Source organism: Mauremys mutica, chromosome 4 (genome assembly GCF_020497125.1).
Source record: "Mauremys mutica isolate MM-2020 ecotype Southern chromosome 4, ASM2049712v1, whole genome shotgun sequence".
NCBI classification, from domain to species: Eukaryota; Metazoa; Chordata; order Testudines; family Geoemydidae; genus Mauremys; species Mauremys mutica.
Genome location: NC_059075.1, coordinates 8,348,165 through 8,578,964, shown reverse-complemented (window position 1 = coordinate 8,578,964; position 230,800 = coordinate 8,348,165). Strand labels below are relative to the sequence as shown.

The 230,800-nt window shown below is 47.2% G+C and overlaps 4 protein-coding genes across 8 annotated transcripts; 2 read left to right on the top strand and 2 right to left on the bottom strand.

Moving 5' to 3' along the window:
* Nucleotides 1-2,761: 2,761 nt before the first annotated feature.
* PSMC6 (proteasome 26S subunit, ATPase 6) lies at nt 2,762-14,755 on the bottom strand. The gene is made up of 14 exons (XM_045016098.1): nt 14,625-14,755; nt 13,618-13,697; nt 13,045-13,084; nt 12,783-12,835; nt 11,417-11,484; nt 10,784-10,898; nt 9,702-9,789; nt 9,094-9,155; nt 8,881-9,004; nt 8,440-8,501; nt 6,611-6,731; nt 6,430-6,510; nt 4,152-4,223; nt 2,762-3,236 (listed from the first exon to the last, which is right to left on the bottom strand). The coding sequence occupies exons 1-14, from the start codon at nt 14,749-14,751 to the stop codon at nt 3,118-3,120; spliced, it is 1,212 nt and encodes a 403-aa protein (XP_044872033.1). The 5' UTR covers nt 14,752-14,755; the 3' UTR covers nt 2,762-3,117.
* Nucleotides 14,756-20,745: 5,990 nt separating this feature from the next.
* Nucleotides 20,746-56,744, top strand: ERO1A (endoplasmic reticulum oxidoreductase 1 alpha). 2 transcript variants are annotated; one of them, XM_045013902.1, is made up of 16 exons: nt 20,746-20,982; nt 31,433-31,552; nt 33,012-33,095; nt 37,430-37,468; nt 37,915-37,991; nt 38,078-38,151; nt 39,514-39,634; nt 46,142-46,188; nt 47,581-47,592; nt 49,824-49,850; nt 50,033-50,125; nt 51,863-52,109; nt 53,017-53,086; nt 53,462-53,548; nt 53,773-53,906; nt 56,365-56,744. In XM_045013902.1, the coding sequence occupies exons 1-16, from the start codon at nt 20,857-20,859 to the stop codon at nt 56,423-56,425; spliced, it is 1,419 nt and encodes a 472-aa protein (XP_044869837.1). In that variant the 5' UTR covers nt 20,746-20,856; the 3' UTR covers nt 56,426-56,744. The 2 variants fall into 2 exon arrangements, with proteins under 2 accessions (XP_044869837.1, XP_044869838.1); XM_045013903.1 differs by lacking the exon at nt 47,581-47,592.
* Nucleotides 28,453-92,052, bottom strand: GPR137C (G protein-coupled receptor 137C). 3 transcript variants are annotated; one of them, XR_006578899.1, is made up of 8 exons: nt 91,501-92,052; nt 74,336-74,379; nt 72,642-72,870; nt 69,829-69,978; nt 68,469-68,594; nt 68,186-68,304; nt 65,388-65,699; nt 28,453-29,483 (listed from the first exon to the last, which is right to left on the bottom strand). XR_006578899.1 is itself a non-coding variant. In XM_045013904.1 (7 exons), exons 1-7 carry the CDS (start codon nt 91,855-91,857, stop codon nt 65,528-65,530), a joined length of 1,197 nt encoding a protein of 398 aa, XP_044869839.1. In that variant the 5' UTR covers nt 91,858-92,052; the 3' UTR covers nt 62,549-65,527. The 3 variants fall into 3 exon arrangements, 1 of the variants encoding a protein (XP_044869839.1); XR_006578898.1 differs by lacking the exon at nt 28,453-29,483 and adding an exon at nt 62,549-65,147; XM_045013904.1 differs by lacking the exon at nt 28,453-29,483 and having other exon boundaries at nt 62,549-65,699.
* A 679-nt stretch (nt 92,053-92,731) lies between these two features.
* On the top strand, nt 92,732-155,913 carry TXNDC16 (thioredoxin domain containing 16). 2 transcript variants are annotated; one of them, XM_045016614.1, is made up of 21 exons: nt 92,732-93,307; nt 96,995-97,043; nt 102,359-102,562; nt 103,286-103,368; nt 104,412-104,485; nt 106,099-106,173; nt 106,485-106,606; nt 106,894-106,984; nt 111,032-111,188; nt 112,405-112,571; nt 113,732-113,792; nt 120,656-120,776; nt 121,733-121,879; nt 122,378-122,437; nt 133,315-133,483; nt 137,125-137,261; nt 147,416-147,500; nt 149,112-149,250; nt 149,611-149,771; nt 151,335-151,525; nt 154,998-155,913. In XM_045016614.1, exons 3-21 carry the CDS (start codon nt 102,382-102,384, stop codon nt 155,288-155,290), a joined length of 2,514 nt encoding a protein of 837 aa, XP_044872549.1. In that variant the 5' UTR covers nt 92,732-93,307; nt 96,995-97,043; nt 102,359-102,381; the 3' UTR covers nt 155,291-155,913. The 2 variants fall into 2 exon arrangements, with proteins under 2 accessions (XP_044872549.1, XP_044872550.1); XM_045016615.1 differs by lacking the exon at nt 96,995-97,043.
* Nucleotides 155,914-230,800: the final 74,887 nt, after the last annotated feature.

Genomic DNA, 230,800 nt, shown 5'->3' with positions numbered 1-230,800 from the left:
TGCCACCTCACCTGAACAAATCTTGCTTATTTGCTATTTCCTTCACAGCCAGGAACCAAATATGTCTACTGACTTCAATGCTGAAGGGAGGGTTTGCTCACAGTCAAGTGACCAAAACAACTTAGGTACACCTCTACCCTGATATGCGGCCCAATATAACATAAATTTGGATATAAAGCCATAAAGCAGTGCTCCGGGGGTGCAGGGCTGCACACTCCAGCAGATCAAAGCAAGATTGATATATCGCAGTTTCACCTATAATGCGGTAAGGTTTTTTGGCTCCCGAGGACAGTGTTATATCAGGGTAGAGGTGTATTAGCAAAAAAAATAAAAATAAAAAAAACAACAAACACACCCAGTGTGATGCTGTTGCAAAAAAAGCAAATATGATTCTGGGATGCATTAACAGGTGTGTTGTGAGCAAGACCCGAGAAGTCATTCTTTCGCTCTACTCTGCGCTGGTTAGGCCTCAACTGGAGTATTGTGTCCAGTTCTGGGCACCGCATTTCAGGAAGGATGTGGAGAAATTGGAGAAGGTCCATAGAAGAGCAACAGGAATGATTAAAGGTCTAGAGAACATGACCTATGAAGGAAGGCTGAAAGAATTGGGTTTGTTTAGTTTGGAAAAAAGACAGAGGGGACATGATAGCAGTTTTCAGGCATCTAAAAGGGTGTCATCACGAGGAAGAGAAAACTTGTTCATCTTAGCCTCTAAGGATAGAACAGGAAGCAATGGGCTTAAACTGCAGCAAGGGAGGTTTACGTTGGACATTAGTAAAAAGTTCCTAACTGTCAGGGAGGCTAAATACTGGAATAAATTGCCTGGGGAGGTTGTGGAATCTCCATCTCTGGAGATATTTAAGAGTAGGTTAGATAAATGTCTATCAGGGATGGTTTAGACAGTATTTGGTCCTGCCATGAGGGCAGGGGACTGGACTCGATGACCTCTCGAGGTCCCTTCCAGTCCTAGAATCTATGAAAAAACAGCAGACATTCAGTTGTATGCACAAGAGATATATGGATCTTTGTAACAAGCTATGTTTTAGCTTGAGCTTAATAAGAGGGTTTTAGTTAGATTGTAGTGATCTAGGAATCAGTTTCTCTACCTATCCCATTCATCCTCTCCAAACTCATGTAACAAAATTTGTATATATTATAAGATGGCTGTAGATCTATACAATTTTATTAAACTTTCATCTAATTGTTTCGGAATACATTTAGACTTTCTGTAACAGCAGCATTTAACCATGCATATTGACATCTAGCCCTATTCAGAATGGTTTCATGATGGAAATAAATTAACACTGACATTTTATACCACTGACACTATAGACAAGGTAATGTTGTACACGCCTGTTTTACTATTACATTGAGATAAACACGCATGCTCTTTCATATGTAATGATAATCATTAGCTTGTTGTATCCACTTATCAAAATACTGTTGCCTGTGCATTGTAGTAGTTTCAGTTCTGTATTTTAAACTACTTTATTAAAAGCTCTTTCGTGGTTTTAACAAGGATAGTTCTACAGTTCATTCTGTACTAGCACATAAGGCAAACTGAAATGGCATGGCTTTAGAACATTTGTAGAATCTTCTAACTTGTTTGTGAGTTGGACAGGCACAGAATAATCGAGTTGGGGTAGTCAGAAGTGGCCAAAAAATGGAGTCTTAATACATCCAGAAGCATCACTCTTGTGATGTTTGTAAAATTTACCTAAACGTTGAAGTAAAATACAAGCACTATGGAAAACATTTCCCTACACACATCAAAAGTGGAATGAAAAAAATCCACATTGATGCAATGTGCTGGACTGCATGAACAAAGCACTCCTTGGCTTCTGAGTTAAAGCCTTTTTATGGTGCTTGAATGATTACTCAGATTAGCAGCTGCAGTAAACAGTTTCCAGTAGATGTGGAGGTATTAGGCAGCAGGCCAAATTCTGGCCCGTTACAATCCACAGCGGAACAATACTTAGCCTTCTCTGTGTATTCCAGACCTCTCCCTGCCACTCCCAAAACAGTGTTGTTTAGATGCTACAATCTTACTATTTTATGGAGGATAGTCTCAGTTGCTATATGACAGAAATGACAGCTGGGACGATGGAGTGAGAGACGTATTTTAAAAAGTGACTTGGATCGCCTAGTGGGAGGAGAGCTGTTTTTACAAAGGTATCTAAACCAAAAGCCTGACCTGCTTGACAGTTTTAGTAGTTCTAGATTGAGGCCCTGATACTGTTATTCTTTAAACATGAGTTACATGGGTTTTATAAAATCAAAATGCCATTTGGCTGTGTAGGCTACCTACAAACATTTAGGAGTGTGGCACTTTCAGAGAAGTATATACGAAGCTTTTGAAAAGAATTGTGCTAACCGATATCAGGCTATAACAAATATTGTTTAGTTAATGCATTTTAAGCAATGATCATTCAAGTTTTAGTTCCAACTAAATCCCTTCCCCAGGTTTGAACAGTGGAATCTTAAAACAAAAAAACAGTACCCTACCCTCTTCCACATGGACAGGCAACATGAAATTGTTACACACTATAAAGAGCTCCTTAGATTACATTTCCTAACTTGTGTTTTAGGTACATTGTATCTGACACACCAGTTTTACCAGTAGAGAATTTTGTAGATTGTTTATCAAAATACATGCCTAAATGGAACACGATCATTAATATCAGAGATAAGTAGCACTTTAAGTACCTAAAGAACTATAATGAATGCTCTTATCTTAAGAGGTAGAGAGGAGGTACATATGAAAGACTTAAAGAAGTTTTATTCAACTGTTTAAAGGAAAATGATATAAAATGCCAGGAAATGCACTGACTTTCTTAAAATTTGCTAAGTTCAACCATTTGGGTATGTTTATAAATTCACACAGTAATTGTTATGAGAACACATCTCGCTCCTTAACTTGGGCTGCAATGAATGCCACATTTTCAGAACTGTACAGAACACACTTCTGTAACTGACTTGTAACTAGCATCAATTACTTGCTTATGGTGTTATACATACACTTGTAATAAGATCATAGCCAAGAGGTACATTATTTCTCTTCTTCTATACATTAATCCAATATCTCCTGTGCAGTCAATCATTAACTATGTGGTTAATTTAAACAGGTTTGTAATCCAGTTTAGACTCCAGCTTCTTAGAATCAGCTACTTTTCTAACAGCTTTCATGAAGTCTTCCTGAACTACGAAGTCATGATCAGCACGAATTGCAAACATACCTATGAAGAACAATTTGAGAAATTGCTAGATATTTACAGAGAGTTAGTGTTACTAGCAGCAATAATATAGAACTGAAACATTCCATAAAGTCTATCGCTTTATAATTAAAACATTAAAAAGGATCAAAGTTAAAAGTTACATACTCAATATAGAGTTTCAGCAAGTAACTTTAATCAGTTTTGTATTTCTTTTCATGCACCTCAGACATGTTTGGAAACAGAGTAATTATTCTGGAATAAAGTCACTTTTATTCAGGCAAGAAGCATCCACACAGGGCTGTTATATCAGCTTAGCTATAGAGGTATAATTATTCCATTACAGCTATACCAGATGGCTTCCCAGTGTAGACAAGCCCTGAGTGGACAATATTTTCTCAAGAAGAGTAAGGCAGGAACACGTGTGGGGGTGGGGGGGAGAGGAGAGAGATCTCCCCAAAACTCATTTTCTGTACTACTTTCTGTACTGGTATAAGCCATAAAGAAATATTTTTAAAAAGCAGATTTTTGTCCAAGTTTGGTAGACATGTTTCATCCAGTTTCAGGGAACGTCATTTTACTACTTCTCCCCACACTTTTAAGGTGTATGGGCATATATACAGATCCTTTCCAGTGTGCATTTGATCACAATGCCAGTTTCAAGAGATCAATTTTTATAGTGCTTTGAAACTTACCAGTGAAACTCACTATTATGTTAACCTAAGTTTCCAGCCACTGAAGTAAAAAATGTAAATGCTAGACAACCCTCAAGAATGAATGCATTTAAAACAATGAAATGTTTATAAACCTCATGTTCATCTATTATACTAAGAACAGATCAGAGAAACTAGTCATGAATATTTAATGTTTATAGCAAGATTCAGCACATCAAAATGAAGAACTGAGCAACTGAATACAAGTGAGTGAGGACCCTCTTACCTGCTTCAGTACAGACATTTCTCAAATCCGCTCCATTAAAGCCATCTGAAAGCTTCACAATTGCTTCATAATCTATTAACAAAACAAGAATGCCAATTAACAGAAGTACAAAGTAGTTTGTGTTCCATTGTAGTGCAGCTTCAGCTATAAAAAAACCCTGAACATTCTACTTAGCTAACTTTTTCACTTGCACTGAGAAGCAACCTTGATGATGGTATTTACCAGCTATGTTATTCCTTCATTAACATACAAATCTAGATATAATTATTCTGGGTTTATTTTATTTAAAAATTACTAATTTGAACATACATACACCAGAATTAAATATAAAAGCTGTACATTAAATCAGTGTTATAGTTGAGATTTAGATGCATCTGAATAAAGATAATTTCAAACATTTATTAGTCCCACAATAACCATAACTTGGCCCCCTAGGCCAATGGGCTTAAAAAAAAACAAGTGCTAAAAGCATTATCCTCTATCATTACACACCCATAAAGTGTGTAGCTAGGTTACAGTTTCTAGGGTATAAGTTCACAAGTTCTGTGCATTTAAGATTTCCAGCAAATTTTTGACTACATATTCAATTTTGAGTTGGGGATACAAAATACTGAGTGTCTGAATTAACAAATCCATTTTTTCCATAACTTTTAAAATTCAAATATCTTAAACCACAAATCTGATTTTTACCAAAAACTTTTCAAAATAGTTTCCCTTTTCATTATGACCACCACAAGACACATTAGCTGAAATGGTATTTTTATTTTATGTTAAGAATCTGAAAACATGGGACTAATATTTCCACCTGAGCCGTAGCTATATCATTCCCGTAATTAAGTGGCATTCTAGTCTAACAAATCTACATACGTTTGTAAGATCACAAAAATGGAAACAGTTTGCAGATTACTTATCTTCACAAAGAATTTTAAAAAGTTACAGCTAAGGCTTGAGACGTCTGACACCCACTGACCAGACACTGATACAAAAAACAGGTGTCCCTCACACTGGGTCCAAGAACTAGACCAGGGGTAGGCAACCTGTGGCACGTGAGTTGATTTTCAATGGCACTCACACTGCCCAGGTCCTGGCCACCGGTCCAGGGGGCTTTGCATTTTAAATTTAATTTTAAATGAAGCTTCTTAAACACTTTAAAAACCTTATTTATTTTCCATACAACAATAGTTTAGTTATATATAATAGACTTATAGAAAGGGACCGTCTATGTATTACTGGCACGCGAAACCTTAAATGAGAGTGAATAAATGAAGACTCGGCACACCACTTCTGAAAGGTTGCCAACCCCTGAACTAGACAGTATCTTGCTAAAGAGCTTAGTACTGCTCATGCTCCTATCTGGTTTCTTAAAAAGGGTATGCTGGGGTTCCTTTCAGGGTGCTATCTGGATTCAACTTAACAGTTCTCTTTTGTATCTGCTTTAGGTAGTTGGTGTCTGAAACTGAGCTCCTCTCTCTTCTTCCTGTGAGGGGGAGACTCTTCCTCTTCCCATCTCACATCTCTTGGAAACAACAGGCAGGGAAAAAGCCCTCCATCCGTAGTGAAGAGGTGTGCTATTCTCAGTCTCTCTTCCTTCCTGTTTTCATGTCCTCTTCTCCACCCCACCCCCAAGTTCCTGATAAACTTCACAGTGTCTCAGCTGCTTCTCACAGATTTCCTCAAGGCAATCTCAGAGGGAAGCCAACAAGATTCTGGTCAGTCTGCAGTAACAGAACTGACCAGAATCTTGTCAGTTTCACTGTACAGCTGCCTCTCCCACCTACGTCTCAGATAAAATTTGCCCTACTCCTTAATGGCAAGTGCATTCTTTTTCAAGCCACAGTTACAGCACAACCTAACAGCAATACTTCTGTAATTAAAAAGAAGATTTCCATGTAAAACCCACTTTTCAATTGCTCATAACTTTCAGAGTTTTCCTTTTAGACAGAAATACCCTTGTTTGTTCTCAGACCCATATATGGTTCTAAGGTTTAATTTTTTTTGACAAATGGGCATGTTTGCTTACAGCAAGGTGTTCCATTATACAATGGAAAGAGTCCAACCTGATGTAAATCAGACAGTTTCTCTGATTCGTAGCCAAATTTAGGAGGGTTACTATATCCCTAACCCTCATATTTTTACAAAGTGAGGTTCACCAATGGATCTATTTAAGAAATACTGAGGAACGTTTTTGGAAAGGTGGTGTTAGGGTAACCAGTAACCAATTCACCTTCCCCCTTACTTTTACGCTCAGGAGAAATATTTAAGCAGCTCGTGTACTTACCTATTTCACCATGTTTAGTGATAGGACCTGCATGAATCTTCAATATATCTAATCTGGCTTGTTCATTGGGTAAATCAATATCTAAAAAGAGAGGGTTGGGGTTTGGTTTTTTTAATTAAAATGGGTGAACAAGAGTAATTCAGAATTACACATGCGCTTAAGAATGAAGATGTCAACTCACGGATTTTTCTATCCAGTCTTCCAGGACGCAGCAACGCAGGATCCAAAGTGTCTGGTCTATTTGTAGCCATGATCATTTTAACTCTGTGCAGAGTGTCAAATCCATCCATTTGATTCAATAACTAGAGGAAATTGACATATTTTTTTTTTAAAAACAAGGAATTTTTTTTAAACTTAACGTGTTCATAAATCTAATAGCTCACACCATCTTCCACACACTTCATTTTCACTAGTGATCATTACAGATAAAAGGATCGATGGAAACAATCCTAAAACAATGCTATCCGATTCTTAACTGTGATGATCCCAGAATACCACAGCTCCCCATATATTCCATAAAGGAAAACTTAAAAAAAAAAATTGGACAAAAAGTAGGAACAAAACAGCTCAAAAATGGAAGATTGCAACATTCTAGTCACCTTGCATTCTCTCTTTTTTCCTCCAAATACTAAAAGCCAGTGATTGGCAGTTATACTTTCAATATAGGATGATTCACACAAACTATGTTTGCAGAACAGCCCCTAGAATATTCAATCACCCCTGAAGACATTTAATTAGATATATCCAGTTCTGCTATGGAAAACTCACCCCTCTATTCTTTGTGATTATTTTATACTACAAGTGAGGCAGATATATTTGCTTAATATGCATTCTTTCTGGGCTGAGAAAACATAAATCAGACCAGTGGGATCACGCACACCAATCAGACCTAGAATTCTTACTAAGAATTGTGTTACTGGGTTTTGTTTTTTTTTTAATTCTCTTAACATGCTTGAGTGTTCCATTTCCAATTACCTTAGTTCACCATTGTATTTACTATCCCAAATTGATGACAATGTGTGTTTTTAACTTTAGATATCTTTTGAACAGAAAGCCTCTAACCTGCAAAGAGGTTTTTCCCTTGAAAGAGTTGACATCCTCCAACATCTAAACAAGGTGCGTTGAGTGTCGGTGTAGTCAGTTCTTGTGGACAAAGCGCAGAAGCCTGATGTAGCAGGGTGCTGGTGCAAAGGCACCTAATTAGCCCCTGCTCAGCCAGCCCCAATCAGGGGAAATAGATTGGAGCTGGGGAGAAGTCTGGTGCCTGGCCTTTAGAACTGGCTGCACCTGTGGGCATGAGGGTTCAAGGGCTATAAAGGCTGGCTGGCAGCCAGGAGGAGATGGTCAGGGGAAGGTCAGTTTCTGGGCTGAGGGCAGACTCTGGGTAGAAGAGGAGATTGTAAGGCCTGCAAGCTGTATATAGTATATCACTGGTGGTGGGAGAACATGGTGTAAATCAAGCCACGGGTGCTGCAGAAGGAGAAGCCCCTCTCTGAGCTTTCTTGGGGCAGCAGAGACCCCCAGGAAGAGGGGCAGGCAGAGGACCTTGTTACATCTGAGCTCAGTCTTCGCAGATAAAGGCTCTCAAATCACTTTGAAGTTAATTACATACAAATACATGGCCTATGCATTTTGGATCTCAAACTGCATTTTTTTTTTAGCGAGGTATCTCAGTTCACTTTTAAACACGACATTAGCACAGCAGCCGTTCTAACAATCTGGATAATATATGGATTTGCACATCTATTTTTCACTTTACTATAAAAGATTAGAAGCAGCAAAGAATCCTGTGGTACCTTATAGACTAACAGACGTTTTGCAGCATGAGCTTTCGTGGGTGAATACCCACTTCTTCGGATGCATCCGAAGAAGTGGGTATTCACCCACAAAAGCTCATGCTGCAAAACGTCTGTTAGTCTATAAGGTGCCACAGGATTCTTTGCTGCTTGTACAGAACCAGACTAACACGGCTACCCCTCTGATATAAAAGATTACATATTAGACATTTACCTCCATTAGGGTTCTCTGAATTTCTCTATCAGCTGAAGTTCCCTCAGAGAAACGACGGCCACCTATAATATATATTAAATTTGGAAGTTACCTGTACTTTTTTTTTTTTTAGGATCAAAAGGGTTTCTGAGCTAAATAAATGTTAAAGTACTACAAATCAAATTAAGTGTTAGGTAAAGTTAAATGCATGTTTAAGAGTGTTATGTATCTTGGTCAAAGATCCAAGTCAAATGCAAACAGCTCTCATTTTAAATTAGCTGTAATGGGCTCCAGAAGCAAGTTGAAAGGAGAGATCTCCTCTACCCTGTTCATTCCGCACAGAAAGGTTCCCTGACAATCAACTTCATATTAATCTTTTTAAGAAAAGCAAGACTATTACTTCAGAGCTGGCTTAAATAAATCACAAGAGACTTTAGCCATCTTACAGTCCATTAGCCTTACCAATAGCATCTATTTCATCCATGAAAATGATACATGGCTGATGATCTCTGGCATAGTTGAACATTTCTCTGATCAACCGAGCGCTTTCACCAATGTACTTGTCTACAATAGAACTAGACACGACCTGTTGAAAATGAACAGGTATCATGAGCAAACAGACTGAAGCACAACCAGAGGGACCGTCACTATTTGAAAAGAATGACGTCGTTTTACCTTTAAGAAATTGCAGTCCAGTTGGCTTGCAACAGCTCTGGCTAGTAGTGTTTTCCCAGTACCTGGACAGACAGAGATTGAAGCTGTTCAACTTGTAGACCAATCGCTAAAGTTACAGACTGAAATATATTTCAAGGGTAGAAGTACAACAGAATACAGCAACAGGTTTCCAAGGAGGGCAGCTCAGCACTAATTATTTTGCAAGGCAGAGCCCCCCAAACTGTGAAACGGAGGAACATTTAGGGGTGCGCAGCTGGAGCCCCGGCCCGCCCTCACAGAGAGCAGGGAGCAAGGGCCACCCAGCTCCGTCTCTGTTCCCCAGCTGCTGGCCCCACACCCGGGGGGCCCTGGAACCCGCCCCCAGCTGTGGCCCCCTTATCCCTGTCCATGTTCCCCACTCTCAGAGATGCATCCTCGCTCCCGGCCCCAGGGGGGCATGGACGTGGTATGGGGGGGGTGCAAGGTAAAAAGTTTTGAGACCACTGTTGTAAGGAGAACTGAAATTCAGATACCTAGATAATAGGTTTATGGACACGAAGTCTCATTCTGCTTAATTATGGACAGAACTCAAAACTGGAAATGAAAGGCAGCTACAGACGTGTACTCACCTGGTGGGCCATACAGCAAGCAGCCTTTTGGAGGTATAATTCCCACACGCTGAAATAATTCTGGATTTGTAAGCGGTAACTCTATTACCTGAGAAAAGAGGCAGGTAAGTAGTGCTTAGTTTTAAAGGAGATCCTTGACTATTTACTGTATGCTTAGATGCTATGGTACAATATATAGGTATGGATTTCCCAATAACATCTTCATTCTTGTCTTCTAGAAGACACTATTAATCCCACCAAGTACAATCTCTTTATACAGGATCAGAAAGAGTTAGCTATAGAAATGCTGTCAGGGAGTTTTTCCTTTGCCTGTTTTATGGATTAAATCTGAGGATCTGCACAACTCCGTCTCTGCTCTTATTCCAATCCCTCCGACGTCTTGTCTAAACCTTCCTGTAACTTGCTCCTTTGGACAAAGTTCTGCCCCCAGTCATACACACGAATATCCAGAGTAACTCATTTCAATAGTTACTCTAGTGCAAAGACTAGAATTTGACCCTTTGTCGTTCTCGTCCACCGTGTGTTGCACTTTTACTTCATGACACCCCCTCGACTTGGAAGCATCCTTCAAACCCATCTATTTTCGTCTAGTCTCCCAATGTTCATCTCATTTGCATCTCCACACCCTCTTGTACCAGAATTGTAGACGTGCACGTTATATTCCTCAGAGCCAGATTACCTGCAATCTGGTATAGGCCCCTGTTCTTTCAGAGGCTATGTTGACCACTATGTACATTAACGGAGATCAAAAAGTATTTTTAAATACTGTCCTAAAAGCTCTCCTTCCTACATGAAGTTAATAAGGTGCAAATAATGCTATTCTTTAATATCCGGTCTCATGATTGTTTAAGATTAAAAACCATGATATAACATGATTATCTACACACGTATGACACAGAAAGGAAAACCCTCCCCCTCCCGTCAGAAAACTATCAGTATATAAACCTTTCCTGAACATCTTTAAATAGCATGTATTAGCCTTTTTAGACCTTTCAACCCACCTGGCACAACATGAAGTAAAATTTTTCCTCAGAGCAGATACCGCTATTCAGTACGTATTTCAGTAATTAAACATTCAGTACCTCTCTTAGCTCCCTGATTTGTTCCGATAACCCTCCAATCTCAGAATAAGAAACATTCCCAGGATCTTCATGAGACATATTGTAAACCAATGGATCCACTTCCCTTGGCAAGTACCTGTAGCATTTGAGTATTAATAAAATAGATGTTATCTTTTCACTGCGAATACTGTATACTCAATTATTTAAATAAATCTTAGTGCTGGTTGGCAAATGCTTGTTTCCCCAGTGAAAAATTGCCAAAAAATTTCCCTCAAAATTTTGTAATAAACATTTTTTTCATCTTTGCAATAAAACTTGAAGACTGGCAGTCAGAAACTTTTCAAAAATGAAACTTGGGGGGGGGGGGAGGGTCAGGGGGAATTCAACAAAATCCCCAAACTCTGACAAAAAGAGACATTTCCCACAGAAGTTTGCTTTGATTAAAAAGTAATTTCAAACAAAACATTTTGATCAGCTCTCATAGATCTGTAAGACTATCATGGAAGTATTTGCCCATATAATGTATATATGTATTTGGAAGATTTTTTTAAAGTAGTACAAGATTTATTATTCATATGTAATATCTGCAACATATTTAGATCAACTCTACCCTTCACATAAAGGGAAAAAAAACTCTTGGTGGCAAAAGCTTACCTCATAATAGTTAGTGTGGTCATGTCCAGGGCAACTCTTGTCCCAGGCTTCAGCTTACTTTTGTCAAGCTAGTTTCACAAGAGATTTTTCTATTAGAAATTAACTCAAACAGCAAAGTGATGGAATTCTATATTTCTGTAGTAATTGTTCTTGTTTGGTATGACAGAAAAAGTGTTTAGTCTCAGCAAGGATTCAGATGGTGACCTTCTCTTCTTCCTCAGACACAAGTGAAGAGAGCTGATCAAGGGGAATCTAGAGGTTTCCATTACCACTGCAATTCGGGCAGGCAGTTTTGCTGACCATGTCTTCCTACACCAGGGGTGGGCAAACTTTTTGGCCCAAGGGCCACATCAGGGAATAGAAATTGTATGGCGGGCCATGAATGCTCACAAAATTGGGGTTGGGGTGCAGGAGGGGGTGAGGGCTCTGGGGTGGGGCTTGGAATGAGGAGTTTGGGGTGTAGGAGGGTGCTCTGGGCTGGGAGTCGGGTTTGGAGGGCAGGAGGGAGATAAGGGGGCAGGCTCTCAGCGGTGCTTACCTCAAAGTGGCTCCCGGAAGCAGCTACAGCTCCTACGTGGAGGCGCAGTCAGGCAGCTCTGCATGCTGCCCATCTGCAGGCACCGCCCCTGCAGCTCCCATTGGAGCGCATACGAGCTGGAGCGGGCCCATGCCGCAGCTTCCGGGAGCCACGTGGTGTGGCCCCCGACCCAGCATCCCGGACGGAGTGCCAGAGTGGGGCCGAGACTCGTGGTGTGGCCCGCAACCCAGCGCCCCGGCCAGAGCAGCCCTGACCCAGCGCCCCGGCCGGAGCAGGGCCAAGCCGCGTGGTCAAGACCCGAAGCCAGCACCCCGGCCGGAGCGCTGAAGCGGGGCCAAGCCGCGTGGTGCAGCTCCCGACCCAGCGCCCCAGTGGGAGTTTGCGGCCCGTAGTTTGCCCACCCGTCCTACACTCTGCTTCCTGTTGCTTAGACCATTCCTGACCCATGATGGTACTTCACTCCTCACACAAAATCAACTTGCATTTAAGGAATGAGGTTCTGGAATAGGCTTAATAGCTTATATTTAACTTTATAAGACGGATCAAATTGAAAAACTGAAAAAAAAAATCCCCAAAAACATGTAACATCTTGGACTGTGTCCGCTTTGCTTTATTATTCCCAAGAATTCATTCCAGCATTCCTGGCATATCACTACCTATCACTAGGGTGCAGAGAGCACCACATCTATATGTTGTTAGCCAAGCACAGCTTAAAAAGTGATGTACGAACTTGCTAACTTTAAAAGTGTAACAAGAAAAATGACTATAATACATATAATTGCATATTGGAGCAAGCTATTTAAAAATATCCAAGTAAAGCAGAGTTACCTGACGACGACAGCCAACCACATATCTTGGTCCATTTGTAGCTTTCACAATGACTAGAGAGAGAGAAAATGACAGAGAAAACAAGATCACACTCTTTTTAACTCCTCTAATTGCTAGTGCAAAATAAGCAGCAATTATACAGTATTTTCAGAATGTCTAATTAATAATGCTCTTTCATTCTTTTAAAAAATCATAATTTAATTGGCTTATTTTAAAAAACAGAGGTTTCAAAAAAGTAAAACATATCACCTAGGGAACTTACATTTCTCTTCTGTTAACTGTTTAAGAACCTCACCAACAATCTATGAAAAAAATTGAAACAAGTATTAGCTACAGCCATGAAATTATATTAGTATATAGAATATTTAACATAAATTCACAGCTCCATCTCTGCCAGTCACCTTCAACGCCCTTTTCTTGCTCCATAGGAAAAGCCTACTACTCTGTTTCTTTCTCATTGCCCCATACACCAGGAACAACTGTTAAAAATACACCTACTCTGTGTACTTACCTCCTGTAAAGACCACACCATGGCACACGTTTGCTCTGGGATAGCTCAGTGGTTTGAGCATTGGCCTGCTAAACCCAGGGTTGTGAGTTCAATCCTTGAGGAGGCCACTTAGGGATCTGGGGCAAAAATTGGTCCTGCTAGTGAAGGCAGGGGGCTGGACTCGATGACCTTTCGAGGCCCCTTCCAGTTCTAGGAGATTGGTATATCTCCAATTATCATATCCCATTTATATCCATCAATTTTAAATCCCTCTGTGGTGGTAACTTGCTAAGCACACTTCACCTACCGCACAGTGCCATACACAGTTGTGTCATTATTGCATACCTGTCCAACACTTTGCAAAGCCTTGAGGTCATTTTCAGATTTTTCATACTGCTTGGTAAGCTCTTTCAGTTGTTCCCTTACTAAAAAAAAAAGAAAGAAAAAGAAAAAAGGTTTGGTACGCCTTTAATCCACTAGAAACCAAGTGCAAGGGCTGGCCAATTTGCAGAGCAGATATAACTGCATGTAACAGTTTCTGGGTAAAGTCAATATAGGAGAATCAGCAATGAGCTATTCTTGCTAGTAGCAAGTATCAGAGGAGTAGCCGTGTTAGTCTGGATCTGTAAGAAGTGACAAAGAGTCCTGTGGCACCTTATAGACTAACAGACATATTGGAGCATAAGCTTTCGTGGGTGAATACCCACTTCGTCAGACGCGCGTGTCTGATGAAGCGGGTATTCACCCACGAAAGCTCATACTCCAATACTTCTGTCAGTCTATAAGGAGCCACAGAACTCTTCGCTGCTTTTTGCTAGTAGCAGTAACTCTATCCCAGAACAGATACCCAGCCATTAACTCTGACTTGCAGACCAGGTATCCTAGGCGAAGCCTGGCACAAAATCTAGGAGAATGCTAATAGGAAAAACAAAGGGTCTTCAATCGCTTGTCAATACGCCTCTATCCCTCCCCTGGGTGAATGGTGTTAGCTCAGCTGGGCCTAACCCCTCCCTGCCTAATAACCAATGGGGGTGGGGGGGAAGCGGGGGCTGGAACACTTGGGCCCGGACATGCCCCCCCTTGGTGGGGATCAAACCCCCCCCCCGCCCCGGATCAGGGCCAGAGCCCCCAGCCCCGCCTCTCCGGATACCCAGGGGCCGCAGCACAGGCGCTACCGGCCCCCCGCCCCAAGCGGGCCAAGAGCTTCCCCCTTCGGAACCGCTCCCCCCTCGGCCCGCTCCCCGCCCCTCCGCCCGCTTCCCACTCCAGGGCCCCGGGCCGCTCCGCTCCCCGCCCGGCGGCCCCGGCCCCCGACTCCGGCCTGCCCCGGCCCGGCGGCGCGCGGCGCTCACACTCCTTGAGGCGCCCATCGATCTCCTTGTGCTCCAGCAGCTTCTTGCGGTAATCCTGCAGCGCCTTGTCTCTCGGGTCCGCCATGATGAGCAGGCGCCGCTCATAGGGAATGCCGGGAAGGGCCATGGCCGCCGGGGGCAGGGCCGCGCGCCGCCACCTGCCCCCGCCCCGCGCCCGCCCGCCCGGGCGGACAGCGCCCCCTGCCGCCGCGGAGGGGAACGGCGCCTCCAGCGAGGCGCTGCGCCGCCCGCCCCGCACCCCTCCCTTCCCCCTGGGTCCTAGCGCCGGGCCTCGGTTAAGGAAAGGGAGGCAAATTGCAGGGCAGGGGCAGCCCTAGGCGGGCTGCAGCCGGGAGGAGCGCAGGGCATTGAGATGGAGGGGGGGGGGGGTGCAAAAATGCATGACCTCGAAACGTTGTCAGAATGAAAGTGGTATCAATCTATCGATTTTTTTAAAAGAGCCACACATCAGCAATACTCACCCCAGCAGCCCCAATCCCGCAACCATCTATGCAACCTGCTTAGCTTTGTGCACATGAGACGCTCCCAGGCGTGCAGTTAAGCCTCAGTCCTGTGAAGGTTTACACCCGTGCCTAATTATAGGAGGAAAACTCCACAAAGATCCTTTCTCAGGGAGGGCTTAGCCTTCCATAGCTCCTATAAAAGGCTGGGTCCTCCTTCCCACCTGTGATGGATGTAACAATGTCCTGGACAAACCTTACTGAATTGAGTTTAATACCTTTGGGGTCCATTGTCTTAAAAATGCAATTGTTCATGTGTTATTGTGAGATTGTATGTAACTTCTCTAGGAGGAGTGGATATGCTGATGTAATTCCTCTGGTTCTCAGCTCTTTAAAGCCACCCCCTAGCGAGGTTGGCAAATACTAGTTCAGACAGAATTCTCCTGGGACCAGAAACAGAAAGGAGTTTTGGAGAAATAGCCTGGTTTTAAACTGGCTCTGGGTTTTTTGTTCTGATCCAGCAAACGGATGGGACCTCTGTTGCACAGAGGGCCCCAATCCTTAGGGAAGGGTTGGAAGGACTAACACTGATGAGGAGGAGACAATCTCTCCTTAGATTGTGTGTAGGTTCTTGTATGTTTTTAATATGTTTTTTTCTGTGGTGCTTTTACCTTAAGAATAAAATAGGCTTGCTTATATAGGCCAAGCTTCAGCAGCAGTAGTGGGAACTACAAGTTGTGCAATACAAATTGCGGCATGTTGGGAGAACAACCTGGTTCCTGCCAGGACGCACCCTCTGCCCTCCCAGTAGGAAGCTGACTGAAGCTGGGAGCACCAGGCAAGCAAGCAAAGAGGAGGCTGCTGGACTGTAACCCTGATCTATGTTTCTTTACAGACTAAAACCTCGTTCCTGGTGGTTTGTCTGAGTGGGTTTGGTCTGAGGTCAATGCCCACTGACACACAACACAGAGCACACAGAGGAGCCGCAGCCCCGGTTTCCCAAAGCCCCAAAGTGGACTTACCCTAGCTTGGACAACCTCATACTAGGCCAGTGAACAGGAGGGGGTTAGGCTTAGAAAGAGTTTGTGGTAACTTATAACTGTGGGCAGTTACATTATTAGTCTCTGAAGAGCAAGCAAGTCAGCCTGCTTCTGCAGATTATCCTTTGCCAGGAATAACACAATGAAGGCAGGGAACTGTGCAGTCTGGAAATACCCTGGGCAGGAAGGCGAGAGAGATGGTGATGACTGGGGTCTGGAAGCCTAAGCGTAGGTGACTTTGCTGGACCAGTAAAGGTTAAATATACATGCAGCTACCCTGAACTGTGACAACCCCATCAAACCCTGTGGGTCCCCTAGGATCTACAGAAGACATGGGCCATCTGGTTGGAGGCTCCTCCCCTGGCCAGTGGCCACAGTCCTTTCCCTGCTTCCTGGCACTGAAGACCATGATTCCCACTGGCCACTGCTGCTTCAGAAGTCATTAAAATGGCACACAAGGTAAGAAAGTCACAAGTAACTTCCACTACATTTGGTGTTAGGGCCATCCAGTTGTCATGCTATCTCACTGTGTTGATGCCAACCTAATGGAGCACCTTCCCACTGGAATTCCAAGAGACACAGGAAAACAACGAGGAGACTTCAGATGCAAGAAATGTGAGCAGCAAAATGGTGAGAAAATGGCCCTGTGGATCAAGCACAGGACTGTGAGTCACAAGACCTGAATGTTATGGCTACAGATTGTTTAACCCGTGGCAAGTTACACCGGCAAAAATGATCATACATGGGTTCCTAACTTTAGGCATCTAACTCCATATTTAGGCATTTAGACCCAGATCCTCAAAGGTATATGGGCACTTCAGGCACCTGAATACCTCTGAGGATCTAGGCCTTAGGCCCCGATCTTCCCTTGCGGTCCATGTGGCCAGGCTGCTGCACTCACTACAGACACTGGGGTTCTGAATGGACATAGCAGTCCACTCACATGCTGTCAGTTGCAGGAATGCGGCCTTGAATAGACGTGGTTTTCAGATGTGCTGCACTGCACTGGAGGATGTCAATGGGAGCTGTGAGGGATCAGTGCTTTCGAAAACCAGACCACTTTTATCCGGGTGTCTAAACATGGAGCTAGGTGGCTAACTTTAGGCACCCAGGGTTGAAAACACTGGCCTTAATCTTCAGTGCCTTAATTTCCCTTTTCCTAAAGCAAAGGCTATTTTTATTTCCCATTTTTACTGGGAAGTTGTGAGGTGCTTTGAGTCCTCAGACGGTGGGTGTGGTAAAAGCACATAGTATCAGTTTTATAATATAACAATTAAATGAATAATCAAATGACTTAAATGTAATTTGCATAGTGAAGAGTCAATTGCAGGCAAACCAACAAAGACATTCTTTAACTACAGTTCAGTCAAGGACGCATCAGAGTTGCACTAAGGTTTCAGTTGCAACAGCTGAGTGACCTCTGCAGAATTACTCATTTTGTACATTATCACACTCTACCTGCTGCTTTCCAGAGAATGATTGTGTCAGGGTTCTGCCTGTTGATGATGCGCACAGGGAGAAATCTAGGTCATTATAAAGAAAGAATGTATTGCTTTACTTAGTAGTTTATAGATAAAAAGTAAAAATTCTTGACTCCTATCGGACCAGTCCACACAAAGACATGTAACAATTTTTGAAACTAGTTTCAAACAGTGAGATGCCGACACTTGGTTTGTCTCCATCCTCAACATGTTTACAATACAAACCATTGGTCCAATCCTGCAAAATTCTTTATCCATGAGTTCAATAGGATGTGAGTAAACTGATACATATGTGTAAGTATTTGCGGGATCAAGGCCTAGGTTAAGCCATGATGAGAAGCCTAGGGTGACCAGATGTCCCGATTTTATAGGGACAGTCCCGATTTTGGGGTCTTTTTCTTATACAGGTGCCTATTACCCCCACCCCCTGTCCTGATTTTTCACATTTGCTGTCTGGTCACCCTACAGAAGCCATAATATAACCTTGCTGGGTGGAAGTTGTCTTGAGCATGTTTTGTGAAGCACGGTTGTTTTCAACAGCATGGTTGAAGTCTTTCAGTCATGGTTGTAACATATACAGGGCCCAATCCTCAGAGATGCTGAGTGCCATCAGCTGAAGTCAGTTGCATGGTTCTTGTGTGGTATGGTTGTGACTGGGCTTTGTATAGTTCAGTGAATGGTGCCACTGTACGTTGGCATAGTTTGTGTGTGGGTGGTAGTTCAGTGCATAGTACTACTGTTTGGTGTGTGGTGTGTGGTGTGGCTGTTCTATAGAAAAGTTGGATGTGTGATTGAAACACTGGCACAAGCTGATGCCAGATGTGGTCTACATGACATGGTTTGGTGTATGGCTATATGCTGGTACAGTTTGGAGCACTGGCGCATCAGATTCCTATGTTATTTGGTGGATAGCACAGTAGTTAACAACAGTTTGGTGGATTGACATTGTTTGGTGCATGGCAGATTCCAGTGCCATTTAGTGCATTGGCATGGCTTGGTGTTGGTTTGGTTTTGGATGCCTGCCCATCCTGGCTAATAGCCATTGATGGACCCATCCTCCCTGAACTTATCTAGTTCTTTTTTAACTCTGTTATAGTCTTGGCCTTCACAACATCCTCTGGCAAGGAGTTCCACAGCTTGGCTGTGTGTTGTGTGAAGAAATACTTCCTTTTGTTTGTTTTAAACCTGCTGCCAATTAATTTCATTTGGTGACCCCTAGATCTTGTGTTTTGAGAAGGAGTAAAGAACACTTCCTTATTTACTTTCTCAATACTAGTCATGATTTCATAGACCTCTATCATATCCCCCCTTAGTCGTCTCTTTTCCAAGCTGAAAAGTTCCACTCTTATTAATCTCTCCTCATATGGAAGCTGTTCCATACCCTTAATCATTTTTGTTGCCCTTTTCTGTACCAATTCCGATATATCTTTTTTTGAGATGGGGCAACCAGATCTGCACCCAGTATTCAAGATGTGGGCATACCATGGATTTATATAGAGGCAATATGATATTTTCTATCTTATTATCTATCCTTTTCCTAATGATTCCAAACATTCTGTTTGCTTTTTTGACTGCCGCTGCACATTGAGTGAATGTTTGCTGAGAATTATCTACTATGACTCCAAGATCTCTTTCTTGAATGGCAATAGCTAATTTAGACCCCATCATTTTATATGTATAGTTGGGATTATGTTTTCTAATGTGCATTACTTTGCATTTATCAACATTGAATTTCATCTGCCATTTTTTTGCCCAGTCACCCGGTTTTGTGAGATCCCTTTGTAGCTCATCGCAGTCTGCCTGGGACTTAACTATTTTGAGTAGTTTTGTATCATCTGCAAATTTTGCCACCTCATCTTTTATCCCTTTTTCCAGATTGCTTATGAATATTTTAAATAGGACTGGGCCCAGTACAGATCCCTGGGGGACACCACTATTTACCTCTCTCCATTCTGAAAACTGACCATTTATTCCTAACCTTTGTTTCCTATCTTTTAACCAGTTACTTTAAGCTTCCCTCTTATCCCATGACAGTTTATGGTGTTGCCATGGCCTGGTGCATGGCACACTTCGGTGCATAGGCATGGCTTGGTGTTGCAACAGGTGCATGGCAGATGCCAGTGTAGCCTGGTGCATTGGCATGGCTGGGTGTTGCCATGGTTTAGTGCATGGCACACTTTGGCGCATTGGCATGGCTGGGTGTTGCTTGGGCAGGGGTTCTCAAACTGGGTGTTGGGATCCCTCAGAGGGTCATGAGGTTATTACTTTGGGGGTCGCAAGCTGTCAGCCTCCACCCCAAACCCTGCTTTGCCTCCAGCATTTATAATGGTGTTAAATATATAAAAAAGTGTTTTTAATTTATGGGGGGAGGGGTGAGAGTACCGCACTCAAAGGCTTGCTATGTGAAAGGGGTCACCAATACAAAAGGTTGAGAATCACTGTGCTAGGGCCTGGTGCATGGCAGATGCCAGTGTAGCCTGGTGCATTGGCATGGTTGGGTGTTGCCAGGGCCTGGTGCATTGGCAGATCCGAGTGTAGCCTGGTGCATTGGCATGGCTGGGTGTTGCCATGGTTTGGTGTATGGCACACTTGGTGCATTGGCATGGCTGGGTGTTGCCAGGGCTGGGTCCATGGCACATTTTGGTGCATTGGCCCAGCTGGGTGTTGCCATGGTTTGGTGCATGGCACACTTGGTGCATTGGCATGGCTGGGTGTTGCCAGGGCTGGGTCCATGGCACATTTTGGTGCATTGGCACGGCTGGGTGTTGCCAGGGCTGGGTGCATGGCGCATTTTGGTGCATTGGCACGGCTGGGTGTTGCCATGGTTTGGTGCATGGCACACTTGGTGCATTGGCACGGCTGGGTGTTGCCATGGTTTGGTGCATTGGCACGGCTGGGTGTTGCCAGCGCCGGGTGCATTGGCAGAGCCGCGTGTAGCTCGGTGCGCCGGCCTGGCTCGGCCCACGGGCACCGGCACGGTTCGAGGCGGGTGCAGGGGCGGGCGGCTGGGCGCGGAGCGGTCCCGCTGCCGCGCAGGGTTGGGCGGGCCCTGGGGACGCATCACCGCTTCCCGCCCGCCCGCGGCTCCTCCAATGGGGCAGGGCCAGGTCAGGCCGGGGCCCGGGTGCGGGCCGCCTCGCACGTCCGCAGCTTCCCGGCCGGGAAATCCCGGCCGCGCCTAGCGGGGCGGGGCCGGGCCGCCCGGCCGGGTCTAGTCCCCGCGCCGGGCAGCCCCGCGCAGACACGCGCCATGGGCCGCTGCGACCTGCGCTGGCTGCTGCTGGGGCTGGGGCTGCTCGGGGCGGCGGGGCTGGGACCCGGGGCGGCCGCCGGGCAGCCGCTGCCGGGCTCCGCGGAGCAGAGGTGCTTCTGCCAGGTGAGAGCCCCCGGCCCGGCCCGTGCGCACCGCGTGTCCGTCCGTCCCTCCCTCCGCGCCTCCCCGCGGTGTCCGTCTGTCCGTCCCTCCTCTCCCCCCCTCTGCGCCTCCCCCCGGTGTCTGTCCCTCCCTCCCTCCCTCCCTTCTTTCCCCCCTCTGTGCCTCCCCCCGTGTCTGTCCGTCCATCCCTCCTCGCCTCCCCCCGGTGTCTGTCCTCTCCCACTCCCTCCGGTATCTGTCCGTCCCTCCTCTCCTCCCTCTGCGCCTCCCCGTGTGTCCGTCTGTCCGTCCTGTCCCCCCATCTGCGCCTCCCCTTGGTGTCTGTCACAGTGTGTTCTACCCCCCATCCCCACACCCATGTTGTCTGCATGTTTATCTATCCCCTCAGCTGTCACATCCTCCCCTACCTGTCTCCTCCCTAAAACACCGAGGAGTCCTTGTGGCACCTTATAGACTAACACATTTCTTTGGGCATAAGCTTTCGTGGGCTAGAAGCCACTTCATCAGATGCATGGAGTGGAAAATCCAGTAGGAAGAGAGATACAGCAGTACATGAAAAGATGGGAGTTGCCTTACCAAGTGGGGGGTTGAGACAAGTCAATTAAAGTGGGCTATTATCAACAGGATGAAAAATCAGTCTTGTGGTGGTAATCAGGGTGGCTCATTTCAAACGGTTAACAAGAAGGTGAGAGTAACAGTCGCGGCAAATTAGCGTCGGGAAATTAGGTTTTTGTTAGTTCTCGTAATGACCCATCCACTCCCAGTCTTTATTCAGGCCTAATTTGATGGTGTCCAGGTTGCAAATTAATTCCAGTTCTGCAGTGTCTCCTCCTTGTACCCCTCCTGCCGGGCCTGGGCACTCACTAATCTCCTCCCTAACCTGTGTTGTGAAGGGTGGGTCTCCAGAACTGTGTGAGTGTTAGGGCTGGCTTGCCAGTGCTGGAGTTTGAAGGTCTCTGTTAACTGTTCAGACGTTTGACCAAAAGGGTCGTGGTGGATTGTCCGTCACAGAGAATTTCTCAGTCAAGGGTGGATTGTGTTTCTAAAAGCTCTGTTCTAGGAATTATTTTGGGGGCGTTCTCTGGCCTGAACTATATAGGAGGTCAGACTAGGCCAGGGGTTCTCAAACTTCATTACACCGCGACCCCCTTCTGACAACAAAAATTATTACAGGACCCTGGGAGGTGGGACTGAAGCCAGAGCCCACCCAGGGACGGGGGGAAAGCCAAAGGCCCACCTCCCCAGGCCAGGGGGCCGAAGCCGAAGCCCAAAGGCTTCAGCCGCTGGCAGGGGACCTGTAACCTGAAGCCCTCGGGCTAGGGCTTTGGCCCCAGCAAGTCTCAGCCAGCCCTGGCGACCCCATTAAAACGGGGTTGTGACCCACTTTGGGGTCCCAACCCACAGCTTAAGAACTGCTGGACTAGGTGATCACAATGGTCCCTTCTGCCCTTGGAATCTGTGACACTATGAAACCATAGGCACAGCATGGACAGTAGCAGTATATGCTTCCAGTGCCAGTGCGTCTCTTCCCTGAGCGGGAGGGACCCATCATCAGGGGTAAGAGACTGTATACTTTGCAGGCTTATTATAGTCCTTAGGCCAGGGATAGTCAATAGGGGGACTGCAGGCCAAATCTTGACTGCCAGATGCTTTTCAATGGACCCCAAAATCTTTTTATTTACTTACGGGGCGGCTCAAGGCACCAGCGCACCAAGCGCGTGCCTGGGGCAGCAAGCTGCGGGGGGCGGCCTCCCGGTTACCATTAGGGTGGCAGTCAGGCTGCCTTCGGCGGCTTGCCTGAGGGAGGTCTGCTGTTAACGTGGATTTGGCGGCATGCCTGCGGAAGGTCTGCCAGTCCTGCGGATTCGGCGGCAATTCGGCGGCGGGTACACCGAAGGTGAGGGATCGGCGGACCTCCCGCAGGCGTGCCACTTAAAGCTGCCTGACTGCCGTGCTTGGGGTGGCAAAATACATAGAGCCGCCTCTGTTTACTTATTGTGATTGTTGTTTTACTATTTTCTCTGAAGTCTGGACCTTGACTATACCTTGACCAAGAAATTTGGACCTTGGCAAAAAAATAATGGACTGGTCTAAGGTATTTCAAGGATGTACATCACTATAGTATCTGAGGGTGAAATCTTTCTATCTGTCCTGTTTCTCACTTATCACATTCCCAGCAGTCAGGAGCTATTCCTTATGTTTCTGATATTCAGGAGAGAGAGGAAAGCAAAAGAGAGATTTTAACAGGTTTTGAGATTTGTCTTGTGTACAAGCCTCTCTTGTAGAAGAGATTAAAATATAAAATCCAATGTTAAGACTGTAAATGTATAATAAAGTTTTTGTTGCCATGTTAACTCTTCCACATTGCATATGCTGGGTCAGATCCTCAGCTGGTTTAAAGCAGCATAGCTCCATTAATTTCAGTGAAGCTATGCTGACTTACACCAGCTGAGGATCTGTCCTGCTGTGTTTAAGCCATACGTGGTTGCTGTTTAGGCTGTTAAATGTATGTGCAACGTAAGGACCAGATCTTGCAATTATATGAATGGACCCCATGCAGAATCCCCGACTTTGGTGGGTTCTGTATTGGCTCATTTGTAGGATTTGGGGCCTAGATGAGTTAAAATTGCAATGGAATATTTAACACTTTCATTTTCTGACCCATCTTTAAACCTTGTAACCTCAATGTGACAATAATAGGTTTTGCATTAACTTCCTCTTTCTTTTCCATCTATAAAAAAGGAAGTGGGAAATGGGAACTATGGAATTGCACAACTGGCTTGGGTTAATAATCATTTTCATGTACATAGCCTCTTCCAGTTGTGGATCTCAAAGCCCATAGACTTGATATTCAGATATCAGACATATACTGCTGATAAAGAATAAAAAATGTTGTTCAGTTCTTTAAAGGTGTTTTGCCTATATATAACCACAGAGACTGAATAGCGACTGGGAGAAAGAGGCATTCATTCACACAAGTACAAGTCTGATGAAAAGCAAGTACCACCGTATAAAGCAGTATGGGACAGACATAGAATAGTGCTTTGCATATGCACACTGAAGTGCTTGTTCTTTTATTTTTCCTTTGGGTGGGAACGGTTGGTGCTATAACTTGTGCATCTGAGCTCTCTAAAGCCAGATTTTTTTCTGCTGCCTTTTCTTTTAGAATATACACCTCTACCCCGATATAATGCTGTCCTCGGGAGCCAAAAAATCTTACCGTGTTATAGGTGAAACCGCGTTATATCGAACTTGCTTTGATCCGCTGGAGTGCAGCCCTGCCCCACCCCTGAGCACTGCTTTACCGCGTTATATCCGAATTCGTGTAATATTGGGTCACATTATATCGGGGTAGAGGTGTAATTTGTTTTGTTAATAGCATTTTTCATAATCGAGGTATCCCGAACTTTATCACCTTCACAAAACGGATTTGGTTATGTGCTGACAGTGTGTTGTGTAAGGAAAGAGAATAGCTTGTATGACCCCATTAGCTCAGACATGGCATAGGACGACATTGGGGATGTTGGTACAGACTTAAGATAAAACTAGCTCTCACAACATTTCAGAGGCTGGACCAAATAGGTCCTGATTCTGCAATGAGCTCCACGTAGGCTGGTTTCAGTGGGGCTCCCCATGGGGGAGATTGAGGCCTAACTTTTTTGAAAGCTACGTTACAGTTCCTTTACATTAAAGCCACCACTACCCAGTTCTGAAACTTTGTTATCAAAAACAGCCCTGTGTAACTAAAAACAATGTAACAATTCCACATAATGTTGCTGCTTTACCATCTGTCTCATTAGCACTAAATATCATTTCGACATCTCTGTTCCAATCACTTTACAAACCGCTCATCCTCCACTTAGATATTTTTGTTTATGATTCATTATATGCTCTAATCAATCATTAATCAAGTCTCCCTGTGGACTCCCAGGAACTTACTGCACATATGTTGTTTACAGACCTGTGTAGTTGCTTTGTGGAAACACTGCAGCTGTTTGGTGATGGGCAACCTGGATTTTGGTCGAACATTGTGCAGTTAGGCAAATGAAGGTTATTCAAATAACACAAGGGTGTGGGTTTGTTTGTTTTTTGTCAGTTTGGTACCTGGCCATAATAGAAAATGTGAGAAGTTGGGCCTCAAGAATATATGATCCTTTGCTCCTTGAGCAGATTTTTAAGTTGCGTTCCTTTTCTTTTTTTTTTTTTTTTTTTTTTTTGGTATTACGGTAGTGCCTAGGAGCCCTTGTCACGGACCAAGAACTCAGCACGTGTTAGGTGCTGGACAGAGACAGAACAAAAAGATGGTCCCCAAAGAGCTTACAATCTAAGTATAAGACCAGAGACAACAGACGGATACGGACAGACGGGGAAGTCAAGGAAACAGTGAGACAATATCGATCGGTGTGATCGGGCGTGGTATCAGCACACTAACGTCTGTCAAGTTTTTGGTAGGCAAGACGGCAAAGGAGAGGTTTTTTTGGAAGGATTTGAAGGGGGAGAATGACAGGGCTTTGCGGATGTTTTTGGGGAGTTCCTCCCAAGCAGTAGGGGCACCAAGGTTCCTGTTTGAAAATGTAATGAGTGCCTGATGGAGGCTGACATCATGGTCTAACTGAAGGGCTGACTAGATGCTTCGGTAGTGAGTAAGAGATGACGGGTGGGGTGGGAATAGGCTATGAAGGGCCTTGCAAGTGAAGACAAGTAGCTTGTGTTTAAAGAGACAGAGAAGGGGGAATGAGTGGAGGAAGGCAAAGAAGGGGCAGCATGGTCAAAGCAACGGGCTAGGAGAATGAGCTCCTTACGTTTGCGTTTTCAAGCCCTGCCCTGACCACTGAGGCAGCAATTCATACCTGCCGACGACACTCAAAATGTCTCCATAGTGTCATCTGTGGAGCAAAACTGGGATGCATCTTCTAACTCTATTGGCAGCTGCAGCTCCCTGCTGCAGACACACACTCTGAAATGTCACCTGACGCAACTTCAGTCTCCACAGTGTGAGATGCTGCCAGGGAACTCAATAGATGAGACACTGCTGAACGCACAGCTCTGCACCTTGCTCCTGGAGCTACCAGTGAGGCTATTGTAAGAGCCCTACAAGCCCAGTCTTGGCCCTCATGTCATATAGGAATCACCTGGATGAGGTGGGGGAGGACTAACTAGATCCCAGTGTACAGCCGCTGTGGCAGAAGGTGGGCTTAGGAGCCTCCATAACTGAAGATCTCCCTCTGGCCATGAGCTGCCAACTCTCAAAAAATGAGTTGATCCCAAATTTGTGGAGTACCACAAGCAGGGAGAGCTGGGAGGTGGGAACCAGGGTGACTGCAGATACAGGCTAAAAGATGCTCCTCGTTCCATCCTCTGAGATGATCCCACTTCCTGTCCTGGCTGCAGGTGGGGATGGCAGGGTAACGTGTCACCATCTTCCCCACTCCACAGCTGGGCTGGGGACAGGTGGCAGTAGGTGGAGAAAGACACACACACACACACCCTGATTTCATTACCTTGGAAGCTTGTGGGAGTCTTTGCACTGACTTAAATGGGAGTTGGATTGGGGAATGAAAAGGAAGGGGGTGACCGAGAGAAAGCGAGGGAGGAGGGAGCAAACCAGACATGGGGGACGAAAGTAGAGGGGATAGAGCAGAGAGGACAATTGCAGAAGAGTGGAGAACTAGATGAGGGAAAGGAGGGAGATGAAGTGAAGGAGGAAGAACAAAAGCAAGGGATTTTTATCTGATTAAGGTTTAGTACCAAAATATTGCAGTGATCTAATGGCTGTGTTAGGTACACACGCCATGCCGATACATTAGCATTAGAGTTAATTAGACGTGCATACTGAGTTCCAGTTGCATTTGTTCACAAGAAGGCCCCAGACTTCAAGAATCTGGGCCACTCATATTGTCTGGGATGTTTGTATCTGCCAGCTGCAACTGCATCATAGCTTTAGTGTTGCTATCTTGTATTTGGGCAGAACCAGCCCTGCCCTCTTGCCTCATGTCATGCTTACGCACCCCGTCCATCTTTGGCTCCACCATAGCTTTAGTGTTGCCTCCTTTCGCTTGGGCAAAACCAGCCCTAGCCTCTGGGCTCAAGGAAACCCAACTGTTCAGCTCAGCGAGTCCTAGGAACAATGAAGCATGTGGCACATGTTTGTGAGTATATCAGCTTGTGTGTTTCATCTTGAACAACTGTTCCAGATAAATATTTATTTTTTAAAGATGTCACTTAGTGTGTGGCATATGTTGTCAACACATTTATAATTAAGACATCGCTGCCATGACAGTAGGCGCTGTAGATATCCAAATAAATAACATTATGGCTTCTGCTAAGGGGCCTAAAGCAGCAGGGAAAGACATTGAAACAGTGATGTATGTCCATATAAGAACCTATAAGGAACATTGTAACTCTGGAATTACACTAGACCAGAGGTGTATTCTTGTGTTTCCTGGCTGGACTTTGCATTTTGATCTTGGCTATTTCTAGACTTTCTAGAGCGGGTCAGCTTAGCCAGGGCAAAAGTGAAATGGAAGCCTTATTAGTCTTATTGGGACCTTTCTCCTTCCACCAGTAGCATTGCTTCAGTCCTCTCGGAGTCTTGGATCTCATACAGTGCTTGGTAACTCTTTTCTATGGGACCTCTGGTGTCTCAAGCTTCAGCATCTTGGAGGCTTCCTGGCTTCACTGGCTCCTGTTCTGTCTCCGTTTACATCGTCTCCAGCCTCTGGCTCCTCAGGAAGGGAGGCAGTGGTAGGTAAGCAGGCCAGTAGTGCCTGCTAGACCATGTGTATGCTCGAGAACTGAACCATTCCTAACTGGTAGGCTAGAACTGTGTGGAGCACAAAGGGTGAATTCCTGAGTGTATTAAGTCAATGGGAATTGTTAGTGGAGCGGGGAGTTCCATGTGCCCACACTAGCCGTGCTGAATTGTTCGGAACCCTCTGCGTGGCCTATTCTTTTCCCTCGTGCTGTTCTAAAGCCAGTTCCAGTGCTCGCTGGCTCCCTACACTGCAGCTCCCAGAAGCAGCGGAATCTGGGCTGTTTCAAAAGACAGTCAGTGCCCAGGGGAACTGTCTGCACAGTGGTAGTGCTATCCATCCATGCTGGTGGTATTGCCCTCCACACTGCAGATCAAAACCGCTCAGGCTGAATCAGTGAAAGCAAATCTAATCCCAGCAGTGTTTGGCCTGGCATGCCCTTTGAAGCACTTCCCCATGCAGATATTCCATGGTTTTCAAGGATGCCTGCGGGACCAACGTGTTCTCAGACTGGAACCTTTTTCTAGTGTAGCTGAATCATTAGCTGCCCAGATTTGCACCACAGTAGCTCTGAACAGCCGGCTGGATCACAGTGCAGCGCGTTCCCTGGCTTAACTGAAGAATGCAATATTTCCAGAAAGTAGCAATGAGGATTTTGAAACAGAAATGAGTGTAGACTAGGGATTAGTCAGTTAATTTTTTTTAATTGGGTGGTTTAGCCTTGTGATAATCTTAATTGCTGAGCTCTTAATTTTACAGCCATTGCAATGCAAAACCCCTTCAGTTTCCCAGTTACGGAATCGTAGCAATGTAGGGCTGGAAATGTCAATGTTTATACTGAAAACATGAGGTCAGGTGTAGGAAATAGTACTAGGTTTGCTTTGTAAAACAGGAGACTCCAAAACCAAACATAGAACCATAGTTTTGTAACAAAAATACATTGTTTATGGGGAAGCAGGAGTGCTAGCATGGTAATGTAGACTTCCCTTTCCATTGAGTTCAGCAATGGACTGTGCAGCCCAAATGGTCCAGGCTGCCCAAATGATTTCTTTAAAGGAGTCAATTCCACAGTACTGATGCACAATAGAAGAGATTCAGGTTTGGAGACTGGGCTCCTTATTCCTCAGCCAGCAGACTAGGCCATTGCAAAGTCAGTCATCTGGAGCTTTTCCCGAAAAGTGCTAATTGTTCCATCCATTCTTTCTTTCCTTGTTTAACCACTATCTAGGAGGAAAGTGTTCCATTGCCCCCTGCCCCCTTTGGGGGTGGGGGAAGGGAGCAGCAAGAAGGTGTTGAATTGCCCCAGGGGTGATTAGCACTGTTCTGTTCAGATTTGCATGCGACCTTCATGAAGTTATCAGAGCGCCTTACAGAAGTCTTCAAGTGAGGTGACTAGCATCTCTTGCCTGGCTCATTCTTTCATTCTTCCCTTTCCCAACAATAATCTGTAAATGTATATATATTTTTAAAATAATTTGATAGGTGTCCATGCTGCTCTGTGTTTGCCCCAGAGAAGGCAGGGCAAAGAAGTGTGCCTTCCCTGGGGTGGAATGTAGGAAGGTTGTTGGTGGTACTTTGCTCCTGTGGGATTTCATTCCTCAGTCTGGGACCAGCCCCTGAGAAAGCTCAGTCCCCCAAACAGAGGAGATTTATCCTACTTCACACAGTTCTTTTGGGCCGAGGAGCAGACCCATTTCTGTAGCCCTCATCCCGGATCTTTAGGTATCCTGGGCCCAAACTGATGAGTGCCTGAAAAATAAGGACCAAGACTGAATTACTTGCAAGTGAGAGAAGAGAATTAACAAGAAGTCCTTGAAAACAACAACAAGAACAACAAAATTCTGCTGTCTATATAGCTCCGTATTTACTTTGTTCCTTGCTTCTCTTCGAGTATTATTCCTGTCACCCCCTGGCAATCGCTCGAACAGCACCATTACAAATTTACACTTAGCTGTCACCGACCTTGACGCCTGTAAGGATCCTCTGTTTTCCATTATCCTCTCCTTCTGCCTCTCCCTGCGGCTTTGCTTCCAGTACAATGAAGAGGGAGCTGAGATTTGACATGATCGGACATTTTGGAGAATGAACTAATATTTTGTCTGTGCGTGTAAATGGTTATGTGCTATAGAGTTCTGCTATTTTTGATAGGTGTTGAAGGACAGGGTCAAGGGAACCTATTATAATAAACTGTAACAAACTTCCTGTGGGTATTCACTTCATAAACTAATATATCTATTTAAATATAAAGTCCTTCTTGGTCTCAAGTCCTTGAATTTCCAAAACTGTAATATTACCAAACACTGGATAATGCCACATTGCCGTATGTTGGACTGATGTGTCAAAATCCAATATAAGTCACCAACGTAATGTAAAGGGTTGGGTGCTGAGAGTACTTCTGGCTCAGGTGTTTTAACGCTGAGTTGTTTATTTCCTACTCTGTCTACTTATTTGACATTGTGCAACTTCCTCTTTGAGCCAGCAATCTATGTGCAGTAAGATCACAAATGAATCTGTCTTCTCATGCGGTCTTAAAAGAGCACTCAACAACAGCCCACTGAGTTGCTTTGGAATGATGCAAGACACGTTGGCTTTTTAAACTAGATTTAACATGAATGTTTTCTTGGATCTCTGTAATCGATGGCAGAAGAGATTCCATCACATTTTGTCCGGTTCCGATTAAATCAAGTAAAATGGCAGCAACACAATTGCCTAAAAACGGTTTAATAAAGTGGTTTAATAGGACTTTATTTTGGTCGTTGTGAGTTCTGATGGTGGTATTGTTATCGCTTAATTGGTCTTGATGCAGGGGACTGGCACTCCTTACAACCCTGAGGGTACATCCAGACTATGATTGATTTATCGGGGATCGATATATCGCGTCTCGTCTAGATGCGATATATCGATCCCCGAACGTGCTCCCGTCGACTCCGGAACTCCACCGGAGTGAGCGGCGGCAGCGGAGTCGACGGGGGAGCCGCGGCCATCGATCTCGCGCCGTGCGGATGGGAGGTAAGTCGAAATAAGATACGTTGACTTCAGCTATGGTATTCCCGTAGCTGAAGTTGCGTATCTTACATCGACCTCCCTCCCCCCCCCACCCCCCGAGTGTAGACCCAGGCCTGTGATGCTACAGGAATTGTTGTCCTATAAAAACCTAGGCAGGCAATTGCCATTGGTATAGTTCCGTTAAAGTTCAGGGCATTCAGCATCTTGCTGGATCAGGCCCTAAAATTGTACATATACAATGTATGTGGCCAAAGGAGTGTATTTATGCATGCTTTGTAGACAGGACAAGAGTGTATGTGTAATAATACAGCTTAGTCAAATGTTTCAATCAGAATCTAAGTTTGTTTTTTTTTTAAAAAAGAGTGAAGTATTCATGAAATATCAGCTCTTCAGCAATATGCCAACAATGAATAAGTTTTGGAGAAAGGGCATTCCTCCACAAAGATTTACAGACACCAAGATATATTGCAAAAGGCACAAGACAATTCTCAAAGCTGTGTCTAAAAAAATAAAAAATACCAAGCCAGTACAGCAGGGTTGAATGCTTGTTAATTCTCCTTAACCTCCTTATCTGGTAGCCTCTTAGGAAAAGTCTGGGAAGATGTTTTGTATTAAATATTGTGCACTGTACTTAAAAATAGATCCTATATTTTGTTCATATTATATGTCATATTTTATTTTTTATTCAACAGGTCACTGGTTACTTAGACGATTGCACCTGTGATGTTGAAACCATAGATACATTTAACAACAACAAGCTTTTTCCTAGATTAAATAAACTTCTGGAAAGTGACTACTTTAGACATTACAAGGTATTTTCATATTAGAAAATTATATTCATTGCCAAAAATATGTCGGGACTAGATAAGTAGTGTGTTTTTGTGTGGTTTTTATTTTTTTTTTTAAATCTCCATATAAGTTATCAATTATCTTTTAATTCATGTATTCTTGTTTTAGGAACATGATCATAACAATTCAGACTTTCATACTATTCGGAGAACCTTAATTTGAGGCAACATAGTCTTCAAATAAATTATATAAAGTTTTAAGAATTGCTTCTGAAGCATTTTTTTTTCCCTTTAAAGGCTTTAGTGGTAGAGCAAGGAAGTGGTTTTTATGCCAGGTGAAGTATGGAAAGTATTTGCTGGGGCAAAAGCTGTGCAGTGAGAACAATATTTTGTTTGTACGCACGAAGAGGCACTTAACAAGACCAAGCGCATTGGTCATTATAACATCTATCCAGTTTTTATTAAACTGGTCCTTTACGGGCCAAATTCTGCCCGCAGTTACACCCATAATAACCTTGCTGGAGTTGCATGAATATTAGCAGTGCTGAATTTGTGCCAGGGCAGTTCTGGCACGTCTAGGTTTGGCAGTTCGTAGCCCCAGCACCTCTGGCTTGCTGCATCAGTGATGAATGTAAAAAAATTGCTTGAGCCCATGTACCTCTTTCATTAGAAATTAAGCACTGGCTGTGAGTGAGTGCAGAATTTGGCCATTTGTGCTTTAAAAAAGCTTTCTACCTGGGGAGTCAAACATGAGGCAATGTTTGAGTATATTCATCAGAGAATATCGGGGTTGGAAGAGACCTCAGGAGGTATCTAGTCCAACGCCCTGCTCAAAGCAGGGCCAATCTCCAGACAGATGATTGCCCCTGATCCCTAAATGGCCCCCTCAAGGATTGAACTCACAACCCTGGGTTTAGCAGGCCAAGGCTCAAACCACTGAGCTATCCTTCCCCCAATTTGGCTGTAGTTTTGTCTATTACTGTTTTTAAAAAAATCATTACATGTTAGGGTTGTTCAGAAGAGCACTGCTTGGAGGTTGATATTTTGAGGCAGATAAGGGGGTAATTGAGAATCTGCTCTAGGCCCAGGAGCATCTAAGAAATGCCCTGAAAAATGCGCTACCGAACGTCTGAAATCTTTAATGTCACCATATTTAACGTCATCTGTAAGGTCACCTCAACTGAAAACATTTTTCGTGTGAGAGAGAGAAGTACAAAAGTTTATCCTGAATCTTTTCACCAGTCGTGAAGTTCACTCCTGTGTAGAAAGCCAGAGCATGAGCCATGCGTCACTTAAGCCCTTTTAAAAGGGTGGATTGCTGTGTGCTGAGTTACACCCTAAATGAGAATTATTGCAAAAGTTATGGCTTAGATCTACTTCTAAGGTAACAAGTGTTGTTAAATTAGGCTGTGGTTCATATCATTGGCTTGGTTATGTGGATTTGTATAATATGTAATTATTTTTTATATATAATTCTTTATAGGTAAACCTAAAGAAACCTTGCCCTTTTTGGAATGACAGCAGTCACTGTGGGATAAGAGACTGCGCAGTAAAGCCTTGTGCATCTGTAAGTACACGAATCTATTCAGGTCCAGATTTGTAATGGTATTTAGGCATTGCTGCTGTGCCCAGCACCTCAACACCTAAGGCCTGGTCTACACTACGCGTTTAAACCGAATTTAGCAGCGTTAAACCGATTTAACCCTGCACCCGTCCACACAACGAGGCCTTTTATATTGTTATAAAGGGCTCTTTAAACCGATTTCTGTACTCCTCCCCGACGAGAAGAGTAGCACTGAAATCGGTATTGCTATCTCGGATTAGGGTTAGTGTGGCTGCAAATCGACGGTATTGGCCTCCGGGCGGTATCCCACAGTGCACCATTGTGACCGCTCTGGAAAGCAATCTGAACTCGGATGCACTGGCCAGGTAGACAGGAAAAGCCCCGCGAACTTTTGAATTTCATTTCCTGTTTGCCCAGCGTGGAGCTCTGATCAGCATGGGTGGCGATGCAGTCCCAAATCCAAACAGAGCTCCAGCATGGACCGTACGGGAGATACTGGATCTGATCGCTGTATGGGGAGACAAATCTGTTGTATCAGAGCTCCGTTCCAGAAGATGAAATGACAAAGCATTTGAAAAAATCTCCAGGCTATGATAGACAGAGGCCACAGCACAGTGCTGCGTGAGAAGCGTAACGGAAAGCCAAAGAATCAAATGGACGCTCATGGAGGGAGGGAGGGAGGGGGTACTGAGGACTCCAGCTATCCCACAGTCCCCGCAGTCTCCAAAAAGCATTTGCATTCTTGGCCTAGCTCCCAATGCCTGAAGGGTCAAAAACATTTTCCCGGGTGTTTCAGGGTATATGTCGTCAATTTACACCCTCCCCCCCCCCGAAAGAAAATGAAAAAGAAACGTTTCTTGCCTTTTTTCAATGTCACCCTATGTCTACTGCATGCTGCTGGTAGACGGGGTGCTGCAGCGCTGAACACCAGCATCCCCTTCCCGGTGGCAGACGGTACAATATGACTGCTATCCATCGTCATCATCAGCCCGTGAGTGCTCCTGGCTGGCCTCGGTGAGGTCGGCCAGGGGCGCCTGGGTAAAAATGGGAATGACTCCTGGTCATTCCCGGCAGATGGTACAGAACGGCTGGTAACCGTCTTCATCATAGCAACTGGGGGCTGAGCTCCATCAGCCCGCCCCCCCCTTTCATGTCTAAAGAAAAGATTCTGTACTGCCTGGACTATCATAGCAGCGGGAGGCTGGGCTCCTCTCCCCGCCACCCTTTAATGTCCTGCCTGGACTATCATAGCAGAAGGAGGCTTCCTCCCCCTCATTTTATCTCACTAAAAAGTCAGTGTTTCTTATTCCTGCATTCTTTATTACTTCATCACACAAATGGGGGGACACTGCCACGGTAGCCCAGGAGGGTTGGGGGAGGAGGGAAGCAACAGCTGGGGTTGTTGCATGGGCACCCCCTAGAATGGCATGCAGCTCATCGTTTCTGCGGGATCTCTGGGGCTCTGACACGGAGCAGCTGTGCTCTCTGGTTCTCTAGTAGACTTGCCCCATATTCTAGGCAGGACTGACTCTATTTTTAGACAAAACATAAAGAAGGGAATGACCCAGGGAGTCATTCCCATTTTTGTCCATGCGCCCCCGGCCGACCTCAGCGAGGCCAGCCAGGAGCACCTATGACAGCAACAGACAGTACAGAACGACTGATAACCGTCATCTCATTGCCAATTTACAATGGCATGGCAGACGGTGCAATAGGGATGGTAACCGTCTCTGCTACCTTGCAAAGGCAAATGAATGCTGCTGTGTAGCACTGCAGTACCGCATCTGTCAGCAGCATCCAGTGCACATACAGTGACAAAAGGCAAAACGGGCTCCATGGTTGCCATGCTATGGCGTCTGCCAGGGCAATCCAGGGAAAAAGGGTCCGAAATGATTGTCTGCCGTTGCTTTCACGGAGGAAGGATTGAGTGACGACATTTACCCAGAATCACCTGTGACACTGTTTTTGCATTGGGATCTCAACCCAGAATTTCAATGGGCCGGGGAGACTGCGGGAACTATGGAATAGCTACGGGATAGCTACCCACAGTGCAACGCTCCGGAAATCGACGCTAGCCTCGGTACATGGACGCACGCCACCGAATTAATGTGCTTAGTGTGGCCGTGTGCACTCGACTTTATACAATCTGTTTTACAAAACCGGTTTATGTAAAATCGGAATAATCCCGTAGTGTAGACATACCCTAAGTCTCATTTTCAAAAGGGATTCAGGCATTTAGGAGCCAAAATCCCATTGACAGTCATTGAAAATGAGACTTAGCTCCTAAATCGGCTAAGTGTTGCAAGGCTGTGCACAGCAATGCCTAAATACCTTTACAAATCTGGCCACAGTAACTTGTTTCTTCTCTAGCCAGTCTTTACAGAGGACAGCAATCCATGCATTTCCTTACTGTAGCTAACACAATTGTAGCTTTCTGATCAGGCTTATATAGATAAGTGCAGAGTTTCAAAAAGTTCAGTGAATAGAAGATTGTTGGGGGCGGAATAGATCTGGACAAGGAGGAGAAGTCTGGAGATAAATGTGAAAAGCGAGGGACATATGCTTTTTTGTTAAAATATTATGTTTGCTGTTGAAGAAAAAAATCCAGAATACATTTTGTTTTAGTTAAATTAAAAAAAATGTAAATGTCTGTCTGGTAATGTTCTCCTCCTAGTACAGCATGGCGAGAAAATCCTCCAAATATTAATGATTAACCTGTTTAATTGGAGATAGTTCACCTTCCAAAGACTTCATAAATATCTGCTTTAATTACTTTTGGTAAATGAAATAACCAAACAAACATTCATTTTTTGATATAGCTGTAGAACTAATCTGAAAAGTTTTCAAAATATATCAGTTTAAAAATGTATAGTGTATACCTTCTAAAAATGAAACCTACATCTATCTCTGAGTCGTGAAGAATATGTGTTAAGGTTGTAACAACCAACAAGAATGCACTTTTATGTAGAAAACCATGATTAAATCGAGTCTTCCTGACTAGTGATTTAAATCAAATCCACCCTGGATGAAAGCAGTCAAAAGAATATAGTACTCTAAAGGTAGAAGGCTGCCTGATATGACCTGATCCTATTTAGATTATGTTTTCCGTGTCACTATAGTTAATTTTCACGTATCCTTAAAAAGTACAGTGTGCATTAAAGTAATCTTGCCTAGGAAGAGAATTGGCTTTTCTTCCCTGGATAGCCATGTTGTAACATCTCAGATATAGAGGTGGGGAGGCCTGATTAACAGGAAATATATCAGCTGATGTAACACTTTAAAACAGTCTAGTTCAGGAAGAATTACCACTCAGTCACACATACTGTGTATTCTGCTACATTTGGCTAATTTCATCTTCCTTCTTCCCCTTCCTCCCAAAAAGACAACATGAATATTAATTTCTTATTGGTTTTTCTGTGGCACACCCCCCATAATGTCTGAGTGCCTCACAAATGTTAATGAATTAGCCTCCCAGCATCCCTATGGGATAAGAAAGCAAGCATTATTATTCCCTTTTGAGGGAATAGGGAAACTGAGGTACAAAGAGACTTGGGGCCCGATTCTGGTGTACGCTAAGCCCCCTTACACTACTATGGCAATAGAGAGGAGCCTAAATGTAAATGAGAATAAGGCCCTAAAGGAAATGCCTAAAATTAAGAAGGATGTTGATAAATTGTTTGAGAGGGTCCAGAGAAGAGCCATGAGAAAGATTAAAGGAATAAAAAACATGACTTGTAGTGATAGACTCAAAAAGCTCAATATATTTATTTTAACAAAGAGAAGGTTAAGAGTTGACTTGATTACAGTCTATACCTACCTACATGGGGAACAAATATTTAATAGTGAGCACTTCAGTGTAGCAGAGAAACATATAACACAATCCAAAGGCTGGAAGTTGAAGCTAGATCAATTGAGACTGGAAATCAGATGTACATTTTTAACTGTGAGAGTAATTAACTTTTGGAACAATTGACCAAGGGTCATGGTGGATCCTCTATCACTGACAATTTTTCAGTCAAGGTGGGATGTTTTTCTAAGAGCTCTGCTCTAGGAATTCTATGGCCTGCGCTATACAGGAGGTCAGACTAGATGATCACAATGGTCCTTTCTGGCTGTGAAATCTATGACTCTCACAGGAAATCTAGGGAGGAGTTAGGATTTGAGCCAAGATTTCTTGAATCCCAGTCCAGTGCCTTAATCCTAAAACCACGTTGCTCCTCTAATTAATTTTATTGAAAGATTTTAGGTCAGTTTCCTAATGTTTCTTGAAATTAGACTAGAAGACCACATCAGCACGATGGATAAAACGTGTCTCAGTTTTATATCTTGCATTTCAGAACGAAGTCCCTGGTGGAGCTGAATCTGCAAGCTATAAGGTATGTGTGTCTGTATGAATGGTATGACATGTGACTGTTAAATTTCACTACAGCTGATACAAACCTCTCTAATCAGGTTGACATCAAGTATACCACAAATAACCTCTGTTCCTCCTGACAATTGCTGTTTAGAATATTGCCCCTTTTTAATGTCACAATGCTCATAAAACTACTTCCCATTCAAAACAACTAAGTTCTTGGAGTTTCAGAAGTTGCCAGTGGGGACTTTTGAGGTGAAATTCAAAGTGATCACTACAATCGCATGGGCCTCTAAACATCTTCAAGTATCCTGCTCCTTTTGTAGAAATACAGGTTAAGATGAAATATTGACAGACAATTGTGAGCTATAGGTGCCCAGCATTTTTGAAAATCAGACCAAATACTTGAGTGGATTTGGGGAAGGATTTTAAATGCAGAAAATCAGCTATTTCCTCTTTGCCTTCTAGTATTCAGAAGAAGCCAGTAAACATGTTGGAGAATGTGAGGAGGCTAAGAGACTTGGTGCCGTTAATGAATCTTTGAGGTATAATTTCATTCAATAAATCATTATGTTTGTCATAAAGAAAAATTAATATTGACTCTCAAACTCTCTCTCTTTATCCTCTGTAGCGAGGAAACCCAGCGAGCCATGCTTCAGTGGACCCAGCATGAAGATTCTTCAGACAACTTTTGTGAAGCTGATGGTATGAGGCTCTGTCTAGTGTGAATGATTTTGTGACAATATTTAAACAAAGGCTGATTGCAAAGTCTGAAATCTTTGTAAAAATTTAAGCTGTGGAATAATATACTAGTAAGTCTGAATTCTTTGTGTTTAATCTTTATTTGTACTTTTTTAAGAGATGCAAGAAGAACTATCCCTTGTCAAATTTGCTGCAGTGGTAAACCTGACGTTCCATATTCCTTAACTCTGTAATGGTTGAGACAATGGCCATGTTTACACTAAGGGTGCTTCAGCAGCACAGCAGTGGTACTGTAATGCTGTTGTGTAGATGTTTCCCATAGCCACGGAAGGGGTTTTCCTGTTACTGTAGGAACTCAGCCTCCCTAGGTGCCAGTAGCTAGAGTGATGGAAGCATTCTACACGGTTTACACTGGGGGTTAGATCTTCTTAGCTACGGTGCTCAAGGGTGCGAATTTTTCACCCCCCTGAGTCCCATGCTATGTCAGCCTAACTTTTAAGTGTAGACCAGGACAAAGTGAAATACTCTGTACTTCATAGACTCCTTTGCAATTGGAAGCATTCCAGCTGGCAGTACTGAGTGCTGGAAAACTGTCCCCCTGTAACAAGGTGTGTGCATATACATGTGCTGTGTCATGCAGGCTCCTTTCTGTAAAAATATGTCCGTTGATCTTTGCAGTTTCATTAAAGTGGCAACTATCGATCTTTGGAACGCAAATGTTTCAGGCTTCCGAGCAGACACACAGGTTTTAACTTTCATTTTTCAGTGGATTCACAGTGTGGCTCAGACTTGAAACTAGAAGACAGGTAAGGGTGTGTCTATGCTGCAAATGAAGGTGTGATTGTAGCACAGGTAGACACACCTGTGCTAGCACGAGTAGCAATAGGCTAACATTCCCAGTGCCCTGGTTCTGGGTACATGCTCAGGTTACCAGCCTGTGCTGAAGACCATGCTGCAATTGTTACCTGTGCTAGCTAGATTAAAGCTACCATGGGTGCACCTACCTGTGTTAGTCACAGCTTCCCTTGCTGTGTGTGGACATAGCCTACATGTTGGTTGTTAAGGGCCAGATTCTGAAACCTTACTCATTTAATACTCCTCTTTCGATATGTTCCTATTGCTTTCAGAGGGGCTACTAGGGTGACCCGATGTCTTGATATTAGGAGCTTTGTCGTATATCTGCACTATACCCCACCTTCCCTGAAAAAAAGAAGTGTCCTGATTTTTCACACTTGCTGTCTGGTCCCCTAGGGGCTATGCAGAGAAGATGGTATTACTCAGTGTGAGTCAAGGTTGCAAAATCTGGCCCTGAGTATGTAGTTTCTTCACTTCCTTTTATCCTCAACTAAGGCCTTCCCTCCACAGATATACAGTCTCCTGATGCAGAGTATATGGATTTACTCCTGAATCCTGAACGCTACACAGGTTACAAAGGACCAGAGGCTTGGAAGATCTGGAACAGCATTTATGAGGAGAACTGTTTCAAGTATGTGGTTTAAGAGAGTCTCTCTGTGTGCTTTGGTTACTACTCATTGCGCACAAATACGTTTGATCAGATGAAAACTTCCCCCACAAATTCTAAGACAGTTGTTTAAGTGGGGGAGGTTCTGTGAATGTTGTTGGAAAATGTCCATGGAAAACGTCCATTCTTGTCTTCAGGATTTGTGTGTAATATTTTTAGCTATCTTTTTCCTGGTCACACCAATCAATGTTGTTGCTGATTAAAGGCATGGCAGCTGCTGCAATGCCATATGCTAGGATCTGAGCGTCACCCCTTGGTCCCAGGCTAGCTAAGAACCCTGCACAGACAGGGTCTTCAGCTGCAGAAGAGAGGGATTCCTTCCCATTGCTCTCCACTAATCCTGGTTGACTCACTGGGTGGTACTGATGGGTCTTGAAGGAGCCATGAGCAAGCTGCATCTGCTGGAAGGTGGATTGCTACAATCTGGGGATTGTTGAAACTCTGAGAGGATCTGGGGCAATCTTTTCAGTGGAATCGCATCACCATTAACTACTGTGGTGACTCATCCTCAGAGTCATTAAATCTGTGTTTGTTGGCCTCATACAGTGGGGAGGTAATGGCTTTGTTGAAGATTTGTCACCACTTCCTTCTAGTGAAAGACTGGGAGAGCCCTGTAGGCATGTCTGAGTCCTCCAGCAAACTAGGCAAGACCAGATTTGACATTCATGGTTTTTCAAAGGTGTGTTTGTGTGTGTGTGTTGTGTTGCCTTCCTGCTTATTGCATGCTGTTCCTGTTAGCTTCCTGGTTTCTGCGTCAGTGTTCCAGTTTTCGTGTGAGTGTGTGCACGCATGCACACACGTAGCATTGGCTGTGTGAAGTTATGCAGGGCTTGCTGCTACATACCTTCCAATTGGACTGTTATGTTTTGTTGAGAATGTGGTTGACTTAACTGGTCCACGGTTATTACATGTCCTGATTGACCGCCTCCCTGTGTGTCTTGCTTCGATTTCCGTGTGATTTGGGATTGCTGTTCTGTGGTATATAGGAGTGTAACATTATGGCCAACAGTGTTTCTATTCTGCAGCCCACGCTGCCTACACATTCTTCACCTGTTAACTGGTGATACTGTGTCTGGAAGTTTTGGAACTATGTGCAGATCCTGCAACACTCCGATGTGGCTAGATTACCCTTGCTCCAGAACTGCTTAGTGCCATGATGACATTGATACTTATGATGAACTCCCGGAGCCCAAGTCCTTCTTTGATGTGGCTGTGAAGCACCTCAATGAGTATTTTGGGACTGGAGATTCTGTTCTGCTAAAGAGGAAAATGTTTTTTCAAGTTTGCCAGCAGCCCAACGAAACCATACGCGAGTTTGCATGTTGTGTGCAGCAGGTGGCCCAGGATTGTGATTTTGGGGACGTTATGATTGGTGTAGCCAGTGACCTCCTGGGTGAATGGTTTTTGGCCAAAGATGCTAGAACTCTTAGCTTTTGATGCCACAGTTGCTAAGAGTGAAGCATTTGAGGGGCTCAGGCTGAAAGGGTTCTGTGTCTCTGACTGCTGCTACCCTTGTTTCTACATCGGGGCAGGCAAACTTTTTGGCCTGAGGGCCGCATTGGGTTTTGGAAATTGTATGGAGGGCCGGTTAGGGGAGGCTGTGCCTTCCTAAAGAGCCAGGCGTGGCCCGGCCCCTGCTCCCTATCCGTCCGCCCCGCTCCCCCTTGCTTCTTGCCCCCTGACAACCCCCAAGGACTCCTGCCCCATCCAACCCCCCTGCTCCCTGTCCCCCCCCCCCCCCCGAGAACCTCCACCCCTGACTGCCCCCTGCTGCCCCATTCAACTCCTCCTCTCATTCATAGAATCATAGAATCTCAGGGTTGGAAGGGACCTCAGGAGGCCATTTAGTCCAACCCCCTGCTCAAAGCAGGACCAACCCCAACTAAATCATTCCTGCCCCATCCAACCACCCTTTCTCCCTGACTGTCCCCCTGGGAACCCTGCCCCCATTCAACCCCCTGTTCCCTGCCCTCTGACCGCCCAGCTCTCCTCCCTCCCCGCCCGAACTCCTCTCTATTCAACCCCCCGCTCCCTGCCCCTTACCATGCTGCCTGGAGCACCGGTGGCTGGCAGTGCTACAGCTGCGCCGCCCGGCTGGAGCCAGCCACGCACCGCGCAGCACAGAGACCGGGTCAGGCCGGGCTCTGCAGCAGCACTGCCCCAGGAGCTCACCGCCCCGCTGCCCAGAGCATTGTGCTGGTGGTGCCGTGAGCGGAGGCTGCGGGGAAGGGGGAACAGCTGGGGAGGGGCCAGGGGCAGGAACTCAGGGACCAGGGGCAGGAGGGTCCCGCTGGCTGGACATGGCCCACGGGCCATAGTTTGCCCACCTCTGGTCTACACTTAACCCATCAGCTGTTCTTTCTACTTCTGTCCCTCAGTCGTACGGCGCTACTTACTCCCACACCCGGGTCTCAGCCGGGCGTGAAAGTTTCCAGCGCCTCACTGTTTCTGCTGTGGTAGTACGGGTCACATGGCCAGTTTCCCTGCCTGCCTGGCTACAGCTGCTAAGGGCTGGGCTTGTGGGAAGGAAGGACATTTTCAGTTAGTGTGCCATGGTGCACAGGTTCACAATGACGGGCAAATCCTGTAAATGTGGAGCCGCAGGAGACCGCCTTTACTGGGGACCTTGATGTTTCCTTTGATACTGTCTTCTCGTGTGGCAAGGTGCTGTAGCGGGTATCCCATAATGTAGAAATTAATGGTTCACCGCTGAAGTGCATGGTGGAGATGGGTGCTGATGTTAATGTTCTCCCCTCTGGGTTAGTTCATAATCTGGCCATTTGCCTGACTACAGCGGTGATAAAAGCTTGGCATTTGTATGCTTTGCAGACAGTGAGTGGAGCTCTGTGTTCTACAAAGGCATAGCCTGTGCTGCAGAGTTTTACATTGGTAAAGGTGCTGCTGCAAATGCCGTTCCATTGTTGTCCTGTGATCTGTGCTTAGTGTGGTATTATGCAGGAATTCCCACAGAACACCTTAGGTGTGGTTATGTTGGCTAGAATACCATTCAGGGACACCATGATTTATTTAATGGTGGTGATGTTCTCTCAATGGGATATGCGCACTCTCTCCAGCTGGATTCAAATGCCAAGCCCTTTGCATCACCTGCATGTCATGTACCTCCTGCATTTGTCACCAAGATCCAAGCAGCGCATGAAAGATAACAGTATCATGCGGGAGGTGGAAGGGCCTATGGAAATGGAGCCCCCACTCCTCCAAGGTGATCGGACACAAAAAGAATGATGACATTTGACTGTGCACAGATTTTAGGGCACTTAATAAGTATGTGACACATGAGGAGTTTCACTTGCCAACCTTCAAAGAGGTGACCTGCTGAGTAAATCCTGGATTTTCTCTCTGTTGGATAACCGATCTGGTTATTAGCAAATACCTGTGGTTGAAAGTTTGCAGTTGTTATTGACTTTCAGCATGTCGTTTGGGAGGTACTGCAATCAACAACTCCCTTTTGGGTGAGTCTGTGCTCCTGAGGTATTTCAGAGACCGGTGTCTCAGCTCCTTGATAATATCTAGGTTGCATGTTGATATTTGGATGGCATTCTCATGGTTGCCAAGAGTCCTCCTGAGCATAATGCTGTTCTGGACCAGGGCTAGCCCAGCTCCAACAAGCTGGCATAAAGTTAAATGCGGCCAAGTGCCGTTTTGCAAAAGATGGTTTAGATTTTCTAGGGCGTTCTCTGTTGGCCGATGGTGTGAAACTGGCACCTGAATGGCTACAAGCTGTTGCTTTGCTACCATTACCCACAGATGGTAGCAGTTTACGTTTGATCCTTGGCCTACCTTGAAACATAGGTGGTCACGCTCTGCCCCACGTTAGTACCTTTGCCAAGCCACTGTGGGGTTTAACCCAGGGCCAGTTGGTTTGGACTGAAAAGGCAAAGCAGGCCTTTGAAACCCTGAGTCAGGCCCTCTGTAGTATCCAATCATATGCTTATTCTGATCCAATGAAGTCAGTAGTGATTCAGTCTGATCCATGCAATTGGGGACCGGGCCTAGTTCGGCTCCAGGAGGGATGGCTGGTTATATTTGCCTCCCATACTCTCATCCCAATGGAAACAAAATATTCCCAGATGGAGCGAGAATTCTTGGCATGGTTTTTGCCATTGTACACTTCAAAGTCTACTTAGTGGGGAGACATTTTACATTAGAAACTGATCATTTGCCTCTCTGGCAGATCGATCATAAAGTGATTGACTGCTGCAGCTTCACACTCAGGCTGTGGCTACACTTAGCACTTCAAAGCGCTGCCGCGGCAGTGCTTTGAAGCGCTAAGTGTAGTCAAAGCGCCAGTGCTGGGAGAGAGCTCTCCTAGCGCTGTCCGTACTCCACCTCCCTGTGGGGAATAACGCGGGGCTCCCAGCGCTGTCCGTTATTCCCCACAGGGAGGTGGAGTACGGACAGCGCTAAGAGTACGGACAGCGCTAGGTGTTTTCACACCCTGCTGCAGTGCTGCAAATTTGTAAGTGTAGCCAAGCCCTCAGCAGTGGTTTCTTCAGTTGCAGCAGTAAGAACTTGAATTTGGTGTGTATCAAAGGAAGACGTCATTTGCTTGCTGATGTTCATTTGAGAAATTCTGCTGTGTTGGTGCCCTTGTGTGCAGAAACAGCAAAGTACACCCGATACTCTTTACTGAAAGATCTGCCCATTGAACTAGGGCAGACCACTGATGCTAAACTGTGCAAGATGGTACATGCTGTACAGGCGGCTTGGATGGACCCGATCCTTAAGAGAACTTTGTCTACATTCTACAAAATTTGTTCCGAGCTCATGGTGAAGACATGTGCTATTCAACATATCCTATGCAGAGAAGCTCAGGTGATTGTCCCAGCAGCGTTGTGACAAACAATCCTAGATGTGGCCCGTGAAGGACATTTGGGAGTTGCACATGAAGGAACAAATGCATATTGGTGCTGGGTGGCCAGGGCTGCACTCAGACATTGAGCATCAGATGAAGGCAGGCTCAGCATGCACAATGCGTAGAAGAACTGCTCCTCCAGCCCCTCTGAAACCAGTAGTCATAGACACACCGTGGCAGAGAATTGCAGTCAATGTTCTTGGCCCCTCAGTTGCACTGCGTGGTCACACGCTGTTGACAGTTATGGAGTATTACTGACATTACCCCTTTGCATTCAGAAGTTCATAAGGCACCTCAAAGGAACTCATTTCTTGCCTAAGCGCTTAATTTGCAGTGTTTGGCCTACTAGGGTGCCTTGTTTTAGATCCTGGGACACTTTGTATCGAGAGTTTTGAAGGCTTTCTGGCGAGGATCGGTACAGTACATTATAAATTTGCTGTGTACCCTCTGCAAGGAAATGGGAAAGCGGAGAGACTGCATCAGACATCCATCTCCACCCTCTGACAGACAGAGGCTAGGGACACCATTCCTTACCCATCCTGGCTAACAGCCGTTAATGGACTTAACCTCCATGAATTTATCCAGTTCTCTTTTAAACCCTGTTATAGTCCTAGCCTTCACCTCATGATTGTACTGTAGAAACCCCTTTCTATCATTTCTTCAGCTGACCTATGAGGGCCAACTTGTGTATGCTGACAGAAAAGCTTCATCCCACCTCTTTGCCATCCTCAAAGCTGATGTGACTAGGAAATACGTGAGTTTCAGAAAGCGTCCCCATGCACGACTCCATGCATTCTATCCTGGACACGTAGTGTATGTTAGGCAAGGGTCTGCAGGTGTTTTTGATAACTCGTGGCATGATGTTGCGGGTTCCAGGGTACAGAGTGTGGCGAGTGTGTTTATCACACGGAGAATGTGTTGTTGACCAGTGAGAGAGATACTGCCTACTGACAGGGGAGTGGAGAGGGAGGAGGACGCTCCTTTCTGTGTGTGACTATGTCATGTGGCCAGTTGAGGAAGTTGAGCTGAATCTGAGGTATAACCTACAGGATCGCCTGGTGCCTCTGGCAAGGTACTGCTGAACTTCTGGGGAGAAGAGAAGGAAAGTGTGTGTGTGTTTGTGGTTTTTTTGCCTCCTGCTTATTGCTTCCTGAACTTGGTGTTCTAGTTCCTGCTCCTGGGGGTGAGTAGCGTTGGGTATGTGCGGGGTTACTCAAAGTCTGCTGCTACATACCGGCTCTTTTGACTGCTGTTATGTTTGGTTCAGATTGTTCCTGACTTAACCGGTTCACGGTTATTACATGTGTTGATTGACCACCAGCCTGTGTGTCTTGCTTCGATTTCCTGGTGTTCTGGGCTTGCTGTTGTGAGGCACATCAGAGTGTAACAAAAGGATTTTTTTTTGTTTTTTTGGTAATGCATAAAAGAAAATCCAAATGGGGCACAATTTCCCTCTTTTCTGTGTTGCCGCCACCTTGAAATCTGTATGGGCAGAGGAAACAGTTCAACGCCAGTCTGGGTTGTTTGACTTTCATGAATGTTTTTGCAGAGCCAAGTGGCTGTTACATATTACTTACTTAAATTATTTTGTCTCTTAGGCCTCTGACTATAGAAAGACCTTTAAATCCCTTGGCTTCTGGCAGAGGTGAGTCATTTAATCGTCCCACTAAGCTATTTGGAAGCCCATGAGTTTTGGTGGCATTAATGATGAAAGCTATTTATGCTGGCTCTATGAATTAAAAAGAAAAATGGTTTAGATCAAGCCTAGAACTGTGTGTGTACCATAAAGGGCATTGCGGAGGGAGGATGTTTTTGTGTGTAACAGCTCAGGGAAAATGTTCTGAGTCAGCACCAGTGAATTCAATGTGAGCTTTGACGTTGACTGGGAACAGGATTGGTTTATGGGCACTCACTTTTTATACTTGCAGATGCCAGGGGCATTTGAGAACATCCCTATGAAATAAGGCCTCCATTGTATTAGCCTCTTTACAAACATCTAGTAAGAGATGGACTCTGCCCTAGGGGTTATGATCTAAATAGTCAAGATGGACAAAGGGTGGTAAGGAGAACAGAGTCAGAGAGAGGTGAAGTGACCCAGGACACACAGCCGCTCAGTTGCAGAGTTGGGTTTAGAACCCAGGTCTCCTGAAACCCAGTCTAATACCCTATTCACTAGACCACACCCCTCTCTCCTCTTCATTTGAAATCTAACCCCATTGGTCATGCGAGCTGTTACGTATGAAAGCCTGAAAAAATATTTGCCCAATTGCAGCACTCCAGGCATCTGTGGTGACAGCTAATTTCCACCATATTAGGAGTTAGCAAAAGAAAAGTCTAGGGACTGGGTTTTCACTTGTCACTTGATTTAAGAGAATCTGAATTCTGTCCGCACAAGCTCCTGCAATTCATTCTTTGATTAACACATGAATAAAATGAGAGTGTGCTCAAAGAGCAGTGTAGCTGGACAAAATAGACAAAGGAAAATAAAATAAGAGTGCCGCCTTCTGATGATCTCATTGTACTGTATGTGTAACTTCAGCTTTGTCTTGTCCACGTGGGAAGTGAAGTGGAGAAATCCCCATTTTGCAGATGAGGTACACGATGATTAACCCAATTAGGTCAATGTGAGTCTTCCCTTAGACGTGAATGGGCTTTGGATAGGTCCCTAAATAACTTACCCAAGTCACGTGGGAAGTCTGTGGCAGAGGTGGAAAGCAGGTCACCTACCTTCCAGTCCTGTGCTTACTAATCCCACGATCATTTTTCTTCCCCCAAAGCCCTTGGGAGTGATCTTAATACCTTGTAGCAGTTACTTCCGTCCTAGTCAGATTCTTTCAAAGCACTCTGCTCATCTCGTACCTTCACTGTGTCGGCTTGAGATAATCTATCATGCACGGATAGAATGCTTTTAAACACGGCTAACACTATTTATTCTCTTGTCTGAGTCGATTTAACAACAATATCCGAATAGTCTTTGCACTTTGGAATTAATTCTAGTGACGTAATTTATGTTGTTGTTGTTTTTTTTTCCCCCCAGGAGGTAATGATGGTGAGTAACTTGTGTTGAGTTGTTGTTTTTTTTCCTGACCACAACAGAAAAGGACACAGAACTTTTGCCTCTTCCTCTTCTGCTTCCACGATCTGAAGAGTTAGCGTAGTCAGCCAGGCTAGCACAGTAATTATTCCAGCGAAAATGGGAATAGTCTTGAAATCTTCCGGTGTTCAGTTTCTCTTGCATGGATCTATTTAGCTTTATAGCGACGATCTGCTTAGCTTAACAGAGAGAAAGTTAAGGGGTGACTGGACCACTCTGTAAATATCTACGTGGGGAATAAATATATAATAACGGGCTCTTCAACCTAGAGAAAGGTCTAACAATCCAATGGCTGGAAGTTGAAGCTAGACAAATTCAGACTGGAAATAAGGTGTAAACTTTTAACTGTGAGAATCATTAACCACGGGAACAACTAATTAAGAGTCCTGGTGGATTCTCTACCACTGCCCATTTTTAAATGAAGACTGGATGTTTTTCTAGGGGGGAGGGATAGCTCAGTGGTTTGAGCATTGGCCTGCTAAACCCAGGGTTGTGAGTTCAATCCTTGAGGGGGCCACTTAGGGATCTGGGGCAAAAATCAGTACTTGGTCCTGCTAGTGAAGGCAGGGGCTGGACTCAATGACCTTTCAAGGTCCCTTCCAGTTCTAGGAGATAGGTATATCTCCTATTATTATTATTATTATTCTAAAAAAAATCTGCTGTAGGAATTATTTGGGGAGGTGGGAGTTCTCTGACTTGTGTTATACAAGAGATCAGCCTAGATGTTTACAATGGTTCTTTCTGGCCTTGGAATCTAGGAATCTCTGCGACTCCTAAAGAGAACATGCCCCCTCCTTGAGGCTAACAGCCTTTGGGTGGGGTTTTCAAAAGAGCCAAAGAGGTGCACAGGTTCCTGGATCAACTAGGGGGCTAAAAATAGCAGGTTAGTCGCTCGGGCTGGAGCCCAGACTCTGGGACTCTTTCCCCTTGCTGGATTTCAGAGCCCGGGCGCCAGCGAGAGCCTGAACATTTGCATAGCTGTTCTTAGCTCCGCAGCCCGAGGGAGTTGACCTGGGCTCGGAGACTTGCTGCCTTGGGTCTTTTTTTTTTTGGCTGTGTAGACAAGCCCCCTAGTGCTTTTCAAAACCCCATCCCATAAGACCTGGTGGTGTGTTTTGTGCCTCTGTTAATGCTAGCTCTGCTGTGGCAGAGGGAGCTGCTTTTACCTGACGTAATGCCATAAGACTGGGGATTTTCACAGGAACCTAAACACCCAGCATCACTGAAAGGCAATAGCAGCTGGCACCTATCTCACGTTTTCAAGGGCTCGCTCCTGTGAGATGCCAAAATGCCCTCAACTCCTATTGCCTTCAAAGCTGGGAGCGCTGTATACGTCGTAGGAGTATTTAGTGCCGCGCAGGACTCAGCCTGTGCACGTGCTCTGCCTGTTCTCCTTCCTTTGTTCCCTGTGGCTTGTTTCTCTCTGCTTTGTTCTTTCTCTGCATTTTCTTCCGTCACCCTGCAGCGAGCAAGTACGAAGTCCCGGTTTGAGATGGCTGTAGATCGCGCTGACCTTTGCCTTGTTTTTATTTCTCTGTTATAATGCTGTGTCTTCTGTCAGTAATAAAACCGTTTGTTCCCTCTTCCCCTCCCAAAAAGGGATGCAAGCTGTTGCCCGCCACTTCCCCTGGGGTTGGGGTTATTCTTCTGCAGTTCAGTGCTCCCAGCTCCTGCTCATATGGGTGGAAAAGACACTCGGCTTTGCTTTGCTACAATGTCAGTAGCCTGTCTTTAGCTGCTAGCAAATGTTGAGTCTGACATTGGTGCCAGTCACCTGTGAGGCCCTTTCAACAGGGTTTTGTGTGCCCTCTCTTGGAAAAACCTGCCCCGATCCTGAATCAGATTGGTGTGGGTAAACTTTTGTGCCCATGCAGTCTCACCGAAGTCATTGCAGCTCTGCATTGATTGGTTCAGAGATCTGGCCAGGGTGTTCTGATTGCCAGATCATCACCTTAGCCTGTCCACCAATCCTACTGTGACGCCAAAACCAGATGTGAGGTTATGAGAAGAGTTACCTAATAGGAACATGGATTCCCTCTTAGCCTGTAACTTTTTCCGAATTGTTTTGTATGCGCTGAGGACAGCATTGAACAAATTTGTAACATGTTTTAGGCGATTTATTTTGGTGAATGTGCTAAATTGTCCTTGTCAAAGCTCTTGTGACTGTTTTGTTTCTTCATTTCCAGGGAATTCATTTTACAGTTGGCTGGAAGGTAATGGTTTGTTTTGTTCTTTTGTGAATGATACAAAATTGACGTTCTGTGGTGGTGATGTGGGGAGCGGGGCATTAATTGCCAAAGCAAACTGTGATTAAATTAGATCTCTGATAACAGCGAGGGAAAGAAATTCAGACACAGGCTTAATCGTTTTACATATTGACTCGTTTTCCTTCCAGGCCTCTGCGTAGAGAAGAGAGCTTTCTACAAACTCATTTCTGGCCTACATGCAAGCATCAACACCCATTTGAGCGCCAGGTACCTCTTGCAAGGTGGGTGAGACTTTCTGCCTTATTTTGCTAAGAGCAAGGCTGCTTCTGCAGGCAGCTGAGATGGGAATTGACTTCCACTGCTTAGTAAAATACTAGCTGATAGCCCATTTCAGCAGGGTTTGGGTCCAGCTTCGCTCTCCTTCTCTTCTCCCTTCGTTCTTCTCATTCTTCCCTTATACACAGATGACAGCTGGGTGTGGAAATAAGGCGCAGGAGGTTTGGGTATACAATTCTCCAAATGCCTTTCGAAGTCTTAATTTAAAAAAAATGTAATTGGAAACCAAAGCCAAAAAATTCAAACCATAAATTAGGCTCCTGAATCCGTATTTGGGCACCTGAAAACTGGCACATGCTCGGAAGTGCTGAGCCTCCACGTCTCTCTGCTGAACGGAGCTGCTGGCATTCCGCACCTTGTACTGAACTGCCTGAATGGGGCTCACTTTAGGCACTCCGGTTTGAAAATGCCTGCCCTTTGCCCCTTACACGCCTCCAGATTCTCGTCACAGCTCACTTTGGAGTAACTTTCCACCTCTGACCCAGCCTTACCTGTCAATCTGGTTAACCCTTCACGCTTTGCTCAATTACAGTAAGTTTAGCAGCAATTTCTCGCTGAGATTCTGATCTGTTAAGATTTTCCAAGATTCTTTAACTTTCCCCAGGACATGTACACTGCTTTTCTTGAGGTACCTAAATATGGACTTAGATGCCTGAGTTTAGACACCCAGCTTTGAAAATTTTGGTCTGTACTTCTCAGTAGCATGATTCAAATGACGTCTGACTCCTCAGAATTGGCCAAGAATTGTCATACACTGCTTGTACAGACAGACAACTGCACACATTACAGGATTCCTTAAGACTTCTTAGTACAACAGTTCTTGTTTAACAGACTCTATGGTTAAGTGTCTGTAACCTGCGACAACAGTGTGTCTTTATCCCACACTGTGTCAGTCAGCCACCAGATGATGGTTACATCTTTGACCTTTGTATGTAGTTTCTCTCTTGTTTACAGACTCTTTTTAGGAGCTTAAACACTAAAAATATTTTCACTAGTCCTCGTTTGGACAAATCACTTTTTATTTTGCTGCACGTCTAGTTAAAAAGGCAGCATAAAACCTCTCTGTGCACTGACATCACTCATTTCATCCGGGAATGCCTGCAGCTCTGGGTCCAGCACTCATTGCAACAAGAATTAAACAGGGAAGCTCACTCTGCCTTCCTGCACAGGAAATCATCCCATAACAAAAATGCGCCTCTGAATTTTGCAATGGATTAATGATTTTTGAGGGTAGAAATGAAGAGACAAAGGAAATTGGGGCATCAATCAGTGTATGCTGAACTAAGAAATCAGTGGATTGGATACTGCTAAGGCCTCGTGTTCATGCAAATTACACCAGCTTAACTAAAGTTGTTTTAAAAACAAATTGAATTACCCAGGGGGTTGCATCGGTTTAGATATGCGTAGATCAGTTTAAAACTGGTTAACTTGATTTAGGTTGTACCTGTAAATTTACCAATACAAGCCAGTAAGATGATTTAAGAATGTTCACACAGGGTTTTATAGGAAGTTAGGTTGTAAATCAGTATAAAAAGCTAGGGCACCTTTGTTGTGGACCAGGCCCAAGTGCTGTAAACATTAAATTCTAAAAATTACCTTTACCCACCTGCATGGCATAGTGGGGAAGACGTTTACTGCCCAATTTTCAAAGCTGCCCTTTCCCCTTTCTTCTCCTCTCTAAGATACGTGGTCGGGGACAAAGTGGGGACACAACGTTACTGAGTTTCAGCACAGATTTGATGAAGTCCTTACTCAAGGAGAAGGTCCCAAGAGGCTCAAGAACCTGTATTTCCTCTACCTAATTGAATTACGGGCAATGTCGAAAGTTCTGCCATTCTTTGAGCGCCCGGGATTCCAGTTGTTCACGGGGAATGAAAACAGAGACAGAGAAACCAAAAACCAACTGCTGGAAATCCTTCACCTAACCAAGTAAATAATGCTGGAAAGGGAATAGTGAGCAGCTATGCATATGTCTTATTCTCTCCCTACTTAAAATGTTTTAGAAAATGAGATTTATTTTTTTTCTGTAGTGGGATGGTATGGGTCAGCCTATGATATTAATTATTATTATTAGTATTCCAGTGTACTCTCAGTAGTAATAATACCTAGCTCTCACATAGAGCTTTTCATCAGTAGATCTCAAAGCGCTTCGCATTCTTGTAAAGTACTTAACTTCATAACACCCCGGTGGGACAGGGCAGTTCTGTTAGCACAGAGAGGCTAAGTGGCTTGCCCAGGTATTTGAATTCAAACGGTCAAACCAGGTACTAACCCCACTGTTTAATAGTTTAGGTTGTCTTTAAGCTTTCGCAGAACTGAGTTTTAATAACTGTCTAGTTGTCACTCCTGAAACTTACTTTCTATCTGACTGGTCTGCGGAACTCTAGTACTAGCTTTACGTTTCAGTCCAAAATCATTTTGAATATCTAAAAAGAGATGGTTGTGGATATAGGGCAAGACTCTAATGTTGGATGTATGGGGCAGGTCAGATTAGAATCTGGCCCTCGGGCGCATAGAAGGAGTTGCTGTAGTTCATCAGTTTCCCATGCCCGGTCTCCTATTGTTCGTGACTGAGACATGGATAACTCATTTTTATTATAAAAATGAGGTTTGCTATGAGAAGTTTAAGTGAATGCAATAGATTTCAGTGATGAGCTTCAGAGCCCAAATGACTTTTGAAAATGGAATTTAGATTCCTAAGTGACTTGGGTGTCTAATTGCCTTTGATTTTCAGTGAGACTTAGGAGCCAAAGTGCCTAAATCACTTGAAAATGGGGTGTAAGCTCCTGTCACTTAGGGATTTTTACAAATTTCACCATGTTTGTTCTTGCTTCAGGTCTTTCCCTTTGCATTTTGATGAAAACTCATTTTTTGCTGGAAATAAAAAGGAAGCTGCTAAACTAAAGGTAATTGTTCATCTTGTGCCCCCCTTCCTCAAACTACTTGCTGACAGGATAAAGTACTTCTCACGTTGGGTTATCAGACTGAATATGACATCATAAGACATTGATATGCTTAAGTTACAAGACCAGAAATATCCAGCTGGAGTAAACATATACACTAGTTTTCTTAGGACTTCTGGTAATGGTAGAAAGCTCAGATGCACCACAAAACCTGTCTGGGAAATGGGTACATGTAGGGTACAGCCTGCCTGATAGAGCCCCTAATACCTGAAAGCATTTCCTTAGGCACTAACTAATCGACGTGGTTATTAAATCTCTTAATAACCATGTAACAATGATGTTTTGTGATTTAAAAGTCCTCCTTTTTTTTTTTTAAAGGAGGAATTTAGGCTCCATTTTAGGAATATTTCAAGAATTATGGACTGCGTTGGGTGTTTAAAATGTCGCCTTTGGGGAAAGCTTCAAGTAAGTCCAATAAGCAATTTGTTCTATTTGTACAGCACCTAGCACCGGGGTCCTGGTCCATGACTGGGGCTCCTAGGTGTTACTGCAACGTACATAATAAATGAACCCACTCAGTTAAGATGACTTTGTTGTTTGTATTAGTCTCTTCAAATAAAGTGGTGGGAAGTGAAGTTAATTTACTAACCAAATGGCACACTTATTACTGTTTTATTTATACTGCACAGACTCAGGGCTTGGGTACGGCGTTGAAGATCCTCTTTTCACAAAAACTGATAGAAAACATGCCAGAAAGTGGCCCCTCTTACGGATTCCAGCTAACGAGACAAGAAATTGTCTCCTTCTTCAATGCTTTTGGAAGGTTAGTTTAAAATTCTGTGTTTTGCTTTTTTCCAATCTAAATAAAATGTAAGGTGGTGCATGCAAATAAAAAACATGTACTGTGATTAGTAACTGCAGTGTTAACTTTTTAAGATCTGATCAAACTTCTTGATAATGACACTTCTAAACTTCAGTTGATTGTTTTGATATTGTTTAAAGTAGGAATAAGCAATAATGTTTTCTGTTTCATTTTCTGTGATTTAAAGTTAATGCTCAAGGCTCTCATATGAAGAATTCAGAAGTCTGTACGAAATTGCATGTATCTGTTTGTTTTAGGAACACGTTGTCCTTCAACAAAGGTACCCGTTATCAGGCCTGTTTAGCGTGGAGGCTGACCTTAAAGCTTCTAAGTTGTTTTAAAAGTAAATTGGTACATCTATTTGCAAGAGTTCTGTTTAACAGGCATCCATCAATTAGGCTCTTTGGGAGCTGGGGAGGTTTGGCTGGCAGTCGCTGTGGAAAAAAGAAGCCTTTCAAAAGAAAGACGGTTACACGCTGCCCCTTTGTTCTGTTAACAGGTCTGGAGTTCTTAGTTGGCTAACAGGTTTACTGTAAGATTCTTTGCACCAAGTTGCTGGCTTTTAAAGTTTCGTAATCCTGGTTTATAGCTAAATTAATTTCAAACCAAGCCTCTGAGTATTATCCCCAGTAACGCCAGTTGGTAGCACATGGCGGGGGGAAAACTCCAGGGTAGAGAAGTTGGTCTGGAAAACATTAAGCACTTTCTTCAGCGGGTTGACATTTTTCAGCTTGTGCTGAGAGGCAAAAAATAAACCACTCAGTGCTGCTGCCATCCTTTTTAAAAGGGAGTTCTGGCTACTGCAGTTTGCTTTTTGATGTGCTGATTTAATGGGACCTTAGAAAACAGCTTGTATGAAACTGGGAGTGCTCCACAGGTGAATATTTCCAAAGGAAGCTGATTAATGACACTGAGATTTCCCCCCCCCCATCCCCCATGTCCTTTTATGTGCTAAAGTACTATGAAGGAGTGTCAACCCCAGTATGGAGCTAGATTCAGCAATAAGGGGCTTTCATTCCACTTTCTCTTCCCATCTATACGGGCTGGAAGTGCTTTGTAAAACAAACATTTAACTACATCAAGACAAACTGAAATGTTCTTTACTCTATCATGTTTGTAAATGACCTTCAGATCAGCTAGTCGGTATCCTCTATTTCAGTGGTTCCCGAACTGGGGTTTGTGAACCCCTGGGGGTTCACTAAATGTTACAGGGGGTTCTCGGGGAAAAAATTCCCTAATGGTGGACAGAGCTGTTCCTAGGAACTCCGGACACCATGGGGCCAGCAGCCCGGAGCCCCTGGACTTCCAAGATTAAAGCAAGCATCTCTATCACACTGAGGAGATTTAAGCTTCAAGTATCCTTATAAGAAATGGAAAGGGAGGCGGATATTTTTTTTTTTTTGCTGTTTTTTAAATTCAATAGGCAGCTAGTATTGTTTTTAAAATGATTATGAAGAACAAGTTTAAGCTTTGTTGTAACGTGCGTTGTTTGCCTGGACTGCTCAAGACCTGAATGCTTGTGTAGGAGGAACTCTTCGAGTTGGCTTCTTAGATACCTTCCTGCTGTTGCACATCTGATACTCCTTGATGAAACATAGGAGCTTTGTCTTCTAACAGGCTTATTCAAAGTGATACAAGCTACGAAAGTGAGATCTTGGAAGAGTGTTGCCATTTTCATAATGTAATATAAATACTGTAATGATGAATAATAATAGTGTGTAATAAGCATGTCATAAAAACAAATTTTATATTTCCAATATCACTGCTTTTATAATTCATACTCAGGTAAAGGAGAAAATCCCTGGAAATATTCATTTTTAGGAGTGGGTTTGTGAGACTTGACATTTTAGTGAAAGGGGTTCACAGGTTGTTAAAGTTTGGGAACCACTGCTCTGTTTGAAACGAGAATACAATGAAGGAGCACACATTGCTGTAAAAATATGAGAGGTTAAGCAAGGGACTTGCCCTGGTGATTTTCTCACTGATGCCAAACCTCCAGTAGCAAAGTGCATTTTGCAATAAACTGACTTGGTGTGCGCACTTCAGAAACTTTTAAAATAAACACCAGTTTATCTGTAAGTTGTTTCGACAACCCCTCTGAATGGCTGTTTTAATTGTATAGTTGGCTTCATGACAACCTCTGTTGAGCAAGCGTATTTGACCACACCTTAGCTAACATTCTATTTATGAAGGGTCCGCTTCTCTTACCATGATTGAGAACGTATAATAATTTACATCTGGCTTTAAAATGAGTCAGCAAAACTTGTTTCAGTTCCATAATCCCTTTTAACATGCAAAATCCTTAGCTGCAAGAACTGTTTTCTAATGTTATTTACATTTATAGAAAAACATTTAAAATGAGACTTTTTGTGTATTTTAGATTTCTCTGAACTTTTTTCCTCCTTTCTCTTGCATACAGGATTTCAACTAGCGTTAGAGAGCTGGAAAACTTCAAGAACTTGTTACGAAATGTACAGTGAATTTGTCTAACAGAAAAAGACTTTGACCTTTTAAATTCTGTTTTCTGTAAAACAGAGGAAAATCAGATTTCCTTCACACTTCAGGCAACCAAAAAGGGAAAAGACACTGGAAGAACTCTTCACTTTACAGAATGATTGCGTCAGGAACCTGCTGAGACCAAGTCTTTTGTACAAAGAAGCTGCTTTTTGTAAAGGGGTGGGGTGGGGAAGAAAGATTTGATTATATGTAAAGTAAAATGATGGATTTTTATTTTTTGAAGATAATTTTGAACGATTGACTAATGATTAAATATGTGCTGCACTCCTTCCTTGGATAAAACATACCTCTTTTTGTCTGCCTTCGGAAATTGATGGTGTTGGTGAAAATGTGACGCTAGACAAATGCAGAAATACAAAATACAAGTATAGTAACTCACTAGGGGTTGTCTGTGTTCCGTAGTTTCTTCCAGATCCCACCATTTAAGTTGTTTTAAAGGCAACATTTTGTGAGGGCGTAAAATAGAAAAACTCTTCCCTTGGTACAGTCCTGGGGCATACTACACTGTAGCTTGGAGGATCCACCTAAACTTCATGGTTGATGCTATATAAAGAACAACTGCTCCGTGTCCCTCTAAGAGTTTGTCAACAGGAGACAGCTGCACCAATTGAACTAAAGGTGCGATTCTAAAGCAGTGCAAATCCCTGTATAGATGCACTTTATTTCAGTTTTAAACCAGGCTTGTTACAGTTTAGCTCAAGTCAATTATAGCAGTTTAGCTCAAACTGATTACTAAGTGATCACACAGAGGTTTGTGTCAATTTAAATCCATTTTAGAAACCCAGTTAAAGTGAAACTGGTGAAACCCTGAGTAGACAAAGCCTAAAACAGTATTTTGCTCTGACTACACTTTCCCCTTAACCCTATTTTAGAAGGGTAATTAGAGTACAATATGCTGAGTCTGACTCCTAGTCAAATTCAGAATGGTTCTGTACAAATGAATCTCAGTGCATCAGCAATCACTGCAGGTCTTAAAGGTTGCCACACACTTCTTCCCCAGAGTGTGAGACTGGCACATCTCCCTCAGCAGGTGAAAAACTTCTAGTGTAATTCCCGGGGAATTACAGACCAGTCAGCTTAACTTCTGTACCCAGAAAGATAGTGGAGCAAATGATTAAGCAATCGGTTTGCAAATATCTAGAAGATAATAAGGTAAGTAAGTCAGCATGGGTTTGTTAAGAACAAATTATGTCAAACCAACCTGATAGCTTTCTTTGACAGGGTAACAAGCTTTGTGGATGGGGGGATGTGGAATATCTTGACTTTAGTAAAGCTTTTGATACGGTCTCACATGACCTCATAAACAAACTAGGGAAATGCAACCTAGATGGAGCTACTATCAGGTGGGTGCAAAACTGGTTGGAAAATCGTTCCCAGAGAGTAGTTATGAGTGGTTCACAGTGACGATAGAAGGGCATAACGAGGGGGGTCCCATAGAGATCAGTTCTGGGTCTGGTTCTGTTCAGTGTCTTCATCAATGATTTAGATAATGGCAGGGAGAGTACACTTGTAAAGTTTGAAGATAATACCAAGCTGGGAGGGGTTGCAAGTGCTTTGGAGGATAGGATTAAAATTCAAAATGATCTGGACAAACTGGAGAAATGGTCTGAAGTAAATAGGATGAAATTCAATAAGGACAAATGCAAAGTGCTCCCTTTAGGAAGAAACAATTGTGCACATACAAAATGGGAAATGACTGCCTAGGAAGAAGTACTGTGGGAAGAGATCTGGAAGTCATAGAAGATCATAAGCTAAATATGAGTCAGTGTAACACTTGCAGGAAAACCCCCCCAAAACCCTTAATTCTGGGATGTATTAGCAGGACCATTGTAAGTAAGACATGAGAAGTAATTCTTCTGCTCTACTCTGCCCTGATTAGGCCTCAACTGGAGTATTGTGTCCAGTTCTGGGTGCCACATTTCAGGAAAGATTTGGACAAACTGAAGGAAGTCCAGAGAAGAGCAACAAAAATGATGAAAGATCTAGAAAATGTGACCGATGAGGGAAGATTGAAAAAATTGGGTTTGTTTAGTCTGGAAAAGAGATGACCGAGGGAATATAAATTTTCAAGCACATAAAAGGTGATTACAAGGAGGAGGGAGAAAAATTATTGTTCTTAATCTAAGGATAGGACAAGAAGCAATGGGCTTAAAATGCAGCAAGGCAGGTTGAGGTTGGACATTAAGAAATAAACTTCCTGTCAGGGTGGTTAAGCACTGGAATAAGTTGCCTACGGCGCTTGTGGAATCTTCATCATTGGAAATTTTTAAGAGCAGGTTAGACAAACACCTGTCAGGTATGGTCTAGATAATTCCTAAGCCTGCCATGATTGCAGGGGACTGGACCTCTTGAGGTCCCTTCCAGTCCTATGATTCTACATACCAACAAGATGCTGGGAAAAGGAATGCCAGGGTTCCCCCCCAAGAGCACTATCTCTGGGCTCTGGTCCTGGGTTTCATTCTCAATATGCCTTACCTTGGCTAATGTGTGTCTGAAGTTTGGATTTCCAAAAGCTGCTCTCAGGATGGGGGAAAACGTTCTTCCCTGCTCCACCACCCTGGCATGTACGGGGAAGACGTGTACATGAGCACATGCCTCCTCTCTCCCTCATAATCTCTGACCAACAGCATTGTGCCAGTCAAGATTTGTACTGGTTACTAGCTCTCCAATAACTATCCTGGCTGCAACAGGTCAGACAGTATGTTTCACTCTGGAAAACTGAGCAACTGTAGGGCCTGACTCCTCCACCATTGTTGGTTGGGAAAAGCAATTCTTTCCCCAACCCCCAACCTGGAATGCACTGAGAAGGTCTTTGTCAAGTACAGAGCCCCTACTCTCGCTTGCATTTTTTCTGAGCAGCAGCAGTGGCAAAATTGGGGAGAACCTGCTCTGTTCCCCTCCTCTGCTGCCAACCCTTAAAGTTTCCTGCACATGGCAGCCACATGTATTTTTTTCCAAGCCCTGGCGTTTAACTAACCTCCATCACAGCTGGCAACATCCACCACTGGGTTTCATTGTCCAGTGCAACCAACCACTGGTTAAATGCTGTTCCTGGAAGGAAATCACCTCAGTCTTTTGCTGTTTGATAATGACTGATGGCAGCAGCGGCTAGGGTTATGTGCTAAACTCTACTCCCTTAGGGAAAAGGAGGAAAATGGGTGGATTTTTTAAGTTACCAGGTTTTCTGCTGTCAAGTTAGTGACGGAGCATGCAAGTTCTGTTCTACCACCAAGAGTGGGCATGTGTCATGAGTAGGGCAGGCTGCTTCTATGCAAGGCCACAAATCATTTTGATTTCCGTCACTAGGCAATGCAGAAAAGGGTGGACACGGAATGCTCTTTGAGCCAAGAGCTAGGCCCAGCCTTTGTTATATTGACCCTGTTTGGCAGGGTAGTGTCACTGGGCAAGGTGCTGCATGTAGACACAGTCACAACAGGCCCGGCTCTGGAGAGCTTAGGCTCTAAATAGGCCCAATGGGTGGGACAGGGGAAGGGGAAAAATACATGAGCAGCAGGAGGGTGGCCACTGGCAAGGTAGTGCCATGGTATATTGAGGTGGGGGGAATTTAGTTAGGAGGGGCTCAGCAGAAGAGAGGGGACCATTTGAGGGAAGGGGCACTGGGCAGGGGAGAAGATACAGAGGGTAGGTGTGGAGTAAAGCTGAGGTGAAGGGACTGGAGGAAAGGAGATGGTTGGAACAAAGAGCCAGGCAGCACAGGGCAGAGACAGTCCAGTTAACATTGTAAAAAGTTGTGTTTAGAGGTCCCTGCTCTGGCTGCTGCTGCTACTGGTTGGAGTCCCCAAGATCACAGACCGGGAGGTACCAGCTAGGTGCTACTTTATCCCTCCTCACCCTGCACAGCAGTCCCTGTGTTGGCTGCTTCTGGCAGCTTAGTGACATGGCTGGCTCCAGGCCTAGTTGGTCTCTGCACAGGTAACAAGCAAGGAAGCTAAATGTGGTGGTGTTCATAGAATCATAGATTATTAAGGTTAGAAGGGACCTCAAGAGATCATCTAGTCCAACCCCCTGCTCAAAGCAGGACCAATCCCCAAATGGCCCCCTTAAGGATTGAACTCACAACCCTGGGTTTGGCAGGCCAATGCTCAAACCACTGACCTATCCCTCCCCCTCACCTTGGCCTGCATGTCAGTGTTACTTCAAATGGTGGTAAATGGCAGACAGGGTCCCAGGAGAGTCCCTTGGGGCCAGATTTGCAAGAGAGCCCAGTGGGGACGTGTTGGGGGCAGAGCTCTGATGAGAATCTGGTCTTAATTGGCACAATGGGATCTGCTAGGTGCTGAGCACTTTTGAAAAGCTGCCTCTAATTGGGGACCGTGAGCACTGAACAATCTGGCTTTTGGAGACCAACTCCAAATCCCTGTGATACGCTGAGTGACCTGCAACCCAGAAAGCAGGCGCCTCCAGAATCCTTTCAGAGAAGGTGCTGAGATTCTGTGGGCCTCCCTCTGGCAGCATGTTGGACCCTGCCATGTGTTTCTAACCTCTTACACTCCGAGCTGCCAAGTACATTTTCCTTAGAGTTTTCCTCTCGGCAGCTTGGAGGAAAGGTTTCGCTTGCTCATATCACTTCCAGTTAGGTGTATGCACACGCCCTGTGCACGGCTGTCAGAAACTTTTCCCTAGCAGCTACTGGTCATGCCAGCTGTGGAGGCCCCAGAGCACCAGTATGATGTTCTATATATGACCCTCCCGGCCTAATGCCCCTTGAGTTCCTCCTTACCCCCCATGCAGTTGTTGGAACAGTGGTCTCTTGCTGGCAGGTGCTCCACTAAGCCCTAGCTCTTCCACTTATCTTTGCATAGAGTTACTCATTGTTAGTTAATTGTCTTCTTTAGTTGTTAAGTATCATCTTTAGCAATGGGGGGTGGGGGAAGACTTTCTCTTCACAGGGCTCCAGGACATGCAGCCCCAGGGCTTCCAACGCTGTAGCTCCCGCAGCAAGCCTCTGCCCATGGGCGACCCCCCCACCTCCTCTCTTTGGTGTCTGGGAGAGGCCCATCAGATCTGCAAGGCCTTGAAGCCTGGCACTAGAAAGGAGGGAGATTTGCCTGAAACAGCTCCTCCTGGAGTCTCCCCCTCTCCTCACAATGCCTGACACACATACCTCAGGTGCCTTGTCCACTCTCCCCATGGGGGTGTTACCGGCCCAGGAGGTGCTGCCCCCCCCCCCCAACCTTTACTGGCTGTGTATTTGTGCCAGGCCTGGCACCTTGTCTCCCCCCAAAATGAGTTTTAAGTGCATCATGCTACAGGGCCCAGAGGGGGGGCTCTCGGCTCGCCCCATCCCCAGAGGGCACTTGGTTAGAATCAAGGCTGGGTGCACGGGCCAGAAGTATGTTTCCCCATAAAGGAAACCTCCATTTGAGTGTGTCGGTTGCTCCGACACCACAGCTTGTGCTTACGAACTGGGGAGAGGCCTGCTAGAGCCCTTTCCTCCTACATGCCAAGGAGCAGAGATGGAGGCTTGCAGGACAGAATAAGGTGTGAGAGGCTATAGCAAGGGTAGCTTGCACCCCCCCTTGAGGAAGGCCAGGCCCTCACTCCTCCTGCCCACCCCTCTTCATTCCACTTCGTGCTGCAGACGCCTGTATCTACTGCGCCTGTTACAAATACAGGGTCACTCAGAGGCCTTGAGTCACCTCGTGGATTGGCAAGTTGCAGACTGGGCTCTGCAGAGATCTTAGGCCTGTGGTTTTCCTGCATCAAGAGTCACTTGACCCTTCCAGCCAAGCCACCTTAGGACAGCTCTCCTACAAGATGCGGCTGGTGGGTGCCACGGGGAATGCTTGTGAAGGAGGCTGAGACCCAGATAGTATCACGTTCCTCAGTTTGTTCTTCAAGCCAGAAGATTCCTCTTAGACTTACACTCAGAGCCTTTATAGGAGTGTCCCTTTAGCAAGCGAGTGGAAGCTGGATCTCGGTGCAGGAATGCAGCAATATGGGGGAGAGGGGGGTAAAGAGAAATAACATGGCTTTAAATATTTTAAGCTGGGGTAGAGTCCACTGATGAGTGGACAAGTGATGCAAAGACCCCCAGTTGGCAGAACTCAGCCCAGATGCCCATAAATAGCACAGAAGAATTTTTTATTCAACATAGTAGTGCTTGGTTACAGTTCAGTGAACAACAACAAATAGGTACATTCATTGGCCACAGCTTCCTGGTGCAACCAGCTCTCAACTGGCTGCAAAGCTGAGAAACAGTTAAACCGTTACCAAAATAAATGGAATGAAAGGCAACTATGCATATAAAAGTCATTGTACACGTCAGCTATAAATTACTTCAGTAAAACACAAGGCCGGCCCCACTCCGAGCAGTCGCAGTTCTGACATTAATGGCCATCCATACAAAGTAATAAAAAAACAAAACATTTGCTAGTCACTCACTGGTACACACTTAAGCAACGAGACTCACGGCCCTGATCTGTGATCCTAATGAGAGGAAGATCATCTTGTCGTTCTGTGCGTCAGTGCAATATGGACAATGAGCCGGTAGCCCTTTTTTTTTTTTTTTTTTTTTGGCGCAACACTCCCTTCCCTCCCAAGGAAAACTTAAAGTGCTCCTAGTGCTTTGGACTTTTTTTTGTTTGTTTTCTTTTAAGCAAGAATAGGGGCCAGTGGCTGAACTTTGCGTCTTTGGTGACTTATGGGAGGGGAAGAGAAGGGCTGCGGCTGGAGTCCAGGTCCTTAGCTAGTTTCACCATAAGTCAAGCGGCGATCAAGACAGAGCAACCGGTTACTGAATCTCACCCTAGGCAATGAGACGGGTCTTACAATGGTAGCTAAAAGAAAAGTCCTTTCTAGCTCAAGTATTTGAGCGAGAAGGATCCAGTGATCTGCCAAGAATAGTCTCCGAGCCTTTAGAGGAAAGAGCACGGGTTGCCTTGGTTTCGGACCAGTGAGCAAGAGAGTAAAATGAGGACATTAGAGAACCTGCTACACCTCGAGCCAGCTGCTCAGTTTCTGGGTGGGGGTTGTACAGAGAGAGGGGGTTCAGAAGTAACTCAGTAACAGCAAGGATGTTGATATGCTCACGTGGCGCTCAAATGTTTTCCCACACACATCCTAGGCCTGCCCCCAAGTCTCTGCTACCTTCTTTGAGAACCAAGAGTTTATTCTTGGAAAAGTGTCTGTCTGTGCGCGCGCACGCCCATCCCCCCATACAGCTGTGAGCCTGGGAATCAGCATTTTAAAGGCTCGACAGTCACTTCAGTCATGTTCCATGTGCCAGCAGTATCCCCACTTGTCTACGGGGAGAACACTTCCCCACTGTCCTACAGACTATATGGTCCTGTTCAGTCCCTCAGTGAAGTTTTATTCTAACATCAAATCTTAATTCAAGTTTAAAAACAAAGCACACCCTTGGAAAGTGCATGCAGTTGATGGCAGGAGCTGGTCCTGCTGATCAGCAACATATGCCAACCGTTTCCAGTTTAAGCTTCTAAAGGAATGCTAAAGGTGGAGAGATCCTGGGGGAAGTCTACTACAGGCTGGAGATAGCAGCTTTGCCACAGAGGCATGCTTTTCCTTGTAGGAGCTACTAATCTGTGTAAACCAACTGTGTATTTAAGAGCTCACTTTAGAGCCTAATCCAAACACCTGTGCATCCTTACGGCCACATCTCGCTTTCCTGTTTTGAATAGGGTGCTTTTAGACACAGTTAAAAAAGTGATTTAAAGGCCAACATCCTGCCAGAATAAAATCCTGGATGTTAAAACCAAACCAACCTACACCATTCCATTAAATGCTTCTCCCTCACTAGACCCACCCTCCAGTGCACGCCCTGCAATGAGATGCCAACATTTATCTAATACTTCAATGCGGGGCCCCCCCCTAGTTCAGGTCACATTGCACTACTCTTACAGTGCAGTCAGTGGAATGTCATGGGACACTTATTCCTCAAACAGTCTGAAGAGACAGGAGAACTCAGTTTTGAGACAGTCCCAAATAGTGGCATGCAGGCACCACACTGCAGGCTTCGTGATTTCGGTCAGAGAAAGCAGCCATGAAAGCAAAGAGAAGTTTTCATGTTCTAAGAATGACCTCTAGCTTATATTCAGTCAGGATAAATATAAAATTGCTGTTCTCCCTAAGGCAGATTAAGCACTGGCTCCACTAGTAAGAAAGAAGCTGGGTTATGAATGGTTTTGGGCCAAAATAAAACGCTCACGTCACTCTTATCCAGACTGACTGCGAGGTTTGCTTGAAGAAGCCACCCTGCAAGAAGCAGGCCTCATTGCCACATGCTCTCACCACGGTAACCACACTCACTCTGTTCCCTCTAGGTGGCATTTTTCTGTTTAAAAGAGCAGAGCTGGTTACTGTTCCGTGACCTTCGTGCTAGTAGAAGCCATTGAGTTCAGGCTTTTAAAGGCCTTCACAACATTCATGCTTGAAGGTAACCCACAGTCCCGGCAAGAGTGTTTTAGCAGTCCGCTGCCCCGAGGACCGAGTTAGAGTAAGCCCACATCCCCAGCAAAGAGACACTACATTTGTCTTGCGTGAATATGGCACATTATACATTAGGTAACTTTCTTCATTAGTGTAAATCCCACACAGTTTCTCTGAAGAGGGCACATTTGTCCTTGGAGCGGATCAGGTCGCAGAGTGCAGCACGGCCTGCGTATCGACGCGCCCGTCTTCACAGGATGACCGCACCGCTCCCAGCTACGGATGTGCAATTAAAAGGGGAACATGGAAGTCTGAGTGTGAGGTGTTCCTTCAGAATGTGCAGATAAAAGTGCAAATACGCATTTGATGTTGGTCTAGTGAGTCAGCTCTGGTGCTTCTAGCTGCCAATGAGCATCTTGAGAAGATTGGACCCCCCCCCCATCCCCCCAAAAAAGCTCCCAGAGATTTTTCACCTTCCCTTTGCTACACGGTACCATGAGTAACAGTTTTACATACCACACGCAGCCTAAGTCTCCAGGTCCTGGGTTACAGCTGCAAGAGAGAATGGAATGTTTGTGCAGATGGAGTTAGATGTTTGGAGAATGATCGGACTCCCACGAAAGCCGCCCCAAGAGAAGCGAATCTTGGCGGGCTCTTCAGTTCTGTGGCGTGGAGTATAAGCTGTGGTGATTGTTAGCTTCCAAATCACTACACGTGAAGAGCAGCGGGGCGGTGTCCGGCTTAGGTCCACTCAGATAGGGAATAACCGCACAGCTATCGCTCCCAGTCAGAGTGCCATACCAGCCGGAGCATGGAGGGGTAGCCAAGCTTTGGGAGAAGAATGGGAAATGCTGGTTAGAGACGGGAGTCTAGAGTTATCCCAGGATTGTGCTGTCTAGTGCTGGAGTTTTAATACAAACAGAAGTTGAAAGTAGCTTCAGCTAGGAAGCTTTGTCCAAAGCTTCAACTTTCCAGAGGTGACCAGTGATTCTGGTGCTCAAGTTGACATCTTAAAGGGCCCTTAATTTTCAGAGAGTGGGTGTCCAGCACTTAAGAGGTCAGGCCCTTTCCAATGGGTGTCATAAGCTAAGCATCTCCCTCGCCTCCCCCAAAAGCAGCTGTCAAGTGATGAAAAATTAATCATGCCATTAAATGCACTGTTAGTCTCTCTAGTTTATCAAAAATATTGAAAATAAATGGTGTTTGCTACATTTAAAATATATTAATGTCAATAAGTGTTCAGTGCTCAATTACAAATATTTGCACTGTAAAACAAAAATTTTCAACTCGCCTCATACAAGTACTGTAATGCAATACCTTCATCAGGAAAGTTGATCTTACAAATGTAGAAATAGGTACAAAAAAACTGCATCCAAAAATAAAATGAACAGTATAAAACTTTAGAGCCCACAAGTCCACTCAGTCCCACTTCTTGGCCAGCCAAATCACTCAAACAAGGTTGGTTACAATTTTCAGGCAATAATGCTGCCTGCTTCTTGTTTACATCACCTGAAAGTGAGAACAGGTGTTCGCATGGCACTGTTGTAGCTGGCGTTGCAAGATATTTAGTGCCAGAGGCACTAAAGATTCATAGGTCCCTTCATGCTTCAACCACCGATCAAGAGGACATGTGTCCATGCTGATGATGGGCTCTGCTTGATAACAATCCAAAGCAGAGTGGATCGATGTATGTTCATTTTCATCATCTGAGTCAGATGCTACCAGCATAAGGTTGAGTTTCTTTTTTCGTGGTTCGGGTTCTGACGTTTCCGCATCAGAGTGTTGCTCTTTTAAGACTTCTAAAAGCCTTCTCCACACCTTGTCCCTCTCAGATTTTGCAAGGCACTTCAATTCTTAAACCTTGGGTCAAATGCTGTGAGAGATTTCTAAAAATAGCTACATCGGTACCTTCTTTGCATTTGGTCAAATCTGTTGTGAAAGTGTTCTTAAAACCAATATGTGCTGGGTCATCACCCAAGACTGTGATAACATGAAATATATGCAGAATGCATGTGAAACAGAGCATGAGACATACAATTCTCTACCGAAGGAGTAGAGTCACAAGTTTAATTGATGCATTTTTTTTTTAAATGAGCATCAGCAGCATGCAAGCATGTGCTCTGGAATGGTGGCTGAAGTATGAAGGCGCATACGAATGTTTAGCATATCTGACACGTAAATACCCTGCAATGCCAGCTACAGAAGTGCCATGTGAATGCCTGTTTTTCACTTTCAGGTGATCTTGTAAATAAGAAGCAGGCAGCAGTATCTCCCATCAATGTAAACAAACTTGTTTGTCTTAGCGATTGGCAGACTAAGGAGGAGGACTGAGTGGACTTGTAGGCGCTAAAGTTTTACACTGTTTTGTTTGAGTGCAGTTATGTAACCAAACTGCAGATTTTCCCTTTCATGATAGAGATTGCACTTCAGTACTTGTATGAGGTGAATTGAAAAATATTTATCATTTTTACAGTACATACATTTGTAATAAAAAATATTGAGTTCTGTGCACTATTCTGTGTTGTAATTAAAATAAATATTGAAAATGTAGAAATTAAATATTTTGGATGTTTTTCAAGTGGTAGTCTATTGTTATAAATGCGATTAATTTTTTTAATCGTGATTAATTTTTTGGAGTTAATCATGTGAGTTAACAGCAATGAATTGACAGCCCTAAAATAAAGCCAATATACCTAAGTTCACTTGTCACTTCTAGGACTGTTGGTATTTCTAGAGCACCCATCACACCAAGATGAGCTCAGAGAAATGCCTGGACCTCAGCCTGAGAAAACTACAGCTCCACTAAGTTTTCATACATCTTGTGTTTCAAGATTGTTATACAGCAATAATTGTTACTCCAGGAAAAAAAACAGAACAAACCAAAACCAACCCCACCCCCCACACACACACACTTTACCCAGGACTTTCTGCAGCTTGCAAGTCTTCACCAGGAAATCAGCAGTTTTTAGTTTACAGGTACACATCCCTGTAAACCTCTATGCATTTTAACAAAGACTCCTCTTCTCTGACTTCAAGCACACTAGAGTGGCCTGATTTTCAATGGCGGTTAGCACCTGTAGCTAAAGTCCATGATTTCCACCAGGGTAAGTTCAGATCTCAGGTCCTTAGTGCAAGCCAAAGCTTACGTTACGAACTGCCTTATTTATCTGGTCTACCGGTTCTAGGCCCCTTTGCTCAGAAAGATTCTTTGGCTTAAAAGAAGAGCAGGAGTTGGTTGCTCTGTAGACATTGTTTGTTGCTCACACGCGAGAGTCGAATGGTGATTCTGAATATCCGAACAGCTCCCAACCTACCTTCCTCCTTCTCTCGCACCAAGTCTTGGCAAATCATCGTCACTGTCGTATCGCCTTGGATTGTCAAAGAAGTACGCTCTGGAGCTATAACTATGACTGTTCACCATGCCAGCTGGTGTCTGTTGATAGAGGGGGGAAGTTTGTTTTTTTAAAAAGCACCCAATTGTTTCTAGAGATTATGTAGTGGAAAGAGCTATTTAGTTAGAGTAAATCAGACAAGTTTCATGTGCAAAGAACAACTTGAAAAAGATCTTAACCCTAGAGCACTTAGTTCATATCCTACCAAGTTCTGAGTTAACCTCTGGGCCCGGAAGAACAGCACCACAAAACTGGTTGGCACAAGCTCCCAGAGGAAGAGGACTACTCCAAACACCACATATTCTTCACCACTGACTTCTTCTGCGTGCATCTGGAAACACAGGGGTTATGGTTAAACATGGAGGGTTTTGTTTTTAAAACAGCACCCCCCCCCCCCCCAAAAAAAAAAAAAAAAAAAAAAAAAAAGATTTACCCCAGAGTGATGGGATTCCAAGAAATAGACTAGGATGCAGTGCATGGAAGCGCTTCTAGATTTCAAATCTAGAAAGATTTCTGATTAGCATTGCATACCACAGTTCCCAGACTGGCTCAGATCAGTGGTCCAGTTAGGGCAGTATCTTGCCACTGAGTGGCCAGTACCAGCTGCTACAGATTTCAGCTGAGAGCTTCCATGTCAAGCCTACTCAGGTTTCGGGGGGTGACGGCGCTAGTTCCTTAGTGTAGAAAGTGGACCCCGCACCAATAAGAGCAAGGGTTCCATGTCAAGTCAGACATCTTACAGAATGTTTCTAGATTATGGGGTGGTATACATGGGTGTGAGCCTCCCATGTATACAGTGATGTGGCAGCTATTATCCCATTACCACCATTGACTCTAGGGCAGAGGGTATGACAGACAGATGTGCTCTATACATCTCCACCGTGGGTTCAGACAACCCTGGCTGGTCACAGATGCTCAGGATCTAGACTGACCTACCGGTCACATGCCATTACACCAGCTCTACAGGTGCGCACTCACCATTAAGAGGGTGCAGTTCGGGGTCCAATTAAGATCTCATTGATGTTTAATCTTGTGCACCTGGTCAGTATTTAGATACTTGGCAAGCAAATCCCATTTGCTGCATCTTACTGTTATGGCTAGTAACATGCTAGTGGCAGTTACGTGGAGTAGGAAGGTATGGTAGTTGTCACCACAGAGATCTAACATTTAGAAGCACTTGTGACAAATAACCCCCCAAATTAAAGGAGCCTAAGTAGCGAGGGGCAACCATCATATTTCCCCAGATATGGCAGCTCTTTTAATGTATTAGCATCAGGTGTGAGTTACGTGGGCTGCCCTTTGAGTCTTCAGGGTCAAGCTCCTCCATAGACATGTCTAGTTGTAGATAGCGGATGTGTCATATTAAGCATTACATTCCTATTAGAAGTGACTGTTTTCAGTGAGTCTCAGGAACTGGAATACGAGAGCTTTTTAGAACACTGCTACAGCATCTTTAGTGAGATCCCACACACCCAGAACATAGATTTCTCCCTGCAGAAGCCACGTTCTGGATTTGAGACACCCCCGCCACCCTCCAATGCCCACCCGTTAATATTATTAATTACCTTATCTGAAAGGTTGTCCCAGCCATAATTAAATGGACTAGGAACATTCTCCGGAGATATAGCCACTGCTACTAGGTTATAGCAAGCCCTTGAAGAGTACAGAAGAACAACTACTGAACCGACAAGGAGAGCCTGGCAGACAGATGTGCCCTAAGAACAGGGGAGGAAGCGAGATACGTTAAAAATCTGATAGGCTGTTACACAAATCTTCCCATAAAAATAGTAATTTTATGCACAGCAAGTCATGCATGCATGATCGGACCCAGAACATCTACACAGAACTATGCCCTCACTAAGATATTTAAAGCTAGGTGTAAAGAACCTCATCCTGAGCTGGCGGTGAGTTGACTGCAATCATCCAGTTTCACATGGCTGTTTCTTACCGACCATAAGGAAGAGAAGTGGAACCTTGCCAACCAAGTGATGGAACCACAGGGAGGATTAGCCCAATAGTGGGTCCCAGTTCCATAGTGGTTATTTTTGCAAGCAGACAATTACACAGACTACGTGGCTGGACAGCTACAGCTTAGTTATACCAAAATACAGGTTGGGTTTGGTCTTCATTTATGGTGCTATGTTGCCACTAACTTGAGGTGTGAAGCCCAGTGATTAGTCAACAGCTGTCAGTGTGAAAGCCCCAGTATTACATTGGTTGGTGAGTACAGCACACGTGGCAGAGAGGGCTGGAGTTTTGATGTAGCAACAGCCTTTTGTGAAGTTGTTCAAGTGAGAGAAGCCTTGGTGTACTACTGATTCGGAGCAATTCCCAGAGCAAGGAGCTGGGGGGGGGGGCGGGTGGCAAGAGGAGAGAGAGAGAGAATATGAACGTCAGTGGAGGACAAATTCTACTTCCAGATTTCAGAACACGCTCGCAGAGGCAAAGTAAACCAATCCTGCGCAGAGGAAGTCAGTACATCTCTGAAGGCTATTTAAATTCAAGTTCATGCAACTGTGACTCCTGCCTGATCATGCTGCAGAGCCAAAAACAACAGCACAGAGCCCTGATGGTCAGATATTGCAACTTGCTGAAACGCCCATGTCCATTTTCCCCGCATACAAAAGTGACTTGCCAAACGTGTCGTTGAGACCCAGAATGTTCAGCCAGAAGCTACAGTTTAGTTCCACCTTTTCCTTGTTTTGCAGCACAAGGCCGTTCTCAAGGACTGGAGAAGCTTCTGGCAGTTTAACTGACCCCAAATAAACTTGGGCTATTTAGCGCCTGCCCCCTTGACAATTCACACATCTCAGGAAGATACACATGGGCAGTTTTGGGGGAAGAAAATGGGACGCCATCAGGAACTACATGCACTACTGAAGATAGACTGGGTGGCGTAGCCTGGTATAGTCTATGTAGTGTCTTCAGTGTGCTGAGCCCATTAGACAAATATGGGGCAAGGCCCCCAAGTCATGGACTCTGCTGGAGATAGAGGGGGGTCAGCAAGTAAGAGATCCCCTTCTCCTATGCAAGTTCAGCCCAGGCAGCAGAAACGCCTAAGGCAGAGGAGACAGGCTGGCATTTTACTGGGGCAGTAGTTTAAAGCCTGTTAGGTCCAGACCACGTGCAGGAAAGCTCAAGTGGTCACCGTCCATAATTCCAAGGACGAGGAAGCGTCTCCTACCAGCCCATAATGTAGACATGGATCTAGAAAAGCGACTCAGACATAAGAGCCATTGCCTTGGGCAGAGTAGCTTTGTTGAGCTACAGGAGCCCAGGCTCCCAGTTTGGCCACACACAGGAGCTGCCAATTCCTGATCCCTAGTATTCAGGCCCAGCAACATCCTCATCCCTTCTTTGAAGAGGGGGCGAATGCTGCCCAGCATTGTTTGGGTCAGTGGAGACTGATAGGGGCTTTGCAGAACCTGGACAGAGCATGGTCACCATGGGCAAAACAGAGAGATAGTTCTCTAGCCCCACCTGCAGTAGAGGCAACGCTGCCTTTCATCAGGCCATCAGCATGGGATTGGAATTCTGGCTCCAATAGTAACAAGAGCCCAGGGCTCCTGCAATGGAGAGAGACCAAGCCTGGCCCAGAACAGATTCTAGATCTACAGAAGAGCCCAGTACTTGGGGTAGGAGCTTCTGGACGTTGCACCCTTTCCAGTTCCTGACATGGTCCCTCAAGTGGTGGAGGTCACGGCCAGGTGAGGAAAGGAGAGCGTTTCCCTGATCTTGAAGGGCCACTGAAGCTAACAGGCTCAGTGCTCCCAGCTGATGGAATGTGGGTACATCTATACATCCTTTGGTCTGGTCTGGAAAAGGCAGGGAGAGGGGGGAACCCCAAACCCATAGTTAAGCCCATATGGGGATGCTACATGTAATGGAGTGGGATACTGCTTCTGACACAAAGTGATGTAGGAGAAAGCCAGCTTACAATAGACCACCAGAGTTTTATTACTAGACTGGGTTGCTAGTGGATCTGGTTTATGAGGGGGTCACATTAGCAGAAGACTGCAGTTACTATCAAATGCCTCGACATTACATCACTTTGGTGTCAGACAGCAACACACCATTAGTACCAGATCTTGGCTCTGTACTAAACAAGTGATTTAAGAGACACTCAGTGCAAAAATAAAAAGGGATCCAGTATCTGAGTTATAATGATCTTCTCTTGCACCAACAGATCTCCTGCAAGCACAAACCCAAACTGAAGAAGCCAAACTGAAAAAAAGGAGTTTTACTAGCTCCAGGCTAGGACCATCCTTTTGTTCTGTGTTTGCAGAACATCTTGTATGATGGGGTCATGGTCTTGGACCTGCACCCCCATGGACTGAAGTAAATCATTTCAGTGCAGTTTAGAGAGCGTTTACCCTACCTTTGACTCGAGGTAGACGTTTGCCGATGACATTTTTGCAAGTTTGCACATACAACAAGCTAATGAAATGGCACAAAGAATGAAGAGACTGTCGTTGATTAGTGCCCGAACAAATACTGTCCATCTCAGCCGACTCTCTGGGACATCTCCATGGATAAGCATTGCACAAGTTAAATTCACAACAAGAAAGAGAAGGCTTGTAAATATGGAGCCCAGATACAACAGGACCCTGGAAAAGGAAAGAGACAAACTGAGCAAAACAGTCTGAAGAAGTCTCTACCACCACATCATCTCCCTTGTTCTCTATCAGTTCATTTCACTCCCAGCATTGCTCTTCATTTGCTATAACTCAGTAGGTTAGCAAGTGTGAAAGGTCAGTTATGTAGACAAGGAATTAGGGAAGCCATTTAGAAGGCCAGTTTAAGTTGCTTAGTTGGCATAATGCTGGTATTTAAAAAAATCACTCAGTTGGTAGAAGCTTGCAAGGAATCATGAGTTACAAGATTCCTGTCTATCTTAAAGTTGCAAGATAAACCTTTATTGTTCTAACTTAGATTTAATCTAAGTTGAGAGTCAGCCCAACCGCCACCAGCCTTGGTGAAAATAAGTGGCTGCAAATACAGTAGAATCCACACACTGTCCATTGAAAGTTTGTCTCCTGACAGGTCCGTTAGACCCATAGGTCAAGAACTAACGGTCACTGTTTGAAGTCCCCCCTTCCATACAGAAGGATGTATTATTAGAATGACTTAACACACAGGCTTGAGCAACAGGAGTGGCTGGTGTGTTGTGATCCCTAGCTTATGAACCCATGCTGTGGGCCTCTCGTGATGCCCACAGCATAAGCCAGACCCCCCCCCCGCCTTCACTGGTTTATGGTTAGATAGGATGGGGGTGAATCCCAGAAACATTCTACTATGGTTCTCAGCCTCGTCATGTGCTAGAGCACCAATAGCCTCCCATGAATTACAGAAACACGAGCTAACACTCAGCTGCAACAGCACTGCTCATTCTAGACCCTTAGGCTGCGTCTACACAGCAGCTAAGACACTGGCAGCTGGCACATGCCAGCTGACTCAGGCTCATGGGGCTGTTTCATTGCTGTGTAGATGTGGGAGCTCCAGCTGGAGCCCAGGTTTTAGGATTCTGTGAGGTGGGAGGGCCCAGAGCTTGGGCGCCTGCCTGAGCCTGGATGTCCACACAGCAATGACGCAAGCTTGCAGGGTTCAGCTTGTGGGGCTGAGCCAGCTGGCACTGGCCAGACATTTTGTTTTTCCATTGCTGTGTAGATGTACCCTTAGCACCAATGACAGCCTCCCTGCAAGAGCGAGTGAGCGAGTGCGTGGGGTGGGGGCGGGGTGCGCAAACCAGGAGCTCTAGCATCTCCCAGATGGGTACAATCGAGTTCTTCACCTCCAGACCCAGGTAGGCACCCAAATGTAATCGTCAGGTTGCCTAGTGACTAGCCCACAACTTCTTCAGGGCTTTGCTTTCCTCACTGTGCACTGAGGCAACGGAATTAATCTCGGTTTTGTCTCTTACCCAGATGTTGTTTAACAAACAACGCTATTGCTATGAAGTTTGAAATCTACCAAATGCTACATTCAGACACTGACTATCTTTCATATATGCTGTACTGTTAATACACCCAATGAGAGCACGTTTGGGGACAGGCAAGAGGAGTAGTCACTTACTTGTACTTATTGAATTCTGCTGCACATTTGACTTTGAATATAACCTACAAAAGGAAGAGTGGAAAGTTATTGTAACACGCCTACAGTATATGTTACAGTTCACTTTATAGTTACATTAGAAGGGATTCCGCTCAGCAACAGAGCAGAAGAGGGTTGGGTTTTTAGTTCTGGTAAGTGACCATCTAGTTCTCCATACTCCATTTGTAGCCTGCAACCATTTGCTACATAGAAAACTGACCCCTTCTGCGAGGTGGACTGAGTGTCATGAGAGTTTAGTCCAAGCAAAACTGTTTTAGTAGCTAAGCAAGTAATTTATGAATCCAGTTATTCTTTGGGCAATAACTGCCCCCTTTGATAAGAGGCTTTGCTCCGAAGGACTTTACTGATGACCAAATCGCACTCTCCTTGTAGCTGAATGGGAGCTACATTGTTCGGCAAAAGAAAGTTTGTTTTGTGACATGCTCTTTGTATTGAATGTTTTAGGCCTTCAGTCATGTTGAATTTAATTTCTTTATTAAAGAAAGGGCTTTAGCTGCTATTCTTAAATTAGACATTAGAGGGCTGTTTCTGGTTAGCCTTTTATATTTGATGTTAGAACTTAGAGAACTATATTGCAATAGAGTATGTGCACATTTGCTTCTGGGTTTCTTCGCCCTGGCAGAAGCTCAGCTGGCTATATTTGCTTAACAATGATTCACCATATATTTGAAGAAATTCTTCAGAGGGCTGAAGTCCCAGACATGCTGAATTCTGCAGAGTGGAGGATAGATTTACAAAATTTCATATGACTAGAAATGTGACAAAAAGTCAGCAGCTCACGTGATGGGTCATGTCACTCTTTGGAGCAGCTCTTCAATTGGGAAGGGAGCAGTATGGGCATGTTGAGGCTATAAAGCACCTCTCCTTCTTAAAAAGGGAGAGGAGTACATGTGACATACCTGTACCCTGGTGTCACCCCTGCCCTGTAACCCTGAGTACCTTACAATGCCTTGCTGAAGTAGCTCCCATCTGGACTGCTCACAAGTAGCCTTCCAGCTTGCAAGCCACACCCTGAGCGTCTGTAACTGCAACCTGCAAGTTACACCCTGCTTCTCACCAGCCTGGGTTATATTGAAGGGTGACCCCAGCATACCCCCAGTCACGTATGCCCTGTATTGCCCAGCCCCCTTTGACAGTACAAAGTGTTTTAACTTAATTATTCCTTTGAGTGAATAATAGGCATATAACTTGTTACCCAGACACTTCAATTTAAACACACTGGATTAGATAAAACAGTAAAACAAGTTTATCATCTACAAACATTGAGTAAAAGTAACGATGCACCAAAAAAAAAAAAAAAAGTCAGAAACTGTTACAAGAAATACAAAGACAAGTAGTTTACTAATACCTAACTAACAAACTAGATCAGAGTCAAGCAAAGTTTCTCACCACATGCTTTCAGCAGTCTTACTGAAGGAACCCTGTCGGTCAGGACCCCTGCCCCAGAGTTCAAGGCTTGCTTTCTTTGTCACTTCAGCTGCACAGAATGTGATGGGCAGGGAGATGAGAGATGGTGCCTTGGGGTGTTTGTCCCTCCTTTTTATAGTTTCTAGCTGGGAAGTAGGAGACAAAGTCTATGTGGAAGGATGTTCCCTGCTGGCTTATTCCGTTTGAGCTTTCTTTGTTTCCCTCCATGTTTGAGTACTCTGTTTACGGCTTAAAATGCAAATTAAGCAGAGCACACCTTGCTTTGTTTAGGACAAAGCAGTTTCCCCAACCTCAGTTTGGGCAGGGTTGTGAGGTTTGGAACATGTGCTGACATCACCACAGGCATATTTTATAACTTCACATAAAAATGTGTGGCAATATTGTATCAGCATGATACTGACCAGCAAATGAGTTTTCAAAGGATACCTTACAAGACATACTATTGTAGTAACTTTTTGTACAGGATGTGTAGGGTGACCACCTGTTCTAACTGGGTGGGACAATCCTGAAATTCAAGTCCTGGTCAGAATCACTCCAGGACAGCATTTGATCTGGATTCCCTGTGGTACTGCTTCATACCTGTCTGAGGTTCAGGGGTGGCACCAGCTTCTTCCCAATGGGGGGGGCTGAGGTGGGCCTTTGCCCCTCACTCTTCCCCTGTCCCCCCCCAAAAAAAGCCCCATCCCCTGGACAGGCTGGAAGCCAGGCCATGGTAAGAACCTCCCAGGCAGCCTGCTGTGGGGAGCCCTGGATCCTCTTCCTGCCCTGCGCAGAGGGCCAGGGTGCCCAAGAGCAGCCCTTGACAATGTGCTAAAACAGAGGCTAAAGAGGCTCTCGTATTGAGGTGCTACTTGGTGTCAAGATACAAGACTTGGTCCTTTAGTTTGGAACACACCCACGCACCTCCTGAGAAGGCAGATTCGCTACCACTTGCTCAGCAAAGAGGTTAGAAGTCAGGAGGGAGTCACTCCATCTAGATCAAGTGTCCACTGCGCTTCAAACTGCTGTGAGTAATCCTCACACGGTGCTGACTAATGCTTCCACTGTCTTTACCAAGGACTTAGGCAGGGTTTGAACTTCAGTGAAGCTGGCACCTAGACCTTATAGGATTCTAAGGGTACAGGAACCAGACAGACAAGTCTCCGGCTACTGAGATGCGAGAGACAAGAACATTGTGACCTTCCTATCTCTTAATCCAGTGACGTTAACTGGTAACGGCCTCAACATAGCTAGCAAGTGGAATGGCTGCTACTCGCATTCAGGCTGTGCGGGTTTGCAACACATCACTACTTTACGTACTTTCATTATTCGTACACTGAAGCAGTCGGAGGAGAAACACTAGTTCAGTCTTTGGAGAGCACTGGCTGTTGCTTATGAGTATTTACTGGGCTAGGCTGGCAAGGAAGGGTTCTGAAACAGAGTCACACTCATACGGTCTCAGGATTTCTGAAGCCAAGGTGGCAAGTTTGATGAGGTAGCACAGCTTTGAAGAAAGCTTGGCATGGTTTTGCTGAAGGACTGGGAGTAAGAGACACTACGAGTTCCAGCAGACACTTGCCCTTGGATCTCAAAGCCGTTGTAGGGTCATTGCCCAAGGGCAGATGCTCAATTTCTCCCACTGCTGCAGGAAGCTAGACTGAAAAGCTAAGCTCCTACAGCTGCCACATCAGTGTTTTGTGGCTGATGAACTGCAGTTTGCTGCTAACTGCAACATTCTGACCGGATGTCTCCCTCCACATTCACATCTGACCCATTGAACCTGCCAGTTCACGTTTTGAGAGGCTTCAGAATACCGAGTTTCAGCAACTACAGACAGTAAAAGGCTTCCAGGAAACCTTTGCCACGATGAAATTGCCACTTGCACTCATGCCTGACACTGTGTCCAATCCAATATGGCAATTCCTGAGGTCTGTCTAGTAGAGTATCCCATCTGACAGTGGCCAGTACCAGACTCTTCAGAGGTGAAGATACCACACAGTAGGCAAATGTAGGATAATCTGTCCCCGCCCCCCCCCCCCATAGGCCTAATAGCGACTGGCTTAAGACCACCAACAAAAGTTCAACTTATTTTTGAGACTAGATATTTTTGCCTCCCAATCCATCCTGAAAAGCTGTTCCCCCACCATGCTATTGGCAGTGCAAGGGCTTTTTCCATATTCCTCCAAGCTGTGACTATTGCTGGCAGATCAGCAGGACATTGGGCTCATTCTCAAAGCTAGCCCACTACGCTGGGGATTTTCTGGTTTTGAAAACACTAAGCGGGACATCAAGATGAGTGAACTGGAGAAGTCCATGGTTAGTGAGCGTTCGTGTATCCTGGACATCACCCTGAATGACTATTCTGAAAGGCACAAGTCAACAGAGCTCAGACCTGATTTAAGAGATTAAAGTAGAAAAGAGTTTTTGGCTTGTGTTTTTTTCCCCCAGCACACTTCGCCACACAAAAATCCCCTGCACTCCCAGTGGAAGTGAGCCATTGATGGTGGGTAAGAAAATGTCTTGTTTATCTTGATCTAAAGCATCTATTTCTTAGTACTTAATTGGCTGCACTAGGCAGCAGGTTCCCTGCCCATGACACAAGCATTAAAGTGATCGCGTTAAAAGTTGCCAGAGCATCCCAAAGCTCTGGGATCCTTGTTCAGCTGCTGCCATGAGAAGTTGAGGATGAGCATGCAGGACCAGTACTTAATTTTGCTAGCCCTGAAATATTTGTAATGATCAATAAGCCTTGGCAGGAAATATCTGACTTAATAAAAGCCACCATCATCATCATCATGTGTTCCGTCTCACCGCCTCGATGCCAATTCTGACAGTTTAGGCAAGCAATAGCTTATTACTAGAGCAGGGGTCAGCAACCTATGGCACGTGAGCTAATTTTTAATGGCACGCTGGGGCCTGCCGGGACCCCAGGGTGCCACTAAAAATCTTGCCGACGCGGCAAGCTGCAGGGTCCGCACTCCCGAGCCGGAGCGCCGGGCCCAGTGCAGGAAGCCGCTGGCCCCTCCCCCCGCCTTCCCCTGGAGCCCTGCCGCCCAGCTGCCACGCCCAGCGCTCTGGGGGTCAGGGCTGGGCGCTCCCACGGGGCAGCGTTTGGCTCCATGGGGAGGGCTCCCCGCTCATCCGGAGCCCTGCCACCGCAGGCAGCCCTGCCCTGCCCCTCAGAGCGCTGCACGTGGCAGCAGGTCTCCGGATGAGCGGGGAGCCTCATGGTAAGGGGTCCGGGTCGGGGGGGGAGGGGGAGGAGTGGTTGGATAGGGGTGGGGACAGTCAGGGGACAGGGAGCAGGGTGGGTTGGATGGGGGGGGGTGGGATCCTGGGGGGGGGGGTGAGGGGTAGGGGTCTCTGGAGGGGGCAGTCAGGGAGTGGGGGGAGGGTTAGATGGGGCATGGGAGTCCTGGGGTCTGGTGGGGGGTGGATAGAGGTCAGAGCAGTCAGGGGACAGGAAGCAAGGAGGGTCCTGGGGAGACAGTTAGCGTGGGGGGGGGATCTCTGGAGGGGACGATCAGGGGACAAGGAGCTGTGGGGGCTGGATGATTTGGGAGTTTGGGGGGGCATCAGGAGGTAGGGGTGTTGGGACAAGGAGTGGGGGGTTGGGGGTTCTGGGGGTACAGTCACCCAGCCCTCTGCCCCGAGCCCTGCACCCCCACAGCCTGTCCAGGCCCCTGTCCCGAGCCCTCTGTTGACTCCTTCACCCCCCCCTGCATGACCCCAGCCCTGACTCTGGCACCCCCCACATACCCAGCCCCCCTACCCTGACACCTGCACTCCCCTCACATGTGCCTAGCCCTCTGCCCTGACTCTGGCACCCCCCACATCCCCTGCACCCCCACTCACATTCCCACCTGCACCCCTCACACCAAATGGGAGCTACCCAGGTAAGTGCCCCACACCCAAACCTCCTGCCCCAACCCTGAGCCCCCTCCCCCATTCTAGCTCCTGGCCCGACCCTTCACCCCCAGCCCTGTGCTTGGTCCACTCCCACCCTCAGCTCAGTGCAGAGAGAGGAAGAGAATGAGCCAGAACCAGGGAGAAGGTAGGTACCCACTGTATGTGGGCAGGGCCGGGACCCCAGACGGGCAGCAGGCTGTGCGGGGCTGGCAGCCGGGACCCCAGACGGGCAGCGGGCTGAGCGGCTCAGCCCACTGACGTCCAGGGGTTCCGTCCGCCGGCTCCTGCCAGCTGGGATCCCAGCTGCCGGACCCGCTCAGCCCGCTGCCGGTCTGGGGTCCCGGCCCTGCCAGCCCTGCACAGCCCGCTTCCCGTCTGGGGTCCCGGCTGCCAGCCCCTTCCCAACTAGGGTCCCGGCCGCAGGCCCCACTCAGCCCACTGCCAGCCTAGGTGAACAGAACCCCAGACCAGCAGTGGGCTGGTGGCGTAAGATCAACATTTTAATTTAATTTTAAAGGAAGCTTCTTAAACATTTTGAAAACCTTGTTTATTTTACAATACAACACTAGTTTGTTATATAATATATAGACTTAGAGAGAGAAACCTTCTAAAAAACATTAAAACGTATGACCGGCACACGAAATCTTAAATGAGAGTGAATAAATGAAGACTCGGCACACCGCTTCTGAAAGGTTGCCGGCCCCCGTACGAGAGGCTTTATACTCTTTGCAAACCCCTGACACGTTATCCAGTAGGCTGCCATCTAGAAGAGGGTCTTTGCTAACAGGGCACATAGGGATTAGGGTGAGCAGAAGGAGGAATGGTTCTAGCCCCCAGAATGACAAGTTTTACCCCGCAAGATTAAAGGGTGGAATTGCAGAGCTCTCAGCACTGGCCGAACTCTGCTGCCCTTGTACTCAATGGTAAAAATTCCATCAATTTGGATGGGAGCTAAGTCGGGCCAGCGACAAGCGCTCTTGGGGGAGGGGAGGGCCGAGAAGGAGGGAGAACAAACCCTAGGAGGCCAAGAGAGAATGATCAGCTTCTTGAGCTGAATGGGGAATCCTGCCTCATAGTGCAAATTTACTGCACAGCAAGTCAGGGGCTGGGGATTCAGGGGTTCCTTGATGCAGCAGTGATAGAGCTGGTGAATTGCTGCTAATTTGATTCACTGGTCACTAGCACTCCTACCCCATCCAGTGGCGCAAGCAGTGCAGCAGCTACTTGCTGTGTTTGGACCAGCAGGCCTATGGGAGAGGAGGAGCAAGAACATTTTCACATCCTCCCCTAACATCCAGCAGAATCCTTCGGAGCAGCTAGGCTGCGCACCAGTTGTGCTCTAGGGGCCGGGGAAGGAACACACGATATTTGGGCCTTAGACAGTTCACACCCGTCCTTCCAGAGACTGCAGGCTCAAGAAGAAAGCAACACATTTGGAAGGATATTAGGGTTGCAGAGGACTCCAGTTATACAATGAGAGCTTGAAAGCAGCCAGAACTGACAGGTCGACTTCCAATTTTCCAGAGAATATTTCCCCACTTTCCCTTGGCAAGTGGATTTGTCAAGCCTTTGATGGGTGGCTGCTCATAGACTTTAGATGATCACGATGGTCCCTTCTGACCTTAGTCTGACCACTTGCGCATTGCAGGCCATAGAACCTCACATACCCACTCCTGTAATAGGCCCCTAACCCCTGGCTGAGTTACTGAAGTCCTCAAATCATGGTTTAAAGACTTCAAGTTACAGAGAATCCACCATTTACACTACATTAAAACCAGCAAGTGAGCCCTGCCCCGGGCTGCAGAGGCAGGCGAAACCCCCCAGGGTCTCTGCCAAATCTAACCTAGGGGGAAAGTCCTTCCCAACCCCAAATATGGTGATCAGTTAGACCCTGAGCCTGTGGGCAAGACCTACCAGCCAGACACCTGGGAAAGAATTCTCTGTAGTAACTCAATGTCCTGTCTCCAGCAGCTGGGAATTTTTGCTACTGGTAGTTGCCAATGGGCCATATGCCATCACAGGCAGTCCTGTCATACCATCCCCTCCATAAATGTATCAAGCTCAGTCTTGAAGACCGTTAGGTTCTGGAACAGCCTCCCAAGGGGAGCAGTGGGGGCAGAAAACCTTCACTCCTCTGATGGTTAGAAACCTTCACCTAATTTTGAGCCTAACTTGTTGATGGCCAATTTATATCCATTTGTTCTGAAGTCCAGATTGGTGCTTAACTTAAATAACTCCCCTCTCTCCCTGGTATTTATCCCTCTGATGCATTTATAGAGAAGGCATCTCCCCTCAACCTTCTTTTGGTTGGGCTAACCAAGCCAAGCTCTTTTGAGTCGCCTCTCAGAAGATAGTTTTCTGTTCCTTGGATCATGCTAGTAGCCCTTCTCTGCACCAGTTCCAGTTGGAATTCATCTTTCTTAAACACGGGAGACCAGAATTGCACACACTGCTCCAGATGAGGTCTCACCAGCACCTTGTGTAATGGTACTAACACTTCCCTGTCTCTACTGGAAATACAGTCCTAGGATGCATCAGGCAAGGTATTAGTCTTTCACAGCTGCATCACATTGATGGTTCATAGTTATCCTGTGGTCAACCAATACACCCAGGTCTCTCTTCCTCTGTCACTTCAAACTGAAAAAAGTCTCCAGTTTATAGGAAAAAATTCTTCTTTGTTCCTAAATGCATGACCTGACACTTTGAATTATTAAATTTCACCCCATTTCTATTACTCCCAGTTCTCGTAGGATATTCTGATCCTTCTCCATATTGGCAATAACTCCCAACTTTGGGTCATCTGCAAGTTTTATTAGCACACACCCACTTTTGTGCCAAGGTCAGTAATAAAAATGTTAAATAAGACAGGTCCCCAAGACTGATCCCTGAGGAATTCCACTAGTAACCTCCCTCTAGCCTGAGAGTTCACTTTTCAGTATGACCCGTTGTAGCCTCCCCTTTAACCAGTTTGGTATCCACCTTTCAGTTCTCACATTAAGTCCCATCTTCTCCAATTTAACTAATAATTTCTCAGATGGAACTGTATCAAATGCCTTATTGACATCCAGGTTGATTAGACTGATCACATTTCCCTTTTAAAAAAAAAAAACCAAAGACACAGTTACCTTCTCAAAGAAGATCAGGTGGATCTGGCATGATCTACTTTTTGTAAAACCATGTTCTATACCCTTAACTATTTTCCCTTTCAAAATTTGTTTCAAGACCTTGCATACAATTGGAGATCAATCTAAAAGGCCTGTAGTTTCCCAGATCACTTTCCCACCTGCTTCTTACAAATAGGAACTAGATTAGCAATTAGCAGTCATAGTATACCACCCCCGAGTTCAGATTCATTCAAAATCCTTGCAATTGGGTTTACAATTCCATGTGCCAGTTCTTTTAATATTCTTGGATTGAGATTATCCAGGTCCCCCAGTTCCGTCCCATTAAACTGTTTGAGTTTGTCAAAGTAGCATCTGAGGTGAAAGTCAAAGTAATTCCAAGCCTCCGCCACATTCAGATCCTTGTTCTTTGATCCAGTCCTCTTCCCTAACTAATTCCCTTAAATTTTTTAAGGTTAGCTTTTTTTTTTTTTTTTTTTTTTTTAAATCAAGGACCCTTGTTGCAGACCTATTTTTGTTTATCCTTCCATTTAGTTTAAATGGAATTAGGTCACGATTACTAGAACCAAGGTTTTCCTCTACATCAAGTTCTTCTATTAGGTCCTCACCACTACCAAATCTAAAATGGCATTACCTCTTGTTGGTTCAGCAACTATTTGGTAAAGAAATCCATCAGCTATTACATCCAGGAGAATCTGGGCCCTTCTATTAGTAGCACTTGTCCTCCAATCTATATCTGGGAAGTTAAAGTCTCCCATAATCGCACAATTCTGAGAGGAAACTGCACCATCTACTCAAAAAACTCCCTGAAGCAGCACAGGAACAATTCTACACAGACACACGCCTAGAATACACCTGGTCAGGGCTCTATATGCTACCCAAGATCCCAAAACCTGTGAATCCTGGATGCCCCATCATCTCAGGCACTGGCACCCTGGCAACAGGATTGTCTGGCTATGTGGACTCTTCTCTTCAGGCCCTACGCTACCAGTGCTCCTAGCTATCTTCAAGACACGACTGACTTCCTGAGGAAACTACAATCCATTGGTGATCTTCCAGAAAACACCATCCTGGCCACTGTGGATGTGGAAGCCCTCTACACCAACATTCCACATAAAGATGGACAACAAGCCGTCAGGAACAGTATCCCCGATAACGTCACGGCAAACCTGGTGGCTGAGCTTTGTGACTTTGTCCTCACCCACAACTATTTCACATTTGGGGACGATATATACCTTCAAGTCAGTGGCACTGCTATGGGTACCCGCATGGCCCCACAGTATGCCAACATCTTTATGGCTGACTTATAACAACGCTTCCTTAGCTCTCGTCCCCTAACGCCCCTACTCTACTTGCACTATATTGATGACATCATCATATGGACCCATGGAAAAGCAGCCCTTGAGGAATTCCACAAGGATTTCAAAATTTCCACTCCACTATCAACCTCAACCTGGACCAGTCCACACAAAAGAGATTCACTTCCTGGACATTACAGTGCAAATAAGCAATGGTCACATAACCACCCCCCTATACTGGAAACCTACTGACTGCTATACTTACCTACATGCCTCCAGACCACATCATACAATCTTGTCTACAGCCAAGCCTTAAGATACAACCGCATTTGTGCCAATCCTTCAGAGACAAACACCTACAGGATCTCTATCAAGTGTTCTTAAAACTACAGTACCTACCTGCTGAAGTGAAGAAACAGACTGACGGAGCCAGAAGGGTACCCAGAAGTCACCTACTACAGGACAGGCCCAACAAAAAGTAACAGAATGCCATTAGCCATCACCTACAGCCCCCAATTTAAAACCTCTCCAGCACATCAAGAATCTACAACCTAGCCTGAAAGATGATCCCTCAGACCTTGGGAGACACGCCAGACCTCGCTTACAGACAGTCCCCCAAACCTGAAACAAATACTCACCAGCAACTAGACACCACACAACAGAAACACTAACCCAGAAGCCAGTCCCTGCAACAAACCCCATTGCCAACTCTGTCTGCATATCTATTCAAGGGACACCATCAAAGGACTCAACCACACCATCAGGGGCTCGTTCACCTGCACATCTACCAATGTGATGCATGCCATCATGTGCCAGCAATGCCCCTCTGCCATGTACATTGGCCAAACCACACAATCTCAATGCAAAATAAATGGACACAAATCAGACATCAAGAACTGTAACATTCAAAAACCCAGTAGGAGAGCACTTCAATTCCCTGGACACTCAATAACAGACTTAAAAGTGGCTATTCAACAACAACAAAAAAACCAAAACTTCAGAAACAGACTTCAGTGGGAAACTGCAGAACTGGAATTAATGTGCAAACCTGACACCATCAAATTAGGCCTGAATAAAGACTGGGAGTGGCTGGGTCACTACAAAAAATAATTTTCCCTCTGATACTCACATCTTCTTGTCAGCTGTTGGGAATGGGCCACATCCACCATGACTAAATTGGCATTGTTAGCACTGACCCCCCACTTGGTAAGGCAACTCCCATCTTTCCATGTACTGTATAGTTATACCTGCCTACTGTATTTTCCACTCCATGCATCTGATGAAGTGGGTTCTAGCACACGAAAGCTTATGCCCAAATAAGTCTGTTAGTCTAAGGTGCCACAAGGACTCCTTGTTGTTTTTACAATTCCCAGTAGTATTTATTTCATTAAAAACATTAAAGAGGTCTCAATCCATATCCAAACTGGATCCCGGTGGTTCATAGCACACCCCAACCACCACACTGGGGAAACATCTAGTAGCCTTCTTCCCTAACATGATTTTGGCCCAAACAGACTTCCGTATCCTTTCCATCGCTTACAATTTCTTTACAGTCTACCTCATCATTAATATACAATGCTCCTCCACCGCTCTTAGTATGTATAAGAGCATGGATTTCTAGCTACAAAGTTTTAATATGGCCACATGTCCTGGAATCAAGTTGAAAGTTAACAGGAAGGGACAAGAAAGCCATGAGATTGTGATCGTGATCTGAGCCAGCCAAAGTTAGGGTGGAAAGAAGAAAAAAAAGAAAGAGAAACATAAAAAGTTGTAGGCCTCATGTTCTGTAGATATAAACCATTTGTTCCCAGCCCTGGTAGGCTGAGCCACATTGGTCTGGAGGAACGATACAGATCCTTTGGCCTAGCAGAGCTTCTTTGTGCAAGCCTGACATACAGAGGGACTGTTCAGTGCTGTACTAGTACCGCCATCCAGTCGTGGAGTTGTAAGCGAGAAGTCTCTCTAGGAAGAAAGGAGCTAAGAGCTGTAAGTACTCCACACAGAAACACTCAGCACAGGCAGTTACCTCCAAAGTCCCCTGTTCAAATGGGGAGTGCACAGCGATGTACCACTAGTCCCTTCTTTCAGTTGGATGGAAGGGATTCTATATTACTCCTCAGAATTGTTCTGGTTCAACTGAAGTTGCTGGAAGTCTTCTCACCAAGCATAAAGATGAGACAGAACATGGTTGCCTAATTTAAAGAGTGATTATGGAGACATCTGGGTGGGTCACCATGAAGCAGTCACATTTGGATATGCTCTTTTGTCATTAAGAGCCATCTACACTCAAGTGTTAGGTTGACATAGCTACATAGGTCGACATTGTCACATCCTGACCAAACTCTTAAGTGTAGTTGCAGTGAAGTCATCGAAGAATGTTTTCATTGATGTAGCTACTATTGCTTGAGGAGATGGTGGTGGTGTTCCTACAGGAATGGGAAGATCCCTTCCATTGGCACAAGCTGCATCTACACTACAGATGTATGCTAGCATAGCTATACTCTCTGTATAAGGTACGTCTTTGCTACAATCACATAATAAATTGAGATATACCTCTCTCATAGATCTGGAAGGGACCCCAAAAGGTCATCGAGTCCAGCCCCCTGCCTTCACTAGCAGGACCAAGTACTGATTTTGCCCCAGATCCCTAAGTGGCCCCCTCAAGGATTGAACTCACAATCCTGGGTTTAGCAGGCCAATGCTCAAACCACTGAGCTATCCCTCCCCCACATACAGTTCAAGCCCCTGCAGTGTAATAGTACAGGCTCTTCTGGGGTGTAGTCCCAGAAGCATCCAAAGTTTGCAACAAACAACAACAAAAAAAAGAAGAAAATGAAAACACCCAACCACCAACCCAAAACCAAACAAAAAAAAACCACAAAAAACAAAACAAAACACCCCCCCCCCCCCAACAAAAAAACAAAACACTCCCTTTCAATCTAATCAAGAAAGGAAACCAAGAACAGAAACTGTGGAAGGTTAGTTTTTTCCCCCTCCCAGAACGTCAGTGCCCTGATAAGGTCACTGACAAATCACAAGGGCTTGCTGGGATGCACCCTGCATTTCCCAGCACAGTAGAGATGCTGCCACCTTTCTATGTCACACGGTGGTGGGCACTTCCAATTGCTGGAGACTCCTTAGCTGGTGAACAGAGCAGTTTTAACACTGTCCAGGATTTCCCCCGCCCCCACCCCCCCCGTGAACCCATCCTGAGAGAGTCAGACTGTTGCAGAAATATAGATACTAGATGTTCATTAAACAGGAGAACCAGATAAAGCTAATGAGGAAAGGTTTAAGGGTATGAGAATGAATGTGGAGCATCTTAGGAGGTCACAGATTAGTGACAAAACTGTACAGTTTCATTATCTAGCGTGGATATTTTTGGGATACAAAAACTCCCAGGCTGGGTATGATTTACATGCACATCTGGTCCAATATAATTAAAGAAGGGGAAGCAGTCTAGTCAGTTGCAGCATTAAAAAAAGGGAAACCCAGACAGGTTGGAGATCATGGATAAGCCAATCTCGGGGAAGCCAGCTGAGAGGACCTCTTAGTCTCCTGCAAGGCAGAGCCAGAGCCATATTGCTATACATGATTGGGAGTGATGAGGAGGCAACACATTCAAGCAGGCTTTTGTAGAAGGGGAAGCGAGTGGTTGTTGTGGCTGAAGTTACTCATAAGAGGCCCATCGGGATGATCAAGGAAGGGGAGTGACCGGCAGTAGAGGGAGAAGACTTCTTTCAGAGCTAACCTATTAGGAAGATGCCAAGATATCCACTGGCTGCAAAATTAAAAAAAGCAAAAGCTATTTTAGGTCTCATCTGGAGTATCATTGACAGTTCAGTCCCCAAGCTAACTCTGGGATTTATAATTTGCAGATACACCTCTTTGGATGGGGGCAGGGGGGGAATGCCCCATTTGAGACAAATTAGCTTTGTTGGATATGTTCAAGTCAGCAGAGCTCAGAATAAGTCTGATGAAGTTAAGATGAAAGCAGAACCTATTTTAATGAGTTGAGATGGAGTAAGGAGAGATGCAGGTTATGTATCAAACTGCTTTTTCATTCGGAGCATCAAAACACGTAGCTAGCAACAGAAGGAAAACCACAACTATTGCATGTCTCTGGCGACCAAGACTAAGGCTATTAAAATGAGTGTTGACAAGTTGAACAGGAAAATTACATAGTGGGGCTGGAAGCTCACAGAGAATCCTACACATTTTATTCTGCACTTTGGGGGGGGGGGGGGAGTGTTTTTCAAACAGGAAATACATACAGAAATAATGTGATTTGTCAGTAGGTGTTTGTGAATTAGAAGCCTAGTCCAGTTTACCTGCACACCCCAGCACCACTTTCACGTTTGGGAATCGTTTTTGAGCTAAAGGATGCATTTCTGATCCACCAGGCCAGCTGGGAGCCACAGTGACTTGAGATATAGAAGCATTGAGGGGGAAAAAAAAAAAAAGCCACCTCTCTGCACAGTCCTAAAGGCCTTGATTATTCAGTCTTCTCCAAGAACATTGCACAAAAAAGCCAATGGGTAACCAGCCTAATCTGCTTTAAAAGAGGTACTGCCCACCAGCTTGCAAGTCAGGTATTTGAATCATGGTGTATACCACAGCTACAGTTCCAAAGATGGAATTAGGTGGACAGGGTTTTCCATATCCCTCATTCGCAGATCGTCATCAAGAACTGGAGGACCGTGTTAGCTAGTTTTGTTTCAAGTGTCACCATTTAGCAAGTTGCAATTTTATTCAAGTGAATGTTTGAAATGAAATATACACAAGTGGAGAGGGAAGGTACTCTACATCTGGGGTCAGGCTTGGGTTACGGGGGGTTACAGATATCGTTTGCAAGGATGAAAAGATACATACATATTGCATAACCGGCATAGACCCAGATTGGGGTGCAAGGGTTTATTAAAGGCCTTGTCAATGGAAGAGTCGTACCCACTTTCCCAATTTCATTTAGCAACAGCTTTTACATTGGAGTGGCACCTCTGGTTTCAGTTTGCGTGCCCTGTATCCATTTAGCTGGTTCATCAGGAGTTGTCATAAGCTAAATCAAGGCAGTTCCTTACTGATTAGTTAACAATATAGGGCAATCTTAGAGCCAAAGAAAGAAAAGTGTAAACACAAGGGGGTTGCTCCAGTCTAATCTTGCTAGTTTCATCTGTAGAGCTCAGTTCTTCTGGCAGGCAGGTGAACAAATGGTTTAGACATCGCAGGCATTCTCTACCCCTGCCTTCTCAGCAACTCCATGGGCCCAGTTGTCCACCACCTTGCACCAAGTGTAGTTGCTTACACTTGGGCAAGCAAATGCTGCCATTCTGACCCACAAGGATTTTACAAAAACAACAAGGAGTCCGGTGGCACTTTAAAGACTAACAGATTTATTTGAGCATAATCTTTTGTGGGTAAAAAACCCCCCTCTTCTTCAGATGCATGGAGTGAAAGTTACAGTTGCAGGCATTATATACTGACAGGATTTTACACCCACTTTGCACTACTGCAGTGGTTTTCCCCCTGTGGTCCATGGACCAATGGGGATCTGCAGACTAGGCCTAACATTTCCAAAGGGATCCATCCACACCTCCACTTGATTTTTTTTTTTAAAATGGGTCCACAAATGAAAGAAGGTTGAAAACCACTGCTCTAGTGTATGTGACTCTAGAGACAAGTTGAAGCTCCAGCCCCCCAACCAAGTGTGTGAACACAGCTTGTCTCTTTGCTAAAAATTATCCTAGATTCCCCCTCCCCAATTCAAATTCCAGAGCTATTGACATTTAGATTAATTTTTTTCCTGCCTAGTTCTAGCATCAAGACAGATACCCCTCCTCAAACCCATGCCCCCAGTCAGTTCTCCTTGCAAAATAGAGTTTATCATTCCCTTTACCTCACCCATTTAAATTTAGTTTGCAATTTCAGAAATAGAGTTAGCACATTACTTAAGGATCTTTTTAAGCTTTGAAGAAAGCCCCCTGCACATAAACATACTGCAGCATTTAAGTAATTTACAAGCGTAACAAAATCCAGGCACATTGTTGCCAATACGAGCCCAATTATCCCCTCTTCCCTTTGCCTTTTGGGGGGCATATTGAATACCTACCGGTAGGTAAATCGGAATTTGGCAGAGAAGATAGCAGTCAAACAACAAATGTTGCATAATAACCTATTTTGTTATCCTATGTGTTTATAGCTTTGACAGTTTTTAAAAATTGACAGCTTCACCAGTGTTCAGGTGTGGTGGTGTTTTGTTTTTGTTGTTGTTTTTTTTGGGGGGGGAAGCAAGGAGGGAGAAAAGGGAAGAAATTGTGCTGCTCAGCTGCTAATCTTGTATGTTATCACGTGAATGCCAATGTCCTAGGGAAAATGAAATCATAATTCCCCTGTGACTGAAGGATTTCAGTGGGTTGGAGATTCCTTTGTGAGGCTGTTAAACAGCTGAGCGCTGCAGAGTAAAGGCAATCTCAACCACAACAATACAGCTAGCAGGAAAGTCTTGCCAGATTAGTTTGTGACTTGCTCCATCAGAGTCCATGCAAAGGGGGAGCCGTTCATCGGAGGCCGGGCTATGGAGAAATATCTGGACAAATTTGGGGTGTGGGGAGATCAGACACACAAAAAATAAGCTCTAGAGGGAGAGAAAGAAAAGCCAAGTGACAAACAACAACAACAGAAGCCCCCCCGAGTGGCCTTGCAGATGTCCCAATACACACTGCCCCATTGTGTTAGGGGCTGAGCGGGGACTCTTGCCCTGAGCCTAGGGTCAGCGAGAGGTTCCTGGAACCTCAGCGCAGCAAGAGGCAGAAGAATAAACCTGCGAATAACACAGAAAGGGGGGGGGGGGAAGGAGAGAAACGCAGCAGCAACAACAGCAGAAGAGGCTCTCGCTGGTGACGTAATGGTTGGCAACCGTCCAGCCCCTGCTATCACCACTTTATCTAGTCCCCCTTAAACAACACAAAGAACACGCACAACAGCCCAGTGTAGCCACACAGAGGTTGTTTGTCTTCCCAAGTGACACTGGGGTGTGTGTGTGCGTGCGCGCCAAGCAAATCCAGGCAAATCCCCTCCCCAGCCCCAAGTTTGCAGAATTTGGTAAACACACTCACACGGTCCCCGCGCAAGGGGCGCGCGCGCGGACACACACACTCACACGGTCCCCGCGCAAGGGGCGCGCGCGCGCGCGGACACACACACTCACACTCACACGGTCCCCGCGCAAGGGGCGCGCGCGCGCGGACACACACACACACACACACACACACTCACTCACACGGTCCCCGCGCAAGGGGCGCGCGCGCGGACACACACACACACACACTCACACGGTCCCCGCGCAAGGGGCGCGCGCGCGCGGACACACACACACACACACTCGCACACTCACCTCGGCGAAGTAGAGGTTGAGGAGGCAGAGGCTGGCGAAGAGCAGGCAGCCCGGCGAGCAGAAGAGCAGCCAGTGCGGGAAGGGCTGGCGCTGCAGCGGGGCGGCCCGCAGGGAGTTCTGCAGGTAGCAGGAGAAGAGCACGGTGCGGAGCGCTGCCCACAGCAGGCCGAGGAAGAGGCCGAGCGGGCGGTAGCTCAGCCGCTTCTCCCCGTAGCAGAGCAGCAGCCAGAGCTGCAGGTAGGCGAAGAGGAAGAGGGCGGCGCACAGGGCGGTGTGCAGCACCGTCAGCCCCAGCTGCACGGGGTAGGGGATGGCGGGCATGGCCCCGGCGGGGGGGGCAGAGACGGTCCCGCTCATGGGGGGGGAGGGGGGGTCGGAGCTGGCTGCAATGGGTTAAAACGGGGGGTAAAAACCGGGGGCGGGGAAGATCCCCCCCCACCCCACTCACAACAGCGGCTAAAAACCCATGCAACAAAAGAGAGCCCGCGCCCCCTCCCTCCGCCCGCCCGCCTGGCTGCAGCGCTCCGAAAACAACTCGCGGCTGGAGACGATCAGCTGAGCCAGATTATTTGAGGCGCTCGCTCCGGACAGCAGACTTTTCTCATTGGCTCCCGCCGGGCCCGCCCGCGCCGGTCCCTTCTGCCCTTCCCGGTGGCTGCTGGGCCTGTCAGTCAGAGCCGGGCCGCCCACCGCGGGCTCTCCGGCCTCGGCGCTGTTCTTGGGTTGCCGCCGCCGCCCGACTCGGTTTCCTACCTCCCTCTGGTCGCCTCCCGCCGCTGCTGTGTTGTTCTCCCGGCTCAGCGAGCGCCCGCCGTTCGCTCCGCCCTCCCGAGCCGCAGCCCCCCCCGAGCTGCCTGGGACTGGGATCAGCTGCGCCGAGAGGCCTGGGCGGGCGGGCGGACGACAGGGGAACACAGGAGCGGCTCAGATCTGCGGGGAGGCAGCGCAGAGATCCCCGTCGCTGTAGGGTTCGCTCGGAGATCCCCATGGCGATAGCGGACCTCACAGACCCCCATTATTATAGGGCTAGCTGGTGAGATCGCTATAGGGGAGCTCAGAGAGCCCCACTGCTATAGGGGAGCTCAGAGAGCCCCACTGCTATAGGGGTGGCTCAGAGATCCCCACCGCTGTAGGGGTATCTTAGAGAGTCCCATTGCTATAGGGGTATCTTAGAGAGTCCCATTGCTATAGGGGAGCTCAGAGATCCCCATTGCTTTTAGGGAAGCTCAGAGATCCCCATTGCTATAGGGGTATCTTAGAGATTCCCATTGCTATAGGGAAGCTCAGAGATCCCCATTACTTTTAGGGAAGCTCAGAGATCCCCATTGCTATAGGGGTATCTTAGAGATTCCCATTGCTTTTAGGGGAGCTCAGAGATCCCCATTGCTATAGGGGTAGCTCAGAGATCCCCATTGCTATAGGGGTAGCTCAGAGATCCCCCTTGCTATAGGGAAGCTTAGAGATCCCCACTGCTATAGGGGGTAGCTCAGAGATCCCCATTGCTATAGGTAATACTTAGATCTCCAGCACAGTAAGGTTTAGCTTGGCCTGGGTCTTTCAGCGCTGACGCATGGGTCTTTCACCCATGTCCTCCTGCTATCAAGGGTGAGCCCTGTTACCTGCCCACCGGAGGCATCCAGTGCCACCACTCTTCATAAGAAAGGCCTAGGGACACACAGGAGAGGAGGTAACGCGGGGCTGATGTGATCCCACCCCTCCAGTGCCAGAGGAGGGATGGATGGAGAACTTCACGCCACTGTCCTCGGGGCAAAAAATGGTGTCCGAAACACACCGTAGCACCTGCCAGGTGAGTGAGACCCCAAAGCCATCCTGGGCTGTGCTCCGTTTGATCTATTCACAGTGCAGGGCTTTCCACAGACTCCAGCGGGAGGGTCCCTAAGGCCAGGCCGGACAAGCAGACGGAGGGCAGGAGGCAATGTGTAGACAAGCCAGCTTCAGTCCCTGACCAGGAGCAGAAATTGTTTCTGTCCAAAAACGTGCATCAGTGAACAGGGGTTTTGCACTTGACCGTAACCAGATGGGACAACATTGGCTCTTGCAGCCTTTGCAAACCAAACCATGCTGCAGGGTGCTGACTTGAGAGAGAACCTGAAAGTGAAAGTGAAACCTAAGTGAAAGTGTACTGAGGGCTATTGCCTTTGTCCCAGGTGCTTGGAAAATGCAAACAGCACTGCGGGCGGGAGAAGTAAATTAGACTTTAAACAATTCTAGTCATTTAAAGTGGGGGTGGGGTTGGTAACAGAGGAGAGGGGATAGGATACCCCCTCAAGATTCCCCTACGGGAAGGGACACTTTCAGCTGGCTTTAGGGCTTATGTGCACCCTGGAAATGATCAAAGCAGCTGGAGCGCTTGTAAATATCCTCTAATTCCCTGTGTGTGTAGTTTTGCTTTTCCACTGATTTAAAACCAGTAAGAGGTTAACCAGGAAATGGCCTGGGGCACAGAGATTCCTGGAAAGAGTCCATGTAGAACCCTAGTGTAAATGTCTAACAGTAATAATAATAATATTGTGTAGCCCTTACAGAGTGTGGCATGGGCCTGATTCTCCAACGCCTTAGGTGTAAAGCACATCCATGCAAAGTGCCAGCCTTCTGATTGGGTAGCATTTCACACCCATTCCTGATTGAGCTGCATGTTCAAAGGGCTGTACACACATAATCTCACAACACTCCCGTGAAGGAGACCAATGAGTATTCTCATTTTACGGATGGGGAAACTGATGCACAGAAATGAAGGGACATGCAAAAGGCCGTGCTGGGGGGCAGTGTCAGATCCAAGATTAAAACGTGGAATCATAGAATCATAGAATCATAGAATCTCAGGGTTGGAAGGGACCTCAGGAGGTATCTAGTCCAACCCCCTGCTCAAAGCAGGACCAAACCCAACTAAATCATTCCAGCCAGGGCTTTGTCAAGCCTGACCTTAAAAACCTCTAAGGAAGGAAAAAACCTCTAAGGAAGGTTTCTTCACTCTCACTCTATGCACTTTCCTCTAAACCCTGTGGTCGTGGGACACAACCAGTTAACTGGGTGATGCAAACAATACACTGGCAATGACATTGATATAGTTGTATTTATATTCAACAAAGAAAAACAATTTTGCATCAGCTCTTGTTGAGTAACTGCATAAATCTCACTAAGGGGGCTGATGTCATTCCTCCGTTAGCTCCTCCCTGTTGATGAGTCCCTCCCGCATCCTATGAGGATGGGCAGCTCTTTGGGGCTTGGTTGTCTGATCTGAACTGAGAGTTGCCTAGCTCAGTGCTGAGTGAGTGTGTACACCCTGTCTACCATTCTGTTAGCAGCCAATTTACTGCGACAATGTTGTCTTCTCACTCCCACTCCTTGAATGGGCAGCATGCAAGTTCAGCTGCTGGCCACAGCATCAATGATTTATTCCTTCAGATAGAGTTTAGGTAAGACAATATTACCTTCAGCTCCGCTTTGAGCATTGACTGCAAAGGGACTGCTCACCGGGAGCAGGAGCTGAATATCTGTAAAGGCTGTAGAATAATTACAGATGCCACAGTAGCAAAGAATCCTATGGCACCTTATAGACTAACAGACGTTTTGGAGCATGAGCTTTCGTGGGTGAATACCCACTTCGTCGGATGCAAGACATCGTCGGATGCCACAGTGAAACTACACAGCCAATCACTTACCAGACGGCTTGCATTCCCTGTTTCAAAGCAGATGAAACATTAATAAACACTATGTACAAATAGTCTTCTTTAGCCAGAGCATTTTAAGAAATATACGTTGTAACCAAAAACCAGCCAGTGAAGCGCTTGGAAGGCAGTATGTTCTAATGGGTAGAGCATTGGACAGATGTCAGAAACCTGGGTTCTAATCCTGACCTTGGGGAAATCATTTCACCTTTGTGTGTTCCTCTTCCCACCCTTGGGGGGGGGGGATAGGCACGAGTGGCGGGCGAGGGGACCTGGGGGTGGGGGAGAGGCACGAGTGGCAGGCGGGGGGGGGCTTGGAAGAGGGGTTGGAGAGGAGCAAGCAGTGGGCAAGGGGGTCTCGGGGGAGGGAATGGAGAGGCGCAAGCAGCCGTTTGGGAATAGCTTTGACTCAGCAATCCCTGCAGCCAAACTGGTGCTGACCCCTCAGGCTGGACAAAGGCAAACTATAGAGACAAGGTGGGCGACGTAATATCTTTTATTGGACCAACTTTTGTTCTAGGACACTGGATTTATGGCTTGTTACAGCCGTCTGTAACCCACTGACCCCCTCCTGTCCTATGATGCTGAGGTGTTAACGGGCCACCCTCCCCTGAATGGTCCCTTACAATACCTGCTAACTACTTACCCTAAACAGTCTGTTCCACCTGGCATTTTGCTGGGAGGCTGGGAGTTCCTTTCCCAGCCCGACAAGGAGCTCTGTGGCTAGAAAGCTTGTGTCTCTCTCACCAGCTGAAGTTGTTCCAATAAAAGTTCTTACCTCACCCACCTTGTCTCTGTAATATCCTGCCACCAACAGGGCTACAACGACACTGCTTAAAGGCAAACTGGGTTCATTAAGGAATCAGCACTGGTGCCACTACCTTGATTGCTGGGCACTAGGGTGACCAGATGTCCCGATTTTATAGGGACAGTCCTGATTTTTGGGTCTTTTTCTTACATAGGTTCCTATTACCCCCCACCCGCGTCCCGATTTTTCACATTTGCTGTCTGGTCACCCTACCGGGCACTAATGGCTGAGTAAGGGCTCTTGCTGAATGTGGACCAGCCTTGGAATCTAGTCTGCTCTTGCTTTGGCCGTGTGGGTTGATTCTCCAGTGCCTTGCACCCTGGTTGCAGGGCCGCCCAGAGGATTCAGGCGGCCTGGGGCAGGGCCGGGTCTTCGGCGGCAATTCAGCAGCGGGTCCCTCTCGGAGGGAAGGACCCGCCCCTGAAGAATGAAGCGGCGGCGGTAGAGCCGCTGCTGATCGCGGCTTTTTTCTTTTCTGCTGCTTGCGGCAGCGCTTGTACTCACCGGACGGCGCTCCGAGGCTTCGGCAGCACTTCAGCGGCGGGTCCTTCACTTGCTCCAAGTCTTCCGCTGCACTGAAGGACCCTCCGCCGAAGACCCGGAGCGAGTGAAGGGCCCACTGCCGAAGTGCCGCTGAAAACCCGGAGCGGCTCGCAGGGCCCCTCTGGGGCCTGGGGCAAATTGCCCCACTTGCCCCCTCACGCACCCTCCCCAGGTGGCCCTGCCTGGTTGATGGTTAATACTATTGCTGAGTGGATGTGAAATGCTACCGAATTACAAAGGAACATGGTATAGTTGTTTGTTCCTAGCACAATGGCGTTCTGGTCCATGATTGGGGCTCCTGGGAGCTGCGGGAATTAAATAATAATAATACATATATAATAATAATAACACACTCACCTTGCACCGGTGTAAATGATGACGCAAGGTGCAAGACTGTGGAGGGTAAGGCTTGGTGTCTATTTCCCTATTCACTCACACTCCTATTTACTTCTAGGCCTCCTGTCAGGATACTTCATTACGAAGCAGCAGGAATTGACCCACAGGTAAAGCTGAACTTAGATTCTCCCTGTAAATCTGACTTTTTAAAATACTCCCTTCCACCCCTCAGCTTTCTCAAAAATAAACTGAGTCCCCCCCACCCCCCAAATTCCACCTCCTGAGGTCCCTTCCAACCCTGATATTCAATGATTCTATGATTCATCCCTGGGATGGGAATTTTTGGGAAGTTTGGTGAAATTCAGAGAGAGATTTGAAAGTTACGGTGCCTCAAAAGTGTCTCTGTCATTGGAAAATGCCCTAATTCTTTCTTTTTGGGGGTGTGGGGGGGGGAACTCATCCTGTCTCTAGAAGGGTTTGGTGTCCACCCTCCATGTTTGCTTTATTGGCTTTGCTGGGGGGAGAGGTGCCTTGGAGTTGATTTTTTGGGGGGAGGGAGGGGGTGTTTGGGGAATTCCCAAGTTATAAAGAGCTGGTTTGATGTGCACAGAGAGCACTATTTACAGTAGAAATAATGTAAACATTTATAATTTAAACTGACCTTCTGCTGACTCCAGCCTTTGCTGCAGTTGCTGCTGGAGTGAGCCAGTGATGGGGGGCATGGCGAGGGGGAGGGGTAAGCAGGAGCGGATCCAGGGGGAAGGAGTCCAGAATGAGGACATGGAGGGAGTGGGAGGTGATTGGAAGGGCGGTGGACTGGGGGTGAGGGGCACATCGAGCATTAGCATGGAGTTGCGCTGTCTGATCTTGGATCTGCAGAAGGGGAACGTGGAGGGGGACACAGAACACTGGTGGGCCAATGGAGGGCGATGCAGGAGACCCTGTGGGCATAGGGTTGCCAGGTGCCTGGTTTTTGACTGGAAAGTCCAGTCGAAAAGGGGACCTGAAAGTGTCCAGTCAGATGAACTGACCAGACCACAAAAGCCCGGTTAGCTGGGTCACTAACCCACAGCAGCCCCTGCTCAGCCGGGGCTGCCTCCGCCCTGCAAGTTGGCTCCTTGTCAGGCTGCAGCAGCTCCCATCCCAGCCCCAGAGCAGAGGAGCCCAGTTGAGGGGGTGGATGGGAGAGGGAGATGGAGATGATCCAGGGAACGACTGGGATGGGGGGGAGAGGCGTGAGTGTTGGGGGCGGGGCCTGGGGGGAAGAGACTGAGCGGGGTCGGGGTCTTGGGGTCCAGTTACCAACAGATTGAAAGGGGGCAGGGTGTGTGAAATGTGGGAAAAGGAGAGTGGGCATGGGGGACATGCAAGGGGATTAAGAGGCCTGGGGAGGCATAGAGAGAATGTGTGCATGTGTGGGAGAGATGTGGGTGGGTTCTAGCAGTCGGCTGGAGGAGTGGATAGAGAGGAGGGAAGAATAACGGGGGAGATGGAGGAAGAAGGCCGAGGGCCTTAAGGAGATGCCAGCTACTGGGGAGCATGAGGAGAGGCAGAGAACAGATGACAGGGAGATCTTGCTAGGCCACAAGGCTGGTCATTGCTGAGGGTGGGTAGGGACCCAGGGTGGGGTGTGCAGGACCATCGTAGATGTTTCCAAGCAGTGTGTGGGACGATAGTCTGGACATAACAGGGAAAGAGCATTGGGGGGTTGAGAGAGGATGGGGTCTTGTAAACATCTTAAAAACTTCAAACACTTAAAATTTTCTAGGTATAAAACTTCAAGCATGTAATGTCTCCCCTGAGCGGCTCCCATAGTGCCCCGGCTGGTGGAGCCCCTGATCTGTCACACTCTGCTTCCTCCACACCCCGGAGAGAAGGCTGCTGCTCTCTTTTCCCCACGACCAAACAATGATGCTGCCTTGCAAATGCTCTTCCTGATCAACAAGCCGTCCCTGATACAGGGGAACAAACAAGACAGCAGAGCAAAGTCAATTCCAGTTACTTTACCAACAGGGCGGAGATCATCAGAGCCTCTCAAATGAGAATGAAAGTCCTCTGCTCTGTCTAAGGGGTTTCCAGAGCCGCCGTCTCTGTACTTTATTAGGGCCTGATTCACAGCCCATGGAGGCCAGTAGAAATCCTTCTGTTGATTGCGGGAGGGGTGTGCGTCAGACTCTGTGTCCTTCATATCTGCTTCTCTAGGTGCCACAGTGACAGAAATAATACTAAAGAATTTTACTAATTTGAAAAAATGTTGGAACACGTTTAAAAATGCAGCCTGTGTTTTTCAGGCAGTATTAGAAACAATGTCTGTTTTTAGGAGACAAGTTTAAGTAGTTGGTGGAGAGTGCATTCTGTTTTACTCCTGTGGGAATTCTGCGCCACTGCGCAATGCTGAATTTGCACAGAAATTAATGTTGTGCATGCAGAATTTCCTTTACCCCCATACAGAAATGGGCTGCAAAGCTGCTCACTGCCACTAGGAGCCGCTGGACCCAGCAGAGTCCAGCTCACAAATAGAAGACACTGCCTGGGAGAGAGGGAGGGAGCTGGAGGGTTCCCAGCAGCAGCAGTTCCCCACACGCCCTGAAGGAAGGAGGGGGTGTGCAGGAAACTCCCTACAAGCCCAGGACCCAGCATCAGGCTGTTTCTCCCTCTGGATCCATGGGCTCTGGGGAGTCCATGGCTGGGCTCTGGGAGGGAGTGGGCAGAGAAACAGGAACTGGGTTGTCATAGGGTTTTTTTTAACTCTCTACTCCTGAGGGAATTTTTTTGTCTGGATTGTTACAGACATACTTGCTGACAGGTATTTTGAAATAAATTACCGAAATAATTGAAACTGGCATGATTATATAGTGTTATTTTGACAAATAAAATATGCAGAATTTTAAAATACTGTGCACAGAATTTTAAATTTTTTGGTGCAGAATTTCCCCAGGAGTATTTTTTATGCCCCTGGATGTTAAGCATCACTCAACAAGGCAGACACAATGGCATGTGATGATAGTGTTGCTTACTAGTCATCTTGGCAGAATTAGATTTTTATAATTTTGATGGATAATATCGACATATTTTAAGCATTTTTTTCTCTTTGTATCAATTTACATTTTCACAGTTGTATGAAATGCTGGGGAGGGGTCAGACAATTATTTAGACATTGAGATTCAAAGAGTTAAGGCTTTATAAACCGTTAACATAAATTGTCAATATCACGTATCAAACTATACAAAGGAAGTATCCTTCATTCAACAAATCATACCTGTTTTTACTGTTCATTTGCTAGTCTCTTTGTAACACGCTAATTCAAAAGTCTAAATCACTGAATTTTGACTCTAAGGCCTGGTCTACACTGGGGACGGGGGGTCGATCTACGGTATGCAACTTCAGCTACGTGAATAGCATAGCTGAAGTCGAAGTACCTTAGCTCGAATTACTTACCCGTCCTCACGGCGCGGGATCGACGTCCGCGGCTCCCCCGTCGACTCCGCTACCGCCACTCGCTCCGGTGGAGTTCCGGAGTCGACGGGAGTGTGTTCGGGGTTCGATATATCACGTCTAGATGAGACGCGATATATCGAACTCCGAGAAATCGATTGCTACCCGCCGATCCGGCGGGTAGTGAAGACGTACCCTAAGTTCTCAAACAGCATTTTCCTTACTTCCCTGACCTGTACATTTAGATTATTATAGAAGGAAATATATTTTCATTGGTTAGTATGTGTACAGTGCAATCGGTGTTTACTGACATTTACCAATAAATATCTAATCCTTCCAAGCCTGCTTACTATAAAGTGGAATTTGTGTGTACATGTATTTTAAAGTGTCCTGTTTTCCATGCAGAGAGCAGGAAAGGCAGAGTACTTGAACACAGAGGGAGAACCTGAAGATTAAGTGGCTCTGTCTCTTTGCTAACTATCAGGGGGTAGCCGTGTTAGTCTGTATCCACAAAAACTATCTATGTCTATCCACAACTAACTATGTCTGCTGTTGGAGGGTGGCCGGATTTTGTGTTTGTTTTTGAGCACTATCCACATAAACAGCCTCAGTTGGTTAGGGTTTCCAGCCTTCCAGATTGTTCTGAAGTCTCCAGGATTCAAAGATTAATCTTTAATTAAAGATGATGTCATGTGATGAAACCTCCAGGAATGCGTCCAACCAAAATTGGCAACCCTAATAGCTGGGAGCACAAGATGTCACAATATAAGGTTTCATGATCTGTCTTAAACAGGAGGTGTTGAGTAAAGAAACCATCTGCAGCTATAGTGCAAAACAAAGGGGCCTCTATGCAGCTTGAATCCCAGCTTTGTCTCCCTTGTTTGCCAGGGACCACACCTTGTTTGGAACTCTATTCAGCAAACAGTGACATCTAGTGGTTGAGTCATATATTGCAAACCAACATTACACAGAAGAATGAAATACCGGTGATATTGTCTAATCCTGCAATACTCTTGCAAAGGCACCTTGTCATTTGTGTTGGAGAAGAGCAGCACTCCTTAGCTTTGGGAGGTTTGATGAACTGGATGCATGATTTTTGCTGCGTCGAGGTCACCCGAAGGCCAAGGGTCTGTTGAAGGCTTCCCAACAGAGCCAAGTTGCAGTGTTGCTACTGTGTGGGGGTTGGGCAGCCCTGGAGAGAGCCCCCATTGAGATTCAGGGGGCTCTGTGCCCGCTCCTCTCCAAGCAGCATGGAGGGGAGAGCCAACACAGAGCCTGCTGCCGGAGCTCTGGCCCCTGTGCCGGTCCAGGGATGGCAGTTGCAACTGCAGGGCTGCCCTACGTCCTGCGCGAAAAAGTTGGAGGCTAGATCCAACTCCCAAAGTTTCATAGAGGTCCCCACTCCAGCTTTGCCGCAAGGAGAAGGGGGTGAGAATTTCAACTTCTGTGCATGTATGAGGGGGAAATGCAATAAACATCTCATGTGTCTGCTCTCTTCTTAACCAATTTTTGCACAGTAAAAAGGCTTGGCTGGCCCTTGCGTTGCCCTAGTGGAACTGGCGTAAAACTGGAGCAAAGAAGTGGCTAATCAGGCCTTTTGGGAAGGTCTTTGTTCATGCAGGTCATGATCAGTAGAATGCGTGAAGCTAGTTTGATCCTAATCAATTACTAACAAGAACTTGAGGTGGGGGTGGTGGGGAGGGGAGTTGTGCATTGAAAGATCTGTGTGTAGGCGGGCACTGTTTTCATTTCTGGATACTTGACTTTCTCTAACCATCTCAAAAAAACAAAACAAAACAAAAACAAACAAAAAAATCCCCAGCCCCAAACCACAACCACAGAGGGTTGCAAATATAGTTAATAAGAAACAGGAATGGCCTGCAATTGTAATCAACGTTAGCTTTGCTGTAACTGAATTCATCTGCTATTTTTATAGTTAGATAAACTGGCATTTTAATCACTGGTGTTTATTGGCCTTGTCACATTTGTAAATTACAGTCACAGATCTGGAAATCTATGTAAACAGCAGAGAATTTTTTTTTTTCAGATGTGGCTTCCGCAGTGACTTTAATGGATGAAATCATGCTCCCCCAAGTGAATGGATGGGTTTCTTGCGTCTCTTTCCTCCTGTTAGGTACTTATTCCATGGCTGCAGCAAGAAATGCAAATACACTGCTAGAGCTGAGCCCCCAGGAGTATTTCAGCAGCTTGCAGCCAGGAAGAGCATCCCTGGTTTATTTTAGTCGAGCCGGTATGTATTTTAAATGTATGCGTTTTCATTATCCTGGCTTCGCAGGAGAAATAAGCAACTCGAGGGGAAAGCCTCACGTGTTCGTGAGAGCGAATAACGTAGCTTTGGAACAGGCTCTTTGGTAATGGTGAAAATCAGATGGTCACAGTTCTTGGAAAACTTGAAACCCTAAATAGTTTGAAAGAACATCTCTTAGAGCAGGAATTTACCAACCCCCCCGGCATATTCCCAATGATCATAGAAATGTGTGGAGGTGAACGCTTTCCTATAGTTGTTCCTGTTGGAGGCACCCATCCTGCAGGTTGAGCTGCCTGGGCAGATCTCTGTGTCTTTGTCAGACCTCTGTTGCCTTCATCGGAGCTCTGTGTGCATGTAAGGAACTCCTCCTGTGGACTAGCTTGCCAAAAGGGGGTTGTATTTCTCTCCAAAAGTGCCTCCTTGGGGAAACAGGAAGTAACATTGCCCCTCTCTGTAAAATGGGAAACTGAGGCAAATAAGGCCAGCATGTCATACCTGTATCTGTGTTGACTAGTAGCTTATGCCACAAGTAGCCCTGCTGAAATCAGTGGGGAGGCTTGTGTAGCAAGCTACTACTCAGTGCGAGTAAGGGTAACTCAGTCTGGTCCAGAGAGATTAGGGGACATTAGGTTTTGTTCTAGCTACTCTACCTGATAATCAAGTGGACCAGAGATATAGAGAAACCAGCTCTTATTGGTGTTTCAGTTTCTCCAGGTGTCCGTCTGTTTCTGGAACAGCTAGAGAACTCGGTTGGAGCTCTCCAAGACTATGGAATCTCTGTTGTGAAGGTAAATGAACATGTCATTTATTTTCCTAGCTGAGAAATGTAGACTCCTCAATAACGCGGCTGTTATCTGGTGGGGCTGTAATTCTGATCACGTGGGCACGCGGGACAGTTCTCCGTACAGATGGTTATGTTGTCACTGTCTGCGTAACAGATGTATTAATGTGTCCACAGCAGACAATTATCTCTAAACTGCAGCACTAGCAGTCCTAAGTAGCTAGTTGAGCAGGCGCTGTTGTCATCTGTCCGACCCTGCTCTCTGTTGGCTCTCTGCTCTCAGAGGTAGCTCTCTGCTGGCAACCCCCCGGCTTGCATGGAACTCCATTAAGCTCAGCTGGGTTCCGTGTGAGTGCAGGGGTCTCCCTGCATGGATCGCGGCCAGGGACTCCCATGATGCATCCCCTCCCATCTTTAGTAGAGGAGGTCATGGTGCATCATGGGCGATGTAGTCCGAGCCCTGCCTACAGAAGACAATGGGAGGCACAACGGCAGCATTTCTAAATGGTAATATTTTCAATATTCAGGTTTTGGCTGAAAAAATCTACATTTACTGTGGGGGAAAAAAACACCATTTTGCAACCAACTGAACCTTTAATCCTTATCCTGAGGCAGGTTCAGCTTTCTAAAAGATGACCTTTTGGCTGAAATTTCACATGCTTGCTTTCAGTCCAGAGATTTTGAGAAGTATAAAGAAATTTTCCTTGGCCTTTTCTGTTAAGACAGAACTGTTATCTAGGCAAATTAGTACATTGCAATCAAACATAGTTTGGGCTTACTATAGGAGTGACTGGGTGAAACTGAATGAAGGCAGCTAAATTATGTTTGTTTGAGAACCATGACTTGGAATTTCCTGACTTTTGTGCTTGTAAAATCTTAATCGTAACACTGGATCCCATTCACATTATCACTTAATTGTATTTTTGCCTATACAGTAGGTTTTAAAAGTTCTCTTTCATACAGTTGGACCATAAAATGCTTCCAACTTTATATATTTGTAGATATGTGTCTGTGTGTCAAGATTTATAACAACTTGTTTTAAATATCCAGGTTAATTGTCTCAAAGAAGATGTGTCAAGATATTGTGGGAAAGAAAATGCCTTAATGAAAGCTTACCTGTTCAGGTGAATGGAGTTTTATTGCATGCTGGTGACTAAATAAAATACTGTTTTTGAAAGGTTCTCTGTTGCAAGGTTTTAAGGAAACCACGTCAGCAAGCTGACATGTCTGGCACTGGAAGGCTGTAGCAACGAAGGAGACACTTTCCATCATGATCCTTTGAAACTAGTGGAAAGACTTCCATTTTAGATCAGGCCTATCAGTAGCAGACAAGCTGGCTGCCAGTCCTAGAAGCCTCTCAGATTATCCAGGAAGTACAGGGAGGAACCTTTATCTTTCAATGATGAATCAGTATGGAAAATTCAATTTAAAATCGTGGCTTAGGTGAATAGCTGGAGTGGATACTACAAGTCGCTCTTATAGAGTCCTAGAAATGTAGGACTGGAAGGGACCTCAAGAGGTCATCTGGTCTACCCCCCTCCACCCCCATGCCCAGGTAGGATTAGGTATCCCTAGATAGATCACTGCCCTGGGTGGGAATGGAAGGAATGGGTTAGACCTTACAAGAGGTGCCTGGGTGAATTTAGTGTGATTTTCTTGACTTTGTTGGAGATAAGTTGCTTGGTGTTATTCTGGAGGAAGCAAATATTTATACAAGGCAACTGCAGTCGTTTTACACCAAGAACTGGCGTGTAAGTGAACACTGTTTTGTTTCTTTTTAACAAACCAGGAGGCTGAAGTTACAAGGAACAGAGACAAGAGTCTGCTAGACTGCAGGATTTCATTATGGGGAAAAAACTGGACTGCATCTCCCATGGTTATATGACTGCATGCACCATGGTTATTTGACTCCCTTGAGGCACTGTAGAGGTTCAGCCAGAGGTCAGACCATGATGCATCATGGGAAATGTAGTCCAGCCAGGGAGCCTGGCCCATGGAGGAGAATGGGGGCTGAGGCACCCAAATTACAACTCCCAAGAGGCACTGCATGGTTCAGGAGCTATTGACCTGATCAAAAATGAAATATTTCATTTAGATTTTCCTGGTGGAAAAACTGAAAATATTTGGCAAAAATATTTTGTGAAAATTGGATTTTCAGTTGAAAAACAGTTTGATGAAAAATTCCCAGTCAGCTCTACCTTCTGTGGCCCCGCCACCACTAGAGGGAGACAGAGCACCACTCAGCAGAGTAAGTGTGGGTTACATTTGCTCACCACTGATCAGACTCCATGCCTGACAAAGGATCTGATGCAAAGTGCACTGAAGTTAATGCAAAGTGGGCTAATACAGGATTCGTTCTGGATCTCTTGCAGGCTTGTTAGATTGAGGACACCACCAAAAGCACCTAAGTGAGTTAGGTGCCCAACTCCCATAGATTTTCATATCCCTTGCACAAATGCTTTCCTTTTAACTGACCTGTCCCATTTAAGAGGAGTCTCTTGTCTGCTCTCAGATGAGCATTTTGGGCGAGGTCTGTCTAAAAGATAAATGCACTAGTTCAACCAAAGGCATTGAGCTCAGTGCAGGATTTCTATGACCTGTTATGCTGGAGGTCAGATCAGAATAATCCCTTTTGGGCTTAGAATCTGCAAAAAGCATCAGGAACTAGGAAATACAGCTACATGGATAAATAACCTCTATGTTGATTTATGACTTGGTTGGTTGTTCTCTTTCTCAGAGGTAACGTATTGCTCAGAGAATTCCCCACAGATGCCCTGTTCGACGTGAATGCCATTGTAGCCAATACCCTGTTGTAAGTAGAGCGAACATTCATCTGTGTGAAATCATTTGCTTTGTTTTTTCACTTGTTGCCTGAAGCTTTGCATAAACATGAACTCAGTACATCCTGAGGGACTATTTTCAGCTGAGCTGAAGTTGGCCTCTCTGTTGGTGCAATTTAGCCCTGCAAAATGAATTACAGGGGCAAATCGGAGCAGTTGCATCTGCTGCTTCATGAGGCAGGTAGCCAGAGGTGCACCTGCTCTGGTCTGTGCCTGCAGTTGTGAGTGAAAATTCTGGTTTCTTTTGAAGAATGCTGTAAATGAGATTCTTATGTCTTCTCAGTGCCCTCCTCTTTAATGAAGTTAAATATATTACAACGCTGGTGGAGCTTCAGAATCTAGAAAATTCTCTGAAGGGAAGATCAAATGTCGTCTTTGCCTATGTGCCAGCAATTGGAACACCAGGTACTAAAATCAACCTTCCATCTTAATATCCCTTCAAGAGCTTTTTCTGGTTTTTGATAAGATAGTGCAGAACTGAGTTTCTGACCCAGATCGCCAAACATCTTGGTTTCTTTTTTAAAAGAAAGGTCCATTTCACCATGCAGAGTGTACTGAAATGCATGCCAATTAGTCAGGCGTATATTTTTTTATGCCGATTCTGAAAATCTGGGCCGTAATATTTAGCATGGGTGAGGTAGTGGGCTAAGAATGTATTAACTCGAGCCCTTTTTTTTTTTTTTTTTTTTTAGAGCACAGAGCAGTAATGGAAGCTGCTTTTGTATATGGTACTGCCCACCAGTTCGTTTTAACCACAGAGGCGGCGCTGGCGAAGGACATTGGGTGGGTATCGTGGTCGGAGGAAGGGACTCATCTGAACTGCTTATGCTGTTGGTTTGGTTTGGTCACAGTCCCAGGTGGGAAGAAGTGCAGACCCAGGTTCTGAGTGCCCCATAAATAGCCCCGTTGAAATGAACGAGACTACTCGCGGAGGAGAGAACTCTTTGCTGTAAATGTGGCAGAATCTGTTTGTTTGGGGTTGGAGCAGCAGACGCGGGTGAACCAGGTTAGTTTCAGTAGAACTAGCACAAGCCTTTGCCCTAACATTGAACTGAAAATGCAGCTGTGCTCCAAAGCCTGTAAAAACCATCTGGGATGGCACACTGGCAGCTTCTCACTGATTTCCCTAGCAAATGAGGTCACTATACCCGTGAAGAGCTGGTTTTTCTGCATGCCAGGCCTGCAGCTATCCTGGTGTCTGAGGGCCAAGCTTTGTTCTTCAGGGCTTGTGTCTTTTCCTCCTCAACTGGCTGTGGTGCCCATCTCTCATCCTGGATGTTTTAACCCCGCAACTTTACAACGTTAAGCAACCCTTGAAAGTCAGACCAGGGAGAGCTGGTGGCTCTGTCAGTCACACACGGAACCAGAGGTCAGGATTCTGGGGGTGAGGGGGGAGGGACAGAGCACTAAAGTGAGGAAGCTGATGTTTCTGGGTGGAAGATCAGACCAATCTGTGCACCCTATTCTGTAAGGCATTGAGCCACCTCGGCTTCTGTTGATGTCAGCGGGATCAGAACCTATTTTCCCAGCACTCGATAGACTGGCACAGTTTCTGTCTACGTGCCGCCGTGGCTCCTATTACTGGAGAGTCAGAGCGCTTCGCATACATCAGTGAATTCAGTCTCACCCTGAGGTGGGGGAAGTATCGTCCCCACTTTACAGACAGGGGTAGGAAGGCACGGAGAGATGATGTGACTAGCCCAGGGTTACACAGGCAGGCTGTGGCAGAGCTGGGACTTGCACCCAGCTCTCCTGAGTTCTAGGCCGGACACAAGGCCGTCTTTTATTCAGCAGCCCCAGGGATGGTTTAACATGGCAAATTGACAACTGGGGCCACCCTGCACCACTGAAGCTCTGTGTCCCTTTGACACGTGGATTCTACTGAGCTTTCCAGCTTTAAAACCCATGGACTGAAATCCTGAAGTCAGTGGGAGTTTTCCATTGATTTTGGTGGGGCCAGGGTATGACCTCTGGTCCCTTGTCGATGTTTCGTAGTGATGTGCTATAGACATCAGTGGCTCCATGGGACTCTCCCAAAGCACAGCTAATGCTACCCATTCCTTTGCATCACATGGAAACTTGCAACGGTTTCCAGAAGTGACTTGTGCCGCCGATCCCGGATCAGCAATGAAATACACGGCCCCCCTGACAAAACGGAGTCGGGAATGCTGCCTGGCTTCCTCCCCATCGGGCCCCGGAGCCTGAGGAGCTGCTCTCGAGCTCAGCTGGTGCAGTGTCAGTGCGTTTCCCTTAGTTTTGCTTCTTTCAAAGGGAATCCAGCTTGAGCTTGGCTGGACTATGTGATGCAAACAATCCGCAGTCAGTGCTAGTTTGGCTGGACAGGGGGAGATTCTCCTCCAGGCCAGATCCCCTCTCAGTGAGCCTCTCCCACCCTCCTGCTTATTGTTTGAAACATTCAAGCTACAAATTGAGAGAGATTAATTTTCGGGACAATTCACAAGCCTTTTCAGTCACACTGAGGTGGGCTCTGATGGGAGCCCCTTGATTTGGCTGCAGGTTGAACGTCACTCAACCAGTCGCCCCCCCTCTGCTTTTGAGAGCACAGACTTGCAGATCTGGTGGGGAAGGGAGGGAGGGACAGCTCTGTGGCACCTCCCCCCAGGAGGACTCGGACAAAGTGCAGCACTTTTGAATGCAGCAGGCCGGCTGTCACCTTTCGGAGTAAAGCTGCACTGTTAGTCCGCCAGCTGCAGCATAAAGAGACAGGGAGTGTAGGTGCTCATGGGGGTGCTCCTGGCTCAGCAGGGCCTGCAGCTATTGCAGAGGGACGTGCGGCGCTCAGTCCTCTGCTGGTGTGAATTAGTGCAGCAACCTTGATTTCACTGGAGCTGAACCAGTTTACACCCGCTGAGGATCTGGCCCAAAGTTTTACGACAATACAGGACGTCTGTGGGTGTTGGAAAACGCCGGGAATCCGCGTCTGGCTCACTCCGAAAAACCTCACCCAGGTTAGACTGGATGGGACTATCACACCGGTTGGTTTATGTTTTTTAGGCAGTTCTGTGACCTTGGGGGTCATAGGGTCTGAGCACCTCGCAACAACAACGCTAGTATCCCTGTTTTAGGCACAGCGGACAAGGCACACAGCAACTTCCCCCGAGCTGTGCATGGGCACTCTGTGGTCAAGCAGGGAACGGACCCTCGGTCTCCCAGCTGCTAAGCTAGGGCCCTAGCCAGGGGACCAAACCGCCACTCAGTAAACTGGAATCTAAACAAGCTATTTCCTTTGGGCCAGGCCTGGTTCCACTGAAGTCAATGAGTGTAAGGTGACCAGATGAGAGACGTGAAATATCGGGATATGGGGGGAGGGGGCGGAGCAAAAACAAAACCCAAGAGCTGATGGCGGAGGAAAAAACAAAAACAAAAGGAAAAACAAACAAACAAAAGAAACCCAAGAGCTGCTGGAGCATAGGAAAAATTGGTGGGGGCTGAGCACCCACCGGCAGCTCCACTCCCCACCCCCCCGCCCCAGCTCACCTTCGCTCTGCCTCCACCTCCCCTGAGCTGGCTGCCGCGTCCTGCTTCTCCTCCCTCCCTCCAGCGCTTGCGCCGCCGTACAGCTGATTGGCGCAAGCCTGGGAGGGAGGGGTGAGGAGGAGGAGGAATGCGGCGTGCTTGGGGAAGAGGCGGGGCCAGGGTGGGGATTTGGGGAGGGATCCAATGGGGGGAGGGAGGGGCGGAGTCGGGGCAGCGCCAGGGTGGAGTGGGGGCGCGAGCCTCCTCTGCCTGTGCGCCAGAGGGCAAAATATAGGGACAATTCGCGTCCCAACTGATGTTCGGTCGGGATGCGGGACAAACAAGTAAATATCGGGACAATCCCGATAAAATTTGGACCTCTGGTCACCCTACCTGAGCGTAAGGCACCATGGAAGTCAAGTGATGGCCACACACGAGCACTATTCTGAGGCAGGGTGCAGAGAAGTCAGTGCTTAACGGGTTCCCTTTAGAGAGTGGTGGTGTGGCTTTGGCCCATCCAATGGATGCTCCAGTTCAACCACCGTTCGTTGGGCTTGAGGACAGTTCGTTCCCTCGAGTGCAGGAATCCCTAGGTGACATTCTATGGCCTGGCTTATGCAGGACGTCAGAGTGGATGATCATAATGATCCCTTCTGGCCTTAACATCAAGGAGACTAGGAGATCTCCAGCTTCAGGTTGTGCACTTGCACCTTGGGCACAAGGCGGGGTGAAGGGAAGGAGAGTGTCAGCTGGATCCTGGTCCTGTTGAAGTAAATGGGAATTTTGCTCTTGCTTGCATTTTCCCAAGATTCAGCCTGTTATGTTCACATGCTTATGTGGAGTGCTCAGGTGAACACTTTGATTGGCTTCCACGTTCCACAATTATTGTCTTGTCCTCACTTGTGAACACAGAGACTTGACATTTGAAAAACTCCCTGGAAAGGTTTGGGATTCAGCTCCTTGCATCATTTCTTGGCTCCCCGTTAACTTCCCCCCCTGCCTTTCCAAGCTAGTGATATTGCCTAAACTTGGGTGGGTGACTATAAAGGAATAGCTGGAATTAAATACATTTGACAGAGTTCATAGACTATCAGGGTTGGAAGGGACCTGAGGAGGTATCTAGTCCAACCCCCTGCTCAAAACAGGACCAATCCCCAAACAGATTTTTGCCCCAGATCCCTAAATGACCCCCTCAAGGATTCAGCTCATAACTCTTGGTTTAGCAGGCCAGTGCTCAAACCACTGAGCTATCCCTCCCTCCCCTGAGTGGCTGCCCTGGCTGGATCACTGAGAGGAGACACGGGGGCATGTACCCGGCGCACACAATCTCAGTGTATTGTTTTTCTCCTCTAGCCATGAAGATTCTGATGCATTGTCTGCTCGACTCTTCGTCTGCCACTGTCAGCGGGTCCCGGATCTGACCCAGCCGTGTAGGAGGACTCCGATGGTGCAATCACTGACCACGCTGAACATCCACACGTATCTCAAACTGATGGCAGCACCCATTGTGGTATGGGTTTAAATGAGACTCGCCATCATCCGCTCTGCAGGAAAGCACTCGAGGCTAGCCTGCAGCGGGGCAGGTAGCCCAGAATAACTCCATGCGCAAGATGTGGGGTGTAAATCTTGACCCCACTAAAGTCAATGGCAAAACTCCCATTGGTTTCAGGGGGGATTGGGTTGGATCCCTGGGCTTTAGTGTGTTGGTTGGGAGCCCTGCAGAGGGTATTGTACCCTCCAGAGGGGCAGGGGAGAGAGAGAACTCAGGACCCTGCCTCAGAGCTCTGCAGAGGGTGTTTATGTCCCTGCAGACATTCAAGGGCAGATGCTCTGGCTGTGTAAATTGACTTCCATGGGTTCACATCAGCAGAGACTGCCCCCAACCTCTGTGGCTGCAAGGTGCCTGGATCAGTGCAACCGCAGCTTTAGATCCCCTCCGCTGAGCTAGACGTGGGGAAACAGGTCAGAACGAGCCCCCCCAGGGGGCATGGGACACCCTTCATTGGGGCGTGCTGTGCCCTGGCACAGTCAGGCAGAAGATCAGTCATGCCTGGGTCTGTCATGCAGAAGATCAGTGGTCATGTGCTGGCTGCAGCAGCGTGATGAAGACAGGGAGGGAAAAAGAATCCAGGTCGTACTGCGCATTCCTGGTGGGATTTTCTAAGCCACCGTAGGGATTAGGGTGCTGGGGAGGGGTCAATGGTCACAGATCATACGGTGCAGCTTCTTAATAGTGAGGGTAAATAACCATTGGAGCAACTGACCTAGGGGTGTGGTGGATTCTCCATCACCGGCAATTTTAAAATCTGGGTTGGATGTTTTTCCCAAAAGATCTGCTCCAGTTTAACCACGCCACTTGGACTTGAAGCAGGAATCAAGTGAGGGAAGACCCATGGCTTGGGTTATGCAGGAGGTCAGACTAGATGATCAAAGTGGTCTCTTCTGGTCTTAAAAATCTATGAATGTTTCCGCCTAAATTGTCAGCATTTCAATGCACAAGATGCTCCCCCATTTAAATATCAACCCTAATGGGCGTATTCAGGTGGCAATGTTCTAGATGTTGGTTTTGGGGTGATTGGATCCTATTTATTTAGGATAAACAAAGATAGTATCTCATTATCTACTTTGCATAACTTATCTAAAATCTAAGCTTGTTGATCACCTATGTGTGATCACTAACATACACTCTGAAGATATTAAACCATTTAATTGTATCTCTTCTCTAGACTGAAGTTGCTGAAGATCCAGAAAAGGTTTCAACTGTTCACCTACAGCTCGGGCTGCCACTGGTATTTATTCTCAGTCAGAAGGAGACCTATGAAGTTGATAAGAGAACTGCTGAGTTTGTTGCATGGCAGCTGCTGGGGAAAGCAGGAGTTGCCCTCTTGTCAAGGTATTTAAGCTTAGTAATATTATGGTCTCCTATGAGCAGTCCTTCTTTTGAAGGCGACTTATATCTTTGTGTTGTATTCAAGCCGACTAACAAGTGCTACACATTCTGTTCTGTTACACTGGTATAGATTCAGAATAACCAGTGAAGTCAGTGGAATTACACTGGATTTATAGAAGAGTAAATGAGAACAGAACAGGGACCTTGACAAGTTGTTAAGTTATTGGTCTCTGCATGCAGAGCTGTTTTGCTGACTCATCTTGGCAGTCAGACCAGGCTGGCCTCATTAGCGTCAGCCCAGGAATATAAAAGGGTTTATGCCTCTCTCCAAGTAGGAGGGACTGTATGGTAACACAGGAAGGAGAAATGGCCAATTTGGGAAGAAGCTCAGACAAAGGATTGTGTTTTGTTCTTAAATTATAAGTAAAGGAAAACCCAGGAAGGGCCAGGAGTAATGGAGTGTATGCTGGACTGGGCTGGGCTCTCTGCACGACAGAACTCCCAAGTAGGATCTGTTTGCTATTTGTGATGCTATTGGAAGACCCTGTGCTTTTGCAGCCTGGTAACTCTGAACTCTAAGGCATCTCATGGCAATGTGCTTGCACTCTGTGAGGAGGGGGAACAGGGTGATGGCCGCGCACTTTGCAAAAGCCCTGACTGCTGACCTCTCAGAAGTTGCACTGTGGCAGCTTGTGCAGAGCCTTTCCTTCTGGGTTTGGCTTTGGTCATCCATCAGAGTCCTCTCTGGTGCCTGCTGGAACTACCTCTGGGGCTTCTGGCAGCCTCAGTAGCCACTAGTCTAACTCTGCTCTCCCTGCAGCCAGTGGTAAAACTCCCTCTGACTTCAGTGGGAGAAGAGTCAGGCCAATGCCACTTTTGAAATCCATGCCCTTCAAAACGGCACTGCTAGAATTCACGCGCTTCTCTGCTTTACTCTGAAAGAAATATACAAGACACAGTGGCCTAGATTCAGGGCTGCGGCTGAGCAGCCTCTCAGCTCAGGAGGGGGTGGGCAAAGGTAGCCTATCTTCCCCAATTAGGGGGTCAGACGCTGGCACTACCCCTATGCTGCTAGAGAAGCACCAGTGCCCACGAGTGAGGCAGTACCCAGGGGAGAATGTTTATCCATGACACCGTTTAACATCTGATTTATATTTTGAAAGGGACTCCGTAGATCTGAACGTTCTTCTCCGGTCTAACATAGCCCTCAAGACAGCAGAAGAGGTTAGTTGTTGTATTTATTCATGACGCGATTGGTTCACGTTTAATCCAATTGCTTTAACATAGTGCCCTTCCCGGTAGAAGTTCGAGGTATTATTTTTTCACGATTGTTTTCCTCGCTATTCTTTAACCAATCCCCTTGGATGCATAAAACTGACATTTCTTCCCTTATCAATGCATAACGGCACGGGCTCGTTAGTGTAGGGCTGCTCATGGCTGCTGATGCTGAACTACTGGCCAGGTCTACACTATAAACGTACATCGGTATAAGTACGTCACTCAGGGGTGTGAAAAATCTACCACCCAGCGCGACACAGTTCTACCGACCTAACGCCCCCTTGCAGACAGCGCTGTGTCGATGGGAGAGCTCCTCCCGCTCACATTGTGTTACCTGCACACATTAGGGCACCAGGATAAGGCCTTCGTCTGCAGCCATATTGTAAAGCCTAAAGCCTACGGCTTTCGTCTGCAGCCAGATTAAAAGAGCAGCCAAGCAGCAGCATTAGCTGAGAAGCAGGAAGTCACATCTTCACATGCCATCTAAATGACGTTAAAACAAGGTAAGACCTGGCTGTGAAGAAGGAGACCCTGTCCTAATGGCACCCACTAGCACCAGATAAAGACAGATCTTAAGATGGTTAAAGAAAACTTAGTTTGACAGCATCTGTCTGGCAAGAAATCACATATCTATAGTTGTGGTTGTGAAATCCTCATTTCTGTATTGTTTTGTCACTACCGCCTCTCGCGGAGGTGGATTCATTATACGGGGGGAGGGATAGCTCAGTGGTTTGAGCATTGGCCTGCTAAACCCACAGTTGTGAGTTCAATCCTTGAGGGGGCCATTTAGGAATCTGGGGCACAAATCTGTCTGGGGGTTGGTCCTGCTTTGAGCAGGCGGTTGGACTAGATACCTCCTGAGGTCCCTTCCCACCCTGATATTCTATGACGCTCTCCCGTCACCGTAGGAGAGTCTTCACGGAAGTGCTGGAGCACCGTTGGTGTAGACCTGTCCTGTGTGAGTTAAGAGAAAGCAAGCGTTATACAAGGCTGTAACAGGGTGGCTCACCCCTTAACAGCTGGGGCTGGCCAGCCTTGGTCACAAACCAAGTCACACCTGGGAGAGACCAGGGTGGTGGCTTTATAAGGAGCAGCAGGAGGATGCGGTGGGGGGAGTTCAGGAGAGGGTGAAGATGGAGACATGGAGGGAGCTGCGACAGAGGAGCCCAGTGGAGCAGGAGGATCGTGTGGGAAACCCAGATGGAATTTGGTCCTAGAAGTTTGGGGTGAGAAGGCTGAGCTCCTGCAAGGGACGGCTGGGAGAGGAGCTGGGGACAGAAGCAGAGCTCTGGCTGGGAGAGGAAGCCTCAGAGCTAAGTGTGGCCTGCTGGGTGGTGAAGGGCTTTATTCTGGCACCCTGAGGATTGCTAAGAACGGCTTTTGTTATTAAAGCAGCCCCCAGCAAGGGGTGTGTTACCCATTTGAAAGCCTGCTTGTGTAGGGGGCTAAACGGGATCATAGAATCATAGAATCTCAGGGTTGGAAGGGACCTCAGGAGGTCATCTAGTCCAACCCCCTGCTCAAAGCAGGACCAAACCCAACTAAATCATCCCAGATGACAGTAAGGGCAAAATTAGCTTTGCAGAATTTTTGTCATCAATGAGATGCAATAGCCAGAAAGAAAACAGGTGGACTTTCAGAACTCGTATTGAGTTTATAGGGCAGACAGTTAGAAAACCCTTCATTTAAATGAAACCAATTTGAAATGCAATCATTGAGACAAATATGGAATCCCAACATCCTCATTTTTACGTAGTCCCTTTTTAGAGGAGGCATTCACTTTTATTTCCAGAGAAACATGTGTATAGATTGGAAATTAACTGGGACCATAATTGGCTGATCTTTTTACACTATCTTCATTCTCCTAATACTCCAGAACATCCTAGCATCATTTCTGTTATGAAAATGAAACTGTCTGGTAAATGACATAGTGGTGACCTCCAGCACTGCTAAAATTAAAGGTCTATTGGCATTGCCATTCTGAACAAAAATTCAATTTAGTTGCTTTACATACTTTTGCATGGAGGCTAAAATATGAAATATAATTCCTTCCCTCTCCCAAGATGTGAATACAGTATTGAGCTAAGACAGGGCATGTGTACTGGTCCATTAAAATATGCTTCAGGGGGATTATCTGAACAGTATTCATTTTTCAAAACACGTTAAGATATCTTTTGCATTTCATGCTAGATCTTGTGTGTGTAACATAGAATGTTAACTCATTCAATTAGAGGTCCGAAGGGCTGCTCAGTATACAGCCTCCCCACCAGAGAGTCCCTGGCTTTAAGATGGAGCTCGATAAATGTACGAACGGGATGGTATGCCGAGGTCACCTGTGATAGCTGGGACTGGAGTCGATAACTTAGCTGGTCCCTTCCGTTCCTATGTTCATGTTTGTTTTTGGGGCAAAACAGATACGGTGAAATTCACCCAGTGCAGAAAGCCAGCACGAGGCTTATGAACCATTTAAGACTCCTGAAGCCTCCAGGGATTTTGACTTTACAGAGGCCTTTGACAACGTACCTCCCAAGAGGCTAATAAGGAAACTATGTGGGGATGGTGTGAGCAGTAAAGTACCTTCGGAGGGACCTGCCCACGCTGGGGAATGGGCGGGTGGGATGCTGGATGAAATTCAGCGTTGACAAATGCCAGGTAATGCACATTGCAATGAATACACTGAACTTCTCCCATGTGTGTGCAAAGCACGCAGGATTGGACCTGAATCTAACTTCCTCCTTGGGTTTTCCACTTGTCAGGTGAGTGACACACACGTTCCAGATCTGTTGTCTGAGACAATAGGACGAGCCTATAGCTTGTTTGCTGTATTTCTGCTGTAATGAATTTCCTTTTAAATCCATTTTGTTGAAATGACACCGGATAAGCCTTTGTCTGCACCGGTAGGTCTTTTACATATAGAAGGTGAAAGCAGCTATCTAACCCTGTGAGCCCGTAGCCACCGAAACAAGGGAATGGAAAGGTAGATCATAGATCATAGATCATAGAATCTCAGGGTTGGAAGGGACCTCGGGAGGTCATCTAGTCCAACCCCCTGCTCAAAGCAGGACCAAACCCAACTAAATCATCCCAGCCAGGGCTTTGTCAAGCCTGACCTTAAAAACCTCTAAGGAAGGAGATTCCACTACCTCCCTAGGTAACCCATTCCAGTTCTTCACCACCCTACTAGTGAAAAAGTTTTTCCTAATATCTAGCCTAAACCTCCCCCTCTGCAACTTGAGACCATTACTCCTTGTTCTGTCATCTTCTACCACTGAGAACAGTCTAGATCCATCCTCTTTGGAACCCCCTTTCAGGTAGTTGAAAGCAGCTATCAAATCCCCCCTCATTCTTCTCTTCTGCAGACTAAACAATCCCAGTTCCCTCAGCCTCTCCTCATAAGTCATGTGCTCCAGCCCCCTAATCATTTTTGTTGCCCTCCGCTGGACTCTCTCCAATTTATCCACATCCTTCTTGTAGTGTGGGGCCCAAAACTGGACACAGTACTCCAAATGAGGCCTCACCAGTGCTGAGTAGAGGGGAATGATCACATCCCTTGATCTGCTGGAAATGCCCCTACTTATACAACCCAAAATGCCATTAGCCTTCTTGGCAACAAGGGCACACTGTTGACTCATGTTCAGCTTTTCGTCCACCGTAACCCCTAGGTCCTTTTCTGCAGAACTGCTACCCAGCCATTCAGTCCCTAGTCTGTAGCAGTGCATGGGATTCTTCCGTCCTAAGTGCAGGACTCTGCACTTGTCCTTGTTGAACCTCATCATATTTCTTTTGGCCCAATCCTCTAATTTGTCTAGGTCCCTCTGTATCCTATCCCTACCCTCCAGCGTATCAACCACTCCTCCCAGTTTAGTGTCATCTGCAAACTTGCTAAGGGTGCAGTCCACACCATCCTCCAGATCATTAATGAAGATATTGAATAAAACCGGCCCCAGCACCGACCCTTGGGGCACTCCACTTGATACTGGCTGCCAACTAGACATGGAACCATTGATCACTACCCGTTGAGCCCGACCATCTAGCCAGTTTTCTATCCACCTTACCATCCATTCATCCAGCCCATACTTCTTTAACTTGCTGGCAAGAATACTGTGGGAGACTGTATCAAAAGCTTTGCTAAAGTCCAGAAATAGCACATCCACTGCTTTCCCCTCATCCACAGAGCCGGTTATCTCGTCATAGAAGGCAATTAGGTTAGTCAGGCATGACTTGCCCTTGGTGAATCCATGCTGACAAGGAGAGAGTGAAAATACGTCAATTCAGTTGGTTCTTCTGGTTTCATGTAAACACAACACACAATCCAGTTACACCCAGGATTCCGTTCTTCATCAAGGCCCTGTTTTCCTCAGAATGATAATTTGTGAGAGGTTCCCAGACGGAGATGAAATGGTCAGGTTTGATTGACAGAGCACACAGGAACCAAGGGTTACGGCTGTACTGAAATAAAAGACTCGCCTCTGGCCTGGGTCAGCTGACTCGGCCTTGCAGGGCTTGGCTTACGGGGCTATAAAGTTGCAGTGTAGATGTTCGGGCTCAGGCTGGAGTCCGAACTCTGAGACCCTGCAAGGGGGGGAGGGTCTCAGAGCCTGGGCTCCACCCATGCCCAAATGTCCACACTGCAATTTTTAGCCCCGCAGCCCGAGCCCTGTGAGCTGTAGTCGGCTGACCAGTCTCTCAGACTAGGTGCCGCAGGTGTTTAATCACAGTGTAGACAGGTCCTTAATCTGCCCTTTGCCTCAGTCTTCCCATCTGTACAATGGGGAGGATGTTTCCCTATCAGGGCTGTTGGGAGGATAAAATCCTTAATGATCATGAGCTGCTCAGATGCTCTGGGTATCAAGGCCAGATGAGTACCTAGTTAGACAGCTGGGAAGTAGTGGGAGACTGTGTAGAATCCAGTTCAGTAAGAGACATTTTTCTGATAACAAATAGCGGTATGGAGTGAAATTCTTTGGTGTAAAAGTAAAACCCATCAATGGGAGCTCATCCCAAAAGCCGACGGCAGACCCCTCGCCAGTACGGGAACCCTGCTGGAACCAAGGGGGCAGGAGCCGGGCCCAGATTTGTTCAAAGTTCATCACCGAAGAAGGATCATCTAGTGGTGAGGGCGCCAACCTGGAGCTCAGGAGCTCTGGGTGCAAGTCCCTGGCACTGCCACAGATTTTCTCTGTGACCATGGGCAAGTCATGTAGCCGCTTGGTGCCTGAGATCCCCAGCTGTAAAATGGGGTAGTAGCTCTGCCCTGCCTCACAGGGGTGTTTTGTAGAAAAAATAGGTTACAAGATTGTGAGGTGCCCAGGTGGTCCCTAGGTGGGGATTGTATGATTACCTGAGGTATGTAAAACAGAAAGCTGTCAAGACTGTAGTCACGATTCCAATTCCTCTCTGATAGATTTCAGTCTTAATCTGATTGCAAGTTGCAATTGCAGGGGCTCTCTGTATTGTATGTCCTGTACAGCACCAAGCGCATAAATACAAATTAATAAGGGTATTTCGTGGTGCTGCACAAAATAACCCCTTAGCGGAAGGGTAGATGTTCATGTTGCACAAAGCAGGCCTTTGCTTTATGGTTTGTAACAGAGGAAGAAGGTAGAATCCAGGCACGAATCTAAGTTAGGGAAAGGAAAGGTTCTTGGACTCCTATCTGAATGGGAGACCTTTCTATGCTAGAATCCTTCTCCGTGTCAGGATTGTGGTTACTCCGCTGCAAACGTTCGTTAGAATTCTTATTTTCTGGGAAGACCAATAATTCATCAGCATTCCATTAACGTTCTTGATCGTCTCAGGGGAACTGCTCGTGGCCCCAGCAGTTTGTCTGAAATGGACGGGCGATAGTATCCACTTGCGGAGCAGAGTTTTGAGTGAACGTGTTGCATAATTTGTAGACATCTGCAAAAGCAGGTGTTAGCCGGTAGGCAGCTTTTGGCGGGTCATGTGACACTAATGTAGCCTCCTGATCAAGGCCGGCAGCCAAATGCACACAGTTCTGTCACTGGAGGGAAAACAGATGCTCTCTCCTGAGAGGCAAGGCAACAATCAGGCGTGTTTTGAGTAAGAGCCACATGAAAAAGAGGCTTGCTCCAGTTCTCCTTTTTCACCAGTGCCAGTGGCTGGAGCACATTAATGGCAAAACACAGGGCTGGGAACCCTTTAGATTAGTATTTATATTGGGTTTTAAAGCTACTGCCTGGTCCCAATACTGAGCCCTGCAGGATAACTCCCATCGGGGAAGGGGTGTTGGCAGGGAAGTTCTTGTGGCACCATCGTCTCCCCAGTTCATTGCTGCTGCTGCTACCAGTTCTTGCCAGCTGCTCTGTGCTGCCTGTAAGTTTGCCAGGGGAATAGGAGAGTCACCCAGCAGACACCACAGTGACCCTCTGGGCAGGAGGAGGAACTGCAGAGTCATCTCGACTTAGATCGTAGAATGTCAGGGTTGGATGGGACTTCAGGAGGTATCTAGTCCAACCCCCTGCTCAAAGCAGGGCCAATCCCCAGACAGATTTTTTGCTCCAGATTCCTAAGTGGCCCCCTCAAGGCTTGAACTCACAACCCTGGGTTTAGCAGGCCAATGCTTAAACCACTGAGCTGATGTTCCAGCTGCCAAATGTGAGAGTGTGGAGCCATGTGCAGCAGCCCTAGAAGTCTATTGACATGTCCAAAACCAAACAAAAAGTGGCCACCTGGTGCCATTGAGCGCCCTCTTGCCTCCATTTTATATTGCAGCGACTCCAGCCATTCCAGAGCACAGGTGCAAATAAATGCCCTTGTGTCCCAGCTGGTATTTTTCTCTTCCCCAGGGTGCGCCGATCAAATACCTGGTTTTGGAAGACACTGATGAAATAATAGCCCTTGTGGAAGACAAGATAAAGGGCGAACAGATCCAGGAAGACGAGGATGAAAGTGACAATAATGACCAGGGTAACGTTGATGTTTGGAATTCTCCTGTTCACATTTAGTCACGTGCTAGTTAATTACTAAGGAGAGTTACTCATACAGCTGCTGCCTCCTTGCTAGAGACATTCTGAAACATACAGAAGTACTGTAGTTGCACTGGCCTATATAATCCAAACTGGCTCAGGGCCTTCATTTTTAAGTGTCCAACTTGAGACGCCTGGTTTTCAGAGGACGGGTGCTCGTCACTGTCAGAAAACCAGGCCCCCACTGTCAGAAAACCAGGTATTTCAGGTCAGGCCCCCAAAGTCCAGAGCCACTTTTGAAAATACAGGCTGCCCTCTTTCGAGTCCCCATGCGTGCCGGGCCCAAATTCTGTTTGTCTTACATGCCCGTGTGAGTCTTCCTTTAAAATACATTCCTAGAAAGCTGCTCATGTTTTCAATAATTTCACATAAGAAACGGCCAAAATGAAGAAAGAAACAGCCCGTGTGAGTCTGAGGAAAACAAAAATGTGAGTGGGATTCCTTGATAAAAGTATTCGTTACTCCCAGGGTCACATCCGCAGCTGGCATAACTCTGCATCTTTCCTTTCATTTGGGTGAAGCTCAGAGTACCTAGCAGAATAGTGTTAAATAGTATATCAGTAGCAAGTCTTGACGGCTGCTTAATTCACTGATCAGAACAGTGTCCCTTTTGTTCCCCATCTGCCTGTCCTATCCACCTCTTGTTTCTCATCTCATAGTTAGACTGTTGACTCTTCAGGGTGTGGACTGTCTTTGTTGTATGTGTGTACAGCATCTATCGCAATGGGGCCTTGATCTTGACTGACGCCTTTAGGTGCTACTGGAGTATACATAGGCATCATAATAAATTGCTTGGTTTCTTCCTGCTTTTGCATTTGGTCTTTTCAAACCCTGGCAAATGTTGAGTTCCTGCTGCGTCTGTGCGCTCATGTTTATGTGTACGTTGATTTGCTCTAGACATTCAAGATGACCAGGTGATGGAAGCGGTTTACAGAGACAGGAAGCGAGAACTCCCTTTGGAACTCATCCGTACCCTGACAGAAGAAACTTTTAATGCTGCTCTGACGGAGACCGCTCACATGGTGGTACTATTCTACGCCAGTTGTGAGTACAATACACATATCCATAGCACCGTGGGTGCACATTTCTTGTAGAGTTTAGTATATTGTTCGAGTGCCTGTATTTATTTAGTTATTTCTATTTAAATAATAGCTGAAAAGATGCCTGTGTGAGGCTCCAGGTGTCCTCATGCATCCCAAACAATACAATTAAATCGATTTCTGTGATAGAGTAATACTGAACAGAGACAAGCTTTTTATTTTTGAAGATCTCCATATAAAATACCTAGGTATTTCTTTTGTAGTGACATATACAATCAATGTAATTCTACCTTCCGCATAGCAATCCTAGAGCTGGAACGATTCCCTACGTTAAATTGGAGAGCTACCATCGCTGTCTGTCATGATGGCAAAGCTTGAGACACTGAAGAAGCATGCTATATAGAGAGTAACCCATCCTGTTGACCAGGAGTGACCTGGACTCTGCCGACAGACAGGCCGTGTGTGATGTACCGCTATTGACAGTGTCTCTTCTATGTTGCAGGGGAAGCGGTGTCTCTGGCGATGTTGCAGTCGTATGTAGAGGTGGCCATTGCGTTAAAAGGTACAGTGCCAAAGCTCTCTTGCATTGTTAAAAAGCAGGCGATGTTCATACCCTGGACCCTGTCCTCGTTTTACAAAGGAGGAAGTTTAACTGATGTGTCTAGACATAGGCGCCGATTCTGTGGGTGCTCTGGGGCTGGAGCATCCATCCGGGGCTGCTGGAGCACCCACCAGCAGCCCCTCTGGGGCTCCTCCCCCTCCCTGTAGCACCTCCTGCCTGCCAGTGAGCCCCACCAATCAGCACCTGCCCCTCCTTCCCAGCGCCTCCTATCCACCACAGTCAGCAGTTCTGCACCATGCAGGATGCACTGGGAGGGAGGGGGAGGAGTAAGAAGGGGCACTCTCAGGGGAGGGGGTGGAATGGGGCAGGAAGAGGTGGGGCAGTGGTGGGAAGGGGCGGGGTGGGGAGAGTCGGGGTGGAGGTGGGGGCTTGAGGGAAGTGAAATATAAATAGCAGCAGGTGTCAAAATATGGTCTTAAGAGCAAGGAACGTGCTAACATCAGGGACTACTCTTATTTGGTATTTGCATTATAGACGCTCCTCTGAGCCCCACGCAGGGATCAGGGCCCCATGTGCTAGGTGCGGTACAGACGTATAAGAAAATGACCGTTCCTGGGCCAAGGAGCACGAGGCTCGTGAGTTGCTTGCAGTGTGAGGGGTAAATGAATAACATCCTGGAAACAAGAACGAGAGCCGTGTACGAGATGGGGAAAATCACCCTTAGGCACTAACAGTCGGTAGCTACAATAAGGAGTGGTTACAGCAAACATGAGGACAGTGGCAGAAGGCCAAGTGAACCAAGACCATCCCTGACAAGTTGTTTGTCCAACTTGTTTTTACATCTGCCAATGATGGGGATTCCATGACCTCCCTTGGAAGCCTAGTCCAGAGCTTAATGACCCTGCTAAGTAGAGGACCTACACTTTCCTTTGTCTTTCTCTTGCTCCTAATATGTGTCAAGCACCTCTTCTTACTGCTTTTTATGTCTCTTGCCAGGTGTAACTCATGTACATCCGTGGCACTGCATAAATTATACACAGCAATAGCAATGATGAGGGTTATCTTAAAAGACATCAGGTGATCTGTGAGTAGAGAAGGATGGGTGGAACTGATCCTTCGAGGAAGTCTGCAGTATTTTCTGAGTCGTAGAATCATTGACTTTAAGGTCAGAAGGGACCATTATGATCATCTAATCTGACCTCCTGCACAATGCAGGCCACAGAATCTCACCCACCCACTTCTGTATCAAACCTATGTCTGAGCCATTGAAGTCCTCAAATCATGGTTTAAAGACTTCAAGGTGCAGATAATCTTCCATCAACTGACCCATGACCCGTGCCTCACGCTGCAGAGGAAGGCGAACCCCCGCCAGGGCTTCTGCCAATCTGCCCTGGAGGAAAATTCCTTCCTGACCCCAAATATGGAGATCAGCTAAACCCTGAGCATGTGGGCAAGACTCACCAGCCAGCACCCAGGAAAGAATTCTCTGTAGTAACTCAGATCCCCCCCATCTAACATCCCATCACAAGCCATTGAGCGTATTTAATGCTAGTAGTCAAAGACGAATTAATTGCCAAAATTAGGCTATTCCATTATATCATCCCCTCCATAAACTTATCAAGCTTAGTCTTGAAGCCAGATATGTCTTTTGCCCCCACTGCTCCCCTTGGAAGGCTGTTCCAGAACTTCACTCCTCTGATGGTTAGAAACCTTCATCTAATTTCAAGTCTAAACTTCCTGATGGCCAGTTTATATCCATTTGTTCTTGTGTCCACATTGGTACTGAGTTTAAATAATTCCTCTCCCTCCCTGGTATTTATTCCTCTGATATATTTATAGAGAGCAATCATATCCCCCCTCAACCTTCTTTTGGTTAGGCTAAACAAGCCAAGCTCTTTAAATCTCCTTTCATATGACAGGTTTTCCATTCCTCGGATCATCCTAGTAGCCCTTCTCTGAACCTGTTCCAGTTTGAATTCATTCTTCTTAAACATGGGAGACCAGAACTGCACACAGTATTCCAGATGAGGTCTCACCAGTGCCTTGTATAACAGTACTAACACCTCCTTATCTCTACTGGAAATACCTCGCCTGATGCATCTCAAGACTGCATTAGCTTTTTTCACGGCCATAACACATTGGCGGCTCATAGTCATCCTGTGATCAACCAACACTCCGAAGTCCTTCTCCTCCTGTTACTTCCAACTGATGCCTCCCCATCTTATAACAATAGTTCTTATTATTAATCCCTAAATGCATGACCTTACACTTTTCACTATTAAATTTCATCCTATTACTATTACTCCAGTTTACAAGGTCATCCAGATCTTCCTATATGATATCCCGGTCCTTCTCTGTATTGGAAATACCTCCCAGCTTTATGCCATCCGCAAACTTTATTAGCACATTCCCACTTTTTTGTGCCAAGGTCAGTAATAAAAAGATTAAATAAGATTGGTCCCAAAACTGATCCCTGAGAAACTCCACTAGTAACCTCCCTCCAGCCTGACAATTCACCTTTTAGTACGACCCATTGTAGTCTCCCCTTTAACCAGTTCCTTATTCACCTTTCAATTTTCATATTGATCCCCATCTTTTCCAATTTAACGAATAATTTCACATTTGGAACTGTGTCAAATGTCTTACTGAAATCGAGGTAAATTAGATCCACTGCATTTTCTTTGTCTAAAAAATCTGTTACCTTCTCAAAGAAGGAGATAAGGTTGGTTTGGCACGATCTACCTTTTGTAAAACCATGTTGTATTTTATCCCAATTACCATTGACCTCAATGTCCTTGACTACTTTTTCCTTCAGTTTTTTTCCCCAAGACCTTGCATACTACAGATGTCAAACTGACAGGCCTGTAGTTGCTCGGATCACTTTTTTCCCCTTTCTTAAAGACAGGAACTATGTTAGCAATTCTCCAATCATACGGTACAACCCCTGAGTTTACAGATTCATTAAAAATTCTTGTTAATGGGCTTGCAATTTCATGTGCCAGTTCCTTTAATATTCTTGGATGAAGATTATCTGGGCCCCTTGATTTCATCCCGTTAAGCTGTTCGAGTTTGGCTTCTACTTCAGATGTGGTAATATCTACCTCCATATCCTCATTCCTATTTGTCATCCTACCATTATCCCTAAGCTCCTCATTAAAGACTGAGGCAAAGTATTTGTTTAGATTATCCTTAACCTCCACTCCATCCTCAGTGTTTAGCGGTCCCACTTCTTCTTTCTTTGTTTTCTTCTTATTTATATCACTGTAGAACCTTTTACTATTGGTTTTAATTCCCTTTGCAAGGTCCAACTCTACATGGCTTTTGGCCTTTCTCACTTTATCCCTACATGTTCTGACCTCAATAAAGTAGCTTTCCTTGCTAATCCCTCCCATCTTCCACTCCTTGTAGGCTTTCTGCTTTTTCTTAATCACCTGTCTGAGATGCTTGCTCATCCAGCTTAGTCTACAATTCCTGCCTATGATTTTTTCCCCCTTTCTTGGGATGCAGGCTTCTGATAGTTTCTGCAACTTTGACTTGAAGTAATTCCAGGCTTCCTCCACCTTTAGATCCCCAAGTTCTTCAGTCCAATCCACTTCCCTAACTAATTTCCTTAATTCTTTAAAGTTAGCCCTTTTGAAATAAAAAGCTCTAGTCCCAGATCTATTTTTGTTTATCCTTCCATCTGGTTTGAACTGAAGTAGCTCATGATCGCTTGAACCAAGGTTGGCCCCTACAGCCATTTCTTCTATGAGGTCCTCACTACTCACCAAAACCAAATCTAAAATGGCATCCCCTCTTGTTGGTTCAGCAACTATTTGGTGAAGGAATCCATCAGCTATCGGATCTAGGAAAATCTGAGCCCTATTACTATTGCTAGCACGTGTCCTCCAGTCTAAATCTGGGAAGTTAAAGTCTCCCATGATCACACAATTCCCATTAGTAGTTACTTCATTAAAAACATTAAAAAGGTCTCTATCCATATCTAAATCAGATCCCGGCGCGTTATAGCACACCCCAAGCACTGTCTCAGGGGAGGCTCTAGTAGCTTTCTTCCCCAATGGGATTTTTGCCCAGACAGACTCTGTCTTATCCATTCCATCCCTTCTTATTTCTTTAGTTAACCTCATCACTGATATATAATGCTACTCCACTACCTTTGCCTTTATTTCTGTCTTTCCTAATCAGCACAGACCCTTCAATACCTGTACTCCACATGGTGCTCAGTGTCCCTCATTCCCCTTTGGAAAATGACCTGCCACCGCTGTTGCTGGTAATTCTCCTGGCTCATCCTGCTGCTGGCGGTCGTGCTCTGCCATGACTGGGGTTTCTTGCTTTGGTCTCCTTCTGCCCAGAGTGTCCGACATACAGTAAGCAGGCATCCTGGCAAGCTTGAACCACAGCAGTTCTGTGCAGAGCCTTGACAAGGAACAGAGTGTGGGACTTGTGAACAAGAACCCAGCAGAGGGAGCTCTGGAGATATAATTTGTGATTTGTGTTGGTTTGATGCTGTTCAACATTTCTAGCCTTTTAAACCCCATGAAGGGAATCTGGCCAGAAGCTTTGCTAGCTGCTGTTCTTTGGTTAAACAAAGTCCTGAAAATAAACAGGAAATCTCAGAAAGGGCTCTGGTTGTTGTTATGATATCAATATTTTTTTTACTTAACCAGTGAACTTCCCTCCAGCTGTTCAGACCCTGCTGCTGTCATGCTTACTGCCACAGGCACTGCTCTGGGTTTGCAACAGGAATCCTTACTCCGGGGGGAAGTGGGTGAAGTCAGCGGCAAAACTTCCATTGACTTAAGTGGGGCTGAAATTTCATAGAATCATAGAATATCAGGGTTGGCAGGGACCTCAGGAGGTCATCTAGTCCCACCCCCTGCTCAAAGCAGGACCTAATCTCCAACTAAATCATCCAGTCACCAACTAAATCACCACGTGTGTTGTGACATGTCTCCACTAGGAGTCACTACATCTTCTGCCTCCTCACCAGTGGCACCATATTGAGCGAGGAAGGAAACTGTCTGGCTCCTCCATCCCTTAGCATGGTCTGGTCCGGTCTGTGAGGGCAACTCCATTATCCTGCAGCTAGTTGTCGGCATGTCAGAAAGAGTCTGCGAGATCCGTAGGTAGAAATAAAGAAGGAAGGGAAAGCAGCAGGCGTCGGCGAATGTGGCCATTATGAAACGAGGCTCCAACCAAGCCTCTGTCCGATTCTGTTAATGGGAGCCAGCAGAGTCCCTGGTGGCAACCTGATTAAAATGAAAACGAGAGCTGTGCTCGAGCACGTGTCAGACCAAGGCTCTCCTTTGCTCCCCTGTCCCCTACCACAGGCCTGTCCAAATACACATCTGTTCCATTGGAACCTTGCTGACCAGAGTGAAGGAAGGCTGCAGCTTGCTGAGAAAGAAAGATAATGGGTAGAGCTGCTCAGATATTTTTCACTGAAAAGGTTTTTCAGTTTAAAAAAAAGCCCTTTTTATGGGAATCAAAACACGTAACCCTTTCTTCTGCCCTTGCCCCCTCAAAACAAAGCGTTTTGATAGCGCTGAAACGTCCCTTTTTGACACTTTCGGTACAGGACATTTTGATTTTTTTTCCCCTTTCGAAATGAAATTCATTGTTTTTCAGTACATTAAAAAAGTTTTAAAAGTTCAAAATTGGAGTGAAATCCTTCAGTTTTATCAAAATGTTTCAGTCGACCCCAAACCACTTTTTTCCTTGGAATTTCATTTCCTGGAAAATCTTGACACTTTTTGGTTATGCCCCGTTTCGGAACAGAAAACATTTCAAGATCATGGAATTTCCCCATGCAACACAAAAACCAGTTCCTGTCGAGATCTGAGAATTAACAAGAAATGGAGCTGTCCGTGAATGATCTTGTAGCCACTAGATGGCGCCAAACGATTGAAGATGAATAACAGCATCTCATGCTGTCAAACCAGTGGGAAATGGGGGAAACAGGATGTCACAGGTGGATTTCTCTTCCTGGGGTGGGGGTTTGCCTGGTAAGTCACCTAGAATCACAACACTGGGAGGGTAAAGTGTGGCAAGCAGGGCATTGGCTTAAATCTGCCATCTCTGGGTATTGGATCTAGCCGAGGCAGTGCCCCCGTGCAGGGAGTTAGTGGGACAAAAGGGAGCAGGGTGCTCTGGCTTTCCAAAAGAGAACTGAGTCCTAAAGGTAATAATTGGAGACATACCAATCTCCTAGAACTGGAAGGGACCTCGAAAGGTCATTGAGTCCAGCCCCCTGCCTTCATTAGCAGGACCAATTTTTGTCCCAGATCCCTAAGTGGCTCCCTCAAGGATTGAACTCACAACCCTGGGTTTAGCAGGCCAATGCTCAAACCACTGAGCTATCCCGAGTGGTGTGTGTCATGTCTCTGGGCAAAGCGGCCGCAGGGGCAGGTTGTGTCAGGTGTGGTGTGAGATCCTTCCTCTTCCCTGAAGAATTGGTGATCTTGAGCTAGGCGGGAGCCTGGAGGCCGGTGTCTTCAGGCTGGGATTTGCTGATGAGCCAGCAGATTATCCAGGAGAAGTCTCCTGTCCCACAGGGCACTGAAATGATGTGCGCACGCTCCCTGGCAGGTGACCTTACAATCAGGGCCGGCTTTAGCAAGTGCCGAAGATCCAGAGCGCTGCCGCCGGGTGAGTAAAAATTAAAAAGGCGCTGGCGCGGGGCCCGATTCCAGGGAATCGGGCGAATCGGCCTAAAGCCGGTCCTGCTTATGATGAGCCATCTAGCAATCCAAAAGGCAGGCATTGCCCTGCGTGGGAAGGACCCTGCGGCGTCCTCAGGCCGGGCAAGAGAGCCAGAAAGAGTTTGAGATAAGATCTTCCCCCTCCAAACAGCAGTTGCGGATCCCTCCTTGGCCCCACCCCACCCCTTCCACCTGAGGCCTCACCACGGCCAAGCCAGAAACCAGAGTGAGCAGGGAGCTGTGGACCCTCCACCTGCCCTGGATGGGGGGCCCAGGGAGTGGGGACATGGGCTGGACACCCCACCCTGGACAGGTGGAGGGTCTGTGGTGTGGTGCCCCACGCTGCCTGGCCTCCAGCTGCCGACCTGGCCTGGGGGCGGGGCCTCGGGAGGAAGAGGAGGGGCAGGCCGTGGCCCTCTGACCTTCCCAGTGCTGGCGCCATTGCCTCCATAGCTGGCCATGTTCTCTGCTCCGGCTCCTTCTCCTCCACAGCCTGTTACAAAATCAGGATGATACGACTGCGTGGTTTATCCCGGGCAGGGAGTGACACTGACGGTCTCCAGCGTGGTGTAGGGCTTGGAGAGAGACTCTCCCTGAGTTGCTGGCTAAGGATTTGTGAATCAGGTTACTCCTCTGTGGATGGCGGCTCCGCCAGCCCCGGCTGGCTTTGAAGGTTGTCAGTTTGGATCCGGTCCCAAGTCTTGAGGCTGTGCCATGGGCCATATTCTCTGTGAAGTTTTCACACTGGGAAATTCTGCCTTCCTCTCTGGAGACCTTGGTCGTTATGGTTTTATGGAGGCGAGCTCTCCCCTTAACAATCTGACCTTGCTCATAACTACCCTGAGTGTGTGGGACGGGATCGGGAGGGGGCCTCATATTCTAATCACTCTCCACCTCTGTCCCTGTGTTCTCACTGGCCTGGTTTCTTTCACCTTTTGTCTGTTTGGTTCAGATGTTGTGTGGCCATTCGGATAATTAGCTGTCTATTGGCTCAGTGGGTTGGTTTTTCCACCTCCATTTTGGAGCATTACCAGTTAGGTTTGAGGATGATGGGGATTCAAGCCCGTTGCTGCTTAAGCATCGTGCGACTTCATCTTTTGATGCCAAAATCCAGATAACTGCATTCAGAGGTCTTTTTATGTTCCTTTTGTTCTGCATCCAGGAAGAGCAGCGCTCCATCCCATTGCTAAAATTCTCTCTGGGTGAAAACTGCTTGAGAATTACAGAAACAGTGATGTAGGATCACAGCTGGCTTTGCCAGAGGCTTGAATGGCCATTTGAGAAGACATCAGCCAAAGGCCACACACAGGTTGCACAGAGGAGCTAAGAAAAATGGCATTTCGAACTAAGTGGAGGATCTCAATAACCAGCTTAGGCAAGAGTTTCATTGAGTTCGTGAGATCCCCAAAAAGAATGGAGTCTGGTGACGGGGGGGAATGTCTTTTCCTGCAAGAGTAGTAGAGGTTTTAGGAATGACAAGGATATCAGGGCCTCAGTTCCCCTGATCCAGCTGAGTTTTGACTGGCATGATGTCTACCCTCTGTGAAACAAGATGGAGTTCAGCTGTGAGAATACGCACGGGTGGACGCGATGGGCTATAAACCCTACACTGGCCTGGAAAGGGTTAATGAGTAGCGTTGGGCTCAGCCAGCCCCACTCTGCTGTCCCTGCAGTAGGCCTCAGGCATAGAGGGGAGAGCTGAGCTCAGCTGGGGGCTGCCGGAAAGGAGAGCAGGCTTCCAGCTCTCACTCTGTGAGGGAGAGGCCAGGCTGGGGCCAGGAACTGACTGGAGCCTGCAGCCTGCCAGAGCCTCCCTGAGGGAAGGTAGCTCTGACACGGGAATACTGCTGTGATGTGCTACCAGTAACTGGCCTGTTGTTGCTGAGTGAGACGGCTGGAGGCGGTGCTCCGCCTGAACGGGGGAACAGCCAAATAAACGTTGGTGCACCCGGTCAGGGAGCCAGCAGTGCTTTGTCAAGAGCCCGGGAGTAACCCGGCCACGCAGGAATTCAGGTGACACACAGCATTATCTGCTTCCCCTTACGGGGCATCACCTGTCCTTTTGCAAAGGAGGAGAACAATTGGTGTGGTTAAAAAAAGAAGCGTCCTCTGCTGGCAACTTACACAGCTTTCCCCCTGGGCTGGGAGGCTGGTCACAGAAGTGGGTCCAAATTTTCAAAAACTGAGTCTGATGAGGCTCCGAAGGATGGGATTTTCAAAAGCACCTAAGTGACTTAGGAGCACAAGTCCTTTGCCTCAGCTCCTCAAAGGTAGTGAGATGCCTAACTCCTACTGAAATCCAACGAGAGTTAGGAGCCTAAATGCCTTGGAGGATACGGGCTGTTGTGCCTTTATGCAGACTTAGCAGCCAACAGTTAGGCTCCTGTTTTTGAAAACTTTGGCTGTGGGAAATTTACTCTTTGGAAAGACTGAACAAGATGAGAGTGAGGAGTGAATCCCTGGGATCCAGAGCTTTGAGGGAGATGGGTATCTCTGATGGTTGGCAGTTGGACACCAGGGGAAGGGTCCCTAATAGTTTGGAAATAGTATATTGCGTGCGTGGCTGCTGTGAGTTGCAGATGAGGAATCTAAAATTCCCAGCAGTTTGACTAACCCGGTGTCCCTGCACTGGCTGTGTGACATAGCACATGCGTAGCTGATCCCTGGATATTGTTGGACTGGAAAGCTTTGTTTATTTTTTATTTTTAACATAAAAGTTCAGCCAGAAGTTCTGCCTGGTGGATATGAAGGTACGTCAGAGGGGTTGAATGCTCACTACTTGTTCACACGATGGGCCCAATCCTGGAGGGAGCTGAGTGCCTGCTGAGAAGTGCTGAATCGGAGTACGACAACTGTATTATTAAAGATTGCCAGAAGCTGCCTTACAGCAGTGGCTCTCGGTCTTTCCAGACGACTGTCCCCCTTTCAGGAGTCTGATTTGTCTTGTGTACCCCCAAGTTTCACCTCACTTAAAAACTACCCGCTTACAAAATCAGACATCAAAATACAAAAGTGTCCCAGCCCACTAGTACTGAACAATGGCTGACTTTCTCCTTTTTACCACATACTTCTTAAATAATTCAATTGGAATAGAAATATTGCACTTACGTAGAGCAGTAGAAACAAGACATTGTCTGTAGGAAATTTTAGTTTGTACTGACTTTGCTAGTGCTTTTTATGTAGCCTGCTGTAAAAGCAGGCAAATATCTCGAGGAGTTGATGTACCCTCTGGGAGACCTCTGTGTACCCCTACTACCACTGCCTTAAAGAACATGCTGGCTGCTGGTAAATAAACATGGACTATACTATTGGTAGCTGCTGCATGAATATTTCTCTTCATGTTAAAGATTGCTGAACAAAATGGCTTCATTGCAATCCAGGAGACCAGTTCTAATATAAAGCCACGTCCTCCCTTTCATACCCCTTTCCTTTTGGCACTGAAATGTTTTTGGGGTGGGAGAGGAGTACCAGAAGCTATCCAAGATAGATCTGTTAAATAAGACAACTGGCCAGTTCTGATTTAGGGGGACGTACTTGCATCTTGCAGCTCCAATAGCTACATAAGCCATTTGTCCTTTGCTGTAATGTTTTGACATCACCTTCATGTCTTAATGGCATTATAACCCCACCGTTCAGAGCTCACTGTCATGTCTTCTGTATGTAAAATGTACACGGTGCAGAAAAAGCAGCAAGTGAACACTCCACTGAATGTGAAACTGCTCCCGGCGCTTCACTGAGTGGCATAATGAGCCACACAGAGGAACCAAAAATGAGCCAAACGTGTTGTGATAATTAATACATTGGCAGACAGGGGAACAGTAGTTCAACTGAATTTTAATAAGTTTCATACTATTATTGGGATGATGGGTGAGGTTCATTTAGGGCCAGGTTCTGATACCCTTGCTCACACAGACTGGTATCTTACTATGCGAGCAGTCCCATTGATTTCAGTGGCAGTACTCTGGGACTAAGGCAATGCTCTGCATGAGTTAGTATATCAGAATCTAGCCCTCAACACTGCAGTTACAGTAAGTCCAAAGCCAAAGGGATTTCTAACATGGATATTATCATATTTTTCGGTATTTAGCTAAGTGCCCTTTTGGAAAGCTCTCTGCCTAAATAATTAATCTTTGACTCCTCAGACTTTATTGTAAATATTTTTGTTTTCCGCTACAGGAACCCAAGGAATTTCGCTTGCCAAAGTAAACTGCTGGGACTGGCCTGATGTCTGCATGAAGCAGAATGTCACCCAATTTCCCATTACCAAGATGTATGAGAAGGGAGCAAGATCACTGACTTACGCTGGCATGCTCGGAACGGCAGAGCTGCTCAGATTCCTCAGGCTGTGAGTGTCCTGTTGCTATCAGCGTCGTTAGTATTTTAGCTTGACATTTCTGAAGGCTCTTTACTGCCCCAGAACCATGGTCTATTTACATAGTCAGAGTTTGGAACTTAATCTTAGTTTCAACACCAGGCTTAGAATTTAGTTGGTGGGTCTGGAACGAGCTTAACAACCTTCCACACCGTTTCACTATCAGGAAACAACTTTTCTTAAAGGTTACGTCCATCCACTGGTTTGACTCTCCCTGTCACAATAGAGAGACACCTTATGTTTGTTTATTGTTTGGAGAGCCTCCAAACCCAGATCCGCAGGAGCAGCCATGTTCCAACCCTCCACTTGGCAACCTGCTGACAGCTCCTTACCCAGGACCCGTGAAGCCCAGGCCCAGTTTGAGGCTGCACCCCGATGTCCTATTGGCAGAGTCCCAGAGCAGCTGATTGGCCCACTGGCCCAACTTAAGCCAGCAGCAGAAACACGAAACTGTCCAAACACTGGGATCCATCCTGCTCCCCCAGTTTGACTTCCTGGTAATCAGCCTACTGACAGGAGATGTGTTAGACTGCCCCCGCCCTTGTCCCTCCCCCCCCCACTGGAAGATTGTAGGTTGGTGCTGTCGAACTGGGATGCCTTTCTCCAGCTAATATCAGTCATCTTCGATGACCCACCCTGAGCTCGAATGGCCGAGGCCACCCTGAGAAGACTTTGGCAGGGGCGCAAGGCACAGCGGCCTCCTGAGTGGCATACGTCCGTCACCTCACAGTGGATACAGAGTGCAACGAAACATCGCAGCTGTACCAGTTCCGGTGGGGGCTTGCAGGAAGAAATCAAAGACAAAGTGGCCTGGGTAGAGATGCCTGCAGGCCTAGACACCCTTGTGAACCTTGCCATCTGCATAGATGAGTGGCTGTGAGAATGAAAAAAGGAGAAAAGATGTTCCCTGCAGTCCCTCTACAGGCCTACTGAGACCTCACCTTCTGTATCGCCCGCCAAACCTGTGCAAGCCAACCTGGCTCATCAGCGCCTCACTCCTGAAGAAAAAGAACGGCGCCGTCAGTGCCACCTGTGCTTCTACCGCAGCGAACCTGGCCATGTCATCTCGACCTGCCCAGTACGAATGCCAAGCAGCTTGGGGAAACAAGTCCATCCAGACACAGTGTGGGGAACCGGACTGATCCTTGAGGGAAAAAAATTTCCCTGTACCCTAGTCCTCACTGAGACCCACCCTGAGCCCCATCCATAGGCTTCCCATTTGCAGGTATCTATCCAGCTGCGCATCCTCCCCGGCAGATCTCCCTCCAAGAGATTGTCATCGATTCGGGAGCCGCAGACAATTTTGTGGATCCAGCTACAGCTCAGGCCCTACAGATTCCCCTGCAACATGAGGCCACGCCGGAGATGATTGGAACTATTGATGGCTCTCCACTGTCTTTGGGTCCAGATGTGGAGGAAACTGTCTCCCTGGAGGCTGTTATTCAGGGGCACAAAGATAATTCGGTCTGGCACGATCCATTCTGGACATTTTCCCCTGATTGTTGGCGTCTCCTGGCTAACCCTTCATGACCCCCTCATTCATTGGTGAGAACAAGGTCACTTTCATATCAGAATTCTGCTGACGGTGCGGCCAGGGACCAGGAAGGGTTGCACCCAGGTCCAAGAAGGTTCAAATAGGTATAGTTGCCCACATCGAAACACCTACTGGGGGAACTATGGAATTCCCCCGCTCCCCAGAACTGCAGCTATGCTGATGTCTTTTAAAAAAAGAATGCAGAAAGCCTCCGCCCACATTGGGACTATGATTGCCCCATAGAACTCAGCCAGCGGTGAAGATATCGTCTGGGCGGATCTGCACAATGTCAGAACCTGAACTGGCAGCATTACGAGGACACCTCCAAGAGAACCTGGCCCGGGGGTTCATCTGCAGGTCAACCTCACCAGCCCGTGCCCCAGTCCTTTTCATAAAAAAGGATAGCAGCCTCCACCACAGAGGGGGACTGCCTTTCAGACCTGCTATGGACAGTTTGAATATTTGGTCATCCCATTTGGGTTGCCTAATGCCCCAGTAACATTCCAGCATTTCATTAATGGCATGCAACAAGATCTACTGGGCCAGTTTGTAGTTGTATACTCAGATGATATATTGGTCTTCTCAGATGATCTGGATCAACACACCATTCACATCTGCACAGTCCTGGAGAGAATCTGACAACACAGTCTCTACGGTAGACTCGAAAAGTGCTCATTTGATCAGACCTCAACTGAGTTCCTAGGTTTCACCCTGTCCCCAGAAGGAATCAAGATGGATCCATTCAAGGTCTAGGCTGTCTGCTACTTGGCAGCCCCCTCCCCCCCCAATGTGTACAGACTATAACGTTTTCTAGGCTTTGCAAACTTTTACTGGAGGTTCAGCTCAAATTTTTCAAAACAAGTGCTTGGATGAGATCAGCTCTTGGATGTAGAACAACTGGCTGAAGCTGAATCCAAGCAAGGCAGAGGTGAGGCTGGTGGGCAGAGGAAATTATTTTGGGGCATTTTCAGCCACAGTGCTGTCTGCTTTGATTTGAAGGTTCACACCCACAATTGGTCCATCAGTCTGTAGTGTAGGAGTACTCTTAGATTCCTCACTGGTGCTGAGCTCTGACACCATGATGACCACGAGTAACGCTTTCTACCATCTCTGGTTGGCTTGGAGGCTCCATCCCATCCTGGTGCATGAAGACCTGGCCTCCCTTATTCATGCCTTCATCACCTCTTGGCTGGACTACAGCAACATGTTGTACTTGGGCATGAAACCTTCAGCTCTTAGGAAACTCCAGTTAATACAAAACACTGCAGCCCATCTTCTCAGCAACACAGGCAGCCATGAGCCCATCAGACCTGTCCTCTGCTCTCTATGCTAGCTTCCCACAGAATTTTGAATCCAGTTCATGGTCTCAGTCCTTATCTTTAAAGCGCTTCTTGGCCTGGGCCCAGGTTACCTAAAAGACTGTTTAAAGCTCTGGGACGAAGAGCAGAGTTGCCAACCACGGTCTTCTGGCCCAGTGGTGCTCTCAGCAATAAAAGTCAAGCTCATCTTTACAGGAGACAGAACTTTCTCTGGGGTGGGTCCGAGTAGTGTGACTAGACAGCAAATGTGAAAAATGGGGACGGGAGTTGGGGATAATAGGAGCGTATATAAGAAAAAGACCCAAAAATTGGGACTGTCCCTATAAAATCGGGACATCTGGTCACCCTAGGTCCGAGCCTGTGGAATGAACTCCCATGGGAACTAAAGACCATCACAAGCCTCCCCACTTTCTGCTCCAAGTCCAAGGTGCATTTCTTGACCTTGCTGTTTCTAATATAAACACGGAGTAACCAGGTATGTTTAACGAACGAAAACCCAGCCTGCTGAAACAAGATGCTCCACTGCACAGAGTTCTCCCTCTGGGGATAGGATGAGAGAGCAAACCCACAACAGATGAGTAGTCGTGACACGGGTCTGCTGTCCCTTCCCAGAAGCTGGTTGGGATTTTCCCTGGTGTCTCTGTCTTCCGTTGCATTCACTCTGTTGTGGTTTTTGCTTATTTAACAGAGCTGCATGTTTTGGGTTTTTTTTAATCATGTTGAACAAAGCATCTCCCCCTGGCTTTCATTCATTTCTCTAGAAGCAGCATTTCCTGCCCTGTGAAGCTGACCACCATTGAAGAAGTAGACGAATATTTAAGTGGGGAAGTCCATGCCGACTCGTCGTCATACCACAGCACATCAGTTCTGGGAATATTTCACCCTAGCATGAAAGAAGGTAAATGTGGCACTTGGAGAGAGAGAGAATACAAGGTTAGCAGGATAAAGAGCTCCTGTCTGGTACCTAAAGATGAGGATTTCTGCCATTTGAGAGGAACTCATTGGTTCCTTGTTTGCTAAATAATGTAACTGGGTGGTTGTGGAGTATTTGCAGTAGGGTAGTTTCTGGAGGCCCTAAATGAGAGCACCAGACCCATTGTACCGTGGGCTGTACAGCTAGTGGGAGGCAGTCCGTGCCCTGGAGAGCTGACGGTCTAAATAGACAAGATGCACAAAGGGTGAGAGAACAAACAGAGGTGAAGTGACTCATCCAAGAAGCTGAGAACAGAGCCCAGATGTGCTTTGTTTACTGGACCAGTCTAGCTCTCTGTTGGTGTGCTCCCAACAAAGGCTGTTCCAGAGAATGAGGTCCTACACCCCAGTTCTGCAAGCAGGTACATGTGTGATGACTCTTACGGCCTGGCATTGACTTCACACACTGGACACAGGTCCATCCACATGCTGCAGGATCGGGGCCCTGCTAAGTTAAATCCTTCCTTTGGAAGTTTTCTAGTGATCTTTTTCCTGTAGGTTCTCGAGCAAACCTGTTAATGGTGGTCTGTTGATTGTCCTCCAAAGGAAGCTATTTCCACACTCAGGCAATAACTCATCTCCTCTCTCAGAGCAAAGATATTGACCTAAATTATGGCCCTCCGAGAGAGAGAGCATGGCTGCAGAGGTGAAAGATGTGCATGCAGTGGATCGCACATATTCCTCACGTAGCAGCACTCTGCGAGAAATGCCCAGGTAGCACTGCAGTGCGGGCATTGTAGGTAAAATGGAGATGGCACTTGCCTTATTAGCTCTGTGTCCCACAGTTCTTAATATCCCCAAGACATGCACCTTCTGGGATTGAATATTCTCCTGCCTAATGGCTTTTTCCAGCCTGCTCCAGAATAAAGGCTGTATGTGCTGAAGAGGGTTAAACCACGCTTGTTTCTTGGGGTTGGCTTTATTGACAGTCATTCCCTGTAATACCCCCTGTATTCCAGCCCATGCCTCCTCTCCTAGCTTGGCTACCCCTAGGGCTCCTTCTGCGGGGCCTCTGACTTGCCGCCTGGCCCACTCTTTCAGACTTTCATGCCCTCTTTAGCTCTGTGTAGGCTAGTGGCTGGAGCACAGGACGGGGACTCAAAAGATCTGCGTTCAGTTCCTAGCTTGGCCTCCTGGGTGAGTCTGGGCAAGTCACTTCCCCTCTCTGTATCTACATTTCCCTCTCTATCTAATGACGTAGCCCTCCTGTGTGAAGTGCTTTTAGATCTACTGATGAGAAGCGCTCTGTAAGAGGTAGGTGTTTTATTATTATCACCTGGAAGGCCTCCCTTTACGTGCAGGGTGGCGTTACATAGGATTGGAAGGGATGTCCTGGCTCATTGGGTCCAGGCCCCAGCTGTCGCAGGCAGCCCCAGGAAATAATCACATTTATCAATGTGTCAAGATCTGCCTTGAAACCTGTTAGATTGTTTGTTTGCTCCCACTACTCCTGTTGGGAGGCCGTTCCAGAACCTCCCTCCTCTGATGGGTAGAACCCTTCTGATTTCCAGCCTAAATTTACTCACGGACAGTCTATACCTCTTTGTTCTTGTGACCCCCTTACGCATTAGTTTAGCAAGCAATTCTCCCTCCCTGGGGTTCCTCCTGCTGATGTATTTATAGAGAGCAATCAGATCCCCTTGCAGCCTTCGTTTTAAACAAGCCCAGCTCTTTTGTTAACCAGCTACATTGAGTCTGCAGGGTTCCAGCCAGCAGGGGATGGAGCAACAGAAGAACCCAAGTACCCAGTCACACAAAGGGTTTGTCTGTGTTGTGGGGGAGTCTCCAGATAATCTCTTGGTGGGTCTGAGTAACCCGAGGGTGAGACAGATGTTTGCACTGTTAACACAGTGTTAACACTTTTTGTTATTTGCATGTGGATCACTCAAGTTCAGCCTGAAGGGTTTGTTGTTTTTTTAACTCTGTCCTTTGCACGTCCACCGTCCTGAGAGTAGAACGCATGATTTCCTTGTGAACTCAAGTACCGGTGGTTTAAACGTAACAGCATAGGCACTCAGTTACTATGGCCACAAGTAACCACCTATATTATTTTCCTTCCCTCCCCTTCCAAACGTCATACCGAGCTATGCTACACCAACTGGGTACGTGAGAGAAGGAAGGTAGGTTTGATTGAATGATAAGTAAGAAGGAGCCAGGGAGATCAAACCACAACTGTAGATGTGAGGATTGTGTGTGTCAAGTTTTGGTGTGAACTCTGCATCATGCTCAGCTTTACAAACAACCACCCTCCTGATCTTTCCACCCCCTGCAGAAAGCGGTAGAACATTAATGCTCATGGCAGAACACTCTCTGAATATGCGGCTGCAGTGGCATACGTGCCTTGTGGAATGAATAAGTTATGAGAGATGCAGTAACCTGCAGGTGTAGAGCAGCGGAAAGAAGTGAGCATACTAGTGCATATCAGGCCCATCTTCCTGTCCCGCCACTGGCTCCCAGTCAGCTTTTGGTGCCAGTTTAAAGCCTTGTCCTAATCTTCAGCTCAATTAATGGATAAACCCCAAGGTAGATTGAAGAGTTCCTCTAGGACAATGCAGCTCACAGATATCACGGCAGTGTGCGTGAGAGCCAAGGACAAAGCATTCTCAGTTGAGGAGATCTAGCTATGGAACAAACTTCCAGGGAGAATCAAGGTCCGGCCAATCCAAAGACTGATGATCTCAAGGAAATGCTACACGCCCTTCCTCTTCAAAAAGGCCTTCTAACTGTGAGAATACCTTTCCCCCCTTCTGCCCAGCAAATCTCAACCAACCCACAATCTGCCCAGCTCCTGGAACAAACGAAACCAAAAGTACGTTAATAAATTTTTAAAAAATCAAAACCAAAACCTACCCCAAGCAGAGCTTCTACCCCATAAAGGGAGAAGTGCCAGTGACTCTGTGAAATCCTCAGGGACTTCACTGTTGCTAATAACTTTACATGGAAGGTGTCCAGCCACTGTACTTATGGACAGTGGTATTAAACCTTAAGCTAAATAGATAGGACAACTGAAAATTCCTGATGGTCATCTTACTTTACAGGCTAAGCAGGCTTGGAAGTGGTTAGTGCTTGGACCCACTGAAAATCTTTGGGGAGGTTTTGGTGGTTACTCTTAATAATTGTATACGCTGAGGACTCAGGGTCAAGAGGAGGGGTAGTGAGTCAGATTGCTATGACTGCACACGCAAATGAGTTGGATCCACTGGCTAGTTAGGCATCTTACAAGCCATTGGCACCCCAGTCACCCGATTTGTATGTGCAGGCGGTAGGTGCACAATAGCATGTGCATTCTTTTGCATGGACCTCCGGCATCTTCCTTAAAACATGTGATCTTCTCTCCTGGCCACTGGGAAATAATACTCTGCGCTGACATTTCTGCAGGTTGAGTTCTGCTCCCGTTTTCTCACTTGGTTCCCACGAACCCCATTCTACCCCTTCCCCTCCTCCATAACCAGATCTCTGCAGAAGGGCTTCCAGGATGTCTGAAGAAAGGATGGGTCTTCCGGCACAAGCAGTACCCGCCTCCCGCACCTTCCCGAGCCCCATGGCAGGATCCATTGGGTTTCCATCCTCTCCATCAGCAGATGGAGAGGAGGCAATCTGGTGCGTGGTGTTTCTAAATGGAACCAGCCCTGACTTTAATGTGACAGAGTTAAATGACTATAAATCAACCCGGAAAGGGAGAATGAGCAGTCACAGTTCCCCTCAAAAACAGCTCAAGAAATAGCCTGGCTCGCCATGCCCCCGTCAAAGCCAAACTGAACACTAGTGGCCTTTTGACCCCACATCCTGTCAGTTATCTTCACCCAGCTTGGAAATCTGAGAGCCTCCGCCCGGAAAGCAGAAAGAGGGATGCTTGGAGCTGGGAAGAGAATCTGCCTGCCAGAGGCAGATTGGTTACATCTTGTTCCATAGCACTGTTTTCTGTACTGCACTTCATACTGGCTTCAGATATGCACCCGCACAAGCCGCGCTCTTACAGAAGGGGGTAAAAATGTGTCGAGGGCACAACGTGAGTGTAATAGAATGAAAGGTACAGGCCTGATGGGCAATAGTTAAGGCACATTACCATCTTCAAACAATAGGGTAAGTAATAATAGTATTTAACCCCGCTATGGAGCCTGATCCAAAGCCCATGAAAGTTAATGGAAAGGCACCTACTGACTCCGATGGGTTTTGGGTCATTTTCATCAGTAGAACCTAAGCATTTTTTATAATGGTGGTCGGCACTGTCATCTCCATTTTAGAAACTGAGCATAAGGCCCAGCTTTTCAAAAGCCGCTTCTAGTTTTGAGCGCATCGGGGCGGGGCCCACAAATCGAGGCCTTGAAAATGAATGACTGCGTCCAAAAAAGGGTGGGACGTGCCTGACATTCCAGAGGAAGTCGGAAATAGAGCAAGGGGCAGATCCCAGGTCTCCTGACGCAGGGGAAAGCTCGCCTCTTTCCTTAGCAGAATGAAGATGTCTCTGGATGTTTTTCTCATGAGACTTTTACTCCAGAATAGTGTATGATGTCATAGGCTTGGTTTTTCGAGGAGCTGAAGTTAGACTAACAGATGTCCAGCTATAAACAAAAGAACAATCAATGCACTTTCAATGAAATTGTATTATTAGATAATCATTCAATGGACCAATAAGTGTTTTCCTAAGGGCTTGTCTACAGGGGGAAATGTACCAAAATAGTTATCGTTATTTTGCTCTAAACCCCTGCGTGAATGGTCTTATTCCAGAATAATTATTCCAGTACAACTATTTTGGCAAATTTCCCCATGCAGACAAGCCCCTCGGGATGTCTCTAAAGAACAATAGCAGAGAAGTTTCCTGGAAAAATTGGAGGAGATCACATAGAAGATTAACTTGATTTGATACCAAAAGTTGGTTGATTCTTTCAGTACACTGGAAACAAAATGCTCTCTTAAATACTGGCGTCATTGTGTAATTAGGAAGCACCTGTAAGACTCTGACTGTGTTTGACAAAGTTCCTGGCTCACTAACTGCTAGTTGAAACGCTGCCTAACTGCAGGGTTTTCAGTGGGCCTATGGGAATGGGATGAAGGGCTTATCGGCCTGCATGCAGCATTGAATCTGAAGCCAGTTAATGGGAGTCTTTCCATTGACTTCATTGGGCTTGGGCTCAGGCCGCTTGTGAGGACTGAAATCTGAAGGGAGTGAGAATAGAGGCTGAGAATCCCCCTCACCATGTGTGCTTAGGGGGTGTGTCTACACTTCAATAAAACACCGGGGCTGAGGCTCATGGGGCTCAGGCGGCAGGGTTATAAAATCACAGTGTAGACATTCGGGTTTGGGCTGGAGCCCAAGCTCTGGAACCTTCCCCGTTGCAGGATGACAGAGCTCAGGCTCCAGTCCAAGTCCGGACATCTACTCTGCAATTTTAGAGCGCCGCAGCCCGAGCCCCGTAAGCCTGAGTCAGCTGACACAGGTCAGTCGCGGGTGTTTTATTGCAGTGCAGACATACTGAACGGGGGCTGCAGACAATGGAGTCCAGGCTCGCACAAATGCCATGGCTGGAGTCCGGCTTAGTGTTGTCAGGCCCAAGAGTTCAAAAAACATCTCCCCAAAATCACAAGCTTGGCTTAAAAAAATCAAGAGATTTAAAAAAACGCCAATACATGTTGAGTTCTGTTGATTTCCTGCCTGGTGTTTGAGGTGGAGGGGTGGGGGTTACCTTTTCCAGCTTTTCTCGGTAACCCTGAGGACTAGGGTTTTTATTAAAAATTCAGTGCGTTGCTGAATTAAATGATACCTCTTGTGTCGCAGCCTTGGTCTGTCTTGAGACTGTAGGGGCAGGAGCTCTCTTGCTATGTGTTTGCACAGCATGGGGTGCCAATCTCCATTCAGGCAGCCAGGTGCTACCGTAATTCGACTACCACTATGATTATTATTTATTGGTATTGTGGAAGTGCCCAGGAGCCCCAGACATAGGCCGTGACCCCATTGCACTAGGGCACAGACCAAACGCAGAACACAATGATGGTTCCTGCCCCATGGATTCTGGGCTGCAGCCATAGGCATAGAGGAGATTTCTGGGTGAGGTCCTATGAATTGTAGTTGCAACCATGGAGCCCTGATCTTGGTTGGAGCCTATAGGTAATAAGGTAATAATTGGAGATATACCAATCTCCTAGAACTGGAAGGGACCTTGAAAGGTCATCAAGTCCAGCCCCCTGCCTTCACTAGCAGGACCAATTTTTGCCCCAGATTCCCTAAGTGGCCCCCTCAGGGATTGAACTCACAACCCTGGGTTTAGCAGGCCAATGTTCAAACCACTGAGCTATCCCCCCCACTCTAGGTGTTACTGTAATACAAATAATATGGAGTTATCTCTTTGTTGCTTTGGATATAGAATCATAGAATCATAGAATATCAGGGTTGGAAGGGACCTCTGGAGGTCATCTAGTCCAACCCCCTGCTCAAAGCAGGACCAATTCCCAACTAAATCATCCCAGCCAGGGCTTTGTCAAGCCTGACCTTAAAAACCTCCAAGGAAGGAGATTCCACCACCTCCCTAGGTAACCCATTCCAGTGCTTCACCACCCTCCTAGTGAAAAAGTTTTTCCTAATATCCAACCTAAACCTCCCCCACTGCAACTTGAGACCATTACTCCTTGTTCTGTCATCTGCTACCTGTCAATAGCACCGGTTGCCTTGGAAATGACTGATGCGTCTGATGCCGTGTTTTATCCGCATTGTGTGATCACAGAGTAGGCATTGGCTGGGCAGTGGTAAAATGTTTGTTTAAGCTGAAACCTCATGAATTGCAAAAGGAGTAAGGAGGGTTACAAACGAAATCTGAGGGTTGCACAGGTTTGAAAAAGGAGCCTGTCACGCATCCTGTTTGGCGCAGCGCCATGAAGGTGGGTATAGAACAAAACACTTGTTACAGCTATAACTATTCTTTGTTTCTCAGGATAATGTTTTAAACTATGTTTGATATTTGAGCCAGCAGCAAATAACGAACACCTATCTGCAACGGGGCATAATTTGTGCCACTGCAGTTTATTATGCCATGTCTCTTTTACAATACATTTACCTCCCAATTATGATCTTTCAGGAGACTTAAAAATACAGCACACGTAAAACCTACAGGGGTTGGTCGTGGAACTTTTCCATTGCTGCGGTGAAGAGTCACAACAGTATTTTTAATTTACAAGCAGCTGACTGATGTCTAGAGGTCACTGCGACCCTCATCAAGAGGCTAGACATACTGTGCTGGATAGAGGATGATTTCATAAGACACGGCTGATATTTGGGAACTTTCACTACTGGATCACGCTCAAAGTTTCTTTTTCCAGTGAAACTTTGTGTAGGACGCAGCGCTCTCTCCCTTGGCAGTTACTCTCCCTGTTGTTCCAAGGTGCTTTTATTCTAGGCAAGCATCAAAACTTTATCGAGGGCCGTAGGTGTGAAGAGCTGATCAGATTCTGTGGGAATTAAAGCAAAACCCAGTTTAACGTTTGACGATGAATCTAGACAACACTTATTTTTGGTAGGGTTCATTATCTTCTGGAGGAGCCACGTTCATTTCAAGGGTTCTGGTTCCTACAGAAAACTCAATGGCTGCCACAGTGATCACTTCAAAAGTGAACTACAGCCGTGGGATAGGCAGGCAGCTCTGGCTCTGCCTCCAACAGCCCCCAAAAGGCTGAGGCTCAACAGAGGCGCACGAAAGAGGGGGACGATCCAGGCCACAAGCAACCTGAGGAATGCATCAAAATCTGGTTCAGCTGAGCACAGTCTCAATTCAAGAAAGCATCCTCATTGTCCCTGCCTATGTAGGGCAGCACTTAAGCACATGCTCAAGTCCCAAGCACCTGCTTGGATGCTGTCCTAAATAGGCTTAGATTTAAGCACCAGCCTAGGTACTTTCCTGAACTGGAGTCTATATGTCTTGTGTCCGCCTGGACACTTCCTAGAAAATCGTAGAATCATAGAATATCAAGGTTGGAAGGGACCTCAGGAGGTCATCTCGTCCAACCCCCTGCTCAAAGCAGGACCAATCCCCAACTAAATCATCCCAGCAAGGGCTTCGTCAAGCCTGACCTTAAAAACCTCTAAGGATGGAGATTCCACCACCTCCCTAGGTAACCCAGTCCAGTGCTTCACCACCCTCCTAGTGAAATAGTGTTTCCTAATATCCAACCCAGACCTCCCCCACTGCAACTTGAGACCATTGCTTCTTGTTGCTTCTTGTATCTGGTACCATTGAGAACAGTCTCGATCCATCCTCTTTGGAACCCACTAACATGACTGTATTGGTTTATGGATTGTTGTGGTAGCCGTGCTGGTCTCAGGATATTAGAGAGACATGGTGGATGAAGGATATCACCTCACCGACCTAGTCCCTGTATTTTGTTTATATTATCTGACAAAAAATAAAATAAAAATGGGAGGGGGCAGTTCAGCTCCGTTTGCTGCTGATCTTTTTTGCCCTTCCCTTTTAAAGCAGCTCTTTCTTTGAGGCTTATTTTGGTTTTGCCTGACCACTGGTGCTTTGTTAAAGTTGTTTGATTAAGCGGCCAAAGATGAGGAAATTCCAAAAACTAAGGTAGCACCTATCACTTTAATTCATCCATGTTGTGCATGCTAACTATATTACAGTACGGCCAGGTCTCACAATTTTATCATGAGGCTTGTGATATCTGGTGGCTTTACTGTAAGCCCCAGCTCCTGGAGTCATGTGATTTATGTGAGCATCTCAGCTTTCCTTTAAAGAATAATAAGAGCATTTCTAGCCCTCGTGATTGAAGAGAAGAGCATGAAAATGTGACCTGAGTGTTCCCTAAAAGTTCATAAACAGAAGGCAAAGAAAGAGAACCTCACATGTATTATTATTAACCCAATCTCATGATTTATCAGGGCCTGACTCATGGTTTTTGAATGCATAGGAGTGGCTATGCTGCTTCTGTGGTAAATATTGAAACCAAAAACGAATATTTTGAGTCTTAAAATTTAACGAGGATTATAAAAAGCTACATATGTGTGACTTGGCTGGGTTAAAGTTGCAGTCTTAAGTTTTGGAAATTCCTGGCTTCTCCTGAGTGTAGGAATTCTCTCCTTTAATCAAGAAAGAATGCTGGATTTTTGCATTTAGCTGTCATGTTTGGAGGGTTTTTTAAGTGTGTGTGGCGGGGAGATAGAAAAATGGGGGCTACTCAGTCTGCAGCGATTCCAGACTCTGCTGGGTTGAGCAATAGAGCCTTAAGAACTTTGATCTGTCGCTACCAGACCTGTCGGTTAGGAGATTCACCCCCCAGTGTAACTTACATGTTCTAATTAGATAAACAGTTTTCTGAACCCACGCCACCCTGAACTGAGGCCTCCGGAGTTCTGCGTTAATGGCCTAGAACATCTTTGCAGCAGCTACAGTTCAGGGAAGTGTCAAGATAGAAATTGCAACACTGCCCTCTTTTGATTAAACGGTGACCTGTGCCTGAGATTGTAAATGTTTTTGATCAGTTTTTGTACAGCACCTAGCACAGTGCAGTCTTGGTCCATGACTGGGGCTCTTTGGAGCTATGGAAGTCCACATAAATAATAATAATTAATTAATTCGGAAGGGTCTCGCCAAGATTTAAAAGTCAAGCCAAGTTTGAAGGAATTAGTTTGCTGGATTTGAAGGTGCGTAAATGTAACATCAGTAAGACAATGTGCTTGTATTGGCCTTCCATCAGGATGTAGGTACTACATATTGTTGGTAATTGTTTGTATTATTATTGTTATTATTATTATCATCATCGTACCTAGGAGTCACAGTCATAGAGCAGGACCTCATGGTGCTAGGTGCTGTACAAACAGAACAAAAAGACAGTCCCTGCCCCAGACTTTGCTGTTGCTGCCAGTGGGGTCTGATCATAGAAATTCAGGGCTGGAAGGGAATGCACCAAGTAAACCTGGACCATCCCTGGCAGGTGTTTGTCCAACCTGTTCTTAACAACCCCCGAAGACGGGGATTCCACCACCTCCCTTGGAAACCGGTTCCAGCGCTCAACTGCCCTCTCGGAGGGCTAAAGGAAAAAATGCACTTTTCTTTGGGATGTTTATTTACTTATGTATTTTTACAGCAAGGGAAGCTTTCGTCGAAGCAGGAAACGTGCTCAGAGGATATGTAACAACAGGACTGTATGCTGAAGATGATGCGTTGGTTCTGTAAGTGTTTGGGGTTTTTCCCTTTTTTGGTAAGAATATGAACTGATCTGCACTTCAGTGAATTCCATTGTTTTTTAAGGACAACGTTCCAGCTGACCGGGCATTACCGTAACTGTTCAAATACAGGTACAAGCCATAGTGTAGAGAGGGCCAGCACTGCTCTGTAAACAGAGATGGGTGACAGGGCATGGATTGCCTGTTCTGTTCATTCCCTCTGGGGGACCTGGCACTGGCCACTGTCGGAAAACAGGATACTGGGCTAGATGGACCTTTGGTCTGACCAAGGTTGGCCCTTCTTGTGTTCTTATGATAGACAACTATGAGAGGACACTGGGCTGGAATGCAGGAGAACTGGATTCTCTCCTGGCTCTGCCACTGACCTCCTGGATAAGTCACTTTATGTCTCTGTTTGAAGGAATCTTTTCCCCAGTCTCAGTTGCTAAGTTTTCGCTTCCTTGTCATCTCACAGCCTTGCTAGTTCTCTACCCCCAGAATCATCTGGGGCAGGCAAGACCAAACTGCTAATGTAAAAAAGAAAAAAAAGGCAGAACCTCCCCTTTTTCAGAGTAGTGTGGGGGGGTGGAGAAAATGTTCATCCCTCTTCATCCATCAGAAAGAAGCAAAAGAAAAAGTCTCCCTCTCCCTTTTTTCCCTTTGTAGGTTTCTTTTAGCTGCTTATTTCTCCCCGGCTTCCTGTGCAGAATGAGCCTGATCCAAATCCCATTGAAGTCCATGGCTGTCCCTCCAGACCCCTTTCCTTCAGCCTTCAAAAGGGCAGCTATCTCCGTTTATACCCTGGCTCCCACGAGTTTCTTTGCTATAAATCCATGTGGCTGGGAACCAATAGAAGGGAAGCCCTTTTCTAGAGTTTTAAAGCCACCGGAGAGCTTTGCTCAAATCCTTGTTGACTCTGCTATATTGCAGCGAGCGGCCGCTGGCCATTTCAGTGTTCAGACACAAGGCGCTAGGTGGTTCCTCTGTGCTGGGAGTCTGCAGTCTTCCCATTGGGGCCGGTGAACATAGACCCCCATTTAGGCTGTGATTCAGCCAACTACTTCATTGCACGCTCACCATTAAAGCCAATCAGGGCCTTCGAGCTCGCTCCGGCGAGGGGCCGAGCAGCCAGGGACACATTTTTAAGGGTATTTGGTTGTCCGAAGAAGCAGCTCGACACCTCGTAGTATTCTCAAAAGCACCGAGGCGCCAGACTCCCATTGACATTGGTGTTTGCAGCCTAGGGACCTATCTGCATCTTTTGGTGCCGAAGTCCCTCTGCAAATCGGGTTCTCCATGCTCAGTCCAGCAGAGCACGTAAGCACTTGAAGCATAGAAGGAACCCCACCGAAGTCAGGGCCAGACTGAGGATCCCGGTGGTCCCTTCTGACTTCAAAGTATATGAGTCAAGCTTAGAGTTCAAGTGCTTTGCTGGGTCCTAGAGTGCTCAGGATCTCACAGGACTGAGACCCTGATGCCTTCAAGTCTCTCTCCCTCCCCAGCCTTGTCCCACAGTGTACTTAATCCAGTCCCCAAGGACATAAACAGTGCGTTGCAGCAGCTTTTGCGTGCGTAAGATGTTGCATTCAATTGTTGTAATAAGCCATTTTCCTGTAGGGCCCATAAATATGCCGTGCCTCTTCCAGCGCTGCTTCTAGCGAGGCGTGGAGATCACAGAATAGATAGCGTCCCGCTATCAAAACAGAGTGCACCGGACATAGTCCAGACAATCAGATCCCAATTACTGGAAACATTTGTAAGTATAATTGCTGCTTACGGTAAAAATAAATGCACTTTCTCAGTTACACGGGGAGTTCATGAGATACTGCATGACCATCTGCAATGTGTTCATAGATGTGTTTAAACAAGTGCTGGGAGGGTGGGGTTATATCTAACTGGTGCCTAGGCCTGGCACCATTCCACTGGAAAGGGGTGAATTTCATACCCACAGACCCGCTGGATTCATGTGTCTGCATTCCAGGCGTTTTAAACGCATCCATAATCTGAGCCGCTTCCACCCAAGGTATAAATGGCACTACTCCATAAAATTAGCCCCTGCGTTCTTCTGGCCTTGATCCTTTCACCCTAAAACCCATCTCACTTTGTTCTCTTGCAGCCAGAAATCACAGTGGAAAATCTCCCTGACTATTTGAGCCTGGAAAAACCCTTACTCATTTTGTTCAACAATGGAGGCCTAAATCGAAGCATGAGAATGGAAATGTTGAGTTTGGCGAATGGAAAAGGCCACGAGGCGTTTCTCGCTTGCTGGATGAACTTGTGAGCGTGAAAAAATATATTTGCTTCTTTCCAGGACCTAGCTCACAGCATGGTTCTGCTGTTACTGAAAACACCATCGAGCTGGTTTTTTAACCTGGTATTCAGTGTGAACTCACTGGCAATCATGGGAAGGATGCCTGCAGAAGCAGGACGTCCATTGCAGTCCTACGTCCATATTCCTCTGCTGACGCTGAGTTATTTAGTAGTGATTAAAGCCTTTAATAACATAGGCCTGGACAACAGCGAAACAGAGAGTGACCCAAAGAGCCAAGTGCAGTCAGGGTTGAATGATGACTGCCAGGGTTCGAGGAAAAGTACTAAACTATCAATTGAATCCTATCCTTGTTCTGATAACTGGTGCGACCCTGGAGTTTATTGTTCGCCCATAGGAGAACAGGGTAAATGAATTCTCGCTGAAGGAGTTCATTTGATTGATTTTACTTTCTGAGTAACTAACGTGAAAATACTCGTGAACAATGCAATGAAGGGCTGGGTACGGGAGAGAACCGAACGTTTTCAAAAGAAGGAGTGAAAGATTTAAAGCAAAAGAAGGGACCAGCCCCGCCCCCACAATCAACCAAATTGTGAAACAGAGCAAAGATAACAGCCAAGAAATGCAGAGTTGCAGGAGGGAAGATTTTTATCTCCTCCCCGACCTATTTTTAATTGTTCCTCTCTGCATTTTTTTCTCTTCCCTGAGGTGCCAAAATAAATGAATCAGAAAGTGCTCTGATATTGAGAACTGTATTGCGGGGCGGGGAGTCATTTAGCTGATGGGGAACGCACATTTTTTTTTTTTAAGGGCAAACAAGCTGGTTGCCAGTAATGTGCGGTATATAAGCGCCCCTGGAATTTTTGGCCTTCTCAAATTCTCCCTGCCCCTGATCCTCCACTGGTCTTTATTTAAAAAGAAAATTCACCTTTTTGGAAGGAAGAAGTGTTGTTTCAAAGAGGAAAAGGTTGTGTCGTTTAAATGGCTAGACTGGGAAGGAGATGCCTGTTTGCTTTATAGCTAGTAAAATGCATCCTCTTCCAGGGTGAAATTCACTGCTGTGCAGAAAACCAGCCCAACTCCTAGGCAGCACTCAGCGTAGGCCTTAAGTGGTTCATAAGACTCATGCTGATCATCTTCACAGGAGTGAAGTCACCTCTGCCCCCTAACCCTCCCCCCACACCACGCCCCTACACAGTGGGCCACACTTCACTCTCACACAGACACATTAGGGCTGATCCAGCTGAAGCACATTTACCATGAAGCACATGAGTAATCTCATTGACCTCAGTGCATCTGGCCACAGGCTTGAAGTTAAGCACGGGCTGAAGTGCTTTGCTGGATCAGGGCAGAGCGCTCAGCACCTCACAGGATCTAGCCTTTGCTACTCATTCCTGTCTAGGGTGACCAGATGGAAAGTGTGAAAAATCAGGACTAGGGGTGGGGGGTAATAGGCACCTATATAAGAAAAAGCCCTGAATATCGGGCTTGTTCCTATCAAATGGGGACATCCTATTCCTGTCTCATTGCTTACGTGTTAGTGACCAAGTTCAATCTGATCTGTTCTACAGGAAAAACACTCCTGTCGGCAGAGGAGTCCTGAAGGCGTATTTCAGCACTCCACCTCCTCTGCCTCTTCTTGCCTGGGTGAACCTTCATTCCGGCGGTCAAGTATTCGCATTTCCTGCAGACCAACCCGTCACCGAAACGAACGTCTTGTCTTGGCTCGAGAAATTAAAAGCCGGGCTCGAGATTCCCAGCGGTAAGTATGCATGCTTGTCTGATGCTTCTAGGCCCCGCGCTCAGTTGTCTGTCATGGTTATTTAATGATGGGAAAGTTCAGTTATTCTGTGCTTGAGCCAAAGCACAAATAGTCCAGCCAGAAAAGACAACTCGGATTCTGCAGGCTGAGGTGCTGTGCTTTGCGGGCTGCTTATTGTCCAGAGCTGGGGGGGAATTGTTCTGAACTGCCATCAGTTTTCTGCAATAAGCCACAAACCTGTATTTGACCCCTGTTATTGAGAACTGGGCTTTCTTAATGCTGATTGCTAGTGAAAAGCCTCCTGAGTCTGCCCCAGCTCTCATACTAGGAACTTTCAGTGCTAGGCATGCAGCCTGCCCGTGCATTTACTGGCAAAGTGCAGTATCGCTGGAAAGGGATCTGGTGCCTCGTACTGGGAATTCTTTGAAGATGGAGTACTGTCGTTATTGGTAACTGTTCAGTGGCTTGTGTGACTCAGGAATTGAGGTGGAAAAAGCCAAAACACTTTTCATAATTCGTCCCTACAACAATATCAGACTCACAATCACTAAACTAACACTCAATTGTGGAGCAACGTGAAATACAATCCTGATGGATTGTTAATGAAACTGGGGCAAAACCAGGTGTTTTCTGAGGAGATAATCTAGGGCCTGATCCAAACCCCATTGAAGTCAATGGAAAGACTCCAGTGGGTTTTGGGTTAGCTTCCTAGTGGCCAATAACAAGATTGTGGACATCCCTTTTTAACATAGTATCTACCATGTGTTGTCCCCAAATCTCTTTCCCTCCACAGCTAAAGACATCTCTACATGCCAATGTACTCTGAGTAGTTTCTGGTTAGTGGAGTCTTTTTCTGCACTGGAATAATTCCTTAGGGATCCTGATTTCCAAACCATTTCCAGTCAATGCCTACAGAACCAACGGCTATATTCTTTACACTACTGTTGAGCTCAGGATAGCACCTGGATCCTATGGCGATAGGTGTAGTGGTGGGGTTGATTGATAGCGGGGATGGCACAGGCAAACAGGAGATGGAACCTGAGTGCTAACATCTAGCACCCTTCCTGTACGACTCTTTCCAAATGAAAATTTGGATAAGCTGGTTTGAGTGGATTCTAGAGTGCTTGTTTAAAGCCGACTTATCCAAACCCAGCAGATGTTGGCAATGTCAGTGCGATTTACGTACAGCGGTTTGGACAAGGGAACACGCTTTTTGCCAACATTCTTGTTGAAATACACGTCCCTTTCTTCCGTCGCAGTATTTCAGAATTTGAGACGTTTTGAGAAGCGCTAAACCCCTGGAGACGGTTTGGCAATTTGTCCCCCTCTAGTGGCAGGGCCCCATATTAGGTTTATGAGTCTGCTACTGCTTCCTGGTAATAGACTGGTTGTTGGTGGAGATTGAACTCCGGACCGAGGGATCTAAAAACATGGGCTTCTACTTCCTGAGCTAAGAATTGGTGTGTGCACCGTGAGGCAGCGGCACACTCATAAAGCTGTTACGTGGTCCGGCAACTAGAGGGAGACAAAGCTCCACACTGTGGTAATAGGTGAGGCTTTTGTGGAAATAAAAGGCCCTCAACAACTGCATCAAATTTTAGTTTGGAAAGAGTCCCAAGACTAATGTATCTCATGCTTTAACCCCACAAACTGTGGAATTACCATTAAAAACATGCGTAAGAACCTTTCTTATCTAATGGAAACAGATCCACCTCACTTCCTTTCAGTACTTTTCTTGGACAAGATAATGATCTCCTACCTCCTGTTGTCAGCAGAGTAACACTTAGTTTCTCACCTTTCTGTCCAATCTCCCAATCTTGTTAGGCCCTAAATGACACCAGTATCGGGTCAATCTCTTGTGTTTCCTCAGCTCTGTACAAACAATCTGAATCTGCTCACCTTATATTGAAGAGATCATTTTCTCTATCGCGTGGGCTTTTCATTTGTCGTTCATTTCACATCCAGCTCATGGCAGGACTGGGGCCTGTGTGTAGAATTCACCCATGGGCAGAGCAAGGACAGTGTCCCAGTGATGTCCCACTTAAGCCCTTTTCAGCCTGTAAGTCCCAGTTTCACCTTCTGTGCATATGTTTATGCCTTGCATACGATATTTCTCTTGGGGCATTTTCCTTTTGTAGAAACCTAGTTCAGCAGGACAGTCAGTCGTTTCTTAGTTCAGGCCCCAGTTCAACAGAGCTTTTAAGCACATGTTTAAGTCCCCACTGAAAGCTTTTGTTTAAATATTATTGTCAGAGGTGTCCCGACTACTTCAGATGGCAGATGTGACTTCCACCTCCTCCCTGTTCAGCTGTGACATACTAATGCACAGGAAGGAGATTTCCTTTGTACTTAGAACAAAGGATTCGTCTCAATACTCGTCCTCTCTTCTATAGTCAGAACAATAGACAAGACATCCACTGTCTACCTTTTTCAACATACTTAATGCTGAAGGTGAAGATTTACAAAACAGCTTTCATGGTGGGTGGGTCCATTCTGGTTCTAGTCAGATAAGCTCAGCGTAGTTCCCTTGTGCAGCAATTCTAGAAGAGCAAAAATAACTTTGAAGCAAAGAGCTTTATTTGCACACATAAGAACGTAATGCACAATACGTAATACACGTCAAACACAATACACATAACACACCATAACCAAAGCCTGTTGGTTTGCATTAAATCTTTCTGGGGACAGAATGGTTTGAAGGAAGGGGATAAATGCGATGCAAAGCTTGAATTTTTTTTTTTTTTTTAAAACCCACAACTTTTGGGGGAAATGGAGATGTTTTGAAAAAAATCCAGTTTCTCATGTGCAAAACAAGAAGATGGTCTTTAGAGTCCTGTCCCTTTAAAACTCCTCTAGCCCTTTGGGAACTTTTTATAGGCACTCACAGTCTTACGCACTGGACTTCACCTTGGAGGGCAAGAGATCTCCTCTACTACAGGAGGAATTTCAAAGGGCCAGGACTGCATATTGTGTTTGTTAAATGACTGTATTATTGTCCTCAATTTGAAGGCCCTGTTTAAAGAAGAAATCCAGTTTCAAAAATACAAATTTTTTCCAGGCCTGAGAAAAACAAATGTCCTGAGTAGGTAATGGAAACTGTAGTGAAACTGTGATTTCCATAACTGACTGAAACTGCTCTGGCCAAACTGTTATCATAGAATCATAGAATATCAGGGTGGGAAGGGACCTCAGGAGGTCATCTAGTCCCACCCCCTGCTCAAAGCAGGACCAATCCCCAGACAGATTTTTACCCCAGTTCTCTAAATGGCCCCCTCAAGATTGAGCTCACAACGCTGGGTTTAGCAGCCCAATGCTCAAACCACTGAGAAATGCTAGGCCCTGGCCTGCACTGAGAATCGCACAGTGAGAGGTCTATAGGGTCGTGCAGTTCTCAGTGCAAGATCTGGACCTACCTGCCATCCGTTGTGTCCCAACCCTCAGTCATTAACTTCTGATTGTATCCTCTTCTCAGCTACTTTGTCTGATGAAGCCTGGAAGCCTCCTCTTCCTGCTTACAATTTCTTACGTATGATGGAGGCCACCCTGCCTAAATTCACAGTGCACACAGTTTATAGTCGTGGTGGCACCGATGAGCTGCAGCAGGCAGAAGAGGTCTCTGAAGAGAAGTCGACGGTCCGAGAGGAGCAGGTGGAAGAACCGGGGCTGGAAGCAGAGGAAGGCCAGTCGCCAGGGAGAGACTTGCGTGGCACGGTCCCAAGACTCGCAGGAAGAGAGAAGCCGCCCAAGCGACACACAGAGCTGTGATGGCAACAATCAGCATACGGGTGCTAACGAAGGCCGTTAGAAGGGTGGCCAGGATGTTTCACCCATGCAGATTCGATGATTAAAATGGTCATAGTGATTCTTTAAAACCAAAAGGGATGTGGTTGTGTGAGAAACTGGTTGTGGAGTGAAGGCCGCAGCAGGATTACGGTTTAAAGCCCAATTTCCAAGCCGATCAAGCGCAGGTCATTTTGTCTAGCGCTACGATCTGTGTTACCGCAGCTGGGCTCTGAGAATGTTCCTGGCTGCTGCGGGAGCATCCGTCAGGTCTCCACTTAAATCTGACCTATTGTATAGCGTTTCATGGCAAATCAGGAAGGGAAATAGCCCGGCGTTCTGCATTTTGCAAGCTGATCAGGATGTGTGAACAAGCTAATTCCTATTGCTGAGGGCTCTGTCCACACACCAAACTATCCCAGTCTAGTTAAAGCCTAGTGTATGTGCAGTTATACTGGTATAAATGTGATTACGCCAGCATAAGGCACCTTTACACCAGTATAAGTGTGTCCACACTAGGGGTATGTCTACACTACCTGCCGGATCGGTGGGCAGCGGTCGATCCAGCAAAGGTCGATTTATCGCATCTAGTCTAAACACGATAAATCGACCCCCGAGCGCTCTCCCGTCGACTCCTGTACTTCAGCGCCGCAAGAGGCGCAGGCGGAGTCGACGGGGGAGCGGCAGCAGTCGACTCACTGCAGTGAAGACACCACAATGAGTGGGTCTAAGTACGTCGACTTCAGCTAGGAGCTGTACGGGTATAATTATGTCGGTAGAAAAATCGCCCCCCTCCCGGAAATAGTGACATCGGTACAAAAGCTGCGTGTGGCGCTGGCCTGAGAAAAGGGGAGCCGAGCGGGGAAGACAAACACACTGGACTTCCCAGGTCTTGGCTTTCCCTGACATGTTTGTGTGTGACTGCTAGCGCTGCTCAGCTGAATCCATCGCCTGCTGTTTCTGAGCAGGGATGGGCCCCGACGTACAAACTGGCTGGCTCCCTGCTGGCAGATTGCAGGCAGCCGTCACCAGTCACGTCACTGTTCCTCCCGTGATGACTAGTCGGGCTGCGACCTGAGCAGACTAGGGCGGGAGAGCGCGGCAGGACAGCCCTTCAGAGCTGTGCAAAAGGCATCCAGAGTCTGCAGCGCCCCAGGCCGGAGAGCCAAGGCTGCTCCGGATGCTGGGAGATCTGTTTCACATCCTCTCCCAGATTGGGAGACGTACTGCCCAGGAAAAAGGCAGCATCCCTTTGGCGCTTGCTTCCCTTTTACAATTGGCGGTGGTGGTGATCGGCGTTCCCTCTAAGGGGCATGGCTGCGCGGGAGGCCGCACACTTAATTAGCAGAGCCGCGCAGGCATGCGCACTGCGCTCAAGGGCCTGGCCACGGGAGGGCCTGGAAGATGGCAGTGGGGTGAGGTGGGGGCTGGTGATGGGAGAGCTTGGGGTGTGCGGGACTGCGGCAATTCCCCGAGCCCCGGGGCCGCGGCGACGGGGCGAGGCGCCTCTCCCTCCCGGCGACGGGGCTGCGGCGACGGGGCGAGGCGCCTCTCCCTCCCGGCGACGGGGCTGCGGCGACGGGGCGAGGCGCCTCTCCCTCCCGGCGACGGGGCTGCGGCGACGGGGCGAGGCGCCTCTCCCTCCCAGCTCCGGGGCTGCAGCGACGGGGCGAGGCGCCTCTCCCTCCCGGCTCCGGGGCTGCGGCGACGGGGCGAGGCGCCTCTCCCTCCCGGCTCCGGGGCTGCGGCGACGGGGCGAGGCGCCTCTCCCTCCCAGCCCCGGGCCTGCGGCGACGGGGCGAGACGCCTCTCCCTCCCAGCCCCGGGCCTGCGGCGACGGGGCGAGGCGCCTCTCCCTCCCGGCCCCGGGCCTGCGGCGACGGGGCGAGCCGCCTCTCCCTCCCAGCCCCGGGGCTGCTGCGACGGGGCGAGGCGCCTCTCCCTCCCGGCTCCGGGGCTGCGGCGACGGGGCGAGGCGCCTCTCCCTCCCGGCTCCGGGGCCGTGGCGACGGGGCGCGGCGCCTCTCCCTCCCGGCGACGGGGCTGCGGCGACGGGGCGAGGCGCCTCTCCCTCCCGGCGACGGGGCTGCGGCGACGGGGCGAGGCGCCTCTCCCTCCCGGCCCCGGGGCTGCGGCGAGGGGGCGAGGCGCCTCTCCCTCCCGGCCCCGGGGCCGCGGCGACGGGGCGAGGCGCCTCTCCCTCCCGGCCCCGGGGCCGGGGCGACGGGGCGAGGCGCCCCTCCCTCCCGGCAACGGGGCCGCGGCGACGGGGCGAGGCGCCTCTCCCTCCCGGCCCCGGGGCTGCGGCGACGGGGCCAGGCGCCTCTCCCACCCGGCCCCCGGGCTGCGGCGACGGGGCGAGGCGCCTCTCCCTCCCGGCTCCCGGGCTGCGGCGACGGGGCGAGGCGCCTCTCCCTCCCGGCCCCGGGGCTGCGGCGACGGGGCGAGGCGCCTCTCCCTCCCGGCTCCCGGGCTGCGGCGACGGGGCGAGGCGCCTCTCCCTCCCGGCCCCGGGGCTGCGGCGACGGGGCGAGGCGCCTCTCCCTCCCGGCTCCGGGGTATAGTGCTTAGATAATCTACAGGTACAAAGCTTGTTTAAAAACTCATAAGATACATGCATCCGACGAAGTGGGTATTCACCCACGAAAGCTCGTGCTCCAATACGTCTGTTAGTCTATAAGGTGCCACAGGACTCTTTGCTGCTTTTACAGATCCAGACTAACACAGCTCCCCTCTGATACAAGATACATATAGTACATAATCTGCAATAACCCACATTCAGATGAATAAATGTAAGTTAAGTTATACAGAGAGTTGGCTGGTTGCTGGTCACGAGCACATGTGGAGTTCTCTGCTAGCAGCAGGGAGAGCTTGCTGGCATAGCCACGATACACAGAGTTACACCCCAACAATTGCCACCTTGGGCCCGATCCTGTTGAAATCTAAGTGCGTTTTACTGCTGACGGTAGTGGGAGCAGGAGTGGACCTTTCACCGCCCCCCAAACAAGGCCCTATACGCTGCTCAAGACCTCCAGGCTTATGGAGGCTTTAAATTATGCCCAGTTTAGGCTCTTTGCTGTCATGAACTTCACTCTTGGTTCATAGGCACAACCAGGAAGGGAAATTCCATGCACTGTTCACAGCTCTTGGAGAGAAAAAAGCGAGGGATTATTGAGGTGCCTATGCGAGAAATCTTTAAATGGGGCCAAAGGGAATGAAGGCAATTAATATCCCCCTCTTTGTCCAATGCACATTTAATGGCAATGAAGCCTTTGTGTGTGAGCAGGGAGAAGTTTACATGACAGCAAGTGCCCCAGTCCAGGTATGCTGCTGTCTTTTATCTACACCAAACTGAATCTAAATACTAAGATCCGAGGCTGGCACTATTCATTTTGGGCCAGATCCAGGAAATGTCCCTGTGCTAAATGTTAAATCGAGATTGGCTGTCTTGTTCTGGCTTGTTCTGAAGTTATTGGCTTGGTTCAGGAATCACGGGGTGGAATGCTATGGCCTGTGTTACGCAGGGGATCAGTCTGAATAATCACAGTTGCCCTAAAATCTATGACTAACTGCTCGGGTGAGTAGCTGTGCTGTGGGACCACGCACCCGAGTAAAGCTGACCCTGTGCAGAAGGGTTTGCAGGATCAGCGCCCTGAGTAGTCCCACTGAAGTCAGTGGCAGTTTTGCCTGAGTGAGGAGCACCGTATCACATCCTAAAACAGGTTAGATTATTCAGTGTAGTTTGGGATTTTTACCTGAGAAGCTTTACTGAATTTTCCGACACCAGCAGAAAACTTAAGACCAGCCTGATCCGTGCATACAGGAGAGAACTCCTCAGATGTCTGATGTATACGGCTGCAATGTTTGGTTATCGTCAGAGTTCTCTTCATCAGCTGACAAAAGGGCTCTGGGTTACATTAATGTATTTGCTTTGTGTCTGAAGCAATCCCAGGGAAGGATAATGGATGGACACAGCAGCAAGAGAAAAAAATCATTGACAAACCCAAGCCATTCAGGTGGTTTTGAGTGAAAAAAAATACTGTGTTTGCAGGAAGAGGAAGAGGTCTTGAATCCTTAGTACGTCTACACGGCAGTGTAACCCCAGAGTCCAGACTCAGGCTCAAGGCTAACTCCCCTTCTGTCTAAACACAAATCACGCTAGTCCAAAGCTCAGACTCAGGGTCCCAGGACCCCCCCAGGGATGTAGGGTCTGAGCCTGAGTCAAGCTGGGATGCAGGGTTCTAGCTGTATTCCTTTGCAGCATAGACACAACCCCACCGGACTCGTGCTCTGGGAGTCTGCCAAAAGTATCCCACAGGCCAACTTTCTTTGTTCTCTGGACAGTCAAGTTTGGTGGACAGTCAAGTTTTCCCATGCTGCACCACAAACAAAGGGCTAGAATCGCCCCTTATTTGGGGAGGATGCTAGGAATTTTGGGATATGGGTGGTTGGACTTGGGCACACATAATGCAGTGTAGATGCAGGAGCCCTAGGTTGGGACCCAGGATTCAACAATTCCTAACCAGGGTTACAAATGAGTGGAGATGCTCAAGTTTTTAACAAACCCAGCATCAGCTCACTCAAGTTCTGCTATTCCTGGGCTTACATTGCAATGGAATAGCATTAAGAGAGATGCAGAATGAATCCATGTCGTGTTTCAAAACAGAAATCCTTTTCAGTGCACTGTATGTGTCAAGGGAATGGAATGAGGTTGTGTGTGTTGGCTTTGTGTGATGTGTGTATTGACGCATTTAAGTTAAATGAAGCACAACTACAGTGAGCATCAATTCTATCCGTTTCCTTCTTGAACATTGAATATTAAAGTGTAATTTCATCTGTTTAAGCCGCAGATCTGTATTTTCCAGGATGTCGTGTTTGAGAATTGCATGTGTAGGGCATTGTGACTTGATATTATGTGCGCCTGAGACACGTGATATTGACCTTTCAGGTCTTTTCAGTGAACACTTTTTTCTTTTTTGACAGTGTGCAGTTTCCTGGGACATAATAAAGCTGGTAACTTTCATCCAGTCGGGAGCATTCCTTTGTGTCTTTGAATTGAGATGAAGGTGAGAGTCAGAGGATAAAATACATAACATGCAAAAGGAATGATGTGATCCTCATAAAATGAAAATCAACTTACTTGGCAAAAGTATCTATTAAAGTCCCTCCAGCACCTGATTGGTCTATTTGAGTCTCTGGGCTCAAACACCATTTGTTAGACATTTGAAAAGGCCTCTGCTCGCTTGTACAATGTGGTGGGGATTTCTTTTCCAGAGACAGGCAGGGGAAAGCAGTTGCAGAGGCACTTGTTCCAGGAAGGAGTGATCATACTTGGCACTTACATTGTGCTCTCCATGTTTAAAGAGCTTTCCAGGAGTAATTGGTTGGGCAGGCATGTCAAAGGCATGGAAAGCATCCGCAGTCCCAGGCTTCCTTTACTCTGGCATAGGGTGGCTGGTTTTGCAGGGAAACCTTGGAGTGCTATCGATCACCTTCTCTTCATGTGCATTTTAATCTTTTCTCTCGTAAACGGTCTGGACATTACCAATGAGTTAGGCCCGCTGGTTCAGCCTCAGTGGAGGAAACAGGCTACTTTTTGTCCTCCTTTGAGTTCAGACTACCCCTGCTGGTTTGCTTTAGCACTGCACCCGGATCCCAATTTGCTCTTGGAGCGCACCTTCCATCACCAGAACAAAGCGTGTCAAACCAACCCGATAGCTTTCTTTGACAGGCTAGCAAGCCTTGTGGATGGGGGGAAGTGGCAGATGTGGTATATCTTGACTTTAGTAAGGCTTTTGATACTGTCTCGCATGACCTACTCATAAACAAACTAGGGAAATACAACCTAGATGGAATTACTACAAGGTGGGTGCAGAACTGGTTGGAAAACTGTTCCCAGAGAGTAGTTTTCAGTGTTCACAGTCATGCTGGAAGGGCATGTCAAGAGTGGTCCTTCAGGGATCAGTTCTTGGTCCGGTTCTGTTCAATGTCTTCATCAATGATTTAGCTAATGGCATGGAGAGTACACTTACCAAGTTTGCAGACAATACCAAGCTGGGCGGAGTTGCAAGTGCTTTGGAGGACAGGATTAAAATTCAAAATGATCTGGACAAACTGGAGAAATGGTCTGAAGTAAATAGGATGAAATGCAATAAGGACAAATGCAAAGTACTCCATTTAGGAAGGAACAACCAGTTGCACACATACAAAATGGGAAATGACTGCCTAGGAAGGAGTAGTGCAGAAAGGGATCTGGGGCTTACAGTGGATCACAAGCTAAATATGAGTCAACAATGTTGCAAAAAAAAAGCAAACATCATTCTGGGACGTATTAGCAGGAGTATTGTAAGCAAGACATGAGAAGTAATTCTTCTGCTCTACTCCAGCCTCAGCTGGAGTATTGTGTCCAGTTCTGGGTGCCACATTTCAGGAAAGATGTGGACAAATTGGAGAAAGTCCAGAGAAGAGCAACAAAAATGATTATAGGTCTAGAAAACATGACCTATGAGGGAAGATTGAAAATACTGGATTTGTTTAGTCTGGAGAAGAGAAGATTGAGAGGGGACATAATAACTGTTTTCGAGTCCATAAAAGGTTGTTACAAGGAGGAGGGAGAAAAATTGTTCTCCTTGACCTCTGAGGATAGAACAAGAAGCAATGGGTTTAAATTGCAGCAAGGGAGGTTTAGGTTGGACGTTAGGAAAAACTTCCTAATTGTCAGGGTGGTTAAGCACTGGAATAAATTGCTTAGGGGAGGTTATGGAATTTCTATCATTGGAGGTTTTTCAAGAGCAGGTTGAACCAACACCTGTCAGGGATGGTCTAGATAATACTTAGTCCTGCCAGGAGTGCAGAGAAGAGGACTAGCTGACCTCTCGAGGTCCCGTCCAGTCCTGCGATTCTGTGATTCTATGATAACTGCTTTCCAGAACAGAGCGCCTGGGAGCGGGACCTTGAAATGAACTGGAGTTTCAGTATCTGGGGTCTGTTGACTTTCCCCTTTAAATTGGCCTGAGGACTCCGTGTGCTGAGTCTGTATTACAGTCTATTCCCTAGCCTAGCCCAGCCCTGTCACCAGGCCTACCCATCGTGAGCTCAGCACGTCCCAATTACTGTACGAAGGATACCCTGCATTGACCTCCTGCTGAGATCCCGACTCTTGCATTGGATAAAACCACTTTAAAACCGTGGAGACCGTTGTACACAAGTGAGATTTGCGTTCCACCCAATGAGCTGGAGACCTCTCCCCGTTGCTGGCCTGGCTGAGGCAGCACTTTGCGTTTCTGTCTCGCTTCACTGACTGTCAGGTACCGTTGCTTGGAGGCTTTAGAGATCTCATGCCAATGGGAGATGGCGAGGGAGTCCAATCTGTCCCACTCCTCCCCGCCCAGCTTTTCTGAACCACAGGGGAGTAGCAGTGTAACCATGTGGAGCAGAGCTCCTTGCTTGGAAGGGGAACATTACTCCAGATCAGCCTACTCCCTTTCCCCATCCTGGAGGCCTCTCTGAACCCAGATCCTTTACACCCCTGCTTTTGATTAAAATATCTCCCAGTTGTCTTCTACCTCATTCTGCACCACTACTGCTAGGGTGTCCATCTCTGCTCACAAGCAGGCTGTGCTATTGGCACCATCATGAGCTTTACAATGCCAGGGAACTATAAAACAAGAAAGACCATACTGGGTCAGACCAGTGGGCCATCTAGCCCAGTATCCTATCTTCCAACAGTGGCCAGTGCCAGGTGCTTCAGAGAGAATGAACAGAACAGGTAATCATCAAATGATCTATCCCCTGTTGTCCATTTCCAGCTTCTGGCAGTCAGAGGCTAGGCCACCCAGAGCAAAGGGTTGCATCTCTAATCATCTTGGCTAATTGCCATTGATAGATCGATCCTTCATGAACTTATCTACTACTTTTTTTGAACCCTGGTATAGTTTTGACCTTCACAACATCTCCTGGCAATGAGTTCTACAGATTGACTGTGTGTGGTATGAAGAAATACTTTTGTTTGTTTGAAACCTGCTGCCAATTAATTTATTCTCATAACACAATTGATTCTTGTGTTATGAGAAGGAGTAAATAACACTTCCTCATTCACTGTTGCCACGCCATTCATAAATTTATAGACCTCTGTCATATCCTCCTTTAGTCGTCTCTTTTCCAAACTGAAAAGTCCCAGTCCTATTAATCTCTCCTCATATGGGAGCTGTTCCAGACCCTTAATCCCTTTTGTTGCCTTTTTCTGAACCTTTTCCAATCCCAATATATCTTTTTTGAGATGGGGCGACAGAACTGCACACAATGTTCAAGGCGTGGGCGTACCATAAATTTATATAGTGGAAATATGATATTTTCTCTCTTATTATCTATCCCTTTCCTAATGGTTCCTACCATTCTGTTCACTTTCTCGACTGCTGCCGCACATGGAGCAGATGTTTTCAGAGAACTATCCATGATGCCTCCCAGATCTTTCTGGAGTTGTAACAGCTCATTTAGACCCCACCATTTTATATGTATAGCTGGGACGATGGTTTCCAATGTGCATTAATTTGCATTTATCAACATTGAATTTCATCGGCCATTTTACTGTGCACCATTGAATGTGATATACCTCATCCTGGCTCAGTACAGGGGCATGGACGAGGTGACCTTTTGAGATCTCGTCCAGCCCTACATTTCTATGAGTCTATGGGATAGATCTCGCCTGTGCCAGCTGAATGCCTGGCATGCAGAGCCAGCATCCCTGGGGAGGAGGAAGAGATGGGAAGTGGAGGGTAAAAGAATGAGAAAAGAGGGAAAAGTAGGAAGGAGAGTGGGGTGGGGATGTGGAAGGATCATGGGTGTTGGAATAAGGTGCTTATTTGTGTCCAGAGGTCCACTTTGCTGTGGGCACTGGGTTTCTCAATTAACCCCTTCTGGGCCAGCGTGGCAGGTGAGCAAGGAATGCCGGCTTAGCAAAGGGATTTTGCACCACCGGCACTTTACTGTAAACAGAGTTACAGATCTTTGGAAAAACAACAAACAGTCCTGAGATGCCACCTCCATGTGTCTGATCTCACCCCTTCTGGGAGCCTGAGAGACCTGGTCAGTATTCAGGCTTCGGCAGACCCCACCTGTCTTCTCTTCCCTCTGTGCAGTCTTCTGGCAGGTGGTGGTGAGTGTCCCACCCCTTCACAGAGAGCATATTCCCCCCTAAATAGAGTCTCTGAAGCCATTGGCCATGTGCACAGGTTGAGAACTTCTCCCAGCCAGGAGAATTGTTCTTGTGGATACGCCAGTAGGGAAGAGACAATCAGTGTTGATGGCCCTTGATGGATCTCCTCACTCCTTCTGAGCAGGAATAGATTGGCCTTGTCAGGCCAGGCTGCTTTGACAACTCAGACTGGCAGTGAGCACACCAAATGGCCAACACAAAGCAACACAGAGTTCACCAAACATGCTGGGGTTCACAGTTCGACACAGACCTCCCCTCTCTGTCACAACACCCATTAAAGAGCCTGATTTATTTCTATTAGCTTAGCAGAGGGTGATCACAGAGCAAGTGTGAAAAATTGGGACACTTTTTTTTGGGGTGTGTGTGGGGGGCATAGTTGTCCATATAAGACAAAGCCCCCTAATAGCAGGATGGTCCCAATAATATAGGGACCTCTGGTCACCCTCGCTTAGCACATCTGAGTACTAGAGATCTTCTCAGCTAACTAGGGACAGATCAGTGTCAGCCTTCCCCATAGGCCTGTTTTTGTTGACAGACATCATCTTTTGCTCAGTACCTCGTTAAGTAAACGAACGGTGACTCGCGTATCATTTACAGAATGCTTTCCTAGTAGACCTACCGCTATAGCCAAATTGTTGTGTTATAACTGATTGCAAGGGGGGGTGGAAGTCCACATGGGCGGCAGGTGGAGCCCCCCTTTTGGGAGGCTAGCCCCAGCTCCACCCCTTCCACCCGCTTGCGCACTCTGTGGCCAGAGCCCTGAGACTCCCTGTCCGCTCCTGTGGCTGGAGTTTTGAGACACTCCCCCTGCCCGGAGCGGCCCACCCTCGGCCGGAGGAGCCCTTGGCTGGCCGAAGCCCCGAGCCCTGCCCCACCTGCACGGAGGAGCCCTGGGCCAGCCGCAACCGCGCCTCCCATCCCCATACCGCAAGCCGCTGCAGGGAAAAGCCTCTTGCTCTTGTCCGAAGAAGCTTTTCATATGCCCCATGCAGGTTCCAGGGCGGCTGAGGAAGTGGTATCTCAGTGGTTCCCAAACTGGGGTTTGTGAACCCCTGGGGGTTCATGAAATGTTACAGGGGGTTCTCAGGAAAACATTCCCTAATGGCGGACAGAGCTGTTCCTAGGGACCCCGGGCAGCACAGGGCCAGCAGCCCGGAGCCCCTGGACTCCCAAGAGCTAAGCAGATCAAAGCAAGCATCTCTATCACACTGAGGAGATCTAAACTTCAAGACTCCTTATTGGAAATGGAAAGGGAGGCAGATATTTTTTTGCTGTTTTTTAAATTCAATAGGCAGCTAGTATTGTTTTTAAAATGATTATGAAGAACAAGTTTAAGCTTTGCTGTAACGTGTTGTTTGCCTGGACTGCTCAAGGCCTGAATGCTTGTGTAGGAGGAACTCTTTGAGTTGGCTTCTTAAATACCTTCCTGCTGTTGCACATCTGATATTCCTTGAGGGATAGTTCAGTGGTTTGAGCATTGGCCTGCTAAATCCAGGATTGTGAGTTCAATCCTTGAGTGGGGGATCTGGGGCAAAAATCTGTCTGGGAATTGGTCCTGCTTTGAGCAGCGGGTTGGACTAGATGACCTCCTGATGTTCCTTCCAGCTGTGATATTCTGTGATGAAACATAGGAGCCTTGTCTTATAACAGGCTTATTCAGAGTGATACAAGCTACAAAAGTGAGATCTTGGAAGAGTGTTGCCATTTTCGTAATGTAAATACTTTAATGATAAATAATAATTAATAATAGTGTGTAATAAGCATGTCATAAAACAAAATTTTGTATTTCCAAGATCACTGCTTTTATAATTCATACTCAGGTAAAGGAGAAAAATCCCTGGAAATATTCATTTTTAGGAGGGGGTTCATGAGACTTGACATTGTAGTGAAAGGGGTTCACAGGTTGTTAAACTTTGGGAACCACTGTGGTATCTGCTACTCAGCTTCCTGGATTCATCAGTCATCTCCCTGGAGTCCCTGGAACCTGCCTGGGGTATAATAAATAAAAAACTTCCCCCCAAGGCCCGCAAGTGGGGGTCCGGTGTCCGCGGCAGCACCAGGGGAGGCTGAGCCTCCCCTGGCCTATTATACCTGACGCCCATGGAAGTCCATTTCTTTATACTGGGAGGGTGGCCCAAGAAAGGCCGTTTCTGTTCGCAGTACCGTGTCTTGGTCACACGGTTAGAAACACCGTCACTGGCGCTGAGTCGTCAGAGCCGGCTGCAACTCTGTACTGTGTTGTCCTTCGCTATGTCTGTTCAGCAGCGTGATTAGTGATATCAAGCACCCCTTGGGGGAAGGGGTTCTCCTTGTCGTTAGCACAATGGGAGCCTGGTGCATAATTGGGGCTTCCTAGGTGCTTTGGTACTTGTGATGGGGTGTCTACCCCACACGAGGCCTGAAGAGGTTAAGGTGGCTAGGTGGGCCAATTAACTACCTAGGCTGCACCTGGAGGAGAAGCCAGGTGCAAAGAGGATAATTAGAAATGAAGCTCAGCTGGACAGAAGAGAAGAATGAGGTGGGATTTGATAGCAGCCTTCAGTTACCTGAAGGGGGGTTCCAAAGAGGATAGATCTAGACTGTTCTCAGAGGTGGCAGATGACAGAACAAGGAGTAATGGTCTCAGGTTGCAGTGGGGGAGGTCTAGGTTGGATATTAGGAAACACTATTTCACTAGGAGGCTGGTGAAGCACTGGAATGGGTTACCTAGGGAGGTGGTGGAATCTCCTTCCTTAGAGGTTTTTTAAGGCCCGGCTTGACAAAGTCCTGGCTGGGATGATTTAGCTGGGGTTGGACTAGATACCTCCTGAGGTCCCTGCCAACCCTGGTATTCTATGATTCTGTGACAGGAACAGGAGGGGCAGGTATAAAGCCCAGGAGCAAAGCACAGAAAGGGGCTGCAGAGAGAGAGGCTGCAGTCACTCTCAGGGGAGCGAAGGCAAAGTAGGAAGTAGACCAGGGATACAGCAGTGAGGTGTAGGACGGCTCAGACCTTGGTCGCGTGTTGTGAGGTCCCTGGAACCCAGTGTAGAGGGCGAGCCTGGGTTCCCCTGTCAGCCACTGGAGAAGGGGCACTGGTAAGGAGGCAGTGAATGGGAAGACTGCCTGGGACAATGGGGTCCTGAGAGACTGATCCATGCACTCCCCCGGGAGGGGAAAACTACAGTGACCTGGCTGGAGAGCAAAGCCACGAAGCAGGAGCAGTTGAGACCTGAGCGAGCAAGACAGAGAGAGAATGATGGAATACGACCGCAGGAAGGGGCGTCAACCTGGCAGAGCTAAACCCCAGACACAGCCAGAAGGTGGCGCTGCTCCGGTGAGTACAGCATCCCGTGACAGTAACACAGGTACCAAACATGATCTCTGGCAATATTGTTCCCACTCCATTAATTGCTATGACCAAACCAGCAAAGCAAGCACGAGGCTGGAAACCAATGTTCTTGTGAAGGGACTATGGATACAGTAGGTTTGAAAATCAACTTGTAGTGACAGAGGAGTTGTCAGGGGTGGGGTGTGTGTTTGGGAGGGTAGGGAGAGGAAGAGAGGGTTAATATCCACAGAACCACACAGGTCTGTCAGGGGAAAGAAACTGATTTTGATTTCTGTCCTAGTCATGACTGCACGGCAATGGCCAGCGGTGAAAAGCTCTCACCCATTGACTGATATCAGCTGGTCTTTCTTTCATTTGCCGGCCTAGGTTATAATATGGGCCCTCCCATCCCAGCATCTCAAAGGGCCTTGTACAGAAACAGGAAAATGCATCTGCTTTGTTTTCCTTTGGTGATTTTTGCTTGTTGTCTGACCCTTTTTAACATTGCTAATGTTAGATGAATGGTCAATTGACCTGACTGTGATCAGGTTCTTCCCCCAGAATCAGACTACCCAGACGTCACACTATGGAGTCTCGGGATAGATGACAAGGACACTTACACTGAGGGCAAAGTAAAATCTGAGATCCCTTTAGTACAATAATGGATAAAGCCAGAACAGACCCAAGCCACATAACGAGAGAGAGAGAATACAGGATCAGGGTGATCTGTGGTAGCATTCTATGCACAAGCTCTTAGAATTGCACCCTTAGCTGAGGCCCGGGGAAGAACAGCCGCAGACCACATGGTGACTGCCCTGTTATAGGGCCAGTGCATCACCTTCTCGTGCTTATCCTCTCTGCCCATATTTAGCTTTTCACCAATGTAATACTGCGGTGTACGTATTGATACGTGTGACTGCCATTTCAGCGCATGATACTACCCGTCTCCCCTTGCTTAAGCGGATTTGCGGTTATTACTTCCATGTTCCTTGCAGTCGCACTGATGGGAACATTCTAACTCCTACCATCGAACAAGCTCTCCTTAGTTCCCAAAAACTAAAGGTGACCATTGATCTGTGTCCAGGGTTATGGCCTACTTAGCCACACGTGTGCTAACCTATGCTCCAGCTAATATCTTACAGCAGTGGTCCCCAACGTGGTGCCGCCCACGGGGGCATCTTAATGCGCCCGCGTCCTGGTCCCCGGGATAGCACCCGCCGAAATGCCGCCGAATTTCAGCGGCATTTCGGCGGGGACGCCTCTAGATGACGACACTTGTCGCCGACAAGTGATGTCATCGAGAGGCGTCACCCCCGAATTTCGGCGGGGACGCCTCTTGCTGACGCTGCTTACCGTCGACAAGTGACGTCATCGAGAGGCATCGCTCCCAAATTTCGGCGAGGACGCCTCTTGATGATGTCACTTATTGACGGCAAGCGGCGTCATTGAGAGGCATCGCCGCCGAAATTTGGCGGCATTTTGGTGGGTGCTCCACCGCCGCAGTGGTCCTTCAGCTGGCGCCTGCCAGCCAAAAAGGTTGGGGAACACTGTCTTACAGGATACAGGCCTGCAGGGTTCTTGCGTTACAGCGAATATAACAGAAGCAACTAAATATCATAAAGGCAAGCCAGTGAATATAATGGGCCCGGTGAATACAAAGGGCAAGCGTGTACATGTTTTTAACCCTGGCAATTATTGTTCGGTTTCCCGGTTAAGAGGCTGGCAAAGATGAAAGCCAAAGTCAGTTTTATTTTGTTTCATCCACAACTTACTTGTGCTCGTTGGATGGTTGCTGCATACGCTTCTTCCAGCTGCTCTGAGAGTGACCTAACAGAGCTGCAGAGATGGTGGCTGCTTTTAGGGACAAGAGACAATTGAATGTCCAGCCCCTGGAGCTTTGGAACCTGCTTATGATGCTCTGTGTTGTTCTGCCACGGAGCGGCACCTGCGTCGAACAGGCAGTTTGCAGAGCCTGTATTGGAGGGTGGCTGGATGGGCTGTTAATAACCTTGTTCTGGTGATGTTCAATAGTCTGGCCCCTGTACTTGTTTAGGAGACCCGGCTGGTGCTTAAGTGGGGGTGGGGAAGGAGTCCCCCTTGTCTCCCCAGCATGAAGAGGGATGAAAGTTGTGGTCCAGGGAGGGCCAAGGAAAGCATTGTTTAGCTTAGGTCTGGCCCAGACCCTGCTGAGGCCTGTGTTAACATGGCAAAATACTGTTTATATGGGGAGAGCAAAGGATCTTCTGATCTCTTTGTCAATAGGGTAAAAGAACCAGATGCATCACATCGTTGGCTCATATTCAATTTGTGATCCACTCTAACCCCCAGATCCTTTTCAGCACTACTACCCCCCAGCCTGTTATTCCTCATGTTGTAACCACACCTTTGATTTTTTTTTCCTTCCTAAGTGAAGTACTTTGCTCTTGTCTTTATTGAATTTCATCTCGTTGATTTCAGACCAATTCTCCAGTTTATCAAGGTCATTCTGAATTTTCAGCCTGTCCTCCAAAGTGCTTGTGACTCCTGCTGGCTTGATGTCATCCAGAAATTTCATAAGCACATTCCCAAATCATTAATAAAAATGTTGAGTGTTATGTCCTAGGGGCAGCCGGTGTAGGAAGCAATCACTTGAGGCCAGAGAGCAGACAGCTAACCAAAACCTCCATTTTATTTACAGGAACAGAGAGCTCACCCAGCCGGTTGAAACCGGCTGAGCTATCCCTTAATAGTCTAACTCAGTTGCCATAGTAACAAAACCCATGACAACCAAATACACAACATATTCCTCCCCCCCAATAAGAACATCCCCTAAATAAAACACACACTAAACTAGAGAAGGAGGGTAGACTGCCTCCATTCCCGGCTAAACCCTGGGGATTATTTTGCCCCATAACCGTGGGTTCGCCCTAACTAAAGATCCAGCCGATGAGGAGGCCTTCTGTCTCTAGGTGGATTACGGCGAACTTCTGGTGTTGTTGCACCCGAAAGTACTAGGGGCTCAGGGTCCACAGCACGAATAGGTGAGGAGGTGGTATCAGCTCGTGCTGGGCAAAGGGGTATCTCAGCTGCCGGCAGTAATGGAGGAAAACAGTCAGGAACAGGTGACTCATGATTCGGTGTCTCACCAGGAGGGGTGAAGTCAGACCCCTCAACTGCAGATGGGTCCTGAAGACTGGCATGACCTGGCAACAGCTGATCTACATGTCGCCGCCAGGTAAGATTCTCTGCAGTCCGGACTGTATAGGAAACAGGTCCTGTTTGAGTGATGACTGTGGCCGGGACCCATTTAGCTCTGGAAGTATAATTCCGAGCCAAAACTGGCTGCCCTGGGCTAAAGGTTCGGTCTTTTGCTCTGGGTGCCCGTCTGATTACTTGATATTGCTGCTGATGTTGCACAGTTTGTCTGGGTTCAGAAGGTTTCAGCAGATCAAAGCAAGTGCGCAGCTGTCGTCCCATCATTAGAAAGGCTGGGGAAGCCTGGGTCGTAGCATGAGGTGTGTTTCTATAGGAAAGTAAGAAGGTATCCAGACGCTTTTGAATGGAGTGTTGTCCCTTTGCTGATTTCAAAGCGTTTTTCATTGTCTGCACAAATCTTTCAGCTAATCCGTTGGTGGACGGATGATATGGTGCTGACGTGATGTGGTGTATCCCATTTGCCTTCATAAAATTTTGAAACTCCTGAGAGACGAACTGCGGTCCGTTGTCGCTCACAAGTTGTTCTGGCAGACCAAAACGACTAAAGAGTCCTCGTAGTTTTTGGATAGTACTCTCTGCAGTAGTGGACTGCATTATAGAGACTTCTGGCCATTTAGAATGGGCATCTACTGCCACCAAGAACATGCTTCCTTCAAGGGGGCCAGCGAAGTCAACGTGAATACGTTGCCACGGGTTTTCAGGCCAGTCCCATGGGTGTAGGGGTGCCCACTGGGGTGCATTTCTTACACTCTGACATGACATACAAGCTTTTGCCTTCTCTTCAATAGCACTGTCCAATCTAGGCCACCAAAAATAGCTTCGTGCAATTTCCTTCATGCGCACTATTCCACAGTGACCGGAATGTAGCTGTTCTAACATCTGTGATCTCAGGGGTGGCGGAATAATGACACGCCTCCCCCACAACAAACAACCAGATTGGACCGATAACTCCGTCCGCCTGGACATGTAGGGAACAAGATCGGATGAGACCGGAGAGGTTTGTCGAGATTTTCCATGCATCACCAGGTCCATAACTTGGGATAATACTGGGTCAACGCGGGTTGCCTTCTTTATCTGAGTAGCAGTGATGGGTGTATTCTCTACCTGTTCAAAGTAGAAGATTTCCTTTTGGGCACTATCTTGATGTTTGACCGGTAAAGGCAACCTTGAGAGGCCATCTGCATTGCCGTGCAGAGTGGATTTCCGATATTTGATTTCATATGTGTGTGCAGAAAGTATCAATGCCCAACGTTGCATACGACTAGCAGCTAATGGGGGAATGCCTGTGTAGGGTCCAAAAATTGATGTCAGAGGTCGATGGTCTGTAAGAAGAGTAAACTTTCGCCCAAACAGGTACTGATGAAACTTCCTAATTCCAAAAACAATTCCTAATGCCTCACGTTCGATTTGGGCGTAGTTAGTTTCTGCTTTGCTTAGAGTGCGTGAAGCAAAAGCAATAGGTCTTTCTTCTCCCGAAGGCATAATGTGTGACACCGCTCCCACTCCATAAGGGGAAGCATCGCAGGCCAATTGCAGGGGTAAGGATGGATCAAAGTGCGTTAGAACTTCAGAATTTAACAATGCATCCTTAGCTTTGTTAAATGCAACATCACAGGCTTCAGTCCACTTCCAGGCCTTGTTCTGCCCAAGGAGCTCATGAAGTGGTTTTAGCAGTGTGGCTAACTGTGAGATGAACTTTCCATAATAGTTCAGTAGTCCTAGAAATGAGCGCAGCTGGCTTACATTTCGAGGTGGGGGAGCCTCCACAATAGCTTTAACTTTTGCAGGGGCCTTATGAAGACCTGCAGAATCGATGATGTGTCCCAAATATTCAACAGAGGGCTTGAAGAATTCACACTTGTCTTTGTGAACTCGTAGGCCATACTCTTCCAGTCTTTGTAGGGTAGCCTCTAAATTCTTTAAGTGATCCTCTTCATTTCTTCCAGTGACCAGGATATCATCCAGATAGCACTGAACTCCTGACAAGCCACACAAGATCTGGTCCATAGCCCTCTGGAACAGGGCGGGAGCCGATGTGATTCCGAAGGGTAGGCGACAGTATCGATAAAGCCCCTTATGAGTCACAATAGTCAACAGCTCTTGGGACTTTTCATCGACGTGCATCTGTAAATATGCTTGACTCAGATCAATCTTACTGAACTTTTGTCCCCCAGCCAGGCCTGCGAAGAGGTCATCGATGCGGGGAAGCGGGTATTGCTCTGCACACAACACTGGGTTGACAGTGACTTTAAAATCACCGCAAATCCGGAGAGAGCCATCTTTCTTCACTATTGGAACGATAGGAGTGGCCCATGAGCTATGGGTAACTGGTATTAGGACTCCATTGGTGACCAGGCGCTCCAGGTCTGCTTCAACTTTTGGCCTGATGGCATATGGCACAGTTCGGGCTTTCAGATATTTTGGTGGACTGCCAGGTTTAATGTTCAATGTCACAGTGATTCCCTTCATACTTCCCAAATCATCTCCAAAAACAGCAGCATGTTTCCTTAGTATAGGGGTTAGACTGGTTTCTTCTTTAGTCATCCGGTGCACGTCTGCCCAGTTCAGCTGAATCTTCCCAAGCCAAGACCTACCCATTAAGGCTGGGTTACCTCTCACCACAAACAGTGGCAATTTAGCCGCCTGTCCATTGAGCTCCACCTTAACATCAATAGTGCCCAACATGGGCACAGCTTCACCTGTATACGTCTTCAGAACAGTTTTTGTTGCCTTAAGCGGAAGATGCTGTAGCTTTTCCTTATACACAGTCCCAGGAACCAGCGAGACAGCTGCACCGGTGTCTAGTTCCATGCGTATAGGTTTGCCGTCCAATAAGGGGGTCACCCAGTATTCATGTGAGCCCGCTGCCAAAAACAAAACATGCAGTGGCACTTCCTCTTGTGAGGAGGTGTCACCTTGATCATCCTGGGTCTGCTCTAGGGTATGCAAGGTTCCTCTTTTTGTCGGCCAGACCACAGGCCTCTTTTTCTTTTGTTTACAGGCATACTCAATGTGTCCCTTTTTGCCACAGTGTTGACACACCAGGTCCTTACACCAGCATTCTGATGCCTGGTGACCCAGCTTACCACAGCGGTAACATTCTTGACTCTGCACCGTTTTGTGGGTCAGTTCTTGTGACACTTTTTGCACCCTAGGGGATGCACCGATGTATTGTGCCTCCCTTGTAGCCAGTTCCATGGAGACAGCAATATCAACAGCCTTCTGTAATGTAAGCTGAGCCTCTATCAGTAGGTGCTTCCGTATAGCTTCACTGCAGAGGCCACACACTAACCTGTCACGCAGGGCATCATTTAACATCTCTTTAAATTCACAGTGTTCTGCTAGCTTTTTTAAAATGGCTACAAATTGTACAACTGTTTCATCTTCCTTTTGGTCTCTTTTGTGGAACCTATATCTTTCAGCAATTACCAGTGGTTTTGGGGAGAAATGAGACCCCAGGATTTCCACAATGTCACTGTAAGATTTAGTCTCAGGCTTAACAGGGTGTAGTAAGCTGCGTAGCAGAGAGTAGGTTTTAGCCCCTACAACAGTTAAGAATATTGGCACTTTCTTCGCTTCTGTAATGTCATTTGCAATACCAAAAAGCTCAAAACGCTCAGTATACACATGCCACTGCTCTGTATTCTCATCAAAAGGCTCCAGGGGCCTGGTCAGAGTAGCCATGATTTTTAGTTTCACTTTCACAGTCAGTGCAAACAAGCAGCATTTTTTTCTTTGTTTGGTCTTTAACTTGACTTCTACTTCCTTCTGTTACTGGAGCAGCACCAGGATCCCACCCTCGTCGCCAGTGTTTATGTCCTAGGGGCAGCCGGTGTAGGAAGCAATCACTTGAGGCCAGAGAGCAGACAGCTAACCAAAACCTCCATTTTATTTACAGAAACAGAGAGCTCACTCAGCCGGTTGAAACCGGCTGAGCTATCCCTTAATAGTCTAACTCAGTTGCCATAGTAACAAAACCCATGACAGCCAAATACACAACATTGAGTACTGGACCCAGAACAGACGCATGTGGGACCCCCATTAAATACACCCTCCCAGTGGGACAGCGAACCACTGAGAATTGCTCTTTGAGTACAGGTTTTCAGCCAGTGGTGCACCCACTTTATAGTAATTTCATCTAGACCCCATTTCCCTACTTTGCTTATGAGAAAACCATGTGGGACTGTGTCAATCCCTACTAAAATCAAGGAGGGAGACAACACCCTCCTGCCCCCAAACTTCCCCCCCCACCCCAAAACACAGTGGCGGTGGGGAAATCCCTTCCTGACCTCTACAGGTGACCGGCTAAAGCCCTGAAGCATGAGATTTTAGGGCCATAAGACAAGCTGTCGGGGAGCTAAGTACATATCCCTGATTCTCTGCCCAGCCCTGTCCTTGGCTGAGTTTGCAGTTTAGAGGGTTCTCAAACCTATGCCACACGGCAACAGGCCCCAGGGGACTGCTAGCTGGGTATAGCCACAGTGCAGCGTGTTGTGATCAGGCCTCCTCACTGTTTCTCTTCACCCCGTGTGGGAGATCGACAAGGCTACACATGGTTGCATGTTTTGGTTTCAACGTCACTGCTCAGGGTCGCTGTGAGGATATTTGGTGGTTTTATGGGATGTGGCAGCCAGAGGTAAATTGTACCAGTTCTGGAGACCAGAGATAGGCCTGATGAAGATCAAAGTTCTGACCCAGAAGTAGATCCAAAGTTTGGAGATGCTGGGATCCCAGGTTTCGGTTCAGGTCTATCTTTCAGGGAAACAGACGCTCTTTCAGCTGATGTGTAGTGAATGGAGGTCTGTAGTTCAGTGATGATGACTCATCATTCTTTGATAATACATCCCACTTGTAGCAGGGACGCCGCTTACATGACTCCCTGGCTGAGTTTGAAGGGAGAGCTTGGAAAGGCAGCCAGCTGGGTTACCCATCCTGCCCTCAGAGACCTCCAGTCTCCCTGAGAAACAGAAACAGCTCATAGCTGAGGTTAGTCAACTACCATGTGGCTTTCTTGCACTGAACATTCACAGCTTGTTCACTCCACTTCCTCTGGTCAGCACTGGAGCGGCCCTGGTTTGCTGAGTCCTCTGGCTCAGGCTGACTTGAGGAAGTGACCGTAGCTGAGAGTTATTTTGTGGGTGATAAGCCCTTGTTCACAAACCTGTTTGATGGTGCACCATGGTCCCCTGGTGGTGTCTGTCTCTGTTTGGCGGCTAGCTCGTGACTGCCAGGTGTGGTGGGGTGCTATGGCCCAGCGCCTCATGGACTCGGTGGACAGTACCTGGCACAAGGCGGCCAGCTGGCTGGGCTCCCTGCTGCGTCCTCTCCCCCTCACCCTTCTCCCAGCCCCACCTCCTCTTCAGCTTTCCTTGTTCTTTGCTTCCCCTGGCCTCTCACCCCCGACATTCCAGCTCTCCCACCCCGAGCGTGCTGAGCACTGGCTCCCCAATCCCAGGAGCCCCCCACTGCCCTTCATCCTTCCAGGCACCCCGCTCCCTCCCCAGTTACCTGCCTCTCCCAAGGTAGGCCCCCCTACTGCTCTGGGCCCCCTGTTGAACTGAGTCACCCGTGACCCCAGGCTCCCTGCATTCAAACCCTGCACATCCCTGCCATGCTGTCGGTACAGAATAAGCCTTGTGAGGTATCCTAGGAAAACTAACACCTGGTCAACGACACCATTGTAATAAATATGTAACACTGGTATGTGTACAGTTAGGAACTGGCTCTGCATGATGCTACTAGAACACATTTCAGACCAGCCGGCCTGGCCTCGGTACAAGTAACAAATCAGTTTGTCCTAGACAAAGGCAGGTGGGTTTACCTCAGTTTACATATTGGCAGTAAACAAAGCCGTCAAGTTAAACCAGCGATAACTCAGGTTATCCTGAGACCAAACTCACGAGACAGAGAATTAACACGGTTCATGCACCCCAAAGAGACACAGGAGACTGAATCTCCAGGAGGCCTTCCTGACTTTTAGGACAAAGACAATCCCTTTGGGGATATAAAGGACAGAGAGAGAGAGAGAGAGAGACTCCATCTTCATCCTACCCCTGAGGAGACAAAGGAACCAAGCACTTTGTTCTCCATGCATGGACTCCTGGCCAGGGGGTTTGGTCAGCCATGTTGGGCATAGAATAACTGAGAAAACTACCTTGAGCAAAGACTATAGCTTGTTACGTCTTAGCCATTAGAAAGCCTATTTTAATGTTTGTTTGTGTAACCTGGTCTACCATCAATCCCGTCTATTTGCTATCACTGAACCTTAATGGACCCAGTGCTGTATTTGAATTGAAGTGATTGTGAACTCCAAAGTGATAAGTGGTGCATGTGTCTCTTTAAAGGAGAAACGAACCTTATCTGCTTCTCGGAGTGTTCCAGGAGAGGGCTGGATACTTCAGGGTAGACGGTTTGGGAGAAATTCAGGACCGGGGGTGTGTTGGGGTTACCCTGCGAGTAGTAACCAAGGGCTGTTGTAGGCAGGCTGCTGGGGGCTGGGTGCGGAACGAGGGTTGCCTAGCACCTAGCCCCTCGGAGTACTGCATGCTTGTCTGCTGGCAGATAGTGTGTGGGCTGTGAGTCTGAGCAGCGGAGCATTTAAGATCCCCAGTATTACAGGACAGGCAGTGACTCAACCTCTCACTGGTCTGAATTGCACCCGAAATGTTTCACCATCCCTATCCACTTTTCTGCTCCACCCTCCTCCTAGTTGCAACTCCCTCGGAAGCTGAACCCATCCGGAGCAAGGGAGTTGTGGTGTTTTTATCCTAGAGGAAGCAGTCCACTGCCTGCTCATGCCATATGCATGTGAAAAGATTGCCCAGTGCTACCGGACACATCACTAGTCCTAGTAACCGGAGTCCAGGGATCTCATTAATCAAGGAGCGAGTGTGGTATCCTTTTCGGGATGGCTGGAAAGTGACACCCCAGTCATGTCATCTGCAATGGGCTTGGGCAATTGAGAGGAGACAGAGAGGGTAAAACCAGAACCAGGACTGTGAATTGTTTCAGACTTCTCCTGGTAAAATATGCGTACTCTGAACCATAAATCAGCAGGAGCAGGTATATTTCACCAGTGAGCATTGTTCTTTCTAACCTGAGGCCCAGATTCAAGCTCTAATCATTTACACCAGCCGAGGATCTGAATACCTGTGAGCACTGTCTCTTTAATATATATTTTAAATGACCTGATTTTTCAAGCCAGAGCAGTTCTTACCGTGCGTAACTTTAAGCTGGGCACTGGGTGATAAACACCTCTTGAAATTTGGGGCCAGATTTTCAGCTAGCATAAACTGGCGAGACTGGCGTAAATGAACTGAGAATCTCCCCCCTGCTCCTCAGCCTTCAAACAGAACTTTTTTGGCTTTGCTGTTCTTCCCTCTTACTTAAAAATATAAATCATACCTCCCTCCCCTGCCAAAAAAAATAATAATTAAAAATGCAAGTATTTCTCCAGGGGGGAAATTGTGGAAAAACCCAATCGTCGAAAAAGGAAAGACTATTTTGAAACCTAGGTCATGATGTGTTTTAATGAGACGAGACGATTGCACTAATGAGCTCCAATGTGGAGGAGAAAAACAGATCTGGCCCTGTTAATGGACAGAGTGCAGAATAATCACTACAGGCACTTTACTGCTCTGGCTAACCCCAAATCAGATTAATCCTTGCAGTCTGGCTTAGGTTTTTTTGGTCTCAGACATACAATTTTGTCCTTTGGGGCAGGCAGCCATATGTGAATTTTGCACAGAGGTGAAGGAACCCTTAACGGTTTCCTGGCAGGCAGGGGTGACAGATCTGCGGTTTCTTAAGTGCTAAAATCCACCTCTTTCTCCGAGGGACCTTTCTCTTCAATGCACGCTCTGAAGAACCTACTGTGACAGTCGGTAATGAAGTCACAGCAGCGGTGACCTTCATAAACAAACAGGAGGCTAGAGTGGCATTTTAGTCAGTGTTCATCACAGCAGGTTGCTTCCCGCCCTGTGGTAAATGATGTACTGGAAAAAATTAACTTTATGATCTACTAATGTGTCTGACATTTGTTGGCTGTAAGAATATGTTCAGTTCCCCAGAAGGTGTGGCATTAGAGGAGGGAAAAGTCCACCAAAAATCCCAGTCATTTGCATTCCACAGGTTTTAGAAAGGAACCAACTCTCGTTCATTCCAAATTTTTTGTGAAAATTACTGACAATTTCTGTGGTTTTCCCTTTTCTTATTGAGGTACTGGCCTAGGACGTGGGAGACCCAGGTTCAGTTCCCTGCTTTGCCACAGACTTCCTGAATAATCTTGGGCGAGTCACTGAGCTGCTCTCTGCCTCAGTTTCCCCCTCTGTACAATGGGGTAATAACACTGCCCACTTCAGAGCAGGGGTTGTGAGGATAAATGTACTAATGAGTGTGACCTGAAGGAGAGCTCTGTGGAAACTCAAAAGCTTGTCTCTTTCTCCCCTACAGAAGTTGGTCCAATAAAATATTGTCTCACCCATCTTATGTCTCTAGGGCTTGTGAAGTGCTTTGAGATCTACTGCTGAAAAGTGCTATGTAAGAGCTAGACATTATTATTGTCCATTTTGCCACTGAAGGAAGGGGGGAGGGAGACGGAAAAACAAAACAACCCTCCTCCTATTTTTTTCCCAGATTTGTCAGCAAAAAATGAGAAATTAAAAAACCATTTTTTTCCACAAAATATTCTGAGTTTGGAAACAGGCCCCTTTGCACTGGGCAAATGTTGCATTTGAAATATTTCCCCCAGATATGCTCCCTCTTAAGAGCTTCAAGGATGCAATTGCAGCTGAATGCGACATGGGCTGGGGAGTTTCATTTCCCCGCAGCTCCCCTGCAGATGGTTCTGCTGGCCGGCTGGAAGGAAGAGAGCGAGCTGCCGAGTTTGCATCCAGAGTTGAGCTCCCCAAGGGCCAGGGCTGCTTGGGATCCATCCCGCTACAGAGATAAGCACCAGCTGCTATGTCTGGACTTGAACTTCCCCACCCTCAAGTTCAGAGGCTTGGAGCAGGGACTCTGTTGCTGGCCCATCTCGAATAGAGCAAGGCAGGGCCAGTGAGCTTGATTCTGATCACGTATATGCCGGTGTCACTCTGGAATCGGACAGCAGCCAGTGGAGTTACACCAGGCTAAGTGAGATCAGAACTTGTCAGGTGAGGTTAGATTCTCAGCCTCTATCAGGCTGTTTGCGCTGCCCAGGTAATGCAACTCGAAAGCTGCCTTCCAGGGGCAGCCAGGAATGCCCCAACCCTGCCAAGGGGAGTTCCTGGCTGGCGGAGAGCTGAGTCTGTGCCACCCACTCCTGGAACCCTGGGGCAGGGGGAGGGGTTGTGGCGAGAGCCCCTTGCTTTCTGACCATCACTAGTCTGCAGCACGCTCCCTAGCGAGCTAGCATGACTTAGGGAAGCCCTGAAGATATTGCAAGTTAGGCTGGGGGCTGAACCTGCCCCCAGATGGCCATGGAGTCAAGGGATATGATTTGTCTTCGAAATTTCCCCACCCCGGCCCTGCAATTTCCTGGGTCTGGGAAGTCTTTCTCCAAAGTCCCCCTTGACAGCCTGCCTATAAACCGCCGAGGGACTGATTATTGAACGCAGCAGCCTCCAGCTTGATGCTGCAACTAGCTGCAGGAGCAATTCTAGGTGGACAGAGCTTATGTCACGTAAAGCTCTGACTAGCCGATTGGGCCCTTGAACTGGGGCCTGAGACTGGAGTGCAACGTGTATTCACAATTGGTGCAACTGGGTTTTTGAAATTGGAGTGCAAGCGTCAGCGTGGAAGCTGAAGTGAAAGAACCTGGGATTGAAGAAATCTTGGAACGAAACAAAGATGTCCCCATTAACCTGCAGGGAGCAGGTCAGATCAGGATGTAGCTTCAATATTACAGAGAGCTGCTCAGTTAGGGACCAGGGCAAACCAGAGGGAAGCAATCGAGTGATAGGCCGAGGTAAATCACCTTTTCATCTTCCCATATGGGTTTCAATCTCCTGGGCGTTTTGTCGCCGGGGGGTCCTATAGGGATGTCTTGGACAAAGGAAGCGATAGTTAGAAACTGCAGCAGGGACTTGGCAAGAATCAGAAAAGCATAGGGCTAACGCTAATGGGGGGAAATTAGGGCTAAGAGAGTGATTAATCAAGGGGATACAATGGCTACCAGACTTCAACATGAAGAATAAATGGGCCAGATCCTTAGCTGGTGTGAATCAGCGTCGCTCCACTGACTTCAATGGAGCGACATCAAATTACACAAGCTGAGGATCCGGCCCGTCTATTAACACAATTTCATTTAAAAGCCTCTTTTGTCCTAACCCAGCGCTAGCCCCCAGCACTGCCAGGTAACTGGCTCTGCTCCTCGTTTGGAATCTCAGCTTTTAGCTTGGGATGCACGATTTTCATTGTGGCCAATCTCCGTTGGTAGAAACCCAATGACAGAGACTGCCCTTAGTTCAACTCACTCACTCAATCCTTCCTGTGACTGAGGGGACGTCTCCGCTGCTGGCACCAGGTGTGATTGCAGCTTGAGTAGACAGAGCCAAGCTCAGGTACCAGAGGAATGAAGCCATGGCACCACGTGCTTCAGCCCAAGCTGCCCTGCCGTCACTGCTCCAGTACCCGAGGTAACTAGAGCTAACGTGGGTATGTCAGCACCTGGAGATGGCAGTGTAGGCCTACCCTGTGGCTGACAGCTGCCATCTAGACTCAACTGAAAGTTGGAGGAATTAAATGGTGCTGATGAACTTCGTCCTGCCGTTGTCTACCAAAAAGGCCAACGTAGTGTAGAGTTCTTTTGGCAAAGGAATGTTTCAGTTTTAAAACGAGAAGCCAGGCACTTGGTCTATTGTAAGTAGTTTGCAATAAAACAAATAAAATTTTAAAAGCTTTATCCCACTTTTCCAAAAATAAAACCCTGGGGCCAGACCCTCAATTGGTATAGCTTGACGAAAATCAATGCCAACTTATTTCAGATGCGGATCTGGCTCTTAGTTTTTTCTGTTAGCAATTTACTCCTAAACTACAAGGAAAATCTATTTCCCAAGACCAGGTCTGTGTCCCTCCTCCACCGCACAAATAGTTTTCTTAAGATAAGTCTTTGGATGTGTCAGCTTCTTGAAATGTTGGTGGTTTCCAATGATTGTATTGGGTCTGATAGTTAATATGAAAATCAGATCCTTTCTCCATTCATTATAGTTTAAAAGTTCACTTGGTGGTTCTGGCCAGCTTAAGACAAATTTAGTTCTTGGAATTATCCCATGGGAACTATGCAATCCATCCAACATTAGCTTGGCATCTGTTCATCAGCAGAAATTGAAAGTCTTTAATTATTTTCAGAGGGGTAGCCATGTTAGTCTGGTTCTGTAAAAGCCGCAAAGAATCCTGTGGCACCTTATAGACTAACAGACGTTTTGCAGCATGAGCTTTCGTGGGTGAATACCCACTTCTTCGGATGCAAGTGGTGGAAATTTCCTTCCACCACTTGCATCCAAAGAAGTGGGTATTCACCCACGAAAGCTCATGCTGCAAAACGTCTGTTAGTCTATAAGGTGCCACAGGATTCTTTGCGGCTTTTAATTATTTTGACTGTCATTGTACCCTATCATGTTGATGTAGCTTCTGAAAGAATATAGTTTGCAATAGGCTTCCTGCTTGGTTTAGTCCAATACTGAATATGCTGGCGAATACAATGTGCAAAGACTTCCCCTAGATTGTTTACACTGAATTCTTCCAAGACCCAATGCAATGTCCATTAAAATCAATGGAGAGCTCCCCGCTGATTCTTAGGGCATTGGATCAGGCAGTTACATGGGCACAGATCCTCAAAGATATTTCAGCACCACACTCCCCCTGATTTCGTTGAAATGGGCGTCTGCTGAAATCAATGGGAGTTAGGTACTGAAATACCCTTGGGGATCTGACCCTTGGGGCCTGATTTTCAGACGTGCTGAGCACCCAAGACTGCAACTGGAGTCAATGGAAGCTCTGGGTGCTCAGCCCTGCTGAGAATCAGGCCCTATCATGTCAGGAATCATTGACAGTTCTTTATCCTGTCCTGACGGTGCCACATCTGAGCAGGACGGGCGATTGGAACGAGTAGGTCCGTGACTGACGCGGGGCGGGGGGCGGGGAGGTGTTATTCAAAGCCTTTAGCCAGATTGGATTTCAGGGCATGGGTGAGGCCCAACCAGCTGAGCCTTAATGCCGGCAGGACTAGGATGAGATTGAGCATGGTGGGGAATCGACTGGGAGAGCTGGCAGAATTTGTGGTGGCACCCGCCCTTCCCCCACACGCCCTGAGACGAGAGCACAGCTTCCCTTTGCAGTATGGGAGTGGGAGTGCAGCTTGGGCGTGCGAGAGCCTGGCTGCCCAGGTAGCGGCTGTGGCCACGAGGGCTTCATTGGATGTGAGCCTGAGATCTGTCCTCTCTCATACAGGGCTGGCCCCAGTCATCCCTGCCCTTGTTGCCAGGAGGTTAGATTGCTGTCGTGTGTGCCGCATGGTGCAGCCCACTCACTAAACAGCAGGTTGCTTCGGGATCCCATTACACTAGCGCTCTGCAGTCTGCACTGGCCCCCCGTAAGCTCCTGGGTGGAATTCAAGGCATTGGGGTTAGGCTGGGATCTGGTTACCTGACCGACTGCCTCTCTCCCTGGGCCATAGTGCCACAGCAGAGAACTGGAGCTGCAGGTCTCTCCTAGGAGCAGCAGGGGGCAGCACTCCTCAGGGGTGGAAGTCATTTGGCCTGGGCCCATCAGAACCCAGGGTTGTTCAAAGTCCAGGCTGCAAAGTCCATCTTGTCCCCAGGCTGTTGGGGAAGGGATAAGGGTGGGTACCTATATCTATAGAAAGACAAGGGGGTGAGGTAATACCTTTTGCTGGATGAACTGCTGTTGGTGAGAGAGACCAGTTTTCGAGTCACACGCAGCTCTTCAGGTCTGGGGAAGGTACACAGGGCAGGAGCACCACAGGGCAGGAGCACCACAGTAGCACTTGTGGTGAAGATGCTCTAAGCAGACAGGCGAGACCTCTCCTGTTGGGTTAATAACTCTGCGAGAGGCGGTAGCTATGTCAGCGGGCGGAGCTCTCCTGCCGCCATAGCGCTGTCTACACCGGGGGTGAAGCTTGGTATAACTACTCAGGGGGGTGGATTTTTCACACCTCTGAGCAATGTAGTTATACCTAAGTATGGAGTGTAGATGAGGTGTCACAGCTAAACACAAGGTGGAACAGGTTCTTTTGCAAAAGCAGTTAACACATTGTAAGAGACAATTCAAGGCAGAGTGACCTGTTAACACCCCTGCAGTCATGGGGCAAGAAGGTGGAGGGTAGTGCAATACAGATTGTTGTAATAAGCCATAAATCCAGTGTCTTTATTCACGCCAAGATTTTTAGTGTCCAGCAAAGTTAGGAATTTAAGCTCCCAGGCTCGTCTTTTGAAGGCGCTTTGCAGGATTCCTTTGAGGATGAGGACCGAGAGCTCAAATTGGGGGTGATCGCTTTGTGACAACTGTTTGCCTTTTATCAGTTTTCTTAGTGAGCTCATCTGAGAGCACAGTGGTTTCACCCACATAGTTATTGTGGCATTTAGTCCACCGGATGTGTGCACCACATGTTGTGACAGGCATATGTAGAAGCCAAGGGTCTTGAAAGGGGCATTGGGAGGGTATTGATCATCCCAGCAGTGGAGATATGGCTGCAGGTTTTGCATCTGTTCTGGCAGGGTCTGGTGCTGGTCCCGAGGAGAGCAACAAAAATGATTCTTCTTAGCGTATGCGCAACGTGCCTCAGGTGGCAGGTGACCAGGATTCATCATCACTGAATTTGGTCCACTGGTTGGATCATTAGTTTCCCCAGCCTCGAGAGTGCGACATGAACGCTGATCCACGACCCCACAAAAATGAATAAAGGTCTAGAAAACGTGACCTCTGAGGGAAGATTGAAAAAATTGGGTTTGTTTAGTCTGAAAAAGAGAAGACTGAGAGGGGACATGTAAAAGGTTGTTACAAGGAGGAGGGAGAAGAATTGTTCTTCTTAACCTCTGAGGATGGGACAAGCAGCAATGGGATTAAACTGCAGCAAGGAAGGTTTAGGTTGGACATTAGGAAAAACTTCCTAACTGTCAGAGTGGTTCAGCACTGGAATAAATTGCTTAGGAAGGTTGTGGAATCTCCATTGTTTGAGGTTTCTAAGAGCAGGTTAGACAAACAGCTGTCAGGGATGGTCTAGATAATATTGGCCTGCCATGAGTGCAAAGGACTGGACTAGATGACCTCTCAAGGTCCCTTCCACTCCTACGATTCTATGGTAGGCTCAAAGGGAATGAGCTGTCCTAGCTATTGTATTTTGCATAGTATAGTTCTGAGCAGAACGCAGGGGAGGCGCCTACAGAATTGCATATCAATCTAAACCTTGGCGTGGATTCTTGGCAACCATATAGGCCACTAGCTGGCTCGAATATTTGTTTCATCTGCTCTCTGCGCTGATGCATCATAGGAGCAGATGCCCAGTAGAGGGGGATAGTGCTTTGCAGCAAGGATCACTGAATGCCCCAAGCCCCTGTCTGGCTTCAAATGAACTTTCCTCTGTCTTGTCTCTCAGGAGCAAGACCCCTGGGAAGAAAGCAGGGGGAAGCCACGTTACTTGCAGGAATGTCTGGCTTTATTTTTTGCTTCCCAAGGGGCTTTTCAGCCTGTCCCATCTCTTACATGCGGGACGTGAGCAGATGGTTGCTATCTCACTCCCAATGGAGGGACGCATATTGTTATAAACGGCAGAATCTGGAGCAGCTGCCTCAGGTTGAGCCTTTGCTTCAGTATTAGGCCATGCCGTTCTGCATTCACCTCTGAGCTCTCTTGCCAAGAATCCATGCCCGAGGGCCAGCTGGTAATAAAGTCAATATCACACCCCCTGTCTCCTTCCCTGGCCACCAGCAGAACTGGCCTGTATACTTATAAAATGGTGTGTGGAGTGGGGAGCCAAAGCAATTGGGATGTGCTGCGAAACAAGAGATTGCACCACGGTACCTCGGAGTGGTCAACTGCTAGGCCGTTTGGTGTTTTCTGTTCAGGCGCCAGCTCCTGGAGTCCTATGATTTACACCAGACTCTTGGCTTTCATTTGAAAAACGAAAAGGAAATTTCTAGCCTCATAGTTGCAGAGAAAAGCTGGAAAATGTGACCCTCCCCTACAGGCTAAAACTCCCAGAGGCAACTCAAAAGACCCCCAACTTCACATATTTATTTATTTTCAAATCTCACGATTTGGCAGGGGGCGACTCGCGCTCTGTAAATGTCTGGGGCTGGCGATACCGGCTGCTGCTTCCATTTTAATGGGACTTTCCGGATCCTGCCAGGAGCTTAGGCTGCCCCTGGAGGGCTTCCAGCTGTGAGTGCTGACAGGCAGCAGGACATCCCGGCGGCTGCTACCACGTGTGTCCCCTGGAGCCCTGCCCCGGGGAAGCATCTGAACAGTTGTGGCTGATTTTCCATTTGCAGTAACTCCAGCCTTTCATCCTGTAGCTGGGGCTCTTGTGGGTGGGGGACAAGTACCCCTCTCCTGGGGTGGGGGAAACGGTCCTTGAAACCCCAACCCCAAATCCCTGCTGATCTATGAACTAGGCTGAGAGGATGCTACTCCCTCGCTGCCCAGAGAGGTATCTGGCCCTTGCCCCCCCCCCCCCAAGCTACCTCCTGCTGCTGCCATGATGGGAGCCTAAGACATCAGTTCCTGATTCCCGTAAGAGGTAGGAGCCTGTCACTCCCAGGCCGTGATTGCAGCCTTGCCCCCACCAGCTTACAGCCAATCAAGAGTCGCTCCCCCCGTACAGACGCCCCCGTATTCGCTCCTGCATTCGGGCAGGGCAGCAGACCAATTAATTGACGTAGGTGTGTGTGATGGGGTGCTAGGATGGCACCTCCCCCTGGCCGCTCGGGGGAATAGCTCGCCAGGTCAGTACCCCTTCCCACAGCTGCATACTGTCTCTCTGCCTGTGGACTCCACCAGCTGCGGCTGCCTCTCCGTGACTCAGCCCTCCGGCTGGCTCGCTATTTTCCCCTGCTAGGGTACCAAAGTCTCCATCAACAACCCCGGGCGTCTCCCCATTCACTGCCACGTAGCGCCGCTCCCTCGCTGGCTGGCAAGGGAACCCAGGCCTGCCCCCTTCCCACTCCAGCTCAGTGACCGTCTAGTCAGCGGCCAAGGTCCGTTCCCTCTTCGACCTTACTGCCTCCCCCGGAGCCCTGTCCTTCCCATCTGGCCCTCCCCCTTCTCTGGGTTTGCCAGCCCCCCTCCTCCCAGGGAGTAACTGCAGATTGTCTTACTCCCCCTTTCGCCTGCCACTGTCCTGCCTTTATAGTCCCAGCCCGGCTTGTTCCTCCTCAACTGGGCTTCCTCGTTCAGGCAGGGGGCTGCTTAGCCACCTGATTCCCCTCAGCCATGGCCTGTTGGGTTCATTCGGCCCCTTCTCACTCCGCCTCAATCGCAGGCGCTGACTTTCTAATGGGCTTGGGGAGTGGGGGGTGCTTGACCCCAGCTCTGCCCCCACTCCACCCCTGCCCCATCTCTTCCTGCCCCCACCTCACCTCTTCCCGCCCTGTTCCATCCTCTGCCCCCAGCACACCCTGCCCTCACTCTTCCCCCTCCCTGCCAAAGCCTCCTGCACACCACGAAACACGCAGTGGGGGGAGGGAGGAGGAGGCACTGATCAGAGGGGCCTCCTGGCAGGCAGTAAACACTGAGGGGTAGGGAGGGAGCTGATATGGGGGCAGCCACTGGGTGCTCAGCACCCATCATTTTTTCCTCGTGGGTGCTCCAGCACCCACAGAGTCAGTGCTTATTGCCTCAAGCCTTTCAGGGCAAGGGGGGGGCGGTAAACACCCCATCACAGTGTGGCTGAAAACCAGAGCAAAAGTTGGCTGGGATTGGGGGAAAGACATTGATGCCTGTTAACTGCCAGCAGGGGCGGCTCCAGGCCCCAGCATGCCAAGCGTGTGCTGGGGGCGGCAAGCCGCGGGGGGCGCTCTGCTGGTGGTATGAGGGCGGCCGGCAGGCTGCCTCTGGCGGTTTGCCTGCGGAGGGTCCGCTGGTCCCATGGCTTCGGAGGACCTCCCGCAGGCACGCCTGTAGCAGGTCCGCCGAAGACGCGGGACCAGCGGACCCTCCACAGGGCCTGGCAAACCGCTGGAGGCAGCCTGCCTGCTGTGCTTGGGGCAGCAAAATCCCTAAACCCGCCCCTGACTGCCAGAGACATCAGAGATCTAGAAAGATGGGTGGGTAAGAGAGAAAGTCTGGAAGAGTGAAGTCACCTCAGCTTTCACAGGGCAGACAGACTTTTTGCTGAGCTGTAATCTGGTGAGAACCTCCACTCAGAGTGTAATTAAGAGGCAGCCCAGCCAGAAATAGCTAATGGGACCGTTTGCTGACAGGAGCTCATCTGAGGTGTTAACTGACTGTCTCTCTCTCAAAGAAAGATGCTTAGTGGAAATAGATCTGGGAGGTTACTGCAGAAAAATTCCCTACAGGTGGCCAGGCTGAGAGTGCAAAGCGAGGGGAGACAGGCAGATGGCTGATATGAAAATCAGGGGAAGATCTAGATCTGAGAAGCCCAGCTAAAGTCTGCCTTTCAAAATGAATCTTCCTCCTTTCTTTGTTAACTGTGGGGAATGTTCTAGTGAATCAGTATTTGCCTCGGCAATATAAGGCTGAAATGTTCATTCGATAAGGGAACGGGGACAATAGTATGTGGCATCTTCCCCCTTCCTTCCTCCCGCCCACCTGGTGTCCAATGAAAGCTAACCACTGCTTGGATTATGGATATTGTGAAGGGGCTCACAGGAAAATGCTCATGGCAGAGCTGCAAGCCAAGAACCAGTTGCCAAAACTTTCTGAGCATTTGTGGAAAAAAACCACAAGCTGCTCATGGACAATTTGCAAACAGAAAAATAGGCAAAACTCGATTAAAAGGCAAGCCCCCCCCCAAAAAAAAACAGGAAGAAATTACTTGCTGCAAATGGGCTGCTCATTTCTAACTGGAAGTATGCAAACGAATGGGGCTGGGGATACATTACGCATCAATCAAGCCATAGTAAAGAGGAGAAATCGAATCTACTTTCACAGAAGCCAGGAAGGTAAAACAGGGTGGAGCGCTTCCAATTGCCCTGTTCTATACCTCTTGGGCTGCTGCCCAGTCCTGGCGCTTCCTGCAACTGCAGGAGGTACCTGAAGGTGGGTCTGATCTCCCTCCAAGTGTGGCCATGCCAGGGAAGAGCAAATCCTGTCCCGCCTCAGCCCGGCCAGGACTCACGGTTAGGAGCCCCTGGCCGAGGCACTCCTAGTCCCAGCAGCATAGGGGAGATCAGACCCACCTCCAGCAACTTCCTGCAGCTGGGGTAGGTTCCAAGAGGTGGGTCTGATCTCCTCCCCAGAGCAGCTGTGCAGGGGAAGCGTCTGTTTCAGCCTTCCCCAGCCCAGAGGGGACTAGCAGTTGGATTAGGAGCCACCAGCTGGCGCTTCCCCAGCCCTGCCCCTCCCCTACAATTAGATTTCATGGAGAGGTCTGATTTCATGGTCCATGACATGTTTTTCACAGCCATGAATTTGGCAGGGCCCTAGCAATGTGACTAGATAGGAAAAGAGTGAGATGTCATCTGCTCAGGAGTTTAACAAGCTGTGAAATTCCTCTCTTTCCCAACCAGCCAAGCAAAGGTCACAGCAGCCAGCACTCTGAAAATACTGTCCCTTTGATGCAACAGGGCAGAGCCGACCACAAATAATACAAAGGTTGGGGGGAGGGGAACCACTATGGCTCTTGTGAAACAATGGTTTGTTGCCACCGTTAGATCCTCCTGGCACAGCACTGCCTTGGAGGGGAACTTGGCACTAGTCAGTGGCAAACTGGGTTATTTCTGTCCACACAGCAGAGTAAGCCAGAGGCGCAGAGAGGTGTGGGGAGGTGGGCGTGGGCTGACTGAGATGCTGTTATAACAGAACCTGCTGATTTCTATAATTACACACCATGATCTTCACAGTAGCTGGAGGTGGTTGTTTTACTTTGAACTAGGCTGTTGGCATGGCCAGTGTATCCCCAAAATACACCGCTACCTTCCCTGCACAGTCTGTTTTAGCGCCTTCTTCAGCTGCTTGTATTTGATCTGCTGGCACTTAAGCAAAACCGCCTCTCTCGTCTTTATACGCTTCCTGATTAGTGAAGGTTAATATCCTGAACACGCATCTCCTGCTGCCAGTGCTGTTTATCTCCTTAGCCCCCCACCCGCCCCACCTGGCTCTGGTTTCTTTCACCCCTGCATCCTGTCTTACAGCTCCCACTTGCTGGGATGCGATGGGGGCGGAAGGTGACTCACCCGACCTTCCTAGTGACATAGGCATGAGGCACCCAGCCACAAAACAAAACATTTATTCTGAGGTTGGGTGTGTCATATGTGACAACACCACCCGAGTGGAATGCACTGAGTGAGGCCGTGTATGCGTCCTGCCTATGGGTCCTATACCCACATGTATGGCCCTCTCGTGCCTTTTCAGGGATGCAGCTGCTGGGATTTGCAGCTGCTTCATTGCCTAATTCGTTCGGCTTTCCCACACAGGATGTTTCTGCTTGCCGTTACATTTGCCAGATGCCTGGGGTGAAATCCCAGCTCCATTGATATCATTGGCAAAACTCCCACTGACTTCAGGAGGGCCCAGGATTTCGTGCCTGGTAGCAAGAGAGCTGAACAACTTACAGGCTAATATCTCCCAGTGCCCTGGGGAGAACCCCAGCATCTATCCCTGCCGCTGGGCAGGTTGTTGGGACTGGTACCCAAATGCTGTCCCTGGACATTGCTAGGGGCTTCATCTGTTGGGAGCAGCCGCTGGGTCTGGAAATATGTGAAGATCTGCTAATGTGGTTACTGGAAAGTAGAAGGAGCTTTTCCTCCAGTGCTGAAAGCCAGCACTTCCTGTCTGCTGAGTGAGGAAAGGAGATTGTGACCAGCTCCATTGTCTGTCCCGGGGGCTGTTCATGGCTTTCTGTCAGAAGGTCTCTGGGGAAAGTAGCTCAGCAGTGAAACTGCTGACTGGATTCATGGCAATTTCACCCTTGTGAATAAGCTGCTGTGAAATTGGCTTGGTTCTTGTTTATTTGATGCTGTGACTTCTTGGAAGAGGCAGCTAATCTGGGTCTGTCTACGCTACACAGGAAACCTGGGCACTGGATGCTCCCCTGGCACCCACACACAGATTGGGCTGCGTCAGGCCAGAGAGTCCTCAAGATTTGGGCCTGCAGGCCAGTGATCTGGGGCCAGGCCATCGTCCTGCTAGAATGCAGGTCGAGTCAGAAGCCGAGCCAGGGTTTTTGCCACCCTAGGTGGCAGCGCTCCTCCTCTGAGCATTCGGCAGCGGGGGGTCCTTCCGCTCTGTCTCTTCGGGGCACTTTGGCGGCGGATCCCGGAGCAAGTGAAGGACCCGCCACCAAATTTCCACCGAGGGCAGCGAAATGCCGCCCTGCAAATCCTGACGCCCTAGGCGACTGCCTAGGGTCGCCTAGTGGAAGCGCCAGCCCTGGGTTGAGTGCAGCTGCAGCTCCAGTCCAGGTAGCCAGACTCAGGTCTGGAAAGTCGGCCAGTGCTGTTCCACAACCCCCTAAGCCTGTGTTTCCCAGCTTGTCCATCCCCAAATGTCTCACTTGATTCCCAGGAGCTGGAAGCACCCCACATTAGGATCTGTGAATTTGCATCTCTGGTTGACCAGGGCCTGCATCATGATGGAGTAGTGCGGCTGATGTACTCATGTGCTCCTTGCAGAGGGCAAACTGTCACAGTTCAGAGCAACTGCACCTGTCGTGGTCCAGCAAGGGCAACTACACTAGACTCCAGGCTCCTCGGCTGTCACCTCTCTTGGGGAGAGACCTGCATCTCTATCCTTCCTGAGCAGGGTTTTTCCAGGCTGCACAGTTCCCTGCCTCCATTGTGAGCTCTCCAGAAAGTCAGACCGCCTAAGCAGGCCTGCTTTGTCTTCTCCTCAGAGGCTATAAACAGCGGAATTTACTCCTGAGCTCTTTCTAAGCAAGCACGTTTATTCTTACGGTGAAAGCATTACAGAGAAAACATTAAAACAATAAAAGAACCTACTTGTATGCTAATAAACTTACCAGAGAACACCTTCAGCTCCAGCAAGGGCTTTGGTAGAAGTAAGTTCTTCCAACCCCACACAGGGTTTTTTCTGGGGTCACAAGATCATAACAGCTCAGTACAAGCACCCCCATGGATCGGTGAGTCACTCTTTTACACAGTCTGATCTTGGGCCCTTGGGAAGAGGTGAGCAGCAGACAATGGGTTTCTTCTCAGGGCATAGCTTCAAAAGTTCGGGTCCGCAGGTGAGAAGTTGCCTGTCCCTCCTCCCAAGTCTTTCCTAGGAAACCCATTCAACTAAAAGTTCATTCTTTTCTGGCACGTTGTTTACAGGAGTCCTTCGAAGCTCTTGACTCTTCCCAGGGCTTACGTTAGCCATGTCTGCCTCCTACAGATGTTCCACACAATCCCACAATAATACACAAACATTTTTAAAACAGCAAACTGCTAAAATACTTCAACTGAATTCAGTAAGGTTTGTCCAGGGTATTGCAGGAAATTGCCATGTCGCTCACACCCGTTGTGGTGTTGTACCCACGTGCTCTTTGTGGAAGGCAAAGAATGGGCCCATGAGTCCCATCAGTGACCATGGCATGGAAAGCCCGTGCTCTCAAAGCCAGCAATTATTTCAGGAGCTCATCAGAGTCCCAATGAAACTCTCCACCATAACAATTCCCACAGCTGACGTGCCAACGCCAAACTGGTTAGCAACAGACCTGTAGCAGTCTGGAGTAGCCAGCCTCCAGATGGCTATAGCAACCCGCGGGTGGAGCGTGGGTGGGGCCACGGTCTGGGCACTGGTGGCGCTTCCACTTCTTGGGAGCTTCCAGCAGTGGGGTTTTGAAGGTGGCGGGCCGGCAGGCCTCTAAAGGGAGGTGCGCTGCATTCGGCATATCCTCCCCAAACCTCTTATACCCACCGCCCATGCTCTGGGGCCACTGCTGGTCATCTCAGGTCTGCATGACGATGTGATCCCCCCATCCTATGCTTGTGGCCTGCCCTAGAGGCACTGGTCTACTTATGGGTAATGTGCAGCTATGGCAGCAAGCAGGAGCAGTGTCAGAGGGGTCATGGCTGGCATGCCAATGTCCCCCTCTGAGAGGGGCCTTCAGCAGATCAGATACCACTGTCCACCAGCATCTCAGAGATGCTCTGCCCGACCCCTGAAATCGGACTGACAATGTGGGCTGAAGAAGTTCTTCCACCAAGCTGGGATCCATGTTGCTGTCTCCAGCTGCTGGGAGCATGTGATCCAGAAATGGCTCGGCTGGATATGTTGGCAAACTCAAACCATGGGCTTGGAAACACTGAGTCTGCAGGTGTGAGTCTCACAGCCCTAGGCTTACTAAGCAGTGTAGACATGGCCTAAAATAAATGTCCTGGTTTGGAGGAAAGTTTCTTCCTATATGCAGGTGTCAAATTTTTGATTTGAACTGGGACCATATAGAACATGATTGCGACCAAAGTCCTGTAGTGGCACCAAATGTTGTATAAAGGGGGTCATATAAGGTGTCTAAGACCAGGTTATGGGTTGCTGGTTATGATTATGCTGTCTGTATGTGTGCATCAGTTTTGTAGTTGAAGTTATGAATATTGGCTCTATACTGTCTGTATTTCAAACTTACACTGTGCTTCTGGGAAACATCTCAGACAAGTTGGTGTTAGCTCTGCCTAGCCTGCTTGATGGCCCATTAAGGACCATCAACTATACAACTCACACTTTGAGAGGAGGCAGATACGCCTTGTACCTCAGCAAAGAATGCAGGGACTTGCCCATGTGACTCCAGACTCCATTTTGCTGTAATTTTCCACAGTAAGAACAAAGAGGTGTAATTACACCTGGAAAAGACTATAAAAGGCTGATGCCTCATCTCTATCTTGTCTTCAATCCTGCTTCTTGCCTCTGGAGGGACTTTGCTACAAACTGAAGCTCTGAACAAAGGACTGTTGACCCATCCCAGCTGTGGATATATTCCAGAGACTTGATTTGATCCTGCAGTTTATTCTATCACCGCTACAAGCCTGAACCAAGAACTTTGCCATTACTGTATGTAATTGATACCATTTAACCAATTCTAGCTCTCATCCATATCTTTTTCCTTTTATGAATAAACCTTTAGATTTTAGATTCTAAAGGATTGGCAACACTGTGATTTGTGGGTAAGATCTGATTTGTATGTTGACCTGGGTCTGGGGCTTGATCCTTTGGGATCAAGAGAAACTTTTTTCTTTTACTGGGGTGTTGGTTTTCATAACCATTTGTCCCCATACGAGAGGCGCTGGTGGTGATACTGGGAAACTGGAGTGTCTAAGGGAATTGCTTGTGTGACTTGTGGTTAGCCACGGGGGTGAAAACAAAGTCCGGCTGGTTTGGTTTGCCTTAGAGGTAAAAAAACCCCAGCCTTGGGCTGTGACTGCCCTGTTTTAAGCAATTTGTCCTGAATTGGCACTCGCAGTTGGGTCCCGCCAGAACCAGCATAGTTACAGCAGGTCCATTACAGGGTTCCTTGTGCGTTACTCAGAAGCAGCTGGCACTGGCCACTATTGCAGGCAGGAAACTGTGCTAAATGGAGCATTGAATGGATCCTACATGGCAATTTCCTCCAGCATAACTTCCCCTTAAAGAAAACCAGAGATCTGTGTATAATACTGTCTAGTTTCTCAATAGCGGCCACAACAGGCTGAGGTTTAAAGCTGATAGGGCTAATAACACAGGGGTGAGCTTTAATGGAAATTGACAGCTGAAAAATCTTGTACTGCGCTTTGTTTGTTTTCAGTAATTGCTCTTTGGCAAGGCCTTTGCTTTCACTGTTCTTTCTCTTCCGCTGTCACCACACTCTCCGAAGCAGACGGTTCACCCTCTGCCGGTCTGCAGCCACAGCTTTCATTCCAGGGCAAACCTTTCTTAAGTGCTAAAGTGAAAAAAATAGCTTGTTATAATGTATCTGCAACACTTAGCAAGCCGTTCGGGTTATCTTTCTTATAGCATCAATTAAAAACCCCTTAGGGCTGTTTAGCCAATTCCTGTAGTAGGAACTCTGAAGGCCTTGTTCTGAAATTGCAAAGCAGCAAACCTTTCGGAAGGATGTTGATAAGTTGGAGAGGGTCCAGAGAAGAGCCACAAGAATTATTAAAGGATAGAAAATGTGCCTTGGTGATGGACTGAAAGAGCTCAGTCTGTTTTGTTTAACAAAGAGATTAAGGGGTGTCTTGATCACAGTCCATAAGTATCTACATGGGGAAGAAATATTTAATAATGGGCTCTTCAAGCTAGCAGAGAAAGATCTAACATGATCCAATGGCTGGAAGGTCGAGCTAGACAAATTCAGACTGGAAAAACGGTGCACATTTTTAATGGTGAGCGTAATTAACCATTGGGACAATTTACCAAGGGTCGTGATGGATTCTTGATCACTGACAATTTTTACATTGGGATTGGATGTTTTTCTAAAAGCTCTGCTCTAGGAATTATTTGGGGCAGTTCTCTGGCCTGTGTGATACAGGAGGTCAGACTAGAACAGGGGTTCTCAAACTGGGGTCCGGGAGCTCTCAAGGGGTTGCAAGGTTATTATGCGGGGTGGGGGGGGAGTCGTGAGCTGTTAGTCTCTGCCCCCAAACCGCGTTTTGCCTCCAGCATTTATAATAGTGTTAAATATAAAAAAAAGTGTTTTTAATTTATAAGGGGGGGGTCGCACTCCGAGGCTTGCTGTCTGAACTTGAATTAATATGCAAACTAGATACCATTAACTGTGGTCTAAATAAAGACTGGGAATGGTTGGGTCATTACACCAATTGAATCTATTTCCCTATGTTAAGTTCTCCTCACACCTTCTATGGGCCATCTTAATTATCACTTCAAAAAGTTTTTTTTCCTCCTGCTAACGATAGCTCATCTCAATTGATTAGACTCTGCCTGTTGGTATGCATACTTCCACCTTTTCATGTTCTCTGTATGTATAAATATCTCCTGTCTGTGTGTTCCATTCTATGCATCCGAAGAAGTGAGCTTTAGCTCACGAAAGCTCATGCTACAATAAATTTGTTAGTCTTTAAGGTGCCACAAGTACTCCTGTTTTTTTTGTCTGAAAGGGGTCACCAGTACAAAAGTTTGAGAACCACTGGACTAGAAGGATCGCAGTGGTCCTTTCTGGCCTCGGAAACTAGGAATCGTTTACCTTTCAGGCTGAAATTTTCTATGCTTGGTGTCTTCTGGAGAGTGGATTCTGCTAAGGATGAGCAAAATTCCTTCTGAGATTTTTGGGTTTGGCGAGGGTAGATTCTTTTCTCCCTTCCCCAAATGCAACAGGCATGTGTCTGTAAGCTGCCATGGACAGCTCCCTCTTTGAGGACTAGTGTGTTTGCCTGTTTTGTTTTGAAAGTTCACTTTAACGAGACGACGGCTGTCGGTAAATTAGGGCGAGTGTGTGTGGGATGACAGGTGAGTGCTTAAAGTGACACTGTCAGCCTGACATCCAGTCCACTTCGAAACATGACGTAGGGGGGCGGTTTTCAGAAACTCCCAAAGGACCCATTGTGACCGATGGCTGTGCCCGATTCCGTGGGGGTGTCTGAAAATCTCTGCCTCGTACTCCCAGGGAATACAACTGCCCTGAGTTGCCCGAACAATTTTTGTACTGCTACAGCTATTCTTCATCACTGTACGGGTCCACTTCACTGGAACACTAGCAGCCCCTTTATCCCAGCTCTGCTGGCACAGAGGCCAGAAAGGTCCAGTTACTGGGGACTCCCCTCCCCCCCCATGACACCCCTTCAAAGCAGGGGCTGAGTAGAGGAGAGGGCTGGGGGGAAATCTAGCAGCCTTTTTGCCAAGGAAGGTGTCTGAGCTCCCTTGGTCTGGCTCTCACTCTGGCAAGAGATGTTGGAGGTGTCTGGCTTTTGTCTGCAGTGCTGGCTGCTTCCCCTGCTGGTGGGAAAGGGAATTGCAGCCTGTCCCAGCTACCTACTACTGACAACAAGGGTTTCCTCCCTTCACTAGTAGAATGACACTGAAAGTCAACTATTTCCCTGATGCAGCAACAGTGTGTGACCTTTTCTGGTTATGTGATCCAAAAACAGCCGATGGGATCTGGGTAAAAAAAAAAAAATCGCTACGGTTCGTGTGGTCAGATATTTATTAATAGCTTATAAAGTGCTGTGGGAAGAAGGGTGCTCTGATGCAATGTGAGTTAGTAACTCAAAACCCTCCGGGTTCAGATCATTTTGTGGCAGATTCCAAACGTCTTGCTTCATCCTAGTCATGCCTAAAAAGGCAGTCTGTTTGGTGGTATGGCAGAAGTTACATCATACCTGTCTGGAGTAAGTACTTCTCTGGCCTCCATCGCCATAGGGTTGGAGCACCTCACAGGCTTTAACATTTGTCCCCACAGCACCCCATGAGGTAGGGCAGTGCTATTATCCCCATTGTACCAATGGGGAAACTGAGGCAGAAAGAGACTAAGTGATTTGCTCAAGATCATACAGGCAGCATGGAGCAGGGCAGGGAACTGAACCAAGGTCTCTTACAGCCCAATGTAGCCCGCTAACCACTGGACCATCCTTCCTAGCTTGTACCACTGCTACACTTACCACATTATAAAGACACATCTCATACACGCTGGGAAGAAATCTATAAAGACGGGGGCCTTTCCAGATTCCTCCTCCTCTAGTAGAACAAGTAGGCTGCACCGATATCAAACAGGGCGTAACTGGAAAGAGTACAAGGATCCTTTGATTCTAACTTGTGAGGGGGACAGTAAGCAGCATGGACCCGAGCTTTTTAAGAGAGGACATGTTGGGTTTTTAAGAGAGGACATCTCTGTGCATCAAGACCCAGCAGCACTAGACTGACATGAGGGCATCTGCCTATCTAATCCTCACCATCGTATGGTCAAAGCAGGTATAACACAAGAACAGAAGTCTGAGCACGAAGCCCTGAATGGATCAGGGCGAGTTTCATGCCAGCAGAGACCTGCAGCTGAGAGAGGTCTTGGTCAAGCCAATCCAGCCTGAATAGCAAGAGACTTGGAAACTGGGAAGGGTGGAATGAGGACAGAGAACTTGTTTACTTGAACCTCGGGAGTGACCCCTGCGCTGCTGTTTGGGAGCGAGCAGGCTTGCATGCTGCTGCTTTGGCTATTAGCATGACCCTGAGCAGGGATGAGTATTTAACAGGAATAAACACAGGCAGGCGCGGATCATGAGCTAATCCTGCCTGAGGGCCCACACATCTCGCTTACCAGGGAAAGAAGCCACCTACCCAGCCATCCCAGCAGCATGAGTGCAAACACATAGGGCTTGAATACCCCCCTGTGAGCAATGGGTGGTGAAAGCCCCACACCCTTGTGAGGAGCAGCCCCAACTCTGTGCACCCAAGCCGTGATTCCTCCCCAGGACCACGGGGTGGCCACAGCTCTGCGAGACGAGGGCAGCTTTAGCTCCAGCCAGGAGTCCACACCCCAGGAGCCAGGCTGTCTCGGGCACCTTTGGAGATGGGCTAAATCAGCTCATTTCCTGGGGGCTCTCCCTGGGCCCCCTCACTGGCCAGCCCCGCCCATGCCTTGGGCTCCCCCAATGAGCTCTTCAGCAGGGTGGGAGTTGCGCCCTCTGCTCCAGCTGGCTTGTCGCTACTGGGAGCCCCCAGGTTTCCACGGATGGAACCCAGGTGGGCGAATCTGGCCTTTTGTTTATAAACCTGTGTCCCTCGGGGGGAGGGAGCCTCGAGCAATATGCGGCCTTAGCAGACCTCAGAGGCTGTTATTACAATGCCCAGCAGAGGCAGCAGCGGTCTGCGCAGTGTAAGGAGGCTGAAGGAGGGAACAAGGCGGCATGACGAGTGTGGGAAGCAGCGTGAAAGCAGCGAGCCGTCAGGAGGTGTAACGGCAGTGGGATGAGCTGATATTAAGGCCAGAAGATTATGCAAGGCAGCTCCATATTTCAACCACCTCTCTCTGTTGCAGAGCCAGAATCTGTGCATATGGGCTTTTCTATTTGTATCCAAGCTGACTTGTGACTGTGTCTTGCACGCAAACATGCTGTGGTTTTCTTCAAGGAGCTAGACCCCGTGTAACCTTGCCTCTGGGACCGACAGTGCTGACTGAAAGCCCTTCAGAAGTGGGATACTTCCGAACTGACGCATCAGGGGTGGGGGAGTCATTTTGAGATGCACTTCCTAAGAGGAGAGAGCTGGCCTCATTTTTCTGAATAGGACCTTTGGGACACTGCTGGGGACAGCAGGACCTGAACCTGGGATGTGAAAGCAGGAACAGACTCAGAGGGGGACAGAGCTCCACACAGGTTACGGTGTCATCAGCCAGACATTTGCTGAAGCCTGTTCCCTGGGTGCAGGGACAGTTTCCAAGGTGATGTAGTGCAGAAGGATTGCTGGGTCTGTCTGGGTCCAAACTCTTCAGCAAAGAGTATCCTCATATCCAGCCAGGTCCGCCCTGTCCTGTACCAGAAGGGACATTCTGGGCACCATGGTCGTAGCAGAGAGCTTCACAGAGCTGTCGCTGGATCCAAGGGGTTTCAGCTATAATGCCTATGTATGTGAGAGCTCAGGAGGACGCTGGGTCCCTTCTGGAGTGAAGTGGAGAGTGAAGGTGGAGAAAGGGAAGAAGCAGCAGAAAATATTTTCATGGAGCGGCCGAAGCAGCTGGTGTGAGGTCCTGCTGCAGAGAACGGAAAAGGGAGTTGGGACCTACATGGGGAACAACTATTTAATGAGCTCTTCAGTCTAGCAGAGAAAGGAATACCACTCCCCAGCAGCTGGAATTGAAGCTAGACCAATTCAGACTGGAAATTAGGCGTAAATGTTTAATAGGATTGAACTCACAACCCTGGGTTTAGCAGGCCAATGCTCAAACCACTGAGGATCCTATATAAGAAAAAGACCCCAAAATCGGGACTGTCCCTATAAAATCAGGACATTTGGTCACCCTATATAGTAAGTAATTTCACGTAGACCGCATTTCTCTAGTTTGCTTAGGAGAATGTCACGTGGGACTGTCATGTACCCCACGCTGATCCAGCAACCAAAGGGTTAACACAGCCACTGCTGATTGGGAGCCTCACCGCAGCTGGGAGGATAAAAGGGCTGAGAACCAGCTGGGCAGGGCAGACACCAGAGGAGTGAGCAGGCTGGAGAAGGGACCTCCTGCCAGGAAGCTGTTGAAGGAGCTGCCCAGGGACAACACCCTGGAAAGAGATGACCAGACCTCCAGGCTGAAGAGCCTGCAGAGACCCAGGGGAAGGCAGGAAGGAGCTCAGAGCACAGCCGGAGTCGATGAACCCTGATCCAGTTTATCTAGGTTGAGCATGGGCGACAGGTGAAGCTTCCCCTCGGGGAGACTAGCTCCCTGTCCTGCCTCTTCCGCCAGCATCTCCGTCCCCTGCCCCAGGTCCCGCTCCTGGTGTGCATCCCTCCTCTCCTTCCCCCATCCCTGCTTCGTTCTGCCCCCGCCGCCACTCGTCACATGCGTTCCTCCTCTCCTTCTCCCCATCCACCCAGCACAGCCCCCCTACCACTGATCGCCCTTCTCTCCATCCCCCGTCCTCCCCGCTCAGCCCCCCCCCGCCACCGATCGCCATGTGCATCCCTCCTCTTCTCCCACTGCCTCCCTGCTCATGCAGCGGGGAGGGGGTGGGATGAGGAGAGGAGGGATGTGGCGAGTGGGGGTGGGGGTGTAAGGTGTTTTATGTTATGTGGTGTAAAAAAAATAACATAAGAACGTCCATATTGGGTCAGACCAAAGGTCCATCAAGCCCAGTATCCCGTCCTCTGACAGTGGCCAATGGCAGGTGCCCCAAAGGGAATGAATAATCAGGTTATCATCAAGTGATCCATGCCCTGTCACCCAATCCCAGCTTCTGGCAAACAGAGGCTAGGGACACCATTCCTGCCCATCCTGGCTAATAGCCATTGATGGACTTATCTTCCATGAATCTATCTAGCTCCCTTTGGAACCCCGTTATAGTATTGGCCTTCACAACACCCTCCAGCAAGGAGTTCCAGAGGTTAACAGTGCATTGCATGAAAAAATACTTTCTTGTGTTTGTTTTAAACCTGCTATCTATTAATTTCATTTGGTGACCCCTTGTTCTTATATTATGAGAAGGAGTAAATAACACTTCCTTATTTACTTTCTCTATACCACTCATGATTTTATAGACCTCTATCATATCCCCCTGTAGTTGCCTCTTTTCCAAGCTGAAAAGTTCCAATCTTATCACTCTCTCCTCATATGGAAGCCGTTCTATACCCTAATCATTTTTGTTGCCCTTTTCCAATTCCAATATATCTTTTTTGAGATGGGGTGACCACATCTGCAAGCAGTATTCAAGGTGTGGGCGTACCACGGATTTATATAGAGGCAATATGGTATTTTCTGTCTTATTATCTATCCCTTTCTTGATGATTCCCAACATTCTGTTTGCTTTTTTGACTGCTGCTGCTGCACATTGAGTGGATGATTTCAGAGAACTATCCACAATGACTCCAAGATCTTTCTGGAGTGGTAACAGCTAATTTAGACCCCATCATTGTATATGTATAGTTAGGATTATGTTTTCCAATGTGCATTACTTTGCATTTATCAATGCTGAATTTCATCTGCCATTTTGTTACCCAGTTGACAGGTCCTTTTGTAGCTCTTCGCAGTCTGCCTGGGACTTAACTATCTTGAGTAGTTTTATATCATCTGCAAATTTTGCCACCTCACCTTTTACCCCTTTTTCCAGATCATTTATGAATATGTTGAATAGGACTGGGCCCAGTACAGATCCCTGGGGGACACCACTATTTACCTCTCTCCATTCTGAAAACTGACCATTTATTCCTACCCTTTGTTTCCTATCTTTTAACCAGTTACTTTAAGCTTCCCTCTTATCCCATGACTGCTTATTTTGCATAAGAGCCTTTGGTGAGGGACCTTGTCAAAGGCTTTCTGCAAATCTAAATACACTATATCCACTGGATTCCCCCTTGTCCACATGCTTGTTGACCCCCTCAAAGAATTCTAGTAGATCGGTGAGGCATGATTTCTCTTTACAAAAACCATGTTGACTCTTTCCCAACAAATTATGTTCATTTCTGTGTCTGACAGTTTTGTTGTTTACAATAGTTTCAACCAATTTACACAGTACTGAAGTGAGGCTTACTGGCCTGTAGTTGCCAGGGTCACCTCTGGAGCCTTTTTTAAAAATTGGGGTCACATTAGCTATCCTCCAGTCATTTGGTACAGAAGCTGATTTAAATGATAGGTTACAGATGACAGTTAGTAGTCCTGCAATTTTACAGCTGAGTTCCTTCAGAACTCTTGGGTGAATACCATCAGGTCCTGGAGACTTATTACTGTTTAGTTTATCAATTTGTTCCAAAACCTCCTCTAATGACACTTCATTTTGGGACAGTTCCTCAGATCTATCACCTAAAAAGAATGGCTCAGGTTTGGGAATCTCCCTCACATCCTCAACAGTGAAGACCGATACAAAGAATTCATTTAATTTCTCCGCAATGGCCTTATCGTCTTTGAGTGCTCCTTTAGCATCTCGATCGTCCAGTGGCCCCACTGGTTGTATAGCAGGCTTTCTGCTTCTGATGTATTTAAAATTTTTTTGCTATTTCTTTTGGAGTCTTTGGCTAGCTGTTCTTCAAATTCTTTTTTGGTCTTTCTAATTATATTTTTACACTTCATTTGCCAGAGTTTATTTTCTGTTTTCCCCATTAGGATTTATCTTCCACTTTTTAAAGGATGCCTTTTTGCCTCTCACTGCTTCTTTTACTTTGTTGTTTAACCAGAGTGGCTCGTTTCTGGTTCTCTTACTATGTTTTTTAAATTGGGGTATACAGTTAAGTTGAGCCTCTATTATGTGTAGACTGCTTACCCTGTCGGTTCTTCATCAGTTGAGACTGAGCTGATCACAACATGTCTTCCAATCTTCTCTTGCTCTGGCCATCCTTCGCCATGCTTGTCCATGTCTCCTTGTTAGGAAATCATCCCACCTCTTTGGAGGCCGACCACGTGGCTGTTTCTGTTCTCGTGGATACCACTCAGATATAGCTGCGGTCCATCTGTTGTTGCTGAGTCAGGCCACATGTCCCACCCACCGCATTTTGCTGAGCCTGCTTTCAACAACAACGTCTCGCACTCCAGCCTGCTGCCTAATTATTTTGTTGGGGTTGTGATCGTGGAGCAAAATGCCCAAAAATTTTCCTTCCATCACCCTCTGTGTGACAGACAATTGCTGTTCTTCAGTCTTTGTCAGCGACCATGTTTACCTGCCATATAAAATCCCTGGAAGCACAGTCAAGTTGAAAAAATTTGCACGAGTTGCTGATCTTTCATTGGAGGATGTCCTTGATGTCATTGAATGCGCACCATCCAGCCTTTTTTCTGCACGACAGTTCGCCTTTCTGATTGTGGAGTATGTTGACTTCCTGGCCCAAATAAACGTATTTATCAACCTCTTGGATCTGCTCTCCTCCAAGAGTTATTTGGGCTCTTGGTAGAGCATATGAGCGCATGTATTTCGTTTTTGACCGATTCATTTTTAATCCGACTTGACTACTTTTCACATTCAGTTCTTTAAGCATTCTCTCAAGCTGGGCTGTATTTTCGACTATCAGCACTATATCATCTGCGAACCTGAGATGGTTTAGCTGCTTGCCGTTGATATTAATCCCACCTTTCAAGTCTGCATGTCGAAAAACCAATTCAAGACAGGCTGTGAATAATTTTGGTGAAACTGTATCTCCTCGTTTCACACCTTTCTCGATGGGGATTCGGAGGGGAGTATCAAACAGCGATATGTCCATGCTGCAGCCAGAGTTCACTTCCTTTAGTAATATGATATATTTCGCGCTGATGCCCTGTTCTGAAAGAACTTCAAGAATGGCATTAGTCTCTACGCTGTCAAACGCCTTTTTGTAGTCCACGAAGGCAATGCACAAAGGGAACTTATATTCCCTTGAACGCTCTAGTAGTTGGTTTGGACTGAAGAGGTCGTCTATTGTGCTATAATTATGGTGGCTCTATTATGGTGTCTTTAAAAAGTTTGCACGCAGCTTGCAGGGACTTTACTTTTAGTACTGTACCTTTTAATTTCTGTTTCACTAACCTCATTTTTGTGTAGTTCCCCTTTCTGAAATTAAATGCTAGTGTTGGGCCGCTGTGGTGTTTTCCCTGCCACAAGGATGTTAAATTTAATTATATTATGATCACTATTACCAAGTGGTCCAGCTATATTCACCTCTTGGACCTGATCCTGTGCTCCACTTAGGACTAAATCAAGAATTGCCTCTCCTCTGGTGGGTTCCAGGACTAGTTGCTCCAAGAAGCAGTCATTTAAGGTGTCAAGAAACTTTATCTCAGCATCCCTTCCTGAGATGACACGTACCCAGTCAATATGGGGATAGTTGAAATCCTCCATTATTAGTATTGAGTTTTTTTATTTTAATAGCCTCTCTAATCTCCCTGAGCATTTCAGAGTCATTAACATCACCCTGGTCAGGTGGTCTGTAATATAGCCCTACTGCTATATTCTTATTTTTCAAGCATGGTATTACTATCCATAGAGATTCTATAGTACAAATTAGTTCATTTAAGATTTTTACTTCATTTGATTCTACTCTTTCTTTCACATATAGTGCCACTCCCGCACCAGCACAACCTGTTCTGTCCTTCCGATATATTTTGTACCCTGGTATTACTGTGTCCCATTGATTATCCTCATTCCACCAGGTTTCTGTGATGCCTATTATATCAATATCCTTATTTAATACTAGGCACTCTAGTTCACCCATCTTATTATTTATATTTCTAGCATTGGTATATAAGCATTTTAAAAACGTGTTATTTTTTGGCTCTCCCCTATTGCATGACATAATTGAATGGGACTTTTTTTCATTTGACTGTTTCTCATCAGATCTTCCCCGTATTTTATCATTTTCCATCCTCTCCTCATCATTAGGACATAGGGAATCTCCATGTATAGATCTTCCCCTAAGGGATGTCCGAACCACATGTTCCTCCGCCCCTGTCGGCTTTCCCCAGCCCTTAGTTTAAAAACTGTTCTACGACCTTTTTAATTTTAAGCACCAGCAATCTGGTTCCATTTTGGTTTAGGTGGAGCCCATCCTTCCTATATAAGCTCCCCATCTCCCAAAAGCTTCCCCAGTTCCTAATAAAGCTAAACCCCTCATTTCCCCAGAGATAGGCATCCTTCCGGTGCTCGGAGGCGGGAGGATCTTACAGGTGATAGGTCGAGCCATTACCATATGTGGCATATCTTTAATGTTGCAACTTCTAGCCACACAACGGGAGGCTGAGTGGGGAGGAGGTGAGGAGAGGAGGGATGTGGTGAGTGGCGGTGGGGGGGGTCTGAGCAAGGAGGGGCAAGGAGAAGAGGGATGTGGCGGGGTGGACTGAGCGAGGAGGGGGTGAGGGGAGGAGGGATGTGAGCGGCGGTGGGGGGGCAGAGCGGGGACGAGGGGAGGAGAGGAGGGATGTGAGCGGAGGTGGGGAGGCTGAGCGGGGATGGGCGAAGGAGAGGAGGGATGTGGTGAGCGGCGATGGGGGAGGACTGAGCAAGGGGGGCGTGAGGAGAGGAGAGATGCAGTGAGCGGTGGTAGTGGGGGCTGAGTGGGGAGGAGATGAGGAGGGATGTGAGTGGAGGTGGGGGCTGAGTGGGGAGGGGGTGAGGAGGGATGTGAGTGGAGGTGGGGGCTGAGTGGGGAGGAGGTGAGGTGAGGATAGGAGGGATGTGGTGAGCGGAGGTGGCTGAGTGGGGAGGGGGTGAGGTGAGGAGAGAAGGGATGTGGTGAGCGGCAGTGGGGGGGCTGAGCGGGGAGGGGGTGAGGAGGGATGTGAGTGGAGGTGGGGGCTGAGTGGGGAGGGGGTGAGGAGAGGAGGGAGGGGGTGAGCAGCGGTGGGGGGGCTGAGCAGGGAGGGGGCGAGGAGGGATGTGAGCGAAGGCGGGGGCTGAGTGGGGACTGGGGGAGGAGAGGAGGGATGTGGTGAGCGGAGGTGGGGGGGACGGGAGGCGGGGAGGAGGGATGTGGTGAGCGGAGATGGAGGGGGCTGAGTGAGGAGGGGGTGAGGAGAGGAGGGTTGTGGCGGGGGGGACTGAGCAGGGCGGGGGTGAGGAGAGGAGGAATGGTGAGCGGCAGCAAGGGGGGACTGAGCAAGAGGGGTGTGAGGAGAGGAGAGAGGCGGCGAGCAGAGGTGGGGGTGAGAAAAGGAGGGATGTGGCGGGGGGGACTGAGTGGGGAGGGGGTGAGGAGAGGAGGGATGTGAGCGGTGGGGGGGGCCGAGCAGGGATAGGGGGAGGAGAGGAGAGGAGGGATGTGGCAGGGGGGCTGAGCGGGGAGGGGGTGAGGAGAGGAGTGGAAGTGAGGGAGGGGGCTGAGTGAGGAGGGGGTTAGGAGAGGAGGGATGTGGCGGGGGGACTGAGCGAGGAGGGGGCGAGGAGAGGAGGGATGTGAGTGGAGGTGGGGGAGGGGGCTGAGTGAGGAGAGGGTGAGGAGAGGAGGGATGCGATGAGCGGAGGTGGGGGAGGGGGCTGAGTGAGGAGGGGGTGAGGTGAGGAGAGGAGGGATGCGATGAGCGGCGGTGGGGGGGCTGAGCGGGGAGGGGGCGAGGAGAGGAGGGATGTGAGCGGAAGTGAGGGAGGGGGCTGAGTGAGGAGGGGGTTAGGAGACGAGGGATGTGGTGGGGGGGCTGAGCGAGGAGGGGGCGAGGAGAGGAGGGATGTGAGCGGTAGTGGGGGGGCTGAGGGGGGAGGGGGCGAGGAGAGGAGGGATGTGAGCGGTAGTGGGGGGGCTGAGCGGGGAGGGGGCGAGGAGAGGAGAGGAGCGGAGGTGGGGGAGGGGGCTGAGTGAGGAGGGGGCGAGGAGAGAAGGGATGCGATGAGCGGTGGTGGGGGTGCTGAGCGGGGAGGGGGTGAGGAGAGGAGGGATGCGATGAGCGGTGGTGGGGGGGCTGAGCGGGGAGGGGGCGAGGAGAGGAGGGATGCAGCAGGGGGGCCAAGCGGGGACAGGGGAAGGAGAGGAGGAACTGGTGAGTGGCGGTGGGGATCTCCGGAGAGGAGGGTGCAGTGCTGGAGAGGAGCAGCCAGGCAGTCACCGGCATAGAACGCTGGTCTTTTATATGTGCCATGCAGGTTCCCGGGTGGCTGAGGAAGTGGTATCTGCCTGGGTAATCAACCTGGGGAGTCCAAGGGACCCGGGAAGCTGAGCAGCAGATACCTCCTCCTCAACTGCCTGGGAACCTGCATGATGCATAATAAATAAACAAAAACTTCCTGCGGAAGCCCACTCCCAGCAGGGTGGGGAAGAGGCAGAACCATCATGGCCCATGCGTCCGGCAGCAGTTGGCGGTGGCTGCGTCAGCAGAGGCTTAGACTCTTCTGGTCTATTATACCCACCGCCCATGAGCTTGAGGGCCCTGAGCTGGAACCCAGTGGAGCGGGCGGGTCTCGGTTCCTCTATTAACCTACTGACGGACTTAAGAGCAGAGGGAGGTTTCAGATTCCTGGGCACCAGGAATAGACTAACAGACCTACCAGGTTGTGATCACTCAGGTGCTATGCCCCCCACCTGGCCAGAGGGGACACCATTGCATCGACTCACAGTGACTGTGTCCAAAGCCTTACTAAAATCAAGATATATCACATATACTGCTTCCCACCCCAATCCGCCCACCCAGTAACCCTGTCAAAGAAGAAAATGACATAGGTTTGGCATGATTTGTTCTTGACAAATCCATGCTGGCTATTCCTTAGAATCCTATTATCCACCAGGTGTTTACACATTGATTGTTTAATAATTTGTTCTAGTATCTTGATTGCAATCTTCGTAGAAATGAAACAGGTTGTGAAATGTCTTTTCTTCTAATCAAAGTCCATGAATAAAGAGTGATTCATCACAATGACTATGAAGAACAGAATCACCTGGTCATAAATTCTGTGCTGTCCCTAATTCCCTTAGAGCAAAGCAAATGAATCCTCTGGTGTCTGGGGAGAGGAAGTTGTATGGTACCTTTCTACAGCAGATAATTTGGCACTATCTACATCTGAAGGTTGCTAATAGCAAGTCCTGGAAGCAACTCTCTGATGTAGGGCTTGATTGTAGGCCCTTGAAATCAATGAGAAGCAGGTCAGGTCCATAGGCCAGAATTTCCAGAAGAATCGAGCACCTGCAACCAGAGCAGGATTTTTCCAGAGGTCAGCCAGACTTTCACAAGTACCACAGGGAGATGCTGGGTGTCAAGCTATTTTGAAAATCTGGCCACCCGCGTGTAAGACTGTCATTCTCTAACCTTTCCATGACACAGACAACATCTTAATAAAAAATATCTGATAGACACTCCCATTCACGATCACACAGACCCCACCTCTCTCCCATCTGGGATGGTGACAACTGCAGCAATTGTTCGCATGGAAAAATATTATTAGGAAAGTATTGGAGGTACTATTTAACTTCTTTAAATGTGGCTTAGCCGCTGGAAACAAGGAAGAGGAGCCTGCATGATCAGCATCTTTCCACATTCCACCACCACCACCGTCTGAGTGGATCACTGGTGGTCCACGTCCTGGGAATGATGGTTGTAAAAAAACAGGACTTTAATCTTCAGCCTTGCACAAATGTACCTGCTCTCACCGAATAGGAGTAATAATAATAATAAAAAGGTTAACATTGACTCCAGCAAATATTATTGTTTATTAGTTCTGTGAACCAATAGTCCTTGCAGTTACCGCTCTTCATAGGAACAGCTGCAGCAATAATGAGTAACTGATTTATATCAGATTTTTCTCGACTGGGACTGATTAATAAAGTTTTGCTAAAGCATCTGGAAGGAGCCATTGTTGCCAAAGGAACCTGGCAGGAGGCAACATGTAGGGTGTTGGTTTTCTTTGCAGCCTCTTCTATGGATGATCTGAGTTGTCCAGACTTCTCTCTAAGAGACGTTCACCTCAAAGAGCCTGATTTCTTCCCTGTGACATGCTGCTGCACTGTGGAGCTTTCCATAGAAGGAAAAGTCTCCCTAACCAGCCTGCCCTAAAATCCTGATATGGTGTCAGCCATCTTGAATCTCCTCAATTGCTAGCCTAGGCCTCAGTCCTGTATTCCTTGTGCATTTAAAAGTCCCTCTTGACTTCAGAACCTCTCAGTGATTGGTTTGGGGTGCATTGGACCTATACATCATCAACTATAACTGCAAGCAGCCTGGCTTCATCTTTAAAACTGGGATGTCACGTATTGGCCTGAACCTATTGACTTCAGCAGAATTATTCCTAATTCATTCTGGTGTAAAGGTGAGCAGAATCAGGGCCCGCAGATCTAGAATGCCAGTATGGGCTAGCAGAACCACTGGGCCGGAACCTCCACTGGTATAAACCATCACAGCCCCATTGACTCCATCCACTGTCTTCAGTGAAGCTGTGCCGCCAACCGAGGATCCACTCACAGGAGTCAGCCGGGCTCTGGTGAGTTCTATATTTAGCAGCACTTTCTTCCACTCCAGTTAGTAGAGAATTCTTTATTTTTTCTTGGCTTTGTCAATTTATGTGCAGAGTTATTTCTTTTAAAAGAAGTAATGAATGTACATTTGCAAGCGTCTCAAGCCTGTAACTTGGATTCCTCCTGAACTGATTCCCAGGAAGTCGGTGAGAGCAAAGTAACGAGTAGCCAAATGCCGGATTTGGAGCCTGTGATGACATAGCTCAGGCAGCAGCATGGCCATGCCAACTTCTGATGGCTGAACTTCAAGCATTCCCCCAGGATTAAACAAAAACTATTTCCTGCGATAGCGAAGGAGCTTGGATAGATGTTCTCACATGTTGGCTTTTTCCTGGCAGTCCTTGGGTGGCGTATGGAGTGCTAATGAGAAATGAATGATGATTTATGGATGCCTTCAAAAAGAAAAAAAATCACTCATCAGGGCTCCGTCTACTGTTCATATTCCCTTCTCGCAATGAGTCTCAAGTCCTGGAATGTCTTGGCAGACGAACCAACCTCTGTGTGGTTTTCTGCACACATGCTGTAATCAGCTCTTCTGTAGGCAAGGTCATGGGAATGTTAGAAAGGTGTCACTTCCCACATGCCCTTGGCATAATGAGGGAAGAGTTCAATCAACCTCTCTTTGGTCTATAATGACCTACGTTGCCTGTCACGCTCTGTCTCTGATTTGGTTTGGCTGGCCACGCTGAGAAAACCTACCTACCGGAATGACATCTTTTTTGATGTAGGAGAAAGCTCTGGGCCAGATCTTCAGCTGGTGTAAATTGGCATGGCTCCATTGCAATGGTGGGACTGCAATGGAGCTATGCAGACTTACACAGCTGAGGATCTGGCCCAGTCAGAGATTAAAATACAAATCACATGTGTACTGCTCAAAGGAGATGTCTTACTCCCACTTTCCTCCATGAACAGTGACACATTTATGACATTAACTGTGGGCAGGGAATGGCCAGTATCAGAGGGCATGGTTACACTTGCAAATGTAGAGTGCTTTGAGTTAAACCAGCCTTCATAGAGCGCAGTAGGGAAAGCGCTGCAGTCTGTCCACACTGACAGCTGCAAGCACACTGGCGTGGCCACATTTGTGGCACTTGCAGCAGCATTGGGAGCGGTGCATTGTGGGCAGCTATCCCAGAGAGCTTCCCATTCTGGTGCTGTGGCTTGTGGGAAGGGGGCAGGGCATTCTGGGTCCTGTCCCAATGCCCCATGATGCATCGGTTCACATCCCAGCAACCCCTCTGCTTCCATCCACAATTGGCGCCATCTTTCAACGTTTTTTTGTACTGCACGCTCTGTCTTCCCTTTCGGTCTGCGGGAATGGAGCCCGGACTGCTGAGGAATATGCTGACAAGTCTCGCCAGCACATCACGTTTGGCAGTCGAGTTATTCCTTAAGATCCCAAGTGACAGTGAGGACTTTGATTATGATATCGACTCGAGTAACGCATACGACACGAGATTGCTCGTGGCATTCACGGACATCTCACCACTGTGGAACGGCACTTTGGGGCTCGGAAAACAAGCACTGAGTGGTGGAAACACATTGTCATGCAAGTCTGGGATGCCGAGCAGTGGCTGCAGAACTTTCGCATGAGAAAAGCCACTTTCATGGGACTGTGTGAGGAGCTCGCCCGCACCCTGCAGCGCAAGGACACGAGATTGAGAGCTGCCCTGACAGTGGAGAAGCGGGTGGCTATTGCAATCTGGAAGCTGGCAACTCCAGACAGCTACTGATCAGTCGCTAACCAGTTTGGAGTGGGGAAGTTAACTGTTGGAATCATGTTGATGCAAGTTTGCAGGGCCATTAATCGCATCCTGCTCAGAAGAACCGTGACTCTGGGTAACGTGCATGACACTGTGGCTGGCTTAGCACAAATGTGTTTCCCTAACTGCGGAGGGGTGATAGATGGGACGCATATTCCAATTCTGGCACCAGCCCACCTAGCCTCTGAGTATCCGTCTCTCACTGAAGGACTGTCTGGATATGTAAAAGCAGCAAAGAGTCCTGTGGCACCTTATAGACTAACAGAAGTTTTGGAGCATGAGCTTTCGTGGGTGAATACCCACTTCGTGAGATGCAAGTAGTGGAAATTTCCAGGGGCAGGTATATATATGCAAGCAAGAAGCAGGCTGGAGATAACGAGGTTAGTTCAATCAGGGAGGATGAGGCCCTCTTCTAGCAGATGAGGTGTGAAAACCAAGGGAGGAGAAACTGGTTTTGTAGTTGGCTAGCCATTCACAGTCTTTGTTTAATCCTGAGCTGATGGTGTCAAATTTGCAGATGAACTGGAGCTCAGCAGTTTCTCTTTGAAGTCTGGTCCTGAAGTTTTTTTGCTGCAGGATGGCCACCTTAAGATCTGCTATTGTGTGGCCAGGGAGGTTGAAGTGTTTAGATCAGCTATCAGCTGTTCACATTCCCTCTCTGTCTTGTTAATCGTCACTCTCCATCTTATCCTCCCATGCTAATTTTTTATGCCATTAACACTGCAGCACATGGCCTGGATGTTTGTAAAAATACTGAATACAGCCGTTTAACCGCACTCTTATGTTTCCTCTGCTATTTCCTTTTTGTTGTTCTGGGTCAGGGCATGCCTTCTTTGCCTCCAGTATGCTTTTATTAAGCAACATCCGTCCTGAGTTCCATGGAATTTAACTCAGAATAGAATTGATCGGGACATTTTTAATTAAATGTTTTTTTTCATTGGAAAAATGCCAATTTGGCAGAATAGAAAGGTGCTCCTGGAAACACATCTATTTCGACATAACTTTTGCTGGGAAGGTTTCTCAGGTCCAGGATGGAGTTTCTGGTGCGAGAGAGTAAACCTAAAATAGTCAATAGCCTGGTGGTTGTAGCACATGGGTGACCCAGGTTTAATTCCTTGCTCCAAATCAGGTAGCTCAAGGACTTAGACATGGGTCTTCCATATCCCAGATGAATACTCTAACCACTCGGCTATTGGCTGGCGGGAAATCTTTCTCCCACACTTTTTTTGTGAAAATTTCCTAAAGATCTTGTGTTCATTCTCATGTGGAACAAAAGCTAATGTTGAAATTTAGAAATTTTTCACCAAATGGAATGTGTGTTTTCTGGCCAGCCCTAATTCCGACCAGAGAGAGGATCCAATGGCAACACTTGGATGTGTATTTTGAAAGGCCTTGTGGTCCAGGACTGGGGGATTGGTCTGGGCTATTACCAAGAGCAACTTGGATCTGACTCTGTTTGGATTTTCAGCACCCACAAAGCCAAAAGTGTTTGGAGCTGAGATTTGGTGTGGGTCATCTCAGAGTCCTATCTCCTCTTCAGGCTGATTGTAATGAACTTCCTCATATTTTTAGAATCCCTCATCTTGAAGTTGTGTCACCTTCTTGGTATGATCCCTCCTGGCCCACAAGAGTGTCAAAGCAAGTAATACCACCGGGGTTGTTTTTTTAGTATTTCAGGAGTGAGGTACTCTTTTCCCCTATTTTATGGCACACCATGAACCCTGGAAATGTTAGGAACCGTTAGGAAAGGGATAGATAATAAGACAGAAAATATCATAATGCTGTTATATAAATCCATCTTGAATACTGCGTGCAGATCTGGTCTCCCCATCTCAAAAAAAAATGGAAACGATTCAGAGAAGGGCAACAAAAATGATTAGGGGTATGGAGCAGCTTCCATATGAGGAGAGATTAAAAAGACTGGGACTTTTCAGCTTGGAAAAGAGTCGACTAAGGGGGGTATGATGGAGGTTTATAAAATCATGACTGGTGTGGAGAAAGCGAATAAGGAAATGTTATTTACTCCTTCACATAACACAAGAACTAGGGGTCAACCAATTAAATTAATTGGCAGCAGGTTTAAAACAAACATAAGGCAGTACTTTATCACACAACACACAGTCAACCTGTGGAACTCTGTTCCAGGGGATGTTGTGAAGGCCAAAACCATAACAGGGTTAAAAAAAGAACTAGATAAGTTCATGGAGGATAGGTCCATCAATGGCTATTAGCCAGGATGGGCAGGGATGGTGTCCCTAGCCTCTGTTTGCCAGAAGCTGGGAATGGGCAACAGGGGATGGATCACTTGATGATCACCTGTTCTGTTCATTCCCTCTGAAGCACCTGGCAGTGGCCACTGTCGGTAGACAGGATACTGGGCTAGATGGACCATTGGTCTGACCCAGTATGGCCATTCTTATGTTCTTATTTAATTCCACTTGGTGAAGAAACTCTACTGCAATTTCTCATTGACAGGACCCCATAACAGCAGCGACACTAACAGCACAGTCTAGCTCATAGGGGGGTTGCTTAGACATGAGTGGAGAGACTATGTCCCTGGGTGCAGCAACTTGGTAGGATCTTTAAAAAAAATAAATCATAATATGAGAATTGGCACAATGCTTTCCAGTTAGGGCTTGATTCTGCTCTCATTCACATGGTGAAAATCAGGAGTGACTCCCTGAGGCCCATTGACTTACTCCACTGTGAGGTCAGAATGGGGTCGTAGGCTCTTTGGAGAGCCAATTCAAGCTGGACTCTCAAAAGGAAACAATTCAAATGCTAGTATTAACATTTGCTTCTAACACGCCCCAGCTGCTGTTCTGCAGAGCCTTCCTGAATTGCTGTCCGGGAAGGATCTTGCCAACAAATGTTCCTGGCTTCTGAGTGCAGATAAACTCTCTCCTGAGCTGGGTTTCTGGGCCCCAGTAGATTTTTGAATATTATAAGTGCCCCCCCTGCACCCTTGCTCGAGAGCCTGAGCTCCAGTCCCAGTCGCGCTGTCAAAGCACCAGAGAGACGTTGCTATTTTTAGCATGCTAGGGAAGCCCTGCTAGCACAAGGCGGTGCACCCAGGATGGGAGGGCTTGCTCCAGGATGCAGAGTCGATATATCCTTCAGCCCTTCTAGTAAGATAGGCCCGCCTGTCCCCGGATCAGCCTAGGAGCGCTTCTCTGCACCTGGTCCAGTTTGAATTCATCTTTCTTCAACACGGGTGACCAGGATTGTACACAGTGTTCCAGAGCAGGTCTTGCCAATGCCTTGTACAATGGCATTAAAACTTGCCTGTTTCTCCAGGAAATACCTCACCTCGTCCAGCCTAGGCTCATATTTGCCTTTTTCATGGCTGCATCACATTGATATTTATTATTATTTGCATCATTGTAGTGCCCAGGAGCCCCAGTCATGGGCAGTTGTGCTAGGTGCTGTACAAAAATGTGGTTCCTGCTACAAAAAGCTTGCTGTCTAAGTATGAGACAAGCAACAAGTGGATACAGAGTGATTGGGGAGTACAACGATGAGACAGTATTGGTCAGTATGATTGACAGCGGTCTCATTGCACATGGCACCAACAGCTTAACTGTTGTCAACGTTTTTTGTAGGCAGCACCGCAAAGGAGAGTTTTCAGGAGGGATTTAAAGACGCCCAATGAGTCGGTTTTGCGGATGTTTATGGGGAGATCCTCCCAAGCGTGAGGAACAGCATCGGAGGAGGCATGAAAGTGCGTGTTTGATACTGTAACTAGTGGGTGATGGAGGCTGGCACCCTGGGCTGTGGGGAGGTGGGAGCTGAGCCTTTGATACCGAATGAGATAAGATAGGGAGAGTGGGGACAGGTCATGAAGGGCCTTGCAAGTGAAGACAAGGAGCTTATGTTTAAAGGGGGAACGAGTGGGGTAACATGATCAGTGATGGATTAGGAAAATGATCTTTGCAACAGCATTCTGAATGAATGCGAGCCAGGCAAGACTGCAATTGTCAAAGCCAGAGAAATAATACACCTATGTCTCTCGCCTCCTTCCTTGGTTCCTGCTGAAGAGCCCCCAGTTTATATTCCTGTTATTAGTCTGTAAATGCATGAACTTTGTACTATTGAAGTTCATCCCATTTCTATTACTCCATGTCTCAAGGTCATCCAGTTCTTCCGATCCGCCTCAGTATTGACAATAAAAGCGGCAAAGAGTCCTGTGGCACCTTATAGACTAATGAACGTATTGGAGCATGAGCTTTCGTGGGTCAATACCCACTGCATCCGATGAAGTGGGTATTCACCCACGAAAGCTCATGCTCCAATACGTTTGTTAGTCTATAAGGGGCCACAGGACTCTGCCGCTTTTACAGATCCAGACTAACACGGCTCCCCCTCTGAATATTGACAATGCCTCTCAACTTTGTCATCAACAAATTTCACTCCTACTTTTTGTGCCAAGGTCATTAATGAAAATATTAAATAAGATCAGTCCCAAACTGACCCTTGAGGAACTCCACTAGTAACCTCCCTCCAAATCAATTTCAGCACGATCTGTTATCATCTCCCCTTTGGCAAGTTCCACACCCACCTTACAATTCCCCACCTTCCCCAGTTTAACTAACAGTTTTCCTAGTGATACTCCATCAAGTGCTCAGCTGGTCTAGATTAGATCTATCACATTTCCCTTGTCTAAAAAATATCAATGATCTTGTCAAAGGTACCAGGTTAGTCTGGAACCATCTACCATTGGTAAACTCAGGCTGCATTTTATCCAATTTTCCATTTACCCTATCTCATTAATTATTCTTTCCTTCAAAATTTGTCCTAAATCTATGCAATGAAGGAGCTGAAACTACCATGAAACTAGAGGAACTAAATATAATAAATAATGAATAGCTGAAGGAACTGTTGAATCAAATAGGTTGCAAGCCACTGTAGGCTGAAATATGTTCAAGCCCTTTGGAATAATGGAAAGCCGTTTGATGTGGCAGAATTCAACTTTTTTAAATTATTTCAATTGATACAAATCAATGTTTATTTTTAGGCTTTTTTATTTTTATCAATTTAAATTTTAACAGCTGTGAGAAATGACGGGGAAGGGTCAGACAATAATTAGTTACTGATGTTGACAACAAAATTAAAGCTTTATAGGTGTTAAAACACAAACTGTCAATACCACATGGCAAAATATACAAAGTAAAGATCCTTAAATCAACCTCTAAGAAGTGCTCAAGTGGGATTTATCTTGGTTGGCTTGTTTAGCCTAACCAAAAGAAGGCTGAGGGGAGATCTGATTGCTGTCTATAAATATATCAGCAGAATAAATACCAGGGAGGGAGAGGAATTATTTAAACTCAGTACCAATGTGGACCCAAGAACAAATGGATATAAACTGGCTATCAGGAATTTTAGACTCGAAATTAGATGAAGGTTTCTAACCATCAGAGGAGTGAAGTTCTGGAACAGCCTTCCAAGGGGAGCAGTGGGGGCAAAAGACATATCTGGCTTCAAGACTAAGCTTGATAAGTTTATGGAGGGGATGGTATGATGGGATAGCTTAATTTTGGCTATTAATTCGTCTTTGACTACTAGCGGTAAATATGCCCAATGGCTTGTGATGGGATGTTAGATGGGGTGGGATCTGAGTTACTACAGAGAATTCTTTCCTGGGTGCTGGCTGGTGAGTCTTGCCCACATGCTCAGGGTTTAGCTGATCGCCATATTTGGGGTCGGGAAGGAATTTTCCTCCAGGGCAGATTGGCAGAAGCCCTGGGGTTTTTTCACCTTCCTCTGCAGCCTTGGGCATGGGTCACTTGCTGGAAGGTTCTCTGCACCTTGAAGTCTTTAAACCACGATTTGAGGACTTCAATAACTCAGACATAGGTTTGATACAGGAGTGGGTGGGTGAGATTCTGTGGCCTGCATTGTGCAGGAGATGAGACTAGATGATCATAATGGTCCCTTCTGACCTTAAAGTCTGTGATTCTATGATCTGTAAATTTAAATTATTATCAATGGAAATATTTTTCTGGCAGTTTGTGTGTGTACAGTGAAATCAAAGTTTACCAACAAAACTCTAATCCTTCCACACCTATATCTAAACCAATTCTGTCTGTGACCAGTTCTCAAATAGGAAAAGAAAAAACTAGTTTGCCAACCATGTGCAGGCTGAAATCTGTTCAAGCACTTTGGACTAATTCACAAACAGAAAAGGGGACTCACTTTGTTGAGTAGATTATTTGCTAGAAAAAAAATTCACTGAGCTCTGATGATGACTTTCAAAATTAATAATTCACAGTTGTAGAAGAAAGGCTGTTGTTTTTTTAAAAAAGCATTTACATTAAAAGAAATGTTTTAAGTGGCTTGGCACTTAATTTTTAAAAATTTTAAAACCATTTTTATGAAATGTTGTTCAGATATACACTTGGGCCCAGATCCACGTAGGTGCCTAAATCTCATTGATGGAAATGGGAATTAGGTGCCTCCTGCATACCTTTGGGCATCTGGGCCTTGATATTTGCACACCATCACCATCACCATCAGTATCACTCTGCTGGTACAGTATTATGATGATGTATTATTTGTATTGCAGCTGCACTGAGGAGCCCCGGTCATCAACCAGCATCCCATTGTGCAGATGCTGGACAAACACAGAACACACAGATGGTTCCTGGAGTCCTGCCCCAAGAGCTGGTCCAGCCTGTTCTCCCAGCTTGTCTCAGAACACCTGGTAGAATGATGGGTGGATTGTGGGTGGAGTCTCTAGGCTCCGTTGCAATACAGATAACTAAGATTAATACAATAACAATCCAAAAATCAGCAGATTGTCTGCAGTTGCAGGCCCAATGATTTCAAAGGGAGTTAGGTGCTGAAATACCTCTGAGGATCTGGGTCAACGTGCCTGAGACATAAAGGTACCTGGTATTACTGCAATCATCTCTGGTTTTATTGCTTACCTCCACAATCCACTGAAGAAGCATTTTTTTAAAAAGTGAGGTCATCCGTATCTAGGGCATGTTTTTGTGAAGCCTGATGTGTTTAATGTAGCTCTTGCTTACAGGAAACGCATACCGAAATGCTGCCCTGGGGAAAGTTATTGCCACTGTCAGTCTCCAGGCTTATGCAAGCGCATGTGGTCAGGGATTATGGTTAATTCTAAGGAAGAAAATATGCAGGGGAAAGTTAAGTATTGTGCCCGAGCTAACGTAAATCCTCGTGGGTGGAGGTGTCTTGGAACCTGAGCCCTCACTGCATCCGGGAATCAGGAATGAACACGGATCTGTTTACGTCCTCAATAAATTGTCTGTTAACATAACAAAGATCATGATGTTGTTGTCCAACTACAGCTTGATTAACCGTGCAGGTCAAACACTGCAGTTCTCTTCAGGAGACCAGGAAACCTCCGGACACATGAAAACAAATCTCTGACTACTAGATCTTGCTCTACTGTTACGCAGACATCATTATTCACTTGTTTCATAGAATCATAGAATATCAGGGTTGGCAGGGACCTCAGGAGGTCATCTAGTCCAACCCCCTGCTCGAAGCAGGACCAATCCCCAACTAAATCATCCCAGCCAGGGCTTTGTCAAGCTGGGCCTTAAAAACCTCTAAGGATGGAGATTCCACCACCTCCCTAGGTAACCCATTCCAGGGCTTCACTATCTTCCTAGTGAAAAAGTTTTTCCTAATATCCAACCTAGACCTCCCCCACTGCAACTTGAGACCATTGCTTCTTGTTCTGTCATCTGCCACCACTGAGAACAGGCTAGATCCATCCTCTTTGGAACCCCCCTTCAGGTAGTTGAAAGCAGCTATCAAATCCCCCCTCATTCTTCTCTTCTGCAGACTAAACACTGCATGAAGTGTTTCAGTGTGGACTCTTAGGATTATAATAATTATTGTAGCATGTTGGATGTGGAAGGAAGGTGTGGGTTTCTTTGTGTATAACCCCCAAGAACTTCAGCACGTATTTATCAGTAGCAGAAGAAAACCAGCTAGTATATAATAATGAGAGCTGGACGAATGAGTGAAAGAGACAAAATGGGTGAGGCGATATCTTTTATTGGACCAACTTTTGTTGGTGAGAGAGACCAGCTCTCAGGCTACACAGAGCTCTTCTTCAGGTCTGGGAAAGGTGCTCAATACTGAATGCAGTGTAACCCAGGGGTAGGCAACCTATTGCACGTATGCCGAAGGCGGCACACGAGCTGATTTTCAGTGGCACTCACAGTGCCCGGATCCTGGCCACCGATCCGGGGGGCCCTTCATTTTAATTTAATTTTAAATGAAGCTTCTTAAACATTTTAAAAACCTCATTTACTTTACATACAACAATAGTTTAGTTATATATTATGGACTTCTAGAAAGAGACCTTCTAAAAACATTAAAATGTATGACTGGCACGCGAAACCTTAAATGAGAGTGAATGAATGAAGACTCGGCACAGCGCTTCTGAAAGGTTGCCGACCCCTGGTGTAACAGATTGTTTAGCATAAGTACTTAATACATATTCTAAAGGGCCATTCAAGTTGAGGTGGCCTGTTATGAATGGATGCAAGACAGTTTAAAGCATTTCTGCCTAGTGTGACCATATTTCCTAAAGTAAAAATGAGATACCCCCCCCCCCAGCCTGCCAGAGCCGCCCCCCGAGCTCTGTGCCCTGGGCTGCCCGTGGCTGGGGCTGAGTGCATGTGCTGCCCAGGGCTGGGGCTGACCCCCCAAGGTCTGTGCTGCCCGGGACTATGGCTGTTGCCGCCCCCCCCAGTGTTTCTCTGCGCCCCCCCACAAGGGAGGCACACCCAACTTTTTTGGTAAACTGGGCATTTGTTCGTTTCCTCTTCCCAACTGATCAGTTGGGAAGAACAAACAGGACAAATATCCATTTTTGCCAAAAAAAATAAAAAAAAGTCAGGAGAGCCGGGACAGAGCTTAAAAAGGGGACTGTCCTGGATGTATGGGTCCCTGTTTCTGCCTCAACATGATCAAGGAACACACAAACTAAGGGGACGTCTTTCTACACCCAATTGCATGGGCACAGTTTGACTTCTAAGTAGAGCTATCAAGCGATTAAAAAATTTAATAATGATTAATCGTGTGATTAAAAAAAATTATCACAATTAATCGTATATTAATCACACTGTTAAAGAATAATAGAATACAATGTATTTAAATATTTTTGGATATTTTCTACATTTTCAGATATTTATATTTATTTCAATTACCACACAAATACAAAGTGTACAGTGCTCACTTTATATTCTTATTTTTATTACAAATATTTGCACATAACAAAAACAAAAGAAATAGTATTTTTCAATTCACCTAATGCAAATAATGTAGTGCTATCTCTTTATCATGAAATAAAACAATGTAAAACTTTAGAGCCTGCAAGTCCACTCAGTCTTACTTCTTGTTCAACCAATCACCCAGACAAACAAGTTTGTTTACATTTGCAGGAGATAATGCTGCCTACTTCTTGTTTAAATGTCACCTGAAAGTGAGAACAGGCATTTGCATGGCACTGTTGTAGCCAGTGTCTCGAGATATTTACATGCCAGATGCGCTAAAGAGTCATATGTCCCTTCATGCTTCAACCACCATTCCAGAGGACATGCGTCCATGCTGATGACAGGTTCTGCTCGATAACAATCCACAACAGTGCGGACTGACGCATGTTCATTTTCATTATGCAAGTCAGATGCCACTGGGAGAAGGTTGATTTTCTTTTTTGGTGGTTTAGGTTCTGTAGTTTCTGCATCGGAGTGTTGCTCTTTTAAGACTTCTGAAATCATGCTCCACACCTTGTCCCTCTCAGATTTTGGAAGGCACTTCAGATTCTTAAACCTTTGGTCAGGTGCTGTAGCTAACTTTAGAAATCTCACACTGGTACCTTCTTAGTGTTAGTCAAATCGGCAGTGAAAGTGTTCTTAAAATGAACAACGTGCTGGGTCATCAACCAAGATTGCTATAACATGACATATATGGGAGAGTGTGGGTAAAACAGAGCAGGGAACATACAATTCTCCCTCAAGGAGTTCAGTCACAAATGTAATTAATGCATTATTTTTTAACAAGCATCATCAGCATGGATGCATGTCCTCTGGAATGGTGGTTGAAGCATGAAGGGACATATGAATCTTTAGTGAATCTGGCATGCAAATATCTTGTGACACCATCTACAAGAGTGCCATGCGAACGCCTGTTCTCACTTTCAGGTGACATTGTAAACAAGAAGCAGGCAGCATTATGTCCCATAAATGTAAACAAACTTGTTTGTCTTAGCGATTGGCTGAACAAGAAGTAGGACTGAGTGGACTTTTAGGCTCTAAAGTTTTACATTGTTTTGTTTTTTGAGTGCAGCTATGTAACAAAAAACCCCTTACATTTGCAAGTTACACTTCATGATAAAGAGATTGCACTACAGTACTTGTATGAGGTGAATTGAAAAATACAGTTTCTTTGGTTTATCATTTTTACAATGCAAATATTTGCAATAAAAATAATATGAAATGAGCACTGTATACTTTGTATTCGGTGTTGTAATTGAAATCAATATATTTGAAAATGTAGAAAAACATCCAAAAATACATTTCAATTGGTATTCCATTGTTTAACAGTTCAATTAAAAGTGTGATTAATTTTTTGAGTTAATCTCATGAGTTAACTGTGATTAATCGACAGCCCTACTTCTAAGTTGATTTAGTTGCTGAGATTTGGAGCTGAAAAAAATTAATGACTTCAGTGATGTTACTGAGAAAATATTGTTTTGCTGGAGAGCATTCTGTTCATTCGGTGTCAGAATAAACAGCAAATGAAAACTCTGTTCAATAGTCTGAACAGAATGGAACAATAATAATAAGACGTTGCTCTTATAGCATGTTTTGCGTCAATAGAAGTGCTTCACAAGGCTGGTATCATTATCAAAACAAGGCCAGAATTTAAGGGCAAGTCTACACTTAAAGTGGTGCATTGGCTCAGCTGCACGGATGCAGCAGTGCCACGTAGCGTGTTAGTGGAGGCAGGAGAGCTTCTGCCATTGGTATAGTTAATCCACCTCCTCAAGAGGCAGTAGCAATGTGGACGGAGAAGCTCTCCCACCAACAAAGCTCTGTCTACACCAGGGGTTAGGTTGGTATAAATACATTGCTCAGGGGGTGGATTTTTCACACCACCCCCCACCCGAGAACATAATTATACTGATGTAAGTCTGTACTGTAGACCCAGCCTGTGGTATTGGTGGAATACTAATTGTGATGGGTTGGGTCACAGAAACTCCCTCAAGACTGGTGCTAGATGTGCTGGGATACCACTGAGAACAAACCCCCCTGCCAGAGAAGGCTTCCCTCCACTCCTGTCTTGCTGAGTTAGACACTCCAGTCAGCTCCAGCACAGACCAAGAGCTTGGGCCGTGCCCCCCTGCAGTACACAGAAACTAAGATTCGCTAAGCCCAGGGGCTTCTCAGTAAACAAGGACTTTCCCAGCACCCAGTATTCAGTCTTTCTGGGAGCCTAAACCCCAAATAAATCTGTTTTACTCTGCATAAAGCTTATACAGGGTAAACTCATACATTGTCCACCCTCTATCACACTGACAGAGAGAGATGCACACCTGTTTGGTCCCCCGGTATTAGTCACTAACTCTGGGTTCAATAATAAGCAAAAGTGATTTTATTAAATATAAAAAGTCGGATTTAAGTGGTTCCAAGTAATAACAGACAGAACAAAGTAAGTCACCAAGCAAAATAAAACAAAACACGCAAGTCTAAGCCTAATACAGTAGGAAACTGAATACAGGTAAATCTCACCCTCAGAGATGTTCCAATAAGCTTCTTTCACAGGCTAGACTCCTTCCTAGTGTGGGCCCAGTCCTTTTCAGACCAGCATTGTGGCTTATGGCCTGGGTCCAGCAATCACTCACACTCCCATAGTTACAGACCTTTGTTCCAGTTTCTTTCAGGCATCTCTTTGGGGTGGAGAGGCCCTCTCTTGAGCCAGCTGAAGACAAAATGGAGGGACTTCCAGGGCCTTTTATATTCTCTCTCTTGTGGGCGGAAACCCCTTTGTTCTTCTGTGCAAAATCACAGCAACAAGATGGAGTTTGTAGCCACCTGGGCAAGTCACATGTCCATGAATGATTCAGTTTTTTGCAGGCCGACGCCATTGTTTACATGTTAGTTTGAATGTTCCCAGGAAAGCTTAGATGTGGACTGGCATCTCCCAGAGTCCTTTGTCAGTTAAGTGTTTCTTGACTGGGCACTTACTCAGAATGGTTCTTTCTCAAGAAGCTGACCAGATGCTTCACTGATTCTACTTAGAATCAAACACATTGAGATACAAGTACATAACCAATATTCATAACTTCAAATACAAAAATGATACACACATACAGACAGCATAATCATAACCAGCAAATTACAGCCTTTCCATAGACACCTTACTTGACCTCCGTTGTACAAGATTTGGTGCAACTATAGGACCTTGGTTGCAACAATGATCTATATGGTTACAGTTCATGTCAATAACGTCACACTAATACACTCATGTCAGGCTCCATCCTGCTCCCACTGAAGTCAGAGGGCCTGATTTTCCAGTAATCCCAGTGTTCCTCCATTAGCTTTAATGGAGACTGGGTGAGATCAAGCTGGTTTAATAAGGTGGTTAACGAAGCCTGGAACGTTTTGCCACTGATTCAGTACGAGCAGGATTGGGCTCACCATGTTTTGCAACAGCTGCTGTCTCAAGCAGTGGCAGGGAAACGGCTTTCTGCCATTTGTGCATTTTCACCTCTTAAATCTGACTCCGTTGCGGCTTCCCTGGCATCACTTACAGGCCAGAGAAGTGCCATGTATGTGGCAGCTCCAGTTTTTGGCACACAGAAATCAGTGCCCTCACAGCCATCAAGTCACTGATGAGCTTTGTTAAGCCCAGCAAGGATCCACACCACGCCCCGAACACACATTCACTTTCTCCAAAAGTTTTGAAAACATCACAACTCTAGACTCAGCCCTCTGAATTTAACAGGCTGCAGGAAGCTACAGGCTTGTGCCCATGGTGAAGCCGGTAAACCAAGTGCCAGCTCTGGCCAAGGCCGTAGGCGTTAGCTAAGAACTGATAAACTCATGAAACCAAACCAGCTCACCTGTATGTTAGTTTGTTCAAAACAGGCATTAGTCATATACAAAGGTTTAGACTCTAGGGTGGGCAAACTTTTTGGCCCAAAGGCCATATCGGGGTTGCGAAACTGTATGGAGGGCCGGGTAGGGAAGGCTGTGGCTCTCCAAACAGCCTGGCCACCGCCCCCTATCTGCCCCCTCCCACTTCCAGCCCCCTGGCTGCCCCCGTCAGAAACCCCGACCCATCCAACCCCTGTCCCCTGACCGCCCCTTCCCGGGACCCTCTGACCCTAACCACTCCCCCAGGACTCCACCCCCTAGCCACACCCCTGCTCCCTGACAGGCCCCCTGGGACTTACCCCTGTTCTCTGTCCCCTGACCGTGCCCCCCCCGCAGAACCTCCATCCCAGCCAACCGCCTCTTGCTCCCTGTCCCCTGACTGCCCCCCAGGACTCCCTGCCCCTTATCCAACCCCCCGGCCCCGGCCCCCGTACCATGCTGCTCAGAGCAGCAGGGGCTTGCAGCCCTGCCACCTGGCCGGAGCCAACCACGCTGCCGTGCTGCCCAGCAGGAGCGGCAGGCCAGAGCGCTGGCGGCACGGAGAGGTGAGGCTGTGGGGGAGGGAGGACAGCAGGGGCCGGGGGCTTCCTTCCCGGGCCAGGAGCTCAGGGGCTGGGCAGGAGGGTTCTGTGGGCTGGATGTGGCCCGCGAGCGGTAATTTGCCCACCTCCGCTCTAGGAAATGCCTTGTAAGTTGCTGCATGCATTAATTTCACGTGTAATGGCTGTATCCCATGCTATCGAGAAAGCTGTCCGTTTTGCTTTGTAACTTTGAAAATGTTCGCTCTGAACTTGTGAACCCAGGCATGGGAATCATCCTCGCCCCCGCCCCCCACCCACTCAGGACTATCAAAAATATTAAGTGGCCCATTATAAGACAAAAGCCTTCTTAACTGCCCCATCCTCCCACAGAGAAGTATGTGCAGCAGGCCTCCCCCTGCCCTGTCTGTGTGAACGCTGGAAGGGGGAAATAAAAATAGTGGATTTTTTCATCTCTTCTCTGTTTGAACTCTCACAGGGCCAGAGACACCAAACTGAAGCCAGAGATTCCCAGGGGTTACCCCTGGGTCCACCCTGAAAGAAAATTTGAATGGACAGATCACTACAACTCTGTCAGTTTTAGGATTGAGAGTGCAACTCATTTGTTTTATGTCTGTTTGCTTGCTTTAACCTGTAAATAACTCTCTTCTTGCTTTTTCCTAGTCAATAAACCTTTTGATGGTTTATTATAGGATTAGCTAAAGGTGTTGTCTTTTGGTGTAAGATCTAGGGTACCGGTTGCTCTGGGGTAAGTGACTGGGCTCTTGGGACTGGAAGCAACTTGAACATTGTGTGGTTTCTAGTGGAAGTGACCAGTTATCACTAAATCCAGCTTGCCTGGGTGGCAAGATAGACTGGAGGGTCTAAGGGACTGTCTGTGACTCCGGGGTGACTCTTACAGTGATCGACGAGTTCACATTTGTCACTGGCTTGGGGAAATCTAATTACAGAACATACCACCAGTTTGCGGTGTCTGCCTGCCCTGATGTAGGCACTCACGGTTGGGAGCCACTCCAGACAGCGTGACACATCTCTCTCCATGTCAGCTTGTTCACATTGAACTCAATGGACTAGCCTGGGGCTTTGCTGTGGGATGGCACATTGCTGTCTCAGCAGCCACACAGAAAAGAGGTCACGCCTCTGAGGCACTATGCTCTACCTTGCTCCTGGCATAGTCACTCATTTAGGTGGGTATTAATGACAGGATACAAGGCTGAAGAAAATCTGGCCCAAGGGTTTATCACTAGAACAAGAGTCCCATGCTTGGAAGGATGATGTGGAGAGGCTTGGTTTGCTGCTGCTCTTGCTTTAGAAACACAGAATATCAGGGTTGGAAGGGACCTCAGGAGGTCATCTAGTCCAACCCCCTACTCAAAGCAGGACCAATCCCCAGACAGATTTTTGCCTCTGATCCCTAAATGGCCCCCTCGAGGATTGAACTCACAACTGTGGGTTTAGCAGGCCAATGCTCAAACCACTGAGCTATCCCTCCCCCCTTTATGTGGGGTGTGGATACATTTTAGGCTCCAGGTCAGGGAAGCAGCTCAGGCCAGCACCTCAACATGGGCTAAACTTGAAATACGTGCTGAATGGCTTTCCTGAACTGGAGCCATGAACACTGATTACACTAAAGAAAAGAGCAAAGGTCTCAGTTCAAAGATTATTTACAGAGCGCCCGAACAGGAGTGAGGCCTCCATCAGTGCACAGCATTGGGAGTCATGTCTCTGGCACAGGCTGTGGGGTCTCTGAGAACAGAGCGCCTGCTCTCCCTGCAGCCACAGAGCGTGCTTAGACAGCCAAAGGTGCAGCATCACCCTTTCATAACTGTCACTCCATTAGCCTGCTTTGCTTGCCACTGTGAGTTTGAACAACGAGGAGTCCTTGTGGCACCTTAGAGACTAATCAATTTATTTGGGCATAAGCTTTCGTGGGCTAAACTCCACTTCATCGTTGTTTTTGCTGATACAGATTAACACAGCTACCACTCTGGAAACTATGAGTTTGGTGTTACATACGAGCTAGCCATTTCCTAGTGGACTTGACGGGAATTAACCTGCGACCGACACAAGTATCACTGGAATGCTACCAGTGCACTTCCCATAGGCAGGCTCCAATTACATTTCACGCTGAGACAGGAGCTTCCTGCCCTGCAGCTCTGTAATTTGCGCCGCCACGGACTGAGCAGCGACGTCATTTACTAGAACTGCTCCAGTTTAGCGTGACAAAGCTCCTGTGTTAGGCTGCCTAGAGGCGGGATAAAGTTGGAACACTTGCGGTGCGATTTTTTTTTTTTTTGACAGGAGCGTGACAAATCGAGCCTCTGCCCACACTTCTCCCCAAAGAAAAGTTCCATCTCTTAAATTCCAGACTTGGCTCAATCCTCAGCTGTACTGAACTCCTGCTCGGCACAGATGGCGGAGGAAGAAAAGCCCAGGTCTTTAAGCCACCTTTATGCCTCCCTCAATGCTAGACTGGTTGTAGGGTGTCACACTGATTCCCAGCACAAATTAGAGCAACCCCAGGGCTGCGTACCTGTGAAATCCCATTGAGCTTAGTGGAGTAGCTCTTGATTTACTCCAGTGCACTTGGGATCAATGGTAATGAGGATCAGATCCCCAGCTGGTGTCAATGGACAGCTGAGGATCTGGCCCTGATACTGAGAAATGGAAAAACTGAAAATGTTCCCAGAATACTCATATTGTGAGAGCTCCAAATGCAAGAGCTTTTGAAACTGACAACTGGTGCAATATGATAGACTCATGGAGCTTTTCCCACGAGAGCTGGTGGAAAAACTCACCGTGAATCATTTCCCTGATGAATTAAGCCCTTTTTCTGTTCCTGAACTGAACGCGGTGTCTTCAAATGTGTTGAATTGGCCAGAGCCTCACTGAAGGGAGCTGCACCAATTTACAGCTGCTGAGGCTCTGGCCCATAAAGTGAAAGTATTTGGTGAATAATTTGGCTAGACAAACCATCCACCCAATAGCCTATTCTCAGCTGCTCATGCCCTGTTCGCTTAGACTGCTCTTCATTCATTATCTGTGCTAGGCGGCCGGTTGTAAATTGCATGGAATTGTTTCAGTCCCAAGTTTAAAAAAGTCTAACGGGAATAACAAACAGCGTTGGAGGAAGAATGTTCACGACTGTTTGTGAATCCACGTATCTGCCTAGAGAGGACCAGGGCAATCCCCCCGGGCCTCGCGCTTTGGGGGACCCTGTGCTTTAGGAGGACACGGAGTCCAGGGTGGCCTGGGGGGTTAGTGCGGGGCCTGGTGCCAGCAGCAGTGAGTGACCCGGTCCCAGCCCGCCCTGCTCTGCCCTGCCTCTTCCCCCCCCCCCTGCTCCATCCCCGTCCCCTCTCCACTTCTTCCCCCAACCCCCCACCCCACCTCTTCCTGCCCTACCTCTGCCCTCATTCTACCCCTTTCCCGCCTTTTTCTGGCTTCCACTCCTCCCCCGAGCAATGCCGGGAGACGGCAGGGCGGGGCAGGGTGGAACGGGGCAGGGCGGGCTGGGGCTGGGTCACTCGCTGCTGCCGGCACCAGGCCCCCTGCTAATCCCCCAGGATGCCCTGGACCCCGCATCCCCCTGAAGCACAGGCCTCCCAAAGCGCGGGGTCTGGGGCAGTTGCCCCAGTCCGTCCTGGGGACAGGACAGCTCTGCTTGGACCTGTTCTGGGCACCACCAAAAATTGTACAAACCTGGCGCCCATGCCAGAAGCCAAAAACACAGTTCCCTTAAAGCAACCCAGCCTTGGGCTTCCTCTCAGACAGACAACTTAAATATGGCGAGGATTACTGAAAATCTTGTTCATCATATAAGAAGTTCTACCAATCTCAAAGGACTGGACACATCACCCACCAGGTCAATGAATATTTCAGATCTTACCCAAATACACACAACCAATTCTTATTAACTAAACTAAAATTTATTTAAAAGGAAAAAAGAGAGAGTATTGATTAAAAGATCATTATACATACAGGCATGAACAGAGTCCTTAGGTCAGTTTCCTAGTAGAGATGGTGAGCTTTAGAACGGCAAAGAGTCCTTTTCAGAATCAGTTCATCAGGTTATAGTCCAATATCCAAATATTCAATATCAGGGCGGTCCAGATGGGACTGGAGATCTCAGTCTTGTGGCTTAGGCTTCCCCTGATGAAACATAAGCAGATTTGAGATAAAAAGGATCAGGTCCCAAGAGCCTTTATATAGTTCTGGGCATCCTCTTGACAGCACACAGTCCTCAGGTGAACAACAGTGCCTTTGAAGTAACCTCCTGTTTCCTAAATCTCACTGGTAATTAGCTACCATGATTAACATGAGGCAATTGTCTGTCTCTGCCATTTGCAGGTGATTTACCACAAACTTCAAAGAGAAATTAAGACAGTGATATGACAATGTTTTCAGTTCATTTAAATGTTAATATCTTCTTTTGATCTCTGAATTAACAGAATATAGTGATAAGACAGGAACTATTTGGTTACATTGTCAACCTCTAACAAAATATTTGTAAACACACAAAAACACAAACATTATCTACTAATACATCCCTTTCTGGCCCTGTGTCACATCCTGTGGCACAAATGTTTGTGAATAATAAAGGAGATGAACCTGGTCATACCAAACAGCCCTACATTTTTAGCCTGTGTATGAAAACTTGGGAAAGCCAAGGCACCTTGTGCCTTAAGAATCTGCCAGCCTGTTTATCACTCAGTGAGAATTTGCTAATTCATTAGCAAATAGGGATAGCAAAAAGGAGGGATAGCTCGGTGGTTTGAGCATTGGCCTGCTAAACCCAGGGTTGTGAGTTCAATCCTTGAGGAGGCCACTTAGGGATCTGGGGCAAAAAATTGGTCCTGCTAGTGAAGGCAGAGGGCTGGACTTGATGACCTTTCGAGGTCCCTTCCAGTTCTAGGAGATTGGTATATCTCCAATTATTACCTATCCTACCTTAAGTTCAGTTTGCAGCTTTGTTTATTTACTAAGATAAACTGCGTAGATCTGTTTGCTATCACTTATAATCATTTAAAATCTATCTTTTGTAGTTAATAAACTAGTTTTTACTTTGTCTAAAACCAATGTGTGGAAACTATAACTGGGGGCAGAAAGCTGTTGCATCTCTCTCTCCATACTGAGGGAGGGAGTGAATTTTTTGAGCTTATGCTGTACAGTTCCCTGTGCAGGGCAAGATGGTACAATTCTGGGTTTACACTCCGGGGTGGGGGGGTGCCTTAGCAACTGGGAGGTGCCTTAGCTAAGCCTTCCCATGCCGAGCGAATCTCAGCATCTGTGTGTGAAGCTGCTGCGGGGTGTGTCCCTATCTGTGTGTGTGCTGGTGAAAGAGTAAGCTTGGAAACTAATCACAGCATCACAGTGTGAAAGGGAGCCCAGGTTGGTGGGTTATGCGGGCTCAGTGGTACCCCAGTTCCAAGTGGCACCCCGAGGGGGAACCCATCACAGAGTGATAGGACAGGGAAGTACCTTTTGGGTCATCCAGTTCAGCCCCCTCCAAGACGAAAGGAGGAGATACGAAAACTCTCTGCACCTTTAAGCAACAGTCTGATGCGTGAAGGTGAATGTCTAATGAAGGGCAGAGCCAAGCACCACCATGGTGGGTGTTCTAGATGAGATGGAGCATGAGACGTACATATTGGGATGCCAGAGGACGTTCACTGGTATGTGTTCTGGGGGCCCCAGT

Coding starts and splice junctions, on each gene's coding strand:
- ERO1A (XM_045013902.1), top strand. CDS start 20,857: ATGGGCCGCTGCGACCTGCGCTGGCTGCTGCTGGGGCTGGGGCTGCTC. Junction 37,992..38,077: donor GCCGTTAATGAATCTTTGAG/GTATAATTTCAT, acceptor TATCCTCTGTAG/CGAGGAAACCCAGCGAGCCA. Junction 39,635..46,141: donor TATGAGGAGAACTGTTTCAA/GTATGTGGTTTA, acceptor TTTGTCTCTTAG/GCCTCTGACTATAGAAAGAC.
- TXNDC16 (XM_045016615.1), top strand. CDS start 102,382: ATGGATGAAATCATGCTCCCCCAAGTGAATGGATGGGTTTCTTGCGTC. Junction 112,572..113,731: donor GGAGTTGCCCTCTTGTCAAG/GTATTTAAGCTT, acceptor ATATTTTGAAAG/GGACTCCGTAGATCTGAACG. Junction 149,772..151,334: donor CTCGCTTGCTGGATGAACTT/GTGAGCGTGAAA, acceptor TCTGTTCTACAG/GAAAAACACTCCTGTCGGCA.
- GPR137C (XM_045013904.1), bottom strand. CDS start 91,857: ATGAGCGGGACCGTCTCTGCCCCCCCCGCCGGGGCCATGCCCGCCATC. Junction 69,979..72,641: donor ACGTCTACCTCGAGTCAAAG/GTAGGGTAAACG, acceptor CCCTGTTCTTAG/GGCACATCTGTCTGCCAGGC. Junction 68,595..69,828: donor GGGACAACCTTTCAGATAAG/GTAATTAATAAT, acceptor CTGTGTTTCCAG/ATGCACGCAGAAGAAGTCAG.
- PSMC6 (XM_045016098.1), bottom strand. CDS start 14,751: ATGGCCCTTCCCGGCATTCCCTATGAGCGGCGCCTGCTCATCATGGCG. Junction 13,698..14,624: donor CGATGGGCGCCTCAAGGAGT/GTGAGCGCCGCG, acceptor TTTTTTTTTTAG/TAAGGGAACAACTGAAAGAG. Junction 13,085..13,617: donor CTTTGCAAAGTGTTGGACAG/GTATGCAATAAT, acceptor TTTTTTTCATAG/ATTGTTGGTGAGGTTCTTAA.